General features: G+C 41.1%; 10 protein-coding genes across 12 annotated transcripts; 3 read left to right on the top strand and 7 right to left on the bottom strand.

Moving 5' to 3' along the window:
- Window positions 1-21,591: 21,591 nt before the first annotated feature.
- On the bottom strand, window positions 21,592-29,504 carry ESM1 (endothelial cell specific molecule 1). Its single transcript, XM_052777390.1, has 3 exons — window positions 28,737-29,504; window positions 24,569-24,724; window positions 21,592-22,441 (listed from the first exon to the last, which is right to left on the bottom strand). The coding sequence occupies exons 1-3, from the start codon at window positions 29,035-29,037 to the stop codon at window positions 22,341-22,343; spliced, it is 558 nt and encodes a 185-aa protein (XP_052633350.1). The 5' UTR covers window positions 29,038-29,504; the 3' UTR covers window positions 21,592-22,340.
- Window positions 29,505-43,819: 14,315 nt separating this feature from the next.
- LOC128136696 (granzyme A-like) lies at window positions 43,820-49,962 on the bottom strand. The gene is given in 6 exon segments (XM_052776633.1): window positions 43,820-44,002; window positions 44,745-44,764; window positions 44,767-45,070; window positions 45,553-45,584; window positions 49,677-49,814; window positions 49,902-49,962. Coding segments are annotated over 6 exon segments (738 nt in total).
- Window positions 49,963-53,284: 3,322 nt separating this feature from the next.
- LOC128137006 (granzyme A-like) lies at window positions 53,285-58,166 on the top strand. The gene is made up of 5 exons (XM_052777549.1): window positions 53,285-53,369; window positions 54,086-54,233; window positions 55,900-56,038; window positions 56,730-57,002; window positions 57,785-58,166. Exons 1-5 carry the CDS (start codon window positions 53,309-53,311, stop codon window positions 57,941-57,943), a joined length of 780 nt encoding a protein of 259 aa, XP_052633509.1. The 5' UTR covers window positions 53,285-53,308; the 3' UTR covers window positions 57,944-58,166.
- A 4,797-nt stretch (window positions 58,167-62,963) lies between these two features.
- Window positions 62,964-85,837, bottom strand: CDC20B (cell division cycle 20B). Its single transcript, XM_052776631.1, has 11 exons — window positions 85,826-85,837; window positions 84,936-85,152; window positions 82,436-82,557; window positions 78,240-78,339; window positions 75,432-75,542; window positions 73,593-73,789; window positions 72,686-72,780; window positions 69,231-69,459; window positions 68,029-68,154; window positions 67,186-67,303; window positions 62,964-63,602 (listed from the first exon to the last, which is right to left on the bottom strand). Exons 1-11 carry the CDS (start codon window positions 85,835-85,837, stop codon window positions 63,442-63,444), a joined length of 1,488 nt encoding a protein of 495 aa, XP_052632591.1. The 3' UTR covers window positions 62,964-63,441.
- A 1,889-nt stretch (window positions 85,838-87,726) lies between these two features.
- GPX8 (glutathione peroxidase 8 (putative)) lies at window positions 87,727-91,024 on the top strand. Of its 2 annotated transcripts, XM_052778958.1 has the most exons (3): window positions 87,772-88,032; window positions 88,650-88,911; window positions 90,260-91,024. In XM_052778958.1, the coding sequence occupies exons 1-3, from the start codon at window positions 87,826-87,828 to the stop codon at window positions 90,421-90,423; spliced, it is 633 nt and encodes a 210-aa protein (XP_052634918.1). In that variant the 5' UTR covers window positions 87,772-87,825; the 3' UTR covers window positions 90,424-91,024. The 2 variants fall into 2 exon arrangements, with proteins under 2 accessions (XP_052634919.1, XP_052634918.1); XM_052778959.1 differs by lacking the exon at window positions 88,650-88,911 and having other exon boundaries at window positions 87,727-88,032.
- A 26,190-nt stretch (window positions 91,025-117,214) lies between these two features.
- Window positions 117,215-119,027, bottom strand: MCIDAS (multiciliate differentiation and DNA synthesis associated cell cycle protein). The gene is made up of 4 exons (XM_052775651.1): window positions 118,985-119,027; window positions 118,387-118,601; window positions 118,131-118,241; window positions 117,215-117,688 (listed from the first exon to the last, which is right to left on the bottom strand). The coding sequence occupies exons 2-4, from the start codon at window positions 118,585-118,587 to the stop codon at window positions 117,215-117,217; spliced, it is 786 nt and encodes a 261-aa protein (XP_052631611.1). The 5' UTR covers window positions 118,588-118,601; window positions 118,985-119,027.
- A 2,195-nt stretch (window positions 119,028-121,222) lies between these two features.
- CCNO (cyclin O) lies at window positions 121,223-123,542 on the bottom strand. The gene is given in 8 exon segments (XM_052776630.1): window positions 121,223-121,669; window positions 121,671-121,991; window positions 122,282-122,467; window positions 122,552-122,677; window positions 122,679-122,837; window positions 122,839-122,907; window positions 122,909-123,238; window positions 123,480-123,542. Coding segments are annotated over 8 exon segments (1,449 nt in total). The 3' UTR covers window positions 121,223-121,474.
- A 2,019-nt stretch (window positions 123,543-125,561) lies between these two features.
- Window positions 125,562-151,867, bottom strand: DHX29 (DExH-box helicase 29). Its single transcript, XM_052778650.1, has 27 exons — window positions 151,651-151,867; window positions 149,029-149,102; window positions 148,128-148,241; window positions 146,931-147,060; window positions 146,402-146,544; window positions 145,650-145,775; window positions 145,069-145,195; window positions 144,624-144,785; window positions 143,886-144,051; window positions 142,666-142,789; window positions 141,656-142,252; window positions 140,756-140,899; window positions 140,486-140,662; window positions 139,140-139,283; window positions 137,506-137,650; window positions 137,167-137,287; window positions 136,126-136,210; window positions 135,413-135,501; window positions 134,696-134,824; window positions 133,746-133,821; window positions 132,825-133,049; window positions 131,793-131,929; window positions 131,036-131,129; window positions 130,001-130,303; window positions 128,483-128,614; window positions 126,846-126,942; window positions 125,562-126,082 (listed from the first exon to the last, which is right to left on the bottom strand). Exons 1-27 carry the CDS (start codon window positions 151,823-151,825, stop codon window positions 126,027-126,029), a joined length of 4,092 nt encoding a protein of 1,363 aa, XP_052634610.1. The 5' UTR covers window positions 151,826-151,867; the 3' UTR covers window positions 125,562-126,026.
- A 332-nt stretch (window positions 151,868-152,199) lies between these two features.
- MTREX (Mtr4 exosome RNA helicase) lies at window positions 152,200-203,277 on the top strand. The gene is made up of 27 exons (XM_052778651.1): window positions 152,200-152,400; window positions 152,780-152,911; window positions 154,606-154,672; window positions 156,879-156,941; window positions 157,479-157,591; window positions 158,434-158,608; window positions 159,611-159,701; window positions 160,063-160,187; window positions 161,397-161,495; window positions 162,282-162,384; window positions 162,508-162,639; window positions 163,845-163,924; window positions 165,360-165,470; window positions 166,560-166,661; window positions 168,145-168,270; window positions 184,731-184,881; window positions 186,726-186,898; window positions 187,196-187,264; window positions 192,076-192,204; window positions 193,351-193,461; window positions 193,806-193,994; window positions 194,897-195,060; window positions 196,448-196,553; window positions 197,805-197,861; window positions 198,275-198,437; window positions 202,547-202,651; window positions 203,028-203,277. Exons 1-27 carry the CDS (start codon window positions 152,282-152,284, stop codon window positions 203,078-203,080), a joined length of 3,108 nt encoding a protein of 1,035 aa, XP_052634611.1. The 5' UTR covers window positions 152,200-152,281; the 3' UTR covers window positions 203,081-203,277.
- Window positions 203,155-272,504, bottom strand: PLPP1 (phospholipid phosphatase 1). 2 transcript variants are annotated; one of them, XM_052778672.1, is made up of 6 exons: window positions 272,225-272,504; window positions 241,384-241,535; window positions 237,193-237,473; window positions 218,780-218,837; window positions 205,855-206,031; window positions 203,155-203,608 (listed from the first exon to the last, which is right to left on the bottom strand). In XM_052778672.1, the coding sequence occupies exons 1-6, from the start codon at window positions 272,280-272,282 to the stop codon at window positions 203,483-203,485; spliced, it is 852 nt and encodes a 283-aa protein (XP_052634632.1). In that variant the 5' UTR covers window positions 272,283-272,504; the 3' UTR covers window positions 203,155-203,482. The 2 variants fall into 2 exon arrangements, with proteins under 2 accessions (XP_052634632.1, XP_052634631.1); XM_052778671.1 differs by lacking the exon at window positions 241,384-241,535 and adding an exon at window positions 254,501-254,655 and having other exon boundaries at window positions 272,225-272,501.
- Between the last annotated feature and the right edge of the window lie 11,340 nt (window positions 272,505-283,844).

Raw genomic sequence — 283,844 nt, 5'->3', positions numbered from 1 at the left:
GTTCTGTTTGGCTTCTACATAGCTGATTTTGCCCTGGCATCCCTAAAAAATATTTCTGTATGGAAAAATTGCTGAAAACTGACATCCTATGTGTTTTTTATATTTCTCACTAAAATATATTTTTAATAAGGGACTAAGAAGCTTCACTGGTGTCTGTTGAAATTCACCGCTGTGTTTCTGCAATGATTCTTTTTATCATTATTCCTGATTTGCTGGCTAGATTCAACAAAATAACCTTCCTGAATGAAAGAGACCAGCTGTTGCTATTCCTTCCATTCTCTCCTCCCCCAGAGTTTTATTTTCAGTTTTGTAATGCAAAATGCAAGAAACCTTTTCAAATGCTTTCAATGAATACAAGTGTCAAGTTCCCTAAACATCAGCAAATGAAAATAACTGTGGAGAGTCTTCTGCAAGACCCCAGTCCCCAGTGCTTTCATAAAATGGTCAAAGTGAGATGACTGACATGCAAACCGGGGAAAGACTCTCTCCCATCACTGACGTTTCTCCGTGGGCTGCACAGAGATATCAGGTTGATACTTTGATAGATTGCAATCTGTTTTCAGCAGCTGACCCAGACATAACATCATCATTTCCTGATTATATTGATATGTGTTTCTATTATTTGCTTATTTTGCGCCTTGAGAAACAATTCCTTTTTGTTGTTTAACTGTAAACAGCATTGCAAGGCCTCATATTAAATCATAATTATTTACCATGCTGTTCACGCACCTTTGTCCCTGGGGAATGTGGTGACGTGAATTTACAGGAAGATCGGGGTATTTCTCACCAACAGTTTCCTGTTATTGATATGCTTTTGTTTAGTTGTGATCTTTTTTTTACCCTTTCAGGTTCTCAGGGGAAAAATAAACAGGCGCATGACATTAATCACAGTCCTCTGGTATCGTATTGGAGGCCTCACAAATACTTTCGATGTGGAATTGTGAACTAGGTTTGGATCTTTCGAAAACACCAATGACGGTATTGTTTATTAGTACTTACTCTCTTATTCTGATAAACGATTCCAATAATTCTTAAAAATTCTTTTGTGATCGTGTTCCTTTTTAGAAGCCAGAAGGGTTCAAAGGTTTACAAAGACAACCTTGAACGGTTTGTGTCTATGTGCGTAGATTTGTATAATTGGGCTAAGTTTCCATTTGAGAGAAAACATGGATCACATAGAGATACAGAGGTAATTCAAAAACCCAGAGTCCTTTCAGCAAATACTGGCAAACACAGCCAAAAATGTTTTCTTCAAGATGGTTTGCCAGCTTCTTTCCTTTATAAATAAATGAAGCCCATATTCTTTCTGCAAAAAAGGTAATATAAAAATTCTATTCACTAGTACATCAAGAGCCACCAGCATAACTACCAGGGTCATTATCTAACACATCTAACATGTAGATCTTAAATCTTTTTCAGTGGTTTTGGCTATCCTACTTTTATTTCTGTCTCTGTGGACGTGTGGTACACTCCTAGCCAGTGACCTTTGCATAATATCTTGATTTTGCAATAAGAAGCTGCAGCAGAACAACCAAGAAATTTAATGTCAAAGCAGATTTTGGGAGGTTTAGATTTTTTTTTCCAAGACGTTGTAGAAATATTGTGGTAAAAGGCAAAATGGCAGTGTGTCCCAGAGAACCCACACCAAGAAGACCACCGAGGGATAGATCTGTTGGCTAAAACAAACTATTAAAGTAAGCTCACAAGTAATGTAGTAGCTATTCAGATTCCTTACCAAATTCTTGGGGTTTAATATTTTTGTTTTGTGTATTGTTAAGTAGCATCTTTCTTAGAAACTGTGTTGTAAGATTTAGAGCAAAATCTCAGAGTCAAACCTACATGTCCACATCCTATTAGTGGCTACAGATTTATTGTATTTGGTACTTCGTGTTCTGCTTTGAGTGTTTGACACTGTTGTTTTCCTTCACTACTGCTGCTAGCATTAAGGACTACTAAGAATGGGCCAACAAAAGTTGTATGTGATACAATACGAATAAAAATCCATGTTATATAACTTCATATAGAGGTTTTTAATTACCTTCTCCTCTCCTTTTGGAGTATTTAACTTCTGGATAACATGTAGATTCTATCTGAATTCTTAAAATACTCACTTGTTCTCTTTCTAGAAGGCTATGTAATCCAAAGGACTCTGTAAAATTTTCTCTATGGCCATGCACAGTTCTGCTGCCACTGGATTTATGTGAATTTGTCCTCATCTGTAAGCTCAGCCAAGTGAGATCTGGCTGCTTTTCAGATGAGGAAATTCTAAGAAATCTCAGGTTATTAGATTGTTCTAGTTGTGACATTTCATCCTCTGGACTTCCAGGCCTTGAAAGCAATTTGTTGGTTCCATTACTGAATCAGATATATTTCCTCCCAACTGCATCAGTTTAAGATTTCATGACCTGAGCAAAATAGCTTTTTCTTTCTGGAAATCCCACTGGAAAAAAAAGAAGTGAAAAAAACACAGATATTTTATTAAGCAGACCATAACAAAGCTTCCTATCTGATTTTGTTCTCTAAGCACATTCATCCCTCAAACCATAAAAGCGTACATTCCCCTCAGCCAAGTTCTCTCCATTCCAAGTGAAGCTCAAGACTAACAGATGATGTTCCTGAGCACACCAGCAAGCTCACCTCCCACTCTCTGCTATCACCCTTGAAGACCTTGGGTGCTGGGTTTTCTCCCAGCACATAGACCTCTAGATTAGGGTGTCCTTTTACTTTTTACCAACATGCTGCCTTTTTAGCAGGACCTGTTGGGATGTCAGCTCTGAGTTGTGTACCCATGCTCTGTGCCCTGGCTATGCATGAGCAATTGTGTGGTCTGAACCTAATTGTGGCTTAATATTTCATTCATACAGCTGATGTATCCTTTCACCTGCCCACCAGAGCCGATTGACCTGGTGAAGAAGGACTCAGTTAAAACGTTTTAGAAATGAATGAAATGCCTAATTCCCTTGTCATATCCGCAGTTACTCACCCTCTGAACACGCAGAGTTTTAACACGGTTCTTCCTTCCTCGGTAAGGGTTTAAGATAGGGATCTGGATCTTCTATTTAAGTACCAGACAGGGTGGAAGGAAGTCAGAATTACATTTCATCCAAGACATTTTAGGCTTTTCATTCCTCCTAGTTTGGTGTTTGGGATCAGTCCTCAGCAGAGAGGAAGAGAAAGGGTCCATCATTTCTCTGAGTCCTTAAGCATTTTGTTGCTGTTGTTCCTCTGTAGTTCTTGCTCTCCGCTAACACCTCAGAACCCATTTCCACCAAGATGGCGAGACCAGCTTGTACTTTGTTATGTCTCTCTGAAACCTTGGTTAGTGATTTTGATACTTTTAGTATCTCTCTGGAGAATTTTTATTATTATTCTTTCATGCCACAGTAGAAAGTTATTTCTATTGTTGTTAAGTGTCTTTGGAAAGCAGACATGTCAATCATGATCATTACAGAATCATGGTTCCAAATCAGGATGCCTTTCCCTCTGCATGGATGCTCATGGCCCCTTTGGTTGGTTTTTTGTTGGACTAACAGATTGGTTTCATATTTGTCACACTTAGGAGGACAAATATTCAAGATAACAGACAAAGGATAAGTGTTCGGCAGTCAATGTTAGGTAAAAATGCTTACTCACAAGCCTGGTCCCTGGTATTTTCAGAAATACCAAAGTTCTGGAAAACTAAATTTTCTTAAAAGCTCACAAGTCTCTCCTGTTTCCATAGTTCATTATCTTGTTGAAAAAGATTCATTTCACCCAGGATGTGCACTTATCTATTAAATCAGCAGATATTTTACAAATTCCTCTTGTTCCCTAATGACAACTTTATAATGCTCTTACTACTTCCTACTGGTCAAATAACACTAAAAAAGCCTTTATTTTCTTGCTACTGCCTTTTAACGCTACATGATATTTAACAGGTCAGGCAGTTGGACTAGATGATCGTTGTAGGTTCCTTCCAAATGAAATAATCTCTTCTCTTCTCTTCTCTTCTCTTCTCTTCTCTTCTCTTCTCTTCTCTTCTCTTCTAAACTTCCATTCACCAACTGCAGGGTAATGTTCTCCCTTGGGAGGCTGGGCATTGTGTTATCCTCATGATACTAGTTCACTATTTCCAATCTCTATATAGCTATAAATGCTATTCTAACACAGGGGCCAGAAGAATACTGCAGTATTTATCTCAGCTGAAAGCATGGGGTAGTACTTACCTGACCTAACTCAGACAACTACAGTGTGGACACCTACTACTGATCTATTCTTCCTAGTTCCACTATGTAATCTATAGAGAAAAATAAGTTCTTTGAGTGAATTCCTCTCACCCTCTAGAGGACACCAAGAGCAGATTGGATGAGTGTATACTGTTGTTGTGACTGATCTGGGTTTAGTAGCGTAGAGGTTTAGCAGGAAAGCAAATGACACTGTGGCTACAGCTGTATGAACACTTTAAACACAGAATTGTGGAAGTGGTGGTTGGAGGGGACACCTGGACATATGGAGGGCTTCAGTCCAACCTGCCCCTCCAAGCAAGACTCACCATCACTGGATCAGGTCAGCCATAGCTTTGTGTAGCCCCATGTAGCCCTGGGACTAACACACACTATCTGGCCACACTATTAAGCTCTCTTAGTCTAGTCTTTTGGTCTCTGCAGCACACTTCCATTTAGTGTGGTAAGCCCCACTCAGAACCCTAGCCCTGCATGTGCATCCCCTTCTCACCTTGGCAGTTTTTCATCATCTCTGGGGTTTTTAGTATTGTTCATCACGTAAGCGTGATTTAGCTGTGAACGCAAGCATGCAGAGGTACCCAGCACGCAGTAGGCAGTGCAAATGGAGTGCGCTCTCTGCAAGTTTTCACCGGGTTGTGAAACGGATGCTCTGAGGGCTCAGCCAGTTACAGGGAATGGCAGATATATTCTGCCTTTGAGATGCAGGGTGCAAACAGCAGGTCAGCCTTAGGTGGAACTGTGCACTGTCTTAGATTCCTAATAAGATCTCAGTTTCGTAATTAAAAAGTGTATTGTCTACCTGAGAGGTCAATTACATAGGTGGAATTTTAGATATACAAATGCCAATGGGTGAAATGTGCAGACTTCTTATCTGCTGTTTTGTTTGCAAACACAGAGCAGTGTCCCTTAGTATGTAAATTTGGCTGTTTTGAGTGTAAATTTGGGCTGAAGTTGGACCTGAAAGCCAAGTATAAATCCCAGAGTTACCACTTGCTAGGCAAGGTTCTCAAAGCTATTGGCAAATGTTGCCCTGGAGGCAGCCTGGTCTCAATGAGACAGTGCTCAAACCCAACACAGAAGGAGGGAAAGCAAATATAAAATCACTCTGCTCTGTTTAAGAATTCCAATGGCAGTATCACAGGTCCTAAAAAAAGTCTCCATGAAACCCAACCAGCTTGAATGTTCAAATCCAGCATTTCCAAACACCTTTAGTTTTAGCTGAGAAAGGGTAACACAGGTCTATTGGAGTCCAGGTCCTGAAGACATTTCAGCTGTGGTGGTGTCCTCTGCTGACTTATTTAGCTAATGAGAGCTGAGTCACAGCAGTCAGGAGACTGACACAGAAACGGGAGTGTTTGAGTGCAGACACCCTCTCCATTTATTCCAGAGGTGTTTACAGTGTCCCACGCCTATGAGATGCAGAGCACTCTCATCTCATGCAGGGAAATTTCTGAATACTTTTAAAGTTGCACAGTTGAGTAGAGCATACAATATTACTCATAGGCTTAAATTTAAACACACCAGTCAGCAAGCTGATCCCACTGGAGAACTGAGCTCCCAGCTATTGAGGTCTACCACAGAGAATACATTTTTAAAACATAAAAACCCACTATCTTTTCTCCTGCAAAATATTTATTCTTGCTTTTCCTAAGCTTTGTTTTTCTCTGATATCTTTCACATATTGGTGCCAATGTTATTTTACAATGATTTTGGCTCAGAGTACAATATATTAAACTCTTCCTCTCCACACAAAACAAACAAATGAAAACAGAAACAGAAAATCCTTTATCTGTTGTCTTTTTTTTTTTTCCTCAGAAGTAGTTACCCATTGTTATGATAACCACAAATCACTCATGAACCTTACCAACAACATTCTGGGGAAAATGAAGAACAATATAGATGCCACTAAATAGTTCTTAGTTAAAAAAACGTAGTATGTTATCATAGCAACAGGCACTGATTTTATTTACAGAACTTCATTTTAAAGGACAAAATGCCTATTTGCACTTATAGTGAATTATGGCATGATACAAAGACGTATGTTTTACATTATTTTTTCTCTGGATTTCACATAAAATTCAGCAAGCTGCAACTGAAAAAATGTTCAGCAGAATCCAAACCTGCAGTGTTCCCAGAGCACTTTGCTGTTGCTTTTAAGAAAAAATAACACAATAATTCTTAAAAATGTCCAGGTTGCATCCCTTGTCAATTCTTTATTTGATCCCACCTGCTTTCTTCCATTACACTTCCAACTCCCCAGGTTCCATCCAGTAAAAATCCTATTTAAATAAGAGATTTAAATCAGCATGAGCTAAGCAACACATTTTCAGTCAAGGTGGTGGAATACAAGTGCAATCCCAGGAAAGTTTACACAGGTAGAGAAATTATTTCATTCTTAATGACAAGAAGGGAGCAGAGCACTTGGCTCTTTCCCTTGGAAATGAGGTTCTTTGGCAGTATGATTTGAACGAATTGCCACCCCACAGTGGACTAGTGCATCATTGCTAACATTGGCTGTGAGCCTGAAGAAAATTGCCAACAAAAGCCTTAGTGGGTATGCAGTTATTCCGGAAAAAGAGTCTCCTGTCAGCGGAGCTTATTCCACTCTGAACTGGTTTGAGCGATGCCAACAAAAGTACTCTCTTGCTCAGGTGAAGAGATGTTGCCAGCATTTTTAAAACAGAAAGCCTTTTACATGCAGACAGCCCAACATTGTGGGTGCAGCATGCACTACTGGTGCTGCACAGCTGCAGATAGGATGGGTGAGCCGTGGGGGATGCACATGGCCTGTCCGGTCCCTCAGTGTCTGTTTTGTCTAAAGAGATGGTTTCAGATTGGCAGCAAGAGGAACAGACTGCAGAAGGACGCCCTTGTGAGCTCCCTGCCAGGCTGCTTCCATGGGTCCTCAATCCCTTAACCCATGCACACAAGAGTATCACTGGTTTTGTTCATGTCACCCCATAGAAGTGGCATGTTCAGCCCAGGAAGGGCAACGATCGCAGGTTCACATTGCCAGGTCTGGAGCATAACCTCCGCACAGCCCACATAGCTCTACCCAAAGCATTTTCAGGAGGTCTGTGAGTGAGATGGAAGGGGGGGACCTGGACATGGTTTAGGAATTATGTGGTGCTCAGCAAGCAGTGTACCTGGGAGGAGGGAGGCACAGCTGGGGAGTGGACCAAAGCACTAGCAGAGCAGGCACACCTTGGGGAATGAAAGGAAAAAAAGGAAATACAGGTGGAGAGAAGTAATGTGACAGACAGGACCTGGCCAGGGCACAGTGTGCTAGGCAAAGATGAGCCACTTCTCTCCAGTAAGCATTGCTGGGTGTAGCTTTATGGTTTTCTCTTTCCTTTTGATTTATATTTTTGCTTATTTTTCATTTCTCCCCAGAAGTTCAAGAGCGTGTGTGAATTCAATGGCAATGCCTCTTGTCCCAAACTCACAAATACTCTACTGGATTTGGATTTATACTTCCAACTTGCGAGACACAAAGAAAGTTCTTTTAACCCCCATTTTTAAAAAGGGAAAAAAGGAAGACCCAGGGAACTACAGGCCAGTCAGTCTCACCTCTCTGCCCTGCAAGATCATAGAATCATAGAATCATAGAATCATTTCGGTTGGAAAAAACCTTCAAGATCATCGAGTCCAACCATTAACCATGCCACCTAAACCATGCCCTGGAGTACCCTGTCCACTTGCTTTTTGAATACCTCCAGGGATGGTGAATCAACCACTTCCCTGGGCAGACCATTCCAATGTTTGACAACCCTCTCAGTAAAAAAATTTTTCCTAGTATCTAACCTAAATCATGGAGTGGATCCTCCTGGAAACTATGCTAGGGCACATAGAAAATAAGAAGGTGACTGGTGACAGCCAACATGGCTTCACTCAGGGCAAATTGTGCCTGACAAATTTGGTGGTCTTCTACGACGGGGTTGCTGTGTTAGTGGATAAGGGAAGAGCAACGGACGTCATCTGCCTGGACTTGTGCAAAGCATTTGACAGTGTCCCACATGACATCCCTTGTCTCTAAATTGGAGAGGCATGGATTTGATGGATGGACCACTCTGTGGATAAGGAATTGGCTGGACGGTCACACTCAAAGAGTTGTGGTCAACAGCTCGATGTCTGAGTGGAGAGCAGTGACGAGTGGTATTCCTCAGGGGTCGGTATTGGGACCGGTGCTGTTTAACATCTGTGTCATTGACATGGACAGTGGGATTGAGTGCACCTCAGCAAGTTGCTGACGACACCAAGCTATGTGGTGTGGTTGACACGCTGGAGGGAAGGGATGCCATCCAGAGGGACCTTGACAGGCTTGAGAGGTGGGCCCGTGTGAACCTCTTGAAGTTCAACAGGGCCAAGTGCAAGGTCCTGCACGTGGGTCGGGGCAATCCCAAGCACAAACACAGGCTGGGCAATGAGTGGATTGAGAGCAGCCCCGCGGAGAAGGATTTGGGGATATTAGTGGATGAAAAACTGAGTATGAGCCAGCAATGTGTGCTCACAGCCCAGAAAGCCAACTGTGTTCCAGGCTACATCAAAAGAAGTGTAATCAGCAGGTCAAGGGAGGTGATTGTCCCCCTTTACTCCTTTCTCATGAGACCCTGCCTGCAGTACTGCATTCAGTTCTGGGGCCCCCAACATAAGAAGGATGTGGACCTGTTGGAGGGAGTCCAGAGGAGGGCCACAAAAATGATCAGAGGGCTGGAGCACCTCTACTGTGACGACAGGCTAGAGAGTTGGGGTTGTTCAGCCTGAGAAGAGCAGGCTCTGTGGAGACTATATGGCGGCCTTCCAGTGCTTAAAGGGGGCCTACAGGAAAGACGGGAAGGGACTTTTTATCAGGGAGTGTAGTGATAGGACGAGGGGTAATGGTTTTAAACTGAAAGAGGGTGGATTTAGACTAGATATTAGGAAGAAATTCTTTACTGTGAGGGTGGTGGGACACTGGAACAGGTTGCCCAGAGAAGTTGTGGCTGCCCCATCCCTGGAATTGTTCAAGGCCAGGTTGGATGGGGCTTTGAGCAACCTGGTCTAGTGGAAGGTGTCCCTGCTTATGGCAGGGGGGTTGGAACTAGATGATCTATCTTTAAGGTCCCTTCCAACCCAAACCATTCTATGATTCTATGATTCTTTTCCCAAAATGATGCCTCATATTAACAAACCAAATAGTAAATAAAAATCTCAAGCATAAGGATATTTGCTGTTCAGCTGGTGATGAGTGTCTGAGTTTAAACAAGGTTTCTGGCTTTTTTTGAAATGTACTTTATTAGTAATAGACTATTTCTCAGATACAACTTTTGACTGAATCATTTATTTCAAACAAGAGGACAGCATCCTGTGGCTGATGAAAACATTTGAAAGTGCTAAGCATACAGATCAGAAGAAAAAATATTTATCTTTCATGAAGGCATGATGGCAAGGAAAAGATTCTGGAGACATTTTCAGCTGCTGCTTGGAAACTTGGCACTGTGGCCGGGGAACTCGTTCCAGCAGTCTTTGTGCCCCTTATACAAAATCCCACTTGCCCTTCTGAAGCACTCACTGGGGAAGCACTGCAGAAACAGGCCCATTCATCCTCAAGGAGAAAAATCCTAAGGCATAGGCTTAGGTTTTAAAAAGTGACAAATTATTTTCAAAATCTCAAGGATTAACAGGAGACCTGAGTGTGTTTCCAGGTCTCCCCCATCTAGTGGGTAGATCCGGCTGTGTTACATCAGTACTTTGGGTCTCACTTTCTTCCTCTTTAAACAGGAAGGGGAAATGTGCTTTAGAGATAAAGATGCAATCATTATACAAGAGTTAAATATGTCTATTATTTTTTATTACAGGTGTAGGACATAGTTATTGCACTATAACGTTAAAAGCTTCACAGCTTCTAACACTGGCTCAATGTTTCTTCTATTTTTTTCTGTTTTCTTTATTGCATGTTCCAGATCATGGAAGGAAACTTACCCTTACCAGGAGGAAGTGGATAGAAATAGTATAAAGAAGTAAACATTTTAAATTTAATTAAAGAAAATAAATTAAGCCTGTGGTGTGGGAGAGGGAAGAGATAATCAGTTTTAGAATGAGGTGTCATTCTGTCTTACAGAATTGGAGGAGAATGAGACATGGTTTGTCTGCCGAAATAACTTTCACTGCACCCTGGAAAAACATTTGTGGTGATAAAAATATATAAAAGAACTTTTTATAACAAAAATTAGAAAAAATGCAAACAGGAAGAAACAAATTAGTATAGTAGAGAGGCTGAATTTACTTTAGCCCAGCAAGAGGCAAGAAGAGAACACTAAACAGGAGCTCAAAGAGCTACTCTCATACAGACAGCAGTAATATATAGCATGTCATCCATGTATAAGGATATACTGCTAGTCTGATTCTCCTTGTGTGTAACTCATGCTTTAGAGTCATAGAGGGAATATCAAGGATATTGAACCATGATTGTGAGTTACAGGTGTGATACATCACTATGCATATTAATTACAGCCAACATTTCAACTGTATGTGTTTGCATATGTACATGCTTAGCTGCTGGGGTTTATATGTACATACTTTTCTCATAGCAGCACGGGTTTGCAGAGCCCCACATGGGACTGGGACTTCTTTGTACTTCACTCCGTGTAAGCTCACAGGAAGACATGGTCTTTGTCCCAAAGCATTTTAATGTCTACCTAGAAACAATGGCATGAAGCAAAAGGAGGGAAGCAGAGAGGGAAAGGGACAATGAGGTCTCAAAGTTACGTGAGTCAACTCCATGTACAATAGAATTGACCTGAATCATCTGAAAGGCTCCTTGGGTAAATAGCTTTGCTGTCCTGGTACATGTCCGGGCAGCTGGTGCTTTTACATGGCTTTGATGGTCTTTCTATTCAGTTGTTGTTCTGATGTGGAGGATGTTGTTTGCATTGTAGGAGAAGCAGGCCTGGTTTTGAGGAGGGAAGTAGGACTTCCAGGTTTCCATGCCACTGCAATGAGTTTAGGAAATAAAATAAAATCTAGGACATACAATGCTTTTTACAGCATGTCTGAGGAATACAACAGGAACTGATATTGGTGTTATTATCTGTCCTTCTGGACTTTTCTGCTTCTACAGTCCCAGCAGGTTCAGAGATATATGTAGGCAGAGGCTGTGGAGAGGATTCTCCTGTGATTTAGTTTATGTTTCCTGTGAAATCAATAACATTTAATTGCAGATGACAGTCAGCCAGCATCATTCATGTGCACCCTCTGTCTTACATACGAACATACTTGTGTGAAAAATGCTGGTTCCCAAAATATCTGTGTGAACAAAAATATTTTCACACGAGTCTTCCTGGAGAAACAGCTGTGAAGATGCACAAGCCTGCTAGAAGCAAACATCTGTCCAGAGATAGAGGAAACATTCATGACTGTTGTGCAAACTTGCTGAGCTGTGATAAATCAAGCTGCAGCAGTAGCCATCTCACACTCAGAGCTCCTTCATTAAAATTATAAGGCTCTAGAATACAGAGGAAGTGCACACCCTGCACTGTAATCAAGTCCTCCCTGTACCAAATCATGGCAACCAGAAGTCAAATTAACAGACAACCTTCTTCTTATTAAGCCAATAGATCACTGGAGGTTTGCCTTGCAAATGTTGTGAGAGCACTTTGTGAAAGAGGATGATCCAATATGTAGGTCACTAGTCTGGTACCTGCAACAGCTGGCTGGAGCCTTTGCTTTGGCATGGAGTACCAGAGGCGTCCTGGGTGGGACATTTGGCCTCCTCTTTCCTTAGTTTGCCATCTGCAAGCTGTAGTGCCTTTCTATCTATAAGTACAGCAACGGGGAACATGTTAATGACTGTGAGATGCTCATGAAATGGTGGAGGAAGAGCCACAAGGTGGTGAAAGGTTTTTGTAATACACAGCACTCCCCGATGTTGTTTTCAGAAGCAAAATATTCCTACCTGCACAGTGCAGGTTCAGCTGAGTTCCTATATAAGTTGCACCAGAGCTTTTTAGAGCACAAGAGCTACAGGTAGCTCATTTGCTATTTCTCCATATGTGAGCACTGCCAGTTGAACTCCAAATGCTTCTGTCTCCTTTCTTATTAAGGGTGCTATATATAGCCCCTCTGGCTGCATTCCACCTGAAGGTCAGATTGTTTACATGGAGTGAGGATATACTGTGTTTTTCTAAATAGAGAGTACATTTTTTGATTCATTAAAAAAACTTTTCCCTGCACAACATAATGGACAGACCTTACTTCTTACTCACAACAGAGACCTGGCTGAAAATCCAAGGAGTTCCAGAGAGCAGAGATGGCTGAAAAATTGGGAAGGACAGTAAGGGTATCCACATGCATGCAGGAAAGTAAAGAACATCCAAGTAATAAACACAAATAAATACAGATTAATGCAAGGGCATTTGTCTCCATTGAATGTTTAACCCAGGTTTATGTTTATATTTCTTGCAGCAACTCCTGCTCTGCCAGTAAACAGCATATGAAGTCCTGCACAATTTCATACTCCTCAGGCAGTGCTACTGTTCCCATTATTTCTTTTCCAGTCACAGAAATTTTCCTATTTCCTTTATTGGAAGCAGGATATGACATGTTATTGTTCTCTCCTTTCTCTGTTGTTTTTTAGTTCTTCAGCATCTCCTCACCTTAATATAACGTGGGGGAAAATATCACAAAGATGAGAACTATTCTCTCCATTCCAACATTTAAAGACAAAAATGAAGAAGATGAGCCATTTTAGGACTTTGATAGTGCAGTAGTTGGCAGGATAGAAGCACATGGAACAGGCAGAAACTCTTACACGTGGAACAAGGTAGTTCACATTGCTCAGACAAGAGAGCTATTTTTGGCATTTTATTTTGATCCTAGGAAATTAAGTGTCCTAAGAAAGAGTTCTTATCCAGTGTACAGTAAGAGAGGCCAGTGTATGGCCAGTGAGCTGATTATAAGCTCAGACTTAATTGAAGAATTAAGGTCTTTAGCCTCTCCTCTCCCATTAATTCCAGCCACTGCCACGTCACACAGTTGCAGCAATACAGCCTGCCCCTAAAATGCAGCCCATCAACAGCTTTTAAGCCTAGTCTTTTCTTTCCATTACTGAGACTACTGCAAAGTTAAGAACCTATGGAAAAGAAAGAAAAGTAAAAAAAAAAAAAAAGCTTTAAAATTAAGTGACTGGAAAGGGCTGTTGAGTACCCACCACCCTGCAAAGGCATCCAGGGAGCTGGGGCAGGGGGGCGGGTACTGCCCAGCTGACCTCTGCCCAGGTATATAGCAAGAGGGGAAAAAAGCAGATGCAAACTCCACAGCTGAATTTGGTAACGTGCTGTGAACAGCTGGGACGCTTAGGTGGCTCCCATCAGAGAATGAACACTGGGGCCAGGGGTTAAGGCTGGATGGTGCTTCTTCAAGAACCACTTGAGATAATAGAAAACCAAGGGTTTCAAAGGAGTCATCCTATCTCAGACTAAAAGATGTGAGAAGCTGCAGGTGGACCACCAGTTCATGAAGTGATTAGACTGGGGTCTGCCCAACACTTCCATTCACAGCTGAGTCTTTCAGGGCTATTCTGTAGCACAGCACAAGCATCTCTGCCACCTGCACTGGTAAGTGCTTCCCAGAACAGTCCCCTGCCTTGTTTTTATGATAGACCTGGTCATTGGAAATTGCTGCCAGATCCCAGGAAGGTCCTGAGAAAAAGACTGGCAGTTCAGATGGCTGTTAGGGAGCTAAGCACCATTATGAAGAGGATATTGGGCTAGAAGGATCTTCAATCTGACCTAATATGACCTTTTTTACTCCCTTCTTATGTTACGCTCTTCACTGACGTGCGCAGCAGTGCTGGAAGACAACTCTACCTCACCAAGTGTTAGGGTTGAGATCAGCTACCATGTACATCCTATGTGAAGTCATCAGGTTCCTGGTGTCCCAGTGTTTGCCCCTTTAAGTCAGCTGAGACTGATCTCAACTTCTACTTTTTGTGTGTCCACCCTGGGGATCGATAGAAAACAGTCCCCCACACTATGATCATCTACTTACCTGAGACAGAGATGAGCTAGCTATAGACTTGAACACCATCAGGACCTGGGAAAGATCTGGACCCAGGTATAGCCTATGCTGCCTTGGTAATTATTTAATTTTGTGCCCAGGGCACTTGTGCGTAGTTTTCATCAAACATCATTTTATTGATGTTAAGCCAGGTGTGGCGGTGGAAAGGTGCTGTGGTTGTTGGCAGTGCTGGGTATGCCTGCCCTCACACTGGCCAGAGGGAGCCAGCCATTTTTGCTTGTCATGGTAGCAGCCAAATTTCTGCAGCTTGAGTAGGCTTTTTAAAGTAGGGAGATGAAAGAATCAGGGGAGGGAAACAGATGCTTTCACTGTTCACCCTCCTCTGTTGTGTGCTCTGGTTTTGTGCTTACTGCTGGGCAGTATCAATATTGCCAGCCCTGAGTTTTCAGTCTCAGCCGGATGACAAGTCCCAAGAAATCATGGCATCAGTTTCAAAATCTTAAAGGGTTTGGTTTGGTTTGGTTTTTTAACACCGCCTTTTGGACTGGCTGCCAATTTCTGAGTCTCTGCATGCACACCTGCAATGAAGTGCATTCCCCTGCAATGAGGTTTATTGGGGGGGAAATAAAACTTTTCCCCAAAAAACTTTCTATTTTTTTAAACATCAGCTAAGATTCCTAACTAATTCTGTGCAGACAGGTCCTAGGTTGCTAGCAAAGCATTCAGTAACGTGAGATTTGCGGTATGGCTTTAAGAGGTGATAATGTTTCCTGTTCTGTAGATTAGCTATATGGCTGTACAAGATTACAAATACTTCAGTATATAAACGGGGGGGGGGGGGGGGGGCAGAACTTCTTTATAATACAGTGTTGCACCAGAGCCCATTTTATTCCTTTTTTTATTAAATGCCATCCTGGAACTTTAATGTGGGACTGGATACTGGCAGTTTCCCACGTGCAAAGACCAGGACATACTGAAGAGCAGACTTGGGCTCTCCTTGTGTGCTGCTCTTTTCTTATGCTTATAAAGCCTGAGTATGTTCAAAGCTGAAAACTAGCAATGTAAATTTCCTAAATGCCTTTAGAAAACCAAAAACTCAACCACTGCCAAGAGAAACATGAGTTCCTGAAACTGGACAGCATTGCTTGGGTTTCCTTTGAAGGAAAAAAAAAGAGAGAAGAAAAAAAAAGCCAAATGCCTGAAATATGTAAGATGGAGCTATACAAGAGTTAAAGGGAAGCTGCTTAGGAAGCAAAGCAAAGCCCAAAATAAAAAGCAGGAATGGAAAACTAAAAATAACAAACAGGAAAGTGTGACACAGCTGCAAGGGCTCTGGTGCATTCTCCCCCAGCATTGTACCTTTTTTTCTTTCAGGAACATACTAATATTGTGTTTGGATTTCAATGGCATTCCAATCCATTATTTGTTCTTCAAAAATAGAAGTTTCTCTTGTGAGGAAGAAAGAGATTTTCAAGTAATGTTCATATGATTTCAATTGTCCCAGTTTATCAAATAACACTTCTATAGGCTTAGCCTTTGCAGAGCAGAAAGTCTGCATCAATTATGTCATTTCAAGAAAAATTAATCTATGTCTTGTTAGAATGGTGAAGACCAGTTCATGCATAATCAACTGTTGCACTTAATTTCAGTTGAATATTTACTTGATAGCTTTCAAAAGTAGGAAGGGAGCTAGGACATGAATCTGAGTTGCAGCTACTTTGGAAGCACAGTGGATAGGAGGGGATCAGGGAGGATCAGGAGCATCGTGTACTAATAAAGTTAAGGAAACCTCTGTCTTTTTCTTCATCCAAACACAGGTTTATTTGTTTTCACAGAGCATGTTGCCTGCCCTGAGAATCCTACAGGAAGGCAGTGCAGGGGATACAGAGCTGCCAGGACTGCAGCGAGATTCCTGGTGCCTGTAGAAAAGCTGGGCTCTCCAGGCGTGGGTGCAACACAACCACCCCAGCCACAACCAAGGCACCCAACACACGCACAGGGGTCACTGGCAGCTCCTGCGTGATGAGATGGGAAGGAATGCTTCAGCATTTGGAGGTCTTGCCGTATTAACACCTTTTTAATGGCTATATTTGCCCATTCTGCAAAAATTAAGCCACACATGTGGCTTATGCATGGTCTGTGGCCACCCAGAAGATAGATGGACAATTGACTACGCTTGAATAGTGCTGGAGCCTATTTTGGGAGAGCAAGAAAGCCAGAGCACGCCAGTTTGTCAGTCCAAGTTTCCTCAGACAGTCACAAACCCCACTGGAAACCACATTAAGACCTGCCAAACTGGAGATAGTGGTGCCTATCAAGTTATCAGTCCAGCTTGTAAAATTCCTATTTTCAGCAGACACAACAAAAACAGGAAATATTTACCATTTTTGCAGGTGTCAGGAAATACTTTCAAAGCACTGCTGTGACCTGACAGTCCATTTCAATAGATAGCAAATGTGTACAGAAGTGATAATAAATATATTTTCATTTAAAATATATACTTTGGTGTGTTTGCTCTATTATGTATGTCACAGCAGATCAGAGTGGCAAATTTATATTGTAAATCACACTATGGTGATTAGACAGTGATACGTCTCACAATACTTCTGTGAATGTATTTATATAATGAAATTGTACATTAAAGTATGTTAAAGATGTTTTGCACAGCTGAAGCTGATAATGCTGTTTTTCATTAAAAGTTGGTCTACACTGGAAATATATTTATTACATATTATTAGAATCATGGATAGAATACTTCTGATATATTTCAGGCTTTTCTATTCTGTGTACTTCAGACATCTCTCTAAAATGTGATGATACATTGTTTGAACTGTAATGGTGTCTGCAACATCCTGTAATATGGGTTGTAATAGAAACTAATACTGCATTACAGCATACTTATCAGTGTTGTTGCATATTAAATATAAAATGAGAGGCAGTGCAGATATTACTAGCTTAGCTAGTAGTTGAGAAAGTAAAGTCTACCTACTAGAAATGAGGCCTATTTGCCAAACATACTCATACTGGAAATAATATATGACCCCACAGGAGCACGTTGTGTGACAAACCATCTCATGACTTTTACCCCAGGAGAGAAGAGCATCTGTAGCTAACTTCAGGCTTGTGTGGGAAGGAAAGATCAGCTAAAAAGAGCATGCCTGGGACGTGGAGTTGCATGAAGAAAGAAATAAAGTCTAAAAGAAAATCCACATGTGCAAAAATAGGGGAAATGAGTTGGAGTGTTCAGCAGGGAGCCAGGAGAGTTGTGAAAGGAAAGGTAGAAAGATGAAAGAATTGAAAATAAAGAAAAGGCTGGTGAAAAGCGCTTGGTTCCATGAACATCACTTTATGTCCCTTGGGAGGCAGTTCTGAAGGGCAAGGAGTCCAGGAAGGTTTGACATTCTTCAGGAAGGAAATCTTAAAGGCGCAGGAGCAGGCCATCCCCATGTGCCAAAAGATGAGCCAGCGGGGAAGAAGACCTGCCCGGCTGAACAGGGAGGTTTGGCTGGAACTCAGGAAAAAAAAAAAAGAGAGTTTATGACCTTTGGAAGAAGGGGCAGGCAACTCAGAAGGAGTACAAGGATGTCATGAGGTTATGCAGGGAGAAAATTAGTAGGGCCAAAGCTCAGCTAGAACTTAATTTAGCTACTGCAGTAAAAGACAATGAAAAAGTTTCTATACATACATAAGCAACAAAAGGATGGCTAAGGAGAATCTCCATACTTTATTGGATGCGGGAGGAAACATAGTGACAAAGGATGAGGAAGAGGCTGAGGTACTTAATGCCTTCTTTGCCTCAGCTTTTAACAGTAAGACCAATTGTTCTCAGACTACCCAGCCCCCTGAGCTGGGAGACAGGGACAGGGAGCAGAATGAAACCCCCATAATCCACGGGGAAATGGTGAGTGACCTGCTACACCACTTAGACACACAGATGTCTATGGGGCTGGATGGGATCCACCCAAGGGCACTGAGGGAGCTGGTGGAAGTTCTCACCAAGACACCTTCCATCATTTACCAGCAGTCCTGGCTAACCAGGGAGGTCCCAGTGGACTGGAGATTAGCAAATGTGATGCCCATCTACAAGAAGGGCCTGAAGGAGGATCAGGGGAACTACAGGCCTGTCAGCCTGACCTCGGTACCGGGGAAGGTTATGGAGCAGATCATCCTGAGTGCCATCACACGGCACGTACAGGACAACCAGGTGATCAGGCCCAGTCAGCATGGGTTTATGAAAGGCAGGTCCTGCTTGACCGACCTGATCTCCTTCTATGACATGATGACCCACTTAATGGATGAGGGAAAGGCTGTGGATGTTGTTTACCTGGACTTTAGTAAAGCCTTTGGCACCATTTCCCACAGCATTCTCCTGGAGAACCTGGCTGCTCATGGCTTTGATGGGTATACTCTTTGCTGGGTGAAAGACTGGCTGGGTGGCTGGGCCCAAAGAGTGGTGGTGAATGGAGTTAAATCCAGTTGGTGATCAGTCACAAGTGGTGTTCCCCAGGGCTCAGTATTGGGGCCAGTTCTGTTTAATATCTGCATCAGTGATCTGGTCAAGGGGATCAAGCGCACCCTCAGTAAGTTCACAGATGACACCAAGTTGGGCAGGAGGGTTGATCTGCTCGAGGGTAGGAAGGCTCTACAGAGGGATCTGGACAGGCTGGATCGATGGGCCGAGGCCAATTGTATGAGGTTCAACAAGGCCAAGTGCCAGGTCCTGCACTTGGGTCACAACAACCCCATGGAGCGCTACAGGCTTGGGGAAGAGTGGCTGGAAAGCTGCCCGGCAGAGAAAGACCTGGGGGTGCTGGTCGACAGCCGGCTGAATATGAGCCAGCAGTGTGCCCAGGTGGCCAAGAAGGCCAATCGCATCCTGGCCTGTATCAGAAATAGTGTGGCCAGCAGGAGCAGGGAGGTGATTGTTCCCCTGTACTCAGCACTGGTGAGGCCGCACCTCGAGTACTGTGTTCAGTTTTGGGCCCCTCACAACAGGAGAGACATTGAGTTGCTGGAGTGTGTCCAGAGAAGAGCAACCAAGCTGGTAAAGGGTCTAGAGAACAAGTCCTATGAGGAGCAGCTGAGGGAATTGGGGCTGTTTAGTCTGGAGAAAAGGAGGCTGAGGGGAGACCTTATCGCTCTCTACAACTACCTGAAGGGGGGTTGTAGCGAGGTGGGTGCTGGTCTCTTCTGTCAGGTGGCTGGAGATGGGACAAGAGGAAATGGCCTCAAGTTGTGCCAGGGGAGGCTTAGATTGGATTAGGAAAAATTTCTTCACTGAAAGAGTTGTCAGGCATTGGAACAGGCTGCCCAGGGAAGTGGTGGAGTCACCATCCCTGGAGGTATTAAAAGATATGTATATGTGGCACTTAGCGACGTCGTTTAGTGGTGGACTTGGCAGTGTCAGGTTTACAGTTGGACTGGACCTTACAGGTCTTTTCCAACCTAAATGATTCTGTGATTCAATGATCATTTGCATTATTTCTTGTACCCGTGTAGTCCCATTGGCACAAGTAGCAATAGGTAGACTTTTCAAAAGATAATGGATAAAATTTACTTATATTATAATTTCATCCTGGAACCTATTATGTGTGGAGTAATCTGTCACTGGAGCAGCTGAGGAAGTGCAAAGCCATTTTATAAATTTGATGGAAAACAGAAGAAAACATCCCAAAAACATTTGCAGGCATGCCTCTCATTCTTTCTCCTGACTTGCTGTGTGTGGATTCACAGGTTACTCCTATATGGTAAATCAAACAGTGCCAAGGAGTTGCAGTCACTGCCCCAGGGCTCAATGGTCCCTGGCATGGCAGTGTCCAGGCCAGCAAGAGGACTCCCAAACCCTTCCTGCACTGGGGTTAGCCAGGGATGGGCTGTCCCCAGTAGGCAACTGGATCCAGTCACCTTGCTTTGGAGGTGAAGACAATTGGATGGTATGGACACAAACCATTCTGGACACAGGCCACCACTCAGCTTCAGCAATGGAGAATGGTCCCCAGCAAATTCACTGAAACAGATGTGGCCATTGTGAAATCGTTTCCGTGGATTTGGGAGCAAAACTGTGCCTAGTCTGCATGCAGCATGGCTATGCCATCACCAGCAGTCTTACTCTGTCATTAATGGATAGACACAATAAACAGAGATGCTTTCAGTTGTTTTTTATTGAACAATAATAGTCATATACTTTTTAAAACCAACCAGCTTATTAGATTTACATTCAAGAACTTGTAATGTCATTTATGACACTGTTGCAAGATAGTAATAATGTATGCAAATATTTACTACATTCTTTAAATAATTCTCTTTAGTCTGCTGAAGGACTGTGGGTTTGATCCTGCTCTCACTGAAATCAAGAAAAAGTTACTTTTTATATCAGTAGGTGAGAATCAATACACTTGCTTGTAAATAGCCCAAGATAATATTGCTCCCTCTCAGACCCAAACATTCAATACAGGTTAAAATGTGATATATGGGAGTTTGAGGTTTATGTTTATGTGTCTCCAGTTATCATGGCAAGAGAGCCTGCACTGCCGTACTGATGTTTGGACGCCTACTGCTGTCATAGTCCTCTTGTTCTAGAGCAGCACAGTTCAACACTGCTTTCTCAGGTGAAAGCAGCCTGCTTCCACCAAGGCTGACTTTGGATCATGATTTGGACTCTTTAAAGGCTTTGGAGTTTCTGTTGTTCATAGTTTTAAAAGTATGTTTTCAGATCCTGCACCAAACTTTGGCAGCGGTACTGTGTGCTCCTTCTTTCACTGAAGTCACTGTCAAAGCTCCCATTGATTTCAAAGGAAATACTCAATTCAAACCACATTTCCAATGAGAGTGCTCTGCGTTACAAGGCAGTTCCTAAACTCACGCAATCCAGGTTCACTCTGACACAGCTACATCAATTTCCATTATCTGAGGATCTGGTTGTTTCCAGACATATTAGCAAACCCATCTCAGTGTGGATTTTTATGTTACAAATATATCATCTAGTCTGGACTGAATGAGGGACTGCCAGTTCCTACAACATTCTAACATACGTAAGTTTTTCTCCTGGCTGAAATGGGACCACTTGCTCATGCAAGTCAGAAGCAAAGGACTGGGTACCAAAGTACTGTAGCCTGTGGCTGCACTACCAGTCACTGAGGGTCCAAGACTTCTCTACATTGGATCAGATGTACTCCTTGTGAGTCTCAGCTGGGCTGCAGCCAGCAATGAAGATGGAAAGTACGATGGTCCATTTGCTGGCCTCTGGCATTGGACCCGCTCTTCCCGAAGAAACACAGATGTCGCCTTAAGGGCACCAAAGTAGCTGCTTTATAGAAATATATATATATATATTTAAAATATATATATAAAATATATATATATATAAAAATAATGCGAAGCATCTTCTTTCATTTTAGGTCCCCCCCTACAAATCTGTATAATTTACCAAGCTGCTGTTTCTCTGCACAGAACTTAACTTTAGAAATCCACCTTAACACAATTTATGTCTGTGGTGTCTTGGCTAAGTTATTGTCAATGTATAGACTGAAATGCTGGGTGTTTTCTCCCTGAAGAAGGGCATATTTGTCTCTGCAGAATTGTCACCAAAATTCCAAAAACCAGAAGATGACTAATGACTAACGTTGGTTTATTTAATTCACACTGTTGTGCTCATATGTTATTATTATTATTATTGTGATTCAGGGGTGTTGCTTTCTATCCTGGGATTTGTTGATGTGCATTTCTTTCATGTTGGCTCCACACCAATAGTTTCACTCACCCAAACTGTCCACTGAATTCAGTGAGAGCTTTCCTGGCCTCGGGCTGCAAGAGTCAACCTCTGACATTATTTAAATGAGGAGGGTTGAATCGTGTTGGTTTTTTAATATTACTGTACATTCAGGAATCCACAATACATTTCTCTGTTCAAATACTTATCAAAACAAATATCAAAAATCATATACACTGTACAGTCTATTTTTAAGTAAACATTTTTCTCATGAAAAACAGAATCACAATTGGCCTTCAGAGGTTACATTTTCATATGCTATAGATCTACTTTGTTCTTAAAGTGTGTTGTTGCATATTCAATAATCTGTGAGAAACACATTCACTTGAAAGTCTTATGAGTGTAACTAAATATCAGCGAGGATTTAGCCATTTCATTACTGGAGAATGAATAGCTTTCTCCTTAACGAATTCCTCTTTTACAGAATTGCCATCCCCTGATGCCATGTCGTTCTCTGAAAATACACAAAAATAAAGGTGGAGTTCATGAAAATGAGAGAATTAAAACATTGTCCTGCAGCAATGTCCCTGGTTTGAGGAACACTTCAGAAAAACCTTAGCTAGCAAATCTTGCAGGGATCTCCCTGAATGCCTCCAGTGATCTAGTTGCAAAATTTCTGCCAAATTATGGCATAAGCCAGATGTGCTTTCTAATAGTTCAAGCATAAGTCAAGTGATTTGAGTTCAGTTTCAGTTCTCACTGTAACACTCCAGTGTGACATGGGACCAAGCAGCACATCCTCAATAGCTACAGCAGCAAATTAAATATGCCTGCAGCTGTTCTCTGACTGAAGCCAGCTGGCATGGAATAGCCTGGTGCATGCCACTAAACTCTCTTACTCTCCAAAAAAAAGGTAAAAGATATCCAGTTTGTCTACTGGAAGTGGTCCCTTGCTGACACTGATTCCTGAGCTGTGGCTGAGGTTGTTTGGCATGGCCTGCCTAGGCTGGGGTAAAGCATGCTGGCTGCTGCCCTACTGTTTGACCATGAAGGTGGTCAAATTGCAATACACAGGAACACACTCTGGCACCATTAAGTTTACTAGGATATATGTAGCCATAATGTCTTCATAAAATATATGGGCCAGAAACTTGCCTGTTTAAAATACAGAAGCATTCACAGCTATTTTAATTTGCTGAGGATCTGTCCTAGATGCTATAGCTACCTCCGAAGACCACTATTAAATGAAACCCCATGTGACCATCCCATGCAGTACTACCCACAGTGTCACTGGTCTACTTTCAGTGATGAGGACAGAAAACAGGGTGAAACCTTTGCACAGGTAAAAAACACCACTTGTTTCTATGGGTTCAGTATCTTATCCTGGCTGGGATCAGGCAAGCTGCTAAACATTGAGGCAGCAGAAGGTTTGGGGCCAACGGTAAGGGAAGGAGAGGAAAGGGGAGGAGGAACTGATGAAAACAGGCTACCTGGGAAGATTTGGAATATAGGCTAGATACAGAAAAAACCAAGACAGGAATATTTTTTTGTGTTATTTCAGCACCCTTGGTAATAAACAAAACCTAGAAAGGCAAAAGAGCACAACCATGTAGAAAGATATAAAAGGATCAGGACTGATCCACCTCGCAAATTTTTTTTTCAAGATCATTTAAAATGTCATGTAAGTGTAAGCTGAAGAACTTTGCTTCTGTCTAACTTTCACTAAACAGACAGTGGGGGAAAGATAAATCATGTATTAAGGCAGCAAACTCTTGATAGCTTAATATAACAAGAGAAAATCAAAATAAGGCACACAAACTGCAGCTGGAGGAGAAATAAATTTCAAAGACGTTTGGGTGAAATCTTAGAAAAGCTCCCAGTAGGTCTAGGATTAAATCTCTGATATTTATTTAAAATCTTTACATTTGTATTGATTTTGATTGGTGAACATTGTTCAGTCAAATATACCTCAGTATCATCAGGTGGAGAATAAAAGAGGAACAAATTTTAATCCCAGCTTTCAAATCTTCAGTGATCTCTCCTTCCTGCCTCAAAAACACTCCAGTTTCTCACATGCCTTTTTTTTAATTGTGGAAAGAACTGTTACAGGCTTCAGACATAATCTTAAATGTAAGAACTTATTCCAGAGATACTGTGATAAATGTCTACAATAAAACATTCCATAAAACAGTTCACTGAGATCTGAAAATGTATAAAGCTCTGTCTTCGTGGAAGAAGGATGTTACTTTTGCCACATATTAGCTAACAGTAGTAAATGCAGCCTAGTGAAATCCTATTCTACACAAAGCAGCTACATGCATCGCATCTGAACTGACTACTGCAAATCCTGGCATAGCTTCCCATTGCACAGGTGATGTTGTACTGCTAGTGCATGCAACAGCTGTGAAGTATGTTGCCCATGTGAGGATTTCAAAATGTTTTCAGCATGTGTCACAGCTCACCTAATTCCTTGCCTTATGTTAAGGGAGCTGCCCATAAAAAAAATAAACGTACCTTGTGTTGTTAGCTGTTGGCACAGCTCCACCAAAGTACACATCACTCACGCACAGCATACACAGCATGCAAGTAGATCATGTAAAAGGTGATTTCTGCTAAAATCAACTGCCCCACAGAGTCTTACCTGTGTGTGAAACTATTTTTCGCCGATTTGGAGGCTTTGAAGCAGACAGTTGAAAAAATGGGAACTTCAAACACTTCCCGGTTACTCTGTCACAGATGCCAGAGGGACAGTTGCAGGTTTTCCTGCATTCCATTCCATAGGTACCATAGGGACACTCTGAAAAAAAGTAATATAGCAAAGTAGTCCTCAGTGATCCAAGTCAGCTGCCAGCACTCTTAATAGCTGGTCTGCTTATATCCTTAAAAGTGGAAAACCTTTGAGGAGAGGTCAGCTAAACCGTGACTATGGGATTTCAGCATACTGACTGCTTATTACAAGCATTTTCCAGTTTTAACAAACCTTGACACACATGATATACATCATTTCTTTTCCTATAACTTATTTACAATGTGCCATCAGTAATCCTTCTCTGAAACACTCTTAGTATTAAAATGCAAATTAAAGGCAGTATGACTATGTAAGTATGTAATCATAGAGGATGTAGTTAAAGAACTAGCATCGGATTTAGAAAAGAAGAATACTTCAGCAAGTTCCTGAATTCATTGTTTGGGCGTGATATTATCTGACTTATGTGACCGTCACGATTTAGAGCTGCAATCTATTGCTAGCGCCAGGCTGCCTGTGGCCAGGGCGACTGCGCATAGCCTTGGTGGAGACTGCCGCCCCGACACTGAGGAGCTATCCAGCAAACGCACCCTCCGCCTGGAGACACTCCCAGATCTTGGGAAGAGCCTTCCGCTATGTAACAACTTCTCAGACAGCAAAGGTCTGCCTTCCCATGACAGACAGCAAAGAGCAAACCTACATTTCCAGCCTAAAGAGTGAGTATGCTCTAAAGGGATCACTGGCACTAAGGTGGTTGCATGGTTGTATTGCATCTGGTCACATACTGCCCTGAGTCAAATCTCCTGCCCCTGAGCAAGCTTGTACAGGAGCACCAAAGGGCAGCTGTCAGGATGGGACCAAATGTTTTCTGAAAAAAATTGTCAGGTGCAGAGGATTTGCCCCATCCCACAGCTGACACCTATCACATGCTGGATCACATAGCTTCCCAGAGGGTTTAAACTTGGGGTCACAGCCCTTGTCTTCCTCTGCCTTGCTGTTGAACAGGCCACCTTCCCAGAGCCATAGCTGAAGAGATGGAGACAAGGAAAATCCAGCTCCAGCATCCCCTTTCCAAACCCCTTGTCATTGTTTAATGAAACAAGAGATCATCCCAAGAGAAGTTTGGGATGTCCCAGGAGAAAGGTCTTTACGCTCGAGCTGTCCTTGCCAACCCAGGGTGCAGGTCACCTTAAATGACAAGTCCTGGAGAGTTTCCAGTTCAAGTCCTAAGGGCAGATGAATGACCATTCAGGGCTGGACCAAGGACCTGGCTGAATAGCCCAGGCTCCCACAAAACACTTAAGAAAGAAGATGACCATGGTAAGCACAAATGATACCTTCTCCCCTATATTCTCCACCACTTTCAGCTCTGGGACGTCCTGAGCCAGCCATAGTTTCTGTGCATATAACATCCCACAACAGGGTTACCCTTCTCAGTTTGTCCAGTCTCCTCTCGAACCAATGCAAATACTTAGTTTCACCATACAGCCTAGGCTATCTGAAAACCAGGCTAATGCCCCAAAATGAAACCAGCATATTACAACTCTCTACATGTCCAATGGTTATGCTTTTATAAATAAAAAACAATGGAAAATCAACCAATTCCCTGCTAGGGACTGCACAGTGAATTCCTCCAGCCTGGAGGACCTCACAGAGCTTCACCACACTCCCCTTCCCAAGCAAGGACACTCTTTGATCTGCTGTTTGTCCACATAAACCAAAAACAAAATCCTGCCAAAGCAAAACAGGTTTTTTGTGTACAAACCTCCCTGAGGGATGAGCTGAGAGCACACACCACATGTAGCATTAATCTGCTTGCTGCAGGTGCTCAGCTGCTGAGCCCCGAGAGGTGAGATGCAAAGCTGTGTACAACGGCAAGGAAACAAGTCTGAGCCCACAGCACTTGGCTCCGTGTGGAATAAATCCTGACACTGATGCTGCTCTTCAGATTTGATGAAACTGAGATCTGAGTCAATTTTGCTGTCAGAAGGTTTTGTTCAGCAGGAGCCTGCTCTTAAATAAATTGCAAATAGCTCCCAGTGATGTAAGGGAAGCAAAAGCAGGTTCTTTACTGTGACAGTTATACCTCAGGTTTAGAGGGTATTTACTAATAAAAGTGCAGAGCACCAGTTTTCCTTAGTCTGTTTTGAACAATAATGACATTGCTATTGCTTATAATATGATGCACTCTTACAGTACTAAAAGTACTCAAAAAATTGCTCTGAAACATATACTGTCCATGTTTTACCCACTTCAGAAATAAGAAATTGAAGAACAGAGAGTTCAGGTTATTTTTCCACCACTTCAAAGTAAATCAGTTGCAGGCAACCAGAGAGAATATAGCCATCCTGACTCTGTGAATTATTACAAGCATGGAAGTTACTAAAATGAGTGAATGATGTGGTATCATAGCTATAAACATACAGAAAATAAAAATACTAGGTGCCATACTTTGCCTGATAAAATTCAAATACATCTAGAGAGAGATTGCACTATCTCAGAGCTGAGATGAAAAGAGAAAAATAATTAGAAATTACATTGATAATATTTAGTGAAAATAAATATATGGGAAATATAAGCCTTAAATACCGATTTACAATTCCAAGTCAAGATATGGCTTTCTTGAAATTAATGAGAGTTTTTTCACTGACTCACTGAAAAAAAACATTTTACTTTACATTTTCTACAGAGCTTCCAAGATTCAGCTACAGGGATTCATATCTCATGTTCCTCAATGTTTCTTTTTTCCCATTTGAAGTGTGCTATTGCAAAGAAATTCCTACGAGAACAGGGAAAAGTATATAATCATTCAAAAGAACTGTTAAAAGAAATATAGGTGGTATCTTGTACTGCAGTAATTTTTAATAAACTGAAGATCAGTCAACTATCTCAGTAAAATAGTTTTCTGGTGGGTGCACCAGAGAAATGATCTTTATGTGTAAATTCTAGTCTTTAGAAATAAAAGTCGTATTTTGGGTTTCACCCTCTAACATGCACATGAATTTGGTTTTAATACCAATGTAAGTAAGTGTGTGCTTATTGAGTGTGTATGTGAGTCAGCCTGAATGATTTTTGCGGCATCTGGTCCTAAGTCATTACTTTAACTGAGGCTATTAATACTCGGGTTATTTAACTGCCAAGACATCTCCACTTTAAGGAAGTTATTCAAAAGCATATCTGTATCTGCTTACTGAAGTGGTACACGAACACAGGAAAACTCACTGCATTCATAGTTTGCAAAGCCTTTTTTTTAAATTATTTATTTTAGAATCTTTCATCCTACTTCCTAGCAATTTAATACCTTCTCTCCTTTTAAAGAGTCTCCTTTTTGCATGGAGTGGGGATAGGTCTTAAATGAAATATGCCATAGTAGTTACGACTAAAGATATCAGCATGCAGCATACCTGGAATAAGCTGAGAGCAGTGGCTGGCTGCTCACCTCACAGTCAGCTCCTGTTCTGTTAGTCCCATCTTTCAGGCAGGAGGGTCTCTGTTTGCCTCCCCTGACTACCTCCCTAGGGTAGCTAAGCACCTCAAAGGCAGGACTGAATTAAACATGACAATGTCCCCAGGGGCTCAGGCAGTGCTGTTATCTCCAGCTTCCAGACCCCAGAGAGAACACCTGGTCCCTGGGCAGGCAGCCGGCAGTGCCAGAGGGAACCTTACCCCAGGAAGAGCACGGCAGGGGCAGGGACCCTGTGACAAGTTTGGACTTGCAGGATTTAAGTCTTTGCAATTTAGAGAAAGCCACCCACCAAATCAGAGGAAGGATCAGGACTAGTGCCTGGGTCTCCCAAGTCCTAATCAAAAATCTCACCTCCGAGCACAACCCATCCGTATTTCCTCACACGTGTCCCTAAATCTAAACAATATTCTCACTTAAATAACCCTGTCCCACCTACACGTAACACCTTTTAATACCAGCAGGTATTTTTCACTTTCTTCTTGGCTAAGGGCTGAGCTGGAAAAATCCCATTTTAGACTTTTCAAGCAGGAGGCAAGCTCTATATGTAGGTTGCTGTCAAACTGCCACAGTGGGTGCATGCAAAGTGAATATTGTTACCTTTGCAGATACCAAATTCATCACCAAAGTCATCCTCCTCAGTGTAAAACTGGCACTTCAGCCCAGGACCACACTTGACACCATCCATACCCGAGACCGTACGATAGCAAGTCTCCCCCAGAGCAGCTGCACACACTCTGCAACAGCCACAGTCATCCAGCACCGTTCGCTTACAGCGCAAGGTACTTTTGCATGCGTTACTGTCACAGGGCTCGGGACAATCTACTGCATATTTCGCACTCCAAGCAGTTCCAGCGTGCACGGGCATCAGAAGGAGTGTGAGAAACAGGAAGCCCTTCATGTCTTGCAGGGGTAAATGCTCCGTCCCAAAGAGCAGGCTTTAATGCTCAGCCTGCTGGTGCCTTGTGCCGAGGGAAGCAGCAGTACAGAATCCAAAGTGGTAGCTGCACACATCAGCCTACAAGTTTATGAGCTTTATACAGTGTGTTGCCCACATGCTGCACCGTCGTCAGCTTCCTCAATCCGGCAGCGCTGCTCCTGCCAGCCTCCCTTGTTTCAGTTTATGAAATCCAGGATGAAGGTTGGATTAGCACTCTGCTGCCATCCAGGAATTGAAAAGCCTGAGCTGATGTAATCTGTTATGTTTAGTTGGTTGTTTTGCATGAGGACTAAAAACTCTCTCACATCCGTCTCAAATGCTCAAGGACGTCTGCCAAAAGGAAAAAAAAACAAACCCACACACAACCAAGAAAAAAAAAAAAAACAAACCCCAACCCCAAGTAGGTTGCATACCTTCCTGCAGGACAGGGATCGCTCTGACACTGGGCGCACTGCTGACAGGACAGCTCTGCCTTGGTAACACAGCTCATGCGACCAGAAGAAAATCACACTGAATCTTCTCACTGCTGAAAGAATAATCTTTAAAAGAATAAATCTTTGCCATTGCCTTCAAGGGGTTACAGACAGTTACTTTAAGGAACAAAGTGAGATCATGTCATTTAACAGCTGAGCTCAGATGTTTCAGTAGTGTTTTTCCTGCCTGCATCAAAACGGTACTTTTTAATCAGTATTTAGGTGGAGATGAATTAAACATTTTACTCAAGGATTACTGCTAGAACTAAAACCAGGTCAGACAGAAACCAGCATTTTGTGGGATCTTCCGCAGGAAATTCAGAGGAATGATCAATGAGCTGCCTCGACCTCACAACCAAAGGGGGAAATCCCCATCCATCACCAGCACCATCTGCACAGCCTTAACATGGATCTGGGGGGGGGCTGATTCTCCTCCCCTTTACACCACTTCTATCCTGATCAAACTCTGTGGGATGCCCTGATGTTGTTCTTCAATGAAAGCAGTGTAAATAAACAGAAAATAAGTTTCAATTTCCCCCATCCCCCCTCTTAGACTTTATTCACACTGCCAGAGCCTTGACAAGAAACAGCAAACAACTGAAGAGTTTAGTGAAACAGACGAGCCACCAGAGAGATGGAGATTTCTGCTCTAAAGAAAGATCTACAGGAAAGGAAAAGAAGGAATAAAGCCAGCCATAAATAAATCTCTGAATACCGAAAGTTGCTGCCACTGAAGTTAGTGGGAACCATATCAATATAAATTTGTGTGTGACCAGCCTGCCATTTGGGAATCCTGTGTCTCGAGTGGGCTGAGGACGCTGCCAGTAGGCTGCCAAATAAAATGAAGGGCTATGCTGGAAATACAGGAGAGCAGGAAAGCCTTTTCTTCATGAATGCGAATGTGAACTGATAGATCCAAAACAAAACGCTTAACTTCTCTCTTGTGAAGAAGTTGAGAAAACCAACATATTGTATGTTGCATTTGGGTAGGTTGTTCATATAATTCTGGTACATGTGGGTATTAAGAACCTGGATAGCATGGCATAGCATTGCATAACATAGCATTGCATAGCAGAGGAAGAGGAAGAGGAAGAGAGAGGTAGAGTGTCCTGGTTTCAGCTGGGATAGAGTTGATTGTCTTCCTAGTAGCTGGTATAGTGCTGCTTTGGGTTCAGTATGAGAAGAATGTTGATAACACACTGATGTTTTCAGTTGTTGCTAAGTAGTGCTTAACCTAAGTTAAGGATTTTTCAGCTTCTTGTGCCCAGCCAGCAAGAAGGCTGGAGGGGCACAAGAAGTTGGGAGGGGGGGACAAGGCCAGGACAGCTGACTGAAACTGGCCAAAGGAATGTTCCATACCATATGATGTCATGTCCAGTATATAAACTGGGGGGAGTTGGCTGGGGGGGGTGGATCGCTGCTCAGGGACTGGCTGAGCATCAGTCAGCGGGTGGTGGGCAACTGCATTATGCATCACTTCTCTTTCTTAGGTTATATGTCACTCTCTTTTTGTTATCTTCCTTTTCATTACAATTACTTTTTTTTTTTTCAATTATTAAACTGTTCTTATCTCACCCCATGAGTTCTACTTGTTTTCTATTATCCTCCCTATCCCACCAGTGGGTGGGGGAGGAGTGAGTGAGCAGCTGCATGGTGCTTATTTGCTGGCTGGGGTTAAACCATGACAAGAAGAGAGAGGAGAGGAGAGGAGAGGAGAGGAGAGGAGAGGAGAGGAGAGGAGAGGAGAGGAGAGGAGAGGAGAGGAGAGGAGAGGAGAGGAGAGGAGAGGAGAGGAGAGGAGAGGAGAGGAGAGGAGAGGAGAGGAGAGGAGAGGAGAGAAACCTAATATGTTTAACACATGTCAAAGGGAGACTGCACTCAGGCAAATATTTGCAGGCATCCATCTTATACAGTATATAATTATTCAAAATACAGTTCTTCTAATCACAGTTGCCAGCTGGCAGATGTTTACATGGACTACCACATGCCTGGTTTCACATGTAATCTCGGACCAATCAGTGAATTTAAAGTGTAAAAATTAAAGCATTAGGTTGAAGTCTTGTACGAACTGACAAAAGTGCTATTGGTAGTCATGAGGTGACAGCAATTAGCAGTAGTAGACAACTTCATCTTCAAAATCCAGTGCAACTATCCTCTGGGAAGTGAAAGGAATACTTCAAACATGGAAGTGAAGATTGCAGCTAAAAAACAAGGAGGAACAAAAGTACAAGGTTATAATGAGCAGATAAATTAGAAATGGATGTGCTATCCCTGATCCCATCACAACTACAACATGGCAAAAGCCTGTTTAAAAAAAAAAAAAAAACCTAACGCAACATCTGCCCCGTAGTTCACAGGTCAGCAGAGTAATGTAAACCACTACCCATTTCCGCTGGCATTAGCATCAACTAAAATTGACATTGGTTTGTATTAATAGGTCAGGCTGTAACCTGTGGGGCTGAGGAGCCTATGTAAATCCCACTGGGCAGTCCCTCCATGGGAGAGAGCCGCTAAATTTGATCAGAGGGCCAGGGAGCACAGCTAAGGGCAGTAACCATTTCAGTCCCACAGCCAAATCTATTCACAAGGGTGAAATAGGCCAAAGAAGCAGGTTGCATACTTAGTGCATGAGACTTCACAGGTCTGCAGCAGTAAGGAGCAGGAAGGCTTTCCCTAAAGTCCCTCCCTTAAGTCTCCCTTAAGTTAATTCACACCTGCCCTTAAATTCATACCTGCTTGCTCACTCAGAGGAGATAACAGAGAAGTATGCAGACCCACCCACACATACACTTAGGCATTTATGCCTGGTAGTAAACACCAGCTGGTAAAATCCTGTTCTGTATTTAGGAAATGCTCCTTGTATAAAACACCAAACAAGATCTGAAAGGGCTGCACTTCACGTTTGGGTTTCTCACAAGGAAAATGTCCTAGGGAGATGATAAATAAAAAAATTACACACACATGTGGTGAGAAAAAGAAATCGTAAAAGAGATCAGCACACTCCCCTAGCAACTAGCCAATATTATTTGGAATAAGATGGAAACTGTATTCTGTGCTTGGAGCTAGAAGCCAAAGTAAATTATTACAATGAATCAAAAAATACATGTAATGGAAGAAAACAATATGAACAGATAGAGGTCTGGCTTATACATGAGTATCATGGAGGAAATAATGATACTATGATCTTCCACACCGTCCACTGATTAAGTAGTGAAATAAATCCAATGTCACTCCCTCTGGTTTTAATGTTTCTTTGTTGTTTTACCTGTTGAATCCATTAACCTTTTAATTCCAATGAACAGCTTGATCCTGTAAGCCCTGAACTAAGCTCTCCCTTGAAAACTGGTGCAATGGGAATTAATGAAGCTTCGCCAGCTATCAACAGCAGAAAATTTAGCACCATTATTTAATGTGTGGTATAAATATACTTTAAATGTGGAAGACTTTCTGGATCAGATCAGATCAGTGCTAATTATTTTTTTTCCAAATTTACAGTATAAACTCTCTTGGTGCCAGTTTACATCATAATTACATCATCATATATAATGTTTGGCATTCCTCCTAGAAACAGAAAAGGTTTCAACCCTTAGGTTCAACACTTTACAGGGAACAGAGCAATCAATGGTTTAGTATCAGTGAGCTGTGAACTGTGTTTCCAGCTGAATACTTCACAGCACAATTTTTCTAGTTCTTTTGCAAATAATCCATTTCTCAAGCAAAAGCAACTTGGGGCGGGGGGGGGGTCTTGAGGTTGTATTTATGCCCTCTGAAAAGTTTGACTCCACCTGTTAAAGATCCCCAAGAAATTACATACTTCATGATACATGATCAATCTCTGCTGATACATGGGAGCAGTCTATTCATTAGGCCAATACTCTAAGGCTTTGCTCATTTTACTCCTTAGATAGAGAGAGTAACATTCACTTCAATTCTTCTGAACTTAAGCATTCTGGCCACTGTCATTATCCAGTCTTTTGAACATGTAAAGCTGGGATAAGCAGGAAGTATTAATATGTCTTTAAACATAGGAAAAGGTTTAATGTATGACCCTTGTTGCTCATTTCCAAAAGGCAGTCCCTAAACTAAAAATATGTTACCGTACATTCCTGAACGATCCAACCTTTTCCCAGGCTTCCTTTACAAAAAGCCATAAGCACAATGCTATATGAGAAGCAAAGTTTCAAAGGGAAACACCGAAAGGAAGCTGAGCTGCAAAGTCCAAAATGAAAAGCCAGAAATAGGAAGTAAGAGATAAGAATCAGGAAAGTGAGATAGCGGCAAGGACTCCCCTTTGTATGATTTCTTTTCTTGTATCTTTTCAATGAATTGCTAATTACTCTTTGTTTCAACTGTAACGTGGCAACTCAACTTCACTCTGGTAAAAATAGATGCTTTGGGACATTTCCTATTTGCTGAAGGCAAGAGGTGTTTACATCCTTTCTCCAGAGAGACCAGGTGCTATGCAGAGAACTGGGTAGGCTGGCTACCTATGCACAGATCTCAGGAGCTACTATAGAAATGACTGGATATGGTGGGGTTATCTGCAGAAAGCCTCAGGAACTAGAGCCATAGCTTGTTTGCAGCATATTAAAAATATACTTGCCCATAACTCCACATACAAATATGTGGCATGTCCAGCCTGGGAGCTAGAAGCCAAACTGACTGCACATAACTTCTGTTCTGAGTTTCCTCTCTTAGACCTGTGGCCATACAAACAGAGCTGCGCACCTCTCAGGTCTGTGCTACTGAGTCCATGTGGCACAGTCCTGTTCCTTGACAGATTATGTTCATGGCCTGGCTCTGATTGAAATATCTCTGCACTGTGTCCTCCCTGCACAGTGTGGCTATTCCCAGTGACTTTACAACCCCTGCAATGTTCTGTATAGCAGAAATCACTGGCTTTCCCTCAATTAATTCATGAATTGGGTCAAATAATTCTGCTGTGCTTAGCGAATGTGTTCAAGAGACAAAAAAACATCACAGAGTGGTGGAAAAGATCTACTACATGGCAACGGGGTCAATTTTCTCCAAGGCAGGCAAGTTTGGGTTTGTCATACACAATACATAGGTAGCTGATATAAGTGGGAAAAAAATGATGAAAAAACAGGTTATGATTCTGTTATGCTGAAGTCTTTTTTTTACTACTTTCAAATCATCTACATTTCCAGGGGAAAAAGGGAGTTTCAGTGCCCAAAACCTCTAAGATCTATATTAGAGAGTTTCTTAAAAGATGAGAAAGTCACATGCCTTCTCTGTACTTCAGAAAATTTACTTCTCAGAATACAACACTAAACTTGACTGATCACTCACAGCCGAAACCAATGCTCTGCCTTCACAACACCCCACCTTATCAATAGTTTTGTCAGTAGCTGTTTCTTTTGTGATACCTTTTGCTCCTAGGAATCTAAATCACCCTGATTAAGCCATATGACCACCTAGGGGAAAAAAAGCCTTTCCATGTGAATATTTTTCACAGATTTTCAACCATTTGAAAAAAAAAATATAAAATACTCTTTCAGGAATGATCTTTGAATGTTCGGTTTCTTTATCAATAAAAGAAAACAAGATGTGAATGATGGCTCTTCTCATGTTCTACTTAGGTGCTCAGGTGTGTATATATTGCCCATGTGGTACACAGCTTTAATGCTGAGATAATGTGAAAGATATTTTATCTCTCACTATTAAACATAATTAACTGATATAGGAGTATACACTCATTTCTCTATTGCCGTGCAACCTATGCCCTCAGTAGTTCCCTGCAGAACAAGAATAAAACATATTAGACTGGAACAAGCATTTTCATTAGTTTTGTCGGGATATAAACAATAACACAACAGTCAATATAATGACAAATATTGTGAATTTTATCCTTTCCCTACTCAATGCGAATGGTAATTGTACTCTGACTCTATCAGTCCCTGATAACGAAGCCAAATTCCCAGTTGAGAAATGTTTGTTCTTAGTACCTGTGCAAAATCTCAAAGTGCACCATTTGGTTTTCAAATAGTAGGTATAAATTTTAGAATCAAATATTTTAGGATTGGTGGGGAATATCCTTTTTCTTGCAACTCAAGCTGATTTTGATCTCTGCTCTTTAAGAAAAAAGAAGTTACATCACTATAGACACTTAAGGGAATAGACCCATATCTTAAGTATTAATGTGATTTCTACTTCTCTGTACTAAAACCTGTTTTTGAAAACCTTGTTGCCATTAAGCAGTGCTGTTTTCTTACAACAGTTCTGCACAAGTTTTAGCTATGCTTTATATATAGTTTAGACTTGACTAAGTAGCTATTTCCTGTAATGAATGACAAAGCTATTAAAAGCTCAACTCTTGTAAACCATGGGTTGCTAACAAGAAAATCTGTGGTCATATGTGTGAAATGTTGAGTTGTTTGAGTTCAGGTTAGGTGTCCTCATGAGCTAATATTTCCATATATTCTTTGCAATATCGCCAGGATAATAAGCTTTCCATTGGCAGAGAAAAAACAGTCTGAACTAATTCATTTAGATAAGCAAAATGATCAAATTTTTATGAATCATTACTTTTCTCTAAAAAGAAATCCCTCTTCCTTTTCATAAGTACCCATCTTTGAAGCATAAATACTTTCCAGAATAATTAGATGATCCCAGAAAGGCCATAAGAGGACTTCAGCATCTCCTAGGTAATAAAACTTCAGGGAAGAGCCAGCCAAAGGCTGAAAGGAGTAAGGACACCAATGGGAACTATTAAAGAATTTTCCGCAGTGTTACACACACTTTCTCTCCTTAGGATGAGTGGCTGTTTTATTCTGGCTTCTCTCTGCCACACAATTTCTCCAGCTGACCCTTAGTCCTCATTATGCTGTTTTTCTTCAGTGCTGACATTTTCATCTACTTAAATGTGTTGTCTCTCTCTAATTTGTATGCAGCTTTATTTTTCACAAGTCTACTTCTGCCATGCACAAAACACCCTAAAAATAAGAGTGGAACAAGAATGTATCCCTTCAGTCCATCCTTATTACTGTCTCCTGTTCACAGTCCTCACACTCTGTCTGTCTTGTCTATCCAGACTGAAGCCTCTTTGAGACTTTGGCCTAACTAGTGCAGAGTCTTCTTCAAGGAGACTTTTAACAGTTGGTCTTCAGGCACTTGCATGCTATATGCAATTGGTATCTACTTCAGTGAACAGGTTTGGACATGAATTGAATTAATATCTTGGCTTCCATGAAAAGAGACACCAGTCAAGGTCTCCCAGAACAATGTACCTGGAGGGATCTAGCACAGGTCCATTTGTTTCCCTAGGGTGTCAACAGGATTTTCATGCATGCACATGCTTCCTACATCTTTTGTCTTTTGCCTCATCAATCATATGGCTGTATTTTCAAATATTTTAATTTTTTTTTTCCCCCTGGGGTACACATATTGTGGGTGAACACCAACCCCAATGACATAAACGCTTTGCCACTTATTTCAGTGGGGCCAGGATTTCAGATTTCACACAGTACTTTCAATGTGCTATGATCTTCTCTGCTGTAAAGAAACCAAAGCCAGTTCAAAGCTTTTTGTGTGTGTTTTTTACTCAAAGCAAGGAAAGGAATGTTTGCAAACAAGCTCTAATTAGAAAGCAATGAAGGGTAACAGCTGCATATTGCCTGTGGTAAGTTCGTGTTTCATTAAGCAACAAAACTGCCAGAAACCTTAGAATTATAAGCCATAAGCCTAAAAACAGCCTAATCACTTCCAAATCTATTTTAGCTCGTACCTCATTATTTTCAACTTTCTTAATATATTGCTAAAAGAAAAGAGGTCTTATAACTAACAGTGTGATATATAACAGTATTACAAGTGTAGAACAAAACCTTGTGTTCTTAATCAGAAATTTGATAATTTATCTGCATTTATATCCATTCAGCATATTTGAGAGAATGAAATAAAATATGGTGAGTTGTATTGCTTTTTTTATTTTATTCATAGATCAACCTTAATTATTTGATCAAAAACTTGATGTTAATTTTCAGACATTTAATCAAATGCCCAGAATCTTAATTCTTTAAGACAAATATCTGGAAAAACTTTGGGTAAATTATTGAAAGCTGCAGCTATTTTCCCAAACTATGAATCTGGCAGACTGAATATGTGATTACTCCACACTGGCATATGCTGCTTCTTTTTTGCTTTATCTTCTGAATTGTCATAGACTGACCAATGGTTATTTTAGATGTTTCCTGTCCTTGATAGAATAAACTATTTAAGCAAGCAGAATTTCTGAAATAGTTCACAATCAGATATACTTTCTTAGACAATTTAATTAAAATCAGATAGTTACTGCTCAGCCCCCAATCCTATGTTCTAATTGCCCCCCGTGATGTATTATGGATCCTCTTCACTGTGCCACGGGTTGGCTTATAATGTTACAGACTATGAATGCTGGCCAGGTGCTGGGTAAATACCTCATCCTGCCTGTCAAGAAGCTGCAAAGAGGACCAAGAGGAAGGTCAGCTACAGATGGTTGTTGACAGTAGGAAACAGCCCCCAGAGCTGTGGTAGATGACATATTCCCTCATGTGGATCCCATGAGGCCAGCTGGGCCAGAATTGGGCAATAGGATCTTCAGTTCTGGCTTTAGTGGCTTTTTCTGTTTTATAAAATGAAAAATGTTTTTTCATTTTATAAAACATTGGTAGTAAAAAAATAAGTCCGTTTTCTACAACGAACATAGAAGGAAAGGATTTTTTTGTTTGTCTATTGCCTAAGATAAGTGCCTGAAACAGGACTTAGGAACCACTGGCTGTACCCATTGAAACCCACCCAAGGTCACCAGCAGTGTTTGGCTAGGCAGATGAATACTGCCCAGGATGGCTAAGCTGGAGCCAAGCATCATGAGAAGGGAAAAATCCAACCCAACACAGCTGGTGGAATAACAAACCCTTCTGGAAACCAATGTCCCAAATATGAATATCAAAACTGGTAACTGTTACTGTGACCCTGACTTCAGTAACTGGGTACAGGACAAACAAGGGAAGGGAAAGAAGCCTGGAAGAGAAACACTTTAAATATCCCATTAGAATTGAGTCTATTTCTTGCGTTATCACAAGCTGTGCTCTTACCTTGTGCAGATACTCTCAATATTTCTGCATAATGAGGCCGAGACCACCTGATAAGATCAACACCATTGTTCATAAGACAGAATACACAAGCTGACTTTATTTAACAATTCAGGGCTCTGATGTGCAGACCCTGTCAAATCTCACTGTGGCACTGCCTGTCTGATTGCTGCTGCAGCAGAGTCTCATTTCACAGCTCCACAAACTAATTCACAGGACAGCAAGTTGACTCAAACCACCCATTTACCACTCCCCTCTGGCTACAGAGATAACTTCTGAGGTTGGTGTACCTTGAATCATCAGCACCATAGCCCCCTGTATCACACTTTTCAGCACACTCATGTTCTCACATACTCATGTTTTAGTGTAGAGGCGTCCCCAAGAAAACTTGCAGTTAGAACCCATCCCACTGAAATATTACAGGAAGAAAATTAACTATGCAGCAGTACCAGCAAGTTTATCTTCTGTCTCCGTGAAAGGAAACAGTGCAAGTTTCTCCACAATGCTCCTTCAGCATGCCTGAAGCCTCAGTTCAGAGAATAATTGTGTGCTTACGGTGACCATTTGTTACTTGAATTCTGCTAAGACCAGTGCTAGGACAGGACTGTGGCTTTTGGCATGGGATATGTACACTCCAGATTTTAATCAGTGAAAGCCACATCACTGTCAGTGTGGTCCATTGCCATCTGAAAATGTCCGGGGTTTTGCAAACACGCTAGTCCAGAGCTCCCCCTTCTTTCCACACATCTGCTTTTATCTGGTACCAAGGGGGCTGAAAGGAAGTGTGATACGGCTTTGGTTTTAACAGCTTGAGATAGGGATGTTCCGAGAAAACTGGACACTACATCCTGATAGGTAACATGCTCTGCATGGTTTCAAGAGAACCTAAACCAACAACTATGTGCCATTTGTTCACTTAAATGGAAATGGTTAGTTAAATTCTCATGACTAGTATTTTTTTACGACAGCAGTGGTTAACAATGATTAAAGTAACTTTTTTTTTTTATTTACTGATGTTATCACTGTTTTAATTATTGCTTATCTTAAAGCAATGTGGCAGCAGAGAGGTTTGATATTTTATTGAAATCAAGGTTTTGTTACAGTGTGTTAATAGGGCAAAGTTTCTTGGTTTTTACAAACAAATATACGTAAGAAAGAACCCTGTGAAACTCCATTGCTTATACGTTGAATCAAATCTGTGCCTTCAGAAGTAGCTAAGATCTCTAAGTTTCTGTTCTATTTTTCATTAAATAAGGGCTTTTTTGCTCATCTTTCTGTGGTTTCCTCTTTGTCATGAGAAGGATGTGAGTCTTCGTACAGCTTTTAGACTCGATAACTTTTTGTGAAGTTAGTGGCTGACTCTCAATGCATGTTTCACAGCTATTTCAATGGCTTTGAAGCAACCTGTGCCACCTTGAATTGAATTACAGTTAGATTTAACCTACTTGCAATCTGTTAGGTATTGATTATTAAGTATTATTAGTCAATCCAAAAAGAGCTTCATCAGATGACTGTGGGGTTATAAACATACTGGGATGGAGGTGTCTGAACCATCTGCCAGATCATTAATGAGATGAAGATAAATTTTGGAAATAGTAAATCATAATTAAAAGATGTAACAGACATATTAAAATGACTGCTGTGATACGTCTGACTATGGTGAACTGACCCATTCATACTTTGAAAGAGTGTTCTGACTTTATCTTTATTTCTCTCCAGCAAATATCCAAGAAAATTATCTTGAAAATCTGATGGCTTGCTTTGTTTTAATTCTGTTTTCTAAATGTTTCTTCCTGATGCCAGATTGAGTTGCCCAAAAGGAAGGTTACTTTTACAGCTTGCTAAATGGCAGACGGTTCTGTATTCAGAAGATAAAACAAAGACTGACTAGTAGCTGTGGAGGCAATCCATGCTCCAAACATATCACTGCACTTTGAGGAAACAACAATTGTTGACAATAGAAAATGCCACCCTCTGTACTGGGAACTAGAAGTTTGTTTAAAAAAAAAAAGATTCCCACATTGAACATACAGTGCATTAGATGTACAGCCAAAAAAGTACAAAACATCAGCCACAACTGCCCAGTACAAGGGCAGAACGACATAAGGACTAAAGCTAACTGGCATCTGCATCCTTGTGTGACATGTGAATATGCATTGTCAGCCCCTTCTGTTGAATAGAGAGCCATCAGCCATATGTCAGCACCGTACACTCTACATCAGCACCATGCATCCCATGTCAGTGCCGTATGTCATCTGTTTGCATGGCCTGGTCAAGCTTAGTGGCTGCTCTTTATGCCCAAATATGACTATGTGACAAGCAACGAGCAAGTCAGACTTCTCAGCAAACAGTCTTTAAGAAATAACGCTTACCTGGAAGACCTCAGTAAAACCAGAGATAGACGCAAATGTCTGACAGAGAAGTCAACTCAGCAGAGACCAAACTGCAAAGTACAAGCGTACACAGCAGCCCAGCCCTGGCCAAGGGCAGAAGGATTCCTGGGGCCGAACTCCTTTAATCCACTCAGAAATTTCCAGTAAACATCAAAACAGATAGTATGGGAGAGCTGGTCAGGTACAAGAGGCCAGTATTTGGAAACTGGGAGGTCATGTGCAAGGGGAAACCTCACAGGCACCTAGAGATTAGTGTTGAGGTGTGACAGGTTAAAGGCAAGAAGATGAGATTTCTCATACTGAAGGAAAGTGGAATTGCAAATACTGTGATGGAAACAACTGGAATCTACAGTAAATTCCACCACAAGCTTCTGAATATGAGCTCCTCTCAGTTGAGTGAGAATGTGTTTCTAGCTTAATTTTGTCAGTCTTTGTGGGTGTCTGTTACTGTAAACCTGTAACGTACCTGGAGCTCCTCTCTGTGGCTTTCCTGTTTTCAGCTCAGTTCTGAGAACCAGCCCAGCAGTGGTTTCAGCGGTGATACCAGTAGTCACCTTGTTTAGCCAACACTCACCCTTACCTGCACCTTTGCCTACCTCTGGCTGCAGAACCAGATATCTTTCCGCTGTGTGCTTTCACAGGTGCTAATAAAATGCAGAATGGCAGGCATTTTGCAGCCCCGCTGCAAAACTCCAACCATGTTCCCTGGCCCAGAGTGCCCCTCACCCAGAGGGGCAGAGGGACAGGCACTTCCTCAAGACATGGGGATTTCAGTGCTAGCAAAGTCTTCCCTCCTGTTGCATGTGGAGGGAATAAAGACTCTGCTCGCCTCAGGGTGGACAGAAAATGAGTCAAGGTTACTGCTTGGCTCACTGGTCCTGCACCTCCCTGGGGACAGGCCAAGGCCAGGCCGAGATGTCAGCCTGTGGGTAGGCCTGGCTCAGCAGGGCCCATGGCAGGGCAGGGCCAGGCTGAGGGGAGCTGGAGACCAGCCCTGCTGCAGCGTTGCTGGGGCAGGGGCTGATGACCCTGGGGGTGGACATGGGTCTCGGGCTGTGTGCGGGGTGGGGGGGGAGCCCCGGGGGCTGGGCAGGGGCAGTCAGGCCTGGTGGTGCCCTGGGGGGCTGGCAGTAATGCCCTTCCACCTGCTACATCACCCATAAGAGAAAAAAAGGTGCTGTAAATGAAGTCAAGTCATTACAGGAGATCATACACACCAAGCCCAATACCTGAACTGGAATTAACCTGCTGGGTTATGGTTTCCAGACTCTTGTCACTCATTATTTCCCATCAGTGACTGAGAGACAGCCACTGTTCACAGGAATAGAGCGAGTGAAATCTTTGCCTTTGAGAGGATAAACACCAATTAGTTGTTATTTGGCTGCAGGGTGCGAAAAGTCTCCTGTGGGATGGGAAGAAGAAGATTATCCTTTCTGTTACTTACCTGACAAAGATAAAAGGGACTAATTTGTGTTTGCAACATCCTCTGAGACCCCCAGCTGAAAAGCGTTAACAGTGGTGTATTATTCTTTCCACTTTTATATCGCTTCCACTTTTTTCCCCAGTTTTTCCCAGTTTCTGTCCTTATTTATTCCAGTCCTGAGTCAATTCTCGCTGGCATCTTTTAAGATCTTCCTTCTCATGACCTTCAGTGAGACTTGGATCAAGCCCCCATACACCACACCAGCAGGTTTTATTGCACTATGGCCAACTACCAGCCCCATTTTCTTCTCAGCTTTGCAGTGTCCATTTTCTTCTTTATCTGCACAGCCTTTATGAGACAGGGCTTGCTCTGCTCAATGCAGTGACACGGCTGCTGGTCAATAATCAAGGCCAGTATGCTGATGTGTTGGAGTTATTTATTCATGCCTCTGCAACATTCCAAAGTTTACAGTATTTGGTACATACTAATGCTATAACCAAAGAAGCAGAGAAACCCTGCTGATGGTCACTTCCAAACTGTTGGAAAAAAAAGACATAGAGAATATTTGGAAGATAATGGGAATACACCAAGATAACCACAGGCTTCTTCAGAAACATAGCAGGTTCTCCTGTTAGTAGAAGCCTGTTGAAATCCATAGCAAAATTCTTGTTTGTTTTGACAGATGTTAGATAGGCACTGTGTTAGAGAAGTACAGTTACTCCCATTACAAACAGTTATTATACTTTTTTCAAGTGACCATTCCCTGAAAGTGTGAGATCATGAACCAAGCTGTGAGAAGAGATTATTTTGTTGATCACCAAAAAAAAATTAGGGAAAATAACCTAGGAAAAAGAAGAGAATTTTTTTTTTCTCTCTCATAATGGAAGGTTAGTTGGAAAAATATTTATCTGTTTAATACTTTAACTCTTTGAAAATTAATTTAGTTAAATAAATATTTAGTAATGGAGAATTGAAGTATTTAGTTTTGAATAACATCACAGCAAAACATTTGAACATTTAAAGCTTTTGTTCTGTTTTTTCTCATTCAGCAGGCATCTCATTCACTGTCAGTCTGAAACTGAATTTTTCTGTAAGTACACATTCAAAAATGTTGCCTCATCCCAGGCACAATGAATAAGGTGATCAGTACTTTCCCATCACACTAAGTAGTAAGGTGAAGTCCAATACAAATTGTGTTATCTAAGAGAGAGTTTCCTACTAAAGATGAGTAAACATTATCTGTACAAAGGGGAATACTTTGAACTGTTCTTATAAAGCTGTGGTGGTGTTAGTAAAGCTGTAAAGTACTTTTTAAAGGTGGCGCACTAAAGCAGCATCATCTAGTTCTAATGCACAGCACAGTATTTATTAAAACTGTCTTGCCTGTCTCATGGATCTCTGTGAAGGGAAATTATTTTTTTTTATCCAGTCAATACATTTTTCAGTCAGTCATGTATAAACTCCAGGAATGTCTCTTCTTCCACATACTTTTCCAAAAGAAACAATCCCACTGTATCGACCAGCACAGATTAACAGCCCACCTGAATCTCCCTAGAACACAAAATAGAAGTAACTATCAATGTGTGTTCCTTGCTCTTCAGAGGAGCATGCAGTGCCACCTGCAGTGCATAAGCATGTTTGGAAATGTTGCTTCTAACCTGTTCCAACCTATGAAATGGATCAGTTGGTTTATGTCACTTCATGGGACTTGGGTGAGGTATAAGGAGAAGTTGCTTTTCAAGCCTGAGGGAGTCTTTGAAGTCAATGTTGTAGACCAGCACAGTCCTATTATAATTCTATTTCAAAAGGTATTTTTTTGTTGTTGATATAAATTGATTCTCACTTCTTTAGCAATTGGCCCTTCTGGACTCGGCGCAGAAGATGTCAAAAGCAAGATCCAAACAGCACTTTCAAGCGTACAGTTAATTCTGTACTATTCGGACATTGATATCTGGAAAGCGTCAGATGATGCAGACCCTGAAAGTTCTTCTTCCTCTCCAATAACTACAGGTGGTGCCTAAGGAGATCACCTTAGCTAAAGAAATGCACCTGAGGTTAACTGAGATAATCCCAGACTCAAATTCCCATATTCTCAATCTTCTTGTATACATTGAGCTAAAGTACTCAAAGTTTTAACACTTCTTTTTCACAGCAATAAAGTCTCTTATAAACGTGGTTAAAATCCCTGTGAATCTGATCAGCCTCATTAAGTGTCTAGCACTGCTTTGTTCCCAGTGAAAAGGGAACCATTGTTAAAAGCATATCACTTCCTCTTTGTAACTTTGCTTCTTACCTGGCAACCATCTCTCTTCAATAATTTCTTTTCCCTATAGCACACAACATGTTGCTGGTTATTTTTGTGTAATTTCCATATTTGCTCTCACAGCTTTTTCTACCAACAATTTTAAGAGTTGCTTTCCAAAGATATTTTGATGGCTTTCCTGAAGATGTGACTCCCCAGCTGGCCACCTTGCATGTTGTGCCAGGTTTGGTATCTTCACAAGAGTCAGGCAGAGGCAAAAGTTGCACGTATTTATTCAGCTGGAAAAAAGAAAAAAAAAAATGCTTTCTCATGCAGAAAGGAAGGAAAGTATAATCTAGTTTCAATTGGCATTTAGTCTCATTTTACCGATACTTTTCTTATAAATCACTTTTCAATATTTAGGAACAGATCCTGAGCTTAATTGCCCCTTTGCAAATCCAAGAGTTTCCCTGGTGTCTGTATAGCAATTTCCTATCTATGGCAGCAGTAGTGTGTTCAAGCCTAGCTTCCCATTGATTACAGTAGGAAATTAAAAACCTGCACAGGACTTAGGCTGTTGGATCCATGTCCTATTCAAGAACCTAACTTGCCACTGAACTTCTGTGTTGAGATCAGACTCTGGTGCTTGACTGACACACAGAAAAGTCTCAAAGCTCAGTGCAATGTAGCCAGTAACAAAGATGAAAAAAAAAGCCATAACCAATTAGACATGGCAGCAGCAACATAATTGGGTTAAAATGAGGCCTTGAACTCTTCAGACTGCCAAGTTTTTGCTCTGAGAGATTCAAAAGGGCTTAAATGATCCAAACTGTCTGTGTTTTGCTGGCCTTTACCTAACAGATTCATCCTTCAGCAGAGGCCAATTTAAGCCTGTAAATGAAAACATAGCCAAACCCTAACAGATATCCTCGATGTGCTTGGTAAGGGCTCAGAGCTACTGAACAGACATTTTCTGTTTTACACACAGTCACCACACCATGAGTGATTCCACACAGGTGGTTATATATGTTGCTGAATGGTTGTCAGTTAAATGATTCTGCCTTTATACCTTTTTAAAAAGGCACTCCAACAAATCACAAGTTTATCCAAAAAATCCTTATGGTTTATTATCACCAGTGCTCGTGGGAATTTCCAAAGATGGACAGTTCATCCCAAGTTACTTAGTACTCTATTACAGCAGAACTGTAGAGATAGGAGGTGAGCCCTGGTACTAACGCTATCCCTCCTCCTGTGTCAAATTCAGACAAAGGGGTTTATGGTATCCATGTCATTCTGGAACAGATTTGTAACTTTCAGCTCTAGAAATACTACTTCCTAGCAATCCGTTTTGGTATTGTGTTCACAAATAACCTGGTTCTCCTGATAAGTTGCTAGTGGCCACAGAAGAAGCCAGTGAAATGAACCTGTCTGCCTTTGCAATGAAACAGATGGAGAATGTTCACTAGCATCTAGAAGAAGCTTCTCACGCTTGGCAGCGATAAGTCGCTGGGGGCACAGATGTCTGTAAATGCTCCAGCTAGTTCCAGAAAGGGACATTGCTAGTTTCCTCCCTGTCTCATTGTCATATCAAACTGGTGATACCACCTAAATATTAGAAATCAGGTTCAAGTCATCACTTCCCTTTCCATATAATTCCACCAATTATTTCACACGTGTGGTAATAGTCATAATATACTGTACCTTGTCAATTATTTTAAATATATATATTGATCTTTTACATAAAACTATTTCTTCATTATCACAGCTGTAACATTAAAGCATAGCCTGAATAAAGATCCATGCAAGATTTCTTAGGCATCGTACTGAAGTCATGATGTTTCTAAAGGTATAGGCAAGATGATGTACAAGTCTTATCTTTCTCAGGGACTTTGGATAAGCACTGAAACAACTGGTACCAGGAAGGCAGTCCTCCAGAACCATTTCACCATCTACAGGTTTCCCACGTAAAGACTGCCCTCTCCCTTTTCAAAACACCCATGGCTGCCTTCATGTCAATCTCAGCACTGGATTAACAGAGTTCTCAGTGCAGGGACACGTGAGGCATGAGCCAGGCTGAACAGGAGCTGGTACACAGGAAATTCTTTCAGCCCTGCCCCACTTTGGCATCCAGGATGATAATGTTGGCAAGGACATCTTTCCATGTTTCATTCTTCAGTGTCCTGAGCCCTCTTCAGTATGTGACCACTCTGTGCTCCTAGAGCTGAATTCACCTATGGCCTGTATTATCCATACTTTTACTTTATGTGGTTAGCCCAAATAATTAACAGTAAGTTTCATCCCTATTTTTGCTTAGTCCAGCACAAAGTGTCCCTCTGGGATACAGGTGTGACTCAGAGTCCATTGCATATATCACTTCAGCACTGCCTTTGAAAAATTACTAAAGAATGTCTTTTGGGGTTTTGGAGGGGTTGCTGTAGTGAGTGGGTTAAAGACAGTTTTAGAGCACAGAATGGGCCAGAAATGTCATCCTTGCTCACAGTGCCAGCAATCCTGTAACCTTATCTACATTAGTACAACCAAAAGCAGGGTGTTCTGTGATATTGTTAAGCTATCTAAACAACGTACTCTTCAGTATCAAAGAATAGCCAAACGATCATCAGCAAAATTCCTTTTATACTAATACAACAGCAATTAACACAATACCTTGAGGAACAGTATATCATTTTCCTTGGAAGACCTGGAAGGCTTGGAAGTAGTTCATAACCTTAAATATCTGCTGTTCTTCTTCAGCTATGGGATGCTTGATGGGCTCCAAGAACAACTCTAACTTCTGATTTGTTTAATCTGTAATTTAAAGAAAGTACAGGGAGAGAAGGTCACTACTGAAACTGAGCAACATCTCTCAAGATAATCAAAAGTCGTTTAACACAATACTCACAATTTCATATTACAATAACATGATTAAAACATAGGGAAGGATATTGTTCATTTTGATGTTTTGACATGAGCTTGTATTTTCCTCTGCAAAGTAACATTTCTTTACTGTAAGTCTAGTTTGGTGAAATAATGGTGTGATAGGTGAGCTTCAGGGATTTCCGGAGTTTGGACTTAATTTAATGAAAAAGCCTACTGGCTTTTTAAGGAGAGTCCCTTGCTCAAGGACTGCTGGCACTGATGCCTTCCATTAATCTTTTAATGGTCTCCCTTGGACTTAGGACCTAATCCTGCAAAGGACTGAAACATGCCTGACTAATAGCATGTAGGTTGTCTTGCTGACATCAACGGGATGTCAGAACACACATTGATACTCAATAGTCATTCTGAGCATTATGCATACAGGTAAATGCTCTGCTAAAGTGGACATCTTTAATATTAATGAGTTTTGTCCTTAACTTCACTAAATACAGGATTCAGCTCACTAGGAAAGAAGGATGGGTGTTGCCTAACTCAAGACACCCCTATAGTGAATATTAAAAAGGGCGACTGCCAAAACCCAAAGAGAGTTATGTGTCCAGTTTCTGCAAATAAACAGTAAGAGTTAAGCAACTCATAAATCTCCCTCTCCCCCAAGCTCTCTGAGCATCATCAGAAATTTATTTATTAGAGTTTGTCTTTCTTCATTTTGCCCTGCTAAACTTAACGCAGCCCAGTAAGTTGAGATTGCCAGAAGACATACCACTGGTTTCCTGTGCTTCATCTTCAGAACACAATCTCACTACCAACAGGACAACTTATTCAAGCCAGAACACAGATTTTATCAATCCAAACAAAAAAAAAAGGTATTTTCTTCATTCCAGCTGCATGTCTCACTTAAAGATACAATTCATTTATTTATATGTGAGTGTTTGCTCGTGCAAATAGCTGCAAAGGCAGTGCTGGATCCTAAAAATTTCTCTTTTTATCTACAAAGCATGCTTACACAGTGAGAATTATATAAGACTCACTAAACTCCATCCCTGGGACTCATTCATGTATCATTCCCTACAGAGGTGCAACTGCTAGACTTGCAGAAAGCCCAGGCAATTGGCCACTGTGCATACAGAGAAGCTTGCAGAAAAAAACAACAGACCAAAAAAACCCACTGCCATTGACTGAAGAGTGAGAGACTCCAGCTCCCATTAAAAAATGCCTTAATTCCAAAGAGGAAGGCTTGGCTTTTGTTTTGTAAATATCCAAAACAGCACGTCAGGTGTGAATATGTCTACCCTTACAAAAAAACGCAACAAAACCTGATTCAGCTGAAGAAGTGTGAAAGTCAAATTCCCTTAGAAAGAAGGAGCTGTGTCCTCTATTTCAGACTAGCTCATGCAAGAAGGCTGGCCGAGCTGCCCACACTGTGTTTTAGGAGGTCAGGTTTGCACAGGTTTATTGTAATTGGTTTGCTTTTAGTTACTCAAAATACAGGGGGGGTGGGGAGAGAAGAATAAAATAACAATTTAGAGAACATTTTAGCAAAACCTGGGCATTTTACTTCCTAACATGAACAGTAGATGTCCTCCTTATCCTGAGCCAGCTGTTCAACAGCTGTGCCAGCCTTAGGGTTTCCCACCTGGGGAAGGGATGCTTGTGCCCACATTTGACTTGTCAAAAGGACAAGGCTCCTTGTCATAGTCATGACTGAGGTTCAGTTTTTGTGGGCCCATGTCACTTAAAATGGGAGGAATAGTCTTTCCCTCTAATTCAACTTCATCTCTCAGTGTGTTTTGAGGCTTAGTCCCAGGCACACAGGTAAGATTTGCTTAAAGCTCTTTGGAATATAGTCCCTCCTCTAAGGCATTGCTCTTTCAGATGCATAATTGGCAGAATCTAAGTCATGAAGGTTAGGAGTACACTATGTAGATCAGTAGTTTACAAAACAACTTAAAACAGAATGACAAGTTCTTAGATCAGTTTAGTGAGAGAACGGCAGCTTTTAACAATTCTTAAAAAATCAATATCCACCTTTCTTTATTTACAGGCTTGCATACCATCCCCCACCTCAATGAAGAGTTAAAATTGCCCCAGTCTAAGATAATTCTTCACAATGCGCTGCTGTCAAACCCCATTGCTTTTCCACAAGAGCTCCTCCACACTCAGTTAAATTCTTTCTCTGGATAGCAGCCATATAAGGCCAGGAATGAGGACACACAAGGTGTCCTCCGATAATGGCCGTGCAGCCACCTGAAATGCAACAGAAGTGTAATTATGTTACATGTTGTCCAGAGGAATCAGGAATTTGGATATTTTTATCCTTAGATGAGTACTTACATCTCAGGGGTAGGATAACAGTAATTAGAGAGAGCAGTAGAGCTAACAGGTGGCTTCTCATAGCTGCTGCTATTTACTGACAAGAACATTGTAAATTACGATATAGTCTTTTCTATTTAAATGTCCCCTACAGGAGATGGTGGTTGAAAAGTTTTATGAATAGGTCTCTCTCTTGAAGTTTCCCTGTACATCATTAATATTGTATTATTTAACTGAAGCTTGGTTTCTTTAGGTTCTTTCTTCAGATTTATTTAAAACCTGTCTGTTTCTTGAATCCCCAACATGCATCAACATTAATTGGTCCAAGTCTTCCAGGAACTTCAGCAGCCCTTCACCACAGGTATTATATCAGAAAACAAGTGCACAAGAATATTCCTGAGCATTACATGGGATGAATGTATAATAAAACCTAAGTGTCTCAGAGAACTAAACGCTCTTTTTACTTTAAAGAAAAAAAAGATGGAAATATGTGAGAAGAATGAAACTGGCCATATTCAAGCTGGTGAACAAATGGGAGAATAAATACAAGGGCCACCTGAAAAGTCTTCACAGAACACCAGTGAAAGGGAAAACTCAGGCCATATAGACTACAAAAGTCATTCCCAAACTGTGGACCAAAGTAAATCACCAGCCAGCAAATCCACTGCCCAGGTAACATTTTCAGTTGAAAGACTAAAAAAGATTCATACATTAATTTTCTGAGAGCCACTGAGAACTGGCAGGTGTCTGTTGTCTGATAAGCTTAGGAACGTCTCACACAAAAGACAAGCTACACACATGGAAGGCAGAGCAATTTGTATTTTCTTAGCAATAATTTTTGAGGGTGCAGAATTCAGATGCAGAAAACCCTAGAGCATGCAAGTGTCAAAGGCAAACAAAATACCTAATCAGTAGTCACAAGAAAAAGATAAAAAGACACAGTGGTGGAAGAGACATTTCTGTATTGCAAATCTCTGTGTCTGCACCCATGTTTTGCACACCTTGCTGGTAAACCACTACAAAAAAACCAGCATGCCCTAGTGTGAAGAACTTAAAAAGGCTGATATCATCTTAAGTACCTTTAGAAAGAATCAGAAATGTAACTTGCCCAATACAGCTAGCTGTTGTTTTTATTCAAGAGTTAGAGAACAGCAGCTCTACAGATTGTTGAATGAGATTATAGCATTGAGATGCTTGCTTCTGTGGCACAGAATCTTACTAGTTTAACCCGGTTTGAAAACATGTACTTGATGCAACACAATGTAACACATTTCATATTTCAGAAGACTCTTCCAAAGCTCTTTTAAAAGAAAACATGTGACTTTTAGAATTCATCAGCTCATAGAAGAGCCAGCTCTAGTTACCCCAAAATGACTCCATCCTCCAGCTAATCCTGGGATTATTCACCTACTGGAGGTTATCTCTGCAAAGAGGGTCCTAAAGGCATAGTCACGTTCCAGTCCTTTATGGCTTTGCCCTCCCAGTAACTGGCTAGCTTAGAAAGCAACATAAGAGACAAAATGGGCAACAGACCCATGTTCTGACCAGACAGAAGACTTGCATTTCCACAGCATAATACATAATGCTGGATTCTTTCTGCCAAGTACATTCAAATTCATACAAGTAACGCTGATTCACTACAAGGCTTTGAGGACTCTGAGTCAACTTCATCTACTTGTATTTCTGTGCTACTACATTTTTCTGTGATATCACACAGTAAATACATGAAAATGGGGGAAGCTGAGCAAATAGCTGAGGCAGAAAAGACAACAGGTAAATATCATGAGACACTGGTACCAGAGAAGAAAGTAAAATAGGTATCCCGACCACACATCCTGTCCCTTCCCCAGCAAGACCCTGGGAGTGCGTCCCCCAGCCACTGAGGGATGTGTCCAGACAAACACACTGGAGTGGGGATGGGGATGGGGCAGCGCAGGGAGGAGACAGAGAAGGCACCCCAGCTCTGCCTCGCTGTGTTCCCGGCAGCTGCCTGCTCTGCACCACTCTCCTGCCCTCCCTTCCCCAGCCTCAGGCGCCAGCCCTGCGGCTGAGCTAAGACACTGCCTGAACATCAGCACCCAGCGGCTCTGGAACGTTTAGAGCTGTAGTTTAAATTGATCTCCTGAACTGGTCTCCTAAAATCACACCTGATGTTCACCTTTAGCACCACAGAAAGCAGCATGAATGAAAAAGGAGCATAATCACTGGGGAAGCAAAATTATCAAAACAACTGAGTATAAGGTAAGGGGCAGAAGCACTCGACAGAGTACTGAACAAGCTGTATCAGTGACAAAGAGCTCTGTGATCTCTGAAAATAGCTCCACACCTGCATCCTTCAGAGAAATCACCAACAATTAGCCTTTGTCCCAGAAGGGAGGCCAATACCAAATTTGAGCCAGCTGTATGTCCAAGGTCTTCTACAGGTAAAACTCACATCAGGCTGGGCCAACTGAGCTCAAAGATGTGACACAGCCAAAAAGCAGCAGCTTTCTGCAGGTTGACTGTAATGGGGATCAAGTCTTCAAGAAACCTTCCAGACTGTGTGGTAGTGACACTTCACTGAATGTACCTAGTTAGTTAATAGAATATTTGATATTCCAAATTGTTTAATACTGATGGAAGTTATTTCTATTATTTGGATATATATTTGGAAGTGAGGAACTATGCCTTTACAAGGCTCTAATAAGATTATTCAGTTTTCAGGACTCAATTCAGTTGCCTAAAACTACGCCTTTAGTGACATTTGAGATACCTTGGGTTTCCCAGACATGGGCACAGGGCTGGCAAATCTGACATAGCATCTACAGAAGACCCATGGCCTTCTGCACCAGGAGGCAGACCTAAGACACCCTAAGACACTTCAAATGGCACGATACCCTTAGCTCTAGGCCACTAAACCACAGTCAGTACTATATGGATGCTCATCCAGCACAAAGCTAATGAGGTAGGATGAGATGCTGAAAGAAGCAAACGTCAGATTCCTTGGCCCTGAGGGGCTCCTGAACAGCACAGATAACTCTCTACTGGAGAATAGGCTGGGATTCATCTCTGACTTGGAGGTCACCTGTGGTGTCTAGAATGAACTATACATCTTGAACTGAACCAAGCCTAAATTTCTGTGAGCTGAGTCCCACTGTGTAACTGGACATGTAGTTGCTTGCAAGGTTTCACCCCAGTACTTGTCTATTAGCTCTCTGCAAATGCTACAGAGAGAACATGAAGGGGGGCAGATCCTGTCTTCACACCACAACAAATGGTGCAATTTCTCACTAACACCTCTGCTGTAAGCTACATCGTTGGTGAGGTTTTTTTGCCTTTGCCACAGTTACAAATGTCAAGTATCCTTAAGAGGAAAACCAAAACCCACATCCTTCTCACTTAGATATATATGCTAAACAGTAAATAAGGGGGAACACCAGACAGAAATCATGGGACCTCTCCTCACTTTGTCCACCTTTGCTGCTGTTATTCTCCTGGTAATTCATGGAGGTGAGTGCCCAATTCGATCTTTTGAAGGTAAATGCTGATGTACAGAGTCCCAGTTAAGCCAACATGTATTAATGTAAAGGAAGTAGTCACAATTATTATTTGAGTTCTTATTATTAGCTCTTTTCCACTGTCTGCATGCATTTGTTCTTTTGTACAAATGAAATAATTTCTGAATGGGTAGTAATAATTAAAGCTGCACACAGGACAGGCTATTTGGAGGAGTTCTGAGGAGTTAACATAAGGATTATCTGACCTTTCTCTCCAAAGGCATACACATACATTAATGTCTTGATTTTCTGTTTTTCTGAAAAACAGGTTCATCTAATGTGACTTACACTATATAGCTCAGTTTCCAGGTGTCTGCGTAACTCACATATTGTACAACATTTATCATGTGGCAAATCTGAGGTTGTTACTCACGATGAAAGCTAAGAAATTAACCATAGCAGCAAACTTCAAGAAAAGAAATCTGTGCAAGAGCAATAATGCTTTTGTGTTTTTCTTTCCAAAGCTCACCCCACTGATCTAATACATCAGAAACATACAGAAGTACTACTGCTGAGCAATTTTAAAAGTCTACCCTGAAGACCAGCATTGTGACATATGTACATACATGTGTGTCTGTATACTTTGTAATTACATTAACTGTTTTTTCTGAGAGTCTTACAGTATCTGTTAGCCCAACTGTGTTTATTGTGGCTTATTTTTATTTTTAGGTTTGTGTGTGGACATCATTGGAGGAAATGAAGTAGCACCACACTCGAGACCATTTATGGCCCTTATCAACAGCGCAAATGGAAAATTTATTTGTGGAGGAGCTTTGATCAAGAAAAACTGGGTGTTAACAGCTGCCCACTGTAATGCGTAAGTTCTTACTCTGATTCAGAGATTGTTCTTAGTGAGTATCTGGTGTTTCTGTTCAAGAAGGAAAGTTAATATCCCTGGTGGGTTTGTGCATTTAGCATGACCATGATCATGTTCTGAGTACTGTCTTTTATAATTTATATTGACAAATGTGCTTCAGTGAGTAAAAAATAATATAACAAGGTATAATTATCTTCACTGTTTCTGAAGAGATATTTTACAAGCTTCTAGCTGCATGCAAGCACAGAATAGCAACACTGAAGTAGTGAATTTGGGGGAAAGGTTTATCCCTGTTTTCTCAGTCAGCCAGCACACTAGGCCAGAGGACTGGCCAGCCTAAATAGCTGCTCAGAAAACAGAAATAAATTCTTGTCATATTATTCTGTAAAAGACATGCAGTTCGCCACAGAAAGAGACAGTATGCAGTTATACAGGAGCAAAAATCCTCCAGACGGATGACAGGAGACACTGAGAGATCTCTGCTCTACTGGATACATTGGCTTGTCAGCCAACCTTTTTTCTTCCTGTCTGACTCAAGATGCAAATGGCTGTTTGGCCCCACAGAGTCCCTTAGTGAAGAAAGATGTGAGGTTTAAATGACACATCCCACTCCTTGCCTTTGTGGGGAGGACTGGAGGTGCTGCTGAGCCAGACCTCACACAGGCTCTGTCAGTGGCCTGCCTAGGACCAGTGAATCACTGGACTCTGCAGACATCAGAGGAATGTATCCGTATCTCCTGTCCCCATCCAAACAAGGAGATATATGGGACCTACTACAAAGACAGCATAGGGCCCAAAAGCTGTAGTATTAACATAAGGTGAAGACTGTTTCCAAATGAGATCACATTTAAGAGATAATACAATAAATAATTAACCTAATGATGCTCAGTCAACAGTCAGACAGTTCTTAATAGCTGGAAGAAAGGAGCAACCACTTCCTCAGCGTTGTGTTTGCCACAGTAAGATGCAAATGAGGCCAACCTACACATCTGCCCAAAGAATATTCTCCCATTCAGCTGTAATGTACATTGTTCTCCCACAAACAGCTACACCTGTGGTCTGATGTAAAGGTCTACTTGGAGTGCTAGACTTCTGGTTTCTATACCAGAGAGGCCTAGCAAGCACAACTCTGTCACCACTTCGGTATCTAGTAAGCATATGAAGTTGCAGAACAAGTTGAAGAAAGGGAATGAGCTGTGTCTCACATGGACTCAGAAAATGGTGTTTGAAATGCTGTTAGGGCAAAGCAATGGTACAATTCAGTCTAGTCATGATGATTCCTGAACTAACAGTGCTGTGAGCTGTTCTCCTAAATTTTCAGCACAAATTGCAGAGGGCACAGTTGGTGAGACCACTTACCAAGAGCAAAGCTGATGCATCCACCCCTCATTCAGTTCCCAAAGGGAAACAATAGGGTACTTGAACCCTGTCTATGCTCCTGGGAAGCTGAAAATAGGGTAGCATAAATTTTGATTCACTGAGTCAATTTTTTTTAACTACTTGTGAAAACAAGGTAATCTTTTATATTTTTCTAAATTACTGTTGCTTTTCAGGCATGAGAAAAGAGACTCTGTAGCAGCTGGACAGCATAGCACCACATGTAACAGCAAAGAATTAAGGAGTTACAGCAAGTGAATCCCACTAACCATGTTCTCTCTCTTCTCAGGGAAGGAGGTGAAGTTATTCTTGGAGCTCATTCACGGAAAGCAAACGAAAGAGAAAAACGGGTTATTCGGATTGCAAAACAAATTCGCTACCCACGCTACCGTTCCGATCGTAAGGAAAATGACATCATGCTACTGCAGGTATAGACTTACACATCACTTACGGAATATACATCTCCCGCATTGCACCAGTTTCTTCCTTCTTGTGGGGGAGATGAGCCAAGGGAGTTTCTGGTGACTTTTTTCCTGGGGGATACAGTCTGGTCTGCTAATCCAGCTGACTGGGGAATCAGGGATGCACTGGGAACTATGGCAATCAGCAATTCCTGCAATGCATGCAATTGCTAGAAGTAGAAAAATTTTGGAGCTTGACCAAAATATTTCAATTTCTGGCTTTTCAGTGAAAGAATAAAGATTGTCCACAGAAAAAAGCATATTTCACACATAGAAATAATTTGGTTAAAAAGCCTAATGTTTTGGCTGAAAAACAGTTCTAATTAAAAATGTCTGACTTCCCCAATTCTCAGTTTTGCCAGCTTCAGTGATTACTGTTATTTTGTCTTCCCAATGGTCTGAGAGCCAGAGAAATAAAATAGAGTATTTTTTAGAGCTAATATTTCAGCAGAAGCTAAATGGGTTTTCATGAGACAAGGAATATTCATTTTCCGCCTTCTTACATGGATTACATAAATCCTGTCACAAAGAACTGAGGAATCTCAAAAAGGGGTTGCAGTAATCCCCCATTACCATAATGGAAAAGATTCAATGGTTAACATGCAGGGACCTCTGTTAGAGTCTGCCCCATAATAACTATTTTCCATATCTTCTACAGCTTAAGAAAAGAGCAAGACTTAATAAAGCTGTGCAGCTCATTCCCCTGCCTACCTCAGATGATGATCCCAAACCAGGAACAACTTGCACAGTAGCAGGATGGGGACAAACTCAGAATCATCCGAGAAAGACTTCTGATACCCTGAGGGAGGTCAATATCACTGTTATCAGCAGGAAAATCTGCAATGACAACCATCATTATAAAAACAACCCTGTTATAACAGACAACATGATATGCGCAGGAGCTAAGAATGGAGGAAAGGACTCATGTTCTGTAAGTATATTTACTGTCTGTATCCACATAGATTATAATAAAAATAAAATACAAAGTACTAGCTTTTACATGTTTATAATTTCTGCCTCTCTTCAGTTCAATGAAGAATTTTATTAAAAATGAGTGAATTTACCAAGGCTTGTTCTTCTAAGCCTTAAAATCAAAACTTCTGATGGATAAATTCACCTTCACAGACTTTGGATATTGTGGTTTTATTCAGGCATGGCAGATAGCTATTCTCTTCTTCAATAAAATGATTTAAATAGAAAAATCTCCACAAAATAGCTTATGAGCCCATTCTCAAGCAGCTAACCTCAGTGGAACAACTTCTCTGATGTCAGAGGGCTATAAAACAGGTTTTGCTGATAAAAAGCATATTGACTGGATCCCAAGCCAAATGCACAACTGCATAAGAACTACCGCGTTTCAAAAGATTTAAATATTGAATTAATGAAGTTACAAAAAAGGTACCAATTTCTAGAGACTTTCTGCTTTTCAAGAGGAAACTTTCCAGCTTTTTGTTTTCATGTTGAAAAAGACTAACTATTCCTTAGCACTGAGCTAGATTCATTCCCTGTTACTCACACTTGAAAGACCAGATTGAAGTCTTTTTTTCTTTTTTGCTAATGAAAATCTTAACTTCCAAGGTGGGGAAAAAAAAAATCCACAACAGCACTGTCTACATTTTTATTTCCTCCATGCAACTGATACAAATTTTATTTAAAAGAAGCATTTTTTAGCTTTTGTAAATTTGAATGACAATTTTTTTTTCCTTTTTCCAGGGGGATTCTGGTGGACCTTTAAGATGCAATAATGTGATGAGAGGCATCACTGCTTTCGGGAAGGCAAACAAGTGTGGTAGTGCTGATGGCCCTGGTGTCTACACTCGACTCACAAAGCAATACCTTCAGTGGATAAGGAAAACCATAGGGGAAGCCTAATAGATTGGGTTTTGACCAAGCAATTTCCTACTATGTACTTGTGTAATAATACCTAGTTTTGAAAAACGCTTTTTAAAATAGCTTCATTATACTGGTAAAAGAGGTATTCTCACACTGAATTTTAGCAGTTTGATGTCCTTATAGGTGAAAATATGTATGTCTGTTTTCAGGACAGATGTGATCTTAACAGGGCCAGGACACAGTGCTCTGATACAACAGCATTTGTAGCCATGGAGTCATTCAACAGGTGTTTGTGACTCAAGCTTCCAACACTCTTGCATTGCACATTCAGACCGAGTGCTACATGGATGAGTATTTCTGACCAAGAATCTAATCCAGCTGTTTGTGTCTTCACTGCATGCTGAGCATATACTGCACTCTTCTGAATCTGGACTTCTGCAAATAAACCTGGAAGTTAGTCAGATGCTAGGTACAACTCCAGACACCTGAAAAACTTGGTAGTTTCTCTGCAGCAAAGCTCCTGATTTTACAGGTGTAGGGAAATGCTAAGCTTCAAAAAATTAAGTTTCAGCAACTGCATTTGATTATGGGACATAATAAGTGTGCATTTCCTAACTAACTGTCTTGTATTTGAAACCTCTAGATTTCATCCCTTTATGTACTTTGCATTTAATAAAGAAATGGCAATAAAAATCTACTGCTTGCAGCTGTCAATTTATGTGGAAAGCTCCATCTGTTGCAGTACAGATAGTCTGTGTACATAATGTTTTGGATGTGCAATATGTTTGCAGAATGCACCAAGATGAGCAACATTATGTTAAAAAATCAGCTGAAAACCCATCATCCAAGAAATGACAGAAAGTGTCTTAGCTGGAGTACCAGTATGATAAAGCACTGTTCATAACATAAAACAATCTTGATTTTATGATGCCACTACTGCTGTTTCAGATAAGCAGTGAAGTTTTTAAGTGCTTCAACAACCACTTGCCAACCAGCAAACACACCTATAATGAAAAATGCTTCTGCCCATCTCTGTATTAACAGCCTTGGGCATTTTCAATGCCATGAACACCTCAAAAAGGGCTGTGTTGCTCTGAGTGTTTTTTACTTGGAAGTATGCATTAGGTAAGAGAAAGCAGAGGACATTCAAAGGGTGGAGAAATCTTGTATTGATTTTAATTAAAAAATGATTGCTTGGTTCATCATGAGCAATTAAACACCACTTATAAACACGAGAAAATACAGACTAAAACTTCTTTACACAGCTGCCTTCACCTGATCTTGTTGAGAAAAAACAGTAGTTTTGTCAGAGGAATAATGAAGGGTGAGGAGGGAGAGGGCCTAAACTATAGGGATCTTTACTGAAAGTTTTGATGAGGAACATCTTCTTTTATGTTTTCTGTCCACTACAAATGTTACACAGTCAGAACTTTTCACCTTCCTTATTCTTATTCCTGAAATGTTTGTTCTGACTCTTGGGCTGAACACACAAACAAGCACACAAACACACAGAGGCGCACACAAACACAGAAGCACAGCAGGAGCAGAGAGAAGGATTCCCAGCCAAGTAAGACTGCATCAGTGAAACTGAGAGGAGAATTTGCCCCACTGACTGGTACTGACAGCCAAAGTGGTGACTTTGATTCCGTCTTTGAACACACAGGAAATAGGTAAGGCAAGTCCCAACTTTTTCTATTCTTGTAAACTACCAAAACCTTGCTTAGGAAAGAACTGATTCTAAAAACCTTCAGGAAACAAAAACATCCTTATCAATCTAGTGAAAAATCTGTAGCTGATCTTCAAGACAATTGATCACCTACGGCTATTTCACTTTTACCATACATCGGTCTGTCTTCATTTCTTTCCTCTTTGCGTATTTTTTTCACTGTCTTTCTTTCATTCTGCTACAGCATTTTTTTCATCTTACTGCTTCCTCTTTGGTCTGCTTCCTCCTCTTCCCTGGAAGTCACAGGCAGCATCCTTGTCAGTGGAAAATCCCACACAAAGCCTATCATTTAGTATTTCTCCATTTTTCAGACAGTAGTTCTGACCTAAGTGTTGCAGAGCCTTAGAGACCAGGAGAGTTTCTGACCAAGGAGACATTTATAATGCATGAAGAAATGTGCAAGAAAAAATGTACAGCCTTCATCTTCTAGCTTGAAATTTAGGATCTACCCCAAAATTCTTTAAAAACTTATTTTTTTACAAATGTTAATTAGTGAATTGTGCAAAATGAGCCAGTGGAACTGGACTTACATGGGAAACAAAACATTCAAGCCTCTGTCACCACTGTCTGTAGTGGAAACCTGTGGAAAAAAGCAGAAGCAAGAGCAAGAAGATAGAACTGAGGTTTCATCTAGGCAGGTGCTTCCTCTGATCGAGAGGCATGAACCCATTCCCAATACAGCTCCAGCACTATGGGATGGAACCCATACAAGTTTATGTACTAGCTAAGAAAAATGTTATGATCATTCAATATCATTGTGACATCCAGAATGTAACAATTTCTTCTCGCTGTGGCTGTATGAGATAACTGGGGTAAATGAAGAGGTATAAACTGAATTACACAAACTAACGCAACATTCATGAAGGTAGTATCAAGTCAGATCATATCGTGGCTGAAGAACAGGGGACCATCTGCTAGAGACTAGTGCATTTATGTGCAGAAACAAAAGGATTCCCCAGTCTGAGTTTCTTTAATCCATTTCATTGCATTACAGTCATACTGGTATACCTGGGAAGACACATGCTCTGTATGGGCAATAAAGTTTTTCCTCTTGTAAAAATTACTTTTGTCCTGAAGTTTTGGATTCCATATGTTGTACACTGCCCCACCTTGGACAGGACTGTGGGGTCGAAGGCCTGAGTTTAGGCAATTTTACTTAATTTGAATTGAATTTTACTTAATCCTCTGTGACACCTCTAGAGACTCAGCCCTTAGTGCATACAGACCTCAGGTCCAGAACAAGCTGACCTCTTAGAAATGGGTTCTGATTTCTGTCTCAGTTTGGGCCTGAACAATATACCAGGCATATAACAGGCAATGAGCTAAAAATATGCCACATTCTGCAGGGAGGAAGTGAGGATTTCACATTTTGCCCAAGACTTCATATGTTAAGACCTCTGCACTGGCAGAATGAGGCAGCTATGCAAGAACAATGGTCTACTTTCAGCAACTGCACACTCTATGCTTGCAAGTATTCAGCAACATTACCTGCAAAAGATTAGTGAAGCGGAATCATGCTGCCTACTCAAGTCCTCAAATTCCTATTACAGAAATATAGGTATTTGCCATGTGAAAGAAACTGGCAATAAAGGAGCCTATCTAGAAAAGAAGCACATCCAGAAAAGGCACTCCAGTATATGTTTAATTTCACTCCAGATTAGTCACAGTCTGGAATTTAAATGCATGATTAAATGCTTTCTCAGACATGGCCACAGAATAGAGCTACACGTCACACATGCAAGATTCCCTCATATTTATGGGCTGTTGGTTAGTTCTACTGAAATCAGTGACTTCTCCCACTTTTAGATACTTGCGTTAAAATACTTCTGGGGCAATACAGCTTGACCACTCAATAATGAACAAGCATAATTAACAAAGAAATGAGCACTTCTCAGTCTGAAAGAAATGTATTTTCTTGTTTTGACAGTTGAGCATCCAACAAAATATGCATGGCTTCAATATTGACCAGCTCCTTCCCCACCACAGGCCCCCATCCTGTGTTACACTCCTCTTCCTGTATTTGGCAAACGAGTATCATTTAGGTACTGTCAAAGGAAAGAGAATTTCTGGGAGAATCCAAAAAATGTATGAGTAAAGAGACTAATTCTATTCCTTTTTTCCCATTCAAAAGAGAAAAAATGTTTTTAACATTTGAAAAAAAGACTTTTAAATTATTTAAACATATTGAACATTTAAATCAGATTCTAAATGTTTGATAAAATCTGCTGCAACAAACATGCTCGTATTAGAAGACAGGCACAGTATAAGTTATTTCCCATTCTTAGACATCTTAGTCATTTCTCAATTGATAATCAACGTTCCCATTTCCCAACCTGTTTTAAAGACCACAGGAGATGATGTCAGAAACCAGCAGTTTAGTAGCAGATTTATTGTAAATTAACATCTCACTAGGTAAAAAAGATGAGCGGTCTCAACCTTGCAGACCTGAATTTAGCAACCACGTGATTTATGAACAGCAGAAGATGAGGTTTTAAAAATGATGAGAACTAAAGGCATGACAGTTTCACATTCATTTCCAGAGATACTTGTGCCCCTGTTAACATTGCCTACCTCTTTTCATGCATTTGATCACAGCATAATTTTCCATGGTCTGACACTGCTCTACTCCCCTAATCTCCCATTCTTCCCCAGCTACAGGAAATACTCTAAATAAATTCCCAGCAGAAAAAAAAGGATATCCAAACAACATGAGTTTCTGAGCTCACAGGGCTTTTAATATACAAATGCAAGAGTGACTCCTTAGCACTTGCTTCTCGTCATTCCTAATAATGAAAGCAAAGCTCTGAAGATGTCTGTGGATAGAACATGTTTTGAATAGCACTACTGAGTTGCATCTGAATAACATCTGAAGACCAGTCCTGACATCCTTACTTAGCTGTTGACAGTATACAAGTCTTACACAGGCAAATGTCTGTTAAAGTCTGAGAGGTCTGGTCCTTGTGAGCACTAAATAAAATTCATAAGAGGGTGACAGCTGCCAAGTTTGTTGACATCCAGAATTAAACAGGTACCCTTAAGGAAGGAATGAACTAACTGTTGTGTTTGATCCAAACAGCATGCTTCTTTGGCTATGTCCATCTGGCTTATTAACCAGTTGATTACATAATTATGCATAAGAATAGAATTATTATGCAATTATTTATATTTTCAATTATTCACATACATAGTAGGTGGGTTTTAAGGAAAGGAAACAATTCAAAATCTAATAAAGACAGTTTTCTAATTAAGTTAGTTGCCATTACCACTACAAAACCAACAAAGAATTCCCAAGTAATCATTTATATTTAGTTACAGTTACATATTTTACCTAGATCTCTAGAAATATTTAGACAGATTCTGTACCATGATCTATGTGACATATAGAACAATACAGACCCCTGGACTGGTCTCTGCTGATCCTAGCCTTTGAATGATTCAAGGCAATTTACACGAATTGGCATATGGTTCCCAATGGGGAAGCTAAGATGATGTAAAATTATTTAAAGGAATTATAGCTAAAAGCAGGACCTAAGACTTTATGCTGGCACTTGACATAGGGTGGATTCCATCCATGCTTGCTAGTTTAATGAAAATAAATATGATGTTATTCTTCAGAGTTAGAATATTTTTCCTCTAGGGTAAGAAAGACAAGCTACTAACATTTCACACGATGGACTGATGGGGAAAATTGCTTTCTCCTGAAAAAAGTGTACTATCTTTTGCCATGTTTCCATTGGAAGGAACACACATATTTTGAATTATTGAATGGGCTAAATACATTTAATCACTTGCTTTCAAGGAAAAGAAGTCACTAGAATGAGCTCAAATAACCATCAGAAAAAGCCTTGCTGCTGTGCTTGCTCTCCCCAGACTCATGGCATTTCCACTGACAAGCTATCCCATCAGCCGCAACAGAGAAGAGCCTGCTCTGATCTGGGCTCAGGGCTATATGTAGAACTCTCCCTTCGTGACCTGTAAAATAAAATATGTACAAAAAAAGGAAAGATACATCACAATTCTAAACTGATTATGCCAGCTACTTTCACCACCCCCACCCACACGATGGCTTGTTCCACTTTTACTGTAGCAGCAAAACATGCTGCATAGGCTGTGGGAAGGTAGCACTATCTATAGAATATTTTCCCATTGAGAAAGAGCTGAAGGCCCTATTTTCTTATTAGAGACCAGGCTTTAACTGACAGAACTGCACCATATTGAGAAGACATTTCTGTCAAAGGAAAACATTGGACCCGAACTCTTGATTCTCTATGCATTTACAACATCAGTCTCATCTGTGTCTCACTGCTGAGCTTTCCCATCCGGCTGCTGGGACGGTTTGCAGCTGATCCAACAATAATGACATAGTGTCTCCAGCTGCTCAGTTTTACTGTTAAGGAGAGCTTTTAACAGTGATCTCACTAAATAATTTATTGGAATTGTATATTGAGTTTGTCTGCAGCCGTAGTAAACTTTGAGCTAGACACTGAAGGCCAGAAGCTACCCCAGTCTAGCAGCACAAAGAATATACAAAACTCATTAATCTGGTTATACAAGAATGTCCCTCAGTAGAAGCAACTGAATTTGAACTAAAGGCAGAAAGAGTCTGTTACTAAACTGAGACTGTTGAGACCTGTCTGTTCTGCCATAGACCTCCTGTATCATCTAGCACAATGTCAATGCTAAGCAAACCCATGAGGCTTTTAGGCACACAGGGGCATGAGAAATTAGAAGCCTTTTTACTCCAAGTTACTGGCCATTAGCTTCTCTGGTTGGGTGAGTTACTGACAATCATGTAGCTGAGCTAGTCGCCCAAGGAGAAAAAAGAAACTTCTAAGACATAGTGTATCTCATCTAAAACAGACCAGATGAACCACATCCGAAAAGGAAGTATGAAGGTATGAAGGAAGTCTTGGGTGACCAACTTGAAAGAATGTAGGTGACCTATGTCCCCCGATCATCTGTACATGAGTTCTCCATGAACTCAAGGGGATAGCAATTCTCTAGCTCAAAATAAATTTATGAGGATAAACATGTGAGGAACTGTAAAGCCCTTGAAACTGTGGTACTTATCACAACAGTACCTGATGAAGATCCATAGGACTGTTGCAGATGGACAGTCTGCCCTAACTTTGCGAAGCTGCTACAATGGCTCTGTGGAGCTACTGTGACTAAAAGCAAATATGTGCTGTCATGGAGCTGAGTAACATATGTCCCTCCTAAACTTTGTGACTAAAATTTTTACACCACCATTAAATTATTTCAGCAGAGATTAATTTTCAGGCTTTGCTCCTTCTCAAGTTATTGAAGCATACACGATCTTTGTCAATATTTAAGACCATGAGTTTACAACTCAGTGAATTCTCTACGGTCTCTGTTCAGTGCCTGTAATGACTTTGAAGGAAGAGCTAGAAATGTAGTCTTTGGAGGCATCCAAAACTATCCACAACACTGACTGAAATTTGATTAATAGTTTCAGTCAAAAAGAAGTGAAGGGGGATAGGGCGAAATCAGAAAACTTGGAATTATTCATTTCCATGTTTTTTGAGTGGAGTTTTCTGGTTTTATTTCATTGTTTCAAGATCACATTCAGATATTTTTCAAAGCAATTACATATTTTGTTTGCTTGTATGTTTTCTTTGATCCACAACAACCCTTCTAAGAGGAGGGCATTTACATCCAAAATGTATCTTCTTATCTAGTAAATTACGCTAATAGTTCTATCAGAAATGTCTAAAAAATTGACTCAGTGCTATAAAAAGGTTACTATCTTTCAGTTGTTGTTCTGTTCTGAATATGCTCAGTAATAGGCAACCTCAGTTACTGAAGTACCCAACAGTAGCTGACAATGCTTCATTGTTAGCTGAGGTCTGCAGCATTTTGCAGGATGATTAAACAATGAGATTCAGTTACAATTTATCTGTTCATTTCTTTGGGTGTAAAACTCAAGTGGTTAAGGGTGTCTGAGGCTGACTTAGAACCATCTCGCAAACATCCATCACAGTATTTTTTCTGAACATAGTTTGATACATTCACAATTTCTTCCAACATTCAGTTGCTTATAGTAAGGTATTAAGAGTCTTCATAAGCAGGAATACATCTGTGTAACAATTACCTGGGTTTTTTATTCATGAAAATTAGTTTCTCTTGCAGATAAGTAAACTGAATAGGAAACACGATGAGAAGTAACCCTCCAGCTTCACCAAATTACCAATGCATTTGACTTATATGGTAAATGTTTTACATCATACGCTATTCTCAAAGGTTAGATTAAATCTAGGTTTTATTTCAAATAGCATATCCAAGACTTACAAAGATTGAACAAACCTCAAGCTACAGTAGTTAAGACTAATCATCATGTCACTTTCCAGATCATTTCTCAGAACATCACAGGACATTACCTTAAGAGCTGTACATAAATGAGGAGGGATAAGGAAGGAAAAGCAACACAGATAAGCAGCATTACACAAGGATAATGTGTAACCAGATACACGTATGTCTCTGCTGCCCTCTCTCTTCCATCCATCTTTGTTTTGACTCTCCTGTGCTTTCCTCTTAAAGGCTAGGGTTGAAGCCAAGTCCCTGTTCCCACCCCAGTCCCTGGTTCCAAGGCCAGCATCCCGGTATAGCTGGGATTTAATAAATCAGGAATTTAATAAATGGCTTCAAATGTAGCAATAGGCTACAAAAAGTATTTGTAAATATCAGCTGTCATGTTAACAATCCAAAGCTTCTTTGGCCATATCTTGTCAGTGAGTGTGAAAAAACAACCTTACTTGGGAAAATGCAGCCAGTGCGTAAATAATTTGTTATTTTTCTTTAACTTCAGATGCTTCTATTGGATCACTTCAGTAACACTGGAACTGTATATGAGTGACAGCAAGCACCAGAAACAAGAAGGCTTAATAGCCAGAAACAACTTTTATATGTAGTGTAGCCCTACAGCACCATGGACCAACACAGAGCTGCAAGGAATCTCCACTTTCCTCCAGCTGTCAGCATGGTACAAGGGAAACATGCTGCACTGCATTGCTTCACAGCCAAAATCATTCATTAAAACCCAGACAACTCTAAATAACACATGGAGATTTATTCAAACATCATTTGGAAGCTGGTTGACTATCCTTGCATGATGAGCTGCATAATAAAAGAGCCATGTCTAGTTTGTGTTACCTAGAAGGCCACCTGCCTAGAATATATTGGAAGCAACCTGACATTAGCACACTCAATCCAGGCCTAGTAAGCCTTAGGGAGAAGTGGAAATCCACATCGTGCACCTGGGATGGCCTTAAAAATGGTAGGAGAGAATCCCACCATTAAAATCAAGGAATTTTACAGAAGCAACTTACACTATTACCTTAGGAAGTCAACCTTTACAATCCCATGAATCAGGATTGTGCACATGAATGCATATGTGTAGGCAGAGGGAGGATTTGTAGGTGACTGCTCTTTTAACTCTTTTTTTTAAGGTAAATGTATAAGGTATGCACGTGCAAAAACACACTGATTAGACAGACAGTAAACTGAAATAGTTAAAACTATTAATTGAAATACTTGCCAAAGAGTTCTGATGAATTGGTAAGCATGGGATACTTCCATATTTTCATCTGATTTCCAGGAAGGCCTTGTCCAGTCATCAGTTCACTGGTTTTGGGTAACCAGAGCAAGGAACAAATCTATTGCAATTTAAAATTCTGCTTTAGTTTTCAAAAAGGGTCAACATACACCATTCAGTAGATTTGAAATGTTATCTACAATGTTTAAACAAGCTACTGAGAAATAGTCCCAGCAGAGTATTTACTTATTTAGAAGGATCATTTCATTCCTTACACTTCAAAGTACAGTTGCCTTATTGTCCTATCTAAACAGGATAACAGCCTATCAGTATAAAACCAAAGCCCTTCAAACACATCCTCAGCTGAATTGTAATAGCTCCAGGAAAATCAACAGTTACGCTGCTTTACTCCAGCTGTGAATCTGTTCCTCTGTCTCCTAATATTCAAACTCCAGAGATGGATGTTTGCCCTCTGACTCTTACACCTCTTCTCACCCCAGCACTCTGGGAATTTTCCCTCCGCCTCAACATTCTCTCCACATCAAGAGTTTTGGCCAAAACTATTATTGCCAATAAGGAAAAGATGATGAGATGTGTCTGGCTGCGAGACCACCTCCTCTTCAATCACTTCTGTGTGGAGACAGAAGTGGTGAATGAGAAACGACAAACTGCTTCTGAGTCCAATCACACACTGCAGTGCTGAATGTAACACAATTGCACATCCAGAGAAAATCCTGCTGTTCCTCTGACCGCAGAACCACCCTCAAAGTCGGTGGGAGTTTGCCAAATGAGGACAGCTGTACAAGAAGAGCATAGGCTAAGTATGCAGACATTTCATCATTTCACCTGAGAATCTGTAGCTGCACTTTGGATGATTTTCTCACGATTTATGTCCCAGACACGCAAAATCCCATCTTTCATTCCACCCCCTGTAGCAAGGACTTTGGACTGCCAAGGACACCAGTTCATAGCCTAAAAAAAAAAAAAAACGAAAACAGATGCCAGAACAGACTAGGAGGTTAGCTGGAAAAACAGAGTAGTTTTTGCTTAAAAGCCTAGTTGGAAAAATGAACTGCAACAAGCACCCAGAATGTATACACACAGCAATGTAGGATCTCAAAACTCCAAATGCTGCGTCCCTTGCCATTGCTTCACAGTAGCCTACACTGTCCCACGTATGCTCATAAAACTCCAGCTTCTCTGCTTACCCTTCACAGGCCACGGGCTCACAGCTTAGTAGCAGAAGAACCCAGCAGGGTAGAGTCTTACTGCCTAAGCCAAGCCATCACAGAAGCCTAAGCAACATGACTTAACAGGACTTACAAGAGACCTGGTTTCTTCTGAGATATTTTCAGTATATGCCTAAGGCCCAGACTCTACCTGGAGAAAAGCTACTAAGAACTCATTTCCACCTGTTTCAACAAACTTCTCTGACCCTTTAACTCCAGTGCTTCAGGCCAGCCTCAGACTCTTTTGGGAGGATAAACACCTTATAAATGCTGGACTCCCCTGCCTCTTATTGCTAATACCTGTCCTCTTTCCCACACCAACTGGGACTTCATAAAGATGAAGAATCTTAAATTGTCTCATTTCCAGTTTCCTACTTCAGATTATTTGCTACCAGCAGTGACATGAAAATATGAGCAGGAAGGCAAAAGAAACCTCACATTTAAATGAATTGCAGCAGAGAGAATTTTCCAAAACTCCAAAAATTGAAAGATCTTATTTGTTAACTTGTAAGTATTGTGCCACCAAACTTTTCTGTGCAAGGCAGAGAGATAGAGGAGAAGGCTGTAAATTTTATTTCTATTTGGCATTATATTTACAAAGGCCTACTAATCCAGTAAAATTTCCTTATCAAAGCCGTAGCAAACTTACCTGTGACTTGAAATGAGGAAAACTGGTCTTAAAATTAACTGCATCACAGACGGGGAGAAGAAACTAATAGATATCAGTGAGATAATTTGAAAAATTCCCTAACTGTCCACATCAACAATGTGATTTTACGAGAGCAAATATAGAAAAGCAGACATTCCTTCTCCATATACCTTAACTGCTGAGGAATGAGGTATGGTTTTCAGTGGCTGTGACTGTAGTTTCGCACCTGGGTCACTAGGCCAGATATTCAATATACCATCACTGGACCCACTTGCCAGCAACTGGTTGCTTAGTGACCATTTCAGGCTGCAAATGCTTTGTTTGTTTTGGCAAAGGGTCCCAACATGGTGCTGAGCAACCCGAACATCATGGTGATGAATCGATCCTAGTCGTGAACCACTGCAGATAAGAAAAGACAGCATGGGTTTAATGTTAAAGAAGACAAGCTACATCACCACACTGATGTTTCTTCTGTGGTTTCAGAAGCAAACCACATCAGAGTGAAACGTGTCTGCAGAACAACAGTATTTCAGTAAAAGGAAACACAAACCAACTATCAAAAGCACACCCTGACTGTAGAGGTGGCTGTCAACAGAAAGGAGCCAACCAGCTGCTCAGTTCAAGCCAGGCAGAATACCTGTTCTCTCTCATGGTTTTCATTTCTCTGAAGATATACTGCACTGTACGCCACTAATCTGCACCCTGTTCAACTGTCAAGCCATTTAACATAAACTATTTCCTGTTCTTCATGAAAAATCATTTTGCAAGATTATTTTTGCCAAGGCCAGTTATGACTCCATGCCCAACAAAGAGGCAGTGTAAAACTGCACTGCTCTGGGAAAGGGTTTACTAGCAAGCAACAGTATGTTCTTTGGTTCTGTCCCTTCCCTTGTCTCCTTTCTCCCTCCCACTTCCAGGCTTAAAGAAAATCTGCACAGCCTGAGACTGTTGCACTAATTGCCTGTTAGGAAATGGATACATGGTTCTACAGCCAGTATCATCAGTCTACCAAAGGAAGGAAGAAATGCCCTGCCTGGAATCACAGCTACTGTTACAGCTTAGCTCCCAGATATAGGTTTCACACATCAGTAGTAGAGTTGAACAGAAAATATTGAATAAATACCTTGCAGTGCATTTTCTTTTCCTGCCTTGCTAAGGACAATACCTACATTAAACCTATGACAAAACAGCTTCCTGCTTGAAATTCACACTTCCAACTATTACGATGACACTGAAAAAATCAGGAAGTTTAATCACATCTTTCTGGGTATCTGAGAAACAGGTATCTGACATTACTGCAATAGATCAATTTAAGGCATTAATCTTCCTATTAAATAATAAGCAGAAAATCTAACCAAGTGCATTGGGTCTGGCTGAGATGGAGCTAATTTTCCCCACAGCAGCCCTCATAGTGCTGTGCTGCATATTGGTAGCTAGAAAGGTGCTGATAACACACCAGTGTTTTGGCTACTGCTGAGCAGTGCTCGCACAGCATCAAGGCTGTTTCTCCAACATGCCCTCCTCACCAAGTAGGCTGGGGGTGGGTAAGATCTTAGCAGGGGACATAGCCAGCACAGCTGACCCAAACTGACCAAAGGGATATTTCACACCATATGACACCACGCTCAACAATAAAAGCTAAGAGAAAGGGGCAGGGGCGGGGGGGGGGGGGGCAGTCATTATTATGACATTTGTCTTCCAGAACAACCGCTACACATACTGAAGCCCTGCTTCCTGGGAAGTGGCTGGACACCGCCTGCTGATGGGAAGTAGAGAATAAATCTTTTGTTTTCCTTTGCTTCCACGTGTAGCCTTTGCTTTTATTTTATTAAACTGCCTTTACCTTAACTCACAAGGTTTTTTCCCATCTTATTTTCTCCCCCACCCCTCGTCCTGCTGAGAAGGGGAGTGGTACAGGAGCTTGGTGGGCACCCGGCAGTCAGCCAAGGTCAACCCACCATGCCAGGAGAAACAGAATTGAATTGCCAGCATTGGTCATATTAAGGTTTTCAGTAATTCTAGTGGTATGAGTGGGAAGGAACTGGGCTCCTGAGAAGCCTGGCTGAAAGGACATTTTTCCACTTGGTATAAAAAGAAATCAGAATTATTTGCTTTTGACACAGAAGATAGCATCTGTTTTGCTAAAGACAAAGAGAAGCCAACAAAATTTTGTGATGGGTTAATTTATGGTACTGAAATTTATTTACAGGTTCATGATGATGTGTTGTTGGACTATTTTTAACCACAAGAATTAGTATGTAACCCCAAGGTATCAGTGGTCCACAGCGAAGTTTACTGTAAGAATGCTGCTCTTATTTTAATAACAATGTATATTAACTCCATGTCTTTTTTTTCTACTTATACAGATATTTTAACTCTGCCCTAATGTTAGAATGAACTGGTTAGTTTCAAACCTAGCAAGAGAAATAAATGTTATCTCAACCTCATCTGTCAACCATAACTGTAGTTCACAGGTTCATGCTGAATTTTATCATCAATTTCTACTCAGACAGATCTGTAATTTAAGTTTATGTTGTTTTCACTCCTTTGGCCAAGCTGAAATACAAACTGAAACTAATGCTTACTCTAATAAGGTTATGCCATTTGGCATTGGCAGGATGTTCCAGCTGCATCCTTGCAACTTAACCCACCCAGCATACCTGCTCCAGCAACAGCATTTTATTAACTGGTTGTTCAGTTGGTGTCCTTGTACCTCACTTCACCTAGCAGACCTAACACAATCAAAAGCCAGAGCATCTTGTGAAATCAAAATAAAACTACCTCTAATCTTCATATCCAGAGATACTAGTTTCATTTTGAGTTTAACAATAAAGTCAGTCCATCCTTGCTATTATTTCTGCGTTTAAGTAAAACAGAAGACTCTCATATGATTTTAAATTCTACAAGCATCCATCATAAACAAGTCTCCCCTCAGACCCTTCAAGTGTGAGTGAAAGATCTGAAACAAAAAGTGGGAGGAAAAAAACCACAAAAGAGTACACTTGATCTTTCTCATGTGAGTCCCCACACTGAAATGATCCCTAAATATAAAATATTCACCAGCTAGTATAAAATTCACCCTTGGCAAAGCAAAGGTCAACCACTTCAATCCTCCTTAGGTTGTGGATAGCAATGACCTGGCCCTCCCTTGTAGATACACAGCTAGAAAGGTGTGCAACTCTAAACAGCTGTGTTTTGCTGTGCATCTGAAAAGACAGATGCAGTCTTGATATCAATGGAGGGGTAGTCTAAACCACATGCCCTCTCCCCAGCACCAGGCAGGCTATGATTTTTGGAGACCAGACCTACTGGAGACAGCACCATTTAAAGCTCAGGCTTTGCACAAAACCAGAGCCACAGCCTCCACATGCTAGTGAAATTCTGCAAGTGGTGACAGTTTTCTGGAAGGAGAGTAAGAAACAGAGACTAAAGAGGCAGGATAAATCCCCTTCGTCTGCTTTCCTGCCATACAGTAAATCTACACACGATTTCTGAGATGGCCGATAAGTAGAGGGACAGGATAAATCACCTTTGAGCAAAGCCATGGAAAACAGCTAAAATGAATGGGACATTTGTCTAAGTAAAAGCAGCAGGACTCTTTCTGGGAATACACTATACCACTCACCTGCTCAGAATATAATGACTCCAGCTCAGAGCTCCAACTACAGACAGGTGACCAAACATATTTCTCAACCTCTTTTTGGTTTCAATGTCCCATAGCTGCCAATGCGAAACAAATAAGAAATACAAATCTAACAATAAAAAGAAAACATATTTTTGTTCTCTTCATTCATTTGCAAGTAAGCCACTGCCCAGTTCTGATCTGCCACATGGACAACCTCAAGCTCACCTATTTCACAAGTAAAACAAGAAGGAGTATTTCCAATTTTGGCACCTGTATCAGTGATGCTGAAGTCAGACAAGATTGAAGGGAATGCACGTCTCCAAGCTTAAAGCTATTTATTTACATGTCAGTATTTGGAAGTCCATACTTGAAAGCACTGGCCTTTGGTACCTTCAGATTGCTGACTCAGGACTGCAGCAGGTAGGTTCCCATATTATCTAGGATCTCAGCCAAAGTTCCACAAAAATCTTTTGATAACAGGACTGTCCTATAACAGCAAGCTGAGAGGTATGTGTATAATCAGACTGAAGTCAAATTCTCGTGTGTGAATTGATAAGGAGAGTTTTGGATTGAGTTCTCAAGACATTGATCACTAGAGTGATCTTAGCAAGAGAGATACAAGAAAAAATAGCATGTGCTGAGTAAAATAATTTAATTGAAGAGTTCAGTCATCAGCTTTTTAGTGGCTTCAGAGGCTCCATTACATACAGATAGCACTGGATGTCACTAAGCCATTCAGTAAGGTACAGCATGATACAGACAAGTGCTATATATTTTCTCCAGCAGAGCTCTTCTGTAGTTTAGCCAATCTTTTTAATTTGTTTCCTTAAAAAAATCAGTATCAAATTGTCTTGTGGCCACTTCAGCTGCAAATGGAGAAAGACTAAAAAAGTAAATTATCTAGTACTTGCACTTCTCCATCACTGGTGCCAATTGCAAGGCAAGTTCCTTCTTTTATCCAAGCCAGAGATGAAATGTATTTGGAACTGGAATTCAAATCAATGTTTCCAATGCCTTGAAGAGTTCCTCCATTCCAGATGTGTGCAGCAGGTCCTACAGCAATAGCAATGAGATTTTCAAGGCTCCAGTCCAGTATGTTTAGATCTAGAAGAAAGCTACTAAAAATTACTGCAAAAAAGTTGTAGGTAATAGGATGGGGTGAAAGGGATTATGGTTTGGGGGAGAGGGGCTTTTTTTTTTAATAGCTATGGAAAAACTTCAAGAAAATGCTTCTGTGAAACCATTGCTAGCAAGTATTCCTCCTACATGAAGGAGAGTATCTCTAACAAGCCAAGGTCTTCATGAGTCTAATCTCTACAAATTGGTATGTTTGCACAGCAGGATCTGACTTACAGCTTCCCTACTAGAATTTTTTGATCTATCATCCTGCATTTTGGATCACCACATTACTCACTCTAATTTCTGCCACAAGAACTTAGGCTCCTCCACCAACAGCTACAGTTCCAAAACCACCATTGTTCCAAGGTAATTCTTGGTTTTGGGAAAGACAAAGGAGAGAGTCTATATGCTTCAGTCTGTCCTACATCCTCAGGTTAATGGTAACATTTACCCTGCACATGATAGGGAAAAAAAATGCAGAAAGGAATTAGTGAAATTCTGCTCTTCACATTCAGAGCTTGCTCAGCAAGCATATGATGGAAATACTGTTTCCAGTGCCCTTGATGCTGGGCGCATTGCGCTTGCAGATCCTGGCAAAGCAAGTCACTATAGCGATTAGCCTCAGAACAGCATGCTACATCAGGTAGGCCAGAAGTTAGTATACAACATTTAATACCAACCCTTGACATTCTCCCATGTCAAGAGTAATCCCCAGCTGTCCGTTTAGGGCAGCTTAAAAATCATTTTGCATGACCCCTGAAGCACAGAAGATTGTCGCCACAGGCCAAGGCCTGACATCGTATGTAACTAAAAATCACTCTGAAGAACAGCTGAATCCGACAGCCAGCTGTTTGACTACAGTCCTGGTTGTTGCAGCCAGAAATCACTTCCAAAGAATTCTGTTAATGCTGTTAGTCTTGGGGCATACCTTGTGCACAATCAGTGTAAATCATACAAACAAACTTTTGTCCCGTTCATAGATATACATGAACACTTGCAAGGATATGTTGCAAAAATCTCCAAAGGGACAATTATGAACACTTGCAAATACAGAGATATTCGTTAGATCTTATGAAGTGTTAAAACATGTATTTGCTGCTGTAGACCAGAGACCCACCTGTGTTCACATGTAACTGGTGCATGTTTAATTTTTCCCTGTGCACCACCAAAGATGTGAGAATTTAGTTCAGAAGGTCTCTCTAATCCAAACCATAAACAGTGTCACTGATTAGACATCCCAAAACAAGAGATTTCAAAATCTGCTCAGTAAAGTTGCTGCTGTGCTGACTGGCTGCTAGATATCCAAGGCTGACAGCTGAAACATTTAACTTAATTAAGTGGAGGTAAGTATACTACTGGTTTGATTTGAAAGTTGTATTGAGATCTATAGCTGAAGGAAACTGCATGAGAGTTAGGTAGTATTGATTCTAGGGTTTGATCAGGCATGTCTCCATCCTGGGACAGGCAGTCTTCAAGGATGCATCCTTATAAGAAAAATGACATCATGCATATGTCCTGCAGAGTTTCCATTTTATGTGAAGGTGACACACCTTTGCCATCTTTCTTGAAACATACATAAGAATTCCCAATCTCTGCAAAAACCACCACACAGGAGAAATTAACTTACAGTAATCATTGCGCAAGCCAGTAATATGAAGTCTCACTTCTGGCTCCCATGGTATGGAAGGCTTCATTGTGGTAACAGCTCTAAACTCATTCTGGGTCTCCTCTCGGCATCCTGCATTTGAAGATTCATCACACACAAATCAGTAATGCGAACTCCAACAGTTTTTCTCAGGCCTAAGCCTTTCACATTCTCACTATATTTGTCTCTCCATTGTCCAGAGGAGGCCAGAAGGGTCTAATATATGCTGGGTAGGCTCAAAACACTAGACACACTAAACTAGGTGAAAGCCACCTTTTACCACCTCTTTCAAACCTCCATGGATTTAGTCAGCTAGAACAGAGAACAGGGCCCACTATATTTTGTCTAAATTGTACCACAGCTCAATACAGAACATGGGGGGGGGGGGGGGGGGGGTGTCTTTTTCACTTTAGTTTTCTGTCAGAAGTTGTTAGTAGCAGAATGTTTCATCTGTGCTCTCCCACTTCAAAATGCCCTCATATAGCAATTAACTTTTTTGCTTTCTGGTGTTAATTTGCCACCAAAAGGTCTCCCCTATCAATACCTAACCACAGGAAAAGGTTTTTAAAGCACACACACTTTGATCACAGCACACTAGGCTTTTGAAAACACGTACGCGAGAAAAAAAAGCAAATACGAGCAAGCAGAAGAGTCATCCTTTGTGGTCATTGTCTACATTATGCTGCAACAACTCCTAAACATCATAGAAAAAAAGCCAGATCATTAGCACTATGAATCATTTAATGCTAGATTTTTATGTGTCAGAAATTATTTTGCTGTAATGTGCAGAGCAGAAAGCTGAAGATTTACATTGCTGCGCTTTTCTCTGTGTTTTTTAATTATTCTCCAGGGAGAAGTATTTAGAATGAATACCAAAAGTTTCAGGGGCAGAAGATATTACTCATCTCTACAGCTAAACTTCTCTGTTCAAAAAAATTCAACACTGACAAAGTTTTTGTACTGTGTAACTTAAATATACACATAAATATCCTACATGGAAATCCAATAACAAATTGTGGAGAACTTATTTCACATGGTCCGTCCCTACTCTGTCCTGAATCTTCTCCCCTAATCCAAAATTCATTTCTGCCAAACAACAAATGTTTCCCTTCTCAGCTGTGGTACCCCCTCTCTCACCAAATAAAGACTGAATATCAGCAAGACACAAGCCACAGTGATTTTGTTCTGTATCTAAAATTTTGTGGAGTTAAACAATCAAGCAGGCTTGCAGGAACAACCTTCTCAGACCAGCCCAATGAGATATGTAATTGCATTCTAACCCTAAAAAGGTCTAATGTCACTGAAATGAGATTTCTTTGTGCAGAAAATAGTGTATTTCTAATATCTAGATTTTTCGCCCTTTTTTGAAAACTTTACCAAACCTTTCTGAACCCACCCAAGTAAGATAATTCAGGAAAATTAAGGCACTTAACTGTAACAGTTGGATGAATAGCAACACTTCTGAAACACTCTGAAAATGTTTTTCTTCTTTAACATTGGTAGTTGGTATTGAGCAATGAGATATAAAGGATTAAATCACCTCTGTAACTCATCAGGTTTCTCTTCTCTCATAATTCATCTACCCCAAATTCATACTGATCACACTTTCAGCTCTATTCACCTACTTCATAGACACATGAATGTGCATAACAAGCTTTTTAATTACTGGAAATTAAGCTTCATTATACCATTTTGTGTTATTTTGCCTGGGTACTAGCAGATATCACTCATTTTTGATAGGATTTCAGCTCTCACATGCCTGTGTCACTTCTCAAAATGAGACCCAGGAAGTGGTAAGTAGTCAGTACTGTCACACCAGACCACTTGATCAACAAGTAGGTGGGTAGAATAAAACCTGGCATTCCTGATACCTGTATTCATATGCCATCGAGAAAAAAAAACACTGTGACTAATCTCTATACTGTTGCTATTGACTGCTCTGAAATGAGACTTACTTGCATGAAGAAGAGCAACGAACTCAACTTCTTCTACAGCAGCTGAACTCCAGATTCATAAAGAAGCTGTTTCTTACTGTTTTTACATGAGCATGAATCAGGCCCTGACTGGCAAGAACCCGTCATACACAGAAACAGCCAGATCACCAAAACAAATCATCTGTCCAAGACAGAACACAACAAAATATTGATCTGATATTTAATGAACTGTCTCATACTCAAATAGCTCTAGGAATATCTGTATTACTTCAAAGGTTAGCTCCTCACATCCCACCTGTTTTCCAACTTCCTGATCATTCACACTCCCTCATGCTCATTCATTCCTAGCATATCTTTTGGAGCAAATTAACCAACTCCCCCACAGATGAAACCAGAGGCAGTGCTAGGGACAGTTTGCTCCAGCTACCTTTCCCTACAATTAGGAGCAACAAGACCCCAGCATCTCTGCATGTCTTGCACCCTCATGTACCCAACAGTCCATATGAAACATATCCTGTGCCCATTCTGCAGCACAACCCTACATTATTTGTAGGGTTCTGAAACTGAAAAGCTGAAAGGAAATTAATGTTTTAGGGCCACCAATGCATCAGATGGGGCCCAAAGGAGAAGCAGGTAAAATACTAGTGGTTAACCACACTGGAAGAGGTGGAATACTATCTCTGCACAGGCGCTGAAGGGCTAGAAATAGCCCTCAGCACCACAGATCTCAGCCACTTTGTATTACTCTGTAACACTTGCTGGAACAGGTAGATGCACTTCCTTTTCCAGTATAGATGCAGCCTGCTGTATCTTACTGTTCAGTGTGCATGAGAGTATTTGCTATGTTGAAACATACCCTTCCAGATGCAATTGTTATTTTCACAGACCTTCATGTCACCACTTTCTGCAATGCTATATCCAACCTCCTGGACCACTGGAAGCTGAGAAGGACATTTCTGCCAATACATTGAAGTGAAAACAAGACTGAATGAAGAATCTGTTGAAAAATGTATTTAAGCATCATGGATAACACAACTCCCATCAAAAGGCTCAACACTTGTTACATAAAAGCTTCCAAACAGCTTGTCTTTTGGATGGGAGATGAGTAACAAATATAGAATACCAGTGTCCAAATCATGTGCTCTAACTTGAGCCACCATCTTTCCTTCCATAAAACACCAATTCACTGTTAATGATCACACAAACTTTAACAAAGCTGTTTGAACAAGGCCATCTTACCAGTGGAAGAGGTCCCAGGCTTGTACATCTGTAGGTACTACCACAGGTCACCTGCCAAATATTAGTGCCCTCTTGTCCTCTTCTGAATTGGCATTTGGGCTAATATTACTGGCATACAATGCCATGTTTTCTGCATGCAGACAATAAGTCTGATGCCTCAGGCTTGCTCTGTGAGGGAAGATCAGTTTTGTGGTGCATACTCTGCAGGGCCATTGATTCCAGCATGAGACCTACTGGATGTCAGAGTCCTCTCTCAAACCAGGGTCCCAGAGCCTGGAGTCCACGATCCCATTCCTTAAACCAGTATTACAATATGAAACTGAAAATACATACAAGGTGTCTCAGAGGAGTAAGATTTTTTTAATTACATTATCATTTCCTTGGGTGTCAAACAGATGATGCAGCAGACAAAGGTAAGAAAAGAGAGATCTGAATTGTTATTGGAACTTTTTAATTCTTCAAAAAAAAATTAGCTTAGGCCTTTAGCCAAGATGCAGGCAAAGGCTCAGATCAGCTCACACAGGATATGAATCTCTTCACCAATCCCTAGTAATATGCATTTCTTCACAATGTTCAGTGAGTTGAATGCTTTGATGACAGTTGTCTGTCTGGTCTGTAATTCTTATTTACAGTCAGGTGGAAATGCAGCTGATGTTTTTACCAGCCACTCAAGATTAATATGTTCTTCCTCCAATGCCTGTGAAATCTATCCTTCCAAGCACACACAGTGTTACTCTTCTTCAAAACCCTGTTGCAATTATGATAAGAAATGTCTTACAAAAACATAGCTGGAAAAAAGTGTTCCTGCTTTATATATCCCAGCTGTTCTACAGCAGGCCTCCAGCTTTCAGAGGCACTTTCTGTATGATTTATATAGACAACTTGGCAGAAAGCTAATCAGATTGCTTGGATCTGTGTCCCTCTAAACAAAGCGCAGACATTTCTGTGGAAAACCGATTGCGTATAAAAGGAAGCAATATTCTGGCCCACAAAGAGACCACACATGCTCCCTGGAATGTGAGATTTTATTTTCAATGCATCCCATCCCTCTATGCTATGAGGCAGCACAAATTAAACAGTCATTAATTACTATATATAAGAAGATTAATAGATTTTCGTATGGTTTTAGCCAGGACTGACTTCCAAATGGTTTTAGGAAGAACTTGGGGTTTGGACATCCCACCATGTTATCTCAAAGACCCTCACATCACACTTTTAGGAAATTATTGTGGTCCTTGATAGAACTCTGAATATCTTAGTTCTAACTCAACTCTGCTTGTAAATTACAGTGTAATTCTAGGTAAGTCACTTCACTGTACAGATGAAAGACTGACACAAGGTCCATATCAGGACCGGTACTGTTTAATATCTTTATCAATGACACAGTGGGATTGCATGCACCCTCAGCAGATTTGCAGATGACACCAAGCTGAGTGGTGCAGCTGACATGGCTGAGGGACAGGATGCCATTCAGAGGGACGTGGACAAGCTCGAGACTTGGGCCCCTGTGAACCTCATGAGGTTCAACAAGGCCAAGTGCAAGGTCCTCCACCTGGGTCGGGGCTACCTCCGGTATTAATACCGGCTAGGGAATGAAGGGATTGAGAGCAGCCTTGTGGAGAAGGACCTGGGGGTACTGGTGGATGAAAAGCCGGACATGAGCTGGCAACATGCACTCGCAGCCCAGAAAGCCAACCGTGTCCTGAGCTGCATCAAAAGAAGCGTGGCCAGCAGGTTGAGGGAGGTGATTCTGCCCCTCTACTCTGCTCTCGTGAGACCCCACCTGGAGTACTGCGTTCAGTTCTGGGGCCCCCAACATAAGAAAGACATGGACCTGCTTAAGTGGGTCCAGAGGAGGGCCACGAAGAAGATCGGGGGCTGGAGCACCTCCCCTATGAGGAAAGGCTGAGAGAGTTGGGGTTGTTCAGCCTGGAGAAGAGAAGGCTCCAGGAGACTTTATTGTGGCCTTTCAGTACTTAAAGGGGGCTTGTAAGAAAGATGGGGGAAGACTTTTTAGTAGGGCCTGTAGCAATAGGACAAGGGGTAATGGTTTTAAACTAAGAGAGGGTAGATTCACACTAGATGTAAGGAAGAAATTTTTTACAATGAGGGTGGTGAAACACTGGTACAGGTTGCCCAGAGAGGTTGTAGATGCCCCATCCCTGCAAAGATGGGGCTCTGAGCAACCTGATCTAGTTGAAGATGTCCCTGCTTATTGCAGGGGGGGTGGACTGCATGACCTTTAAAGGTCCCTTCCAACCTAAACCATTCTATGACTCTATAACTAAGAGTGAAGACAATGACATGTACTCATCTTTTAAAAGACGTTACATTTTAAGAAAGAATGTTTTACATACATTACTCCATAGAAAGTTCCTACCATCTCACAAAAAAAGTTTTATTAAATTTCTCTGTGGGGTAGATTCAACTAAGATTACTAAACTCATTGAGTTGTGTATTTTAACAATTCTAAAATTCCAGACTCTCCAATCAGACCATGGAGGAGGGCAGGAAGGAAGAAAGCACTGTTGTCAAAAGGAGGATTTTCCAGATTATTTTGCTGATTTAGAAAGGAAAGTGATTGTCCCAAGGACCAGGTTTCCCAGAATGATGTAAAAGCATGGTCATTTTTGAACATACAGTGACCTTCAAGAATACAATTATATCAGCCAACAAGCCTGTTAGCCCACCTGTCCTGACACTACCCTCTTTTCTTAGAAGCTGAGTTTGATACCCTCACAGAAACTTCTCAATAATACTAATCAAGGATTATAAACCACTATAAGCAAGGACATTGAGCATGCATCTCTGAAGCATCCTTACTCAACAGTTATGGTTAAAAAAGTAACCACATGAAAACAGCTATCAGCATCTTCAGTACTAACCTTGCAACTAGTGCAATCAAGGAAAGGAGAGCACAAGAAAAAGCGTGGTCACTGACTGAAAGTTTACAACTTAATACATGAACAGTCACAATTAGATGGCACTAAAATAGAGACATGTTTCTGAGTATGATGTTATGGTAATAACTTTTACTAATAGAGACAAGTATCACCATGCTTCACATGAGAAGTCAATTTTCAAGAAGTTAGTGAACAGAAACAGGTGGGTGGCTGGAGCATAGGTTTATTTAAGATGGCCAAAAAGCAATGGATAATGCTTAAAATGAAAAGAAAAAAAAAAGGTGTCAGTATCCACTAGGAAAAATGAATGGATAAAGTGTATGCCAGTAGAAAATAACACCTAAATGGGAAGTGATCTGAAGTCTTTGTTTCATGTTAGGCAGATTCCATGTGTTCTTTCATCCTCGGCCAAGAATCTGACCTTCTATTGTCATAACAAAAAATTTTATTCTCAGAAAGCTACTTTTTCTCAAATTTTTCATAGCACCTCATTCTGTCTACGTGACAAAATGAACACCTACATCCTGCACAACTGAAGAAATTATCTTCTTCACACACAGTCATTATTAAAGCAAGTGGAAAACTGAGTCATTCATGCTTTTCATGCGTATTTTTTATAATGCACGTTTTCCCTTAGAGGTAACAAACACATCTTGAGGGCTTCATTAGCTTGGTTTCGATTTTAGTTTGCAGGACGATAGCCTGGAGGAAGGGGAGAGAACCTGAATCACATAAATGACAAAGCAATTGCTCCTGACATTTCTGTAGCAGACATTTCCTAAATGGACCTCCTCATGTTACTGTTCTCCATGTCAATAAGGTAGTATCCACATAACGGATTACAGGCCAAAAAAAACCACATCAGGAAAGCAAATACCCTACATAAGCACTTGAATGTTCCATTACTCACCTGTTTCCTTCCCATTTCAGCTCTCCTGTTATTCCTCCCTTCCAAGCCTGCTGCAGCATGACTGCTAGGTGGAGTCACAACAGTTTTCATGATGGAGAGTTTCTTAGGCACCTGAGGTATCACTGGAAAAACAATTTTAATGGAAACAACTCCTTTAAAAACCATACACAGGGATATTTGTCAAGTACTTTCGTAGCAGCAGTACTCTAAAAGCAGATCTGACGCACTAGGTGGGACAATGCAAATAGAATCATAGAATCATAGAATCATTTCAGTTGGAAAAGACCTTCAAGATCATCGAGTCCAACCATTAACCATGCCCACTAAACCATGCCCTGGAGTACCCTGTCCACTCGCTTTTTGAATACCTCCAGGGATGGTGACTCAACCACTTCCCTGGGCAGCCCATTCCAATGTTTGACAACCCTCTCAGTAAAAAAATTTTTCCTAATATCTAACCTAAATCTCCCTTGCCTCAACCTGAGGCCATTTCCTCTTCTCCTATCTCCAGAAACCTGACAGAAGAGACCAACACCCACCTCACTACAACCCCCTTTCAAGTAGTTGTAGAGAGCATTAAGGTCTCCCCTCAGCCTCCTCTTTTCTAGACTGAACAACCCCAGATCCCTCAGCCGCTCCTCATAAGACTTGTGCTCAAGGCCCCTCACCAACTTGGTTGCTCTCCTCTGGACACGCTCCAGCACCTCAATGTCTTTCCAGTAGTGAGGGGCCCAAAACTGAACACAGTACTCGAGGTGCGGCCTCACCAGTGCCGAGTACAGGGGAACAACCACCTCCCTGCTCCTGCTGGCCACACTATTTCTGATACAGGCCAGGATGCCGTTGGCCTTCTTGGCCACCTGGGCACACTGCTGGCTCATATTCAGCCGGCTGTCAACCAGCACCCCCAGGTCTTTCTCTGCCGGGCAGCTTTCCAGCCACTCTTCCCCAAGCCTGTAGCGCTCCATGGGGTTGCCGTGACCAAAGTGCAGGACCCGGCACTACTGACATTTGAACCAGTCACCCTGCTTTCCTTTTGTCAGTGAAGAGAAAGAGATTTCTACAGCACTATTCATCTTATCCTAAAAGAGATGTCTAAAAAAGGTCAGATTGGTCATTCCCTTTATAAAGAGTACCTGTTTACTACTGCATCTGATATCCAGCCTTAGATTTATTGACTGGTTACACAGGATCCTACCCCATAGGCAATCAGTACCTGATTTCCCAGAACCAACATACAGGCTTTCACCACTGCTAGTAGAGGTAGCATGCAGGACTTTCTGTTCTAGAAACTGAAGTAGGGAAGATGTCACCTGGTTTTAGAACCTGAGTTTCCTAGGGCTGGCCATGTATTATTAAACAGCTTTGGTATTCTGCTTAGCAGAAAATAGAATTGCACTTTCTGACCAACACCAATGGCATCATAGGAACACATCCTGAACACTAAACGGCATCTTTTATTTGGTCTCTAAAGATTTCAACCATTAATCAATAAGTGAGCCATGTTTAGTTCCCTAGATGTTCCAGGAAGCTTTTCTTGTACATGCAGCAGGTAAACCGTTCCCCCCTGTCCCCTAGCACTGCTGGAAGTACGAGTTGGTGAGTTCAAAGGCTCATTTAACCTTTCGTCAGTTCCCTCTGTTGTTGACAAACAGCCTCCCCTGGAGTCAGTTCTTCTTCAGACCAAGTCAGAGTACTTAAAGTTGGATCTGTGCTCTGAACTGCCCTCAGATAAGTCTCTCCCTAAGGTGAGTTCAGTGTGAGTGTCCCTTGGCCGCTGTCCCTGTGTCAATACCTGAAGCCTTACTCACTGGAGGAGAGACAGTAACGCAGGGCAAGCTTCTCCTTCAGTGAGCGCACACTACGCCACATCCAGGCATGCAGACTGGTCCAAGCTCTGCAGTCATGGTCGGGTCTGTAGTAGCTGCGTGTAAGGCAAAGGAGAAGCAGAACGAAGGAAAGGCGAGAGGCCTGTATGAATTCTCCTGCTCTCCTGTCAGTTTTTGTTAACAATTCCAGGTATGAAGGTGCAGCAACAGACCCTGTGCACTGCTACAGCCCAGTGTAACTTAAACGCAGTCCAATACAGCCCCCACCATAGAGGAAAAAAGATTGGTCTGTAAGAGGCATTGCTTGGCTAGGGATGCGACTCTCTTTTCTCTCTTTCCTTTCACCCCTGCTTGATGCCAGCTGCCCGTATGACCCGCTGTCCTAGGCTGCCTGCGCACCGGCAACAGGAACCTCGGGCCCAGCCCTCCTCTCACGACAGCAGTGTACCCCTGCTGCGAGGACGCTGGCCCCGAGCTGGCTCTGCCTGTGGAGGTCTGCACAGGCTGCTGCTGCTGCACGCTGCCACAGCCTCAGCCCCTGACGGTGGGACCTGGGGGGGGCGGGGGGCGCCAACCCACACCTTACACTAATTCCCCGCTCCTGGTTATGTCAGAAGTCGCCGCATGAGGCCATCCTCAATGCGAAAGTGCTCCTTTGCATCCCGTCTGACCTGGAGTCTTCCCCGGTGCGCGGAGGGGCCGGGGCCCGCCGGAGCCGCAGAGATCGGTGAGGCAGCGGGCCCTGCGCGGCTCCGCTGCGCCACCGCCCGCGTGCAGCTGCTGCCATCTTGTGACAATAGGGCTGCTTGCCACCGGAGCCTTGGCCGCCAGCTTCCTCTTAATGGAGCTCTTAAACCTGGAGTACGTGGTCCTTTCCGAGTCTGGGACCTGCACAAGTGAAAGGGGACGAAACACCAAAATTCGTCATGGCTTAATATCAGTCCGTCCCTTCACGCTGTTTCAAGTTTTCCTCTGCCACGCCGCGTGGGCTCAGCCCACCTCAGGGCAACAGGCCATGGAAATGGATGTTGGGCCGAGGAGGGCTCCAGCAGTCAGTCGGCTGGGTGGAGAAAGGGGAGGGGGGGAACAGAAAGAAACAAACGTTTCTGGTCAGATAAGTACCCCTGAACCAACTATCACTCAGAAAGCCTGTGGCAGAGGAAAAAAAAAAAAAAAAACAAAAACCCAAACCAAAAACTAGATTTGTGTCACTCATGCACTAGGCTACAGCACTGGCCTCTGAAAGACCCAAGGCATCTTCAGACATTTAGCACAGGCTCGTGGGTCTGGTCTTTCCCGAGAGATGGGCATCTGGGCAAAACCCACATGTTGGCTGTCTGGAATCAGGCTGGTTTTCTGATCTTCACCTGAAGGAGGCCTTATCTCTCTTCTGATTTCTGAATCTTCTCACCACCACTGTGGCTTGCTCATGGGATTATTTTTAATGTTATCTTAACACTTTTTAATATATATCAAATACTAAATAAAATATATCATATATATTAAATATAATATATATAAAATATTAATAAAGATTAAATGACAGATTTACATTTCTTACTTTCAAATTCATTGATAGAGCAATTTGTGTCAGAAAAACATAAAACATAAGAATGTATCAAAATTTGAAATGTAAGAGCCTGGATAATATTGAACACAAGATTTTGTTTTTCAAACAGTTTTAAAGGAATGTTTTAGGTGAAAGTAGCAATAGTAAGGAAGCACAGCAAGTATAATAGGCTTCTGGATAATTACTAGGTACTCCAGTAAATATTTATAATACATTAAGATTTGTGATTTTTTTTTTCTGAAATAATATTAGCTGCAAATTGCAAGCTGTTGAAACGTAACTTAGACACCAGGACCTTGCATGGATTTTCTGAAGTCAAACACATTCAAACTTGCTTTTAAAGTCAGCATTGTCAACTGTGCTTGCTTGTTGAGTACAGCTTTGTTCATTTCAGCATGGATGTCCGTGCCTTTTCTGTCCCCACCACTGAAACACCATGCTCACAGGCCTCACTGCCAGGCAGAGAACAAGCCTCCCATATCCTCAGATCACAGGAAACACCCATACAAATACTGAAATGTCACAGTATTTCCCAAGCATCTGTTATGTAGAACTGTGTGAAACTCTCTATACAGTCTTGTTGAACAAAATGAACATGGACTTTAGCTATTTAGAGATTATAGAAATGGTTGAACATTCTGTGATACTCTACAAATCAAGGATAGTTGAGGTGATATCAAAGTCACTGAAAAGGCAACAGACCCCCAGATTCCAGGTTTCACCTTCCGAAAGTCTCATTCTATTTTCATCCTTTAAAATGTAGCCTCTAAGGGCAGCAAAAAATCAGAGTGGTAAGAATAACTGACACAGAAATCCCTCTTCAACAGTGGTTTGGACTGGGAGGAAAAGAAAGTTAGCAGAGACTGGCAAGCAACATAGGCTGAAAGACAAGTAATAGCTTAGAAAAACCCAAGAAGAGAAATGTGAGGAGGACAAAACAAAATCCTGAAAGCTGAGAGGAAGGGAGGAAATAGCAAACAGACAGAAAGAAAGAGGGAAGAACTGAGCAAGGGAAGACATGAAGAAAGAGAAAATTTTGTTTTTTCCGTAACTGAGTTGTAACCACTACATGTTGATGTACGTTCAAAAATCAAGAGCAACAGGCAAACATTTTTTAAATACAAAACAATAAAATGAAGACAGATAAGACACCAGACTTGTGTGGCTCTAAAGTTTGGAGTGTCTTTCACAATTGCCTCAGCAAAACACCACTGGAGCTCCCTGGCTTATACCTGAGATTCTCAGCTAACTCATTCTTCTCTCGTTCAGACCTTCCATCTTCTCATCTCAGCACAGCTAGTTGCCAGTTAGCCAGCAGCAATAAAAAAACCAACTCATTTTCCATCACCAGCCCCCCCCCTTACAAAAATCCATTTTATTATCTTCTTTTATGCCAGCCTATCAACAAGGAGTTTTTCCTCTGCCCCACACACTGTAAAAGAGTTTTACAGAGAAAGCTGCCTGTGATCCTCCAGCAGCTGATGAGAGGCTGGACTGAGGCTTTAAATAAACAGGGTGGTTTCAGCCATACTGCCTGCCTTCCACCTCAACAGCCAGCCCCCAAACTGCTTCTCAGGTCTGTCTGATAACATAGATGCCTGCTGCTGAACAACTCTGTCAGGGACAGCTGAGGGACACGGGGATGTGCTAGAGGTGCACTACAAACCCACAAGAGGCCCCAGCAGCTCTCAAGACAGCGTGCAGACAAATACTGGAGTATCCCACACAGGTCTGTTCAACAGAGCAATCAAGATCCTTAGGTGATGGGAACATGCTTTTTATGCATTTCTTTTTTTTTTTTCCCCGAGAGATTTCTGTGCTTTACCCAAAAGCTCTGAAGCCCAGCAGAGGCACTCTTATATGAAACAGCCACTTCTGCAACAGAGACAAAATGAGCAGCTTGTTCTTTCCAGCTGGAGCTCCGAGTTTCATATTTCAGCTCCTCCTTCACATTCCAGGCCTGCCCAGGCTCCTCTCCAAAGATTTCGAAAATGGAGCCTCTCACAGCTACTTATCCTCTGAAATATTCAGTGCCCAAAGCCAGGGTCTTTGTTGTCTTTCTGTCAATGGTTTTGTGTACCGCCATTCTCTGCCTGCTGCAACTCAGATTTTTTAAACCTAAAATCAAAGATTTTTATTCTTTCGAAGTCAAGGATTCACGAGGAAGGATCGTTTCCTTGGAGAAGTACAGAGGGAAAGTAAGTTACAACTTCATTATGTCTTTGTTTTCAATCTTTACTGAAAAACAGGTGTCCATTTGTAGGTGAACAAAAAGTTTGATTATGGGAATTTTCAGCAGAGATTTGTGCTAAATTCCTGTTCTTCAAACAGTAAGTTGGAGAGAAATTTACTTTATCTAGGCCTGCTCCAGGAATTAAGTATTATATCTAATGAATCAAGAAAAATGTTTTTTCATATTCTTTATTATAAATCAATATAGCCTAACAATACAATTGGTGCATTTTAATATTAGTTAAGAGTGGTAGCATGTTGTGTTGAATTCTAGAAGTTGATCTAGTAAATATGGTTTTAGTGCCTGTCGTAAATATCTGCTTTTTTACATGCTTATATTTAAACAAAACTGTAAGTTGAAGCTTATCCATTTATTGGATTTTTAAAACAGGTTGTCTGAAAGTAAATATCTTAAGCTGCTATCATCCTTAGCTGTTTAATGAAATTACGATCAGCTGGATTAAATTTAGCCTTCCGGAAGGAATGACTGTGGTAGTAGCTGATGCCATTTTAAGACCTAATTGTAATCTCTATGCCATCTCTAGGGTTTTTTTCTTAATATTATAACTTTATTTCTCTGAAGGCAACTTTGGTTGTAAACGTGGCCAGTTACTGCCAACACACAGACAAAAACTACATCGCACTGCAAGAACTACACAGAGAATTTGGCCCCTCCCACTTCACTGTGCTGGCTTTTCCCTGCAACCAGTTTGGAGAATCAGAGCCTAGTTCAAGCCAGGAAATAGAATCTTTTGCCAAAGGAAACTATGGAGTAACCTTCCCTGTTTTCCACAAAATCAAGATCCTAGGATCAGAAGCAGAGCCTGCCTTTAAATTTCTAATAGGTAACTGTTTTCTTTTATATATCAAGCTGCCTTTAACCACGGTATTCTCCCTAAATTCCAGTCTGAGTCTCTTTGTCAGGAAACATCATATTCTTCATAGTCTATGGAGAGAAACAGGCACTCAGCACACACTTCATCTTGTTTCAGTGTGGATATCAAAAATATGGTCAGAGGAGCTGCACCCTGAAAGCATCAGTTTCTTCTCACTGATGATAAAAACAGCCTACTGTGACCAGCCCAGCTAGAAACATCCATTTTGTGGATGTATAAACTTGAGTGCAAAGACTCCGACCTGCCAAATCCCATTTCAAATTATGTGACTTTTGTTGAAAAGCAACTTTTCTTATGGACAAAAATGTAACTATGGGGAGTCGTAAAATTACTGGAATATTTTACATAAACACAAGCAGATGAGAAGATTCCTTTTTTAGCAGAGTGAAATGTCTACCTTTATGTAAACTGTATAGTCTGGATTATATATACTGTAGTTATATATAATCACTGATTTGCATTAATTTGCCTTATGACCTTCAGGGCCCAGCTTGCAAAACCCACTCGTACAAATACTCCTGTTAAAGTAAGCATTTACTGACTTACTGCCTCATACTCTCAGAAGCAAAATGAAACTCTCTTCAGTTGACCCAAAGACCTCAGAGACCCAAAGCCAATTGGAAAAGCCTCTCTGAATTTTCCTGAGCTTTGGCCAGGTCTTTGACGCATACTAAACACTGATATATGAAAGAAAGGATAATTAGAACACAACCCTTCTCTGTCACATCATTTTAACTAGCAAATAAGGAGTTTTCTTCTAGTTCTTCTGTCAGAAAGAGATTTTTCTCTAAACCTTGAGACTCTCCAAGGACAAAGCCAGAGTCAAGAAACTACCTCTGCCTCCTCTAGGAGCCACATAGGTTCCTGATAGCCCCTTGATCTCCGAAATTATCTTGCTAGGTATTCATGATAGCAAAGGTACCTGTAAGGTTTTACCTCATGGGATGAAAGGAGCTGAATTAAGCCATCACCGGTATGACCTCCTGCTCCCATTTCACTTCCCCTAAACTGACATAAAACTGGGGATTCACCAAATGAGTATGCAGCCCTCATATCCTCCTCCATAGGAAGCAGAGCGTAGTAAAAGTAGGAACTCTTAAACAGTTTCACAAGAAGGGGAGAGCATCATTCACTTCCCACTTTTCAGATCATTAACACCAAGCAGTAAATCCATGCCCAGACTACTAGCAAAGAACAAGGTGGGACTACTTCAACATAAATAGTTGAAGAATCACTGCACGGTAATGAAACAATTACAAGTCTAAGTGACTAAAATGATCTGATGCCATTCTTACAGATTCTTCAAAGAAAGAGCCTCGATGGAATTTCTGGAAGTACCTTGTCAGCCCTGAGGGTAAAGTTGTAAAATTCTGGAGACCTGAAGAGCCCATAGAAAGTATCAAGCCAGAAGTAGCATCATTAATCAGGCAGATTATCATGAAAAAAAGAGAAGACCTCTGAAAAAGCCATTCATGCTGTGAATCCATTCAATAGCATGGGTACACAGCCTTACTACATTCCTGGGAAATGCTGCTAGAAGCTAAAACATCAGTGATTTTACTTCTCTTTGGTGTTAGTATTTTCAGCTATGCTATGTCTACTAATGTTGGATTGGCTCCTGCAACAGCCTTGAGAACCACTGAGGTTACTGAGAATGGCAAGGCACTCAGTAGCTTGCAGGGATGGACCTTCAATTTGCCTAAGTTTCTGAATGTTTCTTTAAATTGCTGACAATAGCTAATTACAGCTGTCACCAGCAGAGAGATGGGTCAAAAGAAGAGGATTTGTTGATAAATTACTCAGTATTTGCACAGAAGAGTTTTGTTTCCCATCTACCAGTAACAAATAAATTTTGATATTCCATTAACACGTAATTGCCCTGACTGGAAGACATGGGGCCCAGAGGCATCATAGCAGGGTTTTTAGAGACAAATGCAACTGAAGGTAAGAGCTTTGCAGTATCTTGTCAAGGAAGATTACTGAACTGTGAAGCTGTCGACTTAGTTGTAAAAAACTGTACATAGAAAATATAATTATTAAAAGAAAAAGAAAAAATTGGAAACATTTCCTTGCCTGCTTTGTATTTTGATAAATTTTACATTTCACCTTTACAGCAGCTCCTTTAACCTCTTTAGCCTTCTCCATACATTTGCACTGCAGTGCAGTGCCTCGGCTGTGAGCTCATCTGCTGGATTCCCCGTCTTCTGACCTGGATGGAGGCAGGGCCTGTGTTAATATACGTAGTTGCTTACAATGGGATTCAAGGGGCAACAAAAATCAACAGCCTGGCACTCGAACAGACATCTTTCTGAGACAGTCCAAGACAGTGCTCCCCAGCTATCTACCTCGCATCTCTGGAATAAAACAACAGTCTTCAAGCAGAGGTAGAAAAAGGGGATGAAGGGTCACCCCTCAAGCCCCACTCTTCTCACCTTGCAATCTCCCCAGTCCTGCATGTAACAGCAAACCCATTTCCAGTTCTGTTCCACTGTTCTATTTCAAGCTGCCAAGTGTTTTGATTTATCTGTTTGATGAAGGGAGATAGTAAATTGGAATGAGGAACTTCATTCCAGCTGTCCAAGTCTTAAAGGAGGGCAGAGAGAATAGAAACAAGAGAAACCAGTGTCTCAGAAGAGTTTTCTATATGAAAAAGGAATTGGTAATGGTAGCATTAGTGCTGTTCTTTTATAAGACTAACAGTGACTGAAAATAGCTGAAGTGCTACAAAACATTTTCCAGTGAAGATAGCCACTAACTGTATTAAAAAGGTGAGAAATTCAACAGCAATTAAAAAAAAATTTTTTTTTCATTCATCTGTGGAATTCATTGAGAATCTCACAGAAAACCACTGAAGGATAAGGACATAAAAACATTTTAAGAGATTGAGTAATTATACTGATGTGGAGGATTAAAGTCACACTCAATGACAACCATCATTTTGGAAGTCAAACCTTGTGCATGACAATTTTAGCCACTTTAACTTTCAGAGATCAGTTAATGCCTATGTAAGGGTCTAGGTAGTACAAATGTGCCTACTGCTGGTGGTTTAGACCAGCCTCTGAGCTATGTGCCATTAGCCCACAAGATTCCACATCCAGTCGTCAAGACAGTTCCTGTTCTTATGCTGAGGTCCTGTGTTTTACTCCAGTCTCCTCATGCATGCACAATTCCAGCCTTGGGGACATATAGCAGAGCATGTGAGGTGATTTCTGTCACATGTCCCTGCTGCTTTGATGGAGCAGGAAGGGAACTGAGATATGAATCCTCTCCCCTCACTGGGAGCAGTGTAGATTCCACGGAACTAAGTGGCAGGACACAATGTTTTTCACATAAATGGTGGATCATATCTTTACTTGAAATGTACATGACTAAAACATGCATATCCTTTCATGCGCACTGCTATAGCTCCCTGCTTTTCGTATCACTGAATAAAAAAGGTTAGGTATAAAGACATGTTAGGTGCTGTTAGTGGAACACCTGAAAAAAATCTATTTTAGTCCTGGTATCACCTGAGAGTTACTCAGCATACGGGAAATTTCACCCCACGTTCTTTAAATACCCTAAGAAAGATAAACAGTGCAGTATCACTTTCTAGTGTGGAAGGTATCAGGAGGGAAGGGAGTGTGAACACCTTGCTTGTGATTCACTCACTAAAGCTCATTTTCTGTTTTTCACAGGATACACTGTAATCTTAAATAACTCAGTGCCAGCATTAAGATCAAGTATCTTTCCTGGTATTCAGAAATAGCATGGGATATTAGCAAATGAGTGGACAGAATTATTTAACTCACTGCTTCCTGAATTACTTCAGATTCATAGAAAAAGAAGGTTTTGCCTGAGGAAACAGTCATTAATTTCTTATTTCATCATTTGGTCACAATCCACCACAACCATCTTCTGCAGAAATTTGAATATAAGTACCATTCAGTCCTGAATCTACACAGAGTTTAAGTTTTTCAAAGTTTACTGTTAATTAACATTCCTCCAAAAACTCAGTATGTTTGTATTACTTGTTCTTCATGAGACATAACAGCTCTTTCAATGTAATATTTAGGGCAGATCATTGGTAAACTGATCACTTCTTTCATGAAGCCAAGCTACCAGTTATCCAGGGTGAGAATAAAGCATCTTTAACTGCCAAATCTACACAGGCTTGGAAAGGTGAATAAATAAAATGCAAGTCAGAACACTGTTACACAAGCACACATTTATCTATAGTCAAAAGCCAACAAGTAATATGAATGCATGTTTGTATAAATATCCCCTTACAGTTTATGTATGATATAGAATATAAAAAACACTAAACTACAGATGCTATAAACGGATTAAAACCTATTTATTGGATTCTTAAATAATCTCACCAATTTAAGATAAAACTGCCCTCTTAAGAAGGTTAACACAGTTCAGTCCACAAGTGTTGAAAGTTTCTTCGACTCCATTTGAGCATAACATATTGCATCCTTCATCCAAACAATTCGTTTAATCCTATCTCATACTTCCCTCACTCCTTAGGTCTGACATATCCTCATTATCTCCAACAGATACCATTTAATTGTCAGCTCCTCTTTCCAAAAAATTGCCTGGGAGCTCAAATATTCTAAACCCATTTCAGTCACCAGTTGGACATGTCTCTGTTAATTCAATTATTATCAGAAAATACTTGTTTGCTGAGCCCCCACATTAATGCTCCAGTAAACATTTAGTGGTGTAAGAGAAATACATTCACATAGGCCCAAACCTGAAACTCTTAATACTTATATGATTTAGCGAATTCTTTAGAAACCAGTTGGATTAGCTGTGTAAGTGTGTCAAATACAGTTACACTTATTTTTATACCTTACATTCACTCAGTTTGCATAACCTAGCACAGCTCCTTTCAGTCAGGGGAACTAGGCAGGCATTGGGCCCCATACCAGCTGAGGATCCGGTGAGAGATTTGTAACAACAGTGTTTATATTCTTGTCTCAACAGTGATGTGCTAATGTGGCAGTGTAGTCAGTTGCTGCTGTATGAAGAACAGCTAACTAACAATGCACTGCCTAATCAGCACACACAATACTAGGATCACCCTGATTCTGCAGACCATCACAAACATTGATGCTGTTTCTCTTCCTAGGAGACCTTCACTTTGCAAGGCACGTATAGCGGCACGCCGATAGAGCAAGTAATAACAAAGAGTTTCTTTTGCATTTGTAAGTGCCTGAAGTGCCAGGATCGGGACAGAGGTAACACTCGGTTGCCTGTGGCAGTGTTTGATAGAAGCTTGCAATGTAACATGAATCAAAACAATCAGTGTGCTTCCAGCCTTTATTCTTCTGAAGTGTAATATTATGTCCTATTCAAATTGTGTCTCCTGGTTGGTGAGACTACGTGCAGTTGTTTTAATGTATTGCTGTTCACAAATTAAGTTATTGTGAAAAGCAAGGGGAGAAGAAAAACTCTAAAGTTGACTTCTCTTTTTTTATAGAATGGAAAGGTAATTACTTTTCAGATACAGCATTTGGGCAGTTAGTGAAAGTGATTTTAAGCCTTTCCAGCATGTAATTACTCAGTCAAAAAAAAAACAAACTCCGCCCCCCACAAAAACAACCACCAACTTGCATTTGCCAAAAATCATTATAAAAAATTCAAAATCAAACTTTTAAAACTCATGAAGTTTTTAACTGTGCTTCTTTTGCTTTAATAAAAATTCCAGAGCTTGAAATTGTTTGATATGTTTGAATTATTTACTTGTTTCAAGTATTTATAGACTTCCTGTTACCTTGGTATCTAAAAGCAGCTGAAAACCAGAGTCTAAATCAACCAAAAATTCTCACAATTCTTTGGATAACAGTGGGTAACGGAAATACAAGATACCCCTGTAATACCAAAAATGAGCCTGACAGTCAAAAAAAGCAATAATCGGGTGGACCCAAAAGATTCCTTATACAAAAGTAGTAGCTCTCCCTTTTGATGATCAAGGTACATGAAATAGGATAGCAACTGCATGTTAGCTGATGTCAGAATTTCAACCAGCTAACATACACTGCCATCTCATCACACACAAATGCACCACCTGCATTCCTGGAAATCAGAACCCGAGCACTTGCCAAAGGAACCGCCTTTAAACAGCGATGAGCTGGCCCTGCAGCAGGTGACAGTGTAGTAGTGACTGCTATATTCAGATACAGCAGTCACCTAGCAGTACACTGCCTACCAGACACAGAGTCCATGCAGAGTAAGATGTTTCATGAAATAACATGCCTGGAAACACCTCTTATTTTCCACCTAAATTCAGCTGTTTTGAAGTTCATGTTTCAAATACGCATCTACAGAAGTTCAATCGGTAAATACTCTGATGAAATAAATGGCACAGATTCATTTCTGATTCAGCAAGACCTGAATTAAAGTAATAGTATAGAACCTATGTAGAGTATGACTAGAATCAGATCGCAGACTGTCCAAAAGGAACTAGACTAGCTTCATGCCTTAGTTGTACGAGCACCAGTATAGTACGTTATCTCCACATTAGTACCATACACACTTACTTCAATCCTTTTCTCGCTTGGGCATCTGTTTGTAGTCACTGTTGGAACCTGGCCCTTAGTCTAGATAAGCCCAGAGTCTAACTCAGTATAGTCAATTTTAGGTTATTTTGAAGTTAGAATTATCATTGGTTACTCCATAGTGCAACTTAACGTTAGGTAATGAGCCACACTGTACCTCCATTTACAGCCATGTAGTGGAGGATGCATAAAGATCCCAAGATTCAAGCTTACAGATTTAGGCTGGATGGAGGTAAAATTTTACCTACAACATCCATTTTGATGGAAAGCCCTTTGAGTCATGCTGGAAAGCAGCCACCGAGTTAAGACTTGTATAAAAGTCAATGATTACCAAGTTTGAAGCCTTCCGTTTGCTTCTTAAAAACCGCTCTTAAATCACTTAAAATAAATCCCAATACAAAACAAACATTAAAACATTTACTTGCCTGGGTGCTGCTGTTAGCAGCCACAGAAAAGCATTAGCTAATTGACGTCTGCTTGTTCCACAGCAAGAGGAGGCCAACTGAGTCTTCCACGATGCTTTCAAATGAAACAATATGGAGTGCAGCTAGCAGCTGTTGACACATCACAGACAACAGCCAGCTAACATGCACTGCCAGACTGTAACATTCTGTTGAGTTTTGGCCATTAGTTCCCCCTCACCACCACCACCCCCAAAGTTTCTTCTAGTGCCCAGTCATTGCTCACTTTAACAACACGGCTTTTCCCATGGGGTCACTTAACATAAAATATTTATGTCGGAGCAACATTCTCATCATGCTGGTGGCTACATTTCTGTACTGTCATTGTATCTAAGGGTACACTGCTCAACTCCTGCTTCAGTATTTTCAGTGTGGTCGATTCCTTTTACACCTTTACCTCCCACTCCACCAGTTTGTGTACTGCAGTCTCACCAGGTTTTGTGATCTATGTCAACTTGTTAAGGCACAAGCTGCCTTTATTTTGCCTCTTGCTTACTGTCAAGCATATTGTTGGAGATTAATAGGTTTTCCGCCTATGTTGCTATTGTATATGCAAGTTCTTTGTCGTCCTTTTTATCTCTACCACCCTCTAAATGTGGACAAGTCAACTTGCAGTACCAACAAAAACACAGCTCTGTAAATCCATACAACCCCTTCCGTCAGGTCAAGTAGATTTTGCTTTTAAATAGCAAGCAGTCCCTCTAGTGCCAAAGGAGAGAAGCCCAGAGATGCCACTTTACCATAACTTGTGTTTTTCTCACATTTCAGATGCTACAGTTAAGAAAGTGTGATAAAGATCAATGGGAAATGGGGAAAAAAATTGGTTTTTTTCAAAATCACTTATTTTCGACAGTTTCCTCCTCTCCCTCCCCCAGAAATGTAAAGAGGGGAACTCTTCCGTGCAGTGCATACAGAGGAGCGTGAATGTCTGTGCCTGCCCTTACCTTAGCTGCTTTCTGTAGGCTTTGCTCTCTGCTCCACTTCAGGTCTCTTCTCGACACTTTCTCCTTGAAAGAAACACAGAGGCACAACACTTACTTACTTAACAAAACCGCGGCTCGCAGTTCCTTCACCCCAATTCGCTTGCTGCTCGCAAGGCTTCGCTGGGAGCCACGGCCACCGGGACAAGGCAGAGCCGCCGGGCGGGCGGGGAAGGCGGCTGCCAGGCCGGCTCCTCGGCCCCGACCCTGCCCAAAGCACCGATAGCCCCCACATCCCCGCAGGGCACCGTTACCCTGAGCGAATCTTCCTCCCTCCTGCTCGTCCTCCGGGTGGGTTCTTCTGATTCCCACTCCATCTCCGCCGGGGCTGACCGAACCCGCCGCCGCCGCCGCCGCCTCAAGGCGAGGTGGCCCGATCTCGAGGTGGGTCCCTGCGGGCGAGACGGCCCACACGGGAGCAAACGGACAGGCCGGGCAGGTGCGTGGAAGGCAGCCTGCACGCACGGCAGCCTATGGGGAAAGCAACTTATAGCCCAGCCAGCCCTCGGGACGCCGGTTCCCGCTGCCCGGGAGGCGGTGCCAGCCCCCCTCCGCCGTACACCCCGCACCGCTCGCCGGCGGCCGCCGGCGCCCTTTAAGCAGCCCGCAGGCGCGGCCGGCGAGGCGGGAGCCCGCGCGTGGCGACGAGACTCTGCCCCGGCCCGGCCCGGCCCGCCGGCGGGACGCAGCGCGCCCGGGCTGCGCGGCGGCGCCAAGGAGCGGCGGCGGCGGCGGCTGGCGGCAAAGGAGCGCGGCGCGGCGGGTCCCGCAGCCCCGGCGGGGGGGCGGGGGGGAGCGGGGAGCGGCAGCGGCGGCGGCCGGTGCCAAACGGCCCTGGCTCGCCCCCGGGGACGGGCGGGCCGCGAGGCCGTCACCCCGGGCGGCCGCTCTCTTGCCCCCGCCGGGGCCGGCGGGTCACCTCCGCCGGGCCGTGTCCCGTGGGGCTGCCCCCGTGCGGGGGGGGGGGGGGGTGTCCGTGGCTCCCAGCGAAGCCTTGCAAGCAGCAAGCGAATTAGGGTGAAGGAACGGGTCTCGGGGTGCTGCCGCCTCGGCCCCTGCCTGGGGAATGGAGCTAGGGCAGGTTCGGCACTCTCCACTCGCAGAATCCCTCGCGTGGGTTCGTTGCCGCTGTGAGGAGCCGGGCACAACCGCGCGGCAGCGGCCAAGGTCTGGGGAGCAACGCCGCCGCGCTGAGGCGCTCGGGCCTGGCTGTCCGAAGCGGGGAGCTGGAGCAGAGACCTAACGTAGCTGCGGCACCGCACCGCCGCGCACCGTGTGGTGGCCTGTCCTCCGGCTAAGGTCCCCAAAACCAAAAGTGAGCGAAACCTGATCGCCACCGTAAACCACCAGACTCGCAGGAATAACCTGCAATCATCTGCTTTAACGTGACAGGCGAAGGCAGGGGCTGTGGGAGGAAAGCGTGGAGAACCATTTTACCCCAGCAGATGAGTTGCTTATGCACGTGTCTGATGGAGCGCAGATGGCAGGGGGATGGCACGTGCCCTTAGGTATTCACTTCACCTGAGAAAACTTGAGCGCAGATTTGGTAGGAAAAAAGTCAAACATTTTTGTTGGAAGATAGGGTTTAGTTGAATCCAAAGAGATAGGAAGGGAAAAGAAGAGTTACTGCTACATATACCTTCCGTGTTGTTTTCAAAAGAAGTTCAGAACCATCCTTTTTCAGCTCATGTTACAGTTTCAAAGTTTGGTATGGTGCTGCTTGGGTTTTCAAATGACAGAAGCTGCGAGACGCACAGCATGTGAAAGAGCCCGGTTTTGGTCTTTCTAGCTTTTGGATCAGAGAATCAACATTGAAAGTGTTATTTTCTAAGAGTAAGAAACAGAGTGCCACATTTTAAAATGTTCTCAAGGTTTTCTTTACTTTCTTACAGTTTCACGTTTTTCCCTAGGAATACAGGAGAGATTTTTCTAAATTTTCTGTTGGAAAAGTATTACTTGAACCAAAAAAAAATCCTCCTGCAAAAATCTTCTCGTGTAAACTCCCATTTCCCACTCAATTCTGTTTCTGTAGCTGCACACGTCACATCTGCAAAAGGACATCATGTAAGCATGACGATGGAGGAGAATATTTTTATTGATGCCTAAGTTATAGGCAATACTTCAATACCAGATGATAGAGCTGTTTTGCCAAATCAAAACTATTTCAAAAGTGTCTCTTTATTATCTCACTTTGTAATGGTAAGGGCACAGCTAAGCACGCCCAGGATACGAAGTGGCTGAGTCACTCAACATCATTTTAATGTTTTCTGTAAAACAAACAACACACAAGGCATTGCTAGAATACCATCACAAAGGATTATTTGCAATGCTTCAGTTGTTCATTTAACTGAACATAAGCTCTTCCTACAAGACTAACGTTCGGCAAGCATGGCCAGCTAGCGTTACCCTGCCTAACAGCAGATGCTGGCATGCACTACAAAGCCAGCTCACTTTAATACTCAATGAATCAGCAACACTCATATGAAGTGTATTGAACTGTTACCTATCAGACCAGTGTTTGGGCCTCTTAATGAAGCTTTTGCTTGCACTGAAAAGTTTCTTTCAGAAGAACAAACCTGTAACCATGCAGTTTGTTTGACAGTGGGAGGAAAGAGGTGACAGTCTGAGAGCTATGTGGTTGTAAAGTAGAATAGAATCATAGAATCATAGATTCGTTTAGGTTGGAAAAGACCTGTAAGATTATTGAGTCCAACCATCAACCCACCACCACCATGCCCACTAAACCAGGTCCTGAAGTGCCACATCTGCACGTTTTTTGAACACCTCCAGGGATGGTGACACCACCACTTCCCTGGGCAGCCTGTTCCAATGCCTGACAACTCTTTCAGTGAAGAAATTTTTCCTAACACCCAACCTAAACCTCCCCTGCTGCTACTTGAGGCCATTTCCTCTCACCCTATCACTAGTTGCTTGATAGAAGAGACCAGTACCCCCCTTGCTACAACCTCCTTTCAGGGAATTGTAGAGAGCCATAAGGTCTCCCCTCAGCCTCCTTTTCTCCAGAGTAAACAACCCCAGTTCCCTCAGCCGTTCCTCATAAGACTTGTGCTCCAGGCCCCTCACCAGCTTTGTTGCCCTTCTCTGGACACGATCCAACACCTCAGTGTCTTTCCCGTAGTGAGGGGCCTCAAACTGAACACAGTGCTCAAGGTGAATAAAAGTCAAAAGTCTTTCAAAGTCAACAAGGTTTTGTTTGAGTGAATTAGAATTAGGATTAATTAATGCAGAGCAAGGCATTAAAGAGTAAATAATGTGACCATTGCAATTGGTGTTACAAACAGTGATTCCTGCCCAGGGACCTTCAACTCATGCATGCATGTACCATGAACAAGTTACAAGAAAAGATCTGGAGGTTTTTCTGTAAAATTCCTTCCGTACACTGATTAGCAAGTGGAAAACATGCCAAGATACTATGTTTGCTAGTAGCCTTAAAACAAGTAGATCCCTAAATGAAGTCAGTGGTAAATAAAACCCAGAAATAAGCAGAAGTGCCTTGGGGAAGTCTGAATTGCTTTGTGTTTATTAAGGAGGGTGCGTTGGATTGTTAGGCAGGTATTACAACATCAAGGATATCCTTAAAACTCTCTTCTTCACTTGAAGCACCTGGTATTTGGAAATTATGTGGTAGATAAAAGCTCTGTTGTCACTTAGAAATTGTAACTGAATTTTTAACAAAGGAGGTTTGTTTTAGAAAAGCTGTCCACAGCTAAGCGTATCGCTTCTGAAATGCTTCCAGCATCTCACTAACGTGTCTTCAAAGTGAAATGAAAAGGCCATCTTGGTTAGGTGTCTTCATTTCTTTCTCACTGTGGACTTATTTTAGCCTCCTCATTATGGAACCTATGCAGTCAATTGCTCAATTATTTCACTCACGTACTAGAAACGTGGGTGAATTTTTGTAGCTCACTAAAAATATTCCCAAACTACTATGTAGAAACCATGTAGTTTGTCCCTGCTGGCAGCAGATGGTGCTGATACCTTGTTGCTTGGTACGTCCTTGAACGCGGGTATGCAGGTTCGGTATTCCATAGTAACTTACTTTTTTGTCATCCATTATCCTTAAGCTCTTTTGACACTAATTTATCATCATCATCAGACTTCAGAATTTATCGAGATAAAATACGAGTTTATAGTCTGAAGGTGAGGTTTGGACATCAACAGCAAGCCTTACAACGTTATCAGAGAATTAAGCACTGACTGAAATAACACATTTCAGGAAAAGTTGGATCCATCACATCCAGACTGCTGAACAAGGACCACTAATACTTGTAGGGCCCAGGTGTCTCAGAACACGATAATGAGGGTGCTGCTTGTCAAGTGTTTGCTGGCAAGAGGTGATGCTAGCTTACACCAAGTTCTGGCAAGTAGAAAGATCACAGGAGCTGACCATAGAAAATTGTCTTAAAAGCAATAGGTTACAGGTGGTTTCCACATCAGTGAAAGAGAGAGGTAAACAAAACTGCTCTTGAGATAAGTTTCTAGGAAACTTTTGCTCAAACCAAAGGCCTATTTAGAGAAACCTTCTTAGCTAAGGAGCACAAGGACTTGGACATCAAGGGCATACTGGACTGGATACTTTTCCAGAGAGGATGTAGTCACTGTCTATGACAACCAGTTGGATAAACTGAAAAGAGTGTAACAAATTATGTTAAGAAAAATAGTGCCCTTTTGGAAGTGTGAGGGATCTGAATAAGGTTTACCACAGTTTTGAGTTGCTGTTTGAAATAGGTGGGGAAAATTTGTTGAACATCTTTTGGTGCAAATGTGTTTCCATTTTGCAGTTGCAAAGTGATGAGAGATTTCTGGGAACTGAGGCCTCTAACTTCCTGCCAGAGAGAAAGTGATGTCCCAGCTTTGTTAGATGCTCACAGACCAGAGGTCTTGAGGTGTGGAAACACGTTAATTTTGCTTTCTATATTTCTTCACTGTTCCCTCTAGCTTTTCAGCCAGTATCTTAGAAAGATCCCAATCTTGCTGCCTGCTCAGTCGTATCAGTAATCAGATGCTTCTGGGTAGGTTAGAGGAACAGTTCTCACAGTGGTACAGGGCAAACCATGGATTCATTGCCAGCTGCTAACTGTGTGCCTAAATAATATTTCATCCTGGAATCTTGAGAGTCTGGATTAACAAACTGCCAAAATGCCACTCGGGTGTGGTTCTTTCCAAAGCTTCCCTAGCAACTTCTATTGTTAGCATGGCACTTATTACTACATTACCAGTACCAAGCTGCTGTAAGTTATTGTAAAATTGAGTTATGCAAAAAGTAATTATGGCTTTGAATAATTATGAATTGTAACTATATCCAAGGCTTCAGGCACCTGTTGCAGATGATTCCTCTCAGGTGGTCTTGGAGACAGGGCAAGGTTTCTAACATTCTTTCCTGGACAAGGGCAATTAAATATACACCTTAAAAAGCAACTGTCATCTCTCTTTGCAAACTTGTTTCAATCAAGTAATTGCCTACAGGTTCAGCTCCATCAGCTGTGAGTTCCTGAAATTCTGTTGCATCTCCATACCATTTCCCATGGAAACAAGTCTCTGGTTTCACTTCAAAAAAACTAATTTTCAGGGAATTGGGTCAGACCGTATTTTCAATATAGCTGAACCTATAAGCTAAGTTTTAAAATAAAATGTATTTTGGGGTGTTATTTTTCTGTTGGGTACTACACTCTTTGAAAACAGGTCAGTATTTACAGTCAGATAATATCACTCACTATTAAGATACCGACTTCAGCAAACCAGTGGTTTAGTTATGCAGTTTCTAGATGACATAGGTTAATTCATATCCTAAGATTGTGTTCTTACATTTAAGCACTTTGAAAACTTAATGTGTTGAAGATATGCAGTTTGTACCTAACTCCGTAGTAGATGTCCACGTATTTCAACTCTTGCACCTTTTTAAGCTTCTAAAACCGTTTCGTGATATCCAGGGTATAGGTGTAGGTCAAATCATCTCTGTCCACACGCAATATGCAAAATTCTCTCCCCTCGCAGCAGATACAAGTCCATTACAGCTCCTTTCAGAGGCAGTGTGACTCTCCAGTCCTGCAAAGACCTTGGAACTGCCAGACTCCTGAACTCACTCAAAGGCCACAGAGGCAAAAGGGACTCTGAATTTCACCAGGAGATACAAACTTGGTAACAAAAGAAAAGAGAGGAGCACAGTATGAACATACATACAAATGGAGCTATGCTGGGGACTATCAGACCAAACAAGAATAAAATGGTAGAAAACATTTATCCATAAATATATCTGTAGCTGTTTTATTAGTAACACCTTCCACACAAAGAACCCAGTGTAAGAGATTCACCTGTTATTTCTAGCCTCACCTCTTCCTTTTCATTTTGTTGAAATGCACTTGCTCTGCATTGCACACCCCAGAACATCCTGGATTATGTGACGCCCATTACTGTGATAATGGGAATGGATATTTGATAGTTCTAATTAGATTTTTGAAGAATACTCTGTGGAGGTGCTGGGTACGTACCTTTTATCACCTATGCAGCCATCCTCAGAAAACCAACCAACTGTAAAGGAAGTAACAGGTAGGAGTTTCCTAAGAGAAGAAAGAACTTAATCAGGGCTTTTAGAAAGCTGAGCAGTGGTCCATCACAGGTCAAACAGTGACTTTGTAGCACTCTTTACCTCTCACCACAAAAAATGCTGCAAAATGTCCCAAAGATGCAAACAACTGTAAGAAGCCAAATTGAAATGTGTTAGGAAACCTCCTTCGTGTGTTTATTTCCACCTGAGATCCACCTGAGTTAGGGAATTACAAAGCTACTTCTTTGTTGATGGAAAATGAAGGCCCATTAGAGCATAATATAGACTGCCTTCAAGAGAAAACTCTTTGCAGTCATGTAAACTTTTCAGGCATTCAGCATCAATCTATATGAATAAATAGTCCTATGAAGTATTCTCATGATTCATTTAAAGTTAGACGCTCCAGCACTTGAAGCAGAGAACTGATCTGCTGATTTTGAGCAAGGGGGGCCATTTTTCTGTAAGTGGTATAATTCCTTCTATTGCATTTCTCATGATTGCTATTTCATATAGCAATGAAGTACTGAAATGCGAAACAGTAGAATCATGATCTCTAGAAATGTCACTTTAAAAAAAAAAAACAAACCTCCCTTCTCTTAAACCTGCCTATTCGAATATTTTAAAAGCTAACATATCCTCAAATCCTGTGAGATCCACACCATACCACACAAACCAAACAGGCAGAGCCATTACATACATTGCATGATTATGCCTAAGTAAAGCGGTCCTGCTAAATCACTAGGCCAATGTGCATACTTAAGGTTAGTGTTTATAGACCTCAGGTCACACAGTCCTCCCATGCGTGCCCCAGCAGCAGCTCAGCTATTGTCCATGAAAGCTGGGATAGGCTTCAGTAAAAGGTTTAGACACCTAAAACTCAGGGGGGGATGCAAGCAAACACACTGGCACTGGATGCCAGATCTGGATACATGCCTATGGCAAAAAAACATTAATAGAGACAACTGTATGAGTGAAATGCAGTGTTCTGGTAATGCCCTTCAACTCCGAGAAAAGAATCTAAAGCCTGAAGAGAAGAGGTGCCTCCGTACACTGGCAGTCACCTGCAGTTCTACCCACAGCTGGAGCAGCACCCTTTCACCACCTGAGAGGACCTGCCGATACTGAAGAGCTGTACACCAACATGTCTGAGCAGCTACAGACCACCCTGCCTGTCCGGAGCAGAGGTGGAGTCAGCGCTTGACTTTCTGCCGCTTGCTGAGTACACACACCACTACACGTTTAGATTGCCTACACAGAGCCGCAGCAGGGAGGAAGAAGGGCATCTCAGAGTAGGTGCAAAGCCCAGAAAATCTCCACACTAAGCTGCCTGAAGGGTGCATTGAGCACAGGGGGGCTGTCCCAGCACCACAGCACCCACCTTGAAACAGCTGCCTCTAAATACACAGGATGAAGAATCAAGACCCTTCCCCGTGGTCTCTTACAGCTGTTTCTTGCAAAAGCTGAGAAAGATTTCCTATATCCTGTTTTAGCAAAGCCAAAGTTGGTGCTATACCTTTTATACAGGGGCCTCCCGGTCAAAACACTTCCCTGCAAAGTGGTAGGTAGGTCCAGCAGTCCTGCACCCCAAACTGAGGCATTGCAATGCCTCAGCCTCTGCTAGGTTGTTACCTCCCCCTCTAACGCTGATACTCGGACACTGGCTCTCAGGTGTGTGGTTGTGTTTTGCAGCGTGGATTGCTGTGACCAGATCTCTTTCCCAGTGGATTTGTGAAAGCAGTTGTGAGCATTTACTGCCTCTATTATAATGGAAGTACAACCTTGAGTGCTACTGATTGCCTTCTCATTTGCCTCTAACTTATGCCTTCACCTTTTTTACCTTGACTGTAAATACTACTGCTATATTTCTTGCTTGTGTGTCATCTCTCTTTGCTACTTTTTTTTTATTCCACAATTTTAATATTTTCTTATTGAAAAATCTTGAATATGGGCATTAAAAGCCAGTGCAAATCCCTCAGTACTTTCCTCCACATCCTAGTTTGTTTCACTCTTGATTCTCACTGAAGAAATTGCTATCAAAATCACTTCTAAATCTAGCCCTTGTGTATCTACTGAAATGTAAACATAATTGACAAACATTCATTATCTTGAAATTATGACCTACTTGCTAATTTGCACTGTACTGAATGCTAGTAAAATGCTCCCTTGGTTACACAGGTATATTTGCTTTGTGATAAAGCATACTTAGAAGTGTTTTGTTTAAACAAAATTATTTGATTAGATTATGGGGCAACTTCCAAAAGCATCTGACACCCCTAATACTCATTTGATTCACTAACTCTTTCCATACATTCCTTAAGGCTTGGAAGAAGAAGCATCCTGTGAAATAAAAAACCTTACTTGTTGATCTGCAAAAGGAAAATATAGGCAATTCCACAGATGCCGATAGAGTTTCACATGTTTACGACTGTCGTGGTTTAACCCCAGCCAGCAGCTAAGCACCACGCAGCTACTCACTCACACACCCCCCCCCGCCCCGTGGGATGGGAGGGAGAAGCGGGGAAAAAAGTAAAACCTGTGCGTTGACATAAGAACAGTTTCATAGAACAGAAATGAAGAACCTAATAATGAGAATAGAATGACAATAATAACAATAAAAGGATTGGAATGTACAAAACAAGTGATGCACAACGCAATTGCTCACCACTCACCAACCAATGCCCAGTTAGTTCCCAAGCAGCGATCCTCCCACGGCCAACTCCCTCCAGTTTATACACTAGGCATGACATCACATGGTATGGAATATTCCTTTGACCAGTTTGGGTCAGCTGTCCTGGCTGTGTCCCCCCTCCCAACTTCTTGTGCCCCTCCAGCCGCCTTAACTTAGTATAAACACTACTTAGCAAAAACTGAACACATCAGTGTGTTATCAACATTCTTCTCATATGGCATCCAAAACATAGCACTGTACCAGCTACTAGAAAGAAAATTAACTCTATCCCAGCTGAAACCAGGACAACAACTAAGGCTCCTTCTGTAATAGCAGATAGGTGAGGACTTAGGCCAACAAGCAGACAAAATTCAGGACTAAACCCCATTTCTAGTTCCTCTCTAGATGGATCCCCTAGTTAGCAGCAAAAATTCAGGTTTGATACCTGTTTGCTGGCCTTTGTTTATTTTACTAAAGTCAGACCAATGTGTTTGCTTGCTTGGGGGGCAGGGGGAGGTGAGTATGCAGAACAGAAGGAAAATCTATACAAATGTTCAAACTGGCTGAGGTGCATCTCCGTTTTCCAGTTCCTTGCAGCTTCATGCACTACAGTGAGTTCTGTCACTCATGTATTTGGTTACTTTCATTCCTAAAAACATTGTGTTGGCTGTTCTGATATTGTTTGACACTTTCCTGGGAGTTATGTCACCAGTGCAATATCTATGATCTTGGGTTTCTGTCACAACTGTACTACTATGACCAGTAGGCATTATACACAATATACAAGATTCCCCTGTCTTCTACAAGACATGCTCCAGGTTGCATAGAGTGGCCTTACCTATGTCTGCAGTAGTGAGGAGTGAGGAGTGGCATGAGTGGACCAGGAAGTGAAACAGCTGATGCCAAGATCCAGGGTCCATTCTGTATATGCTTGAGGGGAGGTGTCTGGACTAAATGCCCATTAGCAGTTGAGGTAAATTAAATGAGCTCCTGGAGGGCATCTTTTGTTTCATTTCATCTGAAAGGAATCCAGTTGACAACCTCCAAGACTGCTGTGCAATACGAAACCAAGGTGGGGAATATGGGATCAAGCACGAGACTTGCTTCAAACACACATTCTTCATCTGGACTAAAGGGATAATGTTGCTGTAGCCCTTCTACAGCTGAATACTGTCAGTGAAGAGCTTTTGCGATGCCATCTCCTGCACAGCTGCCTGTCTTCCCCAGATACGTACCCAGCAGAGTGAAACAGAGAAGACAGCAGAGGAGGCAGAGTCCAGCTTTGGCTATTCCTGATTTTCTACTGGTGCAAATTAGACCTTCATGTGGATAAGGTACTGAGTATGAGTGAACAAGAACCCACTACTTCCTCTGTGTGCTTCAATAGACTGGACCCAAAGTCAACAGAGAATCTCTCCCATCAAGTTTCATTTTATTCCCTTAAGTGATTTTGATACAATCACTCCCAGGGGAAAAAAAAAAAAAAAAAAACAGAAAAAACAAGATAAAAATTACAAGAAACAAATGCCCACTGCAGTTATCTCCAACAACTCATGGAAAGTTGTTTCATCAGTATAAGCAAGGAAAACAGCCTGGTGTACTTGAGAAGTTCATGCCTTCCCATCCTGTGTAGCCTGATTCAAAGCCCACAGAAGGGAGTGACAGACTCATTTATTGTTTTGAAGTGGCTGGGCAAATGTGAACAATCTAGGAAGAATACTAGAGAACTTCCAAAGAGATTCAACTGGACCATGGGGATTTTCAAGATAATAACTAATGAGGAAATAAACAATCGAGACATTGATTATTTCATAATCTTCAAGCTTAACCTCAGATGCTGAATGTGTGCTAAAGTGTGTTAAAGAATTTGTGCAGGAGGTCAGAACTTGCTTGTTTGCACAATAATGGGGAAAGCCTTTCCAAATATTCACATCTCTACTTCTTCTGCCCCAGTTGTTTAACTCTTCTGTGAGAGGTTGGTTGGAATCAGTGCTCCTTGCACTGACATCTTAGCTGTGTTAGAGGTTCTAAACTTGTTCACAGGGGTTCACCAAGTACTAGAAAAAATTGAGAAAAATACTTTAAAAGTGTTACTAAGAGAAAGAATGCACTAAGAAGAAAAATCATATTTGATAGTTAGCTGCACTTCTTTTCCTCCTTTAAATATTTCACTGTGAAATTCTGTGATTTTTCTGCCACCAAAAGAGCCATACAAGATAAGCCAAAAGGGTGCACACTTTCAAAAAGTGTCTTTGGGCAGAGACTCTGGGTTTAGAGAGCATGCAACACAATAGGACTTTGCTTTCATTACTTTTGAATTACCAGCATAGTACAAGGCAGCTAAAGAAGCAGACTTTAAGACGGGAGGAAGAAGGGGGAGGATAAATACGTAACCAAGCATCTTTTGAAAATGACATTTACCCTCCTATCCCTTCCCTTCTTGTTGAAAAGAAACAAGTTTATGGCCATTATCCTTGTCAGATCACAGCTAGGAGCAAGTCTGAATAAAGAGGTGGGTTCCTCACTTTGGTCAGAAAGTCACTCGGGCAATACTTGTGCTTTTTCTTTCACTGCCTAAATCTATGACCCAATTTGCCTCCATTAATGGTTTTGTCCTCACAGATCCTCCCTCAGCGAGTTGACAATTTCCTTCTTCCTCTGGAAAGCCACTTTTTATGGGAAACTACAATTGCAGACAAAGAAACAATATATTGGGTAATTAAGATTATTTCTAATCAGGCTCTCTAAATGAGGAAAAAGACAGTAAGTAAGTGAGGTGCCTGTTCAGTGGAAGTCCTGTGCAGAGAGAGATACTGTTCTGGGAGATTTGGCAGTTGTTTTCTGGTCAAGCTGAATCATTTTCAAAATTGCAGTAAATGAGACTAAAGTTACAAATATAGGGCCAGATACCAGATGTACGGTAAGGGGTGGTTGTTTCAAGTTTTTGCCAACATGCCCATAGACCTTCAAGGGCAGTTTGTAATCTGGCTGATCCCAGGGCTGCAGCCCAGTCTAAGGTACAGAAGGGAGCACTTGTACGTGGATGAGGCTGTGGTTCAACCATTTTTCTAACATTTTTGTTCCCTGTCAGTGACAAAGTCCTTGCTTTTGAGGTTTTCATGTTTTTAATTTTATGAAATTTTGGTGGTACAAATCAAAATGGAAGAGAGCGACTCTGCATTTAAGTCCAGCCTCTCTTTGCATTTTTTAAGTGATTATATATCATCCAGGAAGAAAACCATACACAAGTGAGATGAACTTTACCTACTAGATGACTACACATACCAGAAGCTGCAATTTAAACTTCCTAACTTTGATTGCACACTTGTTCAAATGCATTCATAAACTCTCAGGGTCTGTGTTGTAACTGTTGACTGAAAATAGAGTAACAATATACTGAGGTGTGTCTTTGGTACAATAAACAGGTTAATCTGGCTAAATCTTTCATTAACATGGAAAGAATTTAGGGCTATAACAATTTTTTATTGCTTTATTTAAACAGCTGTAAACTGTTCAATAAGTTGTGAAGAATGCTTTTGTACTGAGGTTTAGTTTTAACATGTTAAATATATTTTCTTACAGTAAAAAAAATCACCTTACATGACCTTAATGATTATTTATATACCGTGACAGATCTTTGACCACATGAAAGTACTACTGCAACCACTCAAAGTATCATGACAGTAGTGGAAACTGACTTCAGTTTCCCATGTCCACTCCACCTAAGCTAAAAGAAGGTGAATCCCAGGGAGCAAATTTGCTAATTCATGTTGTATTTGTTGCCAGAATAATAAGACAACTGAGCATCTGCAAAGGAAAAAAAAAAAAAATCCCAAAGGAGCTATGATTCAAAGTAGAATTGTTTGGATAACATCCAGTGGAAAGTAATCAGACAAAGAGAGGCTATGGTATGTCAGAGCACCTGCTAAACAAGCAAATATAAATTATGATCATCCTTCTAGTTCTGGGCATTTACAAAAATAAACAAATGTTTTCAGCCAGCTTTTTTTTCTGATGACTTATTCATATGCTCAAATTTTTTCTTCCTAAATCAAGGTTGTGTAAGATTTCATACAAAAGTAGCAGCATAGTATTTATCAACACTTTCTGCAGGTTCATAGTTCATAGTTGTAGGTGTTGATTTTGGTCTTAACCCAAAACCCCAAAACGAGAAGTAAAAAGATTTAATTTTGAGGACATTGAATCCATTGCTGACAGAGAATTCTACTTATGGCAAATATTTAGTGTAAAACAAATATTTAGCTACAGATCTGAATTCCACCTGCTCTTGAGTTTTATTCAAATTTAAAAGGGATTTTTCTGTGTTGTGTGAAGAATTGGACATGTCATTTTCTTTAATCATTTCAAAAGGCAGCACTGAACTTCAGGGGTGAAAACTAATATTATAATTGTACACTGCCTCAGTTTTAACACCGTATAATCCATACTGAAAACACTATAAAGCTTTACAGTTTGCAGATATTTCACCTGTTTTTAAATTTCCCTCCTTTGTTGGTGTTTGTTTGTTTGCTTGTTTGTTTGTTTGTTTTGTTGGGTTTTTTTTTTTTTCACAACAGTTGACTCTACCACTATGCTGGGGTTGTAAGATTTGGAGGGAGGGGGCAGGAGCTGAATATGGGGTTCCAGTGTCCGACTTATGAGTTCTGGGTCTGTTCTGGTGTAAGAACAGAACATGATGAGATGACCAAGGAGCAGGCAGAGTAGGCTGAGACTAACCGCTAGCACAAAGGGACTGTGCTATTCTGTTCCCTAGAAATAAAGGGAAAATATTTCTTACAAAATTTCCATGATGGTTGGCAAACGAAATATGTTATAAATTTTTTTAGTGACAGTGTAAAGTCACCTGTCTGATATCTTTCATTCAGAAAATTATTCTTTTAAAAATGCGGTTTATTATTCACAGTGCTAGGAACCCAGAGATGACTGCTAACCAATTTGGAGTATAGCACAACAGAAATTAAAAAAAAAAAACCAAAACACAAACCAAACCTGCAAGGAGTTCCTTATAAATACCTTTACTTTTGACTAGATAACATAAACATAATGATGAATGTAAATGCCTTTTTCTGGAAGAGTTCATTGATTTGAATTACATTTTTAACATGCAGATCCTGACCAACTTCTAAAGCCTTTTCAACAAAAAGACATTTGCTACAAAACCTACAGTTTGGCTTGCAACATGTTTCCTTTCCTACTTCTCTTCCACACGTGCCTCTCCTTACGCCTAGCTCCAGTATCAGCTAGTTACAGTCCTCCAACAGGCAGGATGATTTCAGGGCACAGAGAGGAGACAATACATGGTTATGAAGAACAACCCGAGCAGGTCACACAGATCAGCATCTTGTCTCTTATTTTGTCACAGACACATGCAGTGGCCTACGCCAAATCACGTTACACCTCTGTGCCTCAGCTTCCTGACTGTAACCAGGGTATAAGATGCTCCCTTTTGTATGACACCTATCTTTTTGGAATCAAGGAGTCTCCATGCTATCTTTTACTATGTGCACGTGCAGGGCACTGAGGCCTCTGTGTGCTATTGCCAGCTTAAAAGAATGGCAATCCCATTAGGTTAGAGGAGAAAAGTGTCTCTAGCAGGTCTCTGGCTATACTGCCTCAGCACTATCATAAATGGGAGTTCACACGATTCTGGAGCAAGTCAGCTGTCACCACAAATCCCCAAGCAGTAACTTGATCATTCACATTGCAAAGTGCTGCATTTTAAGGTGCCGAACCAGCTGAACCACACATCACCACAGAAAGGCTTAAAAGAGAGGACATTTGGACTGTTCAAGTATATAGAAGAGAGCGTTAGAATTGTTAGTATTTATTTGCATTAGATGCCTGCAAATGTGGTCAACCAGAACTGAGATTTCCCAGCAATTCCTCTAGGGTGTGGAGGCTCTCTGCTGAGTCGATGTGCCACCGGTGTCCCCCTTCTGAAAGCCAGAGCAGTCCACCCAGAGGGATTCACGGAGATGCCCAGTACATAGATAGGCTAAAGCTGTTTGAAACTGTAAAGCATCAGCTGAGGTGAGCTTTGTCCAAATAGATATATGAGATTCACTACAGGAGTGACTGCCTGAAATCCTGAGACCTGTGCCAGAGAAGAGATCAGAGCACAAAATGTAACCATCTTCTGCATGCTTGGTGTCTGTCAGCCTGTGGCAGAGAGACTTACATGGAGAATGTCTGGGACATACCCTCACAGGCTATTGCAACAACAATTTACTGGGTGAAAAAGAGAATAAGCCTCAAAATTTCCAGCTACCCTATTTTAACAAGTGAGTTCTAATTGTAACTGCATGACCCGCACAAGAAATCCAGAGACTTTACCAAAAATGATCACAACGTGTGAATAACCTTGAAGACACTTATTGATTTGGGGGGTTTTTATAGTATTTTGTTGAAGAGTATAAAGTAAATATTGAACATAAACAGTCAGTTGCTATCAGAGTTTGAACAGGTGCTTGGTGCAAGGCAGACTTTAAGACTGTTTCCGATACACCTATGAAATAGTTGTGCCAAAGCAAACTGCAGCCTCTTTTGAGCTCATTAGCTTTAGTTGTTAGTTAAGACTGTGCAATGCAAAATGTAAATAATGGCTGCTGACCAGAAGTAAGTCAATGTTTAGAAAAGATGAAGAGTGCTGCTGCTGTTATATAAAACTGACTGCAAAATGCTTGTCTTTTCCCTGAAGTTAGACACAGTGGTAATTTTCTTCAGAAGAATATTCAGGAAAACAAGGAGAGAAAAGTCAGTGAAATTCCATTTCTCTGCAATCACTGAACAGAAGAACCAAAACCAACAGGATTAGTTTAGTACTGCTGCTACAGTGCCATAGCCACGTTACAGTCTGGTCTCTACAGGATTACCAAGTGTCCGAGCCTCCTTGATGCCAGCCCGCCACTACCCAGGGTCTGCAGCAAAGCAACGGTAGCACCAGCTGCATCTTTCTCATGGATGTTAGCTTACTATGAATGGGAGTTGTAGGAACCCATGTGCTTCAAAAATGGTAGTCAAGCTAATTAAATGACACCAAATGCATGCCTGTGTTTATGTACAAGTTGATATGAATACCAAAGCAAGAGCATTTCTATTACAAACATGTGGAGGGTAGCTCAGATTCATGAATGGGCAATGTTTTCTCTTTATGATCCATTGAACAACCACAGCAATCCCCACAGGAAAATGCCATGCTAACACTTGGTCTTGGTTATTGCCTTTAGACTAGGGAACAGGCAATATTGCTGATAAAAAAGGCTTTCACAAGTGTCCTGGGTTCAGCTGGGATAGAGTTAATTTTTACAGGAACCTGGGAGGTGGGGGGGCATAGCCGGGGCAGCCGACCTGAACTAGCCAAGGAGCTATTCCATACCATTTGACATCATGCTCAGTATATAAATGGGGAGCGGGCCAGGGGGAGCTCTCTCGACTTTCGGTGGGGAAAGTGGCGGAGCGTCGGGTTCCGGGTGGTGAGCAGTTGCACTGTGCATCACTCTTTTTGTATATTCTTCCATTAGTACCGTTGTTGTTGTTGTAAACTTTTTTTTTTGTGTTGTCCCGGTAAACTGCCCTTATCTCAACCCTCGAGGTTCCAGGGGTTTTTTTCTTTTCTCTCCTCCGTCTCCTCCCTATCCCACCGGAGGGGGGCGGGAGGAGTGAGCGAGCGGCTGCGTGGTCCTTTGTTACCGGCTGGGCTGAAACCACGACAACAAGTTATAATTATACCAAAAGCCCTCTGCCATTTCTAAATACCTCCATCCAGGTCCCTTTTGCCCTTGCCATCCCTAAGAGACCTAAAATTACTGACTTAATATGCACCTCTTTACTAAAAGATAGTTCCTCTTTCTCATATTTCTTTTTAATCAAGCTGTACCTTGAGGTCTGGTGTCATTTTTTAATTAACAGCTAAAGATTTTATCCAGTGAAAAACCTGCATGCCCAGAACAATACTTATGTAGAATTGAGGTGCTTATATTCTAAACATGATCACTAAACCCTTCCCCTGGCACCCCTCCTAATTAAAAGGTATTTTTCTGTTTCACCTCAAAGTGTCCCAGCTGTCCACTGTTCTGCACTGCCACACGTCCACAGCCACCCATCCCATGGCCCGCCACCAGCAGGGCAGGGAAAGGTGGAAGAAGCTTACTTGTAAGCAGGAACAAGGCTCATGAAATGTCATTGCATCTACTTCATCTTATTTCTGCTGGGGGCTTGGCCAGTTCCCTTCACCCATTGCATGGTCCAGCGCACCACCAGGGAGAGAAAATCACAGTGAACATAAACCACATACCAACATGTTCTTCAGTCCATCACAGCTGCACATCCAGGGGCTCTGCCCCGTGCCTTGTGGCACAGACAACTCCTCCCCGCCCCCCCCGGACACTAAGCGTAGAGCCATATCTGTTTGGACATGATGTTTCCTAGTGGTGGACTTCCAGCTTCTCCAGGGATCAGCTTAGGGCACTGGGAGCCCTTCTAGGTTACTGTTGACGAAAGCAGTTGTCCGGCTGCTTTAATCTGTGCAAGAGATTTGTCCACTTTTTAATGAAGTTCCAGTATGGAAGTGGATAGATAAGTGTGAATTTAAAATACACCTTTATAGTTTAAAGGAGATGTTTATAGCATACCACTGCAACTATGTAACTATGTTTATAGCCTAACACTACGAACATACCACGTTGCATACCAAACACCTTTTCCTTTTACCAGTTATGTGTCCGTGTGTCTGACAATGCTCCTGTGAGTCTCATTGAGGAGCATCTTGGTCTGATTAGCCAGTTTTCAGCCTTTCCAATTAACAGGGATTAAAATTAAATAAATTACAAAAAGACATCTATGATCATTTTCTATTACTTTTAGATCACAACTCAAAATTAACCAAGGATACTTTCAACATAGAAATACTATGAGTAAAAGTAATCAATGGAAACTGTATAGCAGGTTAACTGCAGAAGTAAGTGGATAAACATGTATTTGTAATTCTGAAAAGACTTGAAGTAGCAGCAAGAACAACACTAGTGACAATCCAACAGGGTGATTATTTTATTGTTGCATCCTACGAGAAGTCTACAGTTTTCATGTGTCCCTTTATTTCTGAGGAATTAATATGCTTATGAGCATTACAAAGTTGTACACACTATACATTTTGTGTTTAACACCATAAAACACATGGAGAGGAACTGTAGATATCTACACAAGCTGCCCTTTGTTATCAGTCTATTCTCTGCTGAATTCAGTGCAGCTGGGCAGGTTTTGTCTCTCCTGTCTGCTGCGGAACCAGAGCTTTCACACAGCATTTTGGCCAAGGTGGCATTGGTCTTCTGAAATATGAGCATCTCTGGAGTCGTCCCAGGGTTGAGCCCTTTGCATCCCAGACAGGGCTTCAGCACCTCCCTTGCTAGAAAATGTCAGTGCTGCAGACACAAAGGACCACAGATACTGAAGGACCACAAATACTGAAGGACCACCTTTGCAGTCTCCTAGGAGCCACGTAACTATACATCATGCTGGCGACAAGAACCATTCTCCTTCCTAATACAGTCTCTGCTTGGCAAAAGCACAACACTACATGCAGGGTTGCAGCTCCCCTAAGAAATCTGCTGAGATCATAGAATCATAGAATCATTTAAGTTGGAAAAGACCTTCAAGATCATCGAGTCCAACCATCATCCATGCCCACTAAACCATGTTCTGGACCACCTCGTCTACATGCTTTTTGAATACCTCCAGGGATGGTGACTCAACCACCTCCCTGGGCAGCCTGTTCCAATGTCTGACAACCCTCTCAGTAAAGAAATTTTTCCTAATATCCAACCTAAATCTTCCTTGCCGCAACTTGAGGCCATTTCCTCTCATCCTATATCCAGCCACCTGACAGAAGATACCAGCACCCACCTCACTACAACCCCCTTTCAAGTAGTTGATGACATGGTGCTATCACCTTAACCGTCACACAAGCCTGTTACCGTTGGATTGCTGTTAATGTGCATGGACGCATGCAAAACACTGGAAAATCTGAGTATTGGAAAGCAGAAAAACTGCTAACTTCACAGAGGGAAAATCCCTATGCTGGGTGGAGCACAGTGCCTTCACTCCTGTGCCACAGAAAAACAAACTTCAGGTACAGTTTCACGTGTGCTGTCAGTGGTTCAGCTTTCAAACGAGTGGGTGCAAGTGAAACGTATCCATTCAGAAAAATTTAACGATTCCCGCTCCTCTTTACTTAAGATAGATAATACCACTGAATGTTAACAGCGGCATGTTTTATTCTAAAATTTTCTGCTTGAGCACATCAAGCAGAGTAAACTTCGTGTAGATGTACAGCTTTCTGTTATCTTTGCTCTAATGAAAGCAAATATGCATACCTGATGCAAAACACTGTGTTTACATTAAAACCGTCCAAATAAATGGCAATCTTAAGCACTATTTAATCATCACACGGTGCGCAAATACACGCCTGCAGGCGCGCACATGAGCGACACAAGTGCAATTCGTAAGCATTGTGGATGTAAAATTCCGTGATGGGGAAGGTGTATGGTGTTTAAAGCTCTTGGGACGGTCTGCCCGTGTTCAGGCCGGCCAAACGCAGTCGCTACCCTGTAAGTTACACCCTTCTGCTCAACCGAGTAAAATCTCTGGACAAAACCGGGCAGATCTTCCTTAACCTCTCTACATTCATTGCATTCACGGGCAAACTACCGAGGGCGAGATGCCGACGAGGAAAACCACCACAGCTCTGCCCGACGCCCGGCCACCGCTGCAGTGGCGGGGCCGGGGGCTCGCTGCCCCCGCTGCCCTGCGGGCGCCTCCGCCGCGCTTGTCCTCTCTCTCCTCCGGCCTCCGCCACCGGGGGGGGGAAGCGCAAATACCCGTTTCCAGAGAGAATAAAGGCGAGCTCTGGGGGGGGGGGGGGGGGGGGGGGGGGGTGTGCGCGCGCGCCCCCACGCCTCACGCTCCGCCGCGCCCGGGACACGCGTGGCCGGGTTGGCGGGGGCCGGGGGCGGGGGGGCTCAGCGCGGCACCCAGCGGAAGCGGTACCCGCCGGCGGCGGTGCGGAGGGTGAAGGCGTTGCCCTGCGGGAAGGCCAGGGTGCGGATGCCGCCCGCCTCCCCCAGCGCAGCCCGCAGGCTGCCGCCCCCCTCCGCTCCGCCGCCGCCCGGGCGCGGAGCGGCGCGGCCGGTGCGCAGCCCGCGGAAGGCGCCGTGCAGGCGCGGGAGCGGCCGCGGGCGCTTGGCCGTGGGGCTGCCCCCCGGGCTGCCCCCCAGGCTCCGCAGGGCGGCGCGGCACCTCTCCGACACCTCCCGCAGCATGGTGTCCACGCCCGCCGCCTCCTCCCGCGGCTCCGGCCGCCCGCGCCCGCTCCACCTGCCGGCCGGGCCGGCGGCGGCGGCGGCGGGAGGAGGAGGTGAAAGATGAGGAGGAGGAGGAGGAGAAGGAGGAGGAGGAAGGGCCGCCCCGTCGGTGCGTTGCGGGAGCATCAGCGTCTGCCGGGGGAAAGAGAGGGCGACTTCCGCGGCCTGCGCCGCGCCGTCCCGCACCGCTGCTTCCCACACCACACGGCCGCGTCCCGCACCTCACAGCCCTGCCCCACACCGCCCCGTCCCACCCTGCCCCGAGCCGTACCGCACTGTCCCCCCCGCCCTGCTCCCTCCCGCCCTGCCTTACCCCACCCCACCCCGACCCACACTGCCCAGCCCCACCCCGTCCCACACCACACCACCCCGCCTGCCACACCCCCCCCCGTCCTGCACCACATGGACCCACGCTGCACCACACCGTCCCGTCCCGCACCTCTTCTCCCCCACGTCGCGTGGCCCTGTCCTGCCCCGCACCCTGTCCCCCACCGCGACCCCCCACCGCCCTGTCCCCCAGGGACCAGCTGGGCCGTGGGGCAGCCAGGCCAGACGGGGGGTGGGCAGCACTCACGTCAAGAACGGCAGCCAGCTGCCTGGCCTGGCTCGCCAGCTCCTTCAGCTGCACGTTGCTCTCCCGCAGCGTCGACAGCTCTTCCTGCCTCTGCATGAGGGTCTCCTGCAGCTGCGAAGGACAAGTGGGGACAGGGTGGTTGGGACAGCCCCACCGCCCAGGGGATGCTGCACACCAGGGCCACCCAGCCACCTCAGCAGGATGCAAGGGAGAGAAACCCAGCACAGGCCCCGGGGGAGGGCTTGGGGGTCCCTACCTGGCTGTTTGCCTCCAGGGCACCTCCCAGTCCTTTCTGGTGCCTGTCCGCCAGGTCCTTCCAGCACGGCTCGGGGGAAGGCAGGCGCTGTGGGGGCATCTGCGCCAGCGCATTGCTCTCCAGCTGTGGCGTACAGGGCCCAAAGGCCACCTCCTCACCAAGTGAGAAATCGAAGTCGGTGCAGTCCAGTGGCAGTGGCATTAAGGTGGATGCATCTGGAGCAACAGCCACAGGCACTAAGACAGGAGGTTTTCACGTCCTTTCTTCCCCCCGACCCCAGCACACCATCCCGCTTCTGAGCATCCCTCTGGTATGTCCCGACATGCTTTTACTCCACTGTGTCAGCTGTGCACCCTAAGTCTGTTTGCATTTAATTTCTGTCTCCCATGGGGGAAAGCTCAATGCCAGCCCAGTCCCGCTAAGGGGGTGCGCAGTGGAGCGCTGCCTTATGCACTGTCCCAGGGTGGGACGAGCAAGCAATGAGTGGGCATCTGAAAACCCAAAAACAAAGCAGAAAAAGAGGAGACCGAATGCGGCGTGACTGCTAACGTGCATACACGGGCATGTTTGGCTCAGGTAAGGAAAAATATCTACTTACCAGATATAAAATCATCGACAGCTTCTCTGAACTCCTGGAAATCAAACTCTGGTTCATCCTGGAAGCAGGGACCCTGGAAGGGGTGAAGGAAATGTGCCAGTGAGCAGGGTCCCAGGGCTCAGATCTGCCCATGCTGCCCACTGCTGCCCACACCGCTCTGACGCTGGCTGCTGCCTGCGCTCAGCACCTTCCCACAGCCCCAGCACCCCCGGGTGCCTGCCCCCTGCCCTGCCTTTGCCACTAACCCATCTTAAAGCGTGGCACAAGACGCTGTCCTCCACTGTGCCCATTTCACAGGTGGGAAGCCTGAGGCTGGGGGGGAGTGGGGGGGGCTGCCAGTACCCATGGGCTTGAGAGGGCCACCCCATGGTGGGTGGCCCCATGCTGGGGCCGGCCAAGCCTGCCCCAGCTAGGGGGGGTTACCTGCTGCAGGGTCACGGGGCCGGCCGGGGTGGTGGGGGAGGTTGGGGGCACAGGCTGCCAAATCCTGCCAGTCGATGGTGGTGAGCACTGGGGACAGTGAGGGACAGGAGTGAGGAGCCCGGCCAGGGATGGGCATAGCCAGGGGGGTGCAGCGAAGTGGGAAGCATGGCCGGGGGACATCCTCGAGGGGCATGGCCAGGGGATGCAGGACTGGGGAGCATGGTGGGGGGGCACCGAGGGGGGGGGGGCACAGCAGGGGGCATGGAGAAGGGGACATGGCCGGGGGGACACGGTGGAGGGCACGGTGGGGGTGTCACGGCCGGGGGATGCAGGTGGGGGACACCGGGGGGGCGTGGTGGGAGGCAGGGGGACGGGGACGCGGCCGGTGGATGGGGCTCTCCGCCGCGGACAGACTCACCGAGGGCGGGTGCGGCGGGGGCCGGCGGGGGCGCCGCTGCGGCGCGGGCGGGGCGGGGGCGCTCGGGGGCTCAGGGCGACCGGGTGGGTCCCCCCCCGCCCCCCCGCCGGGCCGGGCCGGCTTCTTGGCGAGGCGGGCGGGCGGACCCTGGACCTTGTTGGGGCAGATGCTGCCGAAGGCCCGGCGGCGGCCGCCCTGCTCCATGCTGCCGTCGCGGCCCCGGTCCCGGCTCCGGCTCCGGCCCCGGCCCCGGTCCCGGTCCTGGTCCCGGCGGGCGCCCTCCGCCCCGCGCCCCCGCTCGGCGCCGCCCCGCGGGCAAGGGCGCGGACAGGCCCGCGGGGGACCGGGGCCATGCCCGGGGCTGCCCCGCCCGCCTTCCCTCCGCCGGGGCGCGGAAACCTCCCGCCGCCTTCCCGGGCCGCGCCGGCGGCTCCCGCGCCCGCGGAGCCCTTCCCCGCGCCCGCGGAGCCGGGGCGGGCCGAGGGGGCTGCCCCGGAGGGAAGGCCGAGGAGGGGGCGCTGCCGAGACACCCCCCGCCCTCCCCCAGTCCCTGCCGGGCCGCGTGTGGGCGTCAGCTGGCGGGCTGGGCTGGTTTCTATGCGGCTATTTATTAAAGGCAGGGCTAGGGGCCGTCAGCGTTGAAGGCGTCAGGCGGGGGCAGGAAACCAAAGCGAGCGGCCGGCGGCATCTCGGCTTGGCTGAGCCCCGCACCGGGGGAGGGTCACCCACCGCACCGCAGCTGCGCCGGGCCCAGCCGAAATCACCGGCGGATTTCAGCACAGGCTGACCCTTCGCCCCTTGTCACGGGCCGGTGCGTACTTTCTGCCGCGGCAGCTCCGCCAGTTTTCGCCCGTCCCGCCTGAACGCCTGGGGCCGGGCCGGGCTGGGCTCGGAGCGCAGCCCGGCGTGCCGTTCAGCCGCTCCCGGCTGCGCGGAAAGGCGACCACCCCCGAGGGCAACTTCAGAGGCGTAGATGTTCTTCTAACATCACTTCTGTGCACAGATACGAAGGCAATAAACTGAAGACAATGAAACGTTTTACAACGCGCCTGGATTAGAGACCTGCTGGAAAAGTAATAACCAGCTGTTTTATTATTTAACTTTTTGTTTTCCTACACTTAGGTCAGCGCACCTAATTCCACACACAGACACGCACACCCCAGCCATGATCAAGCCAGTGGCGTGTCCGTTTGAAACGGGGAATGACACCATCGGGCATCATTAGTTTGGGGGGGGGGGGGGGGGCCGCTGGAGTTAGCCTTTGGGGTGAACTCGCTCTGGGTTTCCTCTCCCAGCTGTGCACGCACACCGCCAGCAAATAAACGAGCACCAGTGCCAAGCAGAAAAGAGTTTATTCAACGTTCATTGGGTTCTTCCACCATTATCTTTACGGACCACACTCCAAATAAATAATAAAGTACTCGAGACCCCCGTATATTATTTACATGCTGGATTTTACAGAGCGGCACAGGGACAGTGCAACTGCTGTACATCAGGCGCAAAACGTGATCTAATTTCCCAACTCCAGTGACACTAACGCCGAGCTGACGAGGCTCAACGCCAGCTCTGCGGAGCACGAACGACGACCCAGCCCGCACCCAGCCCAGCCCAGCCCGCGGCCGAGGCCGAGGCCACTACGCCCGGGACGGCTAGAGGTGCGAGTGACGGGCGGCGGCATCGCCGCTACCAGCCCGCAGGCGGTGGCACTTCTGGACCACCTCCGGGGGCAGGAGGAGCGGCAGGAACTGCCTGTTCAGCGAGACCAGGAGCTGCAGCTGGTCCACACAGTCCCGCAGGACCCGCTCCGGGTAGCCGCTGATCCGCAGGTCCAGGGGACTGCGGTTGCCGCAGCAGCTGGTCCGCCAGCCCCAGGCTGCTGGCGGCCAGCAGAGAAGGGGCGTATTTGGTGAAAGCGTAGTCGGCCAGGCTGAGCTCCGCTATGCCCACTGCCAGGCTCCGGGCGTCCGCCGCCTCTCCCGCGTCGGCCCCCCGCGCCTCCAGCCGCACCTGGCTGAAGTGCTCCAGGAAGAAGTTCACGGTGGGCGCCGCCAGCTCGAAGCCCAGGCGGCGCAGGATGAGGCACTCCAGGTTGCGGAGCTGCTGGCAGGAGAAGACGCCGCAGCAGAGGTCGAGGAGCTCCTTCATGCTGGGGGGATGCACCTCCACCTGCAAGGGGGGACAGGGGGTAGGGATGCTGCGCGTAGGGGTGGGCGAGCGGTGCGGGGGGAAAAGGGTGCGGAGCCAGGGCCGGGCTGGGGCTGCGCCGGCGCCGGAGCCGGCGGGGGTGGCCGCGGAGGGGGCCGCGGAGACCCCGGCGGCGGGGGTGGCCGCGGAGACCCCGGCGGCGGGGGTGGCCGCGGAGACCCCGGCGGCGGGGGTGGCCGCGGAGACCCCGGCGGCGGGGGGTGGCCGCGGAGACCCCGGCGGCGGGCAGCCGGACTCCGCGGCAGCCCTACCTGCTTGCAGGCGATGAACAGCGCCGTCACCCCCAGGAGCTGGAAGCAGTCGGCGGCCACCGGGGTGGTGCCGAGGAAGCGGTCGAGCATGTTGACGGCCAGGCAGAGCGCCTCGAAGGAGACGCTGAAGTACCGGTGCACCGCGATGAGCCAGCTGACCAGCTCGCAGCGCGCCTCTGCTGTCACCTGCGGCACCGGGAGCGGCGGTCAGGCGGCGCCGGCACGGGGCTACGCGCGCCCACCCCCCGCCGCCTTCCCCGCTGCCCCCACCTGCGGCTGCCGGGCGAGCGGCTCCCGCGGCTGGAAGCGGTTCTCCAGCCCCTTGCGGGAGCGGTACCAGCTCTCCCCGTAGTCGCGGAAAGCTTGCAGCTCCTGCGGGGTCGTCGTCGTCGTCGCCGTCGCCGGTCGCTGCTGCAGTGCCCATAGCCGCAGGGAGAGGCCGGGGAAGCTGTCGAGCCCCCGCTGCAGCGGGGTGGTGGGGGGTGGTGGTGGTGGTGCTGCCGCCGCTCCCCACCGTCACCATAGGGGGTATGGCCGTACCGGCTCCGCTACCGGGAGCGGCGCCGGCGGCGGCTATTTGAGGGGGGCGGTGGCCCCGGGGCCGTCACCGCCCGCCTCCCGGACGGTCGCCCCGCCCCGCCCGCCGCGGGTTGGCCGGCCGGGCACCGCCGGGAGCGTCGTCTCCAAACCAAAACCCGCTTCGGGGCCGGAAAGGAACCGAGCTGCCAAAACGCCTGGCTCTTCCCTAACGCTTTCCAGCAGGTCAGAGGGCTGCGGCGGAGCCACCGTGGGACCGCGACCTGCGGAGAACGGTGCCGCTGGAAGAGCACGGAGAGCCGGCGGGGTGGGAGCGCCGCGGAACCCGTCCCGGCGGGGCCCGAAGCGAGCCAGCCGAAGTTGCGGCTCGCAACTTCGTAGTTTGCCACGGCTAAAATAGACGTGCTCCTGGCGTTCTAGCTCGGAACCCGGTGCACTTAACAGCTACGGGTTGCTCCGCGTAAGTAACACTTCCATTCGAGGTCACCGGGAAATAAGAGCACAAATACACCAGGGGAGATACCGAGAACGCCGGAGTTCCCTCGGCCGTTTGGGTCTTGCTTCCCCTTCCACCCGTGGACTATTTACATAACGGAGCACTATTTTAAATGGCCGAATGGAGGGAAATCGAAATGTTCCCGCACCGCGACCACTGGTTTACAGAAGCAGAGTTTAGGCCAGACATGACTATTTTTATCAGATACGATTTGCTTATGCGATCCATTGACCAAGTCCACTATGGATGAGGAAAGACTTGTAGAAGGAAAAAGAAAACCTCTCCTGCATCTAGCAGTGGGGAAGATGTCAATGGGAAAAGGAAAAGAGAGAGAGCTTGAAGCAGTCTACAACCCCACCAGCAGAAGAGAGGAGGAGCTGGGAATTCTGCAGCTTGAATGGCAGGAGCAGGAAATCCTCTCCAAGGAGAGGATACAGAGACCAGTAGGACACGCTGCCTTTAGGAAGAGTACACCCCGAAGAGCCCTGTTGCGATTAACGGTAAGAAAGAGCCATTAATACTGGCCTTGTGTCTGACAAATGCTTTGAGAAAAGTGACACAAAGGTGTTAGCAGAAGTATTTATTAAATAAATGGAACAAAAGAGAAAGTTCATCCACCCAAAAGAACACAGGCACAAAAGTTGCTGACATACACTGCAGGAGCACAAAGCCACTGTAGTCTTCGATTTTTGTTTTTAATTTTAAGATAACTGTGCTTTTCTGTACAGCACAATGTGACCTGTTTCATGTTTTGCAGAAAACGGTTGCTCGCTCAGGAGAGTGTGGAATTTCCTATTTATTACAAACTGAATAACAACTGAAAGAAGCTATTTCTTTAAAAGATTACAAAGCAGGACACACTGGAGGAACACAAAGAATACCTCTGAATTTCAACATTACCCTACCTACAAAACCTCTCTATTCATCAGTGAATTGTCCTTGAGTTCTTCTCCCTTGTTTAACACTTTCACTAGGCTTTAGCCATTTAAAACCAACAACTGATACGTGAAATTCAAATCTAAAATAAACAATGAACATGTTAGTTGTTGAATTACTGAAATGTATTTCTAATTCACGTTTCCAAAGGATCCAAATCAAAGACCTGAAATAGAACAAAATCTAGGAAATTGTTCAGGGTACAGATTTTAATTTTTTAATTCAGAATGTAGTTTGCAGGTTTTTATTTCTGTGCTTCTGCTGTGAAAGGAGAATATGTCTGGGAATAGAGGTCTTAGTTAAATCTTTATCTTGTTTAAATGCTTCCTTGTGTAAATGTTGTATACTTCGGAATTTAAAAAAAACCCACTTCCCGGCTCCTCTAGGAAACTAAGACTACCACTAGTTTATCACAATTCATAAAAGGGTAACGGATGTCATCACTTTTCCCTCAGAGTTCTCAGCAAACTATTATTAGAACTTGCCTCTTCCAGAATTGAGTGTAGGGTAACATACACAAGCTGGTTTACCTTCAGCTTATGTCACTCTTAGTGCAGCAGTACCAGTTCTGCTATGATAATCTAACTGGATAGCTCCATGTATTTTGCGTGTTCATGCATTTTCCTCAGTCTCCTTTCTGTACACTATTAACAGCTGCTGTATGAAATGTCTGTTTTTTCAGATTAAAAAAATTATCTTCCACACCTGCAGAGCTCCTACTCGATTGCAATTGTGTAATGGCAACCCACCCCCCCCAATATTCCTCATTCTTGAAAGCCGAGTTGGTGATCTGAAATTTCACTTCATAATTGTAAATGGTGTGGATAGGTAGAATGTAAGAGCATTTAGTCCATTAAGTTATCTGGGTAAGGAATATTGAGTATAAAAGAAATAAGAAACAAAGGAACACACAGACAACACAAACATTGTGAGCAAGTGGTAAGAGAGAACAATGAAGAGCAGAAGGCTTCAGCCACTGATTGATGAGGCATTTAAAGGAACTTGCTCTGGTATAGCCTTGAAGAGGGTCAACCTCAGCTTTGATCAATAAAGGGGGAAAAACATGATCATCATTTGAGGGGGCTTGCAGGACTGTGCAAAGCTTAACATGTGAAAGGGACAGCAAAACTTATTACAGGAGCAGGAAGAGACAAGGATCAGGGTGAACAGGGAGGAACGAGTGTGAGAAGAGGCACAGGATCGGAGAGGCTGCTGGTAAGTACACTTGTCTCGCTGAGCACCTGTTCACAGCAATCCATATCTTCTTATAAAGTATCTTCTTAATGTAAACCATACAGGAAAATGAAGATATCTGTATGATTGTATTGCTTTATTACTGTAAATTCATAGATTAACAACAAAAAAATTACCACTTAGGAAACCCACATAAGAAACACTTGTCTACTCAACTGAGATTCAGGACCCAATCTTTAATCAATACTACAGTCTGCACCACCAGTGATGGTATGATTAGTACATTAAACAAACAGAAAAGATGCATTGGCCACAGCCATTTTTATATTGGAAAGAAACTGCTTCCATCCATCACCCATACAGTCAGACAACTGGCACCAAATGTATTGTAAAGGCTAAACATATTCAATGTTAATCTTTAAAAATGACATAGAGAAAGGCAAATTTTATGCAAAATCATGCAGTCTTTCCACATCATGGCTGGTATCAACCACACTAAGCATTTAAATACTTTCAGTTAATGCTGGAGTGCATATTTCCCCTGCCATTACTGAAGCTCTGGTTTATTACTGATTCCTGGTTTCAGTTACCATTCTCTGTTTTTATCAGTTCTTTGATGATGTGTAAGACCTTGTCATCTAGGAAGGAAAACAAACACACAGTGAGCTTAAAAACTGACTTCCAAAATCCAAGAAAAGCAGAAGGCAAGTCTAGCTCTCAGCAACTCAATATCTTAATGTTTTAGGCTATGCCAAACTCTAAGGCAAGACAAGTCATTCCCATTTGCGAAGCAAAAGGCCACACAGTATGTCCACAGTACATCACTAAAAAGTTTATAAAATTACTCAGTGAGTTGGTTGTGACCATTTCAGTATTTCACAAAAAAGACTGAGAAGGTGATGGGTTAACTACAGATATGTCAGCATACAGGAACTCCCTTTCTCCCTCCCCACCTACAATATTCTTCTGAACATCCAGTGTTCAAAGTTTAAATTGTGCTCCTCTATCCCTTGCTTTGGGGGCCAACATGCAGTTCCCCATCATTAACCTAAACTGCGAGACAACTTGTGCAACACTTAAAATTCAACCATGCCTGAGGTTCATCACACAATCTTACTTCTCTTTTGAGATGCATACCTCGCCATTACTACCCCTACCTTGAATGCTGTTATCAGGGATATCTTTAGAACAGCAGTTGTGCAGATCTTCATCCATCTAGGGTGAGCCACATAATATATGTGGCATTAGTCACAACTTTTTGGATGTGTCTCAAGATAACGGAACAATATTCAAGTCACGCTAACCCTATTGGGTGAGGATGCAGTGTACTAATGCTTCCTCAGATTTGCCACAAGGTCCATTTAACAAATAGTAATGTCAGCAATGCTGTAATAAAGTTACCTTCAAGTGACATTTTAGGATTTTCAAGCTTCTTCTTTAAAACAGACTCAATGAGAACTCTCAGCTGTTTGAAAATTACTGCTATCTTTACAGGAGCCTATAGAGAATGGAGAAGACAAATATTTGCATTACTCGGACATTTTATACCGAAATATAGATTAAAAGATTACCTTACATATAAATAGAAGATTCCTGCAAACACGATGCATATACATAATTTTAAGCATATGGATAGTGTACTCAGGAAATGACTGGGCTTACATTATGCCCTCTTATCTTTAAGCACCTGTTGTTTGTAGCATCACAGCCTAAAGAGCAGCTCAGAAGGGTAACTCAGAATATGCTCCCACACATGTCATGAACAACCAGCATATGGTAAAATTATTAATTTACCAATACCCTACTTACTCTAATTGCTTTTTTCCAAGGTATAAAAGTACAAATTAATTTATACGTGCAATAAAATATCTACACATTTCCCTCCCAGAAGGTCTGCCTGGCCTCCTGAGAAAGCAATCACAAACCTCTCCTAAATCTCACTAGGAGTTTGGATATTTAAAGCTGAAGTGTTTTCCAGGAATCTTTCATTTTATCTCTCCCTCCCTATACCAGTATTTATTTCATTTATATATTAGCTGTAGTACAATAAGTAGCTATTATGGAAAAAGCACAAAATACAACATATTCTGCTTAGCATCTCAGTAGAAAAATAGAAATTCTGAAATACACTACAAGATGTAATTGGCCCAGCAACCGCACAACCTGTAGCCACCCAGGGACCATAAAAAAATTCTCCAACAAACCCACAAGGGAGCTGCTTTTTAAAATTCCATATTCCAGATAACCAGTGAATTCAATTAGATGGTTGCTTGCTTGCATCAGCGGAGTGCAAAGAACCGAAATGTTTTGTAGCTTATAGCCTTCCTTGAGTGTAACACAGGGCCCACAAGAGCACAGAAAATTGTAACCAAATAGCTAGCAGGCTAGCAAAAGCCAACGTTTGCCATTTAACAGAATTTACAGAGGATTTTGGCATGTCACCTGTTTTAATTTTGTCTGCAAAAATGTACTAAGAAAATGCACTCAGTTTTCCCATTCCCAAATAAAACTTTTTCAGCTGGAAACAAAAAAACCCAAACAAAAAAACCCTCAAAGACCCAAAACTGAAGCAAACAGCTATTTTCTATTTGTATTTTTTTTTCCCAAATAATTCTGTTAGGGCTATAAAGCAAAATAAATAGTATTTTAAAGACAAATATGTACTTAGATGATCATAAGATTGTAGGAAAGCATAATATAAAATAGCACACTCATCTACTTTCAGTACCAGCTCTATAAAACAAGGTTTAGTCTATATCCATTTCCAGTACCTTTTCTGAAAGAACACCAGCTTTCTTCATGAAGAGAGAGGGAACTGATTTCTTGTAAGTCACATAATACAAGCCTATTCTTTCGAGTGTGATTTGCTAAGATTTCATTACATGTGTATAAAGTTTCCCATCATTTCCTTCAATTGTCTCCTTCCTTCTTCTCTCATCTTCATCCCACATATAGAGTGTTCCGAATTAAGCTTGTACATCAACTGTGTAATACAAAAGCCCATGGAACCACAAAAGGTAGTTACCACTCCAACACACCTGAAAATGGATCCAGCCATCAACTGTCAGGAGGCGCTCCTGATGCTGGACTTCTATATCCCCACCAAAAAGCAAAATGGGAAAGGGGGATATTAAAGTAGTCTCTCTCAAATATACCTTAGTGTACCTCACCTGTATAGAAACAAACACAAGCATTAAAAGCAACAACAAAAAAACCTAAACCACATAAAACCTGTAACACCAAATTTGATTGCTACTTTTAAGAGCAAGAAATACACTTTTTTCCTTTTAAGATCCAATCAACACAAGTCATTGTACACAGAGCAATGAATAGCAATTTGTCTGCCCTAGACCATATAAAATATATCACCTCTAAGTAAGTGACAGCCTTATACGCTACCAGGAAATTAGCTAACGCCACAATTTTCTTGTTAACATTCAAACAGAAAGATAATGTTAGCCTAGTGCTGTTCAGAGAAGAGACACCAAAATTAATAAACCTACTGAAGTGAAAGGCAGCCAAAACTCTTCCGTTATACATTCTTCTTAGCAGCAGCTGGTTTGTCAATCTATCTATATCCACATATTCACATGCATACATGCATAAATGTGGGCACAAAGGTAGACACCTACACGGAGTAAACTATGGGGCTCAGCATATGCTACTTCTGGCTTTGGAGCCTCTCACAGATAAAGATGGAATGGGATGGGATGGGCAGGAGTTGTAGTGGGAGGAAAGGAAACAAAAAGAGTGCATCTTCACACAGAAGTATAGGCTTGCTTTGCTCCCAGGTTCATGGAATAATTTACCTACCTCAGCTACTGTCTTGCCCTTACACTACAAGGTTCTTGGGAACAGGAAATATTTTCAGCTCTCCCCAAAATACTATCATTTCATATGCATTATCTAACATAATTTCCTGCTTCTCTACAGTCAAGTTGGCCATTAAGTGACTGCTGTCAAGGTGGTGTTGTACTAAAAGTGTAGTTAAATATAAACACTTGAATTCAGCAAATAGCTGACAAAATTTTCAGTTGTAAGGGGGAAGAAAGCAACAGGGAAAAAAAAAAGGCAATTCACTTAGGAAGTTCAGCAGTCAATTACAGAATTGGCTATTTAAGTTATTATTTGGGATATGCAAGGCCTGTACCAAGTTTCAAAACCTTAAGAGTCCACTTCAAACAGTAAAACAGAAAAAGCACATTTTGAAGTATTACTACTACATATTACTGCTCAAAGTGATCATATTAAAATCAACAGCACTGTATTAAAAAAGTCAATGACACTATTGAGTTAAAGGACATATAGAAAGGTACTTCCATTTATAGCTACCAGTTTCACCATGAACAGATTTGTTCACGATGTTCAGCCTTAACTTCTTTTTCTTCAGCCCTCAGTTGACTCATTTTTATGGACTTCAGGATCATCAGATATTAAAGACTCTTAAGATGAACAAGACATTCAGATATACTTTACACTGGTGTATGTTGTTTAATATTGGAGGCATAACTCCACCTTTACACAAACTATCGGCTACATTCACTATTTTCACTTACCTTCTCCTGGTAAAGGAGCCATCCGTATGTCTGCAAGTCTCGATTTACAGAAGAGGGATGCACTTGTGCTTTACCCTGAGCTGTTTCTACCATACAAGCCAGCTTCTCTGTAATATCCACAGACTTTGTATACATTATTTTTCCTACGTTGTCATACAGCCCTGCAGTCAACACAGCTTTAAGAAGAGCTATTTCGTGGAGAGAAAGGCATTGTGTGGCTCCATTTCCATCCCATCCACATTGCGTTTTAGGTGCTGTGAAGCCTGCTGCTCTGACCACCCTTATGAGTTCTTGCTTCACATCCTGAAATTAGTAAGGTATTAGTAAAACTCTGAATTTAAAAAGGTATATACTTCACTCCATCAGCAGGCAATAACACTCCATCCCAAATATTCATGCTCTCCATGGGAAAAATCTCTCAGCAGGAACACACTTGTATTTTCTGCAACCACTTTGGAACAGTGGCTGTTTCTATGAGAAAAACATTATCTGGAATATAGGGTTAGATATATGGTACTATATATACTACAAATACTAAATCTCTCACCTGTAGTTAAAATAAAAAGATACATTTGCATCAAGGATCCACTTCTGCTCAGGAGAGCTCAGTCACCCAAACTTCAATAGGAAAGACCAATTAAAACATTTTCTCACCAAAAATGAGAGGCCATTTACATAAGTTTGTGGCTCATCTTTCAAACTAACTGTTAACAGACCTGTTCTTTGATAGCAAGAATAACACAATGTAAGTATTTTAATTCATAAGTTTTGAATCTCTGGTGGAAGTAAGGACTAGCTTCTCCAGTGGCAGTGACTGCAAAGATGTATACCAACAAAGTGTGCGTATCAAAACTCAAATGCAGACACAGCTACCTTGACTGAGGGTGTGCATTTCATCAGTCCCTAACATTCCACTTGTTTTTGTCTTGTCTAAATAGTAACTGTGAGATACCACCTCTTTAAAAGGGCATGACATTTTCAGAGGGAAATTTTAACAAGTAACTTTTGAGTGCACAGCATAATTGTTTGGTTTACCTCCAGAGTTAACAGTGAAGTCCTATTAAGGAAATTTCTTCTGCAATAAGTCATTTCAGCACGATACCCCCCTTCTTGTCGAGCCCTTTTCCACCTAAGGAAAAAAACCTGTCTTATTACAGCAAAAAGAATCACATCAAGAGTATGACAATATGAAAGTGGTAGTAAGATAAAAGGCAATACTGTGCTTTGTTCAGCATTCTCTACTGAAAACTGTAAGTAAGTGGCATTAATGAAGATGAATGCTGCTGGTCTAAGAACACTCCAGAGAACATGTCTGTAACATAAAACTGACAGATACTAACAAAAATACAAGGTAATTGTCTCTCAAAAATTACACACTTCTGTCTTGACAGTTGAAACAAAATTCAGGTGTGGTTTTTAAGACTTAGTGCTAATATCCTAAAAAGAAAAAATGTGTATGTCATTCTATAATATATACATTTGTACTTTCTCAAATACAAAATATTCAGGTCAGCATATCACAAACAGCAAACAAAATACTTTAAACACTAGGATAAACAGACAGAGTACACATCTGTATGTGTGCAAGCATAGTTAAAAAGAATTAAAGGATAAGGTACTAAGCAAGCTCTTATTTTGTGTTACGGTATTTGGCAATCTATTGTTATTCTGAAGAGAAGAACTTCAGGTCCAAGCAATTCAAGAGAAGATTCTTATTAAGGATTCTTTACAGAACTGCATTACTTAAGTGTTATCTGCATCCAGCTATAAGCACAGCAGAATTATCATTTACCCCAGATAAGCATTGTAGATTGTTATATGGTCTGAAACTGCCATTGCTAGAGATGATTTTGCAAGATCTGCTTCATCTTTTCGACCAATTGGCGTAGTAAATGGGGATTTTTCTGTCATAACAGCAGCCAGAGTTGCCTGCAATTAGTAAAGTACACACGACTTAGGAGTATTTTATTACAAGCTTACAGGTTTACCATACAAATACCTTTAAGTTTTCTTTTACAGTAATATTTAATGATACTTTATTTTATCTTCTACTAAGTCTCAAGGAAAACTTATCACCATAGGAATTTCTACACAGAATTCAGAACTTACCTATATTAAAGACATAATGCCTTATATACACTGATAAAAAAATATTAAATCTTGAAACTCACATGAAATGGTTTGTCAAATGACAGAGCAATACCAGATACAATACAGTGAAGGTCAGATTAAACAACTGCTTTAGATTATACATTAACAGGAGATATTGAGAGAACAAAGGATTTTAACTTTCAGTTTGCAGCAACTAACATACCCATGCTTCCTCCTGATCTGCAGTAAATTAAATGGATTAGGTGAAAGTGTAAACTATGCCAGCCTTCATATAATAAGTTACCATGTCAATTAATTTGCAATAACTTTACATCAGCATGTTCTTGACCCACAAACTGTGGGGTAATCCAGATTGGTCTAACCCACATGTAAGAGGATTTTTTATTTAAGTGTCATACTCCCTGAGATCGTGACAGAACGGGAGACCAAATCTGACTATCCCCTTGTGAATAGTACCTAGGAGTTTAGAATCATAGAATCATTTAGGTTGGAAAAGACCTTTAAGACCACCGAGTCCAACTGTAAAGAATACTTAGATTGTTCCCCTCCATGATGTCCAGGTGCCCTCACCCTAAAATAAACATTTTAACTTCTTGCACCATCCTTTCAAAATACCATGTAGCAAGAAATCAGATTAATTGTAAAGCGTCAACCATTTCTTTTTTTTTTTAATTTAGATATAATTTTTTTTTTTTTTTTTTTTTTTACTCACCACAGGATCCAAGCAGCCGAATATAGCACCAAATATAAGCATTTTGCCAATCTTTACATTGACAGGAAGGGCTGCAAGGTGCTGGCCCAATGGAGTCAGCTTGGGCTCATTTAACAGACAAGCCCCAATCTTCCTCAACAGGTTCATTGCATTACCAATTACTTGCTGCTGTGGTGGGTCTAATGCTCTGGAAAGGAAATCTTCAGGAGAGCCAAGATTGCATTTCTGTGGAGTAAATGGGCATATATTTCAATATAAAAATTTATTGTAACAAACTTTTATAGTAGCTACAAAGGAAACTGGAAAGCTGTTCTTGCAAGCAAAAGCCCACATTCCCTCTCCTCTAAACCAGCCTCTTGGTTCTCAGAACACAGATGCACCCCACATTAGGTTAACAAAACTTCACTGTTCAGAAGGACTTCATACAGCACAACCACTGATCAGAGAAGCCTGCTACCAATGGTCACAGATGAGCAGGAGACTCTGAAACCTGATGAGATGCAGTTCAACCTGGCACTAATTTGCCAGGTTGCTAGTTTTCCCATGCATATCCTACTCAGGATGGAGAGAGAGGGAATGGAATTGCTTCCTTAAGCAGAAATTAGTTTGAAGGCTATTTAACTAAGCTTGAATTGGCACTCTGAGGTGAACTGGAATAGCATAGTATGCTATTCTTATTCAGCACCATGCTCTGGATTTTCCAACATACAGGTACTGGGTTCCCTCCTGCCCTGGTGGGAGAAGCCCCACTACTTATACTGGATTAGGGCTGTCCTAGCAAGCCCTAGGACACCTTTTTAGGTAACAAGGTCAGTAATTCCAAAACCAAACCCAAACAATAAGATAAAGGTGTAATTCCTCCAAAGGCACATGTAATATTTTCAGTTAACAAGGTCAGTTATTCTAAAACCAAAACCATACCATAATATGAAGGCATAATTCCTCCAAAGGCACACGCAATATTTCTGGAACAGAGTAGTCCATGAAACTTTCAAACCTGCAACATTATAAAAACATAGAATCACAGATACTCAATTTAATCTTTGAATTCAACTTATAGACTCACGTTTCATATACTCATTCTTTGCAGGTGTTCTTTAAAGGGGCAGGGTGGGCAGTGGCAGTTACTTTAAGGTGTCGGTAAACTGTTCATCGTTTGAATTAAGGCATGTGTGGTAGCTTGGAAAGCAAGAGTTTTAGTGAAAGAGAGGGAAAGGCAGTAAGACCCCGATTTTCAAAACAAATTCTTAAATTGCGTAGCTCTAAAACTGAAAGCCTTGCATGTGGCTAAAATGCACACTTCATTGGTTATTTAAAAATACTTTTACCTTAACTGTTTCTCAGCTGAAAGTTGCTTCAGACTTTCAGACAAGCAGGAAAAAAAAGCTATTCCACTGCAGTAACAGAAACTAATTCTGCAGTGTTGTATAATTTGATATTTTCCCCATCTCTTATCCACAGAGATACCACTTCAGAAAGCTACAGATTTGTCTGATAAAAAAATTAAGAGTTCAGGAGGTAAGGTTTGTGTATATTTGATGCAGGGCAGTAGATGTCGTTAAAAACTGATCATCTACAATTCCTTACTGCTGCACTTATCCTTTAATTATGAAGATTTTTTTCAAAGCACTTACATTACAGGTACTAAGAATAAAATTAACTTTTTTAACATTGTGAAACAAAAAGGCTGTTGTAACACTTTATTCATATGATATTCAAATTGTCTGCGTTTTTGTTTTTTTTTTTTTTTACAGTTTAATCTTTCCAGTTTGCAGTAATTAAAATGAATTTCAACAAGAATTCTTGGTTTTGCACAGAAAAAAGACAAAGATATTTATGTGATTTACAAAGTCTTGCTAAGTTTACAGTACCTGTCTCTTGTGTACATTCGGAAGCAGAATCCATCCCTAACACGCCCAGCTCTTCCTTGTCGCTGCAGAGCACTAGCTTTACTCACAAAGGTCTCCTCCAGGGAACTCATCTGACTACTTTCATGATACCTTAAAAATTGTAAAGCAAGTGCCCATTCAGATTTCAGACCTCGAATTTTTATGTATACTTAACTTAGATACCAGCATACTGATATTATATCTAAATAGTATTTATCTGAAAATATTATATTTAGTTTTGAAAACTAAGCATAGCTGGGGGAAACTGTACATCACAGAACCTTGGATACAACTCACTGATGAGAAAGTGTAAAAATTGGAAAATGAAAGAGCTATTGTATTACTTCATCTCCCTGGCAATCCAGAATTGTTCTAACATATTCTGTAGGGCTTTTCACATTTAAAATGGACAAAAAAAAAAAACCTGCTAAGAATTGAGACAGTATAAAAAGGATCTGTTTTTTAAACCAGTACTTAATCATGATTGTCTGTATCTATAACTCCCCTTGTTGTCCTTCACACCGTTTGAAAATTCAAAGATTCATCCCAAACTTGTACCTAAACTACAAGCTGTTCAATGAGCTCAGCACACTTTTTTGTCCAGAACTGTAGTTTAATAAGGATACTACAAAATTCTTGCAGTACTAACCTCCAAATATTTACAGTAATCACAGTGTGATTGATGAAAATCAAACTCACCTATTTTCTTTTGTTCTCCCAGTATCAATTACAAAGACAACATCTGGTATTGTAATACCTGTCTCTGCTATATTGGTTGCCAAAACAATCTGAAAAGAAGTTCACATAACAAATACAAGAATTACAGAATTGCTGTCTAACAGTTCTCATCCTTTTAATCAATATTATAGCATAAGTTGGGTTAAGGTTTTTTACCCAGAAATGTTTCCTTAAATAATCTGTCAGAGCATTAAAAGCTACACAACTTGGAAAATGGTTCAGCCTTACCCAATTACTGAGGAATCAAAAGTTAAGTGAGAATTTGGCATTCACTTTTTGTTTTATAATCCATCAAAATTACTAGCTAGTACCTGCCTAAATTGGTCAACTTTTAATTAAATAGTTTGGCAGTAAGTAAAATACTATTTTCCTAGATAAAAGCTATAGTTACTCGTTAACAGCAGTTAAAATACAGGAAAGCAACAATTAAAGCAGCTCTTAGAAAAACATTAGGTTTAAAAATTTGTCTGATTACTTCCAGGTTTTCACAGCATGCTAGCTTCTATCTGTTACAGAACACCAAATTAGAAGAATTGTTTCTTTGCAGAGAGAAAATTCCAAGAACAAATAGTTGTTGTGTAATTCTGTATTTGATTTTAAAACAATTACAGATTTGCACACCCAGAAAGTTTCTCCTTTCAGTAATGAACTTTGCCTTTCTGACTATATCATACCTTTCTGATACCAAGGGGAGGTATTGTAAATGCTGCTGCTTGATCTTGAGTTGACAGAACAGAATGCAAAGCTATCAACCTGTGCCTAGAAGAAATTACACTAATCAGTATACACTTATCAAATTAAGATACTGTAAAAAAATTAGACCAGAACGATGACAACAGTTTGGAGAAAGCACCTAGAATGGACACTTGAAAGAGTAAAACTCTGCATGATTAGGTATGAAAATCTGCTTCAGTGTTTTATTACAATACCAAGAAAGGATAACACCATTAGTTCATAGGGCTGTTCTCCTGTTTGGTAGTAACACAGGAAAAAATACTACTACTGCAGTTCTAAGTTCATTTACATCAATAGCCTAGCAAAAAGGGAACTAGGTGTCCATGAACTCGAGTTCTTTACATTGTGCTTCCAAGACAATGATCATTATTGAAACTTTGTACAGAACTATAAACACATGCAACTTTCAGCCTGAGTAATAAAGGCCTTCAGAGATGAGACAGCCACAGAGATTTGTACTTTCCTTCTCTTACAGACCTTGACATCTCAGTCAATCTCTGAATCTTTAGAATTTGACTGCAAATGTTCTTTTTATGCCATTGTGTTGCTAACTTTTAGTTACCCACTAAATAAGTGTCAAAACTATCTGTCACTACAACCCTATGCCATTTCTCTTAGTAGATTACTGTCTCTGGATCTCTTCTCAGGAAGTAGTCACTTCCTTGCAAAGAGTAAGCCACAGAAAACTATATCCCAGATACGGCTGCTTCCTTAACCTAAGAAGTGGAAAAGAAGTAGTCAAGTGCTTTGTGGTTAATTAAGTTTGTTGAAAAATAAAATCAGAAGAAAAAAGTTATTACTGTACCATTCCTAAGCACCTGTCATTTTTGCTTGTGTCATTTTTAGATAATAAAAGTCCATTTGTAGCAAAAATAGCTCAGAGGTATAACTCTATTTCCCTTTTCAAGAATAGCAGACCTTAAAACCCAAACATATTCACTAAGTTAAACTATTAATGTTAAAGCAAATATCTGCACTACCTGTCACGCAAGTTAAATCTTCTGTCAGTTGAAATGAGATCATACAGCTGTTGGATATGGGCAAGGCCTGGTAAAAAGATCAGCACAGCACCCTCAATGTTCTTGAACTGAGGACTTCTATCTGGAAAGTTACAGCACAGGCACATAGTTAAAACAAACGTGCATTTACAAACAGTTTCACTTGAGAACAGGAACTACTTCTGGGCCCTGTGGTAAATGCTTTTTAGGATGGTTCATATAAGAATGAAGTCAAGTACTTCATTATCAGTAGAAAGCACTGGAAAAATAAGTCCAAAGGACAGCCCCAAGCATATAAACTTCTGAAGAAGTACACTGTACCTAAGTATGCAAGCAACTCCAAAATAAGTTCAAGGTTGATCTTGTAAGGATTCATATAGAAGACAGCCTGCTGTGTACGACTGCTATACTTTGCATAGTAAGGAGCCAAATCAATACCAGATCCAGACTGGATTGGGACATACTCCTAAAAGAGAAGAGCAGGAAGAAAATTGTATTCTCCGTGTTTTAGAGAACAGAAGGTCAGTTTGTCATTCACTTAATTTAGGTTTCCTAAAACAGAGATTGAGGTGAAAGACATTTAATTGACTAACTTCCCACCAAAATCAGTGTGAGTTAGATTAAATCACAGCCACCTACATAACCTGCGTATAGGTATCTACTACTGTTAAACGACATCCCAAATGAATTTTGACCTTTTTGTTTTTTTTAAAGTCTGTGCAAGCAGTACTGTACAGTCTGTTTTACAAATGGAAACAGTTCCCAGGTCCATATCTGGCATCTAATTGCTATCAATTCAAAATGAGTTAAGCAGGGTGGCTACTCTTCTTTCAAAACTCGTATTTTGGGGTATAAGAAACCAGTCTCGCCTTTCTCCTCTCCCTCACCCTTCTGAACTAACAGTTGCAATGAAAGTTAAGAGTGAATTAGGTGGCAACTCTTGCAGTGCTTTGGAGCAGGAGGAAAGGGGGAGGGAGAGTTAGCAGAACATACAGACATTTGAATTGTTTACAAATGTCTTACAGATACATACTTAGTGTAAGTCTTCTATGTTAAATGGCACTAGGGTAAATTATTTAATTGTTAATCAATGCACTTAAAGAAGCTTGCTACTACATATCCTTCTGTACTGAAGGCTCAATAGAAATAAACTACAAAGATGGAGCAGCACTCAGAATAGCACTTGGGCTTCAACTACAGGATGCTCTTGTAATGTATGGGGTAACTACCATGCTAGGGGGGGGAAAAAAAAAAAAAATCAGCAGAGCACATGAGAGCATGTTTTTCAACATATGTATCAGTGTTTGATCACACCAAGCTAAATGGTCCTACATATTTTGACAGAGCAAGCCAGAGCAGACAGGTATCTACCCAAAATATATACAGTCTAGATGAACAGCCTAAGTTGCCTGAAGTCAGATGGCATTCATATACTCTGTTTCAAGAATTTTGATTCAAAAGCACATACAGCTGTCACTGAAGAGTACCTACAGGATTAACCACAGCCTGTTAAACCAAAAAGCTCTACGCAATAATCTCATGTAAATCATCTCATTCAGCATGCCAATTTGGGGGATCTTGGAGTTTTTCAGCTAAGGATATGGCCTTGCCTCTTCTGTTCTTAGGTTCACTACTTCAGAGAATTCTTTGGGAGAAAATACTTAAATGCTTTCCCCTGCTGCTCCTTACAGATCTAGAGCTGGGAATCTGTACAAGAGAACTCAATGTCAAATATAACAAAATCAAGGCAGCTATAAAGGAGTTAGAGAAACAAACATAAGGGTGCAGCATTAATAAATACTTGGTTTTCACTGTAGCAGTGCCATTGTCTTTTATCAACTGAAAGAAATTTGGTATTATACAATCCAATTGCATTTAATAACAGGACCTAAAATGATAAAATAATAAAAAAATAATCAAAATTTCTAAGCCAAAACTAGAAATGCCTATTTTACCTGATACTTTGTAGTGCTTCCTCCTTTGCCAGTAACATTTATTCTTACTTCCTCCTCCTCCTCCTCCAAGAACTTCTGACAATATTCTGAGTCTTTCTCCAGAACATAGCCAGTTGCTTCGATTACATCTTCAACATGGAAAATCTTTAGTGAAAATTCACAGAAGAAATACAGGCATGTCAAAAACTAATCAGCACCTTTTTCCTTTTTTAAAGCTTATATACAAAGCTGAACAGGGAATGCCCTTCTCTTTTAATGTTGTAATAGATCTTGCAAATTTCAACTTAGTCTTTCTTATTATTTTTGAAAACCTAACCTTAGAGCTGCTACCAGTTTGTTAATGGTCTCTGTGCATGATCACTAACATTACCTTTACCACAGCCTACATAACGTGCATGAGAAGCATACATAGGAGCGTAATGACAAAGTTGCACAGGCGGTTGTCCTGGTTTTAGCTAGGATAGAGTTAATTTTCTTTCTAGAAGCTGGTACAGTGTTATGTTTTGGATTTAGTGTGAGAATAAAGTTGATACCAACAACTGAAGACACCAGTGTGTTAAGTAGTGTGTATACTAAGTCAAGGATTTTTCAGCTTCTCACGCCCAGCCAGCAAGAAGGCTGGGGGGGGCACAAGAAGCTGTGGGGGCACAAGAAGCTGTGAGGGCACACAGTCAGGACAGCTGACCCAAACTGGCCAAAAGGGTATTCCATACCATGTGATTCATGTCTAGTATATAAACTGGGGGGAGCTGGCCTCAGGGGGGATCGCTGCTTGGGAACTAACTGGGCATTGGTTGGTGAGTGGTGAGCAATTGCATTGTGCATCACTTGTTTTGTACATTCCAATTCTTTTATTATTACTACTGTCATTTTATTATTGTTATTATTATTACTTTCTTCATTTCTGTTCTATTAAACTGTTCTTATCTCAACTTACAAGTTTTACTTTTCCCTGCTTTTCTCCCTCATCCCAGTGGGTAAGGGGGAAGTGAGTGAGCAGCTGCATGTTGGTTAGTTGCTGGCTGGGGTTAAACCATGACAGGGCTGGGGGGAATTCTTTAATGCTTTCCTTTCTACCTAGGTTGAATAGAGAAAAATCAATGTGTCACTGATGGACTGATTTTAATCAATAATAAATCCATCAGAAAAAATAGTACAACCCTGTACTTCAAAGCACTGAAGCTATTTTGTATTTTCAAAAAGGAAAATGTGTATTTCAAGGACTTGTAAGCTTTTTTTTGGTAAGAAAGAAGTGATATAGGTGTATCTCCTAGAGACACTAACCAGGCAATCACTGTGTACATGCATATAAAGGATCTTGCACAATCAAAGAAACATTTTCCTACCTCAACAGGGTAACTCCTCCCTGAGATCCTTAAAATGGGACAGTGTGAGAAATAGCTGGAAAACTTCTCGCTGTCTACAGTAGCACTCATTAAAATCAGATGCAGGTCTGAACGCTTATGCAAGATCTCCTTCAGAATAACTAGGAGGAAATCAGACTGGACACTTCTTTCATGTACCTAGAGTTAGAAAAACATATCTATAGTAAGGCTTTAGTACAAGTCAAGGCCCAGAATAACTATAGTTTCTGCAGAATAGTAAGAGCTGATAACCTCATCTACAATAACATGAGATATACTTGAAAGACGACCATCTTCTTGAAGTTTCCGAAGCAGGACACCTGTTGTACAGTACAGTAGCCTGGTGGCTTCTCCTGTTCTTGATTCCATACGAATCTGATATCCACACAAGGAATTCTTTAAAAAAAAAAAAAAAAAAAAAAAGAGAGAGAGATACTGAAAATATAGGAATAACTTAAAATAGTATACAAGCTAGAATATTCAAAATGAAGTGAAATTTAAGCATTGTTAGATTCAGACACTGCAGAAGCTAATTAAATAGTATGGTGAATTACTACCTAACTGTTTTTTCATACACACACTTCCCTTTGTTAAGAAAGGGAAAATACACTGAAATCTACAACTAAGTTTCTCCAGAGTAGCAAAGAGCTGGTAAACTCAAGTGTTCTTTTCAGGGTTCTTTGCAGTCCTCAAACAAAATTATTTTTGCACTAATGGACTACTATGAAACATACAGACCTTGGTTTTCTTCAGGTAACAAAATAACTTATGTTGGAAGGGGCCTCCTCGCAAAGCAGGGCCTCACTCAAGGCCAGACTGGATTGCTCAGAGCATTATTTGGGGGAGTTCTCCATCCCTAATGATAGAGATGCCACAGTCGCTGGGCAATTTGCTCCTATGTTTGACCATCCTCATTATGAAACGCTCTTGTTCTTCATCACCCTCTAAAGATTTTAGAAACCATATATGGATACCCAGAGGTTCACAGATGACAATCTGGAAAGAAACAGCTGGCACAGCAAGAAGCCCTTTTCAAGCGAAAATAGCATCTAATTATTTGGTTATGTAAGAAGTACTGTTTTCACTTTGTTCCAACAATTCAGCACCCTGTATTCGATTAAGACTAGAAAAAGGAATTCAGACACATCTTACTTTTCCTCCTGGTCCTGATTCACAGCCTAGCTCTTCACAAACCCTGGTTGCCAAACTCACCGCTGAGATTCTTCGGGGTTGTGTGCAAACAATATTACATTTATTTGATCCTTCATCTAGCAACAAGTCTTCTAACAGGAAATGGGGCACCTGGGTACTCTTCCCACTGCCTGTTTCACCAGCCACAACAACTACTCGATGTTTTTTAAGGGTTTCTACAATCGAGTATCTGTGCTTAAACACAGGTAACTCCTGTCTCTCTTTCAGAAGCCTCTGGTATCTGGAGGAACTTTGCAGCTTTTTGAACAAAATCCTTGAAGGTTCCAAATCATCTGTGTCTGAGGTCTCAAGGGAGAGACTGCTGAACTCCTCATCAGAAACTAAATTTTCCCAGGAATCTTCCGGACCCTCAGATACTTTTGGTTGGTTTTCAGACTGTATCTGTTGTTGTTGTTTGAGTTTGTTTAATAATCTAGCAATAAAGTTATCACGAGGTTTGTTGGTTTCTATCTTGTTTTCTTCTTCCTTTTTTTTTTCAATATCCCTCCATTCCAGCCAGACATCTCGGTAGGTAGGAGGCAGTAACTGATGAACTGACTTCAGGTGGAAAAAAGCAGAAAAAAAATTACTTTATGTACTACTTAGTAGCATCGCTAACATTTTATATTTAAATGAACTTGAGTGGCAAAACATGAATTAGGGAGCTATTTCTAAACACAGAAACTATGAAAACAGTAATATAAACATCAACAATACACTTTTTATTTTCAACTGGCTTGCGTTCTTTACAACACTGAAAGAACAGTTTTACTATCAAAAAACGTCCTCCCTGTATACTGCAACACATATGCATGATTGTACATAAAAATAAATGAACATATAACACAAGCAAAGAATTTAATGGGAAACACTTCATTAAACTGTTTTTAGAATTTAACTACAGATATTATGACAAACAATTGCAGAGGCAGATTCCAGGCTAAGAACAGTAATATTGGTGAAAATCTTACCTGCCCTTTGGTTAAATGATAGAGTGCCAAAGTAGCAGCTAGATGTTGCGCTTGCATACTATCTTCCGTTACAATTGTAGGACACATTGCCATTACATCATCTGACGATTTGGTAATCCTGACCCTTAAAGACAAATTCATATAAGCATTCTTAAAATTCATTACCTATATAAATAGCATACCTGTTAATGTTTTTGTTTAAAACATAAGTGTGAAATTCAAATAGAAGAACTAAGCTAAGTAAACTTAATGTTACTCAATAATATTCTGTAAATGGAAACAACTGATAAAGTTTAATTGAATAGCAGAAAATTTTCAGCAGCAGAAGCAGATTGCAGCAGTGAATTTGCAATTATTTTTTTTCTCTCAACAAATGTCTTCATTTTCTTCAAAGCAGAAGTATTTAGACGCATACAGATCACCATTAACGTTAGTTGCTTTGGAAGAAGGACTAAGTATTTGTTTGTGTGCTTGTAACTACTTAGCATAGATTGAGATGACAGTTAATAATCTACTGACATGCAAACATCTGTTTAACGGATACATGCCAGTCAGACCAGCAGTCAAATTTCTCATAGTCTTAGGGGGACAGTATATTAGTAGCTTTAACTTGAGCAAGATGACAGGTTCTTTTACTTGGTTCCTTCAAGAAACATTACTCATGTGTAATACCATGTCTATTTCATTTGTACATGATAATATTCTACTTTATACCACTCTATTATAGACTCGTTTTCTAAAAGAAATTTAAAAACACTGATATTGCACTGTTTTGGTTACAAACTTATGGTAGCTTTCATAGAAATTTTTAACTTCCACTTTATTTCAAACAATCACCAAAGGTGTTTTGGTTTTCATATGCTTAAAACCTCTGATTTAATATATTACTTCAAATGAGAATAGTGGAAGTTAGATTTGGACAATTATCTCACAGATTCGCTTCAAAACCTTTCATTCAGCAGTACAGAATTAAAAACTAACCCCTTCTTTATGGGTCATTCACTAGAATCTTATTTTAGCAATAGTGTCCAGTCTAAGCATTACTTTTGCAGAGCTATCCAGAATGACATACCTCCCTGATGGACTCAAAAAGAAGAGAGTTTGGGTTAAATGCACTATATTCATATATATCTGGATCAACGTGACAAGACAGCAGTAGCCAGCATTTTTAATTTTAAATGAACCAAAAGAAAAATGTAAAGTTTACAGGAAATACATACCTACATTTCCAATATTTTCCAACTGGAACCTTTTCAAAAGCAGGATTTGGGCTCTTGGGAAAATTCTTCCTGCACCAGTCAATCAAAAATTGTTTTGGAGATTTACCGGTCCAGCTTCGAGCACTATAATCAAAATTTCTTATATCTAACGGTTCTTTCTTTTTCACTACAAGAGCAGAAAGACACATTTTAAGTCTCCTAAAATTTATTTTACATTCTTCTGATAGCCAAGAATGTTTTTACCTTTTCTTCAAATGTATTTTCTGAAATGTTTTGGAGAAATACTGGTACTGACACACAACAAAATTCCTGCTTTAACCACAAAAGTATCTAGCTGGAAGTTAATGACAATATTTTGCTTGCCATCTTTGATCACCCAATAATTTTAGAACTTTCACTAAAGTTTGGTTATTAGAAAATAATGTAAGAGTTTGAAGATTTACAATGAAAATAGTTTAAAAAGATGAGAAGGTGACAATGGAAACAGTAACTAGACCTACAATTAAAAAAAAAATTAAAATTTTAGACATGACAGTATGGCAAAAATAGCTTTCAACGTCATCTGCTAAAACAAATACAGATCCTTTAAAGTCAGCTTGGTCAGTGAGGTAGTCCACCTGCCCTTCCCACAATCAGAGCTTGATGACTCAGCATTGCAATGCAATGCAACCTAGAAAACAGAGAATACTGGAAATTTGTGGTACACTTCAAGCTTGTACTGAACCATTTCCAACACACCTTTGTCTTCCTTTGCAGAACCATCTGGTTTTTCAAGCAGGCTCAAATTCAAAGTGGTTTCTTGAGGCTGAGGTAAGGGAGTTTTTTTCTTCTCATTTTGCTGTTGGTTTGAAATCTTTATTGCCGGATTAAATACCGGATGTTCTTCAAGTATTGCCATTTCTGTCAGAAAGAGAATACAACTTACACCCACCAACTGCTGAGCATTTATTCTTTAAAAAGAAAAGATCAATTATATTAATTCATACTGATCACCCAAAACCAGAAATAGTAAAATGTTACTTTTTAGAATTTGACCCACATGGAAAGGGTAGATTCAGGAAAGACTGCAATTCACACAGCAGCATAAAAGATAATGAAATAAATTCAATCTGACTCAGAGACTTACTTGCCTAACAAATATGCAGGCCACAAAATAAAACACAGGTAATTTTCATAGCTCTACCTTGCTGAATTCTTCTTATTTTCTCCTGTGCTACCTTCTGGCCTTGCTTGTCTTTGTCTTGCTTGGAGACGCTTGCTTGGTCTTTTTCTTCTGAAAGCTTGGCAGCCAGACATACATACCTCTCATTCTATTTCAAACAGAATTATTAAATACAAGTTGAATATTGTATGCTTGTCACTATTAATGAACTTCATAATAAAAAAGGGGGGGGATTGTCCTTTATACCAAGCTTACACAAAGGAGGAACAACTAAAGTTTTTACATAACTAACAGTCAAAACTTCTCAGAATTTGGTAGTCACTTTCCTAATCTCACCGAGATGTGTTTCAAGAATTTTTCTTTTCCAGCACAATGCATTCAGTATTGTGAGCCCAGTACAACAAAAAAAATAGGAAAGGAAAAGCAACTTAGGAAAGGAGAAGTTTCAACACATTTCCCCTTCTGTAGCCTGCAAATGTAAAAATAGGAGATGTAAAAAAAAGTATTCAATCCCCAATTTTTAACAAATAGATCCACCACTTGCAGATGTACCAGACATCTCAGTTTTTGAAAGACTTTCATGAAGTGTTATTCTGTCTTACTGGGTCAAACTTTTCTTCATCTGACTCTTTCACAGACTCATTCTTCTCTTCATCACTTTGTTGCTCAGCATATTGCAAAATCCATTCCTTCATACTCACTTCTTTCTCCTTCCCCCCATTCATCTCCTAGGAAGAATAATGAAAACTAAAAGTAATGATAACAGTAAGTGAAAACACCAATGCTTTTCTCTGTCAGTACTTAGGAACTATTGCTTAAGATTTTATAAATAAACTAAGTTATATGACATAAATAAAAAAACATGGAACAAACTTCAACCAGGTAAACGTCTCACGATATACTTACACAGATCTTAACACTTGAACAATTTAACTGCTTTAAGAAAAAAAACCCCACACTTTCACAAGAAATCTTTTCTATTTCTATGCTTAAGATTCAATAAACACAGAAATCAAAATGGTGCAAGTACACAGGTATACTTAAAATCCACAAAAGTATGTAAAGAGTGCCACCTGTAAATAAACAGAATGAACCCATTTCAGGAGAAAATTAAGCTATGCTTTACCACAAAAGCAAACTATGAAGAGCTTTCTAGACTTCGCATGAAAAAAATGTTATCTTCAAATGAAGTTTAACTTCCACTGAAGTTAAAATAGCGTGGGTGACAATTATTAAGCATACCATATTTTCAGAAGTTTTTCACATCAGCGTTGGAAGTCAATGCGAATTCTGTATTTTAGAAAACTTCATCCTCTCTTCCCCCCAGTAAACACAAATTAATTTCTCAGATTACCTTAGTTTCAGGGCCATTTTCTTTCTTTTTGTTATCTACTGAGTGAGGTGGAGGTTCACGTTGTGACACAGGAGAACAAAATTTTGCTCTAGGCTTCTGTTGCTGTTCTTCAAACTGCTGGCTAAAACCTTCAGGCAAGGCATCTTCAAAATAAAAAATCCATGTCACAGAATATGTCAATAATAATTACTGAAAATCTTGTAAAGTGTATTAGGAGCCAACTAGAAGAACATAAAACAAAAACTGCATGCCTGAAATAAAATCAGGCTTTATCATTTAGATAAGTCATCATTTGCATGCTGGACTTCCATAAAACTCTATGAGTAGGAACAAGAGGTCTATAAGACTTTATACACTAAAAAATATCCCAGAACGAATCAGCAGCGCATCTAGGAAAGGAACACTGTGATGACTACCGGTCTTAGTGAAACAATATATTTAATTACTACTATGAAGCATTCCCATGCCAGACCAGGTCCTACTAGTCTTCAGTTAAAAACTACAGTCAATTCTCTGTCACCATACTCACCATCAGGAAGGTTTAAACAAAGCCAATCAAGAGCAGAGTGAAGATCACCACCGTACAGAAGTGTATTTTTCATTGCTTCTTCAATGTGGTCAGTCTTAAAAGAGAATCTTTGTAAAGCCATATATACATCCTATAAATAAAAGTCAGAAAATATTAGGATTTAATCTAGCAATCTAATATAGGCTTGTAAACTGCCATTTCCCACGTATCAGATAACTGGCATTAAATGGAGGTAAACAGCATAAATTAATATATCAGAAGGCTGAGCAGAAAATCCTGTTTTGCATACAGAGCTTGTAATATTTTTATTGTAACGATGCATATGTATAAATAAATCTACATTCCAGCCTCTATACATAATGTATTTCTTAGTTAGAAAGATAAACCAACAATTTTCCAGGCATATGGAATGAAAAACATAGGAAACAAAACAAGCAGATTAAGTTCTATTCCTCTATCCCATCGGAACACTCCAACTTCAGTTACTGAACTGTCGTGGTTTAACCCCAGCCAGCAACTAAACACCACGCAGCCGCTCACTCACTCCCCCCCCCACCCAGTGGGATGGGGGAGAAAATCGGGAAAAGAAGCAAAACCCGTGGGTTGAGATAAGAACGGTTTAATAGAACAGAAAAGAAGAAACTAATAATGATAACACTAATAAAATGACAACAGCAATAATGAAAGGATTGGAATGTACAAATGATGCGCAGTGCAACTGCTCACCACCCGCCGACCGACACCCAGCCAGTCCCCGAGCGGCGAATCCCTGCCCCCCACTTCCCCGTTCCTATACTGGATGGGACGTCCCATGGTATGGAATACCCCGTTGGCCAGTTTGGGTCAGGTGCCCTGGCTGTGTCCTGTGCCAACTTCTTGTGCCCCTCCAGCTTTCTCACTGGCTGGGCATGAGAAGCTGAAAAATCCTTGACATTAGTCTAAACACTACTGAGCAACAACTGAAAACATCAGTGTTATCAACATTCTTCGCTCTGAACTCAAAACATAGCACTGTACCAGCTATTAGGAAGACAGTTAACTCTATCCCAGCTGAAACCAGGACATGAACTCATAAAGACGTTATCTTTCCTAATAAGCATACTTGTCGATTCTACTGACTAATCATTAACTACTGGAAAGCATGCTACACTGGCTTGTAAATAAACTATGGTCGGAAAACAGCACTTTAAAATCTACCTGTAGTTTCTTAGCAGTAAGTCTTCTGGAAATCATTCCTTTGTCATCATTTTGGTTTTTATGGTCATTGATTACATCAATAATCCTTTTCTCCAAATTACCATTTATCATTACCTGCACAGAGAAAATTAGTTGATACAAAGCAAAACATTACAAATTTTTATGACATATCAATGTCCTCATGGCTAAGGAAATAAGAACGCAGAAATGTCTCTGCTAGTCAAATCCCAACTTTTCCAGCTTTCCATAAGTGCTGTAAACATTTCTTAAAAAAGGGACACTTTTTTTTTTATTTTTACTTTTGCAGGCTATATGCTTTACTTGAAAAGTTCATTCCTTATTATGGAGAAGGCCCATTTACATCTTCAAGGAAATTTAGTATTTCAAGGAAAATACTGTAAGGAAATAAAAAAAAAATTTCTACCGAAAGAACAAGGCCTTTCTCCTTTGCTTACAAGAACTGGTATAAAATAATTTGATCATCAAGATACAATCTGTGACACTCTCCTTATCTGCCTTAAAAATATAATTTCAGTAAAATAATAATTTTAGTATTTTTAACACTTCTAAAACATGAACCAAGCTTTGGTTGCTACTGAGGGTGTTGTATAAAAACTGTATTCTTCCTTTGACAGGAATAATCATCCATATATACAGCAGAAGCCCAAACATAACTCTTAGTAGTCCTGCAAAAAATAGATGTTCTCCTGCCCTGTTAGTTTACCCCTATTTCTTAAAGCACACTCAAAATCCCAAACATATCAAGCTCAAGACATTCAATGTCTAATACATGAACGTAGTTTACCTGCATAACATAATACTGAAGAAGATCTAAAGAAATGTTTACCCAGATAAGAGTACTATGGAAACCAAAGTTGTTTTACCTAAAGAAGATACTCACCTTAAGAACAGATTTATCAAGATTTGCAGCAGCACTGGAATCTGTTGTTGAACTAAAACTGTAAGTTTTTGGACCTGCAAATTGCAAGTAACCATCAATTACATAAGCAGAACATAGAGAACATTGTTTACAGTAGCTAACCCATGGGAAGCCTGCGGTGGAGCAGGGTCCTGGCAGGACCTGTGGCCCCATGGAGCGAGGAGCCCGTGGAGCAGGTTTGCTGGCAGGACTTGTGACCCCGTGGGGGACCACGCTGGAGCAGTTCATGAAGAACTGCAGCCTGTGGGAAGGACTCATGTTGGAGAAGTTCATGGAGGACTGTCTCCCGTGGGAGGGACCCCATGCTGGGGCAGGGGAAGAGTCAGGAGTCCTTCCCCTGAGGAGGAAGGAGCCGCAGAGACAACGTGTGATGAACTGATCATAACCCCCACTCCCCATCCACCTGCACCACTGGGGGGGGGAGGAGGTAGAGAAAATCGGGAGTGGAGTTGAGCCTGGGAAAAGGGAAGGGCAGGGGGGAAAGTGTTTTTAAGATTTGTTTTTTTATTTCTCATTACCCCCTACTCTGATTTGATTGGCAATAAATTAAGCTAATTTCCCCAAGTCTGTTTTGCCCATGATAGTAATTGGTAAAGTGATCTCTCCGCGTCCTTATCTCGACCAACAAGCCTTTCATTACATTTTCTCTCCCCTGTCCAGCTGAGGAGGGGAGTGATAGAGGGGCTTTGGTGGGCACCTCGCGTCCAGCCAGGGTCAACCCACCATGAAACAAGTGATGCACAATGCAATTGCTCACCACTCGCTGACCAACGCCCAGTTATTTCCTGAGCAGCGATCCTCCCCAGGCCAAGTCCCCCAAGTTTATATACTGGGCATGATGTCACACGGTATGGAATACACCTTTGGCCAGTTTGGGTCAGCTGCCCTGACTGTGTGCCCTCACAGCTTCTTGTGCCCCTCCAGCCTTCTTGCTGGCTGGGCATGAGAAGCTGAAAAATCCTTGACTTGGTATAAACACTACTTAGCAACAGCTGAAAACATCAGTGTTATCAACATTCTTCTCATACAGAATCCAAAACATAACACTATACCAGTTACTAGAAAGAAAATTAACTCTATCCCAGCTGAAACCAAGACAGTTACAGAGGCCTTTGGTCTGACCTGCTGTGGTCATTCTTAAATGCTTTTCATTTAGCAGCTGTTAGAAAAATACTAATTCACAAAGCTATTTATCATCATTAGAATGACAACACACAGCTTCCTGCTGGAGTCCATTGTTTTCACACATACTGTTTCTGGTACTGCACAGGTATAAAGAAACTGAGCAACCTCACAGCTTTCACCACCCTGCGAGGCTGCACGCCATCCCAGAGGGAGCAGTGCTGTGCTCCAGGAGGCACAGCAACCTCCCAGCTCCTCAGCCTGCCAGCAGGCAGGCTGGACAGCTCGGCTGTGCTCGGCTGCCTGCAGTGAGGCTCTAGAAGAGCACATTTTTAGATCAGTACTGGGTGGAGGTAACCGCATTTCCAAAAAAAAAAAAAACCAAAACCAAAACCAAGGTCAGCTCTGGTCAGGAGCTACGGGAGCTAGCAAGAGCAGTAAGCACTCAGGAGCTAATTACTGCCACTTACTGGTAGGCTGTGCAGTCACACAGTATTTAGACTATACTAACTTAATTTTCACTTACACTGACTTATTTTTCACCACAGCAGTCAACGTGGGAGAGAACCAGGAGAGTTTCTGAAGAGGACTGAGCACCATGGTGTTGGAGGAGTGGGACATGCAAGAAATACGTTTAGCAGAGCCCAAATTTGTAAATGCAGAGTATGTGAATATGTTCAGGAAGTTTCAGTTAATGGATTGTAATACTTTGTGTTAACAAATTGGAATCTCAAATGACCTGGCCATTGCATGATTTGCTTATGGTCTGCAACATAAGCTGTCACTGATGTTATAAGGTACCTGAGCTACTTCTGGCAAAGCTGCTTTACTGAAAACAGACATCTCAGCGCTGCAGAATACTAGTTTTTCAGGCTGCACCCCGAGCAGTCATCCCTCAGCTTATCCAACACTGCTGAAGTGCCTCCAGCCCTGGAACTGCTCTGGACTTTTTTCATGACACACACGCACACACACAAAGTATCCCAAATCCACGTTACGTTGGTTTTGAGCGCACACAGAATGAACCTCTACAAAAACAGGTCATTACCGGGAAAGTGCCACACCACCACTTGCCCCACCAGAACTGCCAGTACCCACACCCCCACTTCCGCCCCAGAACTGCCAATAACCTAGCGACCAGCTTTTTGTAACTAACGCAACGCATCGACGCCAACAAGGCTCATCTGGGACACGCCGGCACGGGCGACGGACTAAAGCCAGGCCTGACCCACGCCGAGCGGGGGGATTTAAGGCGCCTCTCTCGACGCCCAGGAGCGCCCGGGCCCACAGGCAGAGGCAGGCCGCGCCCTCAGCAGCTCCCTGACGAAGCTGCCCCTCCGTGCGCCCCCGGCCAGCCGCGGCACCCCTCCGCCGCCCGGACCCTGCACCGCTCCTCCCCATGGCACAGCCGGCCCCGGGGGCTCCCCGGCCGGGGCCGCCTCACAGCCAGGGGCCCGCTACCTTGCTTGACGCGCGGCTCCTTGGAGGCGGGCGGCGGCCGCGGCGCGGCTCGGCTGCCTGCCTCCGCGGCGGCGGCGCCGGCCTCGGCAGCCGCTCGAGCCCGGGCAGCGGCAGTGGCGGCGGAGGCGGTACGGGCCGCGCTGCCCGCCCGCTGCTTCTTGTTGCGGCCGCCCATGGCAGCCCCCTGCCCGCAAGGGAACCGGTCCGACCCCCTCGATCCGGGCACAGGCGCTCGGCACCGCCCGCCGCTCCCCATTGGCCAGCGCCGCTCGCTCGGCACCGCCCCCCGCCTCTCATTGGTCAGCGCCTGAGGGAGGGCACCTCGCCGCCGCCAGGCCTCCGAGGCCTGGCGTAAATCGGGTTCCGGGGCAAGGGCCGCTGCCGGCTGCGAGGGGTTGTGGGAAGGGCTGGCCCCGGGGGCGCGTGTGCGCTGACGGGAGGCTTACGGTGCCCCAGGGTTGGCGGGGTGGGATCGGGATCGGGCCCTGCGTGGGGCTGCCGGTGCCCGGGGGCGGCAGGCGCGTCTGTTTCTCCTCGGGTTGCAGCGCCCGGGGAGGGGCGGGAAGGATCCGGGGGTGGGGAGTGGGGGGGACGCCGTCCCGCGTGAGGTATTGTGGGACCGGCGGGGAAGATGGCGGACGCGTTCGGGGACGAGCTCTTCAGCGTGTTTGAGGGGGACTCGGCCGCCGCCGCCGCCTCCGGCGCCAAGAAGAGCAAAGCGGGCGCCACCGAAGGCGCCAGGAGACCGGGGTGAGGGTGCGCTGGCGGTCGGGGGAGCAGGGCCGGGGGTGCTTTGGCGGCTGAGGCTCGGGCCGCACTGCTGGGCCTGGCTTCTGCCAGCTTGTTTGAGCTACTGAACCCTCTCGGTACCGGGGGGTCGCTGCAGCCTGGAGGGACACCCTTTCCTGGGATCTCTGGCCCCAGGGCTGTGGCCAGCCCCGGCGCAGTGGGCGGTGGGGGAGCGCGGGGACCTGGAGACAAGCTCGTCCGGGAAGTGATTTGAAAACCCACGGCGGTCTTCGTGGGTGGAGTTCCACGGCTTGTGCCCCGAGTGCAACGTGATCACCGTTGCCCGTAGGACACACGTAAAAGAGGCAAACTTTAAATTTTTTGCGTATTTGTGTTGCAGAAGACAACTGGAGGAAAAATCTTCAGTAGCTGTGGCAGGGAAGCCCAAAAGGGAAATCGAGGTCGATAGCACTGAAGATGCCGTTTTGGGAAAGAAACCAAAATTGGAAGACGTTGTATCAGAAGATGTTAAGTAAGTGCCCAGCTTAATGTGTAAGGAAATCATAGCAAAATGCACTGGTTAGCTATATGCCAGTGCTGAATAGTTGATATAAGCAGCTTTGCAGTGTGTTCATATAAAGATGAATTTGCATATGAAGTTGATTTTCTATTATCTGTATAAGTGAAGGTGTGCTAGCAGTACAGTTTCAGCAGTGAGAAGTACTGGGTATGTTTAAAATAATATTGTGAACAGATAGGCAACTGGAATATGAAACGTTTATGTATTTGTGGTTACTGCATATGGATCGGTGGTTCTTGGTCAAAGCCATCGTGTTGATTTTAGGCATATAGCAAGAGATAAGTAGTGAGGCATATGGGAGGAGGCAGGCTTCCTTCCTACCACCCCACCGAAAGACATAATTGGCTTGCGAAACAGGAAGAAGAATTTGACCAAGGAGACAGAAGCGAGATTTTTCAGGCATGTAGGATTATAACTGCAGCAAATATTTGGAATCTTAAGTATGGATATGCTTTTAAATGTGAGCACAAATGGTAGGTATTTGATATGGAGGCGTGGGGGTATACTTGGACATGTCAACAGCTGGGGAGATAAGGCAGCTGAAGGGAAGCCAGAATGCCATTTCTGTGCTTTGGGATCTGCATGTCTCTTCCTCTTCTCTTTCCAGACCTTCATGATGGGTATTATGAGGGGTTTTGAAAACAGATTGAAGGGACAGTGTGGGCACTTTTTCACCTTAGTGTATCTTACAAAATTCTTGGGAACTTGGAAGTTTGTGTTGGTTCAGAAAATGATTAGGAGTGTTCATGGAGTAAAAATTCATCCAGAGCTGCCAAATGCAGGTATGCATCTCCTAGCTCAAGATGTAGAAAACTCTATTACAGAAATAAAAATTATGTGCTTGCTGTGTTCTTATACTTTTCTCTGAGTGATGTATTACTGACTTCTGTCAGACAGAATTCTGGTCTGGATTGTCATTTGGTCGTATATGGTCTTACGTTTTGGTCATTTGGTCTTACATTTTTCTTAAGTTCAAGGTAAGATTTTCTGAGAGAGTCATGACTCCTTCTGAGAACACTGTAAACAGAGGATACCTATGTAGAAGCAAAACAGAACCAAAGTCAACATTTTAAGTCAGTTTAAGTGTTAGTGGTCTCAGTAGAACATGTACTTGCCCACAGCAGCTTACTAAGTATGTTAAAACCATCAGAAGAAACCACTGTTTTATGCAGTGAGACACTTACCCCCTCTTGTGGCCATGAGAGAGGGACTGGTAAAGAAAAGAGGGGTCTCGTCCTCAGGCAGCTGCTTGGGATGCTTCAGGCTGCTGTTATTTGGTGTCATGACTAGTAGCAAGAATACAGGTCTTGAATCTTACTTTGTTGTATGTTGAAAAAAAGTCCCCATTTAATCAGAAAACTTCACGTGTACCAATGTGATCCAAGTGCTCTTTTGTGGTGCAAGTTTTTAAGGTGTTACAAATCCCAAAGCAGTAGCTAAAGTAGATTTATATAGTAGCAAAATTTTAATGGTTACAGGTATTCTTAGTCCTGGTGGTAGTCTCTGCCAACTGTCCATTTCGAGTTTGTGCATCCTTTTTTTAACATTGCAGTTGAAGTAGACATGAAGTTGCAACATTTTTGCATTTGTAAAGAAAACAGGATTTTTAAATACCTTTTTGGCAATCCTAACTCATATGTTTTTAGTCTTGCAGACCTGATGCCTCAAGTAAAGGTGCAAGCTGTGGAAACTGTTGAAGGTTGTACACATGAGGTAAGTGCAGTGAAAATGCACATGGAAAGTATAGGCTCGTTTTCATAGAATTATATGTATTACTGCCAGTATGATAATATTGCTTATTGCACTTGTACCTATTATATCATAGTATCATAGAATCATTTGGGTTGCAAAAAACTTTTAAGATCATCGAGTCCAACCATTTACATAACACTGCCAAGTCCACCACTAAACCATGTCCCTAAGTGCCACATCTACACGTCTTTTAAATACCTCCAGGGATGGTGACTCCAGCACTTCTCCCCTGGGCAGCCTGTTCCAATGCTTGACAACCCTTTGCATGAAGAAATTTTTCCTAATATCCAAGCTAAACCTCCCCTGGCGCAACATGAGGCCATTTCCTCTCATCCTATCACTTGTTACCTGGGAAAAGAAGCGGACACCCACCTCGCTACAACCTCCTTTCAGGTAGTTGTAGAGAGCGATAAGGTCTCCCCTCAGCCTCCTTTTCTCCAGGCTAAATCGCTGCAGTTCCCTCAGCCACTCCTCATAAGACTTGCGCTCTAGACACTGCACCAGCTTCGTTGCCCTTCTCTGGACACGCTCCAGCACCTCAATGTCTTTCCTGTAGTGAGGGGCCCAAAACTGAACACAGTACTCAAGGTGTGGCCTCACTGGTGCCGAGTACAATCACTTCCCTGCTCCTGCTGGCCACACTATTTCTGATACAGGCCAGGATGCCGTTGGCCTTCTTGGCCACCTGGGCACACTGCTGGCTCATATTCAGCCAGCTGTCGACCAGCACCCCCAGGTCTTTTTCTGTCGGGCAGCTTTCTAGCCACTCTTCCCCAAGCCTGTAGCGTTGCATGGGTTTTTTGTGACTGAAGTGCAGGACCTGGCACTTGGCCTTGTTGAACCTCATACAATTGGCCTCGGCCCATCGATCCAGCCTGTCCAGATTCCTCTGTAGAGCCTTCCTACCCTCAAGTAGGAATAAATACATTATTTCATGTTATATTTAAGGTAGAACAGGCTTCTTAAGAGTTTGAGGTCTGTATCTGGCATTGAGCATGCACAAAATGCACTTGAAAAATGAATAGGTTATCATACCAGAAGCAGTCTGAATGATACTTGCAATAAGATGAGTGATTGTGAAAGACGCGATGATAATGTTGAGAGGTTTCCATATCAGAAGGGTACCAAGCACAGTCTAAGTACTGTTGTTGAGGAGGAAAACCTACTGGTTGTTAAAATAGATCTGTGTTCACGATGTGATCTAAATATGCAGCATTGCATTGAAATATTTTGCTATTCTGGTTCAAGAATGAAAGACTTTCTTATAAGGCTAATTACTGTTTAAAATTACATTTTGGTAAAAAGGGGAAAGGGTATTTTCTTATGTAAATGCAAAATAATGAAAACTATCAATTTTCAAATTGTGTTAATAGACAAATACAATTTAAAATATGAAAAATCAAATATTAATGCTGGGGTTTTTTAATAATCCGTCATCCAAAGATGATTGTCAGAAAGGGTTTCTGTGAGAATTACATGTGTAAATTTTAACTTCCTTGTACTTTTATGGTCATTTTCTTTTCTGTGCTGTCTTCCAGAACTAGCTCAGGTTAATTAGGGTCACACTGAAGGACTCTGTATGATTAGACCTTTGTAATGAAGGAACTGTATATACAATTGATGATACAAGTTTTGAAGTCCATGCATCTATACAATCTTCGTTATCTTGAGATGTTTGGTAGAGGTTTGCCATCACTTAGTAACTGAAGAGAGCTTAAATATTTAGCATGAATGAATGTTAGAGACTGGCCGGGAACAGGAACTTTGGCTGTATAGATATATTGTTCTTGGAAAGGGGGTGTTATCAATGTAAGCTGAGTAATTGCTTCTAATGTCCATTGGCTAGAAGCCGTGACTCTGTCTTGGCCTGAAGAGCTAACGTGCCAAGGTAGGTGAAGCAGAAATATTTCACACAAGACAGTAGGGAGTATCAGAGAAGTGAGAGAAGGAGCATTGTTGGGGCAGGAGGATAGAGATATTGGCTGAAAAACTCTTGAGAGGAAGGAAGGAGGCCTTGACACATGAGCTCATAGAAACAGGATAACAGAAATTCGGATTAGTTTTTATGTACTTTGTATCTCCTGTCCCAGCTCTTCATAGCTTGCCATGTCATTGGAGTGGACACCAAGAATTCTGCAACTGTTTTTATTTAAAATGTATTTTATAGGTTGCACTTCCAGCAGATGAAGTCTTCACAGGTCTGAAGCCAAGAACTGGAAAAGCTGCAAAAGTATGTGATAGATTGCATTTATTTTTCTTTTTGCATATGCTTTAGACAGTAGATGAGGATAGAGGGAAAAATTATGTACTTTGTCAGTAAGGCTTGGAAAAGAGTATCTTGAAAAGATGGCCTGTTGTAGGTAAGATTGGTATTTCTATATTTTAGATGTGATATAGTAAAATGATGTGGTTGAATGGGCTGGATAGGCTGTTGTGATTTCAATTCTATTCTACAACATCAGGTGGTGGCTTTGGTTGTACACTGTAGTTTCTCTTCTTAAATTAGTAGATTAGAGAAAACTCAGTCATCGGGACAAGATTTTCATTTGATATGACAACAAGACATAAGCAAGAATCTTAGGTGTGGTATTAGATAAAATTATTTAAATACAAAGTCTTTGCAAAATACCAGATTAAGATCAGCTGAAGTTACAAATATCTACATTTCTGCCTGTAATTTGCACAGTAGATCAGTCACAAAATTAATTAGATGTAAGTAACAGTCTGTGTTAAAAATATGTAATGTTTTTTCTTGCTTTCTTTTTAGGAATATCCATTTATTCTTGATGCCTTTCAGAGAGAAGCTATTCTTTGTGTAGATAATAACCAGTCTGTGTTAGTGTCAGCTCATACATCAGCTGGTAAAACTGTTTGTGCAGAGTAAGTAATTTTCTGACAGGCTTTAATAAGACTGTGGTGTGATGTTTGTCATTTCATTTTGTTGAACCATCAGTAGCTGTTGTGTCTCAGTTTCTTGATACAAAGTTTGGACCATCAGTGTTAGAATTGAATTGACTGCTCTTGAATATAAAAATCAACTTCATTCGTCTTGTTTAGTGGGTAGTGAAAGACTTAACTTGTGTTTAAGCTTACCTTTTATTTTTAAACAATCTGGTTTTATTGAGACGTTATGGTGTAGATTGAAGGGAAGGTTTCTGCAATACAGATTTGCATGAATTTAGAAAAAAGTACCTGTGTTTTCTAGCCCCTGGCTATAACTAATAAGGACTTTCTTGTGTGTTTTCTTTGCTTTGTCAGAAGCACTGGTTTGATTTAATTTTCAACTTGCTGTTTATCAGGCAAGAAATGTTTAAAAGATGGGGTATGTTTTTTGTCAGGGTTTGGTCTGACAGTGGAATCGCTTTGCTGACTTGAGGTGAGAATTGAGATGTACAGGTAGATATATTAAAGCATGGGTTCAAATAATAATAATTTGTCATGAGACAGTGACAATTAGATTTTTAGGTTAAACTAGATGTGCTCTGATGTCCATAAAAATCAGTTAACTTGTTGTCAATTATTTGTCGCTCTCCGAAGAGGCATACATAGTTGAGTTAAGATTGCACTGAACTTAATAATCTAGATATGAAATGCTTCATATCATTCTACTGGTGTTCTGAATTGTGTATTTTATTTTATTTTTTTAAGCAGAAGATTAGAGGAAAGTAATATGCTCTGAATGTCTTCCTGACAACTTTAACATGTACAATGTTTGATTACAGGTATGCAATTGCCTTGGCTTTGAGGGATAAACAGCGTGTGATATTTACGAGTCCAATTAAAGCTTTGAGTAATCAGAAGTACCGTGAGATGTACGAAGAATTTCAGGATGTTGGTTTGATGACTGGGGATGTCACCATTAATCCTACAGCTTCTTGTCTGGTAATGACAACCGAGGTAAGATCAGCCATTAATTCTTGATCTGTCTGTGTCTTCTTCTACCCTTTTTTGACTGAGAAGGTCTGGTTTTAAAAGATTAAAGTTATCATAATAAGCCCAATTAGGGTAGAAAATGTTACAATGTTCATTATACCTCCCTTTAATGTTTTAACTTTTAGTTATTGGAAAAGTTAGGTAAATCTCTGTAAATTCATACTTTTGGACTATCAGTCAGGAACTTCCATTCTCACGTGGAGAAAGGCAGAACTTCATTTCCTGAATGCTCAAGACACTGAGTTTTGTTTGGATAGATGTGAAGTACTGAAAGTCAGTCAGACTTACTGAATCCTGTTGGATCAGTATTTTGTTCTAGGTAAACAAAATGGGGAGAGGAAAATCACTGAGTGATGGTTGATTGGTTCATGCTAGATGCTAGTACTCTAGGAATATACAGCTTTTCACCTTTGGTAACAAAGTATGGTTAGCACAGTTCCGTCATATTTGTGTTGTAGGTATCTGTCCAGCCATGAGTTGGAATTTTCCTCTTTCTGTCTTTATGTCAAAGGAGTACAGAGTGTTACAGAGAAAATTCTGATAGGGAAAGATTGGGGTGGAGAGACAGGATGACTTGATTTCTGACAAGATGTTTCCTCTTAATCACAGAGAGGTTATCTGTTAGGATGAGGGAAGAAGAAGGCTTGGCAGAAGGAGATCTGTAGACCTGTAATAAATATGGTGCCACATAGAGGCTGGGAGAAAAATAATGGGGTTTCTTTCATGTTCCTTCAGTGTTCCTGCAGGGAAGCCAGTTCATCTCATATCATGAGATTTGTTAGATTGGAGTCAACTTGGAAAGCATTTCACAGCCAATCTTTAAAGGTTTTTAAGTTTTGTGCAAAATAAGATTTCATATTGCCATGTAAATGTGAATCAAAAATTCTGGCAGTTTCTTACTGACATCTCTGTAACATGTGACTGTTATTTCATGTGATGGATTTCTTTTTTTTTTCCCTTCTCTAGATTTTGAGAAGTATGCTCTACAGAGGTTCTGAGGTTATGCGAGAAGTCGCATGGGTTATTTTTGATGAAATCCACTACATGAGAGATTCAGGTATCCTATATGTGCCGTTTTTCTTTTCAATAAATCTTTTTTTTTTTCCCAAGAACATTTTTTTTTCTTTTGAAGAATTAAATTTTTATTCTGTCTCTTAAAATCAGTTATCTTTGTGTATAAATAATTCAGAATTTGTTTTCTTCTGAACATCTGTAAGATAGCTACTGTGTGTTGCAGTCTGCATTTTCTTTGGCAAGGCAAAAGCTACTTTGAGGGCATTTGATATACCACATTTGTGTAGGGGAGGCTTTTTTAAATTTCTGTTTTATTTTGTCTTTAACCATGCTGTTCTTTGGCCCCAGAGCTGAAAAATAGGCTTTAATCACATAAATTTCCCATGTGACTTTTCCATTTTCAGAACGTGGTGTGGTTTGGGAAGAGACAATTATTTTGCTCCCTGACAATGTTCATTATGTGTTCCTTTCTGCAACTATTCCAAATGCCCGTCAGTTTGCCGAATGGATCTGCCATCTTCACAAACAGGTAAGTTTCTGATATGCTATACCTCCATCCTTGTCTTGTAGCATAATACTGTCTCTTTGGTTGATGAGAACTGAACCTTTGAGTGTCTATTTAGTCATCTTCTTATTGCTTATAAAAGATGGTATAGATCCCTCCTGACTTCTCTGGTTGTAGTCCTAGCTTTTGCAGCTAAACAGGCTGTTGGTTCTACAGAGCAACATTAAAGCTGTTTCTTTTAAGTTTGTTTTCCACACTTATTTAGACACCAGCTTGATTTCAACAAACGTTCTGAATGATGAAACATGATGAACATACTATGATTTACAGAGCACTGATAGAAAAGAGGTTATCTGGAGAATTTGTTTGAAGAGCTCTGTAAAAAGGCCACATGCAAATCAAAATTAAATGATAAATCCATAGGAAATACTGTATATACATGCAAACAAAGTGAGAAAAATAGAGTGTAAGAAATCTATCATGTCCTGTAACCATTAGGTTTATTTTATTCTGTTTTTTTAAGAGATGCTTTTGCAGCAAAGAATGTGGGAATTAGAATTAGGGAAGTTAATATCCACAAGACGTTGGTCTGATTTTAAAAATACCCCAGAGATTGAGTCTTATGTTTTTTGTGATGAAAGGAGTGTAGTATAAGAGATGTCTATTTAAGCTTGGCACAAAACCTTGACTTTGTTTTGCAGAATACTAGACTGTGGTTTTTCTTTAAAGCAGATTTATGTGATACTTAATGTTTTAAAGGAAGTATTTTGGTTATTTTTTTTGAAACAAGCTTTCTCCATGCATTAAAACCTTAAATGTTTTTAAAGGTCTACTGTATGCCTTTTTTAGGTGGTGTAAGAAATAATGCAGGCATTTTTACAAAACAGAAGTTAACAGTTTTTCCTTTGGTTTTAAAAGATGTTAGGATTTTGAGTCTGTGTAATAATACAGAAGGAAATATTACCTGTCCTTACTTTTTGTGTTCATGAGAGGGAATTTTTGTAGCCAACTTGTGTTCTTCTAAAGGATTTGTAGACTTTCATTTTCTTAAGCAACATCATTAGTACAAAACCCATATTCAGGAAAGAAAGTTTGTTATCTTAGCTTCTGTGAATCTTTCTGGCTTTTAGAGAGATGTATTTTAATAGTAATTTATTGGATTTTCCATCAAGTGTTTTTACAATGCAGTTAGAAACATTAAATATTTATGTGTATGGTGTTCTTTCTTTATAGCCTTGTCATGTGATTTACACCGACTATCGACCCACTCCACTGCAGCATTATATATTCCCAGCAGGAGGAGATGGACTCCATCTGGTTGTTGATGAAAATGTAAAGAATATTCAGTTTGTTTGAAAGATCTTTTTCCTTGCATATCAGTCACGAGCTTGATCTCTTGCAAAATTTGGATTGTCTGTGTAAAGGATGTTTGTGTTAAAATGAAGTACAAATGGGTAACAGTGATCTCTGAATTGCCGTTAGATTTTTGAAGTCTTATAGAAGAGATTGGTTTTATTATCTAATGTCATGTAGTCAGCTGAGTAATACTTTGCTGAGATGCCTTAAGTGCCCTCATCCTTGCTTTGTTTTCTAAAGTGCATGCTGCTCTCTGTAAATCTGCAAGGTAGTGGATGTTTCTTGTACTGTTTCTCACTCAAAAGCAAATGTAGAGCATTTAGTTTTTACTTCAGTTGAGGGGGCAAAGTATTTTTGTGTTTTCAGGTGATTTTGAAGTAACAACTTGTTTAAAATTCATCATCTGATTGCACAGCAGTAGCTAATGCCGTAAACAGTAGTACTGCACTTGAAGCTAGGTCTTCATTGGGCAGTGCAGTTTCATGCAGACATTCCTCAAAGTCAGTTTTGGCATTGTGTCATTCAGCAGGTCTAGTGTGGTTGATGTTGTGGTGGATAGAACAATGAGCAATAACTTCAGAGACACCAATGTAATTCTGAGCTGTGACACTGACCTAGTAAACTCACTTGCTAGCTTATGCATTGTTTTTGTCCTTCAGCCTGTAAATATGGGGTAATGGTACTGGCTATGCACAGCACTAAGTATTTTTAAGTGGGCTATGTAAGAAGTAATTGCTTACAAAGGTTGTCTTTTATATCTAGGGAGATTTCAGAGAAGATAATTTTAATACAGCAATGCAAGTGCTTAGAGATGCAGGAGACTTAGCAAAAGGGGACCAGAAAGGCAGGAAAGGAGGAATGAAAGGTGAGTTTGAATCCCATCCTAACTTTTTGTATAATGCAACAAAGTTGTATGCAAGTTGTGCTTGTGTCTCAATTATTCTGTAAGATGCAAAATTACATTTATATTGATGTAATCTCTTTGCAGGTCCTTCAAATGTTTTTAAGATTGTGAAGATGATCATGGAAAGGAATTTCCAACCTGTGATTATTTTCAGCTTCAGTAAGAAAGACTGCGAAGCCTATGCACTTCAGATGACAAAGTTAGATTTCAATACAGGTACAGATAAATAAATATAGTTTAAATTCACAATTGTTTGATGTGAAATGTTGCTCTGATTAGGTATTTCTATTTCCTTTGGGACTTTTTGTGTAAAAACGTATTGCTTTTTCATTTACTATGCTGGTACATCAGGCTATTTTCAGTAGGAAACTGTTGGTGCACAAAGAGTGCTTGGTCATCACAATGTTGAATTGTTGCTCTATTTTAAACTTTATTACTTTTTCCAAAATACTGTTCACTGTAATAATAGTCCAAGAGTTCCTGGAGAATTCTGTCTATAATGGAAGAAGACTGATTATAACAAATATATTTCCCCAAATGTTCATGTTATGTCCATTAGAAAAATGAGTATTCTCTCAAAGTCAAAGCAACTGTATAACAAACCATTAGACTGTTCTTTCTGAACTGTTCAATCCAGTTTCCTTTCTTTCCTTCCTCCCCTTTCTCCTCAAAGAAAAACCCAAAAGGTAAACAAAGAAGATTTCTTCATTTTGGATTAAGACCAAGCATGGAAAATAAGTTTAAGATCGTCGCTTCTCAGAAATCTTAAGAGTTGTAACAAAAATAAGGAGTTTGTTGTAAATCAATGTATCATTTCGTGTTTGTGAACTGTTCAGGCTTGTTGCTTGCTTACTTGCTCCAATCTTTGCGCATTCTGGTTCAGTGTTGCAAAATAATGCAGCTGTTTCTGTCAGAAAGTGTAAAGACATGCACAAGTGCAGAGATGCATTTTTATATGTTTTCTTCAGTCATACCTTTGAATATATATTCTTGATATTTGTACTAATTAAGTAGGAAGGGTGTAAACTTTGAGAATTAACGGGGAAGAGGAAGAGCTTCTATGTCCATGCAGACAGGGACTAGTAGGTAGAAGAGAAACAGGTGGAGGTTTATGAAATAGACAGAAAGTACGTAACACTGAGAAATCCCAAGCTTGGTAATAGCTGAAGTTTGGATTATTCGGCCAGGTTTGTTCTGTTTCCTTTTCCCTGGGCATCTACTTCTGGTTACTGTTAGGCTCCTTCAGGCTCACATTTAAGTCTTGATCAGCTGACCCGATGTGGGTGGTTTTGTGTAGACTTCATAGTCTTCCACGCTGTTTTTATTGTGAACTTTTGTAAATATTAGAATGCGGTAATGCTTTATTTACATATGGTGTTAGCCTTCTAGATTTTGTAGTAACTTACAAATTGCCTTCTTAGATGAAGAAAAAAAGATGGTAGAAGAAGTGTTCAATAATGCAATTGATTGTTTGTCAGATGAAGACAAAAAGCTTCCTCAGGTGAGTGGAGATTGAGTAGGGGTAGTTGCTGCTCTCCTGTTTTCTGCAACTTTTGAGGCTGTGGGTCTTTTGTAGTGGGTACAGAAATAAACTGGATATTGTCATTCATCTCCCCAGGTTTTAATATCTCTCGCATTGCTCCTTGGCATTGTGAAATAGGACTTGGTGATTAGGATTCCTTCCAGTTGTGATTCCAGCCAATGGCATATGCCAAAATTAACCATGGAATTCCTACCCTGTGTTCTATTTTTTTCTAATTATGTTTTTAAGTAAACGTAAGGGCTTATAAAGAGATATATCTGGGTTAAAACTGTCTGGAAAAAGTTCAAATAACAGTGCAGTATGCACTTTGTCAGGTATTGATTGCTGAGCCTTTCAGAAAGTTGAATTGATGCATCTGCATTCTAATTTATTGTATAATGACTGAGCATAGTGACTGTCTTTACAGTGGAAAAATACAAGCTTCTAAATGGACAGAATATTACAGGATTCAGTACTTCTGTAACAAATACTAAAACTATAATTTCTTTCTACCCCTTTCTTTCCTTTATTTATTTGTGTCCATCATTTCTTAATGTAGTGATCTTTATTGTGAGCATGGCAATTTCTCCTTGAAAAAACCAACCGTTTAATTTTTGGCCATACCTGCTTGCTTTGGATTCCGCATACCTGTTTTGTTTGTGAACTTGAGAAAAACAGAAAACAGGAATCCAATATATATAAGGTGTTATGTGCTGGGTTTTTTTGGTAAGCTTATAACAGTGGCATTATATCCAAGTAATCTGTTTTGATCTCTGTGGACAATGATCTTAAAAGCATATTCTCAGAATTAGGTTTGGGGTGGTAACCCAAGTGTTAATACATTGTTAGTGAGAATCTTTGTTTTCAAAGAAAAAAACAGAGACAAAGCTAAGTTTATGTAGGTATTTGTTTGAAGTATAATGTTTTTAGAATTTAAGAGATTAATTCAGTCATTTACAGCCTGAATTTCCTTTTATGGCTCTCATAGGTGCTGAATTCATTGTTCTACAGCACATACCAATAAGTGAAATCACTGGAACTAAAATTGAAACAAAATATCTCATGCATACCAGGATCAGTATTTCCAAAAATTATTTTAAATGAGGCAATTTTTTTTTTTTTTATAGAGGCAAATTTAAATAGTAACTGTATGTGTACCTTAGGGCATAGCTTCACAGTTGGCCTAACCCAATTTAAGACTAGTCTACTGAAAAGATGGACCTCTGGCTTCACCCTTCATATCATTCCTAGTTCTAACTGGAAAATAATATTGAAGGGGTATTTATTGTATTTAAAATTAGGAAATAGAGAATTACAGGAACTCTAAGGGCAGTGTTGAGTTTTTCCTTACAGGTTTTATTTTTTAGTAATGAATATAAAAATTCATTACTGGTCTTTATATGTTTCTTCCCAGGTTGAGCATGTGCTTCCTCTTCTGAAGCGAGGAATTGGTATCCATCACGGTGGTCTACTTCCTATCTTAAAAGAAACCATAGAAATCCTTTTCTCTGAGGGCCTAATAAAGGTATATATTGCATGTCCATATTTAGGTTTTTCTCTGTTGTGAATACACAGTCAGTCGGTAATCCTGAAAAACCGAGAAGTATGTCTTATCTCAGAATGTACACTGTTACAGTGGAGATCTGCTCTTCGACTGAAAAAGGTGAAAGACTCACTGCACATGCCAAACTGCAAAATGCTTTGTGTTTTGAATGTGATTCTATGCAGGAAGCATAAGGCTTAGTACTTAACGAAAACTTTTTTTGAATATTATGTGGACCAGTAAGTAAGCAATTTTAAAAAGAGCTATACCCATACGAAGGGAAAGGGTCCATACTGGGTTCTACAAATGCACCCAGCACCTCTGGAAGCCTGTAGCTGTCCCAGTGGCACAGGCTAATTGGTGTAATTGGTTGCAGCTCCCTTCCTGTGAGAAATGCAAATATTTGCATAAATGCTTCCATCTTTATCTGAGAAAACAATTCTTGAAGCTGTTTTTTCTTTTTTTTTTTTCCCTCTCTAAGAAAAAGGTTGTGGTCTTTAATACTTTGCCTTAGATGTCTTACGTTACTGCACAATTACAGCTCTAGTTTTAGGTGTTCTAAATTTTTTTCCTAAGTATTTAAACTTACAATGTCTAACTTCAACATTTTCTTCAACTGTTTTATGATGTATTTTGCTTGTATAAATGACTGTAGACATTTAGCAAGCTTTTGGTTGGTTGCCCTACAGGACATACCTTCAGAAAAATCCAACCTTAGATGAAAGTTGTGGGGGTTTTTGGGTAGCTAACTGCTATTTTCTTCTTGTAAACTTTGAATGTGGAAATAAACTATTACTTTTCATTAATATAATTTGCACCTCCGTGTGCTGCCTTTTGGAGTTTTTCACATGGTCCCATCTAAGCAGTTGTCATGTTTTCCCAGAAGAAATAAGGCAAGGGGGAAAGAATGTTTTTGGTCCAGTTTTTAAATATTGAATGCACCTATGTTCCTATGCTGACTGTACATAAGTAGTAAAATGTGGAGAGGTCTTGTGTAGCAATCGCTGGCTATTTGCATGTTTGCTTAAGAGCCTTTGTTTTTGCTTGCTTAACTTTAGTCTGTCTATTTAGGCCTTATTTGCAACGGAGACTTTTGCTATGGGAATTAATATGCCAGCCAGGACTGTACTATTTACGAGTGCCAGCAAATTTGATGGAAAAGATTTCCGATGGGTAAGTGAAAAACAGGTTCTGTAGAATAACTGAATTGCATTATTTAAATCTTATTAACATTAAATTTACTCTTGACGTATCCAGTGTAATAGAAAATATTATTTTCTTTCAAAAAATCTTTCTTTGTTCACTAATCCATTTATAATTAAGTGTACATATTCCTGAAGACAAGATTCCTCAGATTATGCATGAGATTATTTGTTTTAATAGATGCAGCAAAAGGGCATCAAATGGAGGTTGGTATTGGACATTGGATTAGACTAAGACTTCTGCACAATTTGTCCAAAACTGTGAGACCCAAGTATTTTCTTCTGTGTCAGAGCAATGTGGAGACTAAGTGGGCTCAGTGTCATCATTAATGATCACTAAATTTAGGTTTTTGACAGAGGCAACAAAAGATCATTTACATCAGGAGTAGTGATTGTTATGTTATAGCAGGGTATTTTGGGTAGCCCACAGAAAGACAGAAATGTGCGGAGGGAGAGACAGGTTCTTAAACAGCTGCAAAACAAATAATTTGAAAGTTTTCAACATTAAAACTGGGTATGTGATTCCATGTAAATAGTAATAAGGGTGTACAATTCATCACAGCAAAACTTTATAAATAAGGGTCATTGTTCATCTTTCAGAGAGGGGAAAATTGTGATAAACAGGATGAGTGACTTGACATGCATTATGAAGTAAATGTCTCTTCAATCTTGGTTTGGGCTGTTCAGTGTCATGATTCATTCTGTCTGATTGCATGTCCTTAAGATACGTGTGAGAATTAGCTACCTTTGAGGTATCAGATATGTGGAACTCCTGCTTTTAAAATGATTTAGCAGTTTCCTTAAGTAGCTTTTGAGATCTGACTTAAAGTGAAACTCAGGAAATTGTTGGGAATGCAAGTTCCACAGATGACAAAAAAACCTGTTTTATAACTTACTGAGACATAGGGAACCAGGTATAGCTGGCTCTTGTCCATGTCCCGGTTCTTCATACCCTCTTCAGTTTCACAGTTAGTAGGCATAGAAATACTGCTCTTGCTAGGTATCAGTATTTTAATGTTACATTTGAATCATTTGAACAAAATACATTATTTGAAGATGGTGAAAATGTGTTATCAATATATTGAAGATGTATTGTATTTTAATAATCTCCACCATGCCCAGCAACCTTCCATCACATAAGACATTAGTAAAACATTTTTTGTGCTTATTAAAATGATGCACTGTGTTATGGAAATCACTGTAGCTATGGGAGCATTAGTTAATTTATGCTGCTGACATACACTATTCATAGTCATGGATTTATATCTTAGTAGCTTAGTGATCAATTGTGAGTAATGAATTCAATCTGTGAAAAGTTCATGTCTTACATAACTCTCCTTTGGTAATTTTTATACATCATGGTCATTTACTGTGTAACTGTAAATAGCATTTTATATGTTCTTGCTATTTTTCTAATGTTTGTTAAATTTTTTCCTTTTCTCATTTTATCCTAGATATCCTCAGGTGAATACATTCAAATGTCAGGTCGTGCAGGACGCCGAGGTATGGATGACAGAGGAATAGTAATTCTTATGGTGGATGAAAAAATGAGTCCAACAATTGGCAAGCAGCTTTTGAAGGTAGGAATGAAGTTAACTGTTTTTTTTTTTTTGTCCTCCCCACTAAGGTTATTCTTTTTTGAGTAATGTAACATGTAAAATTACACAGCTAGAACAAAAAGTATGTAGATCGTGCAGGTAGGAGATAAGAAATTAGGAGATGAGAAATCCTAAACAGAGTATAGGTTTTCATTTTCATTAAAGCGGGAGTTTCTGTTGTGAAACAAAACTAAAAGACTAGTATCCTTCTCTGTATAAAAGGGATCTTGAGTAGGAGAGTTAGAACTATATTCTGTTTTCTAGTGATATCACTACTACTGCAGTATTCCGTTCACAGAATCATAGAATCATTTAGGTTGGAAAAGACCTTTAAGATCATTTGAGTCCAACCGTCAACCCAACACCACCATGCCCACTAAACCATGTCCTGAAGTGCCACATCTGCACGTTTTTTGAACACCTTCAGGGATGGTGACACCACCACTTCCCTGGGCAGCCTGTTCCAATGCCTGACAACCCTTTCAGTAAAGAAATTTCTTCTAATATCCAATCCAAACCTCCCCTGGCACAACTTGAGGCCATTTCCTCTCATTCTATCACTAGTTACTTCATAGAAGAGACCAGTACCCACCCCGCTACAACCTCCTTTCAGGCAGTTGTAGAGAGCGATAAGGCCTCCCCTCAGCCTCCTTTTCTCCCAACTAAACAACCCCAGTTCCCTCAGCCGCTCCTCAGAAGACTTGTGCTCCAGGCCCCTCACCAACTTGGTTGCCCTTTTCTGAACACGTTCCAGCACCTCAATGTCTTTCCTGTAGTGAGGGGCCCAAAACTGAACACAGTACTCGAGGTGTGGCCTCACCAGTGCTGAGTACAGGGGAACAACCACCTCCCTGCTCCTGCTGGCCACACTATTTCTGATACAGGCCAGGATGCCGTTGGCCTTCTTGGCCACCTGGGCACACTGCTGGCTCATATTCAGCCGGCTGTCGACCAGCACCCCCAGGTCTTTCTCTGCCGGGCAGCTTTCCAGCCACTCTTCCCTAAGCCTGTAGCGCTGCATGGGGTTGTTGTGACCGAAGTGCAGGACCTGGCACTTGGCCTTGTTGAACCTCATACAATTGGCCTTGGCCCATCGATCCAGCCTGTCCAGATTCCTCTGTAGAGCCTTCCTACCCTCAAGCAGATCAACCCTGCCTCCCAACTTGGTGTCACCTGCAAACTTGCTGAGGGTGCACTCAATCCCCTCATCCAAATCATTGTTAAAGATATTAAACAGAACCGGGCCCAACACCAAGCCCTGGGGAACACCACTTGTGACTGGCCGTCAACTAGATTTATCTCCATTCACCACAACCCTCTGGGCTTGTCCATCCAGCCAGTTTTTCACCCAGTGAAAAGTATACTTGTCTAAGCCATGAGCCGCCAGCTTCTCAAGGAGTATGCTGCAAGAGACAGTGTCAGAGGCCTTGCTGAAGTCAAGGAAGATAACGTCCACAGCCTTTCCCTCATCCACTAGGCGGGTCACCTGGTCATAGAAGGAGATCAGGTTGGTCAAGCAGGACCTGCCTTTCATGAACCCATGCTGGCTGGGCCTGATCCCCTGGTTGTCCTGCACATGCCATGTGAGCGCACTCAGGATGAACCATTCCATAATCTTCCCTGGTACCGAGGTCAGGCTGACAGGCCTGTAGTTTCCTGGATCCTCCTTCCGACCCTTCTTGTAAATGGGTGTCACACTGCCAAGCCTCCAGCCATCTGGGACCTCCCCTGTTGACCAGGATTACTGATAGATGATGGAGAGTGGCTTGGCAAGCTCCTCCACAAGCTCCCTCAGTACTCTTGGATGGGTCCCATCTGGTCCCATAGACTTGTGAGTGTCCAGGTGGTGTAGCAGGTCATTAACTATTTCCTCCTGGATTGTGGGGGGTATATACTGCTCTCTGTCCCTGTCTTCCAGCTCAGGGGGCTGAGTAGCCTGAGGATAACTGGTCTCCCTATTAACGACTGAGGCAAAGAAGGCATTAAGTACCTCAGCCTTTTCCTCATCTTTGGTGGCAATGTTTGTTTCTTGCTGACCACAGTCAGTTCAAGGATATTGCTGAACTAGAAAAAGTTTGCTGAGCTTTCACAAGAAGTATTAAAGGCTTGGTTCTGTGGTGAAATAAAACTTTGATAATGGAGTTTTCAGTGTAATAGACAAACTGGACAAAGTCATGCAAAAAATGAGGTACATATAAATAAGAAGAGTGAGATAGCTGTCAGTGAGCTAAAATTATCTGTGGGAAAATTGATAGCGCTTGTAGGAAACTTTGAGGTTTGGAAATCAAGAGGTTGAAAAAACCACTCTTGTGGTTCAGATGGGCATTAGATTATAGGGCTTCCCCAAACTGTAATGGAATTTGTTACAGATTATTACAAGAATACTCTCTTGCTTTATAATTTGAATGTGAAACATTGCACTCATTACACTTCTATTTAAATTCCATGGCAAAAATCACCATAATGAAGCATAATATTCTGTTGTGTGTGTTGCCTGTCTTAGGCTGCTTATGTTAATTGTGCACACATGTTAAAATTGAAAACTTGAGGAGTTACTCTGCAAGCTATTTGGGAGCTTGTAGCCTTGGTACAAATAGCAGGTCATTTGTGTTAAAAGGGCATTTACAGTATTATTTGAGTTTGTATAAATTGTGGGAATTATCTTAAGTCAGCATCAGGGTATGTTAATAAAAAGCATGTATTTGTTGTAAAAAAAAATCAGATGCTAGTATTTCTCTATTTTGTGCAGACAAATTAAGAACAAGGGGAAAAATATGTACATGGCTGCTGTTACGCAGATGTGGATTCTTTGTTGTGTATCTTGCTCTGTCAGTGCTACCTGTTAATTCATAATAAATGTGGATGTTAGATCACTGTTATATACAGGTGGTGTTTACCTTCTTAAAGTCAGAATTTTGACGAATGCTACATTATGGCTAGCTAACCAGAAATTAGTAAAATAAGAAATTTCAAAAATACTGGAATTCATTCATGTGTAGTAGCATTAGGTTTTGAATTTATTTCTTAGTCTTGATTCAGTTTGTGTTTTCTCAATGGAATGGACATACATTTATTTGTTTATATGCACACTTAATGCATGTGTATGCCTCTGAGATGTATGAAGACTAAGTATTTTTAAATGGATTTTTATGAGTTTTTAAGACTATTTAAAAGAACAGATGTAATTTTGTGGCATGCTTATGTAAATAAAGGCTTGTATACCTTTGTACTTCCACAGCTGAAAAATTAAACAGCCAAGATACAAAATGAGAGAAGAAAAAAACCTGCTTATATCTAGCATTAATTTTGTGTACTTGTAATCTGTAGTTTATAAAGAATATCCCCCAAAACTTAATTTATATGAAATAACTGTAAATAGCATAAGAAAAATTGATATAAAGTCTGAAGATAAATAATTAAGATGACTCCATAAGCTCAACCATTCAGAAGGTGTTTAAGTTTGTAAGTTCAGTAGTTTGAGAACTACAGAACTCAATCTTCATGAATTAAGATGAAAAAAGGAAATGGTAGATAATTTAGATTTTTTGATACTATCTACATTTTTGTCTAGATTTTAAGGAAATGATAATATATCCTTTATTGAAACTCTAAGCCCTTTGATTTTTTTTTTTTCTTTTTAATTGTAAGGAAACAAAAGGGAAAGATAATGGCAACTTTTTTGCTTTTTATATTTATTATCTCTTGGTTCTTCTCCACTGATCTAAGTAAATTCATGTATTTCATTAATTTTTCACACTACTTCACTTATGAGCAAGGACTGAATTTAACATTTCTTTGAAAAAGTTCAGAAGAGACTATAATGGAGGTATTGATGCATCCGTAACTATTCAGCCAATTGCTGAAAAGGCAGTAAAAGTAATCTTTTATAAGATGAGCAGTAAAACATAAAAAATACTTCTTATTTTCCTTTTTAAATACAAAACACTTAGAGGAAATTTCAATCTCAAAACAGGCCAAGAATGTATACAGATTAACATTTCTTCAATATTTGCATTTTGTATTCATCGTTAAGTGTGTCTGAATTAGGTTTTACTTACTGACTGACAAAGTTTGTCTGCAGTAAGATCACGATCATGTCTTGCAGTGCTATTTTGCTGCCACGTCAAGTACTGTGGCTTTGCTCCAGGATAAGCTAAAGATTTATAGGGAAAACTTCAGAAGAAATAAATTAGCCATATTGAGAATGATTGGATATTTGCATAGGACATTTTTATCATAGCTATTCAAACCTCATGCATGTCTAATCCAAGCCATTTCCTGAATACTAGAGCAAAGCATCTAGGAATAATGTGATCAGCTGCCTAACACGGCCATCAGTGAAGTGAGAGCTTTGAGTATATTTCAGTACCAGCAGTATTGCTGCAGCTGTGCTGTTTGGCTGTGGAACTGTTGATTGTGGCATTGTGTACAGTACTTCAGACTTAAATTCAAAGTTCAAATCTTAGGTGGAGTTCTTACAAGAGATATTTGTAAATATTTCTTAAACTCAGTAGTGTACATTTGGCTTCTGCAGTGTAACTAGACTTTTTCATTTATCCTTAGCATTTATTTGACCACTGAATATTTAGTAAACTGGTGATTTGCGCAAATCTATAAAACTAAATGCTTACAATACTGTTGGATAGCTTTCTCAAGCCAGTAAATGATAGTTTTACATTTGCATAATACTAAGAAATATTTGATGGGAATTTTTTTTGTTGTTTCCTTAATTAAAATCTTTAGCTACGTTGTGTTAGTTTAGTTAGGAAGTGGAAACCTTTCCCTGACGCTAGATGGCCTTTGAAACCAGAGCAGCATTTCTCTAGTTGGAATTTGGCCATGTTACTAGCATGTATTCCTACAGAGGCAACTGAGTTACTGAGCAGTGGTAATCTCTTATGTCTCTAAAAGACAAAAACTTCAGGTTAATTACATTACAGAAAATAATGATTGTATAATGAAAGAAAATGTGCTACTCTAAGTAGGTTTTTGAGCCTTGAATTTGAGTGTATCAGTTCTTTGCATCTGCTTACTCCTTCACAGAAGTTAGGTGGACTGAAAAATCAAAAGAAAACATTCATCTAGCCAGATAAAACATACAGTATTATGTTTTCCTTGTCATTTTTGTATGGAACATAAAGTGCCCCGATGCCAAGCTGTAGGAGATATTCCACTGGCTACATCTGGCCCCTTGGCAGGGCCTTCATTTATAGTTGGCAGTACTGTGCTTATTTGGCCTGTATGCTGCTATTAGAAATCCATCTTGTCTTTTTGTATTTTATTTTGACTCTTAGGTTGTTTTATTGTACTAGGCAAATGACCAGGATAGCAATTCAGACAGTTTAATACTTTTCTTTTTAACTTTCTGCCTGTTTGCACAGCTCTCTCATATGACTACTGTGCAGCTGTTAGAAACTTTCTAAATTTTGAAAGGGCAAATCATTGTTCCCTTATAATTGAGGCGGCATCGTTAGGTATTTTGTGTTTTAATGATCTACTATGTATCACATATGGCTGTTCCTTTCAGACTCCCAAGTACAAAGAGAATTATATTTAGTGTGAAAATCAATATTTACATAAAAATAAATAAATTTATGCTGTTTGGGAATAAATGTAAGATGGGAAATGATGAGGAGGTGCTGAGAAGCTTCAGTTGCTAGAAGAGGAAGTTTCTGGAACAGGAGCTATCTGATAAAATTGCTGGAAGTTAGTACCTTTACATAAGCATAGCTATCTGTCTGCAAAAGGAATTAATAACAGGCCTTGGGCACCAGTGTAATTTTGCGTGGATTTCTAACATAGAAAGTGTAACAAGCAACTAAATGCTTGCCTGGGTTGTGAGAGATGCCATAGTTGTGTAGTACTATAAAAAACTGTGATAAATTAGAATTCAGGAAAAGCAGTGGTTAACATGCAGAAAAGAAATACTGTTTTATGCAGAAGTAGTTCACTTAATCTTTGACTGTGGGGTTGCTTCTTCCTTCTTTTGGCTTGTCTGGTATTGACTAGGTAGGCCACGGGTCTGCTCCTGTATTGGTCTTTCTGTGTTTTAAAATAAATATGGGTGTGTATGCTCTTGAATTTGGTTGAAAACCAGTAAAACTTTAAAAATTACCTAATGTAAAAGTATAGATTCTGTTATTTCAGTGGTTGGGTGTTTGGGTGCTTTTTTGTTGTTGTTATTGTTAGATAAATTTAGGACAGTCCAAAACTGTTGTTAGTCTTTGTTACTCTTTGAAATACCCATATACATTAACATCATACTCTTGAAATTATTAGTGTGGTTTTTTCAAATTATCTCCTTTGTCTAATACATGGAAAACACTTCTGGTGAATGGGAATTTTTTTTCAGGTGGTAAGAATTATTCTGTTACATTGAGTTCTCATTTTGCTTTTACAAACTGTACTGAGTTTTTAGTGTGTGATCAGGCAAGAAGCATGGGAGGAGGGCATCAACAGAGGTCATTTTGCAAATGGAATGCTTAGCACTGTCTGAAGTAAAGAAGCGGAGGTTGTTGGGTATGCATGGCTGCCACAGAAGGCAAGACAATCTCTATCAGGAAGTTCAAGCAAGGTACAATCAGATGCAGGCTAGAGCGTAGCAGTTGTTAAGGGCAGTGTTTGGCAAAATTGCAGCTCAAGCTTCTTTGGCAAGAGGATATCCTCATACAATGTCTATGATTAATGTTTTCTTGTACAAAATGTGGTGGCCTGTATTGAAATTGGTATGGAATGATACAGCTTACTACTTCACTTTTATGATAAAGACTCTGCAGAATCTTTAGTACTGCTGGTTGTCCACCCCTTTTAAAACCATACTGTGTGCAGATTTGCCATTTACTTTTCCCCAAATGCTTTAAAGGTGTTTCTAGAGAAGCAAACTGGTATTTCAGTTCATTTCCCATAACTTGTGAGTGAGTAGTAAATAACAGTTTTCCACTTAATCTTGTTTGGGACTATGTACAAGACAGCAGGTGAAGCCTTCTAGTGAGACTGTCTTCCATCAGCATTCAGTCCTTCTGCAAACATCAGCTTATCATGCCAGCTTAATTATACCATTGTACTTTGGTTTGACTTAAAGCTTACTCATATGGAAAAAAAAAAAAAAAAGCCTCAGGATTTGAGACATTTACCAAAGCCTAGTTTGGGAGAGAAATACACTTCAGCTGGAAGCTGGTGCTAACGCTTGTTGGAAAAGCTGTTGCAAAATCTAAAGAAATAGATCGTCATTAGTGGTTTGAGGACAGAATAATGTTCTTTCTACTTTAAAGTTGTGACATAGATGAGAATCTCAATAAAACAAACATTTTTGGATGCTTTATCAAAATTAAGGTAAAAAAAATATTAATGTAAAATTTTTATTTTTGTTGTAAACTGCCAAACTTCTCTTGTTCTTGTTAAGTTTGCACTGCAGAAATTTTCCAGGCTTCAATTCAGGAAGGTACTTAACTTCTAACCTTAATTCAAAATCTGCTTAAAGTCAACAAGATTTCAGTGGGAAATCATGGAGAGAGTTCAACTGTTTTAAGGGAAACAGATATTCAAATGCCATCGCGAACAAGCTCACAATTTTGTAGGTAATTATGCAAGCCAGCAGATAGAAGAGACAAGCAAATAGTTCTTCCTAACTTTTGCAACCAAAATGTGGGAAGATGGGGTGCATCAGATGGCATATAAAATGGTTAGTCACTCTTTAATTTCACCTACTGGCTTTTCCAGAGCCAATAGGACTAAGCAGACTGGTATTATTTATTAATTGTGGTTGCTGCTTGTTAATACCACAAGTTACTTGAAGTTTTATTAGGTCAGTCTGTGGAAAGCAGTTTCCCCCTCAACTGACAGATTTTGGGGAAATTTTCTTTTACTTTGGTAAACTCATCACTGCAAATGTAAATGCATTTTGACTGATTAAGCTAGATTTTTTTTCTTTGCCTTCTTATTCTTAAAAGGTAAATGTGAGGTGAAAAGAAGACAAAGTTCCTTTTTTAAATTTATTTTTATATTAACTCTTTGTAGAAGTATATAGTCTGTGCTAGGGCACACATTTCCTTTAACTTAAAACATACTGTGTATTTGCTGAACTTGTAAATTGTCACATCGTTGACCTGATACCTGTAGTAGCAAATCTGAAACCAAAGAGTGTTGAGGATCTCAGCTGGCTTCTGAGTGCAGATATAGATATCATTTGTTTTTTTCCATTTCAGCTTTCTTTGAGTTCATCCAACTTAAAAGGAGCAAAATTATTCTCTCAAACGTATTATACAGTTATAGTGTTACCAGGCCAGTTCAGATCCAAAGAATCATTGCACAGTATGGGGTTGAACACATGTTAAAATTACCTTTCTGCCCACCATCTGTTTGTGTTCTGTGGAGAGCAATTCATGTAGCAATGCTATGATCCTGGGGGAGGTCTGGGGAGGGCAAATTTTTAAATTTTTAAGTTAAGGTACAGTATTTGTGTTGTATAAAATATTTGTAGTTTTGAAAGTTTAAATACTCCCTTGTTAAATTGGGATGCCTTGGTACAAGTGTGTAGGGTTTTTTCCTATATTTTTCTGTGTTCAGTACAGAAAGAAGACAAAAAGCTTAGGGGAGGAACAGAACCTGGAGTTGCTAGCCTGAAGTAAAACTAAGGATAGTTACAATGGTAGGAGCTACTGTATTAGGGTAAATGACTGAAAAGTTCAAGTCATTCAGAACTAACTTCAGACGGTGGTAGTTGCATGTGAGAGAAATGGAGATACAGGTTTTTCCTTTTAAGTCTCTTATTACAGCTGGAGCATTTGTGGATCCCAAGCTTGAGGTATTTTCATCGGCAAAGGCTGCTAAAGCAGTCTTTTGCCACCCACAGTGGCTTCTATTTGTGTTGGTGCAACTGTTTTGGGGGCAAAGCAGTGAGCCAAATGGGTGATAAATTTGTGCTTAAAATAGCTGCTTACCATTGTCTGTTAAAAATAACCCTGCAGAAGGGGTTTTTATCGGTTTTGCAGTCATGCTAATGTAGCTCAGGATAATCCTGTTATCAGTATAACTACGCAGTCATTTGATATTTCTAGAGAGAGATCTGATTATTCATGTAGTACCTATATCATTGATATTTGGAAAATATGTGTTGTTAATTAATATTTCACTAAAGGTATTTCTGTGTCTTAACAGATGTATCAAGCAGTCACTTTTTTTTTAATGAGGTTTTTCATAGAAATTCATAATGGCTACTGTCACAGACAGCTAAGTGTACTGATTTCCCCCTTACAGGGAAAAAACTGAGACCTTTTAAATATCATCAGTGTGTTCTGTTCTTTGCTGTTTTTGTAAAGTGGTTCTTTGTTGCCTTTTTGGAAACTCATTCATTCAGCTTATTTCTGGAAACACTGATAAGCAAATGAAACTGTCAGTGGACCAAATGCCTTAAAATATGTCCTGTACTGTATCTGATTTCTGTCACTAAAGATTGTTGCTTTGCAAGTTGCCTCTTTCATCTTTGTTAGCTTGTAATGTCCCTGTGAGTTAGTTTCAGACAGTATTTGCCATCTTATGTTCCCTTTGAAAACTTTGTACACGTTTTCTGTGAGAGGCTGGAGAGCAAGAAAATTACGTGCAAAATTTGCTCCTCTCTCTGCATGGGAAAAGTTTTGAAAATGTAAATATTTTTCTCCCGCTATAAGAGAGAACAGAGAGAGTAACCCTTAACCAAATGTACGTCTTGCTCAACAGTGCGTGCCATAATGCAGCAATGACAGCTCTCACATCTCTGGTTAGACAAGGCTTCCAAGTCTTAACAGTAATAAAAAAACAGTGAAAAAGCCCTGTGAATATCAATTCCAGACACTAATCTTACTCCTCCCTAATCTTTATATCTTTTTAGTTTATGTGGGCAAGAAATGGTAGGACTAGTAAATGTCAAATGCCCTGTTGGATGATTTGACTCTGTTAAGAAGAGACTGTTCTGAAACTGTTGGCAGTTAAACAGGGCACAGTGTATAGTGGCTATAACTTTCAGATAGTTCTTGACTAAATTATTTCTGTAGTGAATTGTTTATGGTCATGTTCTTGATTTTTAACATTATCAGCTTAAACCAATCATTCTTTTGCAACCCAAATCTTGGAAAACTTGAAGGGATGCTACTAATAAGTTGGCTTACAGTTTCTCGAGAAGCAAAGTGGTTGCAAGCACATGAAGTAGGTCATTAATTTCTGAGATCTTTAGTTGATATATCCAGGCTGTTCTCATGTATCCAGGCAGTTCTTGTCCAGAGCGATAAAAAAGCTTGCAAAATCATTCTGTTTTTTAAAAAATATTCAGAAATAAATCTGTTGCTACTGTCTGTTGAAGATTTGGGGTGGGGGGTCTGCCTGCTTTGAAGGGGTGAGGAGGAGGGTTACTTGCAGAAAGGAGGCCAGAAAACTGGGATGGTAGTTCTCCAAAAACAATGAAGTCATGGACACAGCGTGTGTTTGAAAGTGACTTCTTGATGCCTGTTCAAGGCAGTCTTTCTCATCAACTTTTTTGCAGCTCTGATCAGTTAGGCTTTTGCCCAGTCTTCTGCATGAGTGGTTGGTGGTTCTTCCTTTGTCTAATATGGAGCTGCTTCTCTGGAGACAAGGGAGAGGCTTCCTCAGAGACTGAGAGAACTTGAGGCAGGTGGTTGCATACCCTAGCTTCTCAAAGAGAAGGTTGGTGAACTGTGACAGGAGGATCTATGGCAGAGGGTGAGCTAAATGTCATGCACATGCTTCACAATACTTTTAAGAAAGTACAAAAGAAAAGCAATTGATGTAGGAGCTGGTGGCACAGGGCTTGAGCAGAGAAAGGGATTGCAAGAAGAGCAAACCATCATGGAGAAAATGTTAGTTAAGCTATTTTGCCTCTTAATATATCTTAGCAGCAAACAAAATCCAGGATAGTTCAACACTTTATACTGTTTAGGCTCTTCAAGAGCAAGTTAGGAAAGGAAGGCCCACCTTTTCCATTTTCCTGTCAGTAAGATAGCCCATCTTCCTTCCCCTCCTGTTCTTCTCTTCCCTCCACCATATGTATCTGGCAGGTGTCTTTAGGTAACCACTAATTGCCTCTTCAATGATCATGCCAATCTTTATAATTTGCCAGAAAAGCCTGATTGTCTACTCATGTTTTCTATGTACTTAGCATAGAAGAACAACTGTATTTTGGTATAAGGTTTCCTAATGCAGCTGCAAAATCCATATGTTGCTACTAGGTGAATGAAGCAAGGGCATCCAGGTGATTGCTGCCTATTAGATGCGAGTCTGATAGCCTGGAGTAGTCAGTAGAGACCAAGGCACCCTGCAGAATTCACTGCCTGTGCTGAGGGTGTAATAAGTAAAGCTAATATAGTTGTATTTAATTTGGAGAAGTAACAGTTCCAGTTTTCAGAAAAAATAAGCTTCTCAGAATTTTTTATTTTGAATGTACTATTACCTAGAGAACAACACTGAGAAAACAATTCCTGAAACTTGGAGAAAGATGTGTTTATGAGATGAAGGAACAGCAACAATTCACAATTCTTTTTGCCAAAATAGGATTCGTATTTTAACTGCTTTGTCTTAACAGAATAATCTGATTTTCAAATTGTAAAATGCTGATTATATGTTTAAAATAAAAATTGCCACATCAGCAACTGGCTCAAATGCTGCCTTTCAAATAAGTCCTCTTTATATAATCCTTGAAATAGCTGGGGTTTTTAGTTTGTTTTTAAATCACTCCTTCTTCACAGTTGAACTGTGCTGATTTTAAAAAAGCCTTTAAAGTGAGTCTGCAGGAGTTGTTTAGTCTTTCTTGGCATGTTCTGTGCATATATTATAGTTGTATAAAGTTCATTGTTTTCTTTTCTCACTTTATGATAGCATATAAGTGAGGGTGTGACACGATTTTATTCTTTCAAATAGTTGAAAATCTCGCAAGCACACAGCTAAATTATACCTTAAAGCTATGTAACATTGTCAGGAATGGAAAGAGGGATTCATAGTATGATCAGCACGGTCACAGCAGCATGTTGTCAGATCTGCACTGGTCTGTAGATATGCCGGTGGCTGCAGCCAGCTGGTGGGTGTATTCCAGCTGCGTTAGTTGATGCCTGGCTACAGCAGTGGATGTTGCTGTAGGAAAGAATCTAACCCACCATTAGCTGACACTGGCATAACTGCTGTGCCGTTCTTTAGTAAATGCCATTCTTTAAATGGCATTCTCTGTTGTAGAGAAGCAAGCTTTTTAGGGGCTGGTAATTTCTCTTTCCTGGAATAACTGATATATTTAGAAAAATAGGCAAGAGCTTGGGTATATAATCCTTTATCAGGTCTAAGGTAAAAGCTGAGTTATACTGAGCTTGGTTAGTATCAACTGAGCTGAGCTTGGTTAGTATCAGCAACAGAAGTTCTCTCATCTTTGGTGTATCAGACCAGAAACATCTGTAGAAACTTGAGTTTTCCTCTGCACACTGCAGCTCAGCTGTTGATGTCGTACTTATTGATGCATCTCTGTTAGTAGAAACCCATTTGTGGTAATTTCAGAACTGATGGTGTTATTTTAAATACTCATTTCATGATCTAATTTAAGAGGTATTTCTGCTCTGTGGTGCATCACTTGAGGTGAAAACCTACGTGTGTATTTACGATCTGCTCACAGATGTAAGCTAGGATGACTGAATGAGCCTCTGGCTATGAAAAGCAAAACATTAGGCTGTATGATTTATCTTAAACTTGTTTTACATGTGTTCATGTTGGTACTTTCTTAGTATAAACATATGCTGAAGGCTTCTCTGTAACAGCTGGGATTTTTTCTGAGATGAAATAATCATGCAGTGAGTATGATTTTGGCTTTTGTAAGGTAATCCCATAAGGATCTATATCTCTGGGATCTGTATCTATGGGATTACAATATTCTTAAATATCCTTGTGGTGGGTTAACCCTGGCTGGACGCTAGCTGCCCACCAAAGCCATTCTGTCACTCCCCCTCCTCAGCTAGACAGGGGAGAGAAAATATAACAAAGGGCTCGTGGGTCGAGATAAGGACAGGGAGAGGTCACTCAACCAATTACCATCACGGGCAAAACAGACTCAACTTGGGGAAAATTATCTTTATTTGTTGCCAGTTAACCAGAGTAGAGTAATGAGAAATAAAACCAAATCTCAAAACACCTGCCCTCCACCCCTCCCTTCTTCCCGGGCACAGCTTCACTCCCAAATTCTCTACCTAACCCCCCCAGCAGCGCAGGGTGACGGGGACTGGGGGTTACGATCAGTTCATCACACGTTGTCTCTGCCGCTTCATCCTCCTCAGGGGCAGGACTCATCACACTCTTCCCCTGCTTCAGTGTGGGGTCCCTCCCACACGAGACAGTCCTCCGCAAACTTCTCCAGCACGAGTCCTTTCCATGGGCTGCAGTTCTTCACGAACTGCTCCAGCATGGGTCCCTTCCATGGGCTGCAGTCCCTCAGGCACAGACTGCTCCAGCATGGGTCCCCCGCGGGGTCACAAGTCCTGCCGGCAAACCTGCTCCAGCGTGGGCTCCTGTCTCCACTGGGCCACAGGTCCTGCAAGGACCCTGCTCCAGCGCAGGCTTCCCACGGGGTCACAGCCTCCTTCAGGCATCCACCTGCTCCAGCGTGGGGTCCTCCCTGGGCTGCAGGTGGGTATCTGCTCCACCGTGGACCTCCATGGGCTGCAGGGGGACAGCCTGCCTCACCATGGTCTTCCCCATGGGCTGCAGGGGAATCTCTGCTCCAGCGCCTGGAGCACCTCCTCCCCCTCCTTCTTCACTGACCTTGGTGTCTGCAGGGTTGTTTCTGTTACATGTTTTCACTCCTCTCTCTGGCTGCTGTTTCTGTGCCCGCTGCACCTTTTTTTCCCTTCTTAGATCTGTTATCCCAGAGGCACTACCACTATCGCTGATGGGCTCAGCCTTGGCCGGCAGCGGGTCGCAGGTCCATCTTGGAGCTGGCTCGTATTGGCTCTATTGGACATGGGGGAAGCTTCTAGCAGCTTCTCACAGAAGCCACCCCTGTAGCCCCCCTGCTACCAAAACCTTGCCACACAAAGCCAATACAATCCTACATGTGAAGGAGTCTCAGATTCAAACTGTCTCTTATTAAATCTGACATTAGTGCATCAATGGATGTAGTATCAGAATTCCTGACTGTACATTTAAAATTGAAAGAAAAATGTGTATGTTGTGGTAATGTCATTTAAAATCCATTAAACTTAGCTTGATCTAAGAGGGCACTTGATGGGAATTTCAGCATTTGCATATTTAAACTAGTCATCAGTTGTTTCTTTAATAGCCTATGCTTTTTTGTTATGTATGATGAGGGAGTATCTCTGCTACATACCTTACGTTATAGCAAAAGGCAAAAAATGAGTTGCAAGCAGATACAGTATAATTGGTTTTAGGTAAAGCAAATCTTGAGCTTAAAAGAAGGTGCAGAGGAGCGTGTTTCCCAGTGTCAGCCCTCTCTGAGCTTCTAAAACGTCTGATAGAATATGTTGAACTTTCAGCAGTCATATAGTTGCATGAAAAATGTCTTGAAACATCCTCATTTTCTTGTTATCTGTTTTAGTTCTTAGTCATAACTGAATTTGCTCATAGGCTTTGTTGCAATGACAACACTTGTTAAGTAAACCTCTTTTATTTCAGGTATAGGTCACTTTAATGAAACCGCTGCAAACTGTTGCACTTCATCTTCTTACAATATACTTTCAGATTAAATTTCACTTGCCATTTTATTGCTTGTCATGCAACTCTGTGGATTGCTGGTGGTTTTAGTGATCTAGTAGTATTTTTAGCAGACCTTGCTATTTTTCTGTCTATGCCTTTTCTAGATTTCTTAAGTCCAGACTTATGAGTCTCCATTTGGAAATTTTGTTTTGAAAAAATACCAAATTACATTGGTTTTCTGTTTAGTAATTCACAAGAGTTTAGTTTTTTAAAATCCCTTAAAGACTTGATAACATTAGTTTGGTGGGGGTAGGGATTGTGTTGTCATAAGCTTTTCACAAATCGGGGAGGTATGATAATCCACGTACTTGTTAACATCTTCAAAGAGCTCTGAAAGATTTGTGAGATCTAACTTGGGTTTATAAAAAGTCTATTTATGCTGCTGTTCTGCTGTATTCTCTCCAGCTGTCTGTTGCTTCTAGTTTCCACTCCTTTCGTTTTACAGAAATTGTAATTTTCTGCTTCGTAACTCCTGGATTTTCCTTGGATCCTTTCCGAAGAACTGTCAGGCACTCGTTCCTTTGATACCAGTGCTACTTGAAATGAAAGGTTATGCACCACAGTTGGGCAATTTCATACTTCAGAAGTTCTGGGCCTCTGTCGTCTGGTTGCAGTGACTTCTTATTTGGTTTATTAGGATGGCCTTCTATCCTGACACTTAAGTTAAAGACAGTTTCTCAAGTTTGTCCTTTGCTCTGAGAGGCTGTAGTGTTGAGGTCTTCTACATCTTTCTTGGACACTGTTTAACTGTTCTGTGTGTTCTTTGAATAGCTGGTTGTTTTAATGTATATCAGTTAAATGTTTGCTCTTCTTATGATAATGAAGTCGTCTTTGTGGGTAAAACATCATCGTGAATCAGGCCAAAGCTGCGTCTGCCTAGTCCAGTACATTTTTTTGACAGAGGACAGTAGTAGATGTTCTTAGAAAATAAGAATGGGGAAAGAAGGTAGTGATGTGGTATTTCCCCACAATAGTTTCCCAGCATCCTTTCTTCTTAGGTTATTCAAAATACTTGTAAATACCACCTTGTAAAAAAAATCAAACTTCACAGAATCCCAGAATGGTTGAGGTTGTAAGGGAGCTCTGGAGGTCATCTTGTCCAAGCCCCCTGCTCAAGCAGGGTCATCTAGAGCAGGCTGCCCAGGACCATGTCCAGATGGCTTTTATATATCTCCACAAGTGGAAAGTCCACGACCTCTCTTGGGCAACCTGCAAAGTAAATTAATTTTATAACGAGACATTACTTAAGTTAAAGAAGTTGTAGACTATCTATTTTTTAAGACTTCCCAAGACACCAGTGTGATCAGTAATTCTTAAGAGAAAAAGGTGTGCAAATAAGTTTTTCCAGAGTGTTAAAATAATGGATTGCTTTAAATAGTTAAATAACTATTATTTTCAAGTTAAAATAATGGAATCCAAATAATAGACTATAAGAAACATCTAAGTTTTTCATCTAAACTTTTCATTTCATCCAGATCTAATTTATGATATTGTAGTATAACTATAGATATGATAAGACATACAAATACTGTTATATATTCAGCATAATAAAATTGCTTAGGATTTGATGAGACATGTAATCTAAATTCAAGTTGTACTACCCATCAAAGCAACTCTTCATAGAAAACACTGTGTCATTATTTATTTGATACATTCTTATGTACTGCAATTGATATTTTTTTAACTGGATAGTGTTCTTGGATCTTTTTCAGGGTTCAGCTGATCCTTTAAACAGTGCATTCCACCTGACATACAACATGGTATTGAACCTGCTTCGAGTAGAGGAAATTAATCCTGAATACATGTTAGAAAAATCCTTCTATCAGTTCCAGCATTACAGAACTATTCCAGAAATAGTAGAAAGTAAGTATTTCTGTATGCTGTACTCAGAGTCAGTATAAAAGATGCTCCACTGTGAGGTTGGGTAGTTACACTTAGTTACGCTTGTAAGAGTTTATACCTGTGCACTTCTTGTCTTTCCTGCCAGCAGTTGCTACTGCATCATTTGCTGTTAGGTTACAGTTTCAGGAAGAGTAATTTCTCTTGTTCTTAGGACCTATATAGATACACACTGTCAATCTATGAAGAGAGCTTTCCTCTCCGAGTCAGACAAGAATGATTGTCACATTGCTAAACTGTAGGACAGGAAGAAGGAAAAACAATTTAAAAATTCTTGCAGCTTTTTAGAGGTGCAGAGAAGAAAAGTCTTACTCTGTTTTAATATGCAGAACTTAGCTAAAAGAAACATAATTTTAGTATCTCATTACAGTCTCTAAAAAGAACTCAGGCACACTGCATTCAGAGCGGTATAGGAAAAAATGTTTAATTAAAAGACAAAGCAAAATTCAGAGAGGACTGAGACATTATTTGCACTCCACTGAGTAACTAAATTTTGAGCCATGATCCTTAAATAGTGTGTTTTCATGAGCCAAAGTCAGTTTCCAAAGATCTCAGCCAGTGTTTGAGAGTGAGGCCTCTTTCAAACCTTAATCCAGAAGAATCTTAAGAACACAAGAGGTAACTGCTTCCTTTGCCGCTGATGAATGAACAGTTCATCTGTTCATTTGTTAATTGAATATTAAAAGAGAGAGTGTGAGTGTGTGTCTGTGTAGCTCTGATAGACATGCAGAGGGCGGGTTTCGATTCGCTTTGCAGAGTTTCTGTTAGTTTGCAGGTGCAGTATTCAAGATATTAGTAGTCAAATACAGTATGCATTTCCTGAGAACCTCCCTGTTCCAATTGGCATGCCTAGATCTTCATTCTGGCATTCCAGTGTTGCTATTTAAATAGAAAAATGGAGCTGGAGAACCTTTTTCATGTTTCTGGGACATTTTTTGTTTAGGCACTATACTGGGCATTAGAATTTTGTAGTTGCTTTAGCTGCAGTTAAAAACACAAAGCAGAGAAATGGTTGTTTAGATCAAGGAGGAAATTATACTATGAGTATGGATTGCTAGCTTTTTTCTTTAAAAAGTTGGCAGCTAAAAATAGGGAGCACTTCCCTGAGCTGTCTCTCAAGTCCCAGTGAATTGGGGTTTCTGAGTCACCCATATGCATTCAAATAGCATGCAAGAGGGTGAGTTTGTAGAGAGGAAAAAGAGATCTTTATAATGTGTAAATTTATGTTTACTAGTGATATTACCAGTGTGAGAGAATGAAGCATGTTGCTTCTAATAAAAAGTGATTTGCCTAAAGAAGGTGTAAAAATGTTGGAGGAAGAAAATACTGGTTTCCAACTGATGAAATCAGCCTAAAACAGGTTAGGAAGAACATATTTTAACAACTTACCTCTTGTTGGAACACATCCTGTTAGAAGATGTCTTTGAGCAATCTTACTTTCATAGGAGTAGGTAGGAGAGTGCTGGTAGGCAGTGAATACCCTCCTACAAATCATTGCAAGTTTTTGTCCGAGTTCTGTGCAACCCTAAATCAGTGATGCCTGGACAATTGAGGGTCTAGCCTTCTTTGTTTTCTCAGGCTTGTTTATTTAAAAAAATAATTTTTAGTATTAATATTTAATTTCATGTAAATAAAATCTAATTGACACATTTATAGATTTGTAGCTTTCCAGAGAATGGATTATTGTAAATGGAAAATGAATGCAAAAAATGGTGACAAAATACTAGTTATGTAGATCTGAAAGTGAAACACTGATTTCTAAATCTGTGAAGTTATTAATTGCCATGAGAGTTTACTTTTTATTATAGGAGTGAATAATTTGGAAGGACAGTACAACAAAATAGCAATTCCCAATGAAGAAAATGTGGTCATATACTACAAAATCCGACAGCAGCTTGCAAAACTGGGTAAAGAGATTGAAGAATATGTTCACAAACCAAAGTATTGCTTGCCATTTCTACAGCCAGGAAGACTGGTAAAGGTAATTTGATTTTTCTTTTGTGTTGTTTTTATTTCAAATCTCTACCTGTCAGTGAAATTTGCAGGGTTCATTTGTGTCTGCCATTTTACCATCTTGAAAAATTACATGCATCGCACTGAGCAACGGTTTTGACTTTCGTTATGTTTGTTAAGCACTCAACAATGAATTAAAAGAAATACAGTTTTCATGATGAATAATAGTCCGTGAGTGCTGTTGGAAATATCAGAAATACAAAAAGATAGGCTTGCTAGACGTGATTGTACATGGGTTATGTTAACATTCTTGTAATATTTTCAGGTGAAGAATGAAGGTGATGACTTTGGATGGGGAGTGGTTGTTAATTTCTCTAAGAAATCAAATGTTAAGGTAAAATATACATTTTCTCCATTAGAAAAATATATATCTTACTGCTTTTTCTGCAAATGAGATAAAACTCATTTTCTTTGTAGTTTTCAAAGGCAAAAAAATAATTTCCTTTCCCCTCAAATTTAAAAAGTTCTGCCCTTCCTGAAGTGAAAGTATAAGAAAAAAAACTATGGAAGGTGGGACAAACCCCAAGTCCTGTGTTCATTTTTTAACTTCTGGTATATTTGTGGAGGAATGCTTGCTTGTATCTGAGATAAGTAGTTCAAAAGTGCACTTGGCACTACAAACGTTTCAAGCTATTTAGTTTGTTTCTGAGGCATCCCCAACAGCGCTACACTAAGCTGTTTGTGGGAAAGATACTATGTCATCTACCTTCAGAAAATCTATAGGACCTATAAGTGAGGGTCGAGAGATAGGGAAACTGATGTTTGGCTCTACACAGAAGGTTATCTTAAACTGGAGAATTGTGTTTTGAGTGCTAAGCTAGTGCATAAGACATGGGATTGCTTGTCCTCTTGTGGTAGAGTTTAGTGTTGGGAAATTAAAATACAAAGAGAGCAAAACAATACAAATGGATTCGGGGAAATGTGGAAGAAAATACAGAGGACGGTGATGCAATAGAAGCCAGATTTGTTTTTCCTTCCAAAAAATCCATTTTTATAGTTGGTCTCCACATAACTCCAGAGCTGATGTTTTGTTCTCCCTTTTAGAAATGTTTTGACAGGCTACTCTGCTGGCTAAATTAAAACCTAAGTTTAAAGTGTATTTTTCTGTGGTAGCATTTTTGCTGTAATTTTGGCAGGTGACCATTGGCATTAATTACTAGGTCTAAATGAAAAGTTGTCTTGTCAAGTTCTGGTGGCGCCTGTACATTGTGGCACCTTTTGGTACCTCTCTAATATAGATTCATTAAAGAGGAAATGAGAAAAATGTGTGCATGCAGTAATTACTAAAAGAAATTTTGTTTTGGTTTTCCATCTTCCTTTTGGAAGTCACATTTCTTTCTTTTTCAAGTTGGAAAACTGGACTGTTACTGCTATTGCTTAACTTTTGCTTCTAGACTGCTTTTTTCGTAGAGCCACATGAGCGGTAAAACAGATTGCCCCCTCACACCAGCCTTCTATGTAAAATTGCCAACTTCTGTGTCACTGGAGGCATTTTCTTCTATCTGTGTCATATTTTGTCTACATATATATTTGCCTTCCCTATCTGGCCTGTCTCATGGTTGTATAAAGCCTTTAGGTTTGAACATTAGCTTTGAAATTACGGTGTGTTCTGCAGGAGATGGCTCTGGCTCCAGCAGCACTTTTTTCATTAAGTCACTCTAGCAGCTGGGTTGAGTTTTTCCTTCTGAGTTCTGTGGAAAGAATGACAATAGGTGCTGAAAATTATGGAACAGACTTAAAGCTATGTAACTTTTAAAATCAGTATGGAAAGACTAGTTTCTATGAGCAGAAGCAAAACAAACGGCTTAAAGAAGCTGTTATTTACCCATCCTAATGTGTCTATTCAATGCAGTTTTGTCCTGGGATACAGATGCGTTTCCCCATTACTGTTTAATGTAGTAGTATACTTAGTATTGGAAATATATCACTACTATGCCATGTCTTTAAACGTTCATCCACTTGTAAGCTGTGACAGTTCTTTGGATTTACTTTTAGAAATGGTGTTGAATTCAGTCTATATTACTAGTTTTTCTGTAGTTGTAAATTTTTTTTCATATCATAGTTGCTAATGAAGTCCTTTTTGTAGTGAGGAATATATGTAATTAAGATTGACATTTAGGGTTACAGTATGTCTGTATTTCACTGAGTAATTTTCTTTGTTGCAATGTGAAAGCAAAAGCATGAGTCATTGTCAGTTATGTTAATTGTTAATTATATTTAGATGTTTTTCCAGCATTATTTCACGATGCAGTATTCCACTAAATTGTGAATGCAAATAGCACTTTATCCTGAATTACAGTAGACAGAAGAATTTTTTTCAAGCAGTGGTGCTTCCTACATATAGTACAGTATAGTAGGCAGCAAAGTAGCTATTTGCTTTGGAATTCATAAAAAAACCCCAATATTTTTGAGTAAGAAATTTTATTTCCACTAGATTGTGCCAGCACTATGCTAGTTTTATTGTTGTACTGTTTGTAGTCCATATTGTCATCTGATCCCTGATTCTAGACATAAATTTTTGTCTGTTAATAGATATTAAAATTTGAGATGTGGCAATATGGTCTTCCGTATTTAGATGATAATTAAATATATGTACTTCTCTGTTCGTGTTTGTTTATAGTGTTTACTACATAAACATCGTTTTTAGTGCTGTGTTATGGTCGTTGAATTTTCCGTGAGTCTGATGTTATTAATCTGGGAATCTGAATTTGTTATCTGTACCATATGTCCTGGTTTCAGCTGGGATAGAGTTAACTGTCTTCCTAGTAGCTGGTACAGTGCTATGTTTTGAGTTCAGTATGCGAAGAATGTTGATAACACTGATGTTTTCAGTTGTTGCTCAGTAGTGTTTAGACTAATGTCAAGGATTTTTCAGCTTCTCATGCCCAGCCAGTGAGAAAGCTGGAGGGGCACAAGAAGTTGGCACAGGACACAGCCAGGGCACCTGACCCAAACTGGCCAACGGGGTATTCCATACCATGGGACGTCCCATCCAGTTTAGGAACGGGGAAGTGGGGGGGGGCAGGGATTCACCGCTCGGGGACTGGCTGGGTGTCAGTCGGCGGGTGGTGAGCAGTTGCACTGTGCATCATTTGTACATTCCAATCCTTTCATTATTGCTGTTGTCATTTTATTAGTGTTATCATTATCATTATTAGTTTCTTCTTTTCTGTTCTATTAAACCGTTCTTATCTCAACCCACGGGTTTTGCTGCTTTTCCCGATTTTCTCCCCCATCCCACTGAGTGGGGGGGAGTGAGTGAGCGGCTGCGTGGTGTTTAGTTGCTGGCTGGGGTTAAACCACGACACCATATTTCTTGATTTGCAGATATGATGAGCTGTCTTATCTTGTTTCATTTTCAGGCATATGAAGTGATAGATGTTTCAGGGCAAATCTAAAATCCTTGGAATACACCTAGTCATGCAATATTCTGCCAAAGAGGGCAGAATTTTATCCTTGAAGCATGTGAATTGATGCAGCATGAATCAAAAGATCATTCAAACTTGACATGACAGAGGTGTCTGTGACTAACAAATTTTTAGAGGGTGTTCTAGTCTCCTTTTACTCGTGCGTCTAAAAAACATGGCTGTTCCTGTTCAAGGGTTTAGTACCTGAAATGTTGTAGGAAACCACTGAAGGAAACAGTACACATTCAAAAAGCAGTTCTAGATTAAGTCACATCGGGTTAGCATTGTCTAAAAGCCATCGGTACATGTAAACTTATAGAGAGTAGTACTAACCGCAAATGTTCATGACATTTATACTCCTGCTTTATTAATAGGTTTACAATACAGTTACTGATAGAAATATTTTTTTCCTCATAATTTTCTAGACATGTCTGATTCTAGTATTTTCTGTAACATATATGTGCAGCTATGAGTTTAGTCTCTTCATTCAAGTCAGCATTATGCTTTCCATGGCTTTGGCTGGATACTGGTTTGGTATATGTGGATATTATTTTAAAATTCTAATTCAGAGAACAACAGTGGTATGCGTCTTGTACATTGCTGTGAGTGCATTCTGCAAATCTAGGATAGAATTCAGAGGACCAGTTTCTTCCCCAGCAAGTAATTGCATTTCTTGAACAAATTATGTATCTTGTAGAACAGGATAACCCTGTTTTTTCTGTTTAGTTTACTATGGCAGTTTCTCATAGTCCTTCTGAGAATCTCTTAGAAATGCTAGCTGGCTCCACCCTGCTTTGCATGCAATGAAAGAAAATAGTATGTTGTAGATTTGTAATGAAAAATACTGCCTAGTAAAACTGAACTGAGTTAACACGGGATTTTGAAAGACTGTTCTCTCTTTCTCTCTCTTGTATTTGGAAGCAGAGAAGCTTGCGCATAGTATTTTAAAAGATGATGTCTGCCTTCAGTGTTAGGCCTATAACTTAGTTCTGTTCAAAGTCATAAAAATATTTGCTTATATTAGGAGTGTATTTGAGCAACCTTAGTGCATATTGATCCAGTCAAATAACTAACGTCAGGTTTTTTTAAAGCAGTGTATAATAAACGTTATGACTTTGTGAACAATAGTCTTTAACCACCATACCTGCATGTTTGTGTTCTTTAAATGAATGTCAGATGTTAAAGTGTGCAGTTTGGGGTGTATAAAGATGTGGCCTGCAAGATACAGCTTCCTGGTTGCTGCAGATACAAGCTGTTAACACTTGAAAGATTTTCTGTGGTCTTTATTGTGGGGAAAAACATGAACTTGCAAATGTGCAAATGAAAGACATCCCCCAAATTTTGTTGCTTTTTAAAAAAAAGGCAAAGTTTGGTACCACTAGCATGATGCAAGTATTTTGCGTTATGGTTACAAAAGATATTGGCTTACTTTGAAAGAGTTACATCTAGAAGAAAAGGCAGAAGCGCCTAAAGCTGCTAGTAGACTTTAGGCTACACTGGCAAGGGAGGATGGGGAAGGGGTAATGAATTTTTTAAGTGTGTTTTTTCTATGTGAGGGATCTTTCAATCAGTACTGATACAGTAGTTTTTAGAATATACTGCATGACTGAGCTGATACTCTGCTAAGAGCAGTAGCTCATTTCATACCTTTAATATTTAATAAAATGCTTTTTCCTTCCTTTCTTGCTGGTATTTTAAAAGAACTGTTATGGACCTGTTTTTTCTGTGCCCTCAACAGCCAAATTCTGGTGAATTGGACCCATTATATGTAGTTGAAGTGCTACTGCACTGCAGCAAAGAGAGTTTGAAAAATTCTGCTACTGAGGCTGCAAAGCCAGCCAGACCTGATGAGAAAGGCGAGATGCAGGTTTGTTACACATGTTTATTCTCAATAGTTTCTTATAAATGTTCTTAAAGATTCTATTTCCAAAGCATTTGCAAACTGTGGTAAAAGAGGGATTGATGCATTAAGGAAGAGAAAGGAGCTGTACACCTAACTCTGCTTTCTTTAAAAGTTGCTGATTTCACTGAAGAGGAAACTTTCAAGTGTGAACAAAATTTGTTACCATATAAGAAGTGCTTTGAAACTTAGTTACTGTTGTGTTCTGTATTTCAAATCAGTAGGTGAAAGACAATAGCAGTAATATAAACAAAGTTATAAAAATGACCTACATATGTGATAAAATCTGCAGATAAACAAGTGTCTATAAGCTGTTTTTTTCTTGGATAATTGTGCAGGATTTTGTGGGTGATGTGCATTTGTTCTTCTAGATTTGAGAATTTAGTTAGAATTTTTATAATCCTTGAGTAGTAAATTTTAACAATGCTGTTTGGCAGATACTTTTCTTAGCAGTATCTTCTGTCTCTGGGAACAGGATTCTTTTTTTAATCTTTTTCAGACCCCTTCAGCTTTGCAAGGCTATCTTATTCTAAAATTAAATTTAAATTTTTAGTGAAAGCATTTGCATTATTTAAAATTTTCAATTTGAAACCCTATATCAAGACAAACAAAATTTTCAGACGAGAGTCAGTTGTTTAATTTGTCTGCGTCTTTTTTTCACAAAGTCCATTTAAAGCTTGAGATACAGGATTGATTCTTCATGGTGTCTTCATAGTTTCGATAGGTATGAATAAGTATTTGCTGGTTTTATGTTCTCTATTATTAGCATTCCTAGTTAAGTATATGACAATAAGTTCTCTGGTTTGGATCATAAGAGGTATTCTGGTAGATAAGAGGCAAGGTAATGGAAAAACTGAAAAAAAAAATTTTCCACTTGTAGCCTCTCTCCAGACTTAACTGAATACAGAATTTCCCCATTTGGGCAAACTTCCTTTTCTTCTTTATTAATAATTTAGCTCATTACCCACATTTTCCTGCTTCCTGATATTCCTTTACTCACTGCTGTGTCCTTGTGGACTCAGTTTTCCTTTTCCTTTGTAAAGTTTTGCTATGGAACAGTAATAATAAATATACTTTTTATTGATTTATCAGCTATTGTACTGTCTTTGATAGGTTGTTCCTGTTTTGGTACACCTCCTCTCAGCTATCAGCAGTGTCCGACTTTACATACCGAAAGACCTGAGGCCTATTGACAACAGGCAAAGTGTGTTAAAATCTATACAGGTAAGCTTACAGAGTGTAAGCGCTCTGCTCTGATTAGTGAGGTACTCTTGAACCCAAGACAACTTGTTCTAAAGAAATTTGTCTAAAGCTGGTGTCACATCTTCAGCCTTATTCTTAAAAGGGCTTGGAAGCCACAATGAATGTCAATTGTTTCTCCTTGTCAACAGTCATTTTAAACTGTTTTTGAAAACTGTTGAACATCACATAACAAACTTAGACTACTGCCTTCTGTGTCCCTATATTTGTGCCAGCTGATTTGTAGAAGTATAGTTTATTTTACTATTACTAATCTTACACACCCCCCCACCCCCCCCAAAAAAAATTAATTTTTTTTTTCCTTTTAGGAAGTACAGAAGCGATTTCCTGATGGAGTACCATTACTAGACCCTATTGATGACATGGGCATCAAAGATCAAGGACTGAAAAAAGTAATCCAAAAAGTAGAGGCATTTGAGCATAGGATGTATTCACATCCTCTTCACAATGATCCCAACTTGGAAACTGTATACAAACTTTGTGAAAAAAAAGCACAGGTAAAAATACAAAACAAAACACTGTATCTATATTTAGCTGAAGAGAGAGACAGTAAAAGTCCCTTTCTTACTTGCTTTTCTTTTTATTTGCAAAGCGCAAATAATCCTTTTTAAATTAATAAGCCCAAATAATCCTTTTTAAATACAGTAAAATTATTGAATCTCACTGACAAAGTGGTTGAGTCGGTGGTATGCCCTTGATTGATACAGATGGGAAGTACATCTGAATAGAAAACCCTTCAGAAAAAGTCATCAGGGATTAGAAGTTTACGGAGGTGCCACTAGAGTCTTTTTCACTGAATAGGCGTAGCACAATACAGTGTAGGTAAAGTCTTCACAGATAATTGAAACTGATCATTTTTAATATGCTTGTGCAGAGCTGAGTTGAATTGATGGGGCTTATTAGCTGGAGAGTGTACCACACAAATCATTGTGCTGCTGCTTCCTGAGCTGACTCCCAGCCTGGAAGCGGTACACTGAGTTATTTTGTATAGAGTTGTACCCTGCTAGACTGAAACTGCTTGCACACAAAACCAGCTCTTGTGTTTCTGTGCTGCTCCAGAAAGCAGGTTCTCCAGGAATCGCTTCACAGAAGTGAGGTAGTTCTGGTATGGGCAGCACAAAGTTGCATGTAGTGAGACCTTGGGGACCTTTTTGGTGTGGGCTGGTTGTTTTTTTTCTCCTGCTGTGGGAAAATAGCTTAACTTCCCAAACTTGCCAGAGTTTCCTATGGGTAAACGGAGCTGATTTTTTGTTTTAAACCTTCCTTTTAGTAGAGTCAGTGTCAACTAGTACGTCCATATACCATCATTCTGAGGCCTTTATGTAAATTAAACAATGTCTTTAAAACGTGCATCTGTTAAACCAGCAACATGTAATTTCTCTCCTTCTGACCCCCCTAGATTGCTATAGACATTAAAGCAGCAAAGCGAGAACTGAAAAAAGCCAGAACTGTCTTACAAATGGATGAACTCAAATGCCGCAAGCGTGTTTTGAGAAGACTGGGGTTTGCCACGTCTTCAGATGTTATTGAGATGAAAGGACGGGTCGCTTGTGAAATCAGCAGGTAATTGGTTTCTGTGCAAAGTGATTATTGTCATGAATACACACCTTACTGTCCTCGCTGAAATTAGTATGTCATGTTTGTATTTTAAAGTTCTGAGACCATTAGAAGAAAGATTCTTCAGAGACTATGTGATCTGTGTCATAAAGGGAATATACTGATGGAAGCAGTAAAGACAGCAACTTAAGGACAAAATACAATAGATTTTAAAACTAAAATGTGGACATGAAAATGCCAAAACAATGGCTATTTTGTCACGTAGCTTGGGCAATAGTGTGTGTTTTCATTGAATATTGTACATTACATGAGAGGATGGTCTCAGTTTCTATGGTTCCACTTCCCAGGACTCTTACTACAGAGTCAGTCACAAACAAGGGTGTAACGGTGATTGTCAGTAATTACCAAGTTGCTGACAAGTTTGGAATACAGCTTAATTGCTTCCATAGGGCTGTTAGAACAAATCTATGGAAGTGATGCATTTTACTGTAATACATTTAGCAGGTACATATATATTGAAACATATTGTAAAGATTCCACAGAAACTCATGAATCAGACTTTAATACTTCAGAGTGTAACTCATGTTTTGGTAGACTTGTGTATTTTTAAAAGTTACAGTGACTGCTGTACTCCTTGCCTTACAGATAGTTTGAAAGATGCTACCTATATTTGTTTGATATCTAATAACTTTTTTCCCTGCAAAATTCGATAGCAAATTCAGGGTTTTATCAACGTCCTGACTTTCAGGAATTGTTTGCTGATGAGTTACAATTTTCTTTCTAAAAAAATCTACTTTTTTTTCCCCATCCTGTGCATTTGTCTGATAAACTCCAAAAATAAAGGTGTATTCTTATCAACAATTCGATGTTTTATCCAGATAGTATGTTTGGATTTTCTATCCACATCATGCACTTCCTTTTATAATTCATGATTAAGTCTTTATTCTGCTAGGAAATTGAAGCAAGTTTGTTCCTCTTTTCAGTATCTTGGAAATACCCAATTGAGTCTTTTTGAGCAGCAGCAGTATCAATTTTAGTCCTTCTCATAAGTTGTCTCTCTCTCTGGTTCTTTTCAATCTCTTGATGTCCTGTCTGATAAAAACTGAATAAAGCAACAGTTAACACTAACCTTTATGAACTATCAGGAGAGATTCTTTGTAGTTCTGTAAGAGCTTTTAGTTTCTGTAAAATACTGTCTCACTCTCTTACTAATTAGCATCCCCCTTAAAAAGCTTATATATTAGTATTTGGTGTTCCTGTAAGAAAAACTAAGAAGCTCTTGTCTCTTATCTATATCCACTTGCTTCACAAAACAGATTAATAGTACTTCATTTAAAAATTATATTTCAGTAAGTCTTTTCCCTAAGCTTCCTTCTCTTTCTCTTTATTTTAGTGCTGATGAACTACTCTTGACAGAAATGATGTTCAATGGTCTCTTCAATGACTTATCTGCAGAACAGGCAACTGCACTACTAAGCTGTTTCGTATTTCAAGAGAACGTGAGTTACTTCTTCAATTCATGAATTCTAGACATTCCTGTCTACCAACAGTATTGTCTATAATTTATTTCCAGAAATTGGTCATAACAGTACGAGCCATTGCACATTTATGCTTTCCTAAGGTGTTTGACATGAACTCCCATTGAACTTACCAAAAGCATTACAGCTTCAGTACTGAAATGTCTTTCCTCATGAGTGATGTGCCAAAGGTTGTGTAAAATTGCAGTCCTTGTAATGAATCTACAGCTGTTTCCTTTTCATGCAGTGAAGCAATATTAATAGGTTCTCAGCATATGTGCTTGTGTTTATGTATGTATACACACACATCCTTATAATTTAAAATGTAGAATGATTATTTTAAAAAAGACGCTTAACAATATCTGCTCCTACACTCCAGGGTGAGTGTATCTTTAATTCTGAAACTGCCCATGTTATGTTATTTGGACAGTACCCATGACCTATTGATGGAAATGGTAGTACCACATGGAACTGCTGTCAAAAGAGCTGTTAAAAACAGACCATATGTTATTCAAAGCAAAACATGGGCATTTAATACCAGATGCCATTGTTTTGCCACCTACAAGCTGTATAGAAGTTTAGCATCATCAGGAAAATACAGTAAAAATAAACTTCTGTATGAAATATTACTGCAGGTAACTAGCAAGATGTATCACTCAGGTTGATTCTAAATGCGGAAGGCACATTAGCAGCAGATGCTAATGAATTACTTCTGTTAGTAGAAGGGATGCCAAGGTAAGCCATTGTTAGTTAGAATATTGTGGTTCACTCAACAATAGTACCTGGGTCTAAACAGGTAGGACGTAAAAATACTGCTATATTTGAATAGCCATATTTTCATACATAACCACTGATGTTTAAGTATTAAAAGCATTTACATTTAGTATTCTTAAAGAAAAGCTGGTAACACTGGAAGTAGTAAATGATCAGTATTTTGGCAGTTCAAAACTATGGAACAGCTAAATAGAGAGAATTTTGGAAGTACTCAGAAAGCAGGTGCTTTTATTTTCATACTGTTGGCATACTGTACCGAAACATTTCATTTTCTGATTTAGTTTGAGGAACAAGTACTTGGGGAATTCAGTACATTTCAGTGTTTGATAACAGGTTTGAGAAGTCATTGGAATAATGTAGGATGTCACTAGCACACATTGAACTTCTATTTTTGCATTTAATTTGGTGTAGAGCAAGTGTATGGGAGTGTATGAGCTTATTTATTGTCTTGTTTTTCAGTCCAGTGAAATGCCAAAATTGACAGAGCAGTTGGCAGGACCACTTCGGCAAATGCAGGTAACCTGTCCATTAGAAATCTGAGCTTGGGGTTAATGTTAAGATGAGTAGTGTTATGAGACAAATAGAGTAAGTGCACAGTGAAGACTTGATTTTGGATCATCAGTGAATTTGGCTGGCACTGCATGTGGTTTTGCAGTGTCTAATAATGGGTTATCTTGTTTGCAAGAAATCTTTATGCTAATTTAGAACATGCCTTTAAAGACTTTTATAAGCTTGCTTACTACACTCTTAAGTTGTTACTGCAGGCAGACTTAATGTAAACAGTGGTTTACCTTCTGATTCTGAGTAATTTCACACTAAAAAGGAAACCTCATCCAGTATGCAGTACCTAATAATATTCAAGCCTTTCTATTGGTTAAACACTTTATCCATTTAAGCTTACTATAAATTTAAAATATTTTATTTTAAAGGAGTGTGCAAAAAGGATTGCCAAGGTGTCAGCAGAAGCAAAACTGGAAATTGATGAAGAAAATTACTTAAATTCTTTCAGACCCAACCTGATGGATGTTGTGTATACATGGGCAAATGGAGCTAACTTTGCTCACATCTGCAAAATGACTGATGTCTTTGAAGGTATGTTAATGAGTTCTTCTTTAGGAGGTGTGAGATGGTAATTCCATAACATGGAATGGTAATTCCGAATAACCTTATAATAGATCACAAGATTTATTAACTCTGATGTATTCAAGTATCTGCACAGCTGAAACTAAGTGGGGAAAAAAATAATTTACTATGTTTTATAGTTACACTGTTGATAATTTAGAATCTATAGAAGACTTTTAAAATGGACATCTCTACATTTTAAAAACTTTCTATAAAACTAAGAAATCTGAAGTTTTGCAACAAAACGTAATGCTTGCCGTTGCTAGCTAAAGGGAAAAATACCGTGTTCCAAATGTTAGCCATTAAGAAGTACAGCTCCTGTGCTTGTCCTCATTACAGTTAAGTGTTTTATTTACTTGGTAACTTGAAGGTTCTTCCTGCTGACTGGTGACAGAAGTGGGAGGTGATAACCAAGTCTCTGTTTTGGATGGCTCATCACAGCAGTGCAGTGCAGATATTTGAAAAGCGTAGATGTAACCTGTCACCTGGGTTAATTTGGTTCCTAAAACTGGAGAACTAGAAACTGCCCCTTGAGGAAGGATACTTAGTTTCCGTTATTTTAAAAGTAGGATGACTTAAAGCCCAGATAGTTTGTAAAAAGACAAACCATCCACCTCAGGGTCAAACCAGAAGAAAAACCTAATTTCATCTTTTAACAGCTATGTTGAAAGTTGTGAAGAACAGTAGGATGGGTGCACCAGTCTTACAAGTCTGTGTGTAATGACTGATATTTGAAAATCCATTTTGAAGTTGTTAACTGTCACCACTGTCTTGCCTCTCAAATGCTGTTTCCTTGTTTGTATGTACACAGTGGCAAATGGGAGCCCTTAAAGGAATTAATGCACTTCTCTAATCCAATGCATAGACCCAGGAACTTTCTAAAGCAGATTGGTGCGAGCAACAGGAATCCTGGCAGTCTTTGATTCTGCGTTCAGCAGATTCCTTCTATTGCAATGAATGTCTGACCCTTACATCTGCTGTAGAGGCACCCTGAGTAAGGGGAACACAAAAGGAGTAGCAGTAGCTGGCTTATGTTTTTACGTTGGCACTTGACTGTTCAGAATACACAGGGCAGTAATGTTTTCCATTTACCATATTTGGGCTAAGGCCAGTCGGTCAGCTTTATCCTAGTCCTAGGACTAGTCCTAGCTAGCTCCCTCAAAGTTAGATCTTCTGGACCTATTTTTAGAAGTTCATCTCTTGTGGCAGGGGTTGACACATGATTCTTCCCTTAACTTTTAATAGGCTGGTTTTCTGTGCATTGTTCAGAAGGAAGGAAAGCACTTCAGATGTATACTGTCAGTACGCTTACCTTAATTGCAGTGTGGTGTTGCTAAATCCCAGGGGAGTTTGCCCTGGTTAGCCAAGTCGCTGTAGTGATTTCAAAGAAATTAAAAACCAGAATACAAAAAAAACCCCAAACCAAACAACAAAACACAAACCACAGCGTCCTTATTTTCATCTTAAGTACAAATTTTCATTTTAGGTATTAGTGCTTCCTGTCTTAATTTTGATAGAGGTTGTTACCATGAGGTACAGCACGATGTCTTATTAAAGCTCTAAAAGGAGGTATACTTTCATATTTGCCTTTTGGGCAATGTGGAATTAGCAATAATGAGTTGCTGCTATTACAGGGAGTCCCAGCTTCACTGTTGTGCACCAGTTTTAGTAAGGAGGCAGAAAATTGTCCAGCCATTAGGGTGTGCATTGGAAGCTACCCCTTCTTTTAAACCAGATTTTCATCACCACCCCACCCCCCAAAGTTATTAAAAGTGCTTTCTGAAAGACTGTGCTCTTCATGAAACTTCTCTAGACAGAAATCTTGAGTTGATGGCATGCTTCTACTCTCACAAGCCTAAAGATAGATGCTATTTTATTATTACTATTGATGGTCAAGTGTCCGAAATCCCTTTTGGGTGCAGTTATGAGTAGTGTGAAAGCTCATAGTTGTGGTAAGTAAATGGCTGCCTTTTCAGGTTGCAGCATAAGCCTGAGTCCTCCAAGAGCAAGCGTGCTTGCCACAGATTGGAGCAGTGTTGATTGGCTAATGAATATGAGTTGTCATTAAGCTGAAATGTGCGTGTTGGGAAGAAACAGGAATTGGAGAAGCTTTTTAAAGCTGTAGGGAAGAATAGTAAACTGAGCCAAGTATCCTATTAATCAACTGCACATCAACTGTTTTGTTTTGTGGAAGTATAGACAAAATTTATTCATTTATTTGAAAAATGCAATTTTTTTTCATGCACAAAAAACGTATGTCTGCAACAACCCAAGCTATGGTGCCTGTAAATGAGTACTCCCTGGATCAGTTGTCAGACGAGCAGGATCTTTGAGAGCTGAGCTGGGGCCTGCCACAGCACAGCATGGCCATGCTTGGGGGAGCTGCCTGCGGTTCACTTGCTTTGGCTTTGTGTCCAATAGACTACATATGGGTTCTTTGACCTCAAGTCCTTGCAATAGGTTTTTCAGACACACAAACTATTCTTACTGTAGAAACTGACATGGCCTACTGAATGTTTTTAAGAAGAGAAGTGTTATTTTACTTTTCTTCTCACTTTCCCAACAGCTTTGTACAATGTTCTTCTCATATAGGCAGTTTTTCTCCACATATTATGCCTTGTCTAGAGGTAGTATTTCATTGAAAGGCCATCTAGTTAGTCCAGCCCCTCTGCAGTGAGCAGGGACATCATCATCTAGATCAGGTTGCTCAGAGCCCCGTCCAACCTGACCTTAAATGTTCCCAGGGATGGGGCATCTACCGCCTCTCTGGGCAACCTGTTCCAGTGTTTCAACACCCTCATCACAAAAGCCCTCTTCCTTATACCTAGTCTGAATCTACCCTCTTTCAGTTTAAAACCATTACCCCTTATCCTATTGCTACAGGCCCTACTAAAAAGTCTGTCCCCATCTTTCTTATAAGCCCCCTTTAAGTATTGAAAGGCTGCAATAAGGTCTCCTTGGAGCCTTCTCTTCTCTGGGCTGAACAACCCTGACTCTTTCAGCCTGTCCTCATAGGTGTTTCAGCCCTTGGATCATTTTTGTGGCCCTCCTCTGGACCCACATGAGCAGGTCCCTGTCTTCCTTATGTTGGGGGCCCCAGAACTGGACATAGTACTCCAGGTGAGAGCAGAGTAGAGGGGCAGAATCACCTTCCTCGACCTGCTGGCCACACTTTTGATGCAGCCCAGGACACGGCTGGCTTTCTGGGCTGCAAGCACACATTGCCGGCTCACGTCCAGCTTTTCATCCACTGGTACCCCCAAGTCCTTCTCTGCAGGGCTGTTCTCAATCCACTTACCTCATATTTACCCTATAACAGTTATTTTGCATATAATAATTTTGACTGTAGGTGTGAGATGGTGCTGGAGGAAATGATGAAACAGCACAGTTTGCACGCTGCTAGAAGAACATAAGCATTAGGGTGATTTTGTGAAACTTGTTACAGTGACTTGGGCTGACCTGAGAAGTAAGTTAAAGGAGATGAATACCTGACAAACTACAGTGGGTATTAAGTTGCAATGTAGGAGCTATGTCAAGACTGAGCTTGTGTGGATTACTGTAAGCATGCAATTTGAGTGGTCCATAGACTCTTGACCAGCACTGGAATACTAAGGTAGCTAAAGAACTAAGGGCTATCAAAAAATAAAAATAAAAAGCACCCCCCCCCCAATCTATGTGTGGTAGTTCTTGAAGCAGCAAACTTGTGAATCCCCCAGACCTGTATGTTTTTTGAAGGAAGTCTTAAGAAGTACTTGAAAGAAATATCCACTAGTAGTTACTGAACAGCCCAGAAAGTCCTCTGACTAGGTATTAGTTAGAGGTTGTGAGATAGCAGAACAAGACTAGAACAGGACAAGCATTTGGAGATAGCTTCAAGGAAATGACTGATGGAGAAATGTACTGTTAAACAGAAATGAAGCTTAAGGCCTATGGCTGTTCTTACCATTGGCTTCTAGGTAAATTGAACATGGTTGGAGAAGGAACTATTGCTTTGGTCCAGAGTGGGCTCAAGCAACTGAATTATTCAGTGACATCATGTGGCAGGGGATACAAAGTTTTCCCTCACTCTTTTTATCCAGGGAGCATAATTCGGTGCATGAGAAGGCTAGAAGAATTGCTTCGGCAGATGTGCCAGGCTGCAAAAGCCATTGGAAACACAGAGTTGGAAAATAAGTTTGCAGAGGGTATGTATTCCACTTCCATGGTACAAGAAGTAATTCTATAAAGCACATGAAAGGAAAACTGGGGGGTGGGTGTGACAGGTAGGGCTATATTTGGTAATACAAGCTTCTGGTATTGACTTCATGGTAAACAGCATCATTGCTCTGTTTCCAGATAACATCTCTGTTATAGAGTTTGACTTAAACAGGTAGTGTTTTAATGCATACGGATAGTTTAACCCAGTTTGTGAGTGAAAATGGATGTACAATGACTTCTATTTAGGACTTGTTAACACTTTCTCTACTGCAAAGTATTATGTGCCTGTAACTGTACTTAAAATGGTGATAGTGTCAGTTATGACTGCTGGATGGATATTAATACTGTTTTCCTTTTTAATAGGGATTACAAAAATCAAGAGAGATATTGTGTTTGCTGCAAGCCTTTACCTGTAACAAAGTATCTTCTAAAAACAGTACTAGATTCACATTACCGAACAAGTTCATCAGCTTCACATGCTACTTCCAGCTCAAGTCATTATTTCTTTTAATGGTGTGTATTTAAACCACAGTTGTTTCAACAAGGCATGTACAAACAGCAGTGTACGTAATATAACTGTTACCATGTTTTCAATAAAAATTTACAATTTGAATAGCTTTTTCTTTTAAGCAAGAGCTTGAACCAACAGAAATTTAAATTTTAGATATACAATAACTGTGGCAGATGTTACTATATACAGGTAAAGTGAGCATCTGAGAGCAGCAGCAGTCCCTTAAAGGCATTTACTTATATTACATAGTTAGACTTGTGAAATTGTTTTCCTTTCAGAGAGCAAGACAGGTGAGGTGGGTTGTTCTTCATGGTTGATGATTGCTGCCAAAGTGATTTCCATTTGTTGGAGTCTCATGTAGGGTTGTATGGGAATCTTCTTTTGGTTGAAATGTACATCCTCTCACTTTGAAGAAGTCAGACACATACACAACCTAAGTGAACAAAGCAGTGTTAAGCTCCTGCATTTGTAAGTCTTTGAAACAATGGGTAAATGCTTTTGCAAAAGGTAAATTCTGTGATCAAAACTAATAAAAAGTTTAAACAGATTAAAACATGAGAAAATTGCTAGGAAGTCTCTTGTAAAATTCTGGCACCTGTTCTTGCAATAGCTTTTTCTGCAGCTATTCCCCCCCCCCCCCCCCGTTGACCACATACCCACTGATGGTTTAAGCCAAATTCAAGTCTTCTGTGCTAATTAACTGCTCTAAGTGCCTTGTCAGGCACTGCTTCATTACAATAGCCTTAGTTCAAACAACTCTAAATGAAGGAGCAGAATATGCAGATATGCTTGCTGAGGGCCCACATCACATGTATGGATAAATTTATTCTGTACTTTATTTAGAACAGGACAGGAGAGCTTGTGCTTTACCTGAGGAAGAGGGTTCCATAGTTAGTAACTATTATTCTCTGGAGTATTACTCTCACTTGCATTTCTTTAAAAGCTGGTTAAAACAAGCTTAGATTGCTTTCCTTGGCAAGGTTCACAGTAGCTCCCTCCCCCATACACGTGTCTCACCCACAGCTCCAGCAGCTGTAAGACCAACTCTGCCTACATTATCCTTTCCTGCATTCCTTTGAACATACCACCTGACTTCCTTCACAGCTACTGACAGGTGCCTTGATCCAGTTCTGCAGCTTGCTCTCTTCTTGCTGCCCACTTCACCAGGTCATACTAGTAGACATGCTGGTTACAGTGCTGCATGAAGTGCAGTAAGTGATAAGCCTTCTCTCATGATCCCTTCCCTTTCTATGTCACCTCCTCCCCTCCCACTGCAAATGTGAGAACTGCAGAACACAGTTTAGGGCAGTGGAGGAAACCATCTTCCACACTGAGGGCTGGCTGATGACCCAGCATGCTGCTTCAGTGGCATACCAGATGATTAGTGCTCTATTTGCAGTTGCTGCCCCAGCATGCTCTTACCTCAGCTTTCAGAACTCTTCAGTTCTTTCAGATAAGGGTTTTGTTTGGGGGTTTTTATGTTAAAAAATAATTTCCTCACCTTTCAACTCTGTTCACTGTAATGCCACCTTCTACTTGTTATTACCAAGCATCTCTAAGATACCCTCTCAGTCATGCAACACCCTTCACTAAACTTAGTTTTCCTAACAAAAATGCCCTCAGCTCTTCAATCCCTGATGTTTCTTATTCCCTGCATTCCTTTTCTTAGAAACTGAGATTGTACAAAAATGAGGGGTAAGATTATGTTTTTGTCATCATGCAGCCATTTGCTAACAGCTAATTCAGTATGTAGGGTTTCCCAGAGCTACTCCAAGATTTGTTTTGATGATTGACTGCAACAAGCAAACAAAGCTTTGTCTTGAAATGAACCATACCCTTCCAACTTTAAACTTAGAAAACATTTATCTTGGAGGTGGTTGTTCCTGGTGTGCCTCAGTTCTTGGTAACTGAATTCTTCAGTATGACCTCAATTCGCTCATGTCTCTGAACCAGAAGTCTCTCTGATCTGTCCCTTCCCATGGATGACTCAACCACAGCACTCTGGTGACAGCCAGCACAACTGCTGCCACTAAGTCAACTGGGCCTGCAGCTCCAAGTTTAGCCAATTCTCTGTTCCTTGGGATAGCTTTTCCCTGATCAGTACAGCTAAGCTTCACATGCTAGATGTTGTGAACACCCTTTTAGCATTCAAAATGCACACAAGAAATGGTGAAGGATTTTAGTTTCCCATCAGACTGAAAAAAGCAGGCTGTATAAGCTGGCAGAGAAGAGGCAAATACTTTGCTGTTGTTGCCCTTATCCTTAAAGGCCTTTTCCCCCCCCCCCCCCCCCCCCTCTGCTTACCTTGTACACAGTTCTCCTTTGCTATTGTACTTGAGATTTAAAATTTGGCTAGAAGCAAAAGGTACGGTTATATAGAGGCCCACACAGTTTTGCAGTTGACCGTTTCTATCTCTGTTATTTGAAAAGCTGTTGAGCAGGGACAATTTCATGTCATCTAACAGCTAAAACAGCCACTTATCATTGGCCCAGAGTCTGCCTCAATCCCCGAAGTACTATTGCTACACCCAGTTCAAGGAGTTGTCTCCCCTCTCCAGCAATTTTCAAAGCATTAGAAGACAGGTCTGCTTTCCTCTGAACACAGCCTGCAATTCTAAGGTGCTGTTTAAAAAAAAGCAGCATTTACACACACATACACACCCCTCAGGAATTACTTACAATGAGCACAGCTACCACTGCTCCCTGAATGAGTCCTGTTAAAACATCACTCCAGTGATGCTTGTAGTCAGAAACACGTGAGAGACCCACATAGATAGATGCAGCAACAAGACCAAATTGTAGAGTAGGACGTACAAGTCTTGCCCAGTCTCCTTTCATTCTGGCTTGAAGGTAAAGCTAAAAGGAAAAGAAAAGTTATTATAAAATGCAGTAAATACAGAAGCAGTAATCACGTAAAATTGTTTTGGGTCTGTTCAAAGAGTCGAGTTGAAATTCATGTTCAGAGACATGATAAGAATCCAGTGGAAGTCAAACCAGTTTTTTACTCCTGCATTAACTACAGGTAAGTCTTTCACAAAAAAAATAGCTGGCAACCATCCAGATTTAGTCCTCCAAATACAGGGAGCCCCATCTTGCTCTGAGCAGGGAGACCATCAACAGCTTTAGAAAGTTCACATATACTATACATAGAATTGACAAGTTTTTAACTTTATTCTCAATTCCAGTCACCTTTAGTATTACCAACTTCTGCTTGTATTCCACCTGTATTGAAGCATCAGAACTAACTTGATAAATGATTGATAACATGTAGGATCGCATTCCTCAGCTGTCAGTGGTGTATTTCATTGAGTTCCAGCTGTTCCTAGTCCTTTTTAGCTGCATGTTAACCATGTTACCACTCTGGTAAGCAAGTGAGTATGTGCAGTTCCATGCTTTTTCTCTCCCCTCAGCTCTATTTATGTTGTGTATATATATGCTTTTGATGAGTTATCCCAAATTCACAGTATTTAACTCTATTACTTTCCCATCTAATCTAAGACCCTGCTTTTGTCTCCTTCTCTGGGCTGTCTGGGACAGACACCTCTTATTTCAGCTCTAAGAGGAGCTTCTCAAATCCACCCTGTAAACATTGAATTTATTCTGGAACTTGATCCAGTCACCAAAAAAGGCACCATAGTTACCATATTTATGGAGAAGAACAATACAGTTGGAAGTTATATTTAACATTTCAAGTATATCTTTTCAGTACCATCTAGGAACTTCAGGTCAAGTACAAAACCTTAATTGACAGTCTTGCGAAATCATAGAAGCTAACTAAAACACAGGCTTCAAGCACCAAGACAGCACACTAAACTTCTGTTAAATCCCTCCATGGCCAACTTCAGAAGCCATGGCTACCTTTTAGAAGCATTATATTTACAGTGTAAATACAGCCATAGAGCATGCACTGTAGATGCAAAGGTGCTACTTTCCAAAGTTAAACATTTAGGGAATGTTTGGTTGGTTTCTCTGGGTAACTTGCATCATAGTTTTGGCATGCTGAGTTTTTCAACTATAAATGGAGCATCAAAAAGATCAACCCTATCCATAACCAGTGTTCTTTAATAGCAAGGTCAGGATGACACTGGACTCTGAAGAAGCTACAGCTAAGCCTGAACCAGACAATAATTTTTTCTCCCTCAAGTGGTGAGGACTGCATATTTCTTGGGACCTTAATTTCACCACTAGGGAAAATACTGTTTAGCCACTTAAAAAATTAGCTGTCACACAGTTCTTTTAACAAAAGGTGTTTTAATGGTCTTGTATTAATACTGCTTCTGGATTTACCAACAGTAGATCAGAACACTACCTCAGTGCCAAATGGAGCAGAGGTGGGTCCAAGGAACACATGCTGGTAGCCTAAAAAGAGCTGGCTGATGATTTGATACTGGCTGTTCTTTCCTCTTCCTATTCCCACTAAACTCTTCTTACAGCAGCTAAAAATACCTTGCTGTAATAAAGTTTTTTCCATGTAAGCATTTCTGATAGTTGGCAAAGATGTGTAGTCACATTAGAAAGAAGAAGGATTATGCAGCTGCAGATAGGTGGGAAACCAGGTTTACTTCTGAACAGAGGAAGAAAATCAGGCAAAAAGCAAACTTGGAAAGATGCCAACCCACAACACTGAATGACCAGTAAAATGGTCTTTGAATCTCATTTACACAGCCTGTATTCTGATTTTCTTTCTGCTTGACAAAGCATCAAAAAAGAAACTTGGATTTAGTATCTACATGAAGACTTCATTTCCATACTAAGAGAGTCATCTCCAGTCATAAAGACCACCTGGAGCTGCTTTATGACCTGCAGAACACATGCAGTTGGCTACAGGCTTCATCAGTTCTGGGTGCGTCTTCACCAACTCCAGCAGCTGTACAGGAACTGCCCAAAGCTGTTCTTGCACCTTCTACCAGCAGACGGATTTATATTGTTCTAAAACTAGGTGTGAGAATGGTGAGAAATCATACCACAGATAAGTGGCAGTGTGACTGATCACTGCTGTATTTAGTTTCAGAAGTAGCAGCTATCCTGGTTACAACTGGGTTTTTCTGTTATTTTTTTTGTTCGTTTGAGCATAATTGCTTATTAATCAGCTGCTGCAATGGCAAATTCTGTGTTATTTCTAAGCAGGTAACTTCAAACTGACACTGCTTTTAATAGGCTCAGGCAGTCATGCTCCCCCACAAAGATTCTTCCTACTATCATGACTCACTCTTGACAACAGTGACATGTCTGGGCTGAAACAGGCCAGCAGGACCACACAGGAAAATAAAACAGCCAAAGAGAAGAAGGAGCTTTTCCCTTGTAATTCCAGTAAGTATCAACCAAGGTTGATACCCAGAAGTATGTCCAAGAGTCCTTTATATAGTATTAGTCCTTATATAGCATGATTGGCACAATATAGAGATGTCCTGCTGTTATGCTGCATTAACACTTACTCCTATTTTGACCCTGTTGACTAACAGAGGGCAATGACTTCAGACTGTTTACAGAACCCCTCCCAAAATGCACAGCATGCCTCAGGTTCTTTTGCTCCTCTTTGAAGTCATTTACAGCACAGACTTAAAGAAGGGAAACAAGCAAATCCTTGCCTGTCTCCCCACCCAACTCTCTTTCCTAGAAAGGAATAAGCTTTACAGGTAAAACTTGTAATCTACAGAAGCAGCAGGAGCTTTAGGAAACATAATCTGGTTAATACTACTGTAATGCCTCTTACCAGCATTTCACTTGTTACTGAGAAATACATTTGGCGAGTCTATGAACTCATGAGGAGCATCCAGAGCTGTTCTGGTAGCAACGCGCTCCTGTCAGTGACAGCTACGTGACCATGCTAGCTCCCCTGCTATCCTGTTTCTGAGCATCTGTCTGATCATTCAATAGTATCATTCAGCTATGATCTATTTCTCTTCACTCCTCCATCCTGCTGTTTCTCATGTTTGGTTTTTTCATTCTTTTTAAAGTGCACAAATAGATTTCATAGAAACTTTCTTGTAACGGGATTAAATAATCTCCAACTTTTTCCCCCTACTGGCTAATGCTTACTCTATAATGAAAATATGTTCTCTTCACCACACACATCCTGAACACAAGTTTCTTCTTAATCTACGGTCTAATACTTCATTTCTAAAAATACACACAGCAATGAAGAGAAACTCCTAGCCACTTCCTGGCTTCTTGCAAGAAGCCACAGACATGAATGGAAGGGTCTCTCTCTGCAACTGGAGAATTATTTGCTACTCTTAATGTTTCTAGCATAGCTTTCAAGTATTTGCTCTTCCACCAAAGCAGTACTAATATACATATACATGACTGCCTACCTAATTTTAAAGTACAGTGACTTTCACCTCCTAGATAGACTCTTGGAGGTGTAACTATGCGGCTTCACAAGAAACTTTCCTAACAGCTAACATCTCACATCCCCACCTAAAGGGCACAAAATTCTTTTAAATATACCAAAACCTACTCACTCCACTAATTGAGGTCATACTTCAGATGTTTAGTTTCAATAGTTAAAACTCAGTCATTTCATTCAATACCTTCTCAGCTTTTTTCCAAAATCCTATTACACGAAAATTTTGTACTGCAAAATGTTTTGCTTATTAAGGTATGGGAAATCCTCCTGCACTTGCAGTCCTTCTTCAAGAATGGAAGTCAAAAGGAAGAAAGTTTTGGGTTTTTTTCCCCCCACCCAGGAAGAGTTTTACTTGTACCAATTGATTTGTTCTGTCACTTTTTGAAAACGGTTTTTCTTCAATAGGATTTTATGTTTCCTGATATCATAAGGCCCTAGTAATCACATTTCCTACAGGTGTCCTGTTCTGCCCTAAAGCACACCTTCCTTTGGAGATGTAGTACCTATTTTCCCTCTTATTTTTGTCTCCTCAATCCTAATATACTCACAGCATCATGACCTTAATAACAAAACAGAGAGAGAATATGGTTTTCCTGGAGAGAAAACTCCCCTGTGTCACGGAAATGAGAACACTTCTCAATTTGTCTGAGTACAAGTAGTAAGAGTCCAGAGAAGAAACAAAGGTGCAGAAAGTCAGTTTTCTTATTAAATAAGCTCTACTTTCAGAGACCATAGTAGTCAATGTAAGTTTTGGGAGAGAGCAAGTAAATGGCATTTACTTTACTTAGCTTAGCATTTACCATTAGTCATGTCTAACTTTGGTTTCAGGATATCGGCCTGAGGATTAAGAAAAAGCCCTATGGCATTACTGTTTTGCTCTTAACAGGCACAAGATCCTGCACTTGTCATTACTGCAGCTGTAATTAGTATTTGGATCCATTATTGACTACAGTTAGAAAAGCTCATACTTTTAAGCAAGTCTGCTGACCCAAGAAGTCTCAAGAGCCACAAACAGTAATCAGTGCTGTGGAAATGCACCATAAGGATTCTTCCCAAACCAAGAAGCTCTGAAAAAGTAATGCGTGAGCCACCTCAAGTGTGTGTACACATGTATGTGGTTGGCTTTGGGATTTCTGGGGTGGATGGAGGGGATATGGAGGTGCTGTGTTTTAGTGGTTTTGTTAATGAGGCAGGGGTGGGAAGGAAGAAGGGAAAGCGCAGGAGGCACCAGTGTTTGAAGGTCTTCAGAAAAAAACAGCCTCAGAGTAACTAGTGTGATAAAAGATGAGGCAAAATTCTCAAGGAGACCTGGGGTTAGGAATAAAGGCTGTTAATCCAGGCACATTTGTAGGATAGGAAAATTCCATTTCTGTGGATTTCCCAAGGACATCCTTACAGGACACAATCCCCCCTGCTCCTAAGACTGTGAAGTCATCCCATTAGGAAGCTGAGTAGATGCACAGAGCGACAAAGTAATTATCCACCCTCCAACTCCATCAGTAAATAAGCATCATTGCCTTTCTGTGAGGAGAGGGGACTCCCCTAACCACAGTACTACACGCTTCTTTCCACAAGACAGTTTGCACCAGAGTATCTTTGACACAAGCAGTTATTCAGACAAGATCCTCCAAGAGAATTAAAGAACTGAGGCATTCACCCTGGATATACTGCTATAAAGCAACAGAAAATGAATTTTAGACAGAAGGATGATCTGCCATCTCCCTGTTCCAGTCCTGCTCAACAATCCAGCAGTACAGACCAAGACACATCTGCCCTGCTCAGACTAGGCAACAGGAGAGGAAAAAAAGCCCGCTTCAGAGATATTCCAAGGTTTCTACTTCTTCTGTGGAGGTTTGAAAAATAGCTCTTCCCTTTCTGCATGTTGCAGGAAACTTTAGAGACTCCTTTGTATAGGAGCTAGTTTGTATAAAAGCTATTATTGAAATAACCTGCCATATACAGTCTTGTGTTTATGCAAGTATTACATACAAGTGCAACAGCTTGTTTTATACCTGTAAGCACTGTATCTATGAATAAACACAGAGCTCTAGGCATCAACTGACACTGCCTGCAAACCAGAAATCAATGTGCAGTTTGTTTCATGTGAAGCTTGACGTTAATATGGATAATGCCTATCCCATGTAATTTTAAATGCAACAGGCTCATATCCAAACAGAAAACTATTATAAAAGCACTACAGAGATGTAGCAGAATTCATGAGTCGCTCATGAGCTGGGGTTCTTTAAAAAAAGAAAAAAGGATTTGGACTTCTAAGTTTATTTTGCCTTTTTAATAAGATCTCCTTTTCTTAACAAACACATATTTATGATCCCTGGTATATCTGCAGTATTATCTGTTCTTTAGTTTTATTTTGATTGGGCAGAAAACAGGAAAAGAATTAATTTTTCCCCTTCCAGTGAAAGGAAAAGGATACAGGTCTGCAGTTAATTGAAGGTGGAGGTGTAGCTGGGCTGCTGTTCAAAGGGATGGTCTATCCCTTTTACTCTAACCATGTATTCCTGCTGACTCCCCTGTGCCAGCTCTGGTGTTTGAGTAGCCCTACAGTAAGCTGGTACAGGGAACTGATCCATTGGACAGCTGAATTAAGTGAAAAAAATGACTGGACTAGGGAGAAAAGGCAGAATACGTACTGGTCTGGCCTCTTCAAGATAGCTGCATGCTGCTGTCAGAAAGCAACTGATGTGCAAGAGCTGCCTCCTACACATTGGGAAAAAATCCTGTCTGTTACTAGCAATAGCCCAACTCTCAATTCAATATCAGAAGCACAATCAATCTATTCTGTACAGACATTTCCCACTGGACAAGTAATGTTTTTTGGGTATTTAATCCTGAGCCTCAACTTGGCTGTACATTGCAGAAATAATTGTTTATTGACATCACTTCACCATAAAGCTGGATAAACAATAACATTTTATTCCATTGCAAATGCTAACACTTCACTCTTTGCTGATGAGAAAAAAACCTAAATGTGTTCCTTCTACTTGGAGTAACTATTTTTCTGTTGTGTCTACCCAAGTTATAGAAACCTTCACTAGAAGAACATAAACACTGCAAGGTATTGCTTTCACCTCAGTCCTACAGGAGCCAATTCACAATAATCTCATCACTACTGACAGCCGTAACTCCCAAGCAAACTATGGAGAAGTGGTTTTGCTTTGTTTGCTTACTATTAACAAATCTAAATACCAACATTAGAAGAATACTAGGAGTGCATACAAGTAGAAGAACAAGCATCTCCATACTTGAGCCTCACAGCATGACCCATTATTTTTTCATCTCTGCTTCAAGATGCTTAGTACTAACCACAGCTACAGCCAAACAAAACATTTTCAGTAACAAATGTCTTTTCATTAGTTTTTGAAGACTAGGTAGTCCTGAACTTTCAAGTGGACAGGAATACATTAAGGACTGTTCTGTAGCTCTAGGCAGTAGCGTTTGGGAAGGTCAAGAAACACTCTCATGCAAACAGACATACCTAAAATACTGTGTTAAAGGCTCCCAGGTTCTTACTTGGGTACTGTTTCACTCAACCTCCAATCCCAACATAAACAATTAAAGTAAAAGATTTCAAGAGCAAAGCTCAATTGGCACATTTAGGAGCAAGAGTACCAAAAGCAGGCTAAACCCTGCTTTCACTTGTGTTTATTTAGCCTATGATCTCTCTGCAAAAGAAGGCTGTCAGCCCAGGTCACTGAAATACCAGTCACCCTCCTGTTCTGGTCTAATTCCCTGTGACCTTGGACACACAAGATGTTCTTCCCCAATGAACTATGGGAGAGCTTGAGAGCCACTCAAGTTACATCGGGCAAAGATCCACGGTAACCCCTTTTGTTCCAAGTCTAAGCAACACAAACACATTGCTGTCCCCAGAATAGCAGGGCAGTTTGGCTGGGTTTCTGCAGCCCTGTTCTTCATTCCAGATTAGGTGCAGGCAGGGAAGTGCCCAGGCCAGCTACAGCCAAGAGCGACTCCATTACAGCAACCTGATCCTCAGGGCTGCGCTCATTTCTGCCAACAGCAACAGTTGCAGTGGGGTCATCCTCGCTACTGAAGACAGCATGCGTTTAGCATTTTAATTTACAATAGCTTTCAGACATATGTTTTAAAAAAAAAAAAGTTGAAGTAAAAACTTACAATTAATTGCAGCATCTCCCGCTCTAGGGGAGGGGTGCTAGTTTGGTCACATTGCTAGAAGAGGTGTTCAACCACACTCACCCTCCTGTTCTCTCAGCTAAGACAAAATGGTTTTGTTGATACAGGAGAGATCATGCCAGCTGTTTATCAATGAAAGGAAACGAGCGGGGGGGGGGGGGGGGGGGGGGGGGGGGAATGACAGAGACAATTTGGGCTCCAGCATCTGTTATCAGGTCACTGGGTTCTCACACACTGTTGCAGTCAAACTACCTCTAGTTTCCACATGAAGCTGTTGGCAAAAAGCATCCCAGAGATAAAGGCTCTGTCTGGACCCAAACTGACTCACCTAGGCCTGCCAAATGAACCTCAGAATACATTCTCCACCACAACTTCCTGGCCTGACAGTCTGCAAGCACATTTTTTCTGTGGTTTCACTCATTCCATATACCAGTGAGTTAGAAACTAGAAGAAGCCATAAGCCTAACCTGGAAGTAGGTTGAAAACCCAGGCCTTAAACTGGTCCAATGGCTTTTGTACAGCCACATAGCAACATAACATCCAGTTAAAAATGCAGCAGTGACCTCTATGCTGTAAGAATGGTTAAGTGATATACACTACTGCTTATTTAAATAGGTAGATTATACAAACTATTTAACATTCCCTAAAGTTATTCAAAGCCCACACAATTCTATTGTATTATCATTCTTCTATAACTTGTTAAAGTGCTTTATGAAACAGAATTAATGCATTCTTCTCTTTACTCTGCAGATGAGCAAACCTCCTTTCTCAATGGCAGGTGCCACATTGATGTGCAGTAGGTGCTTCCCTTGCTTCCATTTTAATGCCAGATAGTCACATACAGCAACCTACATGAGACCAGTTCAAGTAGAGGTTTTGCACATCAGCACACTGACAATTCAAACATGGTAACAAAATGTAGATTCATTATAGTTTGCCGTAAAAGGCTTTAAGCAGGGACCAGCTTAACGAAGCTGCTATCAATTATGGAAGTATGTAAGTCGATATGGTATCACTGACTCATTCCTTCTATTTAGATAACCTTTAAAGGCTTGACTGCCCATGCATGGAAGGTGAATGCTGCTCCTGCAAGGCACCTAAGAAAGAGAGTCTTAAATAACTGTAAATGCTGGGGAACAAAGGTTATTTGTGTCCTCCCAGAAAGACATGAGCCCAAGTATTTCCATTCCCGAAGTCAGAAGCAAACTTCTGCTCTCCAATGCTGTCCCATAAACCAAAAGAAAAATTAAGGAGAAATGCTTCAAATTCCCAGATACGTGCTTGATTAGACTATTCATTTTGAACAGTTCATGTGGCATGATATTCTTTCATATTTCTTTAGCTCTTTTTAAATTCAAGCTGTGTATTTTCAGCTTAGGATTTTAAGCTTTTCAGCTTCTATCCTTCATTCTGAACTAAATCACACATTTTCTTGTGTGAATGAAGAAAATGAGGGACCATCTAGATAAAATCCCTGTTTCCAGGGTAATGAAGCCCCCAGAATATAAAGACATTAAAGTCACAACATCCCTAAGAGATGAACTTCTAAAAAAACACCCACTTAGCAGCACCTACAGGTTACAGTTTTTGTCAACAACTTCCTTCAGATTAAATATAAAGGCTGAGCTGTCAGGTGTTTCCATGTACTGCCCTCACTATGAGGTGGGACATGCAGCACAGGATTATGTTCAAAATAGCAGTTTTTTCTCCCAATTCCAGCAAAGCCATGCAGTCAGAACTCAGATACCACAGTTCCCACTGAGACTTGTGGAATTTCTCATGTCACCAAAGGTTTAAAGCATCTGAAACATTTGAAAATGCTGATGAACCACCTCACATTTGTTTTTAATCCATCATGTGCAAGTGCACAGAAGAGAAAAAAGCCACAATTTAACCTGTTTGTACTTCAGCAGTTCTGCTTTAAGCAACTGAAGCTGCAGAAGTATTTCACTACTTTGCCTAGTATTTTGCAAGGTGGCTTTAAGCCACATACTTCAAGCATCTCTCACTTCACGGTTGCAGTGCTCCTGCTGTCTGTGGCAGAGATCATTTCCCCTTTGGTTCCCCCAAAATGTTCCCTCATTTTTGAAATGCATAACTTGACAGAGTACACGTGTTCAGCAAGTAACATTTAAGAGTATGCTGTCTGCAGTATGCACACATGGCAGACTCCTCCAGTCTCTCCAGAAACCAGCATGCTAGTGTCTGGTTATGATTAATACTGCCTATGAGTAATGCCACATGTTAACGATTCTGTCCTGCTCATGACTCAGTCCGTGGCTGTAGCAAGTGTGCAAAGAGCAGATGAAGCCAGCATCAGAGTTCAGTTAACGAACAGGTTATCAAGTGCCACAGGTTTGGTTTAGAGCCAGTGGCAGCACTCTGCCTTGCCACGTGGGCAAGGGGGGGTGTTAGAAAGCAGTTTTCCTCACCTTCCTGCAGTAGCTGTTTGCTTGAAGATCCATGTACTTTCTCTTTTTTTACTTTTTTTTTTAAATAAAAAGACCACATTGAATGCAAAGATTGGTATGCAGTAATGCTGTGTTAATCAGCAAGGTAAAAATATCCTGCACAGGAGTCATTAACCTTCTTCAGATGTCCCTGTCAAGGCCTCCCAACAGTTTCTGAATGAATAATCTTATTACAGGACAGAAGAAGGTATAAGTCTGATCACCACAAAGCCTCTTATTTGTACTGGGCAATAGCTCAGCCACAGACAAGAAACTGGGGTGCAGGAATAGATTAAGAATGCCTTCTGCTCCAGCCAGGGTTCTGGCTATTCATTGACAAGTTTACTGAATAACAAACTGATCTCCAACAAAACACTTACTGTTTAACTCTTAACATGACATTTGTTAAGGACATTCATACCCTTCTAGTTTAAGGGAGCTAGGTAAAGCCATGTTGTCTTGCAGTTACTACAGAACTGAATGAACACAAGGACAGTTTCTGTAGCAGCTTGCTGAGCCACAGCAAGTTTTATTTCATTGCTGAACCAGGACTGACACAAGCTCTGGGTTTACAGCATTTCAAAGGGGCATACAGAGGATAGATTTGACTTCCACTGTCCCACCTCTCCCCCACGCAGAAGTTTGCTGAGTGTGAAGCTCACACATACACAAAGCCCCAAGACAGGTAAGGTTCATCGCTGCCTGTTCAGGAACTCTCCACACAAGCTCCTTTGCATGGATTCAAAAACCCATGCCACAGGCAACTACAGAAAGCATTATTCAACCCACATGAAGTTGGTATCTTCAAAATAAAGAACTCCTGACTTTCTTGCCAAAGGTTGCATTTTTTTCAAATCCTAGTAGGTTTAACAAACAAGGTCTGGAGCCCAAGCTGTATTACAGCAGGGTTTGGGGTGGTGGGGATGGGCAGGCAGCAGAGGCACACACAGGTTTTAATTAACAGATGCAAGGTTTGAAAATAGCAACTGCTTTTTCTCAGTCTGTACCAGCTGACAAGTCCTCCTGACCACCACCATTTCCTCAGGCTGCAGCAAGCAGGACTCTCCTTACACATACATGTGACAGAGGTAAAAGTTCTGACAGATTCACATCCCTGTCAAATGACTGTAATCCAGTCAGCAAAAGTTAGGAACTATACACGTTGCCACACACCCAGCAAGTTTTTTGTTGTCTCTGAGTTTGTGCTGCTGAGAGGTGGCAGTATCACACTCTCACGGTGCTCAACAAAACCGTGCACAGAGAAGTTGGATCAGAAGGGTATGGCTGAACCCAATGGAGCAAATCAGTCTTAGGTTGCTGTATAGCAGTATGTGCTCCACTGTACTATGGAAATAGTGGTTTTGGCTTTGGAATCATATCACAAGTGGACCTATATAATTTTGGAGACTGCCAGTCACAATGAGCAAGTAAAGGCACTTTTTTTTTTTAAACAGCTGACAGGAAGTTGCACTATATTCTAGTCAAACCCAGGACATAATATTTTTATGAATTCTTTGTATTAAAGACAGGTAAGAGAGGGGAAAGGAACTAAACCAGTTTAGCCATAAACAAACTGCAATGTTAGATCCAAACTGAACACTGAGCTTCTGAAAAAGCTTTATTTTAACATAAAGTTTAAAAAGTCCTATGTCATACTGAAGAGCCACCCCTTTCCGTATGTGGTTGTAGGGTTTTTAGTTTAGTCTGAATAATCTTGTCCACTCACTGTAGACGTTATACTATTGCCAAGAGACAGCAAAAAAGTTAAAAATGCAATCAGGATGAGAAGTCAAATTGAATCTGAGCTCTGTGAAGATCCTGGCATGTATGTATTATGTTGGCAATTTATATCCAGGACTAGAGCTTAATTTTACAACTACATTAACAACAAAATTGCACAAAGTTGTTTAATACCTTCTGTGTTACAAATTAGCAGGGGGAGAACAACCAAATCAATATTTCAGTGTTACAATGCTTATCCTAGGAATGAAGATAATTTGCCCTAGTTGACTTGGAACAATTTCAACTGAAATGCTTTAGGCTCCAACTGAAGTGCTTTAGGCTCCAACTGAAGCATTAGTAAATTGATCTTATCATTAGTATTTACTTCCACAGACAGATCTGTCCCCTCCCTTCCCTCACTCTGCCTCCCTGCCCCTAAAAGATAGGAGAAAATTAAAAGGAATTTAAAAATTCAAGTTAATTTGCTGTTTTGTGCTTATGGGCCCACCCACTTTTGATCAGGGTTTAGGTTTTCTGGTTTTTAAATAGGCTTTGCATGTTTCATTAAGTCAGACATATCTTATTATATATTTTATATGGCTTTCAATATAACTAAATTTAAGTAGCAGCATATTTTCCAAACCCACTTATCACCAGGTTCATTTTAGGAAAGACACACAAGCAAACTACCATATGAAGTATTTTTAGGCATATTGAACATAATTCTACTTCTTGCCCCAGTATCAGTGGCATTCTCTTACAACTCCTACTGAGAAATCTTCAGTTATCTCAAAAAAGCACCTACACAATCAATGTCCCTTGTCCAAAGCAGCCAAGTAAACATTTCAATTTTTGGACTAGGTAACTAACAGGCTTTTTGTTGCCATTTAGATGGAAAGAGCATACTTACTGCTAGGAAGAGCATGCAGTACATGGAGAACGAAGAATGGCCAGAGTAAAATGATAGTCTGGAAAAGAAGAGAGCAAACATCTCATTACTTTTCTTTTGCAACACTCAGTTTACAATGATACTGTCTTACACAAGTGAACTTGTCTTACACAAGTGAACTGGTTAAATGCAAACATCTCCATGTTTTTTTGTTCAAGGAGGCTATCTAGCCACAACAGCCATCACACATGTCCAACAACAGCTTTTGACAGACAGCACAAACTTCACTACTCGCAGCTACCCTATTCCAGAATTAAGTTGATCTCCACATCAGGTTGTAACTACTAGCCCTTTGACTGAAGTTTGAACAGCAAGTGAACACATCCTTAAAGCTAGAAATCAAGTACCCTTCAAAACAAAGTATATTTGTTTCATCTTCTTGATAAATACCAGAATACTGTAAATATTACCAACATTAAAAATTACTTATCTGATAATAACACCATGTGTGTAAGAACAAATGACACATTAATCACCCCAAACCAGTTATTTGCATTTGGTCACCGTCAAGAGGCAGTAGTTAACAACCCGCATCTAGATGTTTATACCATGTATACATATGTATATCTTTGTTAAATGTACTGATTCATACAATCACCTATCATTGAAGGGTACAGGGAAAGGCATGAAGGCAGTTCATTAACCAGCCAACTGCAAAAGGTGACGCCTCATCTAATACTTGTAGAAATAGCTTCATACTTGGCTGTCTCATTTAAAGAGTGTCAACATTGCCTTCAACTCATAAAGGCTTGTAGCAGGTCCAGACTGAAGGGACTCAACAGTTGATGCTGACAGTGCAGAGTTCCTTCTGCAAGGTCCTCCCCCCTGCACAGGTCATTTCTGCGAGGAGCTGAGTATCACAGCTATAAAACAAATCCCACCCACCTCTTCGTCAAGAGGAAGGGGCAAAATGGAAAGACATTTCGAATTCAGTTTTAAGCGGAGAGGTGAAAGAAACTGTACTTGAACTATTTCTTCTATTTTATGTGCAGAGCCTTGTAATGGTGCTGCTTCACAGGCTATCAGTCAGGTCTCAGGCAGGCTTCTGTGCAATTTAGCTACATACCACAGCACTCCTTGCTTAAGAGTTCGGCATACACAAACAAGGCCAACTTAATAAAAAGTTTCATAGCTCTCCAGACTGCCCTCCACCATATCCAGCAGGTCCCTCTTTTGGTGCCTCAACCCAGCAGAGAGCCTGAAGCCAGGGAAATTTCTGGTCAAGGGAAACATTCCTACTCCTTGGGCCAAAAGTAACACAGGCAGCTCTGATGTGCAGTAAGATAATTGGGTTAAACATTACCTACTCAGATACCACAAAGAAGGCAATAAAACAATCTTGTGCACAAGTGAAACTGCAAACTTCCTGCATTAATTTGCATGTAGAACATTACAAAACTGCATCAGATGTCAGAAAAAAACCCACATAAGTTTCCTCAGTACATACCCAACAGATATTTTTCAATTCAGTTCTTAAATACAAAAACTGTAACTGAGAATATGTTCTCTTCAGATGTTTAAAATTCAAAAAACATTAAGATTAGATTTTAGCTAGACATCCCTTCTCTACTTTAGTACTCTTTAACTCTTCACCAGTTAAAATCTCGGGGCAAGAGTCTACTATGAAAGCCAATATAATAAGCATTTTGAAGAGCTCTGTCTTTCAGACAAACACATCATCTGAGCCACAAAAGCAAAGCATGCTGTTCTACAGAACAGAAGATACAGAATAAGGAATTCCTGGCTCCTGTGCCAATATTTTATCCACTGAATTTGGGGTTATTCCTGTTGTCCATGAGATGACGTTTCCCACAATTCCTGATGGCAACCTATTGCCAACTGAAGGAATTCAGAAGGCTAATAAGTGACAGAAGGAATAAATATAATTCTCTAAGTTTATTTTGGAACTCCTATACTATTTTAAAGGTGTTGTTGACTACTGGCATTCTTGGTTTTAGGAATGTATTAGCCCAAAGTAACATTAAGACTCCCTTGTTCCAAGTTGAAGGTTACAAAATTTGAATGCATTCTCATCAGGCAAAGATAAGTATGCTGTACAAGATTGAAAATGTTGTGCTAGCACATGAAGTATTGCCAGAAATACAACTGGGACAAAGTATTGATCCAACTTGTACATTGGGCAATCCCAGTGAAATTTCTTTGGCAATACTGTGTCTCTAGAATTCCTTAAAAAACAGACATATTTAAAAAAAAAAAATCTTAAAACCCTTTCAAACACTAATCTTGACAATGGAAACGTTTTCCAACGATTTCTAAGCACGCAAACAACATCTTCCCAAAGCCAGTAGAACATCCTGTCTATCAAACCAGCCAAGTGGCTGCACAGCCCAGGCTTCTTTGTGATCATACTGCAAGTGCTGGCTTGCCATGAGCCAGCATTTCAAAAATAAATACATTTTTAATTAAAAAACTAACCGATATTTACTAGTCCCCAAGAATGCAGAAGTATTAGAAGAAAATACATTTATAAATGAAACGGTACAAACAACTCTCAAAACCCCTACCTTTTGCTAATGAAGGAAAGGCTAAATTATCCCAGTAGGAATCTGCACATCAGATTTCAGGACAACTTTTTCAAATGAATATTAGAACAGTATCCAGTGAAACTGCAGTGTCATGAAATAGAGTTGGTAAGTCCAAAGTGTTGTTTTGATTCTTTCCAGAATGGCAGAGTCTGACATCAAAAGAACAGCTTTGCAGAGATCTGTACCTTTTACTCCATCAATACCTACCTCACAGATCACTTGTGATGTGAGGAACAAGGCTTCATTTTAACAGGAAAAAGCATAAGGTTTAATTATTTCCACTTGGGCATTATTACCAAGTGAGAAGAATGCCTTAAGTAGTAACACGAAACCAGTTTCAGGTCTCAGTTGAGGTCTGAAGTATACTCTCACTTTCCAATGTATACAGTACAGGTAGACATCTCAAAAAGGTCTTAAAACAAGGTTAATTCAAGGGCTGTTTAGCTTTCTTGAAACAGTTTTGCCACAAATTTCACATGGTTTATGATAAAGACAAAAGTAAAGATGCTATACTTTCTTTAACAGGTTGCCGTAAGACTGACTATGATTAATCACTACAGTTGGTTATCGTAAGTCTGGATTTTTAAAGAGTACCTGGGAAAATAATCAAAGTACCAACAACTCCTACAAGAAATAATTGAACTGAACCACTCAGTACTTCGAATTCCAGATAAGCAAGTCTAAGACACATTGCCTTGCAGGACTTGACACTGACAACCATTTCATCCTGTTCTATTTTTTTCCACGCACAAAGGCAACATAGCCGACGGAGCAGAGCCTGCCTGATAGAAAGTACCATTCCTTCAATTAGTAGAAAAACGGAACATAACACACAGCAAATAAAAGGATCATTTGTCTTACACTGTCACTTGCAAGAAAGAGCATGTTTTAAGTAATAAGTTCTGCTTGGCAGTATTTTGTAAAGTGCATTATTTAATAAGTGAATTACTGAACACTGGAGTTCAGTGAACAAGCTTGATGTCTTGTCTCCATATAATGTCTTTGTAAGGACACCTGAATGTGCAGAAACATTTAAGCAAAGTGCAGCAGTCTGACAGGGAAATGAATAGCCTTACTGAAACACAAGACTAGGAAATAGCTGAATATATATGGCACAATGGAGCATTAAATGGTGAGAAATTAAAGCATTAGAAATTACAGTAAAAAGGGATAAACCAGAAGAAAGCATATCTTGTGGTGCCACAATAAACCTGGCAGAGGCTGAATGACAAGGCAATCTTCCCAATACAACTACTGAATATGTTATGATACCTTAAAACAGGAGGCTCAGCAAAACATTATGCACGCTCCCAAATCAAAGCAAATAAAACCACACACTGGATTAGCCAGCAAGTCCTTTCTATCCTCAGGTTCTCTGGATTCTCCAAGTCTGACTCAAAGCTTCCCCTGACATTCATGTTACCCATTCCATTGATCTGGAGGGGAGTAAGTGCCAGACAGAGCTGCAGCTCAGCACATCAGTGTTGAGTAAGCCAGAGAGCTCCACACACTTGTCAGGGAAATATTCCTAGAATTTCAGTGCCATGAGGACGTGGTTTAATAAATTGCTAGTCCTACGCTAAGCTGAAGCACCATATTCTCTGAAGTCAATTTTCTCTGCATTCATGCATTTTTACAGCACCCACTCTTTTCTCATATGCTAGACTTGCACAAGTACAACTTTCAAGATCAGTGGGGATTGAAAGGTTTGAGGACTCTGAAATTAAGCACTTCTGTGATTATTGCAAAGAAATGTTTAAGCAAATGCACAAGTGGTTAACCTATTTAACAGTATCAGCAACTACTCAGAAACCCATTTTGAAAAGACAATATTCCCAATTTCTCCACTTTCTTCCTTCTCTGCCAGTAGTAAACCCACGCTTAAGTACAAAGCCTTACACTGACAGAAAGGAAAAAGCTGCCAGTCTTTCCAATTCAGTAATCCTCATCTGGACAATTTTACTGACAGAGGTGTTTCAACATGAGACTTGCTAATAGTAAGTGTCTTGCACAATTCCCTAATCATATTTGGGGTGAGGAGTAGATCCACTCAGCTCTACTTTAAGTAGTGGCAGATAGTGAGAAAACTTTGCCAATGCTAACACTTAATACACATGGGACTATGCCCATTTTTTTGCAGTTACACATTTTTCCTTTTAAAGGCTATCTTACCTTATGCTTATCCTACACAAATGAAAGTTCCCTGCTTATCCTACTAACATAAAACAGATCTAGCAGGTTCTAGGAAGAAATAGGCAGTCTTCTTCTAATTTCTAACCACCTTCCCCACCACCGCCCTTTTGAAACAAGCCCTGCAGACACTGCAAGAATCAAGGGTATGTATAAAGTAACCTCTCCCCAAGCTCAGGATCAACATGAAGTGGTTTTACTCAGTTACGAGTACTACAAGGCTTGTCTTCACTGCTAGGTTGATCACATTTTGAAGTTTTTAACAAACTTCTGCTAGCATAACTTGTTGGGGTTTTGGTTGTTTTTTTCCTTCTCTCTGGGAATTGAAGAAATAGCTCACAATACATCCCAAGTATGCACGTATCATGTAAATTTTATTTATTTAAACCAAAGTGTTACTTACACACTGATGGAACAATCTAATTGGGCAATGACTAGTTAGCTAGCTATTCTGCAACTGTCAGCAGTGGTTTGTACCAGCAACTACTAGAGGAATACTCTTCACTGTAATATAACCAGTAAGGAAAAATCCCATCCTCCTCCTATTTTTTCCTTTTCAAATGATCAGCAGTCAACCCACACCTTGAACTTCCAAATATTCCAAAGTTTCAACTAGGGAGCAAGAAGTTACCAAGTCCTGGCATTCGTACCACAATCATGTGTGTTCTGAGTTCCTGATATTACAAAGTCCAACCAACTGGCATGCTGCAATGGCATTCCACACACACATTGCAAAACCAAAAGGAAGTTCTCTTATGTTAGTTTTGACTTTGTCACTCAATTTAACTCAACAAACTAAAGGAAAGTTTAACTTTCTACAACATTTCTAGTTAGCCTCCTCCAACAGAAGAAAAAAAAAAAATCAGGACTTTGCTTACTTCTCTTTCCTAATAATCTCCTCTCAGGAAAGAGTAAAAGTGAAAATAGCAGCAAGGAGGACTCAAACCAACATTCCTAAAAACTAATAGTTTGCTCTCACATGCATCAGATTACAGGCTTCTGTTCCATTAACCAAGTCTGCGCAAGTTATCCACATAATACTGTTCTGACTCACAGGAGTGTTATTATCATTTTTACATAAAGGGAATGAGAACAAAAAAATAATCCCTGTTAAATCAGGGATTTGATTCTCTTTAAGAAACCACTTTGGGCATGAAGCTCTTGGCAAGCGTGCAGAACCCTTCCCCCAACACATTTTTGTAATCTTTGAAGAGGAAAAGGAAAGGGAAGCAGCAGGAGAACCATCAGCATTAAGGAGATTTCAGTCCCTACAGTACTGTTGGAGCAATACAGTTATACACGTCCCAACTTTTGCCTTAAGAGACTTTTCCCTTCTGTTAACTTGGACATAAGCTTTGCAAAGCAGTGAAATTCTGCCAAGAATGAGAAGATGCATCTACCTGCTTGATTAGCCATAGCCAGCTTCCAAATAATCTTCAGGATGTGCTGAACACAAGTTACAAACTTTGATTAAGCACGATAAACTACTGAAGTAACAGACTGCAAGCACAGGTTTTTCTGAAAACCGTTAAAGGGTGATGAGTTTTATTTTCAGTTATGAAAACGAATGCTATCCATCACCACTGAGAAGGGCCAATTCACATTGGGCAAAGGAGGTGTAAGATCAGAAACATGATCCAGACTGCAGAACTGCATCTCAACTGGTTACAGCATGTTCACCTTTCAGATTTGATTCTCCCTGCTGCCAGTTAGTTTGTATTGCAAAGGCAGCTCTTTTTGCTTCTACATCAAGTACAGCCTTGTTTTATTATCCACTGTAACCCAGAAGCTTCTGAAGTTTAAATATTTAAAGACTCTTACTCACTACCATATTTCAGCTTTTTCCTTCCATGTAAAATTAAGTGTAGGTGCCCTGACTAAACTTCAATTCTCAGAAGTGGTGAATAATCTCAGTAGGACTGGAAGTCTTCCCAAATCAGCCATGTTACATCTTGAATGACAGTAATAACAGACAGGTGAGAAGCAGCGTTTAAGAAAAAAGTTGCACCACCTGAATAATAGTGCACATTCCTTTCCTTCCTTCCATTCATCCCTTTCAACTGCTTTGGTATCCAAGCTGCCTGAAAATTTTTTTTTTTTTTGGCATATATCTTTTCAGAAGTGGAAACTACTACATTAGTCTCTGACAAGAGCTCCTCGACATAGTTCAGTACTGTAGAGCACTTCACAGGTTAAAAGCTCCGTAACACAAATAATCAGACTGCTATACACAACATACCAGTATGCACCTAGCAAATACCTAGTTAATAAGTCTGTAGCAGCTTTAGAGAGATTTCTGATTCATGATGCTGTTAGAAACTGTCAGATTAGATAAGTAATCCATTTAGTTATGCTTGAATGATTAAGTGGTTTGACTTTTGACAAAGCTTTAAGAAGTTTCAAAACAAAATATTGGAACATTTCATACAAGGCAGGTTATTTTAATGCAAAATAATGCTTCATCATAGAAATACTCCCAATACTTGGGGGGGGAACAACGACAGGAACAATTGTTTAATACAGATGGGTTAACTTGAAGCAAGTGTCCAGTCTCTTGGCTTAGGTTTAAAAACTCCACAGCAAACCAATTGTAAAGGCTATCTAATGAAACAGGGGAAAACAAAAGTATTCATTAAAAGTATTCATTAAAATGGAAGTAATGTATGAAGGTTTTTTGTTGGGCGGGAGGTTCGATGGGGTTTTTTTATTAGTTTTTGAACACAGTTACAGTTTTGAAGGTGTACCTAGAACAGGCAACGTAAGAGTTTCAAAAGTTTGGCTGAACTTCAAAACAAAGTTATGCAGGTTAGCCCCATACGAGCTGTCTGGCACACATGCCTAACTACTGGGAACTGCTCCAAGTGATTTAACTGCACTCACCGGCATGCTTGAGTACAACCTGCAAAAGACCTCTAAACAAAGCTGAAATAAAATTCCTGGCAAATTATTGGTAAAGGGCACCACCTTGGCAATTGTGTTGAAATAAATTATCAAGGTCAAAACAGTCAGCTCTAATTTCCTAAAGACTTCTTTGAAGATTACACTTTGAGTTTGCAATGGCAGACTACACACCGCTTGTTTTGAGTGCAGACAGCATGGGAGCAATACATCAACTAAAGTAGGGAACCATTTTTTTCCTTTAGACATCCGAGGCGTAATATGAATCTGTACATTAGTAATACAGCTACAATTATGAAGCTTAACAGCTGTGTTATCTATTACCACAAACAGAACAAAGTGACAGACTGAAATCAGAGAACTTCAACTATCCAAAGTCGAACTCAACTTCAGAGAAAGTGTTCACACATGCATACACATCCCTGCTTGGGGGGAGGCAGGATGTACTGCCACACTGCTGGCTGCACAAGTCTGCTTTGGAGCCTAACAGAGTTCAGACCGCACAGAGTGCCTCCAAAGTAGCTAGACGTGTACACCATGGTTCAATATTTACCACTTCAGGATCAAAGTTTTCACTTTTGTGTATGTGCTTAGTGAGCTGATGAATAAACCAGAAAGGACAGCTTCTTGGATCTCCCTATTCACCAGATTTTCAGTGTTCCTCCAAACCCAGATCTCTGAACTTTCAGGTCCCACCCCAATATCCATACTCAGTGAAAAAGCTAAAAAGTGATATCTAACAGAAGTATTTAGAAGTCAGTGATTGCATTATTGGGACAAACCTGCACTCCTCAGCTAAAATGCAATCAATACTGCATCCAAGAAAAATTTGTAGTAAACTCTGGAAGCCTGAACAGGTAGATTAAGAGCACACACCCAGGACTATTACATATGGGAAAAAACAAACGAATCAAACAACTTTACACTGTACAAGAATGTGTGCTGGTGGGAATTAGTTTAACTAGTCTTAAAGCAATAGGATGAATCAGCAAACTGTACTGCACACTGCAACCAAATTTAGCATGACTACAAGAGGAAGGCATTAGCTGCCTAAATGAACATGCTGGCATCCAGTTCATCTTCAGAATACCCATACCACTGCACTGTTCCTCCTCCTCCTTTATATTCAACTGTCCTCTTATGGGAGAACATGGATTTTGGGAACAATTAATAAAAAATGACTTTGTTCTAGTTTGATTTTAAAGCTCTGAAAAATTAAAGCATGTCCTCAGAACTGATTCACAACATCACTCAAGCTTCAGCTACAAAAAGTTAACAGCAAATTCCTCTTAACATATACTATAGAAGAGCATTAAGGCAACACTTTTAAGTACATCCACTGTCAGTACTCACTTGCAGATCACCTGCACCACCTTCTCTTTGCTCAGAAACAGAGGTTATGCAAGACACGGTATGTATGCACATGCATAATACACACACGCTCTTAATTGGTTAGTTAGAAACCTGCTATCATAGCTAAAATTGTTTGCTTGAAGGGCTAATCCGTCAAAAAGCTGTTTAGATTTATATTCTCACATCCTTCTCTGGAAAAGATCTGAACCCCTACTTTCTACTCCCAACTTTGTAGTGTGTTAATCAAGGAGGAACATGTTATGCTTATGCCTTCCCATCTCCCAACTGTTCCACATTTCACAGCAGCAGCAGCATAATTAAGCACTTTACATCCCTGGAATGAAAAAAGCTGCTTGGTTTACCTGAAGATTATAGAACACTGTTACATGTGTGTAATACCTCTACTTTCTCCATTTCAGAGAGCATGAAGAAAGCAGGGGGTGAGATGTTTGCTATATGCATTTCTTTGCTTTAATGAATACTACCCCCTCCACTTTCAGGAGCAGAAATCTGAACTGTCTCCTTATACAACACTGAAACCATTTTGTTATGGAACTAGTGGCAATATTTCAGCTTCAAAAATGTGAAAGAAAGTTTTGAACTGCATTCATGAAGACTTCTACTTTTTTTCTTTTGAAAAAAACAAACACTGAATCCAGCAATTATCCAGATTTGAAATTCAATCCAGATTTTTCAGTTGCAGACCAAAAGGAAAATAAAATTCCATCACAAAGGGACACATCTGGCATTTATGAAATCCAGTTTGGAGCAGATCTTATATATGAACAAGACAAAAAGCTCTCATATCTATGCCTCAATAGAAGAACAGAAACAAGCCAACAGTACCTCAACGGTAAATGTTTTAAGAGACAGGAAGACTGGAATGCCTCCAAATCTGCACTTTAAATGAGAGCTCAATAAATAAGCTCCAGAGTAAAAGTTAGTGAATTGAAGGACTCATGAAATTAAGCCATATGTTGACCCTTCTCCTTTTAACTCACCATAAGGTACAGCTGGAGATGCCTAAGAAGGAAATGCAAAGTCATTCCTCAGCAAGGAGGAAGCTCACTTATATGGTTGGAGGCCAGGGTTCAAGTCTTGCCCAAAGCTGAAGAATACGAAGAATTGCTATGTCTTCCTTTCAGGCTTAGTAAGTGATTGTTGTACACAGAAGGGAGGGGAGGACAACCCCAAGATGTGTTAGAATCCACTAGTTAGACTGGACATCTCTAACACTGAAGTACAGGTTAAAATTTCTAGAGTCTGGAGGCATAGGACTCGGGCATCTCATACCCAGAAAGGCTTCCCCTCAGGAAATTCAGCTGCGTCAAAATCTGATGGAAGGGCAACACGGCAAGGTGCAAGCAATTCAACAGCTTTCTTTTCTGACATTGCTGTTGGACAGGCGTAACAGGAAGAACGCTCTCTGCTGATCTGTTACTCAGGAGCAAAAATGAACTCGTTGGACATGTCAGCAACAGCCTTGTTTGCAGCAACCATGAGATGGCAGGATTTCAGGAACAATCTCCTTAGAGCACAAAGACATTCCATCCCCTTGTGGAAGAAAACAAGCAGGAATAACAAGAGGCCATCTTGATTCAGTGAGCAACATCTGACTGGGTTTAGATACAAAATCATGAGAGGTAGAAATAGACTGCCTACCAGGGACAAGTACTGAAGCATCACCCAAGCACACAGAGGAGGAATTAGGAAGGCCAAGGCTGGAGCTCGTGAGGAATACAAAGGGCAATGTGAAGGTGTTCAACCGGCAGGTCAGCAGCAAAACAAGGACAAGGATAACACGGGCCCACCACTGAACAGGGTTAGCTATGCTGTGACAAAGGGAATAGAAAAGCTAAATGTACTCAATACCTTCTCTGCCTCAGGTTTTGAAGTCTTTTCCAACAAGATCCTTTCAGCCTCCCAGGTCTTCGTGCCTAGTAGTAAAGTTCAGAGGAGAGAGGTACTATCTAGTCAAGGAAGATCTAACCATGATTACTTAAAGCTGGACTTGCAAGTCCATGAGACTGGATGGCTTGCATCCAGTGGTGCTGAAGAAGGTAGATGATGCCATGGTGAGGCTGTTTAGACATCTAAGAAGCCATGCTAAGGATGCAGGGGGTCCAGTGCCCCTGATGGTCAGAAAAAGGGCAAGAAGGACTGAAGGAATAGATTTTCCCAACAGGCTGTGGAATCTCCACCTCCAGAGCTCTTGAACAAATCAGATGCATGGGGCTTTGTCAAAACTATAGTTACCTCTGCTTGTAAACTGGAGGCTGGACTAGATGACCTCCAGAGGTTCCCTCCAGTATATACACAAAGGCTTCCTAAGCATCCAGCGACATACCCAAAGTATTTAAGCCATTCTTGCTAGACATCGTAACAAAGTCTCCACAGTCATCAGGATCACGTGGGCATTAACGATACTGGGCAGGGAGGGGGAATCAATTCAGCAGTAAGAAAAGGTTCAATGAAAATTCTGGAAGACAACGGTTCAGAATTTTATAAGATATCTCTAAGGTATACTCAAAAAGGTAGAAAATATTAACTTTTAAGAGAAGCCAGCATGTTTATTTTCTGAAATGTTTTAATACTTTCTCTGGTGACATTTTAGAAAAGTTTTTTTAAAAAGAGTTTTCATCATCATCTGCAGGTAACAACCATCCTGAAATACAGTATTAAAAATACAGACTTATGTTAATCCAAAACTATGAAGAATAACTTCATAACCCAATTGCCAAGTATCTGAATTGATTCTTAAACTTTTATCCACTAAACTGATTGGTCCCAACTAGTTTCTGTTTCAGAGACTTTTGTGACCACTATGGCACAACAAGCAAATCAGGTACACTGAACATGTGAGAAGAAGAACACGTTCATTAAAAGCCTTTTGCTTTCAAAGGTTATACATTCCAACACAGTATTACCAACAGTTGTGTTTCACATTCCTTATTGAGTACTGATATTGCAAACCTACTTTTTTTCCTACATTATTACTGCAGGAGGTGATTCTAAAATTAGAAAATTTAAGGAAGTATGCTTTAAGGTTTTGAAGTTCTAGGGAGGCATCATTTGCACCAGCAGTAACTGGAACTTACTTATTTCCACCCTAGTATATGATTGTCCCTGTGAAAATATTCAGCAGACACTGAGTAATAATACTGCATACTTCATGCTACAACACTTATTCTTAACATTTTGTGGATGAAATGTAAGTTTAAATAGTATCAGACTCAATATACCTGACCATCACACAAGGCTTTAGTGTGCTGTTTGTGCTGCCAAGTTTATAAAAATTAAATATATATATATATACACACACACACATATATATAAAATGAAAGTGACAGCACAATCCTAAATTAAGTTCTAAAAATACTGTAAACTATATATAGCACCTGCTACATTGTTTAAGAATTAAAAAAAAGACTCTCATTCAAATGTTCTTTCAATTACACACAACTCTTCAATACTAGAAGTCTTGGTTTGTGGGGGATCTTTATTGTTGTTTCGGGGAGTTTTTGTTCAGTTTTGGGGAGGCTTGGGTTTTTGTTTGTTATTTATTTTTTCCCTGCTTGTAGAAAGGATTATATAAAGCTGGAGAGAAAAACCTATTTCAATAACTAAGTTCCCATCCTCCTCAAAAAAATATTGACAAAACCTTTACTTAAGCCATGTTTACTGTCTTTGAGATTGGATTTACGAGCAGTAAGAAATACCCATTCTTTGCTTAAGATGACATTCCAAGTTTATAGACACAGTTAAAGCTGACCTGTTCCAGGTTCAGGCTGGCCTGGTCAAGGATGTCTCCTGGATTCCAGATCCTGCTACCTAGGGATTACCAATGCTTGTCTGCACAAAGGTCATCAAGGTAGAATTAGCAACTCCTGACTGCCAAAATGAGTTGGGAGCAACCAGTTAACATCGCCACACTATATATCAGTACAGTCTAATAATACAGTTAGAAGGCACACCCATCACCTTGAAGTCCTTAAGTACAACACATTTAAGCATAACTAAACAAATAGCTTTTAAAGTTGCCTTTTTCCCCCCCTACCAGAAGCCCCCAAAAGTTTTTCCAGACCAATCAAGCATTAAGATACACTAACAATAAAGGCTTTTTTGAGAGCGTTGAAGACTTATCCCACAATTCATATACTAGAGGAAAATAGAAGCTCTTGATGTTCTACGTTGTTACTCTACTAGAGCTTCAAGCTTCACTGTTTACAAACTCATTTCACACGGACAACCAGCAACTACAGCAAAGTACACTCACCAAGGAACAGCAAAATATTAATTCACAGCTCCTGCTGCTCAACATCTGTGGTTTCTATTAACTCTTTCGGATGCAAGAAAGCTAACAAACAGGATGCACAAACAATCTGCCACAGACTGGCTAGAGCAGACAGGTTTGGGAGGTATGCCGTAGCTACCAATAAGGAATGGAGAAGTCATCATCTGTCCTTTCAGTGTCCTTTCTGCCTGCTCCTCTGAGGAATATGGGTGTCTTGCCAACCAACTCAAAGCCAGGCAACCGTAACCAATAGCAAGCGAAAAGAGAAGGAAAAATTGAACAAGATGGGGAGCTGCAAAAGCCAAAGTGGTCAGAGATTAATAGAGACTGCTCACTCACATCCCTGCTCAATCAGGATTATAGCCTAGCACACCTACCTATTTTACTGAGCCCTACTTTGCCGATTTGAAAAAGGAACCAGCTCTTTGGCAAGTCATTATCTTTATAGGCGCTAAAGAAAGTACCTTAAAGGCAATCCAGTAGCATTAGAGTATACACTGGTATACTAGAAGTCACATGCTGATTGCAAGCACCAGTGACAGGAGGACCCCTTGGCTTTGATCTCTCTTCATTCATAGACACTAAAACTGGTGCTTGTGTATCAAACTTACTTTTCTAAAACACCAAAACAAGCCACTGTCTCCCAGCAAAGAAACTACATGATATGAAATTCTGTACCGTTCTACCTAGAGCAACTACATTTTAAAAATATGCATCTTACAAAACTGTGTTATGTGCTTTAAGGAGAACTTTGCTATTTTGATACTCAAAAGAAAAGTCATCTTCACAGGTCAAGCACCTTTATTAAGTTACTATGCTTAATATTTACTTAAATGGAATATTACAAAGCTCTATGCACAACTAGTTGCCATCAAACCTAGCAACACCTTCATAAAGGCTTGAGAACACAGTTCTGTGTAAGACATTCACCCTCAGACAGTGAAGTAGCTCATACCAAGCTTCTGTGTCTAGCTTAAATGCCAAAGACTGCCTGAAGAAAGGGTTGTCTTACAGACACAGAAAAGTACACAGTTTCTAATGCTAATACTTAACTAGCAATTTTTAATACAACTAGTGATCTCCATGCATAATTTAGAGATCTGCAAGTGCTACATGCTTTCAAGTAATATATGCCAACTCTTCTTACATGCATCTTTCAAGAAATATGAATGAGATTTACTAAGCACACAACTGTGATTGCAATCCTCAGTTTAACCACCAGTAGTACTGAAAGCGCAAACACAGTATAAAAGTTGTCAAGGAGAACTTAAGCTATTTAAAACTGAAGAGGACTGTTTTCAGCATGATACGGAGCAAACAAGATACTTAAGTCAGCAAGAATCAGCTTATCAAGCTCAGGTTAGAAAGTAAAACCTTACTGAAACTAACCAAAACCCACAGGCGCTTTATTTAGACAAAGAAGCATAAGTCCATTGGTTTACATTCATGATAAAGCATATAAGTCTTTTAGCATGTATTTTAATACTACTGTTACTGATGAACAATAAAGACTAATAATTGTCTTTCCCTCATGCCCCCATGTTATAATATAGTAGACATATGCAAAGAGTTGCAAACATCAGACTTCCATAAACCAGTACTGGAACAAAATATGCAACGATGCTTGCGGAAAACACTCTCAGCCTCCAACCATAACTTACAGGCTTCCAGAAACATAGGTTGTTTTCTTGGTTTTATTCTTCTAGAAGTTTGCTCAAATGGGTTTTTGAACCCACCCATAAACTTGCACATCCCAGCATTGCAAAGAATTCCACAGCTTAGTTCATCTTCTTAATCTTCATGTGGGAAAAAATAAAAATAAGAAACTACTTCAAATGTTTTGCTTGAACTTTTACTATTAGAGGAAGTGGGAACAATTGTTCATTACCTAACTTCTGTACAACTTCTAACGTATCCTTTAGAGACTTCCATCTTACACCCACCTCTTCAACACACACCCAGTTACTCTATTTCAGACCAAGAGCTCTGATCTACTCAGGGGTGCTGCATACCAAAACTATTTTATACTTTTGATAAATATAAAATGATGAGAAAGGATGATGAGAAGGGATGAGAAGGTAGGAGAACAAAACAGAAGAGTACAATATGCATAGCAGAAGCACACAATGGATTTTTATACTGGAAGCATTGTTTTCCTGCTATGAATTAAGAAATAGTAAACAAAGATTATATTTGTATTTCTGACTGTATAACTGAGCATGAATCTCTAAAAATACTCAAAAACAACCTCAAGTTCTACTACTACACAGGAATAATAGGTTCAATTCAGAACATATAGTTTCGTATTCAACACTATGATTGTCCTGTCTTCATTCTTTATTGGTATTTCTACCCGCATATGTATTTTATGCAAATGAGGGTAGCTGATAATAAGTTTGGCACTAATAATTTTGTCCAACTGATCCAGAAATTCACCTCTGGGTTACAGTTTGAGAGCGTACTGACCTCCTCCAACTTGCTGTAAAACTCACCACAATCAAACTCCATACTCTCAGTGGCTTATTAACTGTAAGGTATGTAGGCATATGACCTAAGATCACTGAAACCACCCTTTCAGATGTAGGGCCCAATTTTCTCAAGAAACCCAGAATGATTTACTGGGTCACTGCATCCATGACATCCACCTGGTACAGGACAATTTCCCACTTTAATCTACCCTTCTTTGACCACTCACTAACTTATTTTTTGTTTACAGCTTCCTGTGCATGGAAAAGCCTCAGCTGAGAGTGAAACACTGCAAGTGAGCTCCCATTGAAGTCATCACTTCCAACGCAAGCTTTGACCAAAAAGGAGAGCCCTCTTACATCATTTTCTAGGGAGCAACAGGGACAACAGAAAAAGGGAACAAAACAGTAGCTAGGAATACAAACCTAACAGCTCACCAGTTTAGAGATGACAGGCAAATCTTGCTTCCAATATGGAAGTCCAAGATGTCAAAGCACTAGTTGCACAGGGAAGAACAAAAACTAAGTGATCGCTATGCCATTGCTCCCCCTTGTTGTTCTCATACAACAAAAATCTGTTTACCAGTTTGAGGATGAGCTAACTGTTTTTCAGGAGCCCCAAAACCCAGAACATTTTATTTCAGGAGCATTTTAGTCATTACAATCAACTCCAATTTTCTCCCTTTCCCTCTTCACATTTGAGAAGCATTTTTAGATTCATGCAGAAGTTCAACTGAAGACTGAGAGCTACACCCAAGTTGGAATTTTGACCCCACAGTTTCATGCTGAAAGCCATGCAATTCTGTTTCACAAAGCACCTGAGGATGTACAATTTTGTTTAAAGACTCATCCCATTTGAAACTTAGACAAGTATCTGTTCACATAGTAGCAGAATAATAAAAAGAAATACCACTTTTAGTGAGTTGAAGCAAAGAAAGTAAAGCATTTCACCCCTCCCACAATGTAATATATATTAAAAAAAAACCCAACAAACAAACAAACAACCCCCCTGTATTGCCCCCATCTTGTGTTACAAGTTACCATTTTATCTTTTTTTAAACTCTAAAGAGTTAGTTTCTGGCAATTACTTCTGCTAACTCACCACACTAAAATTTGCAAAGCTGACAAGATACCAAGACAATTTGTTATCCTGGGGGAGGCAGCATCTCCTTTATTTCAATTATTAAGGTTGTTCTACTGTAAGTCAGATCTTTGGAAAGTCAGTAATACTGAAAAAGCTGACAGACATGCTGTTTAGGAATTCTTTGTTTTCTGTGTTTCATGAAAATCCTCCTTTGCTTACTCTGCCTTTTTCCAAACTGAAGTTGACAGTCACAGAGAAAGTGACAATTACAAGTCTTCAGAAGTACATCGCATGTTTCCTGGAACAGAGATAAGTTACACCTTACTAGTGGATATTCTGACTCTACAGAGCTACTCACAGGCAAGCAAAGTCCATCCAATAATCAGCATCTAGAATAGCTTAGAATAAGTAAATAAAAGTCTTCTAAGCACAATTATGGGCATTAGTAATAAAAAAAAGCTGTACATGAAACACACTCCTCTAATCTCTCAAAGACCAAACTCCAATTTGTCTATCTACTACCTGCATGAAGCTCTGCTCATTTTAGGATTATCTGCTATACTGCGTATCTATCATCATGCACTTGCTCCTCTACTACCATCAGCCATTCAAAATACAAACTGCTTCTAGCACCTTTGAACAGCTGCTGTGCATGACTTGGAGCTGGACCTGGTTCCCTACCAAATCAATATGCAACATTTTCCTGTGGCTGCTGAGGGACACCATGCATGCTACTGAAAGATTCATAGGGGACACATGCTAGAAGAGCAAATGAGCACAGAGGACAGCGAGCAAAACCTATACACATGTATTTAAAAACCATGTACACAGAGAAAAGTTCTAAGAGGGCATATAGGTCTTCTGGAAAAAGACTAGCAAGGAGATTCTCTAAAACTAAGCTTCCAGGGAGCTCAAGCAACTCTAATAACAGAAATTATTCTGAACATACTTTAACATGTCCAATAGCATTAAGACACTGTTGTTTATGACACAGTGACAAAACTCCAATGTGTCAGATGCTTCATTTTTGTTTCCCTGCTATCTTGCTGCAATTGAACTGGCAGGTAAGTAAGGTAATGAAATGTCTAATAATGAGAGAACTGAGAAGAGTGATTCTCTTAACAGTCCTCCATATTTTTATATGGATACATCCAGTTTTTATTTGCTATCATTCTAAATCAGAACTACTTTCCTTGCTATTCCACATCTTATTTCAAAGGCAGATTTTAAATTCTTCTCTCAATTGGGATGTGCAGACATTTTAGAAACATAAATAGAAGCCAATCAAAACTGAACGTCACCCACATTTTGTAAAAAAGCAGAAATGAATACACAATAATTTATGCATTCTTCTGTACACTAATAAAACGAGTTTCCACAAATTAGAAAAAATCCCAGTGTCTAGACAGGGCTTAAAGTTTAAAATTCATTACAAGAAATTTATTCTAGGAGAAGCTCAAAAAATCCAGTAGCGATACCAAACTCATCATCCCAAGTTAAGAAACAGGTCTCACAACCAAGTACATGAGGTTAGTCAGACTCACCTTCCCTCATTGATTTTTGCTTTGTCTCCTTGACAAGAGAAGTTCTCAATGTAACCTAGACTGCAGTTGATCCGTGTCCAGTCGGGCTGGCACACAGCAAGGAAATGAGGACGCAGTCTACCTATGGAGTACTTCGCAATGTCTGTCAACGACTGGCTAGCAGCTGCTCCAAAAATGAAGGTCCCAATGGCTTTGTAAATAGTGGCTATGTAGTTATTTCTGACAAATGAATTTGAGTGCAAATGATTATAAAAGACAGAGAGAGTCTCTCCTAGGATTATCTGAAAGAGAAATAAGGAAAACAGTTAAAGAAATATAATCACTTACAAAGAAAGATATTACTCTATTGTTAATACTCAGACATGTAGTTTCAGAAATTTATTTTTTATAAACATTAAGCTGCACATTTAAATTTTCCAAGAGTCAGCATTAACCATGCCCAAACTTTATACACTTTTATGTACAAGAAAAAAATCTTTTACCTTACCCTGCTTCATGTTGAACTTAATATTATTGATTAAACAAAGCCTTCTCAGAGTAACATTTATCCATACTACTTGGCATGGCCCTAATTAGAAACATTTTCTCTAGTATTACATTTTATTCTACATTGAGTCTTCTTCAGCTAACTTCTGCTGAGCAAAATTTGTCTATTTCATCATAAAGTTAGTTTTTTTGTGAAGCTAGAGACTATTCTGAAGGGTCTAGACTTCCTTTCCGGATGTGAAAGGCCAGTTATTTAAACAAAGAAATTTCCTATTCCTCAGGAAAATTAAATCCTTAGGGGAGAAAACTAATGAGAGTAGGGAAAGACAGGCATTACTGAGGTCTTTCCAAGGATTTTTCACCCTGCATGTCTAAAGTATATGCATCACATGTGTATCAAGTGTTGGCAGGAAAGCAGATTTAATTTTGTTTTCCTGCAACTTTATCTTTTGCACAAAGTAAGTTCTTCCTTAAACAAAGTACAAAACTTCATTCCAGGTAGGTTGGATATTGAACCAGATGGTCCCATTTTGTACAGAAAGGTTTGACTCATACAGATGACCGGATGGGTGGGGGACTGTATGCATATATGTAAAGTGAGCTTTAAAAATCCTATAAAGATTAAAAGATGGCTCCATCTGTCACTTGGGAGTGACAAGTCCAGGATCCCAGCAAAGCAGAGCTTTGGTGAATGAAGCCGTTATTAAGACACTTAACACCTGGGCAGACAAAGTAGCTGTCAGCAGCTTTGTACATTAAGGCAAACTACACCCTGCACCATACTGAAACACAGACTGAAGCACAGAAACACCACAACATGGACTAAAGCTGAGAAAGTTTTCAGTAAAGTAGATGTTGGTACGCTCTTATACAGAATCTACTTATCCCAGAGAGTAACCAATTAATGGATGATAGTTGAGCAGAAATATCAGAGCCTTGACTGGTACACAATTAATCCCTTTTAAAGAATCTGGCTGCAAAACCTGCAAGAACATCACTTATCAAAACTGAGGTGACAAAAAATTAGGTGATGTCAATGCAGCTACTTCACAGGACACAGACATCGAAGAGTATTATTCATCTTCAATAATCTGAATGAGCATTGAATAAAGGACACCAACATTTGCTTTGACCATCTGACTTTAAAGTCATCTTGACAGAAAAGCCTGATATCGCAATTAAAAGATGGTCCCTGGTGTTACAAAGTAACTTTGTTAGCTAAATGTTCATACAGGCTCATATGGAGATTTGATAAACTCAAAAGAAATACAACTGTTAAAAATTACTATATTCACTGAAGCCTCTTCTGACTCAGGAAGTCCCTGAGCTGCAAATGGCTGGTAGCAAAGTATTGAGGGCAGAACATCAATCTTTGCTCACTCTATTCTTCCTCCCTCACCTGTTTTAACCACTGCTAGAAATGAGGTAACAAGCTAGATGGACTTAAGTTTGACCAAGTACTGCTGCTCTTAGGTAATACTCACTACCAATGGTAGTAACAGGGTGAAAACAATAGTCCTATCTTAAAAGGCAGGATCTTTTAGCATAAACCACTTGATAGTTAACAGAACAGACAAAAAACAAAACAAGTTTCATCTGCTCCAGAAGTATTTCTGTAAGTTTTTGAAGCAGTTTTTCCAAGAAAAGGAAAACTAGGTAAGTGTGGCAGGTACACCCGCCCCGACAGGAAACGAAACTTCTCCAGGCAAGGAGAGGAAAAAACCCCAAACCCTAGAGACCACAGGTTGAAAATTGAACTGACCAATCTGACACATGCCAGGTACACAGAAGTGTTGACCTTTTGGCCAATGGGGATTAAAATGACCAGAGATCAGATTCGACAAGGGTATAAACAGGGACCCGCCGCAGGACATTTTGATTCAGTCCTCCTTGGAGCAGCAGGTCTGCAGTTGGGGACTCCCCCTTGGGTTGGGATGTGGCCCTAGGTAACTCCTGCAGCCCCCATCTCTTAGGTGAGTGATATGCACATTTTGAGTCATCATTTTTAATCTTAAGAATTCTTAAGTCAGCTTTGTAGCACTCATTCCCCTTACGTCATTGATCCTGTGGTTCACGAATGTTATTGGAGTTCTAACTAACTTTTTACTGAAGAATAAATCTGAGTTTTAACACCTGTCAGATTTGATTGCGTGAGCCTCCGTAACAATAAGTCACAGTTTTGATTCACAGCCCCACATTTCTACAGTCAGGGGAAAAAAAAATTCCACCCAAGAGCAAATATAAGGTACAAGTTGACCTTTATGCTGGAACCTTTATAAAAATCCATGCAGTCCTTGTGCAAGAAAGAGTTAGATTGCCGTAATATCCTATCTGATTTTAACCCATTAGCCCAGAGAAACAGCTGGCCAATACTGAGGTTTACATGTAGCTGCTCCTTTGCCAGCTTTGGTTCCTAAAATACACTGGAATATTTATACACTTAAAATCTTATTTGCCATAAAAGCGTTTAACTCTGCTCAAAGTGTAGCTCTGATGAGCTTGGATGTCACCCAACATGGAGTCATGTGTGGAGTCTGAAGCTTTTTAGCACATCTGGACAGGGATCTTGCAGCCCCTGTTGAAGGGCCATTGTTGGAACTAAAGTCCCAGGAGATTTAGGGCACAAAATGGTTAACTGATGAGGTCCAGCTCTTCCCTCTGCCTATGCCCAAGGACATGCCCCCACCACTTTTTGCCCCAGTACTGATACTGTATTCTTCCAGGAGTCATTTCACTCAACCTAGTTCAAAGAAAGCTGCTGTTTTCTGCCAGGTTAGGGAATTCACTAGCTTATCCTGGTTCAGACAAGCCACCAGAGGTGGCAAAAGACAGGGTAATAGTGGGACCTCACCTTTTGTCCATAGTAAGCTATTAGGTTAGCTCAGCTGACAGCATGTAATTAAATCTTAAAGATACAGAGTCACTATATGCTTGAGCCAGTTCAATTGAGCTAGAAGCTGTGGTCAAAGAGGGAGATTCCAAACAGCAATTGCAGAGGCAATGTCTCCAGCTCGCTGATCTGGTGTGAAGAGGAGGGAAGGAGAACGGTACCCCATTTTCAACCAGGTTAGGTGCAGCATGAAAACAGGCCCTACCATTAACTCAAAGAGAAATGGGCCTAGTGTTTTATCCTGACCTTTGGGGAAATATGCAGGGGAAATCTCCCTGGCTACTTATTCTTTTTATTCTAGTTATGCGTTTGATAAGTTCTGATTAGAAGCAATAGTATCTTTCTATTAAAGAACTCAGGATCCGTTGCTACGCTTCCACACACAGAAGTATTTCCGATGACTCTGTGGCAGATAAAACTGCTGCCTTAACAGGTCATGCAAACTCCTATTCTGAAAGTAGTAGCTCCTAAAATAGAAAAGCTTGAGACAGTCGTTTAAAATACATTAGTGTTATTCTTAACTGACATGGTAAGGGAGGAAGTTTTTCTCTCTCAGACTATAGAATTAGCCACCATGGTTCTAAGGTATTCTTTTTCTGTTCTACAATTCTAGTTGTTTGACTTTAATTAAAGAAAACCTTTTACTTATTCTTGCCAGAACACCATTTCTACTGCTTTAATGCCTGGTCTAAAGTATTTTAAAGTCGAGAAATCTTGTAGAATACAGTTTTAGAAGTCTGCATTAACAGATTGCCCCTCCTCCCACTCCCCCACCCCCATTGAAATCAAATGCAATGAAGAAAAGTTTAACTTACAACAATTACACTGAAAGGAATAATTATTCCTGCTAACAACTTATAAGAAATGGTGTCCTCTTTGTATGGATACTGGATGGATTCATCACTACAGAAAACTCCTCTCTGGAAGGGGATACGTCTTGAATTGAGAATTGCAAAAGGCAAGCCAGCTAGCAAAAAGGAATAAAAAATACATTACAAAAGCAACACAAACTCTAGCGATGATTATACCCCCGCATTTCCAAAGAGAAGTGCATAAAGAGGAACGAACATGCAGCAAGTTAGAAGGTTATGCACTTCCTTCGGCCAATGACTACTGCCTTGTCTTTGCAGCTCCCAGGAAGGACTGCTGAATGAAGGAGAGCAGGACAGGATTCCTCTCACCTTCATATTTGTGGCATATCAAGTATGGAAGCAGGCTGAAACCATGATGGAGTAAACAGGTCAGTGATAACTACTGAGTTGCTCACTCTACTGCCACAATTACCAGCTATTCCTTTATATTCCAGTAAGCAAGAGTTGCCCCTTTATACTTTCTCTGGACAGCTTTACAAGTCAGAAGAGCATACACTGCATTTTGTGAAAGCAGAAAAGGGGTGCTTCTCAGGGAGCGCAAGTGCAGAGGGAGTTTTCAGGAAGATATGAAAAAAAAGGAAAAAAATACACATGCATGCAATCCCCTCACTTCCACACACACACTGGATAGTTCCCCGGAAAAATGTGGTCACTGCACAAGCCCTACAACCTCAGGGCATGGAGATTTTATTCCCCTCTCTTCGACAAAAGACCCCTTGGCTCATCCTAAACTCAACAGAACACAATGCTTTGTGCTATTGCACCTCAAGAGACCTGCAGCACTAACCAAAACTAGTCATTTGAACAGCAAAGGTTAAAAAAAGAAGCTCAAAATAAGATAAAAATTACTACAAACTAAGAGAATCACATTTTTAAACACAAATCCTCCATCCTTGACACACGTACACCATCTGCATAATCTGTTTGTGCACAGGGATGATTACCCTCAGATAGAAATGGCTGTGTGGAAAAAAAAAGTGGAGGACTACCAAGAAAGTTCAACAAAACAATAAATTATCTTTAATTTAAGGATGTACAGCCCAGTGGCATTAAAGTGCTTTAAAGCCCTTGATTTTGTGCTCAAAATTCAGCAGTATTGCACATAAAATGCACACCAATTTAGAGTTAGACAAGAAAAATCATCAGCAGGGAGACACTCCTAATCTACCGGTAAGGGATCAGAAAGATGAAAACCAGCCTCCTTCCTTCCTTCCTGTCAGAGAAAGATGTTGCTGTAGTCTCAGTTGTCTCCTCAGGACCCCTGTGACAAGGCATAGCCCACCTCCTCCTTTCCATATAGACAGCTGCCCCCAATTAAGTGTGTACAAACAAAAGTAAACACAGAAAGAACAGGAGGAAAAGGAGGAAAAAAGATAACCAACCAAGCAGTAAGATAACTGTTAGGGAAGAGAAGAGAAACACTGTTACACAGTCAGGATTTACAAGGAAAAAGAAAGAAAAAGACCTAGGATCCTTTTCAATCCTCTTTCCCCTTTAGCCTCTACCCATGAAGTCCTCCAAACTCAGCCTGACTCCTGGGCCCATCACAAATGAGACATACTGTGGTTTCACCAATGATTTGCTATCGATTTTGTTCTTCACACCATGAAGTGACTACTTAAAAGAATGCTTCAGTTTGAAAACAGACACAGAAGAACAAAAAAACAAACTAATGGCTCATAAGGTGAAAATTTCCTTGAAGTGACCTCTGATGAATGAGACACAGCTTTGTTCCATGACCAAGTAGTTATGGGCTTATCATAGTGCCCATGTACTCCAGCTAAGCCCGTTGCAAAGAATCAAGTATCTTCTGTACTGTTATAGTCCTAAAATCAATACCATGCAAAACCTTCCCTCTGAAAGTGGCAGAAAAACACACTGTCATTGTGAAGAGGGGTTGTTTCCAGTTCCACATCAGCAGGACTACAACTGACCTAGATCTGGAAGCTGTCCAAGCACACCAACAAAGCAGGACAGAAGGACAGGCTAAGAGCCAAGCCAGAGCCTCGCCAAAACACTGAACTATTCAGACACCAGCCAGCACAGAACCCTGGAGCTGGACTCTGCAGTACAGTGCAAAAACACAGCCTTTCCTACCAGGGAAAAAATCCCTCTCCCTTTCTCCTAATAGTAAGAACAGCAGCGTTTTAGAAAACATTGCAGCCCAGACCTCATTTCTGCCCTCCCCTTGTGTTGGTATTGTGACAGCATGTCACAACGTATCACCAGTTACTTAGTATTTAGCTAACTTGTGCAAGGGAGGAGGCAAAAGCAGTGTGCAGTCATGGTGAGGGGACTGTGACCTGTCAACATAATGCTGTGGTGTGTTTCCAACATCATTTATTTGATAAAATACGTATGGAATGAAAACTCCATCCTTTGCCCCGCACACATACTAACACCAAGATTCAAGACTGTATATTTGAGAAAAGTGTATTTTTTTAGATCTCCAGAATCGGAGAATGAGGCATACACAAATAAGAGTGTCTTATTTACAGGTTTACTTGTTTAAAGTAGGTAGTTTTAATCATGGTAAAGCAGTTGCTTACAAAATTAAGTTCAGCCTAGAAAAACCTTATCACAGCTTCAGCACACCACCACAAATACTTCTGACCAGAGATACCTGCTCTATGAATAATGGTGTCACGGTGGCTTACTCATTTCCTCCTACCCACACCTGAATGTTTCAGCTTCTCAAGCTGGGGCATAAAATTTTCAGAGTGCTGGGGTTATTCAAGTGGTTTTGGGTGGCTTTTTTTTTTTTTTTTAAAGTAATTACCTGCTGCTAAATCAGAAATGGAAAGTGGAAATGGTATGCGGATCATGGGAATGAAGTCCCTCATGCAGTGACGACGCGTGCTTTTCCATGCAAAGAGAAGCTGCTTGAAATGTGTGCTCACTTTTCAGCAATGTTGAGATTATGATGTAATTAGTCTGTAATTGCTTGCAGCACCTTCCTATATCAAGATCATGTAAACAAAATACCAATAACTCAAAGTTTGGTTTTGTTTTGCTTTTTAAGCAAGTAACAACCACTAAAATAAGTTATTAAAATGCCTTCTTTTTCATAATTTCTTTCCACCTCTTTTACTCTATCTGAAACCAATCCCACTTTGCTAATTAAGAAAGAAAACTTTATAAACAGTTTCTTGAAGTCACAACCAGCAAAATTTAGGTAAGATAGTGTAAGTCTTAAAGTTCTAGGTATCTACCTGGTTTGAAGCAACAATCAATTGGAAGAGCTATGCACTGAAATACAATACTGCTGAAAAAGCTTATATAGTAAAATTCATGAAGTGTTTCTTCAGTTCCCCCAACTGTGTAACAGATTTAAAAAGTAATTCCACTAGTCATTTGTCTTATTGCTCTTCTCGGCACATTTCAGTGCTGAAAGGAGACATGCTCCATGTGGGACTTCATGACATGGTTTAGTGGGCATGGTAGCGTTGAGTTGACGGTTGGACTCGATGATCTTAAAGGTCTTTTCCAACCTAAATGATTCTATGATTCTATGAAAGCTTCAGATAAAGGTTTTAACTTCTAAAAAACAGATTACAGTAAAATTGATCAGATTGACTTAACACTGTTAAACTGAAAACTAAAAATCACAGCACTACAACATTTGTGATTTACCTTTTGCTCAATCCAAAGCAGTTATTAGCCTGAAAAACCATGCCAGTACTGACTTTTGATGCCTTTTTGGTTAAAATACTCTCCAATGTCAATACCTACTCCCTCAGAACACGTTCCATACAGCAGGTTTAATTTACTTCTTTTAAACACACATGGATTGGCTTGACTATTAGCTGGTGGGAGCCAGGAGAAAAGTAGAAGTCAAACCAGAGGGGCGGCAACTCCTACATTTTCTGGCAAGTGAAGCCATTAAGAAAAACTTCTCACAATACTTAGGGTTTTGTTCTGTTTTAAATGAATCTGCAAAGTCTGGTTTTGTCAGATTTTAAATTTAAAAAAAAAAAACCACACTTACTTTCTAAAATCAAATCAAAGTTATTTCAACTATGTAGCTTAAGTAGTTTCTGCAGTGCAAGTCTCCCTCGAAGACAACTCAGAGAAAAATACAGTTTGGCTTTTTCATTAGTACAAGCAGGAGAAACAAGCAGAACTCGCAAAAGTGATGGAAGAGGCAAAGTCCCTTACTATAGCAAGTACAGCAGCAGGGTTTCCCTATAGCTGTGACAGACATGTTAGTTTGTCACGCTGAAGAGATATCATAATTTCAGAAGACAGGAAATAAGTTCTTGTATCACAGTAGCAATTTCCCACGTATGAAACCTTGTGGCACAGGAGGACTGAACATGACTGAAGATACCAAATGATATTTGTCTTCATAATTGTACAACTATCATTAGTGTCAAGGTCTTTAACTTCCCAGATACAACTGAGGAACAGATTTTAATAGTAGTATAGGAGATGGTGTGCTTCCTTGCCTGAAGATTTATCCACATTAAAGTCTAAAATAGTTTCTCAAGGAAAAGTAGCAAAGATTCAACGGCACATCACTCGGAAAAGAAATGCTGCTCATCTGCCATAGTCACATGTTGCCACAGGAAGTTAAAAGAAATGTCCTGCTTTTTCTACAAATACCCATTTTTCCCCTAAACAACCTACAATTTCTAAGGGCAAAGTTTGGCACATTAGAAAGGATAATTAGTAAAAATTAGCTGGGCTCAGTTTGACATGAAAACAGAAGAAATTGGGGAGTTTAAGTACTCCTTTTAAGTAAGGAGTAGAGATGGCAGACGGTCATTAAAGGCTCTCTACTGAATACTTCCTGTATGACAATACCAAAAAGCAACCCTGATGTATACTTCATTTTCCAAGTCAATTGTAAAACAGTGAAGAAATTGCCTAAAGGGTGATCACAACAGGTATGTTAAGAGGAATTATAAGGTTGGGAAGAGGTTACCAGTAGGGTAACCTCAAGGATAAAGCCAACAAGCTAGTGTTATGCAGTGCATATGCCAGCATCATCAATGAGTAACTAGTAGATGTACTGCTGACAGAGCTGGCAATTCTCTGATATAGTGAAAGATCAAGGTCAGCCAGTTCTGCCTGCAAAACAACTCTTAAAGACTGAAGCAAGAGAATAGATGGAGATTTGTGCAGTAGTGAGTCCGGAGTCATGCACTTGGAGGCTAAACAACTCTGATGAGCTGGGAGCCTGTCCATTCAAAATATGAGGGGAAAATAATGTCTGCTTCCTATGGCTGTTGTACATCAATATAACAGTGTGACCATTAGACAAGCCTTTCTAAAGGCCTTAACACTTTTAGCCACCTGACAATAATTTCTTCTTAAACAGCAATCAGTCAGAATTTGCAAACATGTTTGGTTTTAATTCATGTCTCTTAAATGCAGACAGAGAAGGACTGCTAAAGTACATTCCTCATTACCTCAAAACTGAGAAAAGTAGGGGTTTGCACAGTTCAGCAGAACTTAAGGCCTGTAAATCAGCTAATTACATAGGCAGCAGAGATCAGAAAAAAAAGCAATACTGATCCAACAACCACCAAGAATTAAGGAGCTACAAATACAGCTGGCAATAAAGACATTCATAGTGAGGGAGATATATAGGCCTCTGAAACAGCCTTTCAGTCAGAATACAAGAGGTAGAAACAAGTAGCTTGACTGGTAAGTCTAAATATTTTAAACAATTACAGTACATTTGTCCAATGACTCATAAAGCATAATGGATTAGATTTCCTCACAAGCTGAAGTAATTTGTGACTGATTATCTTGGGTTTTTTCCCATAAATATCCTGTATAACACAGGTCTACTTCTTTCCAAGTTTCTAATCTTGATTAGATTTCTTCACTGTTACTGGGCATGAAGATGATCTCTCCACAGAACTAAAAGCTGATCATTACCACTCCAGTGAAGACAGAGAACCTCACACTATATGCTGCCCTCGAGTTGCCCTTTCCACTGTCCTCAGGAAGGACATCACTTGACATTTATCCACACTGTATTTCACCAGCCACGTCATTGCCATCTTTTGTATTTACTGCTCCAAGTACCCAACTTTGCTGCCTCACTGCATACACTCACCTCCAGGGCATTTATGACTATACTGAACAGGGCAGACTCCTGGAGAGCTCTACTTGGTACCTTCCTTCCTTGTGAAAGCCAGGGAGCACTTACTCCTACCATCCACTTCTCACATTTGAATAAATTATTTACACATTTAAGGATTCTTCATCTAATCCCATGACTACTTAGTTTCTTAAGATTTTGGTGAAGTAATCATTCGAATGTACAGATCTAAATAATGACATTTCTTTTTAAATGCTGCCTTTAGCCTGAGTACACAATCCTTCTGGTATATTAAAGGGATTAGGGAGAGAATAGATGTGATTGACACCAGGAAACAGTGGATATGTTTCAGACAAAACAGCTTTAATCATCTGTGCTTAAGCACTGGGTAGCAATAGTCTTTCTCCAGAGTTTAGAAACAAAACAAATTTAAAAGATTTTGCTGTCTTTTCTCCCAGCACTTCAAGAAAAGACACCACCACTTTCATGGTATTATCTAATGCCAACTTCATTAGTGTAGCTTTAAACCAGAAGGGACACCTAGACTTCTTAATTAAACAAAAACAAACAAACAAACCCCCCCCCCCAAAAAAAGCATAAGTAGTATTTTTGAGGTTTAAGTCTCCTTATACCAGAAATTAAGACAGAAAGCACAAGCTAACATTTCCCCTGAATATGCTGTAGAGATTTCATTACTAACTGCATCAGCAAAAACAACCCATAGTATTCATTTGTACAACACTAGAAATTCTGCCTGGAAAAACATGCATTTTGTGAAAGGTTGGTTAAAACTTTTGAGTTGAGTGTTACTCTGTATAACTGCTCACATTCTAGGGGGGTTGGTTATGGTATCATACAGCTCTTTGCAGATTAAGTTAAGACACTGGCTTCTCCTCAGTACCAGAACAATGCTACTTTCCATTTCTTAAAAGAAGCTGTAGAGTTCAGGAGGGCACCTAGTAAGAAATATGCTTATACCATCACTCCACAGTTCACCAAGATCAACTGCTGCATTTTGTCATTCAGCTTTCTCCAGAAGAGATGGGTAAAAACCATCTCTCTGCATGGGAATTTACTGCTCAAAGCAGAACAGAAAGAGGTACAATGGGGTGAGCCAGAGGAAGGGAATCAGAAGAGGCAGCACAAAAAGGAACTTTCCCCCTCTTTCACTTACTTTCCCTGGTGCTCATCTCTGGTTTCTGGTGTAGTCCCTTCCCTTTTTCACCACCCCCTTGAGTCTCTGGTCTCTAAGTCCTGGATGTCAACATCAAGTTATTGGTAACTACGTATGAGACTCGATTGAGACAAGTAAAAATCTATGCCACAGGCCGGGTTTTTTGCTTAAGTGACAAGCCTTTAAATATTTAAGTTGCAACTCCCTCTCCCTATGTTTCTCCCTATTCCATTTTACCCTTTTGTATACTCTACTAAATAATACCTTCAAAAACAACTCAAACCACTGTGACTGCTTAGCTTTCTCATAGTTATGACCAAGCTTCACTCTGCACTTTAAAAGCCCTTGACTGGACCTCCTTCCACTGTTAGGCTGCCAACTATTTTACTCAGTTTCATACACTGTGTGCGTTCTTCATCCCTGTATTAACAAATGTGCCTGAAGGACTGAGAAAAGTACAATATTAAGTCCACAGACTTAAGCAAGTCGCTGCAATTTATTTATTTAAAATGAACTGCATCTGGCAGGAGTGATTTGTACAAGTACCAAACTGGAAGTGGTGCTCCTCAGATCCTTCCTCACCTGATTTCAAACTGAGCCCACCAGAACAACCTCGCCATGGACAGGGCAGAAGTGGGGCTAAAGCTGGATGCAGCAACTGCCATTTCTTAGCCTCTGTCCCCCACAGCACTGATCTCACCCAGGAATTACTCATCAATTCAAAGTGCATCACCCTGCACATTAACCCTTCACATAGTATAAACACGGTTTGTTATTATGTTGGCTTTAAACAGAGTTTGAACAAACACAAATTAGCAGTTTATTCCTCAGAATAAGCTTAGGTTCAGAGATGATATTGATCTGCAGCAGTACAAGATGAACAGTTAGCATCAAGTAGAACTTATGCCAGATTATGACGTTCAACAGCATTGCCCAGAAAGGTTGCCAGTGCCATGAATATACCAAAAAACCATGAAAACATTACTCTCCTCTTGAAAAAGTTTACCAGGTAAGAGGCAAAGTCTTGTTCAGAGCATAATAAAATTACTAATACATAACCTGAAAGTTAAGTTAAAGGATGCAAAAGTCCACTCTAGTGTCAAACAGCAGCTTTTAATTTCAATTAGTTGCAGAACTATCAACAGTGGGCCATAAAGCTTTGACACTGCTGAAAAAAAGAAAAAAAATGCACATGCACCAATCTAACAGTCTTCAATAGGCTTCATTACAGTCCCCTGCTTTATCAGCCTCCACCACAGCAGTCACTACATTTGTGTCTCAGGAAATATATGAATTAGCCCAGTAAGTGCTTATGTTGTTAATCAAATAGGTGCTTTCAATAAAAGTTTCCCTGCAAAATACAACCCATCCGCAAACAGAGCATAAAAGAAGGTTAGTTCCTTTTGCCAGAAAAGAAGTCAGTAGATTGCCTCCAAAGTATGATTGTGCTAATCCGTAGGAAGGAAAAGTTACATTGATACACGTGGTAGAAGGAGATGTTTCTGAAAACATTAAGCCTAATGCCTAATACGTTGAAGGTGGCACAAGAGCAAAGCTACATAGGTTCCTTTTGGGAAGGCATTGTGATACTGAAGACACTAGCCTTTGCCAAACCAAAATAAGAATGTTTTGGTTTTGTTTTTTGAAGTAGAAGACAACATGACCTGACCACCTAAATATCTTCTGGATGCATTCAAGGTGGAGAAATTAAGTCCTACAGGCCCATAACATTCCTTTCTCTCAAAGAAGTCCCAAATAGCAGAGCTCATCCCAAAGAAGTGACTTCCTCAAAACTGTTAACTAGTGAACACTTCCCCTGTGAGGAACATCAGCTTTTGCATTACCTGTTTTAGTAGCAACAGTTGTCGCAAACTACTTTGTTCCCCAGAAACTCAGTGCTGCATTTTGGCTGAGATAGAAGAACTGAACTCTTGCCCTCTCATAAACCAGTCCATCATATAGAAACTCACCAGTGGGTTGTGTCCCTTCAGCTCCTCAACAGAGCAGCCAGGCAAAGCTTTGGTAGGGAACTACAGAAACCCTGCTCAGAACCCAGCACAGGTAGCAGATGAAACTCAGCAACTCTTGAGCTGCTCTGTTCTTCTGCTCCTTTGGTGAGAAGAATGCTTCAGAGAGGTATCCTTTGCTCTGTGCTTCTCCGTCCCCCAACTGCACCCACCCTTAGATCTAAGAGAAGCTGTATGAGTGTCACTGAGGGCAGCAGTCGTAAGAAGCGAGATGACTGGAGGAAGAAAAAACCGATTGGAGGTGCAGTCACCAGAAAAGACTAACTGAATAGGACACATGCAAACAGGCATGGTTGGACCTTGCTGCAACAGAAAGACGCTGACATTAATTTGTCATTTATACTTGGAAGAGCTGATCTCATGCAAACAGCTAAAGACCAAAAATGCCAGACCAAGTACATCACCTTAAAGATTAATTTCAGAATATTCCTAGATCTGCAGTCTAGAGCCACTACCCCCTCTAACTAGTCATGGCTTTTGGACTATTCCGAATTACCTTCTAAACACCTCTAAAAAGACTTGGGAAGGTAGAATTATCAGAAAGATCTTCTGGGGTTCTTGAAACATCAGTCGTCATAGATGTGTGCTCCTCCAGACACAGGTCTAGACATCTAAAGACATTCATTTTTCCAGAGCACTACCAAGGCTTGTTGACCCTAAGTCTCCAAAAATTCTAATACAAAAATTGTGCTTCCCATCAGACACAGAAAACAATTTGTAAAACTGAGACGTACCATACTGTGAAGTGGCACTTGGAAAAGAATAAACACGAGTTTCTTTCCCAAACATTTTATTTCCTGGTAAAATGTGGCAATGGGAACAGAAAGAGTTCATTAATGGAACTGTGAATTCTAAGAGCATTCTTTTTTTTTTTTTTTAAATCCCTGAAAGTTTTTAACACATCTTGTAAAGCTTCATAAAATGTTCTGAAGACAAATCAATGTTCAGGCAGCCTAGTTTATTTTATGCAGAAAGAGCATTCTTAACAATGAAGTATCTATGCCTTACTCATTACTACAGGGTTTGTTGGGTTTTTCTTTTCTTTGAAGTTGTTTTATATTCCACTATGGGCCTACCCCAACAACTGAACCAGACAAGACCTTTTATTATTATACAGCAAGATGTTCAGGCCATTTCTTACCGCACTCTGAAGACAAGCAAGCTGTTAGTGCAGCAAGGGGCATATGCATAATAATATTTCAAGCATTTCTGCTTAGATTTCATGAGGCTTAAGGGAGTCAGGACTAAATAACTGGATCAGCAATACCTATACATTGTTGAATGCTAAGGGGAAGGGCTATAACCACCCTACTACTCAATTAAATTTTTTTTTTTTACATGTTGCAGATGAGTCCTTTTGCTTCCCTTAGCTTCCTATTACAAGTTCTTCTTTCTATTTTGTGATGTGACAAAGCTGAGGTGTAAGTCTTACTTAGGAACAAGTATCCTGTTCGAGGTAGCCTTTAATTAGGGTAGAAAAGTTTGCACAAAAGTGCAATTTATCAACTCTTATTTGCCTAGTATTAGACCCAATTTTTACCATCCATTCCTTCATTGAGAAGCCTGTTCCTTTCAAGAAAGTCTCATGTCAGGATAGCATTTTTTACTAGATGTGGGATAATCAGCATTACTGCCCAATAAGCTTTCATGAGCCAGCTGTGTCCCTGCTGAGGATATTGACTCTGGAACATACTACTTCCAAAAACTTAAGCTGCCTTGGAAGAAGTCTCAAGCCTCCACTGAGTCAGCCCAAAACAAAAACCAGTCTGAATGTCAGATTCTCATATTCCCAGACCGATCAACTTTCCCATCCATTTTTAATAAAGACAAGCCTGAAGCTAGAAAGCATTCAACTGGAACCCACTTTCAACTCAGCAAGTTGTAATAACTCAGATATCATACTCCCTAGTTATACAGCTCACCCTAGCTCTAACTTTTCAGTAGCCATAAGTGATTCTTCACCTCTTGCATGAAGGTGAAGAATTCCCTGAATCTAAAATTGAGACTAAGAAAGCCAGTTAGGTTAACGTGTTAACTACACAGAGCAGTAACATACACACTACGGTGATTACCTTCTCACTAGATTCCAGAAAACCTGTGCTGCTTTAAGGTTTGTAAAATATTCAGACTGAAGAAAACTGATATGGATAGCCTGTATTGTTGTTACAGAACTACAAGTGCTTTAGAATTTTTTTTTTTTTTTTAAAACCTCTCAACATGGAGGCCAGAAGTGATTGTTCCAATTATATACTCCAATCTCCGGCACAAAGACAGGCAATAAAAACTCACTGTGTGAATCCTCAAAAGTACCATGGAAGAAAAATATCAGAATAGACTAGCATCACTCGCAACTCAAATTCAAAGTTATAATTTTAGATAACTTGGCAGTTAAAGTTACAATAGCTGTCTACACCACTCCTTAAATGTTTACGCTTTTGCGTAAATTAGCTCTAAGTCAGATGTTTCTCCACTGCTTTAAAGCCGGGGGGGGGGGGGGGGGGGGGGGGGGGGGGGGGGAAATGCATCTCAGTTGACTTTATTACAGGAACTTCTTCAAATCTAAAAAATGGAAGATAAAAAAAAATCAAGCAATTCAACAGATTATCTAACTGCATCTGAAATGCCTCTTTAGAAGTCCAAGATTGCACAGAGCTGCAATTGCTAGTTTACCTGTGCACATCAGTTAAGGTACAGGTGAACCCTACTGGAAAAGAAATTTTCCTGAAGTTGTGCTGAAGATATATGTCAGTACATGTAAAAATGACAAACTTCAGACTATTTTCCCCAAAAGTGAAACTACGCTAATGATAACTGTTGTGTCTACCTTCTATTTACTGCATAGGACTAATGCATGCTCTAACAAATAAAGCATTTAAGGGAAAACTAGAGTAATGCATATAGAGGTTCTGCAGATTTCTGTTTACTTGTTTTAAATGACTGCTTCCATCCTTAAACCAATTTAATATATACTTCTTATGATTAATTCAGCATATACATTTATCAGAAGACCAAAGATTATGACCATCTCTAATATAGTTTGGTCAATCATTCACTGCAGGCAGAAACAACAAGATTTAGTTTCAGGTTCAAGACTATTCTGAATAGTTACATTTTGGTTTTCTAAACGAGCTCAAACCTTACTAAAAGCTCGAATACAATCAGGCTTAAAATATTGTTAGAAAAAAACTACTGAAGAGTTAAATTGTTCTTTGTAAAAATCATGTGGTCTTGAAAACACTGAGCCTCTTTTCTACAAGCAACTAGATTTTCAGCCTCTGTATCCCATTTTGAAGGGTTTAAAGAGTCATCACATTTTTTTTAAACCTAAGAAAACCCACTGAGTCCAAATTAGACTTATTTCTCTAGAAAGTATACGGAAGCAACAGTCACTAGTTACAGGTTTGTGCACTCCACTACAGTGGAAGTTTTAACATCACAAGTGTTTAAGTTATCAGACTAACCCATTGTGAACAAGAGATGTATTCATTCCATAGCATTTTGGAAGCCTGTAGCATTCTTCTCCCCGATGACAGAAGCCTAGACTAACTAATACAGTTTAAATCCTCATCTCCATTTTTTCTGCTCCTAAAACAAATGAGATTAGTGATACTAGCAGTTACAGATTGGTTCCAGATTTTCTGTGCAAACAGAAAGTAGCAACGGTACCTTTCACATGCATATGACTATACATACATGGGATTTTGCCTATATAGACTGTCTTGAACTCACAGTCACAGTGCTGAACTCTTGGAAGGCATACATTTTACTCCCATCACCAAAGCTCCCTATATATTAGCTACTTACAGAGAAAATGGGCAGGGTGAACCCCACTGTGTAGAGGACAGTGGATGTGATGGTACTGTCATGGAACGGATACTTGATGCTGTCATCATTACAGAAAAAGCCTCTCTGATACGGTTTTATTTTGGCCAAGTTTAGAACACCAAGGGGTAAGCCAGCTGTTGGGGGAAGGAAAACAAAAAACAAAAACAAGAAATACATGTGGTTAAATCAAAAAAAAAAAAAATAATTTTTAAACATGCATGGAGGAAGCTACCAAACATGCAAAACTCAAGCTTCCTAAGTATCATGCAATGCACACACTTACCAAATCCTGTTTATAGAAGAGATAAATTTCTAGAAATCTACTTCAGAAGGACTCTGAGGTTGCCCACCAGATACAGAAGTTAAGAATAGACTTCAAAGTCCTTTCATCAGTAAGGTGAGTTGCCACACACTGAGCCAAGATTACACTTAAGGAAAGCATTTGCCACCCACATGACTGAATAGTTCTTGAGGGCAGGCTGCCTTTTGTACCCCCTCCTTCGCCACCACCCATGACATTGCCTTGTATCTGAATTACCAGCCTTGTTCTATACATTATAATCTGGTTAGTGTTTACAGAGAACAAGACAAAAATACATATAGATTTTGTCGTAGTTCAGGATTTAAAAGATTTCATGCAAGTAGTTTTCATGCAGGTAGGGGAACAAGAAAACTGCAGAGACACCAACAGGAAACAGGGACAGTGAATGGACTGCATCTGAAGGTAATGAGATTTGTACTTTAAGAGTCGCATTTACACAGCTTTTGCACACTTTGGAAGATTTCTGCATGAAAATAACTAAGTTATTAACATGCACACTGAAACCTGGGTACAAGTGATAGCTCTCTGAACTTACACTGTGTGACCTATTACCTATTCCCTCTCTTAAAAGGTCACTTCCACTATACTGGCAGTCATGCCAAAGAAGCCATCAAGGCCTCTGACAATTACATTCAGGTCTGTAACTTATTTCTGACAAGAAGAATCAGCTAGGGAATAGACATTTGCGGGAGCAGTGACCTCAGGAAACCCAAATTTGTCATTTTACTCTACTTTTTCATCCCCCCCCCCCCCCCCCCCCATTTTCTTTGGTCCCCTGAGCAAGTAACAGATGGACAGTGGATAAATTAGGCAATGCTGTAAGAATTGCAAAATCCCCAAACAAAACCCAAAAAAGTAGATTTTGGTTTAAAACAAGGTAAAAAAGGGCAAACTAAACTTTCTACTTTCCCCAACATCCACGTAATATGCAATTCTGCATATAGACACTCTATACCTAAATGAGATAAGTGCGATTATTGAAGCAGAAAAGACTACTCAGGATATAAACAAACTGCTGTACTGAGAACAAAAAACATTTCAATGAATTTCATGTGATGAGAGATTGCTTTGATTTCTGGTGACACTTGTTAAGACTATCAGATAAGTCACTTAAAGGGGTTTTAAATAAGCTTATTTCTACATACTTCATTAGAAGAAAAGACATCAAGAGTGCAACAGTAGGAACAGAGTGATAAATCCTGGCCCCTTCTTTGGGCTGCTAAGCCACAGTGCAAAGGCTCATGAAGTGCATATTGAAACTGTGTATGTACTTGGTAATACCCCAACCCCTCTTCTAAGAAAATTGCTATGGTCACAGAAGGCAGTTTGCCAGGAATTTAAAGCCTCCTATGGAGCAGAGAGGAATTTTTTCCACATAACATCCAAAATCCTAAGGACTGTTCACTGCCTAACAACTGGGGATGCTGATGCAGCAAAGCACTTCAGCAGATGCTCACCATCGCCTACAGCAAAACTGAAGAATGCAAACAGCACTATGCTTGTTCAACTTTGTGCTTAAAGTTATTCATGAAGTAGGATGACATACCTTCCAATCAACTGCATCTCAAAGGTCTCTCTCCCTCCTCTGCTTTAATGATTGAGAAAAGAGCTACAGCTTGACAGAATGCAGATGGCAGAAGTAGCCAAAACAGGAGAATCGCAGCCCTTCAAATACAAAGGGGGCCACACTGAAGACCTCGGAAAGTTCACTGGCATCTAAGGACATTGCTGTATGTTCGCATGTCTGGAGCCAATTTTCAGCTCCACTCAAGGCTATGGCAAGATTCCACTAACATAAGTCAGAGCCCACGTTTCCTGTCTTTATCTCTGCTATTGCATACCCAGCGTCAGGATGATTGAGTGGCAAAGCCATTACCTATTTGATACAATCCTATCTTCTCAAACAGGTCACCAGATTTTCACATGTGGAAATACCACATTCTCATGGTTAATTTAAACAGCAGCTTGTGTTTTGCAGAAGTTGACTACTTAACAGACATACCTCTGTTTTCCAAGAGAATCTGCTACAACTCAACACCAAGAATTTTTCTGTTTCATTCAATTACATTTTCAGCCTTCCAGCTCAACCTTTTTTAGCCAATATTGCTCAGCTTTTACAATAAGATTTTGAGGTGTTTTGCTTTGGTTTTGTTTCTGGGTTTAAATTCATTAGGACAGGCTGTTCTGGTTTTATCAGCTGAAGTATGATCTCTAAGTGCTCCAGTTCAGAAACTACAGGACACTGCAGCAATTCACTTGCAAACACGACAGAGTTCTTAGCTCAAAAATTCCAAATTTCTTGCCACCAAAGTAGACAGATTTACAGTCATGGGTCGTGTGTTTTTTTCAAGGAAGATTTCCTTTAGGAACTGGAAGAGAGCTATTACATGAGTGTACATGAAAAAGAGAAAGTATCCTACATTTCACAAGCAGTGTTTTAAGCCTACCAGCAAAACAAACAACCAGTTTGAATATGAAGGGGGTTTTTTTGTTGTGTAACTGCAGCAGGAGATAATTACTCACTCTGTAACTTAGTTAAGGCAGAAGCTTGAGGGCTTTTTTTTTTTAATTAGGGAGAATTCCTGACAGTAAGTGTTATGCACTCAGTTTTCATTAAACAAAGAGGAAAGGAACTCAAGATTTAATCTAAGCTTTCTTTTCTTCCCATTAAATAGTCTTCTTTATGTGAAATTTGTTTATAAAAACTAGTTTGAAAGAACTTTTACATAACAAGCAGTTATCCAAATTTTTTCTGGTGCCTATACATTTAAATATTTCTTCGTACATTTTTGTTCCTTTTACATCTGTTTCATTGAAAGAAAAGGATGCGCCTTTTTGTTAAATCAGATTGATTTGACTACATTATGCAATGCTTAGAAAGTACTTTAAAAGTGTGTAAACTAGAGTTGGAATTTAGAAATATGTTTCTACTTTCAAACATGAGATTCTAGGAAGGGGGGGAAGAGGAAAAGCAGCAAAGGGGTCAGATGAGGACAGTTTCACCAAAGCAACTGCAAAATTCATTTGTATAGTCCATAGTAAAAGAATACAAAAAACTGGAAGTTGGTTATACATCTTACACTACCTGTCCATTACCATTTTTTACATCACTGTTAGAATTCCAACTGCAATCTAAATGATGCACTGCTTTCCAGCAGTGGAGTAGAAGACTGTGAAATGGTGTTTAGTTGAATGTTAACCTACCCCAAACAAGTAGTAGCATTTTTACTATTGCTCATTTTACAGGGAGAGAAGACAACACTTAGTACATGTAAGCAAACAGTCCTGAAGTTTTCACTGTAAGACAAAAAAAAAAAAAAGAAAAACCAAAAAAACCCACCACACTAATGTACATAACAGGCCAGTATTGCCATCACAGGGGCCAAGCACCTCCATGACCTTTAAGCAGGGTGACTGTACACTGGACTTCTGAGGAATGCACATATGTTCAGTTTCATTAGCTTCTACAAACTGGAGGAAAGGGTGACCAAGACCTAGTGAAAGATTACAAGGCTAAAACGCAATCTTGTAGATCAGCTCTGATGCTTTGTCCTCTTCACAACGTACCTCCTCTTCCTTTTTACCTAGCCAGTACCAGCAGTAACCTCTGAGGGTGCTCTTGTGATCTAGGTAACTTTGTAACTTAGGGACCATAATGGCTCAGCTGTTATTCATATTCTCTAAACCTTCAGCTGTAAAAAAAGACTGTTCCTTGAAGTTCCCCATGCTTCAGACTTAGAATTGGAGTTTCTCTATTTTCCATTAAAATTCATCTAGTTGATCTTGTCAAGGACTAGTGACCAACAGGTTCTGGGCCATTTTGCTAGGTAATAGCAAGAAACAGCAGTCCTCTGATCTGGTTTCTCTCCCCTTTCATTATAGAAGGAAAACAATTTGATCACTCAAGTGCTCTGGAACTGGCCCATCCAAGATTTTGTAAAAGACTGGGAGGCACTTCTCCTGTAATGCTCATGCAAACAGACTCTGGCTAAGCCCAAAAGCTACAGCAGTAGTAACAAAGTTGAACAGGAAAAGAGACTGCAGAGATTTGAAGCCTTTATCTAAGAAAGAGAGGTGAAAGCTTCACATATATGGACAAGAATAAAACTGCACAGGAAGGAAAGGGAGAGGAGAGAGACAAGTCTGATACTTGAATTACTGAGCAGGGGATGCAGGGAAGGAACAGCCTTAAGTTTTTGGCTAGAACTGTACAACAGGGCAACAAACATTTGTACAGAGTGAAGCTAAGCTAGCTGAAATAGTTACATGGGGCTATCCTGAGTTCACAAGGAGTTTCCAACTCTAATTTGGAGCTTCAAGCCAGTTGTAGTGTAGTTTCCATTGAAAACCTACGGATAATTCATAGCAGTATCAACAGCCTTCGGGGAACTCGTATTTAATCAGATCTGGCTGGACAACACAGCATGGCACAAAAGCCTGTAAGGAAGGAAGGGAAGTCCAGGCTGGGACACTAGGCAAGAACTCGCTGTGAGAACGGTTCTCCACCCATAGAAAGGAAGTATCAAGAAAAAACAATACCCAAGGGAAGGAGGCGGCAAAGTCTTCCTTTGGAAAAAAGAAAAAAACAAAAATCAACAAAACACCCCAAGACTGTTTAATGAAAAATATGTTATTTGTTACATTTTAAATAATTTTTTTGAAGATGAAAGCAAAAAAAGTAATTTAAGTTCCACAATTTATCCTACAAATGGAAGCTCTGGACACGAAACTATGATCTTTTTACAACGTGTGAAACACTGCACTATTATTCTGATTTGTGGCGTTTATCACACCTATAACTTTAGAGTTAGGTGCTTAAGTGTGGAGGCATAAGGAGTTGGATTCTGATACTCAGGTGTCCATTTGGCTTTGCTAGCAAGTGCATGGGATATTTTTCCCTAAACAGGGAAAAAACAGCATTTACAGCTGAATTAGCCTCTTTTACAGCTGGCAGTTGCCATAAATACTTAAGATCAGCAGGGAAGATTGTTCAAGAGGAGGTAGCTTCAAGGTCTAAAAATACTGCGTGTTCTACTTAAAATTTAGGAACGCTTTCCTAATTAAGTCTATGGACACAGTTTTAGATAGGTCTTCCATTTTAAGACTATTTAAGTTTTACATCTGAAACAAAAGAGAGTCTTGAAGATTTTAATCGTTCCAAGTTATACTGTACCATCTAGTTCAGAACCAAGTGTAGTGCTCAAAAAATCTGGCTATGCTTTCAAGAGCACCTCAAGACAACCTAGACTGTCCTGCCCTTCTCCCACCTCTAGCCATCCACTGCTATCCCCTTCCTTGCCACAGCACTAGCTTTTCACACCAACCTGTCCAAAAAAAGAAAAAGCCCATGCCCACACAACACAGGTTCTTCAGGAGCACTTGCTCATCTGGCCAAGTGCATGACTCTTAGAGCCAGTGTAAAGGATAGAATAGGAACATGTAGCCAAGGGTGTGGAAGAAGGGAGAACAAGGACGGTCTGGCCATAGTTTCAGATCAGCTTAAACACCTTGTGAAATTGTTTCCTGGTCAGTGGTGCCTTCTCCTCCAGTTTTAAGCTGTTCAAAGGAACGCACTATTTTTTGTAAACATCCCTTAACTAACCCCAATTGGCGTTCTCATCTGTGGAAGCAACCAAATCTTCACTTGAGGCTCTGTGCCATCTTAAAAACTTGTGCTGAATTGGTGTTCCAAGTTCTCCAAGACACACAGGACTCCTACCTGGTCCTCAATCAGGAAGTTCTTCTCATTTAAACAAACAAATATCTAGAAACTGGGAGAAAGGCAGTTACCCTCAAGGGAGCCTATGGAAAAGGAGAACATTCTAGCTTGATTATTAACCAAAGCTTTTTCCTCATCCTGTACTGAACTCGCAAGTAAGTGCTAATTAAGAGAAACTGTACTAGACTAACATGAGACTGAGAAGAATTTTTATGTTTCTCTATACTTATCCTGAAAAATAGACTCAATGCATTCTGTACTTGATGTGCTGACAGAAAGACAGTTTCAGCTTTTGTAAAGAAATCCACAATCTACAGTTAAGTTGGGGGGTGTCAAGCATGAATTCTGGCTGTATTGGAGAAATAATCTCTGTAAAACAACAGCAAATGACAGCCTCAAAAAAGCTCAGTTATTCAGCTTAAGGCTGCTCATTTAAGAAAAAGGTACTTTTCATAGCTTACATTCTTATTAGAGAGATGATGCTGTTAAATAACCCCACAGACAGATAAATAGCATCATTCTGAGCCGAACCTATACAACTGGTAATTACTACTGAGGGCAAAGGAAAATTTAAGCTCTCCCACTCTTATACATTTATTTTTGCTTTTATTTTCAGCCAGGACAACCATGTTTGCTTTGCTGCTCATTTTGCAATGTACAGTCTGGGGGAAGGTAGTATGCAAGAGATTTAAAGAAACTGAGACAGGTCAACCTCATGCTGCTGGGAGCACCTGTAAAAGAGACTGTTCTTTGCAGAAAAGCAGATGTGCTGAAAATTTTTTTCCACAAGCAGTCAAGAGAAAGAATCAACACCTCTTAGACAGGAGGTTCTGGGAATACAGAAAACTACTAAGAGAAAGAAGAGATTAAAAAAAAATAAGAAAGTGTTTAGATTTTTGACACCTAGAGGTGAGGGATGTATAAGAGAAAAATCAACATACTATTTATTTTCAGTAGCTGAGGTGAGTGGGTAGCCCACAACTCACCTCCTAGCCACTTTAAAGGACTTCATCTTACTTTTCTACCCCAAGGTATGCAAAATATTCCTAATAACAGCACACTGATTGTTCTGATAACACCAGAAGCTGTGCTAGGTTTCAGTAAACAGGATATATGTATTTAAAAGCATGAACTGCATTCTAATCTCTGTTACTATTCCACTTGCAACTATACACTACTTATATTTTTATTTTTTTGCCGATCTATGATTTGGCTAGCAGAGGAGCCATATCAGCAACCTGGGCCAGCTGAAAACAGTTTCATTGAACGACTGCCTCACAATGTATTACACTTTTGATTGAGCCAAGGCAAGGGTGGTGGAGGCAGGAAGCGGAGGAAACCTTCCTCCAAGCTGGACCAGCCTCGATAATGAAGAGTGCAATTTCTAGTCCAGTCATTTACTAAGAGAACTACATCATATTCTAGTTTCTCCGCATTCAACAGTTTAGTACTACATGGGAACACTAGTTCAGTTATCTACATTACCAATCCATTAAAACAAGTCACAACACTTGTTTAAAAATATTGATATAGGACAAGCGTATTCTCCCTCATATCTATATTTCAATCAAAAGAATGGACTTTTAGAAACACTAAGTACCTGTTAGTCTAAAAACCATGCAATTGCCTCTCCTGTAAGCATTTACAGAAGTACAAATACAAAATAAAAAATGCAGAGGCAAGACAGTAATATATCCTAGCCTGCTCTATTACTTACACTGAGAAAAATATGCTGCTCAAGCAAGCCAGTCACAGGTCACAAGCAAAGGCTGTGCCCTGGACTCTGCTCTGTTCAGGGGGCAGAGAAGGTTGAAGTTAGACCAGCCACCTGGAACTCATTAGCAGTTCACCCAGTGGGGCAGAGGTCAATTGCCCTCATTACTGACAGACCTAAGATTTAAGACCCTCAGACTAATAACCAAAGGACACTAGAGGTGGGGGGAGGATGGAAAGGGAGAGGTCAGCAGCTCCTTGTGTTGCAGTGCTGCTCGTGGGGTGGGGAGGAATCCAGCTGGCTGCAGCCACAGCAAGCAAGAGTGACTTCTCCCACTATAACCCTTCCTGTTTAGGGGAAATTAAATATTTAATCACTGCTTGCATTATGTGCTCAGTATTATGTTCACTGTTAAAGGCTTTGTATTGTCTACAGAATTAAAAAACCCACAGATACAAAACTGTGCACACACCCCCAAGGATCAAGATCTTCTACATACAATCTACCTAAAGCGCTGGGCTTACAGGCAGGGAAAACAATACAGCAAAAGAAACTGATCAAGGCCAGCCTTTGCCAAGGCAGGGAGGGATTATTTCTTTTTTTATTGCAGGTGACACGAACTCTGAATGTCATTTAAGACCAGTGCTCTTTTAAACTCACTCCAGAAGTTATAAATATTTTTCCATTTTAATCTCTGTTTTGTGGAAGTGCATGGCAAAAAGCTTTCAGAGTATTTCATATACAGCTACATGCCCTAAACTGAAATACCATTCAGTCTCTAGAAATATAATAGGCTATTAGTTGTTAGGAGGGTACATGCTCATTTTCCAGTAAGTCTTACAAGCATAACAATATTTTACTTAAACAGTCTTCAACAAAGTCAGGCCTTAAAATGGCAGTGCTACAGAGGGACTCAGAATTTCCACAAGATTGTCTACCTTGTCATCCACCAGAATGTCATTTTATACTGTACACACTGCTGCGTGCCACCATGTTTAAGAGGACTATTCTTAGTTATCAGAACCACATTTTTTCATGGTACACTGAAGTCTGTAGTGTCTAACAGTACATTTTGAGAACATAAGCTCTGTATTGAGCTAGTTCTAGTTTAAATAGAATTTTAAAAGGAAAAATGAGAACACCCTATATATTTTAGAGCTATCAGAGCAATTGTTTTGTCCTGATTCAGAAGACCTGAGAAGTTAATTTAACCAGAGTTTGTAAAAAATATTTATACAACATTGCCCCTGACACTTGAGTATAATGAATAATGCCACAGCATAGAAAGTCTTCCAGTACTCCTACAATAGAGCAGGTGTCGCCTTCCAGTTTCAGTAAAAATTATCAGCATTAGATCTGTGATCTTAGTTTCTATATATTAATGATTAGAGATTTCATTTCCTAGTGTTGATGACTGGAATCTTAAGATTCAAGAAGAGATGGGAAGAACGACAAGTCTGCAAGCAGAAACAGTAACCTTACTTCCACTCCCAGGATCTCCATCAGCATTAGACCCAGCCACCATACTGGCTTGGAGTACTTTAACTGAATACTAGTACTGCAGTATAGGCTTACCGAACAAAACAAAATCGAAGCCTTAATTTCCCTGAGTCAGCAAAAAGCTACAGAACTCACTCAAGAAACAACAAGAAAAGGAGACACTGACTAAGAAGATTTTTGGAATTCAACAGGGAACAGTTCCTGACTGGAGCTATTTGCAGGGCTCAATCTCACTGCCTCCCTTCTGTATCTCACCATCAAATGCCCTCTTGACCCCTTAAGGGCCATATATGCTCCCCTTTAAGTCGCTGCACTTCAGAAGGTTCCCTGGTTATAATTAGTTTATTCCCTCAGGTCTTTCCACCACTAGCTTCCAAACCAGCCCCTTCAGCTTAAAGTAAATATAGTCCATTAACCTTCAGACACCTTAAAATAAGGTGGATCAGCTTAGGTACATGTGTTTTCCTTATCATCCCAGTACTCCAGTTTCAGAGAATATTGCACCCACTGTTAAGTTTCAGTGACTCAGTCATCTAAGACTCAGAACAGGCTTACAGTGATCTGTAGATCTGCCATAACAGAACAAAGTCAAAGGGATGAAAATGCACTAAGATTAATTTGAGGAAAAAATTCCACCTTATTCTGAGAAGCAGAAGCTACCAGAGATGCTGAAATTTGATACATAATCCCTTCTATGCTTAAGGCAAAAACTGAGCAAAACTCCTGTTCAGTACAAGAACCTATGACCCTTCTTCTGTACCAGGGACGGCTTGCTAACATCTCGAAGCTACCTCATGAGATCAGGCAACCTCCATGTGGCCTCTCTGAAAGCTTCATGATTAGCAATGGCAGCCAAAGGGGAGGAGGCAATAAAATCTAGGCTAGGTCTAGCAAGATCCATTGTTTCATCAATAGCATCAGAGAAGTAAGGCTGTATTGATATGGCTCCTGCATACCTTTGGCTCCATTTAGTAGAATTAGGGTTTGTAGCCATTCCAAGATGGTTGCCCTCACCTGACATATTTGCCTTTTTAAATTTAAAATTAAAAAAGCTTTATTTTCCTGTTGCCAGATATCAAGATGCCACATGAGCAGATGCCAAAACCTGTGTTGAAGTACAATACAAATTAAACTGACACTTCTGAGTCGGACTGCTTCTTGGTTACAGCTTTTGAAAGACAAATTAGCAAAACCTATAACAGAGCAAGACCAGCCTATTAATGTTTCTTGTACTGGTTGTTTCAAATCCTGTGACTCAATGTGATAACTAAAAAAGTGTTTGATAAGTGCACCAGACAGTTTCAACATTATTTTTCTGTATAATATTCTGCTGAAGAAGCTTACTTGGGTCTATTTTTGGCTTCTATATGAACAAGCAGTCTTGATTTTAAAAGCTGGACCTGACTGTGCTAGAAGGACTCAGGTACCAGAGAATCTGTCAAAAGCAGTTTGAAAGACACAGTGCAAGTTTATCAATATACAGCCTTTAGTTCTGTGCCTCTGAGATCAGTCTTGTAACTTGGAAAGGAAAATTCCTCCCAGAAGGTGTGTCAACTCATTAGCAGTTGATATGAGAAGATGATCTTAATACAAGTGGCACTGTTTTCTTCCAGTTTTTAAACCACAGGACTACACCACTCAGCATGGAAAATAGCTGGTGTGTCTACTCACAGGTGGGACTGAGAGGTCTATTGCTGCAGCTGAACCGACTAGTATTTCCTGATGTAGCAGCAACTATACTGTTCCAACAAAAGAGTCTAAGAAATTATCTTAAGGAAATCTTGATTCTTCAAGACAGCTTTAAATGGTTTTAATTTTTGTCATAAAACTGGGCTAAAAATAGTCACTTGCTAGTCATCCATTATCTGAATTTCTAGTGTTTGTGGATTTTTCAGTTGTCTTCAGTCAGCTATTTTACCTGATTAAACCCCAAGAAGGAGGAGCTTCCTTTGCAGGATAGGGAAAAGAAACAATCCCTTGCAAGCCCCCCTCCACCCCCCAGCCCAGCAGATACAACAATAATCAAGCCCATACCAATGAATCTGACTTTTCTAAAGCCATACTTCTGTGGGTGGTACATCTTGCCAATAAGATTCTATGTAATTCTATTCAGCACTTTTTCTTTCTTTCCTCCCCACCATCCAAGGTGAGTTTGTTTTAATTCTCCTGGACTAGTAATTCTGGAAAGAGCATTACCAGTTGTCAGGGATAAATCCAAGTCACTTGGAAGACTACAAAGCTCAAGTTATCTCTCATCATCAGGTACCTTCCAGAGTTAGGTCACCTCTTTGTGCTACCTGCTTCTGTGGCTCCAACACAGTCACAGATAGAGAGAGGACTATCACAGCTTTATCCTGTCATCAGCATCTGGTCAGTGCAACCATGCTCTACACATAAAACTATGCAGTAGCAGGCAACCACTAGCCAACTCTTACCTCCCCTCCCACCAGGGCTGTGACTGTGCAGGTTTCAAACCAAGATGCTTTTAGTCAGTATGAGTTCATGCGATCCACCTTTTTAAAACCAGGTCAGTGTATTGAATCAGCTCAGCACTGGCTCAACAACCACCCAAGCAACTATAAAGGTGAGGCAGGACCTCTTCAACTATGACAGATGAGCTATTTTATCCTTTAGCCTTAGTGTGGTACTTCATTTTCTACAGAAAATATGTCAGAAGCCCCTTCCCTCCCATTCCTTTAAGCAAAGGTCACCACCTTCACATAAACATGCTGCAAGAGCCCTTCTGCCTGTTTAAGGTTAAAAAGTCACCAGGACTCAAGCAGCTGGTAAGGAACCTACCTCACTGCTGACAAGCATCTTCCTCTCTTATGCCAAGACGAAAGAGTATAGTGCCGAGTTCAAGATTTGGCTCTTGTTAAGGCACTGGAAGGTGAATTGGGATTTACCCATTGCTGTAAAAAGCAAGTGCGAGAACTTCTCTTTTTGAGGCAGGCGTTAGCCAGAGTACAAGATACACTTTAACAGCAATACCTGGCAGAGCAAGAACCAGATTGCTGACTTTGAATAGTGTTCATTAACTAGTTGAGTTCTAACCTGAAGCTTTTCTATAGGCTTCCTAGCAAGATAGAGAGAGCCTCTGAGTAGAGCATCTTTCTTTATGTAGGGGAGAATAAAAAGTGACTGTTGCCAAGAACTTTAACAAGGGACAATGTCACAACCAAAGTATTCAGTCTCATGTGTTTGAGAAAGCACAGTAGGAGAGGGAAGATTTTCCCTGTTTTACATGAGAACCGTGTTTCAAATTAATTGAGAGTCAACTTAATGAGTATCATCTCATGTTACTTCGTGGACAGTGTCATTTGAAGACAAGCTGCTCTTTCACATGAACCTGTTACAGCTTAACAATGTATTCATGCACTAGAAAAAAGATTTAGCATCCACATGACGTGGAAAATAAGGATGGTGACACATCTGTCAGTAAGTCACAAGTAATAGCAGAGGAGGTTTTATTTGAACTAGGGCAATGGGGAAGTGCTAAACCACATAGGAGGCCTTCCTTGACTGAAGAGCAATATCAGATGGCTGCCTTCAGTGGAGGCAAGAGTAAACACTCCCAAAAGCGAAGAATGGCACCTAAAGCAAAAAGATTGTACAGGGTGTGCAGAGTGGTCCAGCCATCTCACTCTCCCAAGTCACATTCTGCAAAAGCAAATTCACCTGTCCTATACACATGCACCTGCTGTTTAGCGTATTGCCCTGTATCACACAGCATTCCAGCAGTCTTTAAGTAGTAAGCTTAAAGTGATGCAAGCATTTAGTATTTCTGGGTTTAGTTCACATGTTCTTCTGTTTGGAAGACTAGAATTCTCCTTTCCTTACTCAGAAGTAGTTTCAGGACAAAAAAGATAAGTAAGACTGCCAGTCTCACCTTCCCCCCCCACCAGCGACCTATCAACCTTCTTTTTTGCATGGGTACTGCTTGTAGCTCAGGGTGCCTCAACACCCAAGTAGCAGATAGCTCCACTGCTAGAGAATGGCTGGGCAGCAGGGAAGTTTTCAGTTGGCTTCTTGAACCAGCCCAGGGTAGGACAGGGAGACGAGGGGGAAAAAAAAAAAAAAAGAAAAAAAATCCCTACACATACACCGAACATAACTAGATTCTACAGAATTTTAAATTTAACTGAGTAATTCTTTACTATTTCCAACATATTGCAGAAGAGTGGATCAGAACAGTGAAGGACCAAATTCTTTAAAAGACATCAGTTTTTCTCATCTTAGATTGTACTATTATTGCATTACACCAGCAATCACCTATTGACAAGTACACTCCCCAATCACTTACAATTGCATAGTCAGGCACGGGACTAAAGAAACACAGTTCTGTTGTATTGCATCCCTGCAATCAAGTTAGGCCAGAATTGCAACAAGCACAGACCAGGTGCGAGTTGTCCTAGAGTCTAGCATCACAAAGAATTTTTTCCTTACTGCTCCAGTCACCTCTGCAGAGCTTACTTTAATCTGACTCGGTCTTAGCCAGAATTTCGTTTAAAGGTAAATGTATTTAGTAGTTCTTCCACCAATTACAGTAATATTACCATGGGTTTCCCAACTTTGTTCTTTAAGTGTTGTTTAGCTGCCTTAATGAAGGAGCTTGATTTGCAGTCGAACAATAGACCTGTAAGAGCGGCACAGAGTGTACGTATAGTGCCTAATGAAGACATCAGTCACAAGCTAACTGATTAAGTTATTCTAATAAGCTGTTATGTTTTGCATGACAAATTGAAAGTGTAATAAACCATAAGAATGAAGTCTCAATGTCAGTGAAAAATAGTTTTACTGCTATCTAGAAATGTAATTCCGTTTACACATCTGTGCCAGGCTATATAAAATGTCTCTCCTGTCAGAAAAACAAGGAGGGACAAGTAACAAAGGTATGTCCTGCAGTCCAGCCCATTCCTGCTTTCCAGCGACAGAAGACGTCGACAACTGTCTACTGTGCCGCACAGAGTAAGGGAGCTGTTGCCTGCAGCACTGCAGATCTGCATACGGACAGGCAGCACGCACACACCCAGCACTGCAGATCAGCACACACTCACAGAATGCAGATACAGCCTCATCGCACTATTTAAGGACAGATTCTGCATACGGACATGCAGCACGCACACACCCAGCACTGCAGATCAGCACACACTCACAGAATGCAGATACAGCCTCATCGCACTATTTAAGGACAGATACTGCAGAAATCTGCAGCTTTTTTTTTTTTTAGATTACAGGATGTGAAACTAGTTTAATGCTGAAACACAAGTATAATTTAGAAGGAAAGAATTATCCTGATAAGAGGAAGTGTTTTAATTTATTTTCTCGGGGCACCAAAGACTGCTTTCCCTGAATTCTCTCTGTCTCACTGGGTAGAAAGATGGATGAGGTAGGGTGTTTCCTTAAGGCCAATTAAAAGCAACCTTAGACTTAAGTTTCAGGCAACCAAACTGCTCTAACAGCTTAATGCCACATAAAGGGGGAGATGTTGCTCCCTCCTGTGCCACCTGCTCTTTCTTGATCTCTTTCTTAGCCTCTTACCTCTGCTCCATCTTGGGCACCTGTCAGACCTTTCAATAAACCCATTTAAATCACCAAAAATCACAGTAAAGCTCTTTTTTCCCTCCTTTTGGAAGGAAAACTTGTGTTAGAAGAGCTGAACCCGCACAAAGAATGGTTTGACTAAAGCAGGGGCGAGTATGTCACAGACACAGAGTCAGAGTCATCTGCTTCCACTGCGGTGAGCTCACGGATAAGTCAAGTCACTGTAACTTGAAGTGATATCCTTAAGGGGTTTTTTCTGTCCAACACTACTGAAACAATGACATTAATTTTTCTTCTGCATCTTCACTTACTATGGGGAAGGTGCAGGCAGGAGAGGGAGGAGCAAAAAGGCAAGCTCTGTATCAAGTGACTGTAAGAGTTACCTTGGGGATCATGAGTATGCTACTGGTAGCCCTTTTTGTGGTAGAATGGGCTACCACACCAAGACTGAGAGTTCAGTCCTCAACTGAAGCTGGTCTACACAGTTTTAAACTTTCAGTATGACACAGATAGAGAAGTTTTCTCTTGGAGGCTTCATGGTCTCTTTAGTGGAGATAGATAACTAGGTATCAGCTTATCAATACCTGCAAGTCACTTTATCTGGGCAGTTACCTTGGTCATTTGAGCAGATATCAAAGTGCACATTGGGGGGAAGGGCAGGTAAAAAGTAAGAGTTAGAATCAAAGTCCACAATCAACAGGAACTATTCTTCTTACAGTTAAAAAAAAAAATCAAAACAGATTCCCCCATTAGACACACAGGCTTAAGACCTATGTTCTTCTAAGGGCCTGTCTCAATCACATGGGAGCCAGGAAGAAGAGGGAGAGAATTTGATCCTATATCCAGTATCTTTCCCATTCCTACACTTACCTGTTTTTGTCTCACCTAGAGTTTCACTGAAACCTGTAACTCGATGTTTTTAAAGTTGCAGGTGTCAAGAGACTTCATGTTATGCACTGCCTGCATTTTTCCCCCTACTAGCAGGAAGTAAACAAGCCCAAGGGAAAATAAAGCCTGTCAACCCTTCAGCACACTGAGGCATCAGGTTAGGGCATCTGCGATCCAAATGCTATATGGGGGCAGGGGAAGATGCCTAAATTGGTATTACACTGCAGGGCAAGGTCAAGAATCTACTCCCCAGGTAGTAACTCGGCACAGGAGCAGGGAGAAAGCCTCATTCTTTTGGCTGGAAAACGCTCAAGTCATATGCCTCCTGCAGTCTTAATTTTAATATATTTTGTTTTTCTTGATTACTCAAGATTAGTTAGAATATGCACATATGCTTCAAACAGACCAAAGTATACGCGCAGTGCAAACTTTTGCCTGATTATAAAGATTTTGTAATGACAATTATCAAGACAGACAAAACTCCTTTACTGGCCATAAAGACAGCATGGAAATTTAAGCCCTGCCACAGCATGGCTTTGTAAAACTTCTGATCTGAATAAAGATTGCTCCTACTGGACTACATGGGTCCACTATCATCCTCCAAAAGCTCTCTCTCATGTGACATTTACTCAGAGCAATGCATCGTTCACCATAACTTTGTTCTTTGGTGCCATTTAGCTACAGGTACCGTTGCTATTCGAAGCATCTGGCAAGACAAAACGTTGCTCGTTATGTTCATACTGATGTCAGAGTCATCTTCAGTCAAGAGGGACTTTATGAGCCAGACCTGCTTGACTGAACACCACCCACTGAACATGACGAGAAAGCGCTTAGATTTATTCCTGAAGTGCTGCTCTCATTTGATTAAGAAGCAAACATCCAAAACTAACACTTCCTAAGGTTGACCAAGAAGCACCACTTCAGGCACTGAAGATACTTCCCAGCCTCTCCACACCCAGAGGTCCAGCGGAGTCACAGCTCTTTACTTCCCCTCCGCTGGTGATAACTAACATCGTTACTCTTTGCATCGCGTCGCTACGGAGAAGGAGAAAGTTCACGCAAACTGACAGGACACGGTGCAGTTTCAACAGAGCTCGGGACTGAAACAGAAGACGGAGGCATCGGGAGGGTGCCAAGACCTGGGCTAGCCACGGCAGGCGTTCGCGGTGTGGCGGCCGCGTGCTGTGGCTGTCGGGCTTCCACACGCGGCGGCCGCCGCCCCGCCGGGGCGACGACGCGACGCTCCAGCCCCTGCGCCCGTCCCTCAGGGGCGCCGGGCCGCCGGCAGCACCTTCTCGTAGGTAAGCACCCCGCTTCGCTTTCAGCCTCCGCCCAGAGCATCGGTTTCGCCAAGACCGCGCACAACTGGGACCTTACAAGCCAATCTCTCCTCCACCGCACAGCGCCTACCATACCACCCCGGTCGGGCGCTGGGGTGAAGGGTGTCTCCCGCCACGCCGGCCCCCTTCAGGGCAGCCAGCCCCCCGGCCACCAAGGGTAACGCACGCAGCCCAGGCTGCGGACACCCACCTCTCCCAGCACAGGCTTTTGCCACAACCGGTTTACAGCCGACAGAAGGGGCTAGGGAAGGAGGAGCAAGGACATCAGAGAGAAGGGGGAGCTCCAGATGTCAGTGGGTAAGCGGCAGCAGCTCCCTCCCGCCAGGACTCTTCCCTTCCCAGCCCGCGGCCCCCGGACGGCAGCGACCAGATTCCGCCGGGCGAGGGGCGGGAGAGACGCCGGGGGCGGCGGCGAAGGGAAGGCGAGAGACAGGGAGGGGGGCGAGGGGACGGCAGGCAGCGGGGGAAGCGACAGACAGGCACAGCGAAGGCGCAGGCTGGAGGAAGACCCGCTCCAGGGTGGTGCCTGGCGCCGCGGGGAGGGGGAGGCCAGCATGCGATTAGCCCGGTGCCGTGCGGGGAGGGGGCGGAGCGCGGCGCCCCGGGGACGGCTCCCCTCGTCCCCCGTGCGTCCCGTCCCGTGTCCCACCCCTCCCACCCCGACCCGCCGACCTACCCAGCACCACGCAGACCACGTCCAGCGCCACGAAGGGCAGCCGCGTCCTGTCAAACATGCTGGCAGCGCCCGGCGTCAGGCGCGGCGGCGGCGGCGCCTCCTCGCGCGGCGCGGTGACAGCCTCGGCGCGAGGGGCGGGAGCGGAGCGGAGGCGGCAGGGAGGGGCTCAGCCGCCGCCAGGCGCTGCGCTGCGAGCCAATGGCGCCCGCCCCCCCCCCCCCCCCGCGATCCCGGCACCGCCGCAACCGCCTCCCGCACTGCGCTACTGCCACCGCTGCGGCGCCCACCGGGGCTTTAAGGCGGGCGGGCGGGCGGGGGCTGTGGGGGGAGGGAGGGAGGGGAGGGCAGGGCGGGCTGGCGGCGGCGCCTCCGCCCGCCCCGACCTGCCGCCGCCGTGACGCCCCACCCGGCGGCCGCGCTTACAACGGCAGGCCGGGGCCGACCAATCGCGCCGCGGCCCGCCTCCCGCCCCGCCCCCGCGGCGCGAGCCCCGCCGTGCCAGCGGGCGCCCTGGGCTGGGAGGGGCGGGCGCGGCCCGCCCCGCGCCCCGCCCTCCCGCCCGCCCGCTCGCCTGAGGCGATGGCGGCCCCTCGCCCGCAGCCCGCCCCTCGGCACGGGTCTCCTCCCCCGGCCCCCCGTGGTCGTGGGGCTGCCGCAGGGCCAGCGCCGCCGGAGGGAGAGCCGCGGCCGTCGCCCGTGCTCCGCCTTCACCTGCCTGCCCGGCCCCGGCCCCAGGCAGTAGGGGCCGTGGCGGGGGAGCGTGGCCTGCCCGCCCCCCACCCGAGGGGCTGCCGGCGTGACAAACGCCCGGGAGGGGTGTCAGTGGCGCCCGGCCCCGGCTGGACACGGGGACTCCAGCCTGCCTGCGACAGAGCTGGGGTGGGGTCCTCCGCTGCAAAGACGGGGGCTGCTTTTGGTTTTTGTTTTCTAACAAGGGAAAAGACGTTTCCGCCTCTGGAAGAGTGCTGGAAAATTGCAAAAGAACCGAGCAGTTGAGTTTCAGCCCAACCCAAAACAATCTTTTCCCTTGTTAAAAGCTTTTATTTGGAAAGAAAATAGTGACCAACACGAAAGAAATGTTTTCTGCATAACCACATTTTTATTTTAACAGCATTTACCGCAAAACAGACTTTATTCACCAGTGTTGTTAGTGCTGTTGGGCACAAACTTATCACTCACGCCGCTGAGCACATCTGTGTTTTGTTCTAGGTAATTGCAGGTTGGATGAGCGGCGCTTCCCACACTCTCAGCATCAGGCATAAACTTTTCTGTGATTTCTCATGTAGTCCACCCTCTAATTCTGTAAACAGCTTCACTTTGTATTATATCCTGAAGGCTGAATAACAGGTTTGGCAGATCAACAAGGGAAACAAGTTCTTGAGGTGGAAATCCCTCGCTAAATATGCTGTGTCTTCAATTCAACCATGCTGCCTAAAAAGGTACATAAAGCACTTCCATACAGAATATATAAAGAAGCTCTACGTAGCAGCCTATACAGGAGTTCCCGATTTCATCTCAACGCCTGTGAATTGTCCCAGCTACAGATCAAAATGGGCAGGTCTGGAGATTTAAAACGACCCTTGATTTCTGTCAATGTAGCGTCATTTACTGAGCGCATTTTCCTTTGCAAGTATTCTGGGATGGTCTCGTGGAGGTAGAAACTCCAGTGTTGTCTTAAAATGCAGAAGGTAATGGAAAAAATTGGAGCAGGACCTGGCAATGACAAAAACTGGGCTTATCTTTGTCAGAACCGCTGCTGAAAGAAAAGTGTGCAATCTAGCTCGGCTCCTCACAAAGCAGGGGATTGTTCACAAGGTCTTAAATCAGGAGTAGATAACATGCCCAAAATTGCAAGATGGTTAGAAAAAACAGAAGACAAGCAATGCAAACATTCCACACACAATTGACATAATTGCTTTCTTCAACCCAAAAGCATCACGTTAATCTTGTTTGGGCTAAACAGCAAACAGCTCTCCTGATCCACACCCCTCTGCAAGTAAATTAGACACCGAAGAGATTGCGCTAATTTAAATGGATGTCTTCCCAGAAGAATGTAAGCAAGATAGTGATTACACTTAAAAACACCTGGAAATTGGGCTGCAGCAGCACAGCATTCACCAGCGAGAGGAATTAATCACGCTTTATTGTCTTGCAGTTTCTACATCTCTGTTTCACCCCTAAGATGTAGCTCGCCTGAGGGAAGAGGCATCTCTGCAATCTTCTGCCAGAATTCAGGAAAGCAAGCAGTCACCCGGTTCCTCTCCAAACTTTCCATTGCACAAGGAATATAAGCCTCGCTGTTGCAACCCTGTTCCCACCACGAGGCTTGCAAAGTCTTGGAAACCCCCCGCTGAGCACGGTTTGAGGGATTAGGTTAGCGCTGCGCTGTTCTAGGCGCTTAGAAGGCCTTCATAGGCAGGCAAGTATTAACCATGGAAGCATGCCAACCCAAGCACTTTCAGCCTGAATTACTACTCAGGTTAGCAAAACCCTACATTACTCCAGGGCTGTGTTAGTATGAGTACTGCATCTTCAGATATGTTGTTATTTCACACAAAAACGATATTTTGGTGTAAAACTGAAAAGAGGAATAAAAACCCCTGCATGCTTAAGCACCTTTAACAAATAACACAGTATCTGGGCAGCAGCAATGCCCAGGGCAGCAGAAACAGCAAACTGATGGTGCTTGATCAGACATCTGGAGCAGTATGTTCCTGAGGAGTTGGAGGATGTTCAATTATAAACAGAAATAGAAATCATGTTCAGCATCAGTTGGAGGTTTGGGGTTTTTTAAGTATACAGCACAAATATCAGAGCTTCTAAATTTCATTTTCTCCTGGTAGTGTGAGAGTTTTGTAGTATCTTCTGACTTTGTGGCATTTTCCCTGTCTAGGCTTTGCTTGGTATCCCTCCCTTGCAGCAAGGTGCTCAGATGTCCACCATTCTTAACCACCATATTGACCCAGGGATGCCAAGAAAGATCCACTCGTATGCTTCGCACGGTCTGTGCTAAAGAACACTTTTGAACCCAGACCCAAGTAAAATGAAGGCAACAGACAAAGCTCCTAAGCTGTATTTTATCCCTTCATTAGATTTACATTTTAAAGTAGTCTAATATTACTGTCTAGAATGTAGACTCTCCTAAATATCTTCCCCTCTTACTTATTCTCTTGTTTGGTAAGTTTATTTGGTCATTTTCTTTTTTTTTTTTTTAAATTGTATCTTTTTGTTTGTTTAATTGAGAGTAGTGAGCAGCAGAGAACACCAAGACCAAGCTAGAGCCCTGTTCATTTCTTTGTTTTCTCCTGATTCTTCTAGAAATCATGATCGTCAGTGTTTTGCCCATCCTCCTTAAAAGTTTTGTGTGTACTAAGATTAAACTCTCAGGAAGTTTATCATCAGTCTGAAGTGGTACTTCTATGACAATTAATTAGTACTGACCCACCAGGACACTTAACTGCAATTAACATTCATATACATCAGCAGCTGTAGTAAATGATGGGACTTTCCCAGGCTTGTTTCTCTGTCAGTTGATCTGGGGTGGGAGTCAATAGCTCTGAATGAGCTGTTACTACTCAGGAAAGGGATGAGAGGGTCATGGTGGATGGTTCTGGGAAGCCATCCTCTGGGTGCTCGGTGGAGAGATCACCACGCCGACCAGAGCACTGGGAATGCTGTTAGGAAAGACATCCATCGAGAGCAATCTGTCAAATATCATTATGACACATTCCTGTGGCAATCCCACATCAAAATGGCTAAGTAGAAGCAGAGAAAGCTCAAAGCAAGGCAAACAAGATTTTTAGAACTTGTATACAACAGCTTCAATGTAAGAGAAACAGAAGTGGAAGAGGATTTTTTCAACATGGAAAGGGAATGATGGGAGAGGAAAAGGCTTTACATATGAAGTACAGATCTATAAAACCATGGAAGGTGTGGAGAAGTTTAAATGTGTAACAAGCATTCACTAGTTAGTATGAGAGAAGAACTAGGGAGAACCTATGTAAAATATCAGACAACAGGACTCCTTCTTTACATGAGAATATTGTGGAATTCATTGGCTCAGGCTGTGGGGCGCAAAATTACAAAGGAGCCAAAAGGCACTAGGTAAATTCATAGGGGATAGGTCCACTGTTAAACAGTGGATCCTTGTAGTTCAAGAAATATCAGAACTGCTGATTTCTCACAGTTAGAAAGATCTGCCAGGGAAGAGTCGTTCCACAGGGCCTGTTTATTAAACTCCTCTAAACATCTGCTGCTGGGCACTGTTGCACGGTATTGGGCTGGATGGACTTGATCTGAATCAGCTCTTCGTATGTTCAAAGCCACTCAATGGCCATAGTGTAACACCACAAAATACATTAGTAATAGTTAGCAGAAGTGAAATAGTTCAGACTTGTTTGTAATATTTTGTCACATTCAGACTCTGGTTATTTAGAATTCATCTGCCAAAACCCCTCTCATGCAGTAAGACCAAGGATGAAAGTCTGACAAGATGGCCCTCCTGAATTCCTCTTACATCATTGGTCCAGGGCATAGGATTTGCCCCTTGCGAAATGACACATGCTCCTGCAGGTAGTGTTGAGACCTGGACCTCTGAAGTCAGCTGACATCCCTTGCACAGAATGTTTCAGGAAGCAGAATTTAGATTTCACCAAATTATCCTAGCCTCATATCCCTTCTTTTGTTTGGTCTGGCCTTTTAGTTGTTTTCTGTCTTTTCCTCCTATGTCTCATGTTTGTTTGGTTTTTAATAAGGGAGCAGTGAGCAATAAAGAACACTTATATTTCTAATAAACCAAGCATGAGGAGTTTCCTGTCTTCTCTCCTTCAATTATTTTCCCTTTAAATACAGTTGAGACTTGTTTGGGTACTTCACCCCCACATTGCTATTGAACTGTGTTGTCTATTCACCAAAAAGCTCCTGCTGTCAGACTGACTTGAGATCATCACCTATGGCAAGTTCAGATCCATGGAAGGGTTCTGCTCCCCCAGTTTTATGTCAAAGTTACAAGAGCATTTCTGCCAGAGTGATGAGGCCTGTTCTAGTAGAAAAGACAGGTTATTTCTACATTAGCCACAGAAATAAAGAATCAAGCAGACATCACCAGACAGCATAACAACATAAATTTAATAGTCATGTCCATGTAATGAATGAAAATGCATTAAAACCCAAGTGCGTAGCTTTGTTTGTATATATTTAATAGCATGTATCATACAGCCTCAGAAGATCATATAGTATATTCTAGAAAAAAACACTTCAGGCTATGTCTACACAAGTTAATTAAGTGGGGCCAGCACACACAAAACAGGTACTGGCACATGATTGTCCGTACTACTTACATGTTGGCTCACAAATGGTGGTGTTCAGAACTAACTAGCGCAGGCCAGGGAGCATTCCCCATGGCAATTTTGCATGCAGCCGTTCTATTCTGACAGGAAGAAAATGCAGCTGTGTGGCCATCAGCTATGCTCTAGCAGTGGGCCTTAAGGCTAATAAACTGTCCCTGTTTGCTCTTTATTGGATTTTATTATTTGTTTCAATTACAGATATTGCTCTGAAGCAATAATAGATTCTGAAAGAAAGAATGTCTCAAGGGCACTTACAAAATGTTCATGGCACTTTTCTTATTAAAAAAAGTCTTATGATTATTGCAAGTTGGAGTGATTTAGGGGCTACAAAGATTTGTGCCCTCTGGCTTCTGATTTCCCCTCTCTCTTTTTCCCTTCTTTGTCATGCTTTCCAGTCAAACCAGCTAGCAAAACAGAGGTAACTCTGGCAGCAGTAGGAATCTCAAGAGATGAACGTCAACAGGATAAACCAGTTGCCAATGATATAGCAAAAGCACCCAGTTTTGACCCATCACAGACCTAAAGCAGTAACTCAGCCTCCTGTGCCTGGTTCCGTATGCATTTGGATATCCACTTCAACAGGTAGAAGAAGATAAGCTTGAAGGAAAATGTGTGTCACTGCACCTCTTCCAGGTACATCTCCACATGCTTCACTGGCTGATCAAAGCTGTGTATCCAGAGTGCAGCAGCTAAGGTGTCTGCTCCTGCTGCTTGTCCCTCCTTGGCAGCAAGAGTCCCACCCCTGACACTGTACTTTAAACAGGCAGCAATCTACACCGAAACCATTGCGAGGCAGGAGCTCCCAGTCCTGTATCACTTCAGGGCGGCTTGGCTACCAGTAGAAGTACCTCTAGAAGTACAGCATGGGAGCAGACAGGAGCAGAGACCTGGTGAGAAGTAGATCTGAGGTTTTCTTCTGGCCCAATTCTTACGCTGCTGCTAGGTGGATGAACCACCTGACTGCTGCCTCTTCAGTTCCACATGTCCTCCTCATTTACGTTGAAAAGTCTGCAGAACAGCAATGGTCCCTTACCACGTACGTTTCCTAACACTGTGAGTTGGGCCTCCAGACGTTAGTGTAATACTCATAAGTGATATTCATCCAAAACTACACTCTGAAGCTGAGGCCAAGCTAATATAACCAGAATGGCTATGGAAATATGTCTGTAGTGGGGCTTTTGCAGCATTGTTAGTAACAGTATTATGCTGTTACAGTTGTCAATGTTGCTTTTGTTTGAGCTCCACAAATTTGTGATTTTTTTTTTCCAGTGCCACAGATCCGAAGGAATTTATTCCCAAGTTCATAGCTCTTTGTTGTTGTTGTTTTCTTAAGACATTATAAATATATTGGATAAAATTCAACCTTGGACACATCTCCTTGCACTGATATAATGCAGTTACAATAGCCTAGCACATAAATAATTGCAACTACAAAAATAAATTATGAGGGGCCTTTGAAAGTGAAATAACAATAAGCAAAATGTCACCAAAACCCTCAAGCTGGGAGAATCAAGTAAGGCAAAAAGAAACCCACTTCAGTATTGACTGTGGAGCACATTTATTTCTTGCATCTCTGAATTACTCTTCAGACCATGATCAGGGTCAGTTCCTGCTCAAAACAAAATTAAGGGTGGAGGAGAATAAATCAACAGATAATTGCAACATTAATTATTTAGAATTCCTCTTCAAAGAATTATGTGAGGATTTGGGTCTTAATACAATCATTATCTAATGAAAGCTTTTGCCTCTCCATCATCCATAAAATAGTATTTGACTCCTTGAAATAGTCATCAGAGTTGAACATAAAAAACCACAGTTGGAGCTGCTCCATCATAGAGTGTTCAGTTACTGGAATCACTTCCTCTTAGTTTGCGTCCTACACGCTGAGCAGGAAACATGGGATTTCACTTTGCTGTCTTGTCCCTTTACGTGGATTCACCCTCGTGCCAACAGTATATTCAGTGCCTTAAGGTACAAGTCAATGGCTCCTGTAATCTATTGCCAGAGCACAGAATGTCCAGATTATAATTAAGCCCTGACCACTTGGTATTTACTTTTATTACACTAATACCGAGAGGCCCCAGTACGATTGGAGCCAACTGTGCTATGTGCTGTACACACTCACAGCCATTGCCTCAAAGACCTCACAGAGCAGGGTGAAAGGAAGAAAGTATTATTTTCCACAGGAGCAAAAAGAGCCTTAATTTTGCTGCTGTTTTCGAGGCATTAATCCTGAGAGAAACAAGGAATAAACCTGTCCCATATGAGTCATCTGTGCAGATGAAAGCATAAAAATATCCTCTTATCTCCTGTTTTATCTTTCCCTTCCACATTGCTGCTTCTTTCCCAACTAGAATAACAACAATAAAAATACGAGTGAAGTCAGTGCTGGGCAGGGATGTTGTAGTGTCTGGAGCACCAGAAGCAGTGGAAGCAGGCATCTTGCTTGATGTGCTCTGGCTCCTGTAGTCAGAGCAAGCACTTGGCAAAGGAGCGGAGAAGGATTACATCTGTCAGAATAACTTTTATGGGACCCAACTCTTCCAGGGATTGTTTAAAATCCACATAATGCGCTGGAGTGTTAATGCTTGCATTGGGACGTTTGCATTAGCAGATAAATGTGCAAGAACACGTTTCCAGACATCTGCCTAGTGACTGCACCTCTGAGCAGTTTGCTGAAACTTGGTCCAAGGTCCATGAGGTCCTTGGGCTCCTGCAATGACTTCCAAGGTTTGTAATAAATTGTGCTGCTGAAGTGTACCGCAGTTAAGCAATTCTCACATGATAGAAACAATGTGTGGTGCACTGCACTAAAACCGCTCTGTTATTTTAACTTTTCAGCCTTTTAAAGTGTTCAGAAGGGAACACAAACATGAAGAAATTCATACCTACAGATGCTGTGAAAAAAAGAAAACTTGGGGTGATGTCCCCAAATTATCACCCTCCCAATACAAGACCAGTGGATAACATAATGCTGATCTTTGCTGTGCTTTGTATTAGCCAGAAGTGAGGAAGAGTGTAGTTGCTAAGGTACGAACACTCCCTCAGATTTCCAGGGAGCCCTGGTTGAATTGCTTATGTCCCTCCAGCTAGGTCCATACATTTTTTAGCCATGTTGGAGGAGTGAGGACTTGAATGTGCAATGCCATAGGGTTAAGTGGTGGTGTCTGGGAGGGAGGGGTTCGTTTTCAGGCACAAAGGGCATTGCAGTGTTGTTAGGTTTCCCTTCCTGGTCCACAGGTGGGCTTGTGTCAATGTGAGTTGACAAACAGGTGGTGTGGGCTTTCAGGGAGCTTGAGCTTGCATGGGAATGCAAGCCATGAGCTAACGTACGCCTTATGCCCTGTTTGTTCCCTTCTGCCAGGTGGGGAAGATAGCGCTGCTATACTGCAGGTAGATACTGTGAAGGTAAGTGTCAGAGAAATGACAAGGGACTCAGATACTAATGTCATGGGTATAGATTCAGGGCACAGATTTAGTTTGTTCCTTTCTCTAATGCTATTATTATTATTATTATTATTATTATTATTATTATTATTATTATTATTATTATTATTAAATTCACAAATAATAATCTATTATCAGGCTTAGATAGGAGGTTTTGCTCAGCCATACTTAGGATGAACAGGGCTGCTAACTTTCATATGCAAACCCAAATTATTTCAGGTAAGATCCATTAAGGTACCAGTGCATGGACATCAGCAATAAACAGCTGGGATGGTTCTTCCTATAAACAGCATCTTACAGAACACACACAAATGGTGCAGATCCATGCAAGTACAAAAAGCCAGTGTGACGGCTATCTTGTGCAGCATTGGTTTTCTGGAAACAAATACAAGAGCAGAGCAGCCTTATCATAGAATCCTTGCACAAATCAATAGGGCAAAATCTGCTCAATGCCTATGTACTTTGCATGACTAAAGCAATTAAGAGGCATTAAAAGGCCATGCAGTTGCTAAAAATAGGCAAATGGGGAGTATTCTACCCCAGACTCAGCAGTTGGCAGAGGTTATGTACTGCAGTCATTTATCATGAACCTGATCTTTGTTTTGCTTAAGAGCCCATGAAGCATGTGATAAATTAACTTATATTAGAGCAGCCACAGCAGGTTGGCAGAGGTACCCAAGACTGAACATGCTTTTTATTGCCCAGTTACCTGCAGTCTTAAAAAAATTTTGTAACCATGAATCAATATACATGACATAAATTCTGAGTGGTGTTTCACCACTATGTTTTTCTGCTTCCAGAATAAAAGCTAAGAGGAAAGCTATAAGCAGAGGAGAGAGAGGACATAATAGAGGCAGATAAAGGCAGGTCTATAAAACATGTTAGATCCTGTTAAAAAGTGACATGTGTATGATGCAATGCAATTTTAATATTACATCTGCTAAATATGTCCATGGTATGGTTTGCTTTCTACCAAGTCATTTGTACTATCTTTGTTTAAAAAAAATTAACTAGTTTTATAAAATGTAAAAAAAACCCAGACCTGTTTAAATATCAGACATCACCTCTATATGGTAAAGAACCCACTTTATGACATTTATAGACAACCGAGAGAAATCATTCTGTAAGGCTGGTGATAAGGAAGATCTCTGAGAGACTGTAGCTTTTGCTGTCAGTCTGCTCCACATGTGTCATGGAAAAAGAAAGGTGAACTCAGCTTCCCAAATCTCCCATCTCCCAGCTGAGTGCTTTTACTGCCAGACGTGGGCAGGACATAACCCATCTGCTTCCTGGCTGTGTTTCAAGGGACACTTAGGCGTGCTTTGGCTATTCCTGCTTGACCAGGATCAACAGGTGACAAAGACTGGAGAACCCCAGTTTTTTGCATCTCCCTTGCTCTCAGGCGTGAGGTAGGCTCTGAGCCCTCTTGTGACTCCAGGGATGACTGCAGATGCCTGCAGGGTTGCGTCACAGACATCATGAATATGCCTAAGTGCTGATATCTAAAAAGCCTGCTAGGCATAGAAGACTTTGTGAATCAGGCTTAGGATGGACACTGTCACAGAGCCATCAGTCTTCAGCCCTCACCCTTCCTAAGTGCATTTCTTTAATCTTACTCATCTTTGCTGAGACTTGTTTGCTCAAATGCTCAATCCAAAACATGTAATTGTTTGCAAGGTGGGAAGCTTCCCTTTCCTCTGCAGCCTACTCGTAGCACAACCACGTTGTTGACTTTTCTTGCACTTCGATAATTCAGAATACACCTCTATTTAAATGTCTCATGAAGGAGTGTGTGAGCGTGCACATGTGCATACCTGTATTTATCAGATTAAATAAAACCATTTTAATTGTAATTCAGTTCAGCACTAGATTTTAGTGTAAGAAGTAGAAAAAAAGCCAAGGTGTTGTTTATGACATTTGTTAGAGCGAGGGACCTTCTGCCATCAGTGCAGTTCAGAGTGGTACCTGGATCCTAAGCCTGCAGAGGCAGAGGTGCAGCTCTGGAGGCAACTGTCAGCACTGGAAGACGAGAAAGGAAGCAAAGGAAATGCAGAGGCCTCCGCTGGCATGTTTAGTTACTGCAGAGCGCATGTGATTTTAGTCTTGCAAGAAACATTTTGAAATAGAATGGTGAAGGAGTACTGTAGGCATGGTGGTGTGAAGGAGTAAGAAGTGGGGGAGCCTCATCTGAAAGCATCAGAGAAGTCAGTGAGTACAACAGCTGAGGTGAAAGGCTCAGTGGGTTGCTCTAATAAAGGAGATCAGTGTCAATTACAAAAGTGTTTTAAATAATATTTCACAATAGAAGAAAATAGTGGATTGCATTCTGGTTTTTTGGAAACAGGAAGAAAGATGACAGAGATGGATTAGGGTATTCCAATATGAAGATCCTGGACAAACTAACTCAGCATCGGTCCTTCAGGCTTTCTCAAACGACATGACAGGGTATCTAGCACAAAAACATGCTGAGAAAGGTTCAGATTCCAGAAACACAGTGACTCATGCATTTCCAAAACAGTGTTATAACAAGCTGCTGTCCAAATTTCCTGCTGTATTATATGTAATGCACATTCAGTGGTGCTGCTGGCACACTTCCCTCTGAGTCAGTATTGAACCACTGCCCCAATTCAGAGTTAGGCGACCACTGTGCTGCTGGAGCTTCTGTCATTACAGATGTAAAACAAATGTCCCAATTCCTTGTAATCATCAGTATCCTCTTACAGATGGCAGAGTCTAATTAATATCTGACCTGATGACCACATATAAAGATGGGCACTTACCTTCTACATTTCTGTGCCCTTCCAGTTGGTTACAACAATTTTCAG

Source organism: Harpia harpyja, chromosome Z (assembly GCF_026419915.1).
Source record: "Harpia harpyja isolate bHarHar1 chromosome Z, bHarHar1 primary haplotype, whole genome shotgun sequence".
NCBI lineage: Eukaryota > Metazoa > Chordata > Aves > Accipitriformes > Accipitridae > Harpia > Harpia harpyja.
The sequence above is the reverse complement of the archived record's forward strand: the minus strand, read 5'-3'. Positions and strand labels throughout refer to the sequence as shown.

Bases quoted from the DNA above. Each gene is read 5' to 3' on its own strand.
- ESM1 (XM_052777390.1), bottom strand. From the start codon at position 29,037: ATGAAGGGCTTCCTGTTTCTCACACTCCTTCTGATGCCCGTGCACGCT. The intron at 24,725-28,736 runs GTAACAATATTC...ACTTTTTTTCAG, and splicing joins TGAATTTGGTATCTGCAAAG to AGTGTCCCTATGGTACCTAT. The intron at 22,442-24,568 runs GTAAGACTCTGT...GTGTATTTTCAG, and splicing joins AAAAATAGTTTCACACACAG to AGAACGACATGGCATCAGGG.
- LOC128137006 (XM_052777549.1), top strand. From the start codon at position 53,309: ATGGGACCTCTCCTCACTTTGTCCACCTTTGCTGCTGTTATTCTCCTG. The intron at 56,039-56,729 runs GTATAGACTTAC...TATCTTCTACAG, and splicing joins ATGACATCATGCTACTGCAG to CTTAAGAAAAGAGCAAGACT. The intron at 57,003-57,784 runs GTAAGTATATTT...TCCTTTTTCCAG, and splicing joins GAGGAAAGGACTCATGTTCT to GGGGATTCTGGTGGACCTTT.
- CDC20B (XM_052776631.1), bottom strand. The intron at 72,781-73,592 runs GTACTAGATAAT...TCGCATTGGCAG, and splicing joins CCAGTGATGGAGAAGTGCAA to CTATGGGACATTGAAACCAA. The intron at 67,304-68,028 runs GTGAAATGATGA...AAATTGCAATAG, and splicing joins GTGCAGCTACAGATTCTCAG to ATTTGTTCCTTGCTCTGGTT.
- GPX8 (XM_052778958.1), top strand. From the start codon at position 87,826: ATGGAGCCTCTCACAGCTACTTATCCTCTGAAATATTCAGTGCCCAAA. The intron at 88,033-88,649 runs GTAAGTTACAAC...ATTTCTCTGAAG, and splicing joins TGGAGAAGTACAGAGGGAAA to GCAACTTTGGTTGTAAACGT. The intron at 88,912-90,259 runs GTAACTGTTTTC...CCATTCTTACAG, and splicing joins TGCCTTTAAATTTCTAATAG to ATTCTTCAAAGAAAGAGCCT.
- MCIDAS (XM_052775651.1), bottom strand. From the start codon at position 118,587: ATGCCACTGCCACTGGACTGCACCGACTTCGATTTCTCACTTGGTGAG. The intron at 118,242-118,386 runs GTAGGGACCCCC...TGTCCTTCGCAG, and splicing joins CCCTGGAGGCAAACAGCCAG to CTGCAGGAGACCCTCATGCA. The intron at 117,689-118,130 runs GTGAGTGCTGCC...TTCCCCCGGCAG, and splicing joins AGCTGGCTGCCGTTCTTGAC to ACGCTGATGCTCCCGCAACG.
- DHX29 (XM_052778650.1), bottom strand. From the start codon at position 151,825: ATGGGCGGCCGCAACAAGAAGCAGCGGGCGGGCAGCGCGGCCCGTACC. The intron at 149,103-151,650 runs GTAGCGGGCCCC...TGCAATTTGCAG, and splicing joins GGAGCCGCGCGTCAAGCAAG to GTCCAAAAACTTACAGTTTT. The intron at 140,663-140,755 runs GTTATCAGCTCT...TTCTAACTCTAG, and splicing joins CTCATGTTATTGTAGATGAG to GTACATGAAAGAAGTGTCCA.
- MTREX (XM_052778651.1), top strand. From the start codon at position 152,282: ATGGCGGACGCGTTCGGGGACGAGCTCTTCAGCGTGTTTGAGGGGGAC. The intron at 159,702-160,062 runs GTATCCTATATG...TTCCATTTTCAG, and splicing joins CCACTACATGAGAGATTCAG to AACGTGGTGTGGTTTGGGAA. The intron at 193,462-193,805 runs GTAAGCTTACAG...TTTTCCTTTTAG, and splicing joins GTGTGTTAAAATCTATACAG to GAAGTACAGAAGCGATTTCC.
- PLPP1 (XM_052778671.1), bottom strand. From the start codon at position 272,282: ATGTTTGACAGGACGCGGCTGCCCTTCGTGGCGCTGGACGTGGTCTGC. The intron at 237,474-254,500 runs GTAAGTAGCTAA...TTTCTCTTTCAG, and splicing joins TCACCCTGCCCATTTTCTCT to ATAATCCTAGGAGAGACTCT. The intron at 206,032-218,779 runs GTAAGTATGCTC...TTTTCCTTTTAG, and splicing joins ACTGCATGCTCTTCCTAGCA to CTTTACCTTCAAGCCAGAAT.